At 39.4% G+C, this 288,358-nt stretch overlaps 4 protein-coding genes, 1 long non-coding RNA gene and 1 pseudogene across 15 annotated transcripts in view; 3 read left to right on the forward strand and 3 right to left on the reverse strand.

Annotated features, from left to right (window-relative positions):
- Positions 1-800: 800 nt before the first annotated feature.
- LOC113926249 lies at positions 801-971 on the forward strand (annotated as a pseudogene).
- An 18,207-nt stretch (positions 972-19,178) lies between these two features.
- Positions 19,179-32,099, reverse strand: ABRACL (ABRA C-terminal like). The gene is made up of 3 exons (XM_027603728.1): positions 31,620-32,099; positions 25,793-25,859; positions 19,179-19,766 (listed from the first exon to the last, which is right to left on the reverse strand). Exons 2-3 carry the CDS (start codon positions 25,851-25,853, stop codon positions 19,582-19,584), a joined length of 246 nt encoding a protein of 81 aa, XP_027459529.1. The 5' UTR covers positions 25,854-25,859; positions 31,620-32,099; the 3' UTR covers positions 19,179-19,581.
- Positions 32,100-60,833: 28,734 nt separating this feature from the next.
- Positions 60,834-146,511, forward strand: REPS1 (RALBP1 associated Eps domain containing 1). Of its 6 annotated transcripts, none has more exons than XM_027601726.1 (20): positions 60,834-61,022; positions 106,828-106,951; positions 108,489-108,685; positions 108,816-108,969; positions 109,494-109,618; positions 110,128-110,290; positions 110,570-110,633; positions 111,803-111,957; positions 121,517-121,638; positions 125,007-125,087; positions 130,534-130,621; positions 134,037-134,138; positions 136,107-136,179; positions 137,475-137,593; positions 138,609-138,673; positions 140,374-140,559; positions 141,396-141,491; positions 143,117-143,265; positions 144,110-144,215; positions 146,243-146,511. In XM_027601726.1, exons 1-20 carry the CDS (start codon positions 60,870-60,872, stop codon positions 146,309-146,311), a joined length of 2,391 nt encoding a protein of 796 aa, XP_027457527.1. In that variant the 5' UTR covers positions 60,834-60,869; the 3' UTR covers positions 146,312-146,511. The 6 variants fall into 6 exon arrangements, with proteins under 6 accessions (XP_027457527.1, XP_027457530.1, XP_027457528.1 ...); XM_027601729.1 differs by having other exon boundaries at positions 140,446-140,559; XM_027601727.1 differs by having other exon boundaries at positions 136,110-136,179.
- A 1,932-nt stretch (positions 146,512-148,443) lies between these two features.
- ECT2L (epithelial cell transforming 2 like) lies at positions 148,444-212,488 on the reverse strand. 5 transcript variants are annotated; one of them, XM_035728699.1, is made up of 21 exons: positions 212,370-212,488; positions 211,079-211,191; positions 193,453-193,615; positions 190,730-190,982; positions 189,719-189,887; positions 188,840-188,978; positions 187,101-187,269; positions 183,366-183,494; positions 178,031-178,123; positions 176,267-176,449; positions 174,643-174,746; positions 172,818-172,940; positions 167,020-167,106; positions 164,629-164,843; positions 163,515-163,662; positions 161,786-161,859; positions 161,530-161,686; positions 160,786-160,851; positions 159,312-159,400; positions 150,946-151,055; positions 148,444-149,094 (listed from the first exon to the last, which is right to left on the reverse strand). In XM_035728699.1, the coding sequence occupies exons 1-21, from the start codon at positions 212,469-212,471 to the stop codon at positions 148,967-148,969; spliced, it is 2,814 nt and encodes a 937-aa protein (XP_035584592.1). In that variant the 5' UTR covers positions 212,472-212,488; the 3' UTR covers positions 148,444-148,966. The 5 variants fall into 5 exon arrangements, with proteins under 5 accessions (XP_035584592.1, XP_035584591.1, XP_035584593.1 ...); XM_035728698.1 differs by having other exon boundaries at positions 150,946-151,118; XM_035728700.1 differs by lacking the exon at positions 148,444-149,094 and adding an exon at positions 149,870-150,046 and having other exon boundaries at positions 150,946-151,118.
- A 9,623-nt stretch (positions 212,489-222,111) lies between these two features.
- CCDC28A (coiled-coil domain containing 28A) lies at positions 222,112-234,370 on the reverse strand. Of its 2 annotated transcripts, XM_027603527.2 has the most exons (7): positions 233,987-234,156; positions 232,049-232,248; positions 231,199-231,362; positions 228,345-228,499; positions 226,497-226,519; positions 225,324-225,371; positions 222,725-222,758 (listed from the first exon to the last, which is right to left on the reverse strand). In XM_027603527.2, the coding sequence occupies exons 2-6, from the start codon at positions 232,204-232,206 to the stop codon at positions 225,362-225,364; spliced, it is 510 nt and encodes a 169-aa protein (XP_027459328.2). In that variant the 5' UTR covers positions 232,207-232,248; positions 233,987-234,156; the 3' UTR covers positions 222,725-222,758; positions 225,324-225,361. The 2 variants fall into 2 exon arrangements, with proteins under 2 accessions (XP_027459327.1, XP_027459328.2); XM_027603526.2 differs by lacking the exons at positions 222,725-222,758; positions 225,324-225,371 and adding an exon at positions 222,112-222,679 and having other exon boundaries at positions 233,987-234,370.
- Positions 234,371-288,204: 53,834 nt separating this feature from the next.
- Positions 288,205-288,358, forward strand: part of LOC113926250 — a 4,917-nt gene continuing 4,763 nt past the window's right edge. The window contains exon 1 of the long non-coding RNA XR_003521251.2: positions 288,205-288,289. This is a non-coding gene — a long non-coding RNA (uncharacterized LOC113926250). The remainder of the gene's footprint in view (positions 288,290-288,358) is intronic.

Here is a 288,358-nt window from a genome sequence, read left to right on the forward strand (position 1 = left end):
CGTTGCCTCAAATATGTGTCTCCACTTGCAAATGTTCTGATTGTCAAAAGTTCCTGAATAAGAGAAATAAAACAAATAAATTGCCTAAGTAGTAATTAGTAAAAGTTTACCGTGCATACACCAAAGAGACAGTGTGCCAAACAGGGAGGATTCAAACCAAAACATGGAATGAGACTCAGGAATATATGGCTACAAGACTGCTAATATAATGAGAAAGCAATGATTATTCATTCTTCACAGGGATTGGTTGTACTATTAGAATCAGAATTAAAATAATATTAGGATTTTCTTAAATGATAGGGAATGGGCTAGTGAGTACCTCATATCAATTCTGAAAACACTTTAAGTTTTGTTGTGATTTCCAGAGGCATAAGCAAGAAATGACCCAGGTCAAGTTGGTCTTGGAAAATAAGCTAAACTAAGCTTTGTTTGGATGACTAAACTGGTTTTCATCTGCTCAGGAAATTTTCAATGCTGGTCTCAGTATATTTTTTATTTTAACAGAATTAAAAAAAAATGAAACAAACAAAATGTTTTAACATAAAAAACAAACAAATTTATAATAATGAAGCTAAATTCACAGTTTGTCATCAAGTAGCCAGAATGGGAGCAATTGGAAATCATAATCAAGGCAATAAAACACTGATGATACACCATTAAACAAAATGCCCCTTCAAACAAGCGTGGGAATTCCAACTATCATTCCACACGTGCAATATGAGCTCTATGGCACGTGCGCTACTGGGTGCCAACCAGACTTGTCCATCTGTCAGTCAAAAAGTCAGAAAATTGGGGCATTTGGCTTTATGTCCTGAGTCGCCCTGCAAGCAGAGAAGATGAATCATCACGTGGAATGGTTCAATGTGTACAACAAGGTGCGGATAACCCTAACGTCACATGACTGTGGCGGACTGACCAAGAGAGATGTGAAACTGGCCAAGTTTATTGAAAAAGCAGCTGCTTCTGTGTGATTTCTTCCAAAATGCATGTCAAACCCGGTGTACATTTTAGCCGTCAAATACGTGGAAGGCAGTTCACATGAACAAATTCAGTTGTCAATTTAAGCTCCCCTTTTGAACAGTCTTTTTTTTTTTTTTTTTTTAAGATTTTATTTGAGAGAGAGCGAGCACAAGCAGGGGCAGAGTCCTTGCCGAGCAGGGAGCCCGATGTGGGACTCAATCCCAGGACTCTGGGATCATGACCTGAGCCGAAGGCAGACACTTAACGACTGAGCCACCCAGGCATCCCTGAACAGTCTTTTGTACAATCAGTGCTTACTTATAAAATGATTTAAACTTGAAAAACAAAACAAAACAAAACTCAGGCTACTGAGTCAACTCTAATACGCATTATGTTTGGCTTACAAATAACTACGTTTAGCAACCCTTAGTTTTCTTAGCAGGTTGCTATGCTAGTAAGCATCTCTTAGCCCTATGTAAAATGGAAGTCACTTGTCCTTAAACACCAAAGAAATACTTGGCATATTGAGACCAGTTTGAGGCTCCTCAAGAGGACCCTGCAATGGACCTCATTTTGAAAATTATGGTACTAACCTAGAATATGCAAACAACTGTTCCTTTAGGCCATGTGGACTGCCCACTGGTATTGGTTCTACTGGTATCTTTGCCCCATATCCCCTGCATAAGCCCCCCTTTGTTATTCTACTGTCTACTCTGACCTTTGTCATTCATTCTCTCTCCCCAGAGGTTGGGGTCTCTCCAAAATTCCAAACTTATTGTTATTCCAAAATAAAAGTTCTCCAAACTTTTACCCAAATCTACCATTCCCTGCTCTTGTTCTTTAATCACCTTGGGGATGTTTTACTCAACAACAGCCTCTTCAGCCAGGCGCACTTATAGTGGAAACTTCTATAGGCTGCAGCTCTCTGGGAAGATGACGACCATCCTTTCCCCATCCTCCATTCCCCCCCAACATCACAAGCTCTTGTGTATATAGGGCTCTAGTTCCCAAATGTGCACAAGCCTAAGACTAGATTGTTCTGGATGCATTTCAAAACTTTTCAATTTTGGCTTAGTCTTTCAAAGTCTCATTTTTATTTCTCTAATTATGAAGCATATTCTAAAAATCCAGCAATGAAATGAAGGGTTTGTTATTTCATAAAATGCAGGAGCCATGTGTTACCTTTCTGTGAGAAAGTACTCATTTATCATCCAAACACTGTATAATAAAAGCTGCCAAAATGTTGATTAAAAAAAAAAAAACTATAGCATACTGCCAAATCAAGGAACTGTAACTGCCAACCCATATTCTTTCTTTTATTTTAAGCTGTAAGTGACCATGAGACATGAGTATTCTCGTGATGCTCAGAACAACAACCAAGTTCTTCTGCTAAATTCATCAGCCAGCCAGCCTTTCACTCATCCATTCATTCAACAACTATTTATTAAGCACCTATTATGTGCCAGCACTGTTCTAGGTACTGTTGATTCATCAGTGAACAAAAAGACAAAGTCACCATAGGATGGACAAAGGTATGATGTGTGATGGGAATTCACCAGAAGAAAAACTATCATTTGTAAATTTGTCTCTGGATTTAGTCCTCTGACTTTCACTAAGCCTTGTCTCCTCCCCTTGAAGTCTGATGCAGTGAGATCTTGACCTTGACCACTTCCCCTATTTGCATTAAGGCATCCTTGATGCTCAGGTGACTTTCACTACAGCATGAAAACAAATAATGATAACAATTACAACTCCAATAACAATGTCCCTGCCAAGACAAATAATAGCAACAACATTTACTGAGCAATTACTATATTTTAGACATTGAATTCTCACAATAATCCTGAGTTAGGTATTATTTTTATTATTTTTTAATATTATTATTATTATTATTATTTCTCCAATTTTACAGATGAGAAGAGATGAAGACTGGGATTTGCCCACCACTCCAAGCCAAGGATCAGTTCTTTGATTTGCTGAACACCTGGCTGCAGTGGTGAGTCCTGAACTCTGTGGTTGACTCCATCTCCAAAAATACCTCACCTTTATCATGGGTTCTTGGCACTAATACTCTTTGCCTTTCTGCAGCCAGCTGTCAGCAAGATCCTTCTCTGCTGATTACAACATCTACAAACAATAAATATTGAATATATGTGTAGACTGCTTACTATTCTAATCAAATAATGCCTTCCACAAAGTTAATTTGGTACCTATTTAATGAGACACATAATTGTTATTGAATTGTTTAATTATGTAAAGTTGTTCCAATAAATTCTGTAATCAGTACCTAAGTAATTATGTTATGTTTTCTACTCTCATTTTTTAATTTTGTAAGATCTCCCGTTTCTTGATATGATGTGCTATTTCTACTCCTTTTCTTCTTATACTTCCTCCTCTTCTGTTTCTTCAGAACATACTCACATGAAATAAAATATGATACGCCTAGATTGTATTCCCAGGGTCCTAAATCCCACATTTTTCAGGGATGAGCTCTTTCTGGACTTCTCCTGGTACCCCATACCTCCTTTCCTGATCATCTCTGCCTGGATGATCTGGAAGCTGAAGGATTCAGACACAGCAAGAATCAGGCAAAGCTTGCCTGGAGAAGGGTACAGATGGATTATATGCTGGAAAATTGGCATGACAGTGACCTCCAACACAGCTGATGACAAAGTAGAGCTAAAAATGAACTCTGGGTTTCCTACATCTTTGATCTGAGAGTCATAGAGCAAAAAAGATTAGAGAAAATAGTTTAGGAATAAAAAAAATTGAGAGATTTTCCAGCTAAATATGGTAAATTGATCAGTTTTTAAATATTCTCTTACTCTTGAACCTGTTCTAACTGCAACAAATAAATGAAAAAAGCCTCAAATTCACAAGGACAAAGAGAATGTGAGAGGATACAATAGCTGATGAGCAACATTAATAATCTTTGGAGGTTGGAAAGCAGACGGAAGAATGATAATGGATTTGAGAAAGCTGCCACCTAAGCTCCTATGGATTGGGATACTAGTAGGAATTGAGCCAAGCCACTTCCACAGAGCCCTGGAAAGGCTCTGAACATGGTTCTTCCTGGGAATCCTTAAGGCAGAAATGAAATATGTAACTGAAACTAGGGAGAGCAATTGATCATCTATACACTGAGCTGGTAGACCTTTTCCATGAACCCAGAAAACTATCCAACCTCCCCAATATATAGAGACCAAGGAAAATGGGGAGGAAGTATCTCTACACCAGAGAACCCCAGGTAGGGCAGAGAGCAGAGTTAAAAACAGAATAAATAGAGTTTGCTGATTGAAGGGTTGGACCCTCAGCCTATTCCCTTACTGTCTTTCCAGAATGCTGGTGCCTATGAGACACATCCAGGCAGAAAATAGCTGAATTCTTCTTGGGAGAAATCAAATGGCTTCAGGTGGGGGGAACCCTACAATGTTGATGTTTGGGATCTTTACAGTGAAAACTTGCCTACCATCTGATTACCATATAGCAAAGCTCACTAGTATAAGCTGGCAAAAACTGCCCATCATTCCAAAGACTCCTGTAATATTAATAGAGAGCCAAAGATCTAAGCTGTTTGAGGGAATACTCCAGCAAAAACACACAAGAATAGAGATACAAACAAATTGAAAAAGGACCTCAGTTGAAAGAGACAATACAGAAAGGAGAAGAAAACATCGGTGAAACCACAATTAATATCCTTAGGGAGATGAGACACGAAACAGGAGCAGAATGCTATTCTTTAAACAAAGAATTGGAGAGGTGCCTGGCTGGCTCAGTCTGTTGAGAATCTGACTCTTGATTTCTGCTCAGGTCATGATCTTAGGGTTGTGAGATTGAGGCCTCCCCCCACCCTCTACCCCCGTGGGGCTCAGTGCTCAGCAGGGAGTCTGCTTGAGTTTCTCTCCCTCTGCCCCTCTCCCTATTTGAGCATGCATGCCTATGGGCACATGCTCGCTCTCTCTCTCTCAAATAAATAAATAGGGGTGCCTGGGTGGCACAGTCAGTTAAGCTTCTGACTCTTGGTTTCAGCTCAGGTCGTGATCTCAAGGACTGGGATTGAGCCCCACATCCAGCTCCATGCTCAGCATGGAGTCTGCTTGGGACTCTCTCTCCCTCCCACCCCCCGTCAAATAAATAAATAAATCTTTAAAAATTTTTAAAAAATTGGAAGTTAAAATATTAAAAAAAGAATTTTAACTGTTAATTTTAAATAATAAAGCAAAGTAAATCTAGAAAAGAGAATGAAAAGAGACAAAGGATAGGAAGAAATCATTAGAAAATCAGAGTACCAATTCAGAAGTGCCCAACATTTGGAGTACCTGGGTGGTTCAGTCAGTTAAGTGTCTGACTCTTGATTTTGGCTTAGGTCATTATCTCAGGGTCATGGGATCAAGCCCCACATCAGGCTCCATGCTCAGCGGGGAGTCTGCTTGAGATTCTCTCCTTCTGCCCCTCTCTCCCACTTGCTCCCACTCTCTCTCTAAAATAAATAAATCTTTAAGAAAAAGAAGTGCCCAACATTCAAATAAAGAGTTCCAGACAGAAACAAAATAGAAGAAATGAAGGGAAAGGAATTATCAAAGAAATAACACAAGAAAACTTCAAACTAAAAAAACCTAAGTTTCCAGATTGAAAGTGTCAGTCCAATGCCCAAAGTAAAAGGTAAAAATATTATCCATACTAAAGTACAACACAGCAAAACTTTAGAATACTAGAAATAAAAACATCATAAAAGTTTCCACAATAAGGAAAGTCAAATAAAAATGATGAGGAATTAGGATGTCACCTGACTTTCACAACAACAACACTGGAAGCTACAATCTACTGATGCTACTTTTCAACTTGGAGCTCCATTCTCTCTCTCTCTCTCTTTCTCTCTCTCCCCCCCCTCCCCGCCAGGAGGGCCATGTCACCCCAGGAATTGTTGGCACTTATTGTTTGATGGGGAGGAAAGACTTAGAATGAAATCAATGAACCCGATATCACAGAAGTCAGAATGGAGAAACAGAAAGAAACAAAACAAAACAGGATCTTGAGGACATCATTGATTTGCTTGATCAAGCCATCCCTAAAGCCCTGCCTCCCTCTAAGCATTGTGTTACATGTGCCAGGTAGTTGCTCTTTGGCCATCTATGACCTACCCCCAGAAATCACTCACTAGCATTACTTCCACTGCATTCTACTTGTTGAAGTATTCACAACCCTATCCAGGTTCAAGAAGAGGAAATGTAGAACCACCACTGACTCTGAGAAATGAAGATAATGAGGAGTAAACCCTGAGGCTCAAATGCAGGCTTTCCTGATATACAATATGTGCTTATTGTACTACAAAATCATCCCTAACCTGTGGGCAGAGTACCCATAAGAAGCCACAGAGCTAGCTCAAGGACTCCAGGAAACCATAGAGCACTAAACATTTTCTGTAAATGGATGATATGCCTTGTATACATAATAAATGTACTATTATCTTTAAAGTACAAGCCCTACTCTTATGATTAATAATTTACAAACTCTTAAAACTTTTGCTGAAGTCATAGTAGCTTTTTGTATTTTGTATGTTTTGTATCATGTATTTTCATTAAAAAAAAGATTTTATTTATTTATTTGAGAGAAAGAGTGAAAGAGAATGCATACACACATGAACTCCACTGAGCAGGGAGCCTGACGTGGGGCTCGATCCCAGGACTCCGGGATCATAACCTGAACCAAAGACAGACGCTCAACTGACTGAGCCACCCAGGTGCCCCTGTATTATGTATTTTCTTAATCACGGACTCTAAAAGTACAACTAGTGTGAGAAGGAAATATTTTTGTGCTTAAAAGTGGTGGCCATATCCTCCAAATTGGAAACTACTGTCTTCACATTCCATCATAAATCACAGAGAATCTCTGAGGAAATTGTTAGAATGGGATCACATTGCCTCCAAGATCCACAGGCACATCTCAGGAAGCTCAACGCCCAGACCTTGTTATAAGCAGTACCTCTGAACTATATGCCTGCCCACCCCTGCCCACCTATCGACCTAGTCATAACAGGACCAGGGAAGTGCAGCTGACCAAATCAATTTCTGAGCTGGCCAATGACCTCTGGGGTAGACTGACACAAGAAGTTCTGACAGCTAAGGGCAAACTGAGCTAGTCAGATTCATCCTATTAAGCACGTTAATTTACACATAGAGACATACAGCACATGAGACAGCTAGTGGCAAGAACAGACACTAGTAAATCAAAGTAATGAGGGAGCAAAGTAAAAGTTAAGTAGAAGCTATGAATTAGAGAAAAGACAGAGGATGAGGAAGCTAATTGGAAGCAGGAGGAGAAGCCAATAGAGAGTGGCTCCATGAACACAGCTGAGTGGTATTAACAGGGAAGCTGGAAGGCAGCCCAGGAGGGATTCTTCCCGAGAGCTGCCCATTGGAATCAGTCTGGGAGATGCTTCTTCATGGAAATGCTTGCGCCCATCTGGATCTACTGAATCAAAATCCCTGGAGCACTGAGATGTTGAAAAACTACAGAAGCTATTCTGCCTTAGGAGTCCCTGTCTCCAGAAACCCCTGCCTCGGCACATTTCACTGTCTTGGATTTCAGTGAGTAACTTTATCTTCCTAATTGCCGGGTATAAATCCTGATAGTTAATCCCTGTTAACTAGCTAAGTTTGTCCCCATTCCTTCTAACCAAAAATGTCTCACTAAAACACTCACTAAATTCTCCCTAATGTTCACTAAAAGAAAAGGAGAACTATGGAAAACAAATTTTTTTTAAAGAAACCTTTTTTTGAGGCTGTAGAGATAAACAAAAACCACAAGAAAGGGGTTGTCATAAGGAATTGTCTTCAGGAAAAATATGGTCATTTTTGATATCAGAAAAGGCTTCTGAGGAGTGAGTTTTCTTTGAAGAGATATTTATATCTTTTGTTAAGAAAGGAAATTCTAAAATTATTTGATTATAAATAAATTAAAGATACATGTCTTCTTTGACTTTTTCTAGATATATGAGGCTATAAATTAATGAGTCCAATACCACATGCCACACAATAAAGTGGGCTTGTTCCTTTGCCATCACATATGTTTGTATTTTGTCTGTCAGTCCATAGGCTTTTCTCTTCTTATTGTCTGGAACCAGAGGAAGCAGCTCAGACGCCAGGGAAATCTGGGATGTTGGTGTTCAATTATGACAAATTCCTCAAGTCAAGAGTTCTGTGACTTATTTTCAAACCATGTCTCCAGGACACAAGGAGTGCTTAGATTTCTTATGATGGGAAATTAAGGAAATTTGCAAAAGTGGTCACTTTCATCAATTTTTTTTGATAGTCATTCTCTGTAAAGATGATCAGCTATAACTATAGATTGTTTTGTGTGATCACAATACACAAAATAACACTGTTAGGTAACTTGCAAATTAAAGTCACTTCATAATTAGTGGTACTTATCACATTATTTTATATAAGTTTTTTTTACAGTTCTTTATAATTCACCATTTTTAAAACATGCACTTGGAATTGTTTCTTCTGTCTTAAGAGTTCAGAATAATTGCCCCAATCTTTTCCAGTCTCGTTCACAATATTCCTTTCCTTCCTTACCTTAAGCTACTTGCCTTTCTTTCCCTCCATAACCACTTCCCCAGGAAAGCCCTTCTCAAACATTCTGCTGCTTTAAGACAAACTTCACTTCATCCCAGTTTGCCCCTGGAACAATTCATCATGAGTATACCTGTCTTCTATAATCATCTACCCAAAGCTTCTTCTATATTTAATATATATTATGTAAATCATTTCTTTCTCTTTGAAGACTGGAATCGGATTTTACTTATTCCTATTTTGCTTTGCTTTAATAATCCCTAATGCCTAGCACAGTGACTTGGAAAAAGTGGATGCTATGCATTTTTGTTGCATGAAGAAATGCTTGTGTACAACTGTTCATAATTTCTAACTCCCACCCACCTATATTATAGCCAATGACACTCATTACTGAGACAATTAACTGGAATGTAGTTTATTGTCAAGAAATATTATTTTCACTGTGAAGCTGGCTTCAAAGAAATCAAATTTATGGTTTTGAATTTTTAAGGCCATGATCCAAATAAGAGAGAACTATCCAAATATGAAGTCATTACGAAGGAATTGACCATCTCAAATCTAAGGGAAAACATGTAAAACTGTATCATGGGGGCGCCTGGGTGGCTCAGTCATTGGGCGTTTGCCTTCAGCTCAGGTCACGATCCCAGGGTCCTGGGATTGAGCCCCACATCGGGCTCCCTGCTCTGTGGGAGGCCCGCTTCTCCCTCTCCCACTCCCCCTGCTTGTATTCCTGCTCTCACTATCTCTCTCTGCCAAATAAATAAATAAAATCTTAAAAAAAAAAAAAAACTATATCATGGATGTCAGTAGTAGATAAGAATGCTATGGTGTCAATTTTCTCAAAATGACTAAACAATCACACGGATATATCTTTTCTGGGAAATTTATCAAATTCTAAATCATTATGGTTTGCAACTTTTGTTTGCAACTTTGAAACTTCATTTGATACTCACCAAGAAGACACTAAACAAAATGACAGATTGAGTGACTAGCTCAATTTACTTCTGCAGATTTTTTTAAGTAAGTTTTTGATTATATGAGGTCAGCCTCCTCTCCAAAAAGCTCTGTCAGACAGGATTTTTCCCAATTGCTTTCCTCTAAAGCTTGCTTCAATTTCTTAGCCCAGGCTCTTACAAATTCTGTAGATTATAGGTCTTTTGTGTTTTCCAAGTGCCTGATAATAAAAATGTCAAGTTAATGATAATAATAAAGGCAGAATTATGGTTATCTGTACATACCAAAATTGAGATGAAATTAATCTTGAACCATAATTCTCAAGCCTGTTTATACTCCTGAACCTTTACCAAGTTCCAGAACCAAATCCTCACCTGCTTACTATACATTTCCACACTAACCATCTCAAGTTCACCGTGCCCAAATGAAACTCTAAAACCAGGCCTCCTGCTCCATCCAATTTCTTTTTTTTTAAAGATTTTATTTATTTATTTGGCAGAGAGATACAGAGAGAGAACGAGTAGGCAGAGAGGCAGGCAGAGGGAGAGGGAGAAGCAGGCTCCCCGCTGAGCAGGGAGCCCGATGTGGGGCTCGATCCCAGGACCCTGGGATTATGACCTGAGCCGAAGGCAGATGCTTAACCGACTGGAGCGCCCCTGCTCCATCCAATTTCTGTCTCTGTTAACAACTTATTCTCAGTCACTGATCCCACATCTGGTGTGGCTTTTAACCAGACCTTCCCCTTTATCTTTTATTTTCTGCCATGCAGTTCAAGGATTCATCCTTCAAAAGGTCACTTGTATGTATAGTGACTTTATGTTGTTCCTATATACCCAGTGACTTTTTTTTTTTTAAAGGAACTACCCCTTTCCTATTTGAGGTGAGGCCGTGAAGCACAATACTTACCCCGTCCTCACTTGAAAAGAAGCTTGTGACCTAGGCCTGTTAATTCACCGTATCTTATTCCTACGGCAAATGTTATTGGTCAAAGAGGTAGGTTTATGCAGCAGGTGTGGCCAGAGCTCCTCTCCCAGAATTCATAAGTAGGTATACAAATTCTCTTTCCACTAGGGTTGCTAATCTAGGAGTATGTGAATTTGCAACTACCAGCAGGCATCTTCCTGGTTATATGCAGGAAGCCTATTTAAAGTAGAAAGAGGGGGCGCCTGGGTGGCTCAGCTGGTTAAGTGTCTGCCTTCAGCTCAGATCATGATCCCGGGGTCCTGGGATCGAGCCCCACATTGGGCTCCCTGCTTAGCAAGGAGTCTGCTTCTCCCTCTCCCTCTGAGAGGGAGAAGCTTGTGCTCTTCTGCTCTCTCTGTCAAATAAATAAATAAAAATCTTTAAAAAGAAATAACAAAGTAGAAAGAGAATGAGATCGAACCAAAGAAGGCATCAGTGCCTATATGGAAAGCCAGAGAGTTTTGATATTGTTTGAATCCCTAGAACCAGCCATGCCTGAAGTCCATCCCATCCCAGCACTTGCCAGTTAGACGATTCTGACCTGCCCATTTCTAGCTAGGTGAACTTGGACAAGCTATTTAACTTCTCTGTGCATCTCTTTCCTCATCTATAGAACAGGAAATAATATTAATACCTACCTCACAGGGTTATATGAGGATCAGCATAGCAAATGCTCAATGAATGTTAACAATGACTATGAAGTGCCAGTGAATACTATCGTTGTTTGATTTAGTTAATTGGAATTGGGGTCTTGTCACAATTGAAAGGGCATTGATGAAAGTTTCAGTTTCTTTGAAAATGCACTTGGGGAGGAGCAAGATGGCGGAGGAGTAGGAGACCTAAATTTTGTCTGGTCCCAGGAATTCAGCTAGATAGGGATCAAACCATTCTGAACACCTACGAACTCAACAGGAGATCAAAGAAAAGAATAGCAGCAACTCTCTGAAAAGAAAGGCGACCACTTTCTGGAGGGTAGGATGGGCGGAGAAGTGAACCGAGGTGCTATTCGGGAAGATAGACGGTGGGGGAGGGGGCCTCCGTCAGCCGCTACCAGCAAGTGATAGAGCAGCAGAAACAAAATTGGAACTTTTAGAAGTCGGCTCTGCTGAGGGACGTCGCTCCAGCGGCTAAGCGGGGGGTGGAACCCTCGCTGGGACAGAGTGGTCTCAGGACCCTCGGGGTCACAGGAAGACCGCGGGTGCCTGAGTGCGGCAGAGCTCCCAGGTATCGGATCGGGGAAGCCGGCTGTAGAGACGGAGCCGAGGCCCGAGCTCTCAGCTCAGGGTTGCCATAAACCATGATCCGTGGCACAGTCGGGCCACTGCTCCTCCAGCAGGGACCCAACAAGAAGCAGATCCGGGGAGACTCCCCTCCTTTCCTCCCCGGGGAGGAGCGGTGCGGAAGCGCACCGCAGGGATCTGCTGGGTTTGGAGACTCCACACGGGTCGGGTGCCAGAGATAGAAACGCTCGGTCACAGGCCGGATGAGCACGGAGTGCGGCCGGAGACCGGGGAGACGGGAGTGACTGACTGCTTTTCTCTGGGGGCTCACTGAGGAGTGGGGCCCTGAGTTCTTAGCTCCTCCCTTGCAGGGAACAAAAGCTCCCGAGAGCAAACCCGAGCAGATTACTTTGCCCGGACTGACAAGGGCGGGGCAATTCCCCCTCCGGCAAAGACATTTGGGAACCACAGCAACAGGCCCCTCCCCCAGAAGATCAGCAAGAACAGCCAGCCCAGACCAAGTTTACCCATCAATGAGAATAGCAGAACTCCAGCGCTAGAGGAATACTGCACATAGAATTCATGACTTTTTTCCCCCTGATTCTTTAGTCTTTCAGAGTTAATTTTTTTAATTTTCTTTTCTTTTTCTTTTTCCCTTTTTCAACCAATATCTTATCAATCCCTTTTTTAAAAATCTTTTTTATTTTTCATTTTTAGAGTCATAATCTATCCCTTCATAGCAGTTAACCTTATTTTTGGTATATATATGTAAGTTGTCCTCTCTTTAAAATTTTGGGATAGTTTCTTCTAACAGACCAAAATATACCCTAAATCTCTAGTGTATGGCTTTGTTCCAATCTCCTGCCTGATCACATTCTCTCCCCCCTTTTTTTAAATTCCTCTTTCTTTTTCAAGCAACTTCCTGTCTTATCAATTCCTTTTTATAAAATCTTTTATAATTTTCACCTTTACAGTCATATTCCATCACTTCATTGCATTTACCATTATTTTTGTACATATATAAGCTTTTCCTTCTTTAAAATTTTGGGAGGCACTTTCTTCTAACAGACCAAAATACGCCCAAAATCTAGCATGTGGCACTGATCTACTCACCAGCCTGATCATATTTGATCATATTTTTTTTTATCTTTTTCTTTTTTCTTTCTTTCCCTTTCTTTTCCCCTGGTTTCAGGTCTCTTCTGATTTGTTTAGTGTATATTTTTCTGGGGTCACTGTTACCCTGTTAGCATTTTGTTCTCTCATTCATCTATTCTCCTCTGGACAAAATGACAAGATGGAAAAAATCACTTTGAAAAAAAGAACGAGAGGCAGTCCCAATTGCCGGGGAATCAATACAGACATTAGTAAGATGTCAGAACTAGAGTTCAGATGGTGATTTTAAATATACTAGCTGGGCTTGAGAAAAGCATGGAAGATATTAGAGAAACCCTCTCTGGAGAAATAAAAGAACTAAAATCTAACCAAGCCGAAATCAAAAAGGCTATTAATGAGGTGCAATCAAAAATGGAGGCTCTAACTGCTAGGACAAATGAGGCAGAAGAGAGAATTAGTGATATAGAAGACCAAATGATGGAGAATAAAGAAGCTGAGAAAAAGAGAGATAAACAACTACTGGATCACGAGGGCAGAATTCGAGAGGTAAGTGATACCATAAGACGAAACAACATTAGAATAATTGGGATCCCAGAAGAAGAAGAAAGAGAGAGGGGGCAGAAGGTATATTGGAACAAATTGTAGCAGAGAACTTCCCTAATGTGGGGAAGGAAACAGGCATCAAAATCCAGGAGGCACAGAGAAACCCCCTCAAAATCAATAAATATAGGTCAACACCCCAACATCTAATAGTAAAACTCCCAAGTCTCAGAGACAAAGAGAAAATCCTAAAAGCAGCTTGGGACAAGAGATCTGTAACCTACAATGGTAGAAACATTAGATTGGCAACAGACCTATCCACAGAGACCTGGCAGGCCAGAAAGGACTGGTGTGATATATTTAGAGCACTAAACGAGAAAAATATGCAGCCAAGAATACTATATCCAGCTAGGCTGTCATTGAAAATAGAAGGAGAGATAAAAAGCTTCCAGGACAAACAAAAACTAAAAGAATTTGCAAACACAAAACCAGCCCTCCAAGAAATATTGAAAGGGGTCCTCTAAGCAAAGAGAGAGCCTAAAAGTAACATAGATCAGAAAGGAACAGAGACAATATACAGTAACAGTCACCTTACAGACAATACAATGGCACTAAATTGCTATCTTTCAATAGTTACCCTGAATGTAAATGGGCTAAATGCCCCAATCAAAAGACACAGGCTATCAGATTGAATAAAAAAAACAAGACCCATCGATATGCGGTCTGCAAGAGACTCATTTTAGACCCAAAGACACCTCCAGATTGAAAGTGAGGGGGTGGAAAACCATTTACCATGCTAATGGACACCAAAAGAAAGCTGGGGTGGCAATCCTTATATCAGACAAATTAGATTTTAAACCAAAGACAATAATAAGAGATGAGGAAGGACACTATATCCTACTTAAAGGGTCCATCCAACAAGATCTAACAATTGTAAATATCTATGCCCCTAACATGAGAGCAGCCAATTATATAAGCCAATTAATAACAAAAGCAAAAAAAACACATCGACAATACAACTAGGGGATTTTAACACCCTCCTCACTGAAATGGACAGATCATCTAAGCAAAAGATCAACAAGGAAATAAAGACTTTAAATGACACACTGGACCAAATGGACTTCACAGATATATTCGGAACATTCCATCCCAAAGCAACAGAATACACATTCTTCTCTGGTGCCCATGGAACGTTCTCCAGAATAGTTCACATCCTAGGTCACAAATCAGGTCTCAGCTGGTACCAAAAGACTGCAATCATTCCCTGCATATTTTCAGACTACAATGCTTTGAAACTAGAACTCAATCACGAGAGGAAAGTCGGAAAGAACTCAAATACACGGAGGCTAAAGAGCATCCGACTAAAGAATGAATGGGTCAAGCAGGAAATTAAAGAAGAATTAAAAAAAATTCATGGAAACCAATGAAAATGAAAACACAACTGTTCAAAGTCTTTGGGATGCAGCAAAGGCAGTCCTAAGAGGAAAGTATACAGCAATACAAGCCTTTCTCAAGAAACAAGAAAGGTCTCAAATACACAACCTAACCCTACACCTAAAGGAGCTGGAGAAAGAACAGCAAATAAAGCCTAAACCCAGCAGGAGAAGAGAAATAATAAAGATCAGAGCAGAAATCAATGAAATAGAAACCAAAAGAACAGTAGAACAGATCCATGGAACTAGGAGATGGTTCTTTGAAAGAATTAAGATTGATAAACCCCTGGCCAGACTTATCAAAAAGAAAAGAGAAATGACCCAAATAAATAAAATCATGAATGAAAGAGGAGAGATCACAACCAACACCAAAGAAATACAAACAATTATAAGAACATATTATGAGCAACTATATGCCAGTAAATTGGATAATCTGGAAGAAATGGACACATTCCTAGGGATGTATAAACTACCAAAACTGAACCAGGAAGAAATAGAAAACCTGAACAGACCTATAACCACTAAGGAAATTGAGGCAGTAATCAAAAATCTCCCCACAAACAAAAGCCGAGGGCCAGATGGCTTCCCAGGGGAATTCTACCAAACATTTAAAGAAGAATTAATACCTATTCTTCTGAAACTGTTCCAAAAAATAGAAACGGAAGGAAAACTTCCAAACTCGTTTTATGAGGCCAGCATTATCTTGATCCCAAAACCAGACAAAGACCCCATCAAAAAGGAAAATTACAGACTAATATCCTTGATGAACACGGATGCAAAAAATCTCACCAAAATACTAGCCAATAGGATCCAACAGTACATTAAAAGGATTATTCACCACGACCAAGTGGGATTTATCCCTGGACTGCAAGGTTGATGCAACATCCGCAAATCAATCAATGTGATACAATACATTAACAAAAGAAAGAACAAGAACCATATGATCCTTTCAATAGATGCAGAAAAAGCATTTGACAAAGTACAGCATCTTTTCTTGATCAAAACTCTTCAGAGTATAGGGATAGAGGGTACATTCCTCAATATCATAAAAGCCATCTATGAAAAACCCACAGCAAATATTCTCAATGGGGAAAAACTGAAAGCTTTACCCCTAAGGTCAGGAACACGGCAGGGATGTCCACTATCACCACTGCTATTCAACATAGTATTAGAAGTGCTAGCCACAGCAATCAGACAACAAAAAGAAATAAAAGGCATCTGAATCGGCAAAGAAGAGGTCAAACTCTCACTCTTTGCTGATGATATACTTTATATGGGAAACCCAAAAGACTCCCCCCCAAAAATACTAGAACTCATACAGGAATTCAGTAAAGTGGCAGGATATAAAATCAATGCACAGAAATCAGAGGCATTCCTATACCCCAACAACAAGACAGAAGAAAGAGAAATTAAGGAGTTGATCCCGGGCGCCTGGGTGGCTCAGTTGGTTAAGCGACTGCCTTCGGCTCAGGTCATGCTCCTGGAGTTCCAGGATCGAGTCCCGCATCGGGCTCCCTGCTCAGCAGGGAGTCTGCTTCTCCCTCTGACCCTCCTCGCTCTCATGTGCTCTCTCTCTCTCATTCTCTCTCTCAAATAAAATAAATAAAATCTTAAAAAAAAAAAAAAGGAGTCGATCCCATTTACAATTGCGCCCAAAACCATAAGATACCTAGGGATGAATCTAACCAAAGAGGCAAAGAATCTGTACTCAGAAAACTATAAAATACTCATGAAAGAAATTGAGGAAGACACAAAGAAATGGAAAAACATTCCATGCTCATGGATTGGAAGAACAAATATTGTGAAGATGTCAATGCTACCTAGAGCAATCTACACATTTAATGCAATCAAATACCATCAACTTTTTTCAAGGAAATGGAACAAATAAACCTAAAATTTGTATAGAACCAGAAAAGACTCCGAATAGCCAAGGAATGTTGAAAAAGAAAAGCAAAGCTGGTGGCATCACAATTCCAGACTTCAAGCACTGTTACAAAGCTGTCATCATCAAGACAGTATGGTACTGGCACAAAAACAGACACACAGATTAATGGAACAGAACAGAGAGCCCAGAAATGGACCCTCATCTCTATGGTCAACTAATCTTCAACAAAGCAGGAAAGAATGTCCAATGGAAAAAAAGACAGTCTCTTCAACAAATCGTGTTGGGAAAATTGGACAGCCACATGCAGAAGAATGAAACTGAACCATTTCCTTACACCAAACACAAAAATAGACTCAAAATGGTTGAAAGACCTAAATGTGAGACAGGAGTCCATCAAAATCCTAAAGGAGAACACAGGCAGCAACTTCTGCAACTTCAGCTGCAGCAATTTCTTCCTAGAAACATCGCCAAAGGCAAGGGAAGCAAGGGCAAAAATGAACTATTGGGACCCCATCAAGATAAAAAGCTTTTGCACAGCAAAAGAAACAGTCAACAAAACCAAGAGACAACCGACAGAATGGGAGAAGATATTTGCAAATGACCTATCAGATAAAGGGCTAGTATCCAAAATCTATAAAGAACTTACCAAACTCAACACCCAAAGAACAAATGATCCAATCAAGAAATGAGCAAAAGATATGAACAGACATTTTTCCAGAGAAGACATCCAAATGACCAACAGACACATGAAAAAGTGCTCAACATCACTCGGCATCAGGGAAATCCAAATCAAAACCTCAATGAGATACCACCTCACACCAGTCACAGATTGGCTAAAATTAACAAGTCAGGAAACGACAGATGTTGGCGGGGATGCGGAGAAAGGGGAACCCTCCTACACTGTTGGTGGGAATGCAAGTTGGTGCAGCCACTCTGGAAAACAGTATGGAGTTTCCTCAAAAAGTTGAAAATAGAGCTGCCCTAGGACCCAGCAATTGCACTACTGGGTATTTACCACAAAGATACAAATGTAGTGATCCAAAGGGGTACGTGCATCCTGATGTTTATAGCAGCAATGTCCACAATAGCCAAACTGTGGAAAGAGCTTAGATGTCCATCGACAGATGAATGGATAAAGAAGAAGGGGTATATATATATACAATGGAATATTATGCAGCCATCAAAAGGAATGAAATCTTGCCATTTGCAATGACGTGGATGGAAGTGGAGGGTATTATGCTGAGCAAAATAAGTCAATCACAGAAAGACATGTATCATATGACCTCACTGATATGAGGAATTCTTAATCTCAAGAAACAAACTGAGGGTTGCTGGAGTGGGGGGTGGGAGGGAAGGGGTGGCTGGGTGATAGACATTGGGGAGGGTTTGTGCTATGGTGAGCGCTGTGAATTGTGTAAGACTGATGAATCACAGATCTGTACCTCTGAAACAAATAATATGTTATATGTTTAAAAAAACACCAAAACAAAAAAGAAGATAGTAGGAAGGGAAAAATGAAGGGGAGGAAATCGGTGGGGGATACGAACCATGAGAGACTATGGACTCTGAGAAACAAACTGAGGGTTCTAGAGGGGAGGAGGGTGGGGGGATGGGTTAGCCTGGTGATGGGTATTAAGGAGGGCATGTACTGAATGGAGCACTGGGTATTATATGCAAACAATCATGGAACACTACATCAAAAACTAATGATGTAATGTATGGTGATTAACATAACATAATTTTTTAAAAAAATGCACTCTGGAGTCCATCCTTCCTCTGCTTTTCCATTATCCCCACCCCCGTGGATTCTTGAGCAATGTTTTAGCTGACTTTTCTGACTGTGTCTTTGCTCTCTAAAATCTTCCCTAGTCCCCAGTGCCAGAGCCACCCTTCAGGAAACATCACTTTCATCATGCAACTTCCCTGCTCCAATTTCTGTTCAGACTCCTCTCTGTGGTTCCCCAGGTCCACCTTATTTATCCAATCTGAATCACCTCTCTCCCTAACATTCCAGTCAATCTGAAATCTGATCTTTCACAAGAATGAGCCTTGCTAATTTGTGTCCCCCTGTCGTAACCTTGCCTGAGTCATCACCCTGATCCATCCCATCTTTTTCCTTCATGAATAATCAGCTCCAATCATGCAAATTCTAATTCTTCTATGATACCTTTTCCAACTACCATGGTTTTCACAGATTTTACCCTTTTTGAGATTCTGTATCATTTTCGATTCTGTACCGGGGGCTGCAACATGCATTTATAGACATTTCTGTATTGTTTCAGGTGGACCCAACTAATCCCATTAGATAGTGAAATTTTTAGGTTACATTTCTTTTGGCATGTCCCCTAACTCAGTGGTAAGCACAGAACAGACACCAAATATTTTTTTATAGGGCCCAATCATAACACATCCCTACTTTTAAAATTCTGTAGTTTTAAGGAAATTTTTCTTCAAATGATAACTTTTATTGCAGTTATCTAATCTTGATGCAAAAACTTCTAAGAGGCATATAATCAGACAAAGTAAGGCAATCAATTTTAACATAGTTACATGTTTTTATTACATAAACATTACAATATTCCTTGTGGGAGCTGGTCTTCAGTTTTGCCTCTTGCTTTTATGGAATGTCAAATATCTGCAGAAATTGTCTAAGAATGATTTATGAAACACCCTTTCACCCCTACCAAAAAAGCTTCAATGCCTACATTTTTCCAATCAGATTCCTGAAGAAAAAAATAGGTTTTGTTTATTTGACAGTGTAATACATAAATTTTCTTTCAAGGTATAAAAAAAAGACAGACTTTTAAAATAAGAGTCTCCTTTTGTTTACAAAGTTCTATAAAAATACATTAAGTATGCTCATGTTTGTCCCTTGACTTAATATTCCAGTTTACCAGAAACAAAAAATAACAATAAACAAAGATATGCAAACCACATTAATCCTGCAGCAATATAATGTCCACATCATCATGAACACCTTGCAAAAGTAGCTCTCCTGGGTATGTAACAATCTTTCTTCGTTTTGCAGCTTTGAGAGTTCCCACCAATGCTTCAAAGAGGTTGGCACATTTGTCATCTCGGAAGAGGACCCCAAATTTTACACTTAACTTCCCATCAGCATCTAATTTGAGAAAATACAATGTTAGCCAATGCAAAGTCTTGCCCCCATATATGGTAGATTTATGTAATCTTTAAAAAACATCTAACTATAAGTTAACCAAGATTACAATTTAACAGTTCACACTCATAAATTCAATGTCATCTCTTTCCAGACCCAAAAGTGATGAAATAATACCATGTTCTGTACACCTCCTAGCCTTAGGATCATCTGGACAAAGACTAGAAGTGAACTAAAACCCACTTACAAAAAGTGAATGTGTTACAGTGTTATTACTGTGGACCAATTCCCCTCTGTCTACATTTTGACATTTTTTTTTAATTATCAGTTTGAGTGAGAGAGAGTGTGTGCGCCTGCTGCGTCTGCGCATGAGTGGGTGGAGAGACAGAGGGAGAGACTCCTTCAGCAGACTCCCTGCTGAATGCAGAGCCAAAGAAGTGGGGCTCCATCCCAGGACCCTGAGACCATGACCTGAGCTGAAACCAAGAGGCGGACGCTTAACTTGATTGAGCCACCCAGGCGCCCCTACATTTTGATTTTTTATTTGTGGTGTTGTTGAATCAATAACAAAATAACAAATATAAGAAAAGGTTTGGGTCGGGAGCAGTGTTTCTCTAAGTGTGTTCTGAACACACTCAGAGCCCCAGGGAGGGACTGGTGACCTTAAAAATGAAGATATCTGTATTTACCAGATCCCTAGATTATACAGATTGGAGACCAGTTTTTAATATAGATGTTAAAAATTAAGGTAAGCCCTAAAAAGAAATGAACCATCAAGCTACGAAAAGACATGGTGGAACCTTAAATATGTATTACTAAGAAAAAGAAGGCAATCTGAAAAGGCTATGTGTTGTATGATTCCAACTATAGGACATTCTGGAAAAAGCAAAACTATGGAAAAAGATAAAACTAAATAAAAAGATCAGTGGGTTTCAGGGGTTGGAGTAGGGGAGAGATGAACAGGCAGAACACAGAGGATTTTTAGAGCAGTGAATATACTCTGTATGATACTATAATGATTGATACATGTCATTAAACATTATCTAATCCCATTGAATGTACAACACTAAGCGTGAACTATAAACTATGAACTGTGGTTGATGATGTGTCCATGTAGATGATCAATTGTAATAAAAGTGCAATTCTGCTGGGGGATGTTGGTAATGGGGGAGGCTATGCATGTGTGGGGATAGCAGGTATACAGGAAATGTATAAAGTAAAAAGTAAGTCTTTAAAAAAAAAGAGATAAACAAAAGGTGGATCTTTGATTAAAAATCAATCAACTGGAAACTTGGAGATAAGAATAATATGAAACACCTCCCCATTGTTGGTTGATTGCTTTGATCTACCTGCTAAACTTCTGACCCCCTTCCTTCAGCACTGCTCCACATTCTCCCCTCCAATAGCTGTGCCTGCTCTCAAGGACATGGCCATCACAGTGAGGGAGACTATTCCGTGGCCAAGGGTTCTTGAGTTCCCGTGAGAACTTCTAACCTGAGACTTAGTATATTCCTACTGTGAGTGCAGCACTGTGCTGGGCAAGTAGAGGGAAGTAGAGAATCACTTTCTAGCTTTCAAAGAAATGGCTTCAGTTCCAACGAGGAAATACGAAATATACACATATCAGTGAAGCAACAGGACAAAGCAGTATGTGACTGGATGTGCAGTAAGTAGCCAAGACAGGACATCCTACAGTTTGGAGAAGGGTAAAATGACTCTGGGCTGGAATGGGAAGGGAAGACTTCTGGAAGGAGGCAGTACCGGTGCTGGCTTTTACAGGGAGTGTAATATGGAGCTTTTCCTTTTTTTTTTTTTAAGATTTTATTTATTTATTTGAGAGAGAGAGAGTGAGAAACAGCATGAGAGGGGAGAGAGTCAGAGGGAGAAGCAGGCTCCCCGCCGAGCAGGGAGCCCCAAGCAGGACTCGATCCCAGGACTCCAGGATCATGACCTGAGCCGAAGGCAGTCGCTTAACCAACTGAGCCACCCAGGTGCCCTAGAGCTTTTCATTTTTTAAAAAAGACTTATTTTAATTTGAGAGAGAGAGAGAGAGAGAGAGAGTGGGGGGGAGGGGCAGAGAGAGAGAATCTTCAAGCAGACTCCCTGCTGAGTGCGGAGCCGGAAATGGGGCTTGATCCCACGACCCATGAAATCATGATCTGAGCCAAAACCAAGAGTTGGATGCTCAACCAACTGAGCCACTCAGGTGTCCCCAGGTTACATTTCTTAAAGGCGCAAAAGGCAGAAACCTGGATATAATCTTGGAGTTCTGCCCACTCACTCCTCAATCTCATAAGTGATTCCATTTCCTTTGTATCTTCTGTTGCTCTAGCCTCTTCTCCATGGACAATTAATTTCTTGGTTTAGGCTGGAATTGATTCTCAAGCGGATTAACTGCAAGACTCCTTGCCAGCCTCCCTTTCTGCATTTTTGTCCCCCAGCACATCCTCCATATTGGTGCGGAATAAAATATGTGAAAGAAACCTTTAAGATGCAAATCTGTTTCTCTCTCTCTCTCTCTTTTTTTTTTTTAAATAAACTCTACCCCCAAGTTGGGGCTTGAACTCACGACCCCGAGATCAAGAGTCACAGACTCAACAGACTAAGCCAGCTAGGAGCCCCTGATCGATACTCTTCTCCTCTAATCTTTCAGTGGCTCCCTACCACCTTCAAATAGTGATGCCCTTGGCGTTCCAGATAAGACCCTTCACGCTCTGGCCCTTGCACTCCTCTCTCGCCTGGTCTCCTGCCATATCGTTCTATGCACCTTTTGATCCAGTCAAAATCAAATGACTTGCTGTTACCCAAGGTGACATGAGAGATCCTGCCCTGGCAGTTTTGCCCATGTTGAGCCATCTGCCCAGCATCCCAGAGCCCTTTCTCTAGCTAATTCTTTTTCTTCAAGAATGGGCTCAAATGTCACCTTTTCTGAGAAGTGCTCTGTGATTCCCTCAGTCAAGTTAATAACTTCTTATAAAATTAAGTATATATCAAAGCACTCGCCATCAATTACAGTAATAATAGTTAATATGTATTGAGTCCTTGCTATGCTCGTAGAACTGTTCAATGCATTTTATAGTAATTAAAACTCCCTTAATCCTTATTTCATGGAAGGTAAGGCACAATTCATTGCAAGAAGCACCATTATTTTATGTTCCAATTAAACTGCCAATTTAATTATAGCACAACATGGATTATAAAACACATTCTTATTTTAGAGATGTTAAAGCTTGGGGAAAAAAGTGTCTTTGAATCACTGAAATAGAGTATTATTATCCAAATAAGGAAACCAAGGCATAAAAATGGTTAGCAATGTGCCCAAGGTCACACAGTAAGTGGCAGGGGAGCTGGGATTCATTCCTAGAGAGCCTGACTCCAGAGCCCATGCTCTTAACTACTTCCCCATACGTGCTTCTAGCTCATTTGTCTGTCTTCCTGCTACCTAAAGAGGTCCACGGGGGCTGAGATGGAATTTTGTTTATTTTCATATGTCCAGCACTTGAGCACAAAGACAGCACTCAAGAAATATTTGTTGAATGAAAGAATTTAAATCTCCAAATAATCTTTATCCACTTAAATTTTTTTCCACTGGATGAAAAATGAAAGACTTTAAAGAATTTCATTTTAAAAGAAATAGATAAATAGGTTAACTAACTAGAATTTAAGTAAAAATTTGGAGAAAAAATAAAAGAAGTAGATAAAACTAAATTTGTCAATTTCCAGCTTCACCTAATACATTATATTTAGATTAGTCTAAAAATGATTCACCTAAATCATAATTTACAAAATTATCCCAAACACAACTTACATAATTAACCATAATCTGTCCACAGATAACCTATCTCCATAGATGCTTTCCAGCTCAAGAATTCATTTATTTCTAGGAACAGGTAAATCAAGGAGGCTTAGGGAAGCTGCAAAGTTCAAGACGTTTCATCCTTACAGAAATTATGATAATTACTGTGTAGTCTTCTAGTTTGTAAAGCTGCTAATTCTGAAGTGCAGGTTCAGTTTGCCCTAGTAGAATAGTAACTGTTCTAGGGTAAAGTCAGAATTTTAAATGCAATTGAATCTGACCAATAAACATTAGGCTAACATGAAGACAGATCTAGGAGAGAGGAAAATCCTACAGATCATTCGAAATACATCCTTAATATCTTTAACAATCTAAACAATAATACTACTCCCAAGAGCATGACCTCACGGAGCTCCAAACTGGAAAGGTAGAAATGAGGAACACGGGTTTCTTTCACTATTGAAAATAAGATTCACAGGGTGCCTGGGTGGTTCAGTTGGTTCGGTATCTGCCTCTCGCTCAGGTCATGATCCCCCAGGGTCCTGGGATCGAGTCCCGCATCGGGCTTTGCTCGCTGGGGAGTCTGCTTCTCCCTCTCCCTGCTTGTGCTCATGCGCTCTCTCTTTCTTTCTCTCTCTCTCAAATAAATAAAATCATAAAAAAAAATAAAGAAAAGATTCACAACAACAATGGAGAACTAGTACAGGGGACATTTGATACTAATGGTGCAAGGGAATTTTCCAAGTATGTCTTTTTTTTTTTAAAGATTTATTTATTTATTTGAGAGAGCTAGAATGAGAGAGAGAGAAAGTACATGAGAGGGGGGAGGGTTAGAGGGAGAAGCAGACTCCTCGCTGAGCAGGGAGCCCAATGCGGGACTCGATCCTGGGACTCCAGGACCATGACCTGAGCCGAAGGCAGTCGCTCAACCAACTGAGCCACCCAGGCACCCCCCAAGTATGTCTTATTTCAAGTGATTTGTGATTCAAAAGCAAAACTGCGCTGTAAGTAAGAAAATTCAAGCTATAATGACAAAAACAACTCTTTCGCGGTACTTTTTAAAGCTGTTTTTCACTTACAATGATGTAATTTTATTTAATTTTTTTATATGATGTAATTTTAAAACTTTGAGTTCCATCATCCTAGTTGTTGCTGAATATGTCTATTGCTCTTACAATTTTCAGAACGTTCCTGAACTCCTGTATGTCTTATCTGAGATGTACAGATCTAAAGCTACAAACATAATAGATACTTTCATTACAACTTGGAAAAGGACACTAATACTACCAATTTCACATGGCACTAATTTCACAGTAGCTGCTTATATGTTGCTGATTTAAAAAAACCACGTAGGGGCGTCTGTGTGGCTCAGTCAGTTAAGGGTCCAACTCTTGATTTCAGCTCAGGTCATGATCTCAGGGTCATGGGATCAAGTCCCGAGTTCAGCTCCAACTCAGCAGGGAGTCTGCTTGAGATGCTCTCCCTCTGTCCCTTCCCCAGCTTGTGCACTCTCTCTCTCTCCCGCTCTCTCTAAAATAAATCAGGGGCGCCTGGGTGGGGCGCCTGGGTGGCTCAGTCATTAAGCGTCTACCTTCGGCTCAGGTCATGATCCCAGGGTCCTGAGATCGAGCCCCACATCGGGCTCCCTGCTCAGTGGGGAATCTGCTTCTCCCTCTTCCTCTGCCTGCCACTCTGCCTACTTGTGCTCTCTCTCTCTCTCTCTCTGTCAAATAAATAAATAAGGTCTTTAAAAAATAAAATAAATCTTTAAAAAAAAACACTATGTAAAGGATATGGTTTCTTTTAGTTACATGTACATAAATACCTGGTTATACAAAACTCAAGAATTTGGAGAAAATAAAGACAATTTGAGTCCCTAGTCATTTGGAAGTTTGTAAGATGGTGGCAAGATAAAGCAGAAGAAATGAATTTCAATACTGTGACAAATAAAAATTTGAACTGATTCAATCACCATTCAATGCAGCCAGATTAAAGAAGCACAGCAATTTTCTTTCTATTAAAGGGATGATGGAATATCTCAAACCATTCCTTGCCTCGGAATCACAATACCCCAAAGGCTTTGTCTCCAGAAATCACTCTATCGCTGAGGGCAGAGTTTCTATAACTATGTCCCGAAGTCCTGGGTGACCCCTTCCTAGGCTTCTACCAAAAAAGCTGGTCCTACCTGCTCTGAGGTAAACTCAGAATACTGTGGCTGTGTTAGAATACTTACTTTTTGAACCTAGACGATGAATTTCCTCCACTAAGAGGTTAATTTCGTGATCCACATTCATTGCTGCCTGAGGGAGAAAAAAAATGCTGATTACCATTTCTATATCCCATTAAGCACATCTTGCCAAATCCAAGGGCTCGCTCTTTCTTTCTTTCTTTCTTTCTTTCTTTCTTTCTTTCTTTCTTTCTTTCTTTCTTTCTTTCTTTCTTTCTTTCAGATTTTATTTATTTATTTGACAGAGAAAGAGAGTGAGAGAGCACAAGCAGGGGGAGTGGCAGGCAGAGGGAGAGGGAGAATCAGGCTCCCCGCTGAGCAGTGAGCCCAATGTGGGGCTCAATCCCAGGACCCTATGATCATGACCTGAGCCAAAGGCAGCCACTTAACCGACTGAGCCACCCAGGCACCCTTCTTTTTTTTTCCCCATGTTGCATTTGTCATTGTTAATTTACCACATCCCTCTTCCTAAAAATACTTGTGTGACATACATGACACCGGAGTACCTCCACTTCCCCTCTGTCTTTATAATTGCCCCTTTGTGCTGACCCCACTCTTATTCTACATAGGATATCGGGGAGAATGCAGCACCCACTATTAAACTCTAAGCCCATCTTCATGATGCTCTGCTCTGCACCAAAAACACAATGGTGAATGACACAGGACCTGCCCTCAGGAAACTCACTGTCCAGAAGCAGAGAAAGACCTAGAATGAATAATGGCAATGTGACAGCGTTCTTTGAGCGGTGGGTCCAAGGCATTATGGGAGCATAAAGGAGGAAGCCACCAAAGACTTTGCAGAGGTCACTGGAGAGATGTGGACCAGGTAGACAGTTGGCAAAGTGTGCTCTATGAGTGGGGAAGAGTGCATGTAAAAGGACAGAAACAAAGGAGAAAAAGCACAGCACATGGGAGGCAGGCTCTAAGCTTCTTAGAAGCTGGAGTACCAAGATAAAGGAACACACTCCCAACCCTCCCAGAGCCTGCAGTCTAGTGGGGAAAGGAGATCAATACAGGGCAATTTTAATATCGTTAGGTGCGATGATGCCTGTGGGTCACACGCAGGGCATCGGGTCCTTCCCTGGGCACTGTCCAGTGGAGAGCTGGTGGCAAGGGCCATTCATCTCAGATAAGGAAGAGGCCAGGACTAACAGGAGCTGTGAGACCTACTTTGGTTCACTTGGTCTTCTCCAGCCTGGGTTCTGCACACCATCATAGCCTCCTCCACCCTATACCCTTGAACTCTGGGCTGCAGCTACATGGAGCTTCTTTCTATTCCTCAAACGCCCCTGGCTCTCCCACCTCCAACCTTCATACACACTGTGTCTTTGACCCCGACTATTGCAGTTCCTCTTTCTCACAGCTAACGCCCACACATCCAGTCCCAGCTTAGATATGACTACCTCCAGGAAGCCTTCCCTGAAACCCTGGTGGAGGAGCCCTCCCCCATAGCATTGTGCACCCTCTCCATTTCAGATGGCTGGAATTACCAGTTTCTCGGCTTTCACCACAAGATGGTAAAGACCCTCGATGCAGGAATCTGACTGTAATGTTCACTGCTGGGTGACACCTGGCACCAAGAGTACAGATTCAATAAATACTGGATTCAAACTGAAAGGACAAGGGCATGAAGGGGAATGAAACACCGCCTGTGGAAACTCTCACCATGGAGTTGCTGATTTGGAGCAAGAGTGTTCAGAGACAGAAAAGGGAGGTAAAGGGGCGTGGCAAACACCTACAGAAAGGGGGGGGGGCAAGAAATAGGGAAAGAGCAGGTGAGAGAACTCCAACCATGCAGGGTCAAAGAAGTAAAGGCAGTAAAGACAGTTTCCTTAAGAAGGCAGGAACTCAGGGAAAACAGAACATGAGAGAAAGTAGGGGCCACTGGCAGATTATGCAATAATTCAGTCTGTTTTCCAAACAAAGAAGGGACTAAAAAATTGGGGTTGTATGAATGGTTTACTTTGGAGTGACGATTCGGAAGAAATAATTGTATCCAGACAGATTGTAACTAATTCCTGGTAACTCTGAAAAACAAGAATGAAATCTATGTTTAAGTGATATTGATTGGTACCCCAGGTTTTCTATCAGCTTGTAACTAAAAGCACCACTACTCCCTGCTACATTATTTGTGCAAATATTATCATTTAAGAAGTGTCTATTGTGGGGCGCCTGGGTGGCTCAGTCATTAAGCGTCTGCCTTCGGCTCAGGTCATGATCCCAGGGTCCTGGGATGGAGCCCTGCGTCGGGCTCCCTGCTCCGCAGGAGGCTTGCTTCTCCCTCTCCCACTCCCCCTGCTTGTGTTCCCTCTCTCGCTGTGTCTCTCTCTGTCAAATAAATAAATAAAATCTTAAAAAAAAAAAAAGAAGTGTCTATTGTGGCAGTCGCTCTTTCTGCCCATGGGCCCCGTCCCCGTGCTTTAATAAAACCACCTTTTTGCACCAAAAAAAAAAAAGTGTTTATTGCAATAAAATCCAACATCTTGGGTTAATGCATCTACATAAAATTCAGTACCAAAAATTATAGTTTCCCAATATTGAGAGCTTTGTGTTGGTGAAATTATATCTATAACATTATATTCAATTCGAGATAATTTGAGCAATGCTAAAAAGTTAAAATATAATCAGAAGATACAACAGAAAGATAGGCCATGAAAATAATGGTAGAAAAAACCCTGGAGATGTTAGTGTGGTGGACAGCAGTCATTTTCACCTACCAAGCACCCATTCCCCATTCCGGCTCGAGCAGTCTAATTTTTGGGGGGGTCCCGTTTTTCCTTCCTTGTTCTAAACAAATGGAATTTGGTAGAGCCTCACCCTAAAGCCCAGGAGTGGGTCAGAGCCAGAATAATTGATCTGGGGCATAAGGTCAGTAATCCTATCCTAAACAATGAGATTCAGCCCAGGGATTTTGCCAGATCAGTAAAACAACACTCTCCCACTAGGTGCTAAGATGTAAGTTTAGAGCTCCTAATGTAAACTGTGACCATGTGAAAACAGCCTGTCAGGAATAACGTTAACGTTAAGAAAAGCCCAGCCATGTTACAATGACTGAGCCTGTATACGACCCCAGACTTTCCAGTTGCATGAACCAATCAGTCTTTCCTGGTTTTGCTTGTGCTGGTTTGATTGAGTTTCTGTCACTTGTACTCTTAACAAATCCTGATCCATAAAGTCAGCCTAGAGAAGACCTGCAACCATTTTTTAACATTACAGTTTCTTTTACGGATTTATGTGATACTGTTGTTTCACGCTGCTTTATTGGGTAGGATAGATAGATGTAATAGGCAGATTTGGGAGCCACATAAGAAAAAAATTTCCTAACAGTCAAAACTCTCTAACAATGAATAAAGTTTGCACCTATTACTGACAACACTGATGCAAGTAGTATGGATCTGTGAGGGTTAGTGAGGAAATTAGCCTAACCAGAAGGGAGAATGCAATGTCCAAGGGGACAATGGTCCTCTCCAATTCTCAGGTTTTCTGATTTCCTCCCACTCTGAACATTTATCTCTTTAACACTGCCCTCCCCTCAATCAGCAGCACACTTCAGACCTAGCTCTTCTTTAATAATGAGACTCAAAGAGGAAATCTCACTATTAAGTAGTGTGAATACCTGCATCATATTAAGCAGATGTATGCAGATCCAATTTAAAGAAAGGAAGTCAACCAGCATTTCTTTATAATTAATTACACACGAGACTCCTTATCTATGTCCTAAGAAACCTTGCCAAGTATGTATTATTTAAACCCATTTTATAGGGGCACTGGGTGGCTCAGTTGGTTAAGCGTCTGCCTTCAGCTCAGGTCATGATCCCAGGGTCCTGGGATGGAGCCCCACATCGGGCTCTCTGCTCAGCGGGGAGTCTGCTTCTCCCTCTGCCCCTCTACCTCCACCCCTGCCTCCCACCTGTGCTGTCTCTCAAATGTATAAATAAAAATCTTTAAAAAAAAAAAAAGGAGGGAGGCGCCTGGGTGGCTCAGTCAGGTAAGCATCTGCCTTCAGCTCAAGTCATGATCTCAGGGTCCTGGGATTGAACCCCACTTGGGACTCCTTGCTCAGCGGGGGGGCCTGCTGCTCCCCCTGCTTGTGCTCTTGCTCTCTGTCAAATAAATAAAATCTTTAAAATAAAATTTAAAAAAACAATTTTATGGATGATGAAACTGGCTCAGAGGGACTCCCCACAATTAAATGCTGTTTCTACAACATCATTCTATTTTTTTCTTTTCCTCTTCATCTTCTTCCCAGTCATTATGCAAAGTGTGCTAAATATAATAGTGAGTTGTGTTTGTTTGGAATATTACATGCTGAGTACATACTAAGGCAGAACACTTACAAAGCAAGAAAGGCTCCCTGCCCAGACCCCTACAAGTAGGAAAACAACTGCCTTAGGAACTATTGCTAGCACACATAATTTGGCATGATTTTATTTATTTATTTTATTATTTAGCGGGAACAAAGCGGGGGAATACTCATTGTTGTTACATCATCCTTGAGGCCCATGGCATTCTATAAGGACAGAAGGCTGGGACCGGAGTAAGCAGCAAGATCAAGAACAATGAAGAGGGGCCATCAGCAGAGCAAGTGTGAAGGGGAAGAAAGAGATTTTCAGTGGGAGCTCAAGGCAAGGCGGTAGCAGATGCTAGTCCGGTCCTCTGTGTCAGAATCTAATTAGGCATTGTGCGTGGGAATCACAAAGAAAGCGGAATGTCGGAGGATTGGGCCATATGCCGAAATGCTCCACCATCAATATACACTTAAGAATATAGGACCTTTTTATAGTTTCTGTTTTGTTTTGTTTAAGTTTAGAGGCAATACATGGATTTTTTTCTAATGTTCGAGGAATAAAGCCTGCTGGAGTGGGAACACCTGGGAATCAGCAGCCAGCTCTACATCCACCCCCCGGGGCTGGCCACATTTTTCAGCGGTCCTTCGCAATCCCTGACTAGCAGCTGGTGTGGGTCAAGGGATGACTTGGGTTCCTTCCTGCCTGCCCGCTGGCGCGCACACGCTCCATATTTGGTCATCCCTGCTCCAAGTTTGGGAGCTGGCCCGGAAGGGGTCCCAAGCTCCTGTCCCTTGCAGGCCATCACACGGTCACCACCCGCACCAGTGCAGGATTGGGGAGCGCGGGACTCGGGGGGGCCGGGGCCGCACGGCGGGCTCCAGGGTAGCCCCCGAGGGAAGGGCCGCGTCCCGGAAGCCTTTGTCTCTGCCAGTCCCGCGCCAGCGCCGCCCGCCCGCGCTCCCCTGTGGCCGGTGCACCCCGGCGAGCTGCGAAAGCCAGCGCCCCAACCGGGCGACGGAAACGGACCCCGCCCGGGGCTCCCCGAGCCCCTGGTGTCTCTCACCACCCCCGCCCTCCACCCCCACGGTCTGGAGCGTAGGGAGCCGCACCCCACCGCCGGCGCCGCAGAGTCCCGGGCGCGGGGGCCACCGCAGTCCTCGGGGGAGCCTCTCCCCTAGTTCCCGGCCCTTCCCCACCCGGCTCTGCAGAACGCGCCCCCGCGCCGCCTGCAAGTGCAAAGCCGACGAGCCGCACCGCGGAGGAAACCTTCGCGCGGCTGCCGGCTTCCCGGTCGCCCCCGGCCGGCACCGTGTCACGTGAGCCGATGCGGAAGTCGGCGGGAGAATCGGGGGCGTGGGGGCGCGCCCACCCGGTCCCCCGCGCGGGGTCTCAGCCCAATTCCAGGTACAATCTCCACGCACCTCGGCCCCTCCCGGCCCCATCTCCCCACCCGCAGCCCCCGATCTCCCGTCCGCCTGGCCTCCACCGGACACCTCCGTCCATCCTTTATACCTGCCTGTCACCTTCCCGAGAGACCCGCTCACCTATCCGCCTCTTTTTCTTTTCCGAGGAAAAGCTGGTGCAGCGTCGGTCCGGACCGGGTTATCTTCTTCAACACACCGAGGAGGAAGAGAGTGAGGAAGGAAGTGACCGAGGCAGAAGAGAAAGGCTGGTGAGGAGGAGGGGGGGTGGGAGGTAAGAGTTTAAGCGCTCGAGAAAGGGGCCGCCCACACTCCCAGGGACAAGCCTATGAGGAGGAAACTCCCCGGAGGAGACGCCCGGGAAGGGGGCAGACTCCAGACAGGTGACAGGGCGCCCGAGGCTTCTAGGAATACGGACTCGAACTTCGATTGCTGCCACCTTTCCCCTACGCCACTCGGTGACGATGATCCCCAACCCCCGCATCTGATCCTGGGCATAGATTTCCTGCCAGGATCTCTCTCCTAACGAAAGAAATAAAGCGCCCCCAATGTGATAACTGCTGGGATCCAGAAGGAACGTGACATTGGTTCTGTATGCCAGGAGCAGGGGTCTCCAGAAAACTACGAACATGGCAGCAGCATAGTCTGATGCCGGGGGGGGGGGGAGCATTCTTAAAATCCAACTTGTTCTATTGCAAAGAAATTTTACTCGGACAATGCTAGTTCTTGATCCTGAGTGAATCTTTCTTCTTTTTTCATTCATTATTTCCTACATTTAACTGCATAGTTCAATCGATCTATTTATATTCCCTTTATTTTACTCAGTGTGTGTTTTACTCGCGCGCCAAAGAGAGAAAGAGAGATGCTTGCTATACCCAGAATCCCTTATAAAAAGGAAACTGGGGCTCTGCTGAAATGACCCAAACTATTCTTAAGGCAAAGGTTGCACAAATAACCCAAAAAAGCACCCCCTGCCTACCCAACGGCTGATTAGATCATGTGATCACGTGACCCAAGAGCACACAATCCTTAAACTGGCCATCATCCTAGAAGGTGACCTGGAGCAAACAATCCTCACCAAATAGGGACTCTGATAATTAAGTAAGCCAATCAGATTCTCCCTTGGAAATTGAAAGGGGAGAGCAAAGAATGAGGTATTCCAAAGAAAGACTGAAGCTGAGAGAGGGCTTGAGGCTGGAGTAGAGAAAATGGGTCTCCAGAAAGCAAAACACTGGAGTAAGCAGAAAGCCCCTGGGATGAAGTAGAAGGTGGGTGGGGGCAGAAATGGTAGAAGCAAACTCTAAGAGAAGCTGAGACCCAGTGATGGAATAAGAGCAACAAACACCTGCTCTCCAGGGGGATATGAGTATCCAGGTCCCTAAGGCTGCACTGCATCTGTCCACTTTCCAAACTGTATTCTAGTTACCCTTTCATAGTAAACACCCACCACTCTGGGCATCACTTTGAATGAGTCTCTGTTCCCTACCACCAAAAGATTCTGATTCAGCCTAGGTTTCCCATGTCAGATGAAGGATAAAGTGACTCTGAGATCCTTTGGGGCCTATCTTTTTCTCACAAAGCTCAGAAGTTACACTTTAATATCTTTCAAAGTCTACATAATGCAAAATTATAATTCAAGAAATTAACATGTTTAGCAATTCTCCAAGCAGAACCTGGCTATTTGGCCTGTGGCAGTGATCACAGTTCTCCAATTGGATAATATCCAGTAAAATGAATAATCAGTCCATAGTGTGCTACCCCTGTTATGACTAAGTAATTAGTGTTTCACAATACTCTACCAATGGGCAAAAAAAAAAGAAACATTTCACCTAAACAAGGAAAAGTCCCTATTCATGTAAAAATGGAGTCTTTGAAAATAACATAACTTTGAAAGTAACATAACTCATGTGAATCTATAAGGAATTACGATTCAAGAAAGTTGTTTCTGATGAAAAATATTAAAATGTTTGTCAATTCATATTTTTCATACCGAATTCCTATTCTTTCAGTTTCTATACAGACTTTTGCCATCTTTCCTTCTTCTCTTAGGAATGTTATCATGTAGCTAAACAATGTGGAATTTTTAACTTAAAAAGCAAAAAAAAAATTTTTAACTTAAAAAGCAAAAAGTAAAGTTTATTAAACGGTTAAGAAGTATTTATTAAATATCAAGGATATGCCAACAACAGTGTGTCAGTATTGGAGGGTACAAAGTAGCCTACAGCATGATCTTTGTCAAAAAGAACTTTCAGTAAGGTACATACGAAGTATTAAGACAATCCTTATCTACTTATTTAATTGTAGAATATAGACCAGCACTGTCCAATAGAAATATAATCATGAGCCACATATGTAATTTAAAATTTTCTATTAGCCACATTAAAAAAGTGAAATCAATTTTAATAATATGTTCTAAGCCAGTATATCCAAAATATTATCATTACCACCTGTACAACTTATTAATGAGATATTATACATTCTTTGTTTTGTACTAAGCCTTTGACGTCTACAGTGTATTTTACAATTATAGCACATTTCAGGTGCTCAGTAGCCTTATATGGCTGGTGGCTACTGTATTAGTCAGTGCAGCTATAGACAATTCCAGAATAAAGCATGACATACATGCTAATAATTTTACTTAATAAATTACATGGTCCTGGAATGAGAAAAATTATTATATTTAAAGGTTCATGACAAATTGAGGTATTCATTTTTAAAACATAATTGTCTTCTTTGTAATGAATAGAAAGCAATATTTATAAGAAATCTTGAGGATAGCAATTGTATCCTGAGTATATACCCAAGAGAAAAGGCACAAAGATTCATCAAAGGATATGACAGAAATAGTCACATTGCACTATTCATAATATTTCTAAACTAAAGCTACCGAAATGCCCAATAACATTGGAATGGTTAATAAATTGTGGCATATTCATAAGCCGGACAATTATCCACCAAGGAAAAGATACGACCAATAACTACATGCAACAATATAGGTGAACCTCACTAACACAGTGTTGAGTGAAATGATCCTGACTGCTCTTCTTTTTACGTAAAGTTTTAAAAGCAGGCAAAACTAATCAGTGGTATTAAAAGTTAGGGTAGTGGTTATCTCTGCTGGGTGGTGGGGTGACTAAAATAGGGCATGATGGGGGCTTTAGGGGGTGGTGATAATGTTCTGCTTCTTGATCTATTCACTGGTTAAACAGATGTTTTGCTTTGAGAATTCACTAAGCTAGACACTTAATTTTTTTTCTTGTGACTATGTTCTTTCTTAATAAAACATTAAAAAATATATAAAGCGTAGAGGATCTTGACCCAGCAAGGCCTGTTCCAGGAATGTAAGGATTATTCAACAACATTCAAAAATTTAAAAGTCCCCTATGGCTAAGAGTCTTTAAGTTTTATCTTATTCTGTAAAGTGAGATTTCTCAGTTGGACCTGTCATTCTAGCTCAAATTGTCATCACCTTGTGCTCATGTTAGTGTTAAAGATGGTAGTATTATTAATGATGATTGCATGCCTTGGGCATTAATTCTGGATCCAGTTGTGGTACTGTTTGAGTACTTTGGGTGACACAAAGAAGTAAAAGTAAAATCTGTGCCCTCAAGAAATAATGAAAAAGGACTATATATCATAATCAAGTGAGATTTATTCCAGGAATGCAAAATTGGCTCAACAAATGGAAAATAATCAATGCAATACATTAATAGAATAAAAGGGAAAATCCACATAATCATCTCAGTAGATGAAAAAAAGCTTTTGATAAAACACAGTACTCTTCTGCAATAAAAACCTTCAACAAGCTAGGAAAAGAAGGGAATTTCCTCAACCTAATAATAATAAGGGCAACTACAAAAACTCATAGCTAGCATCATCCTTAATTGTGAAAAACTAAAAGCATGTCCCCTAAGATCAGGAACAGGACAAGAACATCTGCTAAAGAATTCACAAAAAAAAGGGGGCACCTGGGTGGCTCAGTTGGTTAAGCGTCTGCCTTCAGCTCAGGTCATGATCCCAGGGTCCTGGGATTGAGCCCTGCATGGGGCTCCCTGATCAGAGGAGAGCCTGCTTCTCCCTCTCCCTCTGCCTGCTGCTCTGCCTACTTGTGCTCTCTCTCTCTGTGTCAAATAAAGAAATAAAATCTTAAAAAAAAAAAGAATTCACAAAAGAAAGCTTTTAGAGACAATAAGCCATTTCAGCAAGGTTGCGGGATCTATCAGTATATAAAAATCAGTTGTATTTCTTTTTTTTAAGACATTTTTTCTTTTTTTTAAGATTTTATTTATTTGGGATAGAGAGAGAGAGAGTGCACGGGCAAAAGGGAAGGACAGAGGGACAAGCAGACTCCCCGCTGAGCAGGGAGCCCTAGGACACAGGACTCAACCCCAGGACCCTGTGATCATGACCTGAGCCTAAGGCAGGTGCTTAACCAACCGAGCCACCCAGGCACCCCATTCAGTTGTATTTCTATATACCAGCAATGAATAATCTGAAAATGAAACTAAGAAATAAATTCTGTTTATAACAACATGAAAAAAATAAAATTCTTAGGAATAAGTTTAAAGAAGTACAAGACTTCTATACTTGTACAAAATATCGTTGAGAGAAAAAATTTTAAAAATCTAAGTAAATGGAAAGCCATCCTGTGTTCACAGGTTGTAAGGCTTACTATTGTGAAGATGGCAATATTTCCCCAAATGATCTACAGATTGAAGGCAATCCCTATCAAAATTCTAACTTTTTTTTGACAAGCTGATCCTGAAATTCATAGAAATGAAAGGGATCCAGAAAGCCAAAAGAATCTTGAAAGAGAAGATCAGAGTTGGAGGACTCACATACCCTGATTTGAAAGCTTGCTATAAACCAATAGTAAGTAATGTAAAACCTACTACAAAGGTACAGTAAGTGGTACTAAGGTATATAGAAAATGGACTAGAATTTACAGTCCAGTAATAAACTCATCGTACGGTCAATTGATTCTTTTTATAAGGGTGCCTAGACCATTCAATGGGGGAAAGAATGGTATTTTCAACAAATGGTGCTGGAACACTGGATATCCATATGGAAAATAATTAATTAGATCCTTATTTCATATAACATGTAAAAACTTAAAATGGATCAAAAACTTAAAATGGATCTCCTTAAAATGTAGGAGAGGAAACTATAAATCTCTTAGAAGACATGGGTGTAAACTGTCATGACCTTGGATCAGGCAACATTTTCTTATATATGACACCAAAAGCACAAGCAACCAAAGGAAAAATAGATAACCTGAATTTCATAAAAATTAAAAATGTCTATGCATCAAAGGACAGCATCAAAAGTAAAATCTGGGACAGCCCTAGTCAATTTAGGACAACTGGTCACCCTATCCATAGTGCACCTTTCTCCTTTGTAGATTTGTTTCATTTGGTTTTCAGTTCTTCCACTTTCTTTTTCCTGAGTCTTTGTTGAGGCTCCAGTAAGGGAGAGGCTACATTATCTTTTACTGAGCCTGGGCCAAATGGTCTCTGTTGCCAGCTGAGAGTTAAAATTTCAAGATCATTGAACTTAGTCACAAGAGGTTAAATGCTGATTGCAAAGAGCAGCCAGACAGGCAGCTGTGGTGATCACAGTGGTGTCAGGTGGCAAGGTGGGCACTGAGGAATATAATTTCTAGACCAAATGTCCAAGGTGTTGTCTGAGGGTTACAAAGGCCTGGAGTGGAAGAGGTTAATGCCACAAAGCATGACAGTGGTAGTTAATCTCACTACACATTAGAATCATTTGCCAACCTTTAAGAAGTAGTGCCCAGGACCTACTTAAACTAATTAAGTCATAATCTCTGAGACATGTATGTTTCAAGGTCCTGAAGTAATTCTGATGTGCAGTCAAGGTCGAGAACCACTGGTCTAGTCAAGCCTGTGAAGCCAGCAGCCAGAGAAGTCTTGTGGCAGCATTGCTCTAAGGAATTCCAAGGGACTTCTGCTTTTCAGCTGCTGCAGCTACTAATGTCTTTTTAGTCGATCCCACAGAATGTAAAGGGTCTGTTCTAGTCTCTGCCCACAGTCTCCCTCATTCATGTTGACCGTGGTAGGGGCACTTTCCTAGGATGAACAGAGGAAAATCTGATACTGAGGCAAGGTATCTGTTCTAGGCCTCCTACTTTTCTGACAAGAAACCCAAATTCTTACCCCAAAATGATTAATCCTCTAGTTTATTCACAATTCCTCCCCTCAATCCTCAATCCTGCTGCTTGCTTGAGCTTTTGTTTTCCTTTTTTCTCAACAAATTTCTTCAAGGAACACTTTAAACTTGCCCCTGCTATGCCTCACCATCCACCATTTATTTTACTACTTGTAATCTGGCTTCTGCCTTCACTTTTTTACTAAAGCTACTCTCTCTAGTCTAAGGTCACTAATGACTCCCAACTAACAAACACAATGACCTGTTCCCAGTTCTCACTGTCATGTGGCTCTCTGTAGCACTTGGCATTGCCACCAATCCCTTTGGTTGTGATCATAACCCAATAAGGGAGAGTAAATGGCTCAGGTGCACCACCTGCTTGAAGTCTAGGCTCCTGGAAATCAGGAAGAAGTGGACCCCTCAGAGTGGATGCCAGGGAGCATGCAGGAGGTGGGGGCATGAAGGAAACAGGGCCAACCGAGGTCTCCTGGGAAGGAAGTGATATTCTAATGAGTCCAAAAGAAGCACAACTAAAGTGGTTTGGAGTTAGAGTTCTGATCCAGAGGTTGCAACCAGGAGAGAAGATGATACACGGTTGTGTATCTAGCACAGAGAACACTAAATGAACATTTACAGAGCAGAACTAGATCTCCACCCTATCCCCTCACTATACACTGAACCAGACGCAGGAACTGAAGCAGATCTTGCCACTGGGTCCAGGACTGGTGATTGAGGGGAGGAACCAGAAGAGGAAAGTCAGGGCCCGGGGAGGGGGGAAATCAGGGGTCAGACTCCCAATCTGCACATGCAAAAGCTCTCAGCGGGATGTCAGCAAATGGTGCCAAGCTGATGGGTACTCTCCCCTTCTGAGGGGACTCTGGGAGAGGCTGGAGTAGACAGCCTCAACTTCCTCTAATCAGTGATGTGAGAGAAGCAGAACCACCGGCAAACACTAGCATGCAGGGAAGCACAGAAAAGCTGGGGAAGGAAGAACAGCACACCAGCTCTGACACTTGCCAGCATCACGGGTTAGTTAAAGAGCTACCTCAATGCTCCTCCTGTTGCCATTTCTTCCTTCTGTAACTCTTTCACCGGCCCCTTTTTACTGCCCTGGGGCTCTACACTTGTCTTCTCATTCCCCTCCAACCCCAGCCTAGCCCACACCCCTCTGGCAGTTCTCTGTATGGAGGTCTCAGACCCCCCAGCCCAACCAGCCTCTCTGTGTCAGAATCTCTAGGGGAGAGAGCTTGTTTGACATACAGAATTTCAGACTTACTGAAACTACATTGGCATCACAGTCAAGTCTGGGATGCCCTGCTGTGGTCCATCCTTCACCCTCCTGCCAGGTTAACTTTCGGCAAGTACGGCTTTAATCTGTTACTTAAACCCTTCAGAGTTTCCTGATGGTCTAGCATATTGAGTATACACTTTTCACCATGCCCTTTAAAACCTTCCACAACTTGGCCTCTACTGCCTTCCAGCTTCCTGACACCCAAAACATCTGTGCAAACCATGAATCAGTCAAATTGAACTCCATCCTTTTCCTGCACCTGGTCCAGAGTATAGGGTGGGGATGAGATGCAGATTAGTTTTGTTCTGTAAATGTGCAATTTGCACTTCCTGTGCGCTTTGGCATACAGCCTTGCACCTCTTCTCTCCCTGGCCTGAAACCACCAAATCCCCACTTTCTTGCCTTTGCTGAGATCGTTCCCTTTGCCTGATGAGTCTCCCCTCCTGGTCCCCCATGATATCTTTGTCTACTGAATTCCAAGAACTTGAATGCCTGCTCTTGAACAAAATTCCATGTGTGGCTTAAGGCAGAGGGGTGACCCAGTCACCAGTCTGGCTCCAGTTCTGACTGCATCCTTGGGAGTGGAACTAAGTTCTAAGTGCCTGAGTTTCCTAATTTTAGTCTCCTAGTGAGACTAAAACCAACTTGCTGGATTGTTGTAATGGTTAAACAAAATTGTGTCTCTTTTAAGCATCCCTCTTCATCACAAAAGGATTTGATGGGAAATGAACTAATGTAGGAAACATGCCCAGCCCTGTTCTCTTCCTTCATTCCAATCCCCTCTGCCCCAAATGTGTCATATCCCCCTTTGAGAGTCCTCCAGCACTTTGCACATCTTTTAGGACCGTTATCTCATTCCACCTTATGAAATGCAAATATCACATCATCTTCAAAATTTAATAAAATCAATTCAGGCTCACTACTCCAATCCAGTGCTCTGCCTTATATTTTTGCAAATTCTCAGGATGTACATTCTCCTGCTTTCTGCTGGTTCTGAGTTCTCTAATCATAATTACATCTCACATTTCATGGATGTTCAAAAAAAAGACATGGAAGAGCTCATTCCTTTAATTCACCACAAACACACCCCAATTCCCTCCCACCTCCCCAACCAACATTTGGCATTAGGTGACGAATGTCAGAGCAGCTATAATTTACAAGATGACGTGAAATTTTTTTAAAGATTTTTATTTATTTATTTGACAGAGAGAGAGCACAAGCAGGGGGAGTGGCAGGCAGAGGGAAAGGGAGAAGCAGGCTCCCCGCTGAGCAAGGAGCCAGATGTGGGGCTCCATCCCAGGACCCTGGGATCATGATCTGAGCCAAAGACAGACGCTTAACCGACTGAGCCACCCAGGCGCCCCTGATGTGAATTTTTTAAAAATACAAAGTTTATTAAAAATAGATTGCAAATGAAATACAGTAGGAATGGAGTTTGGATGTTTTTTCCCATAGTAATACATAGTTGTGAATGCACTTTTACCTGGTTGTCCAAGGGTGGCCAAATCCACTTGTTTATGGGTTTTACAACCCCACATACAAATATCCCTGCATGTAGATATTTACATGTATTTGCATATGCTTGTGTGTATTTGTTATTTTCTGTATAGCAACAGAATAACAATTCATCTACATCTTTTTCTTTAAAGAAAGTGTGGGTTGGGGTGCCTGGCTGGCTCACTAGGGAGAGCATGAGACTCTTGACCTCAGGGTTATGAGTTCAAGCCCCACATTGGGTGTGTAGCCTACTTTAAAAAAAAAAGAAAGAAAGAAAGTGTAGGTTTAGGCGCCATAAAGCTGCCAGTATTCTTAAGATAAAGTTTAAGGATAGAAGCAATTTATATTAAAGTAAAGCAGGCTATTTATAATGGAATATGAGATCTCGTGTTTAAAAGTACCTTCAGCGCCCTGTCTCTGGAATTGCTCACTGGCCCCTCTCCCTGCAGCTCCAGCCTCCTACCTCCTGCCAGGCACTGTCCTCACATCTCCCTTTCTGTGTGCCAAGGTCTCCCTTCTCAGGATCCAGAACCTCCAGTTTCCTCCTTTATTATGCAGGGCATGTTAGTTTCTAGTCCAAACTCCAAAGTCTCCTGAATGTGCTCTGCTGAAAACACCTTCTTTGACCCTTGAGCAGCTTGGAACATCTGAAAGAGGCTTTAGGATTTGCCTGTTTGTGTTTCTTCTTTCTTTTTCTTCTTCTCTTTGCTTATCTCTTTCTTTCTTTCTTTCTTTCTTTCTTCTTTCTTTCTTTCTTTCTTTCTTTTTTTCTTTCGTCTCTCTCCACCATGAATCTCTATTCATGAAACTAAGCTCACAGCAATTTCTTTTCTGTGATGTGAATTATGACAAAACCCTCTTAAGGAGACAAAAGATGCTACAGTCTATTGTTGTAAAAAGCGCGTTTATTGAAATTTGTAGTGGAACTTGTACCATAGTCATTCCCCCTTGGTAGACTATAAAGTTCTTAGAGGTGGACAGTGTCTTATTCATTTTGTATCCTTTGCAATGCTTGGCACCATGCCTGGCAGGGAGTGGGCACTCCACAATTGCTTAGTTGAGTGGACTGGAGAGTTGACTATCTAACTTCTTAACTCCTCTCAGGGCTATTTAAAATGAAAGATTAGATGTATAAACCAGTCATCTTAGCCATTGTAGTCTATATCTTTTTCCAATTTCACCAAAATTTAAATAAGCTTCTAGGGAAGAGGTAATAAAAAAAATTGAGTACATATAACTATATATGTATATTTATCTTTTTTTTTTTTTTTTTAAGTAGGCTCCACACCCAGCATGGGGCTTGAACTCACAACCCTGAGATCAAGAGTCAGATGCTCTACTGACTGAACCAGTCGGGTACCCCTCAGCATTTATATTCTATTTCCACTGTCCTTTTATTGTGAAATTAATGTCTAGTCTCTACCTTCAGAATCAATGCCTCTGGATCACGTTCAATTGAAATAAGCTACTAAAATGTAAAAATTGGTTGAATACATTTTTAATGGGTAAAGGGAAAGTTTCATTGATATAGTTTATAGCATCATGTGAATTTTAAATGTTATTAATTACATGGAAAAATTCTTCATAATATCTACCTTTTCACTGTCAATTACTAGTATTTGTCATACACATTTATTAAATCTTCCTGAGAAAAATTTCAGAGAAATGTGATTTGATGTTTTGTCAATATAAATTTAAAAGATCTAGCTATGAGTAAATGTTAAGTCTTTTTGGCAGTTGTTTCATATATTTAGTTAAGGGATGAAACAACAAAAATGTGTGGAGAAGGCACCTACACCACATTTGCTCCTTTCTTGTGTTAGCAGTGTTGATGAAACTGTGATGCTCTAAATAAAAGAATTATTCGATAAATAGAGATACCTTTCTAGGACTAATTCCAATCTCTTCATTGACTTCTTAGGAACTCAGAATGTGGTTTTTATTGCCACAAATTTCCTTAAAGTATCTAATTACTTCCTTGCACTTATAAAGTCTGATGGAGTTTGACAGGTTATGTCACTCAAGCATTTAGATTTTGTTTTAAAAATTCAAACATCCAGATGTTTCTAGATAGGCTTCTCTTCTGAGTAGTTAAGTGGCTTCAGGATGCTCCTCCAAGTTTGACACATATCAGGAAGACTGGCTAATGTTAACCAAGTGCTGTGTATAGAAGATCGTCTTTGAAATATCAATATTATTATGTAGTAGGAACTGTAACTGTAAAAAAGTTAGATTAGTTACCCACCTAGAGGCATCTACAATTTGCAGACAGATAACCATACTTGCAAAATCAGATTGGTTTTTACCAAGTGGCTTTTATAAGGACAGAAATAAAGGCAAAACAATACGGATTTTCCTAGAGGTTATCGAATTCCTGGAACCGTAATAGGAATTCAAAGCTTATGAGAGAAAAGAAAGCAAGGTATGTTACAGTAATGAAAGACTTTAATATTAATATTTTGTCACTACAGTTATATTTGCCATTGGTGATTTTAACCATTAAACAAACATTTATTGAGTACCTACTGTGAACTTGATTGGTCATTCTTATCTCTAACAGGGATTTTCAGTCTGCTATCTAAGACCATTCATTCTGTTGAAGAAATATCTACTAGATAATGTTTGTGGTTTTTTTTTTTAAGATTTTATTCATTTATTTGACAGAGAGAGAGACAGCGACAGAGGAAACACAAGCAGGGGGGAGTGGGAAAGGGAGAAGCAGGCTCTCCGTGGAGCAGGGAGCCCAAAGCGGGGCTCCATCTCAGAACCCTGGGATCATGACCTGAGCCGAAGGCAGACGCTTAACGACTGAGCCACTCAGGCGCCCCTAGATAATGTTTGAGCTAAGATAATATAAGTCTCTTATGAAACTCTCCCTTTTCCTTATTCTAGAATGGTCTTCAGAAGCTTCTGTTTGTAGTTGTTAAACTACTGTTCTGTTCCGCATGAGTAGTGAGCCTCTGATAGTTAGCTGAATCCAGACTTATTTTCAAACCAGTTAAGGGCAGAGAGGCCTTCTGTACACACAGGGTAGCAGCTATCAGTGAAGTAAGATTTGAGATCAGATACTATGAAGACTGGTTGCCAACCCTTGTCAAAGTACCTATTTGCATTTCTACAGGCAAAGGGTTGGAACGTGGCCATATTAGGAAGGTCACTTTGTTATCAGTGAAACATTGGTATTATTTTGTGATAATTCTTGTTTTCAGTTAATGTTATTCTGCTTTTTAATGATCGTAACTGTTAAGTATGTGTATGAATAATTAGAAATGACTTTTAATTAAGTATATCATTATTAATTTAGTGTGTATCAGTATATATTTACACCGATTTAATTTCAGGCTCCATAATTTTCTACTAAGCCATTGCCGAATGACATATGCTTTTGAAAATACCTGAAACTTGCTGTATGGTAACATTTACTTAATTATACGCTCCCACTGCAGCTCTCCTGTTTATGCTGGGTGGTATCCAGTGTGGACAGGGAGAATGGCTGTTTGGTCGCTGAGCCTAGGCAAGGGGCCTCTCCAGTGAAAATCAGGGGTCCTGAGACTCGTGACTATTGTGACCTTAAATACCGCCCTTCTTGGTAGTCCTTTCTGTATGCTCAGCCTGCTTTTCTGAACAATGGCCCAAAGCCTTCTAGGCTGCTTCTCTAGGATCAACTCCCAGGCTCGCAAGGAGCCCTCCAATAAGCTCCTCTCATTGGAAAATCCCTCCTCCCCTACTCTGTGTTTCCCTCTGGAGCATTGTCTTCCTTCATGTCACTGTCTTCTCCTGTGGCATTTTCAGAATAGACTTGATCATTTTTGAAATTAATATGTTAATTAAAAACTGAAAATTTAGCTCTCTTTGAGAGCAGGGAAAGCTTAACTTCAAATCTTCCATGGAGGTGAGGTGAAATATTTGCATTTCATCTTTCCAGGGCAGATAAGAAGGGGAAAACAAGGCTTTCATCGTAAGCAGCCTTAAAGTTCACAAACTACTGCAAAATGTTCACATAAAAGGGGATCAAAGGCCATTAGAGGAGAACCAGACATCCTCAAACTGGGAACACAGCCAACTTGAGACTGAGAGGTGGAGTGTGGGGGTGGGGAGGTGCACAGATAGAAAGTTCAACACAGGGAACAGGAAAATTTTAAGATGTGTATATTTGTCTCCTCTGCTAGACTATAAATTTCTCAATGGCAATATTCTGTTCTCAGTATCTAGTACAGTTATTAACAGATAGTAGATGCTCAATAAACGTTGGCTTGAAGTGAACTGAACTTACCAAACTGTTTTCATGACAGGAATTTATAGGTACTGTGCAAAGCCCACAGATTGTCTTAAAAGCCCTACACATCCCAGACAACCCCTGAACCTTTAGAGGGTTAGAGACATATTGAAACCTTAAATAAATGCATGTCAGAAGAGGATAGAAAAGTATGGAAAGGCTGAGATAAAGGAGCTGGGTGAGATGCATAGGGAACTCAGTGCATAACAACTATAATTTGAAGAGTAACTACAAAAAGAAAAATTAACAAACAGAGTCAGATTACAAATGTATGACCCTGGGACGAAGAGATCTTTGAGGACTGCTATTTTGTTAGTTAACATCATACAGTTGTAATAGTGAAACCTGTACTCAAAACATAAGCAGCTTCAAATTGACTTTACTAATCTTAAAATTTGACCACAAGAACGGTATATATGCAGATCTGATATAGAACCAGAACTTGAACTGCATAGTTAAAATTACTTATACATGATGTTGAAGTATGTGCATTAAATATGCTTCCACAGTAGAGTCTGAATGACTACTGTCTAATCGATTTGTGAATGAAGGCTGCCTTTCTATTCACTTTGAGTCTTGTACATAGAAATTTTTTCTTATGAACTATGAAATAAAACACTTTATTTACTTATTTTTAAGTAATCTCTATACCCAATGTGGGGCTTAAATTCATGACCTTAACATCAAGAGTCACATGCTCTTCCAACAGAGCCAGCCAGGGGCCCCTTGAATTAAAACTGACAAGAAAAAAAAAAAGGAATACATGTCAATGAAGGTCCTAGGAAAATGGAAAGAAAGACAAATATAAAGGAAACAGGCAGAAAATGCCTGGCTGTAAAAAATAAAGTTAAGTGGCGACTCTCTTTTCCAAAGCTAGTCACAACAAACGATTCCTTTAATTTAACTCTGGTTGGTCTAATCGGAGCATCGTAGAAACATCAGGTACTAGTCTTATTTCCAAAAACCCCCAACTTTTTCTTAAAATGATGAAGGCAACAGAGCAGGAATTACAAAAAGGAAAACATCAGGTAGATTCTGCAGTCTGGTTGGTATGAAGAATCAGATGCCGCTCTCAGCTAAATTCAGCCTGGTCGACGCAAGAATTTGTGGCAGTTTTGTTGTTTTAAAGTGATTGTGGTAAGGACACTTAACATGAGTTCTACCCACTTCAGCTTGTAAGTGCATGATATAGTGTTGTTTGGTGCACACATGTATTGTACAGCAGATCGCTAGGACTAATTCATCCTGTGTGGCTCTCTTCCACCCTTCTCCTCCTTTTTCTTACTTTCACTTACCTTGCCTTTAACATACCTCCAGTTCCAGCCTCCATTGCCCCATCTCAGGTGACCTAATTTGAAATGTCATCACTTTTTTTTAAACGATTTATCCATTTAGTATTCCAGAGAGAGAGAGAGAGAGAGCTTGGGGGGGGAGGGGGGGAGGCAGAGGGAGAGGGAGAGAGAGAGAATCTCAAGCCGACTCACCGCTGAGCGTGGAGCTCAACTCAGGGCTTGATCTCACAACCCCAAGATCATGACTGGAGCTGAAACCAAGAATCGGGCGGTTAACTGAGTGAGCCACCCAGGCGCCCTGAAATGTCATCACTTTTATCTTAACTCTCCCTTGTCCTGTTCTATCTGTCACCGAATTCATAATCACCCCAGAATTCCCCCTAAAGGAGAGGCCCACAGCACCTAAGACTAACTTGACTTTACTTTTCATCACTCCAAGTCTGTATAGGGCAACTGTTCTGTATAGCCTAAGAGTATCCTATTTCTGTCTCCTAGACCATCCACTACATTGTATTATTATTATTTACTCCTAGTGAATGTCACCCTTACTAAGCTTTTTTTTTTTAAAGATTTTATTTATTCATTTGAGAGAGAGAGAGAGAGAGAGAGCAAGACGGGGGGAGAGTCAAAGAGAGAAGCAGACTTCCCGCTAAGCAGGGAGCCTAATGCGGGACTCAATCCCGGGACTCGATCCCGGGACTCTGGGATCATGACCTGAGCCAAAGGCAGTCGCTTCACCGACTGAGCCATTCAGGTGCCCTAAGCTTCTTACCCCTTTAAAGGAAAGAAACATTTTCTTCAAATCCTCAAACTTAGCATGCTTCTGACATAGAGTAAATATTTAATAATTGATGAATGACAGGGAGGGAGGAGGGAGAAAAGAAAGCAAAGAGAAAAAGGAAGGAAGGAGGAAGAAAGAAGTTAGCTAATTAGTTGGGGAATTCTCTTCACAGAAAAGGAGAATGTAATCCTGAATTTGTGGAAACCAATTATTCATAGACACGCTGACAACAAAATCGTCGTCACTGCTCCTTGGCCTGGTCCTTTGGAATGAGCTGGCTAGTTAGGGAACGCCTCTTGAATGGGGTGGGAGGACCCAACTTTCACATAAGCCAGGTATGTTCCAGCCTTCAGAGTAAGGTAGAAAATTAAAGCAACTGTTTTTTTAAGGGTCCCAAATTTTACAAATACAATCGTGAACAATAAACACTAAACCCAACCAAGCAAATAGACAACAAACTTCATTTTGGTGATCAGGCAATTTCAGGGAAACATGTGGTTTTGACTCCTTAGCTGCATTTCTCTGTTTTGCTTCTCTTTGTACATACAATGGTTATTTTAATGATTGCCTTCCTCATAAATAATCCTTTGAATATTATTGTCTTTGAGTGAATGAACTGGTTTATTGACTTACTTTGGTAAAATAGCTTTCTGTCTTTAAATCAAAGTATTGTTCTAGAAAACATGGGTGTTGTGAATCTTCGAACCCTGAGATTGAATCTTAGTGTGCTTATCAACTTCTTGTTGCATTGACCTTTGATGGGCTTCTTTATCATATACCACAGAAAGTAAGATACAGTTAATTTATAGTTCTTAGCTGAAATAAACTTATCTTGGTAAAATCAGCTTTGCTACTGACCAAGTAGTACATTTCATGATAAAAACTCTTAAAGTTTTTTTAAAGACACTGTAAATCTATTTTTAAATTACCCAAGAATTGAGTTGAACTTACCTTTATCCCAAAACTTAATTATGTTCTGCTTTTAAAATAGTCACAAAAGACACATTAAAATGACTGATGTCAATTTTAAGATCTCAATGAAATGGATACATTTCTGAGAAAAAAATTTACTTAATAAGAAAAAGAAGATCTCAATAGGCCAATAATCCAGGAAGAAACTGATAAATTGGCAAAGAAACACCATGCAAAAATGTCAAATGATTTTATAGGTGATGATTCCTATGGTAAAGAGAAAGACTGTCCAGTTAATTTGGAGATAAATATAATCTTGATAGGGAAGTGACAATATAGAATAGTGCCAACAATAGAAAGATGCGAGACTGAGTGAAAGAGAGAAACCCAATCTGAAGTAAATCCACTGATTTCCCCCCTTCAGAGGGGGAGACAAACCATAAGAGACTATGGACTCTGAGAAACAAACTGAGGGTTCTAGAGGGGAGGGGGTGGGGGGATGGGTTAGCCCGGTGATGGGTATTAAGGAGGGCATGTACTGCAATGAGCACTGGGTGTTATACTCAAGTAATGAATCATGGAACACTATATCAAAAACTAATGAAGTACTATATGGTGACTAACATAACACATAACATCACAATACAACAAAGGATTTCACACTTCCAGATGTTAATTCAGTAAGCTGTTTATGGCCTTACCATAGGAAGATTTTGCTTTCAATCCATTTGTGAAAGGTTGAATGAGAATAAAGAGTGTAAAAATAAATAAATAAATAAATAAATAAATAAATAAATAAATAAATAAATAAATAAAAGTAAATCCACTGGTTAGTTGTGTTTGTTTTTTGCCAGTTATAGTATATATGGTTTTCAAAGACAAATCATTTTACCTGGCTTATTCATTGTAATGAAAAACACTGGGCCCTTCCATCAAGAGGTAGGATATAATTCTCTCATTAAATCAGTGCTGGCCTTCATGACTCACCTACGGTCAGTAGAATGTATGGAAATGACGCTGAACAATTTCTGCCTTGATCTCTTGGGACACTTGCTCTTTAGATGCTCTCTTAAAACCCAACCATCATGCTGTAAGAAGCCAAGCAAATGGAGTAGCCCTCGTTGGGCTCCCAGAAAACAGGCAGCATTAACCACTACCATTTAGCCCAGTCAAGCCTTCAGATGACTGCACATAGATCACAAAAGCTAACTGCCTAGTCAAGCCCTCCCCAAATCTCTGACCCACAAAGTCATGTTATGTGTCACTCAAATTGGGAATAATATGTTATATGACAATAGATAATCAAGCCATCTGCCTAAGACCAGAGTCTCAGTTCTAAGAAACTCTAAGACTCTCCCCTCCCCCCACCATCATGCCCCCACCAAGTTTCTGTATGGACAAGTGGAACCAGTGGGAGGGCTGGTGAATGACAGAGGCCACCAATACAGAGACTTAATGATTAGAGTTAAAGGCTACAAGTGACTTTGTGATACCGGCCTAACGCCCTAAAAGGCCAGACTGGACCAGCTAACTCTGAGGATGCCTCCACATAGACTTGGGGACCAGGCCACACCAGCCACCTTGCAGGGGAACCAGAGGATAGCAGAGACTCCAGCTTGCAGATTTAAGGCCCCTTCTCTCTCACAGTTAGGAAATCATGTGAGCTATCTCCATCCCCTACCCTCATATACCCCTCCCATGACATCTGGGAGAAGAGCAGGGAAAAGGGGAAGAAACGCAAAGGGCTGAGCATTTAAGTGAAACACTGAACCACTTAAATGATTACACTTTATCAGAGAGAACCTGAGATACGATAACTGGCAAAATTAAGTTAAACTCTATGCTGCTACTGAGGAAGATTATATCCATTAGAGGAAATTAAAAAGCCACTTGTGTTTAAAATGTCTGATCCCACTATACTTACATACCTGTATAGAAATAATTATTTTTTAAAAAAGGTAAGTAGATTTGAAGCACTAAAGGCTTACTAGTTGTAACACTTGTTGAATGTTCCCAAATCACTAGATACAGGTTGGGTTCTCTCTATCTAGAGGGTTTATTTTATTTTTCAAAGATTTTATTCACTTGAGAGAAGGTGCGCGTGCACGAGCGCACAAGATAGAGAGAGAGCGTGCGTGGGCATAAGTGGGTGGGAGGGGCAGAGGGAGAGGGAGAAGCCTACTGGCCGCTGAGCAGAGAGCCTGAGGCGGAGCTGGATCCCAATGCTGAGCTGAAGGCAGATGCTTAATGTACTGAGCCACCCAGGTGCCCCCCAAAACAATCCAGATTTTAATTGATCATTTTTGCCATTGATAATAGCTGATAATAGTTGTTAAATACCAGTTGGATTACAACCTTTTATATTCATTCTTTCTTATTCTTACACTGGCCAACTAAATCATCCCGTTTTACAGAGGAAGACTCTGAGGGTGAGAGAAATTAAACCTGCCCTAGATTACAAGGCTAATAATTGCCAGAATCAGGGCTCAAACCCAGGTGTATTTGACCTCAAACTAGGACCACGGTGTTTCTATCGCAACTTGATACCTTCCTATTGTTATAGCCATTAAGATTTGTACTCATTTTACACATTTTTAGTTTTTAAGATTGCACAGAGATGACCTCTAAGCATCCTCAGAAAATGAAATATTGACAACAGTAAAGCATGGCATAGGGTTTAAATGGAAAAAAAATTTCACAAAGCAGAAACACTGTAGCCCTTAAGCACCATGAACAGTTATGGAATGCACGACACTGTAAAATATTTCCATGGTAGGGTGATGGAAGTTAACAGAAACTAAAAAAGGGTGTGGAAATAAAATAAAAGACGGATTATTTTGTTTTACTTTTGTTAAATTAATAGTTCAAAAAGTGATGTGTTTGGAGACGACCCCACCCAAGTGCAGAGTTTTTACTTTAGAAAATGCTACTAATGGGGGTGCCTGGGTGGCTCAGTCAGTTAAGAGTTAATTTCCGCTCTGGTCATAATATCAGCGTCCTTAGATCCAGCCCCTCTTTGGGCTCCAAGCTCAGTGCAGAGTCTGCTTAAGATTCTTTCTCTCCCTCTGCCTCTCCCTAAGCTCAGCTCTCTCTCTCTCAAATAAATAAGTAAATAAATCTTAAAAAAAAAGAAAAAGAAAATGCTACTCGTGGCAAGGAACATGTGTTTGGTATATTTCACAACTGCCTCTACATGCTCTAGTATTACAAAGAATAGGGAAAACCATTTTGATCTTTTCTATGCTAAAAATTCATAATATTGAGAAAACACTAAATTGAGAATGTTTACAAAAGAGACTGAGAGGGGAAAAGTGCCCTCCATAGAGTAAGTAATAAATATTTGTTCCGTTGATTTTTATTTAGAGAAAAGTGCTTTTTCATTTTTGGCTAATCTCGTCTGAGAATTCTATTTATATAAAGAATGGATTTATCTTTGCTGGGCTAACAATTTTGTATAGATTTCTATGCCTTTGCTTCTGATTAACCTCATGCTAATACGAAATCTTAAATTTATTTGACATTTTCTATCTTATTATGGAAACACTGCTTTACAGCTGCAACATCCAAAAAAATAATCATTTTATGATTCCCTTCTAGTTAGGTAATGAAAATAGATCCCATTGGTAATAAAGTACAAGATCGCCTTAAGTGGTTTCTGGAGGATGATACAGTTGTGTTTTTCCAATCTGTTAATCTGATTATATCATCTATATTGCTAGCTCCAAAAAAGGGAAAAGAAATAAGGTTCAAATTAAGTTAAGAGAAAAGGACAACTCTTTTTACAAATACAATCTTGAATGGAAAAGACTTGCTACAAAGGATTATAAAGAAATAGGCATACAATAGCAAATAAAGGGATGAATTATACATACACACACATATATAATATATATATAATATGTAGTAATGTATAATGCATCCATTCAATTGGTATACTTGAGTATATAAGTAGTAATGTGTACATATAATATAAGTACATCCATTCAATTGGTATACTTGAGTATATAAGTAGTAATGTGTACATATACGTATGTCTACGTATATATATATATATATACACATAACCCATCCCTTTATTTGATATTGTATGCTTGTATGCCTATCATTCTGTGTGTATTTTATTTTTAAAAAGATTTATTTATTTATTTTAGAGGGAGAGAGAGCATGAGCAGGAGGGGCAAAGGGAGAGAGAGAGAGAATCCCAAGCAGACTACACACTGAGCTCAGAGCCCAACACAGGGCTCAATCTCATGATCCTCCAATCATGACCCTGCAAATAACCACTTGAGCCAAAACCAAGAGTCATCTTAACCCACTGTGCCACCCAGGAGCCCACACTTTGTGTCTATTTTAAACAAATGGTGTCAGGAATATTCACCCAAATGTTAATAGAAGTTGCCTGCAGATGGCAGGATTCCAGGCAATTTTAATTTTTTTTCTTCATTCTGTCCTGAGTTATTTTTTTTCACAATAAGTGTGTATATTTTTACAAAAACAATAAGAGATTTTTCCAAAACAAAAAACCAGAAATTTTGATTACAGATAGTAAACTACTTTCCACTCCAGATTCTACATCAATCAAACAAGAAGCACTCACTGAATCAGCTGTGTGCCCAGCACATAGATGTGGTACCATGTTTGCTTCCAACCCCTGGTCTTTCTTCATGAGTTCCACAGCCAATTCAGCAGCAACATTTCTTAGCAAGTTACTATCCTCATGTCTTCCCAAAACATCATTTTTAGTTTTTATAGAAACAAAAACTGGGGCATCTGGGTGGCTCAGGAGGTTAAGAGTCTGCCTTTGGCTCATGTCGTGATCCTGGAGTCCCAGGATCGAGCCCCACATCAGGCTCTGTGTTCAGCTGGTGGAGAGTCTGCTTCTCCCTCTCCCTCTGCCCTCCCCCCAATGCACAAGAGCGCGCGTGCACATGCTCTCTCTCTCTCAAATAAATAAAATCTTAAAAAAAAGAAACGCCATCTTCCCATTTTCATAATTAATTTGCTTATGTAACATTTAATCCAATTATAACAATTACAATAATAAATACAACAGGTTGGTAAGCACTAATTAAAACTCAACTTACTTAATAGGAGCAGAAGTGTGTGGGTGTCTTAAGTTAGTTTCCCCAGGAAACACACTGAAATGAAGATTTGGGTACAGGAAGTTCATTGATAATTGTTGTCAGGAACAGCACACATACAGAAGTGAAGTGGAAAAAGCCCATAACTGGACAGAGGGAGATCTACAATGTGCTAACAGTAGAGGGGCCAGCCAGTTCCTGGAGGAGCTCTGGAGCTGAAATGGCTCTTCAAGTTGTCTCAAAACAATGCCAGGACCGGGGCGCCTGGCTGGCTCAGTCGTTAAGTGTCTGCCTTCTGCTCAGGTCATGATCCCGGGGTCCTGGGATCGAGTCCTGCATCGGCTCCTTGCTCAGCGGGGAGCCTGCTTCTCCCTCTCCCTCTGCCTGTTTGTGCGTGCTCTCTCTCTCTCCCTCAAATAAATAAATAAAATCTTTAAAAAAAAAAATAATGCAAGGACCTTTAGGCTCCTATATCCACTGACTAAAGTCCTGCCCCAGGACTCGGGGGTCACCTTAGGTGAGGAATCTTCCCTCTCCCAAGGGCCATTCCTGGCGAGGGATTCAGATGTGAGCCCCGGACTCCCCAACATTTCTAACAGTTGAAAGAACAGGGTCTCAGCCCTGTGGGGCAGTAAATCTGGGGAGCATGCCCCAGTAACCACCATAGTCCATACTGACACCACTCAATCAGTTTGCTTCATGTAATGTAATTCCCCATAGTGGAACAATTCTTATGGGTGTTGTTTCCCGTAAAGTTTTACAAGAGCAAAGTTAGTGGAGCAAACTCTATCTGCCACCATTGCAGCTCATTTCAAGGCCACATCTGATATTCTTTGTCTCCTCCCTACTTCTCATTCTAAATTCCTCTTGACCTCCACTAACACCTCTGCACCTCCAGGTGACTTACCTTGTTAAGGAGACACAGACCTTCATCCCTAAGTGGTCTGAGTCCCTTGTCACCATACCCTTCTCGGACCGTGGAAGTTACATTTGTCCATTTATCACTAAAACTGAACAGAAGAGTACCAGGAGATACCCCAGTGCTTCTGGGTATGAAACATGTTCTTTCCTACTTCAGTTGTGTAAAATACACACTGTTTTCTTCTGATTAGTAGGTTCAATTAACCTCCTAGTATGTTGATTCTTTTCTTTTCTACTAATCTATTGGCAGGAGGTGCCCTAAGTGACTGGACAGTATTTATAGCTCCAAGTTTGGTGGGACTCATAATAAGCCTCCTCGTGGAGGCACTCCCCTTTTTTTTTTTTTTTTTTAAAGATTTATTTATTTATTTTGAGAGAGTGAGAATGAGAGAGAGAGAGAGAGAGTACATGAGAGGGGGGAGGGTTAGAGGGAGAAGCAGGCTCCTCGCTGAGCAGGGAGCCCGATGCGGGACTCGATCCCGGGACTCCAGGATCATGACCTGAGCCGAAGGCAGTCGCTTAACCAACTGAGCCACCCAGGCGCCCGAGGCACTCCCCTTTGAGAACCAGGACCTCCAGATGCTCAAAACCTAGAATTGAGAGGATGGGAAGTGCAAACTCCCCCAAGTAGGTTGCTGAGGGCAAAGGAAATGGGGGCCAGTTTGACTTCTACCCTTTGGTGTCATATCCTACGTAATCAGGCTACCTTCTGGAGATGTGGTAGTATAACAGGCCGTTAATTTAGTGTGCATACTGTGTCCTGGAGTACAAGGTTCCATATTTACAGAGTATCATCTCCAAGCTGACACATCAACTGCCCTTCAAAAGGCCATTCTATACTCTTTGACATCAGCAGCTTCTGGATGATGTGGTGTGTGAGGAGTCCAGTGGATCCAATAGTAATGCACTTGTATTACTGCGAAGTGAGTCTCAGTCTGAAGTGATGTTACATAGATTTTAGGTTGGTGATAAAAATGCTTAGACTCTCAGATAGCATTGCCAGCTGAGGCTCTGTAGACAGAAAAGCAAATTTATGGCCAGAATATGTTTGATTCTGGTAAAGATCAATCAGCTTGTCACCAAGTGTCTGATTCGTCTCCCCTGAGGAATGATGCTGCATCAGAAGCGGAACTTGGTGCTGAGCTGACACCAAGCTGAGCTGAGCTAAACTCAACTCTTGCTGGCAGGTGGACATTTGACCTTGGTAAGTGGAAACCCATCACGTGGGGCCCATGCATGCCTTCCATTGCTGCCGGAGTAGCTATTCGGTTCCTGAGCCAGTGTGGCAACACCAGGGTGGCTGCTTGCAGACATCACCTGGCATCAACTAGCCAGGCCATCTTGTCCACTGGGGTGTCATGTGCCTCCTCCATAGTGGATGTTTTCTGGTGGGTGTCAGCACAAAATACAAAGATATTCACACTTCATGCCCCTTCCATAGGTTCAACCACATGCTTTTCCCTTAGACCGCCTCCTTCCTGATCTTCCAAACTGCTTTCTTCCATGTCCCTGCCCTATCAGCCTAACCATTTGCCACACTTCATGGGTTTAATGTATATTCTTATCTTGGGCAATCTCTCTTATACGAAGTTAATGACCAGGTGCACTAAATGAAACTCTCTCCAATGGATTTCCCCTCACTAATGTCTTTTACGATCACCCCTGAGTTGGACTAACAATCCTATTCTGTAAAAAATAAAAAGGCAAGCCACAGACTGTAGAAAATACCGGCAAATCATGTATCTGACTAAGGCTTGTATCAAAAATGTACAAAGAATTTTCAAAACTCGACAATAAGAAAACAAACAACCCAATAAAAAACGGGAAAAGTCTTAAATAGACACTTCACTAGAGAAGATATTTAGATGGCAAATATGCACATGAAAAATGCTCAATATCATTCATCACTGGGGAAATGCAACTTAAAATCATAGTGAGAAACCACTATGCACTCATTAGAATGATGTGAGAATGGTTTGTGAGGATACAGAGAAACTAAAATCTGTACATTGTTCGTGGGAAGGCAAAGTAGCATAGCCATTTTGGAAAAGAGTTGGGCATTTTTTAAAGTTAAACATAGGGGCGCCTGGGTGGCTCAGTCATTAAGCGTCTGCCTTCGGCTCAGGTCATGATTCCAGGGTCCTGGGATAGAGCCCCACATCGGGCTCCCTGCTCAGGGGGAAGCCTGCTTCTCCCTCTCCCACTCCCCCTGCTTGTGTTCCCTCTCTCGCTGTGTCCCTCTCTGTCAAATAAATAAATAAAAATTAAAAAAATAAAGTTAAACATATACTTACCATATGACCCAACAATTCCACTCCCAGATATTTACCCAAGAAGAAAATGAAGACTTAAGTTTGCACAAAAAATTTACATACATGTTCACAGCATCTTTATTAATAATCACCTAAGATTGGAAACACCCAAATGTCCTTCACTTGGTGAATAGATGAACAAACTATAATTATTCATACAACAGAATATTATTTAGCAATTAAAAAAAATGAACCATTATAGAAGCAAGAACATGGAAGAATCTCAAATGCATTATGTGAAAAAATCAGATTCAAAAGGCTACCCACCACATAATACCATATAGGACATTCTGGAAGAGGCAAAAGTGTAGAAGCAGAAAACAAATGAGTGGTTGCCAGGGACTGAGGGTGGAGGCAGAGGTGAGTAAAAAGGGGCAGCATAAAGGAATTTTGGGGGGATCACAGAGTGGCCCTGCATCTTGATGTTGGTGGTGGGTCACGACTCTATGCATTTGTCAAAACTCATAGAACTGTATACCAGAAACAATGGATTTTATTGTACACAGTTTATTTTAAAAGCCTAGAGATTTGGGGGCGCCTGGGTGGCTCAGTCGTTAAGCATCTGCCTTCGGCTCAGGTCATAATCCCAGGGTCCTGGGATCAAGCCCAACATCAGGTTCCCTGCTCGGCGGGAAGCCTGCTTCTCCCTCTCCCACTCCCCCTGCTTGTGTTCCCTCTCTCGCTGTGTCTCTCTCTGTCAAATAAATAAATAAAATCTTTAAAAAAAAATAAAAGCCTAGAGATTTCCAGTTAAATATCAGTTGATGCATTTGCTGGCAATAATCAACTATTTGATCTTTCCCTGAATTCTTTGAATTTATAGCTATATAATATAGACCATCTGTTTTAAAATAGCTTTCTCATGATGTCACTTTTTAAAATTGATATGTCTAGAAATGTATACTAGGAAAAAAAATTAGACTTGACCTCAAAGAGCATGTGTTAAATTGTATTTTTTTTTTCCCTTTCATACCTGGAAACACACATTTAAGGGACATATATAGAGAAAAATCTCTTTCATTTGTGAAACTGTCAAACTCTCCAGCACCAAACCCACCCAGAATACAGCAGGGGGCTGAGAACACAGCCTCCCCCAGAGCAGGTCCCCCTGTGTTTATGAGTGCCTGACTCCGTGGGGAGTACTTATTTGGAGGGACTCTCACACAACCACTGGGCTCCTCACAAGGTGAATGATGTTAGGACTCCTTCACGAGCCTGGGGAGTGGGTCTGGGGCTGAGACACTAGTTGCTGGCAATAGGGCCCATTTCGTTGCTTCTTGCTAAACCCTTATGGGTGGGGGCTTGACCTTGTTGTTCATGGGGTACAGGTGCCTTTTTGTCCTCTACTTGTTCTTGCTCATCAACAGGAAAATTCCCACTCTGTATCCTATTACATTAGGAAGGCCTCACAGAGCAATGGGACCATAGAAAGAGTCCTTCTCAACATCCCATAACTCCCATGTTGTGGCCAATTCAAGGTTAGCATTTGGCAAGGGTCAGGGGGAAGGGCAATGCATGAGGGAATCCAGGGCGCTAGCTGGGTGTCCTTGACGTGACATGACTATGAGGTCCCTAGATGGATGATCTCAAGGACAAGATCATGCAGTTTGTTTTACACTGGTCCAAGATGCTCAAAGTATACCTCGAATGCATGAAGTATGTGTTGGGATCAGGGGGGAAGAACCTGCAGGTGATAAGGACCAGGTTTATTCAAGGAACAGGAAGTGAGAGTAAAAGAAGAGCACCTTATGGACTGAGAAGGAAATCTTAGAATCCCAGAACTTGGAAGGGAAACAATCCTGTAAGTATTTTAGGTTGCTAAAGAGGAGTAGGGTTGGAGGTTGCTGGAGTTAAGGGAGCCAAATTAGGAGATTAGGGTACTGATAGGCTCATCACATCATTAGTTCATTTGTTCATTCATTCATACAACAAATAGTTCTTGGTGAGCATTTGTGCCAGATATTAGGCGTTGGAACCACAGCAATGAGCAAATATTTTCTTGTAAATACAGGGATGGTAGTTGGGGAGACTTAATAAGCAAGTAAGAAAAGCTCTGTAAGACAGCGATTTCAGAGTTGAGATTTCCTGGATTTTGAATCCCAGATCCAGGCACTTAATAACAATGTGACTTATGAGTTATTTAACTGATTTGTGCCTCAGTTTCCTCATTTGTCCAATAAAAATACTAAGTGCCTACTTCATAGGCTCGTTGTGATTAATGTAATTAGCGTGAAGTTTTAGAACAGTGCCTGAAACATAGTAAGCACTCAATAACTATTAGATATTAAAAATGTAAACAGATGTATACTTTAATGTCAGGTAGTGAAAAGGACTATAAAGAAAAATAATTCAGAGAGGGGGATAGAGCATGGTGGTAGGGCTGTTTTGGATCAGGTGTTGAGAGGAAGTTCTCTCTGGAGAAGAGACATATGAACAAGGACCTCAATGGTGTGAGAGAACAAGCTACACAAAGGTCTGTGGGAAGAGTATTTCAGGTAGCAGGAACAAAGGCCCTGGGGCAGGAAAGACCTTAAAGGCCTAGGAAAGGTGGTGGAGAAAAATATGCTGAAGACTTTTTTTTTTTTTAAGATTTTATTAATTTATTTGGGGCGGCAGAGGGAGAGGGAGAAGCAGACTCCCCGCTGAGCAGGTAGCCTGATGCCAGGCTTGATTCTGGGACTCCGAGATCATGACCTGAGCCAAAGGCAGCCGCTTAACCGATTGCACTACTCAGGCCCTCTGCTGAGGACAGTTGTGATCCAATCCCTACTGCATTGTGCTCCTCCTATCTACACCTTTGGAAGACAAACCGTCTGTGAGGGTCTGGTTACCTACAGCAGATCCTCTGTACAGGTATGTGAGATGTCTGTGTGACAAATTGAAAGTTTTAGAGATAGGGCAACTTCAGCTTAATGGCATGTCATATATATATATATATATACCTAAAATGCTACTGGTCAAGGTAGAAAGTATTTACAGCTCCATGGTCATATGTCTCTGTGTGTGTATCTATCTATCTATATTTTAAACAAAGGTAAAAAGTTATTTAAATTAAAATATTTTAAATAAAGGTAATAAAGGTAATAAATTCCTGTAACTATGTATTAACATCCCATTAACACCTGGAGTAAAAGGAGTAAAATGAGTAAAGATTGACACTAGTGGCACAAATAAGACTATAAATAGTTTCATGTGAATTAAGATTTTTGTCTCCAAATGAGACAGGGCAGGTTTTGCTGCCAAAGTGCTGCAAAAAAAAAAAAAAAAAAAAAAAGAAAGAAAGAAAAAATTGGGGGTTTTCAGTGCTTTTTGATTCTGGAATTACAAGTAAAGGATTGGGAACCTGTAATGATTTCCTCTCATGGGCCATTTATAGGATCAGAACTCTAGGGAGCAACAGGCAGAAGACAAAATAAAAACCAAAATGGAAAAATCTGTGTCACAAACAACCTTAGCCACTGTTTTTGAAATATTTCCTATTTGCTAAGTATAAACTCTTCAGATATTCTACTTGAGCCATCTTACACCTCTCCTCTCTCAGGTAGGTGCCGATCAGAAGAGTGCATGATTTTTGTAAAGGAGGAAATTAAGAGTGGCAAGGAGCCCTGGAGGTCAGCCCAGGGCCTACACAGGGTTACAAAGTTGATCGTATATATTTATGGTGCTATGTTCCCGGTGACCAGGACAACCTTGTACATAGAAGAAAACTTTGCCAGTTTTTCCCCTCTATTCAGCAAATTTTGTTTCTTAGGTAAACATGTTTTGGAACAAGAGCGGGAGTTAAGCCTCAATGTTAGTGTCAGTATGAGAGTTCCCAGATAGACTGAATCTTCATAGCTCTTTGGAGCACTTAGAAATACTGCATTTATCCTCAGTAACATCTGACATCTAGAAGGTACAAACAGATAACAATTGTAATAACCTGAACAATGTTCCCCTTTCAATGAATGTTTATTAAACCTCTAGTGTCAGAAGCTTTGAAACAATCTAAACAGCAAGGGACGTGTTAAGTTGTCTTGGTGTTAAAATGAGCTGCTGCTGTGGACCCCTAGTTCTCACGAACGCGGGGTCCCAGCTCCTCCTCCCGGGGCTAGGCGTCGCTCGGCCCTCCGCCGCGGGGCTCCGGCCACCAGGGGGCGCTGCGGCCCCCTCTCCCGGGAGCGGCCGAGCCAGCCCGGTGGGTGTTTCTCTCCCTCTCGCGCTCTCTCCTCCCGGCCTCACATCCGGGTCTGGAGCGCGGCCGCCGCTGTCAGTGTTGGTGCGGGCGCGTCGGGGGCCGGGCCGGGGCGCAGTAAATGGCGGCGGAGGGAGGCGGAGCGGCGGCCACGCTCAGCTCAGAGCCCCCGAAACTTTAGACGCGAAGCCCCACAACTTTCCGGGAAGTGCCGCCGCTCCGGGGGCGTGGACGGAAGGGGAAGCCGAGGCGGGAAGTCTGGGGGGAAGCGGCGGGGAGCCGGGGAGACTCGAACCCGCGGCGGGGGCGGTGGCAGAGTCCGCCCGTGCCTCGCGCCGCCGCGGCCCCCGCCTCCTTCCCCACGCCCTCCCCTCGGCCGCGGAGCAGGAGCCGGAGCCGGAGCCGGAGCCGCGCGCCGAGCCGAGCCCGGGACTGCGCGGGGCCTCGCAGGCGGCGGCGCGCCGAGCCCAGCCGGGCCCCCTCCTCGCGACCTCCGGGCCCTGTTGCTCGGGCGTCCCCCGCGCGCGTGAGGCCGAGGTTGGGGCTCCCCGCGGCTTCGCGGGGCGAGGAGGAAGCCGGGTCGCGCGCAGCCCCCGCCGTCCCGGGGTCGTGGGGCCAGGTCCCGGGTCTTGCATGCGGGGCGGGGCGGCCGTGAGCCGGAGGCGAAGATGGAAGGCTTAACGCTGAGCGATGCGGAGCAGAAATACTACTCGGATCTCTTCTCCTACTGCGACATCGAGAGCACCAAGAAGGTGGCGGCCAACGGGCGGGTGCTGGAGCTATTCCGGGCCGCGCAGCTGCCCAACGACGTGGTCCTTCAGGTAACGCCGCCGCCCTCGCCTCTGGACGCGTCCCGGGCTCTACCGGACGCCGACCGGTCGCTTCCTGGCGGCTCCGGCCTCTGGCCGCCCGTCTCGGGGGGTGGGGGGTGGGCGCCGTTTCCAGCAGCGCCGGCGGTGGGCTCGTGCCCCCGGGCTGGGGCCGCAGGTGCTCGGGCGGCCCGGACTCGCGCCGCGGTCGAGGGGGAGGGGTCGCTGTTAGAGGACAAAAGTCATGCAGGGATACGGTGGGGGTTGGGGGCGGAGGTCTGTGTATTAATCTCTGAAGAGCCTGAGTCCAGTATCTCTCGGCTGCGCCTCAGAATCTGTTTTTCAGTACTGGAAGAGCAACTTCAGATGAAGGATCTTGGATTGTGACCATGTCTTTGAATCCCAGATCCTGGTATATAACATAACTCTTCGGATCCTGCAGGGTAGTAAAGTTGTCGGTATAGGTAAAAAGACGCCACAAAGTGGGTTTTGTAGGAGTGGAAGAAGCAGTTTTCTTAAAGAAGCTTGAATTCTTGGGGAGATCAAACATTTGAATTTATAGCTAGTAGTTTGCAAGTAGATATGTATGGAAAGAACTTGTAATCAACTACAGAACCTGTGGCTGATGTAAACTGGACAGTTTTCGATTGCCATTCGGTAACATTTGGTGGGACTTGTGGGTTCGGGTTGGGAGGTAAGTACTGAGTAGCTGGAAGTCAAACCTCAGGTCTGTAGCACTAGAGGAGCCCGCCGAGTAAATTTTAAGCTTTCTCTATCACATCTGTTTTTAAAATAGGTTTCCTAGAAGTTCTTATCTAATGTATGTGGTGAACATTATTGGTACTCTGTTTAATGACTCAGAGTTGCTAGTCTGTCTAAACAATGTATCAGGAGCAGGTTTTAAGCTTTCATCTTTATGACGATCCAAGCTACTTGCCCACATCTCCAAAACTTAAAGCCATATGCATGGGTATAACGAAGTATACTGCAGAGAGCACTGAATCAGGAGTTTTGAGGCCTGGGTCTTTGACCCCATTCTGTTGTTCACTAGCAGTGGGACTTTGGCCCAGGCACTTCCACTCTTCAAGTGTAAATGTGCTCATCTAAAAAATGAGAGTCAGGTTCTTCTAACAAAAATTCTGGAAGTATAAAAACGTCCACAAAGGTCTCTGTTTTAGAAGTTGCCTGTGCATTAGCCATGACTAAGTTGAACGAGTTCTGTCTTTTTGCATAATCTTGTGTGTTTTATATTGCTTTTTAAAAAATCTTGGGAGGAAAAGTTGGGTGTCTTAGATGCGAAGAGCTAGGAGTCTCAAATTCGTGCTGTTGTAAAGGGACAAAAATATTTTAGGCTTTGCTGGCCACAGTGTCTCTCCAATATTCTTTGTTTTTGTTTTTGCAACCCTTTAAAAATGTAAAAACCGTTCTTAGCTCAGGGTCATATGAAACAGGGCCTATAGTTTGCTGACCCTGGCTAAGGAATGGTGGTGGCAGCGTGGGGTCCCATGCTCACCTCATATGGCTTTGGAGTTAGACTTTTAGAGGTCTGGTCACAACATGCTCATTAATGCTATTGCCCCTTTTTGTAGCAATAGCAAACATACTTTCAAGTCATTTAGGAACTAAAATTAAGGCAGAACTTCCCAAGTTTTATTTCGGTTTATGTCTTTTGGGGTGGGTGGAGATGAAATAAACTGACTTTCGTATTTTTTTTCTTTTGGTGCCGGAAGACTTTTGGACTTTTAGTGTATTTTTTAGGATAGACAAATGAGCATTAATTAACCTTTGCTTGAAATATGTTTAATCAAATTATTTTTCCATTTTGCTCAGTTTTATTAACATTCAAAAATAAATTTCGGTTGCCTTTCAGTATAAAGAAAGGGCTTAAATGGCATAAATATTCAGGATTCAGTTACAAGTTAGAAGCTGTAGGAGCTCTCTGAAGCAGAACTCTTATAGTAATATGTACTAAATAGTATTTTGGATATCTTGAAGGCAGTTTACTTAAAAATCGGTCTAAGACATAAAATGTGAGACAAAAAGGGACTACGGATTTAGTTCTCTTAAGAGAGTTTGGGATTGTCTGAAAACACAACCGCCTGTTACTTTCTAAGTGGGAAACATTTGGGTCAACTCGAGTATATTGAGTTAGCTACTTAACTGGCATAGGCATTTTGCAGGGCATGGAAAGAGGAATAAGAATCTCTCCAGGACCTTATAAACTACAGGGATACACATGCATAACATGAAGTACCATGTCAATGTGTAGGAGAGGTACAAAGGAGGTATGATCAGGAAAGTCTCCTTGACTTAATTGAGATGGACTTTAAATTAGTATGGAGGGAGGGCAGTGAGATGGAGGACTTTCCGACAGAAGAAAAAGACATGACAAAAGGTGGACCGTGTAGGAGCCTTTTCAAGGAGTAGCAGATAGTTAGGTTTTGCTGAAGCTGGAGTATGTCTTGGGGACAATGGAACATAGAGTTAGAAAGAGACCACATTATATTAAGAAAGACCCTAAAGAACACACAGATTTCATATTTCAGTAGTCAGTGGAGACTCATTGTTGGTTTTTGACCTAGAGTGAGGAAGAGGAGAGTTGGGGGGAGGCTAGTGCGGTGGTCTGGAACAGATGCTGGGTAATGGACATCCAAACCAGGATGACAGCTGTAGAATAGGAAACAGATCTGGATGAACAGGTCTGAGTTACTGAAGGGCTGCTGGGTAGACACTATGTGAGGTGCTTTGTTGGATAATGTTTAATTGAGGCCAGATTATCAAGGCTGGGTGGAGAGCTTTGAACTAATTGTAAAGGTAACAGGGAGGTGTAGTTTTAAGAGAAATGACTCATAAAAGCTGTGCTTTTACAAGACCTTTGGGAGAGCAGTGCAACAGGAGTTAGAGGGAAGAAGCTGGAGATGAATTTGGGGACCCATTCTCTCTTGCATGTATGAAGTGGTGAGGAACTGGGTCATGGTGCTCAGATGCAAGAGTGGGGGGACATTGTGTGGGAAGGATGATTTTGCCTCCCTGGGGGCGTTTGGCACTGTCTGGAGACCTTTTTGGTTGTCATAACTTGCAGGGAAGGAGTAGTTCTGCTGGCATCTAGGGGAGAGAGGCCAGTGATGCCGCTAAACATCCTGCAATGCACAGGACAGCCCCTACAACAAAGATTTATCTGGGTCCAAATGTCAGCTAATGGTGCTGAGATTGAGAAATCCTCACCGGACTCTGGCGGTAACAGCAGGACCAAAAATGAGGCTAGAAATTATGAAGGTAGACTGGATGGGCCTGGGTTACCTGGTGATATTTACACGAGAGAAGAATAGAGGCAAGGATTGGTCTCTGTTGGACACCACTCACCACTTAGAAAAGGGGCAGGAAGAGAGCCCAAGTTTAAAGAAAGATACTGGTGAGTTTGATTTCTGGCATTTTGAGATGGTAGTGGAAGTCTCTAGGAGATAGTTGGAAACTCATGGACATTTATCCACACCGAGTACTTATTATGACAGTGAAATTCAGTTATTTGGGTCTCTTCCACTGCCTTTCTCACCTAAGTATCTCAGGGGTAGGGGACGGCCAGCTTCTTAGACTGGGAGCGTGCATGTACAAATCAGGGCTTTGACTGATGTAGTAGTTTTCAGCATTTGTTAATGAAAGTCATGAGAAGGCTGAGTCATCTGGGGGAATGAGTAGAGAGAACAAAGAACAGAGGGCCCAGAACTGAAGGAGGAAGGAGCTGGTATTTATTGAGTGCGTGTTATGTTCCTTTTACTGGGCAAGTCATCTTCATGCAAGAACTCATTTGATTCTTACAAGAACCCGGTGAAATGGGTGTTATTTTTATTTATTAACTAGGAATGTGATAGGCAGAGAAGTTAAATAATTTGTTAGTGAATAAAGCATCTCTCCTTTACCATTATTCTTTGCTACCTTTCAGCTTTTTCTTACTTTCACTCTTCATATGATTGGTTTGCCCATAGTTCTTCTGAAGAATAGACATTTAAGATTGTTTGATTTTGAGTTATGTATGGATTTCCTTCTTTGCATAGTGAATAGTTTTATGTATGATGCTGCCTTGAGACACAGCCACTTAAGAGAAATAGGAAGATTCTTGTAGTTGATATCCTGTGCACACAGAGACACAGTTTATATTACAACTGTCAGACAGACATCTTAAAGTGTATTCATTACACTGGTTTTGGAATGGTAGAGTAAGACTTGTGCTGAGTTTAAGGGTTTGTTTTTGGAGACAGTGTGTCAGTAAAAGTGAATGAGCTAAAGCTTTATGAAGCATACTTCACAACAGAGAGGAACAGGACTGGGTGGAGAAAAATTTGGTTCGTAGGATTTAATCATGAGAAACTTTGCTCTTTGCTGAGCAAAAAATAAATATTTATTGGCTTAAAAATCAGAAGTAATTTTTTTTTAAGATTACGGAAGGTATGCTACTACACTAATGATTATGTTTTCTTAGCTTTTACTTAAAGCCTCTATTTTGGGAAATGTTTAAAACTTCAGATAGACTTTGAGTGCATAATAGCTTGATAAAAGGTTCTAGTACTAACAGCTCTTTCATTGAAGGTTATAACCAATGTGCCCTATTCACCCCTAAAAGCTTGAATCTGTTAGGTCATTGGTGTTGAACAACATCTCAGTAGAATATTTGAATAACAAGTTAATTTAATGGGTGAAAAATGACAACAATGAAATATAAACCATTTTGTCTTTCTCTTGAAATTTGTTCAATTATAATCTACTCATTAGTGATAATATTAAAATAGGGAAGCAGAGCCTCATTTGTTCTTTGAAAGTTATAAATTTAATACAAGTAAGTGTCAGCTTTGTTATTCTGGAGTAGTGATTTCTTTTTTATTTGTCATTTCTGAATCACTAAAATAATTACGACAAACTACAAAACTAATCTTGCCTTAATCAAACACTTTCTATACACAATTGAAAAACATCATAGTGTTTGTGAGAGAAGTCATACTTAATGGCTTTCATATTTACTTTTTAAATTTCTTTTTCCTATATCATATCATACTAGTTTTAGTCTTTTCTTTTTCTTTTTAAATTAATAGCCCAGAATTAGAGTCTTAGTATTTGGGGAACTCATGCTCAGCATTTTGATGGAGCTGTAAGAGAGAGGCTGGTAATAAGGAGCACTAAACATGGGAGGCAAGTTTCAGTCCTGTCTTTAGCTAGCCTTTTGACCTTGAACAGATCACCTAATGTCTTGGATTTTTGTTCTCCCAGCCTGAAGTGATTGGATTGGGTTTTTCAAATAAAGGTGTTAAAGTGTCCAAATGGCCCCTCTAGCCAGCCACACTTAAGAACATAGCACAGTCTTGAAATTAGTTGCTTCACAATTTTAACACATTGATTTTGTAACATTCTTTTGGAGATTGGAAGAGAATTTCAGCCTGGAATGCTGAGGTAACTATACACATACACACACACATGCAGGAACTAATGAAAGGACTGTAAGGTCCGTGGTTCCTAATTCTTCAGATATTTGGCCAGTGAAAATTTGAAATGGGTGATTGGCATTTCTCATCTTTTCCTTCATATATGTTTCATTTTCTGTAGCCTTTCCTGTGATAGATATATCTTTATTCATCTTTTCCCTCCTTTACTTCTATATAAAGAATCTCTGTCTGATGGGTTGCATATATAGGCATGACATAAAAGTCAGGATGTAATAAGAACTTTGGCTCAGAAATCTTTTTTTAAGTTCATACCATCCACTAAGTTTCACTGAGATTTAGTAAATTACAGGACTTAGGCCTCTAAAAACTACTATATAAAAGAACTATATTTTAAGATTTTATTTATTTGAGAGAGCGAGAGAGAGAACACGAGCAGTGGGGAAAGACAGAGGGAGAGGGAGAAGCAGACTCCCCGCTGCACAGGGAGCCTGATGAGGGGCTCGATCCTGGGAATCCAGGATCATGACCTGAGCCGAAGGCAGACACTTAACTGAGTGAGCCACCCAGGCACCCCCCAAAATACTGTATCTTTTCTTCATTTTGTTTCAAGAACTAACTTTATGTTGAACTTGAGTCTACCTTGTTAAATGATGAAGCCAGAATTTATTGGATTATGTATCTTCTAACTCTTTTGGATTGCAGTTTCCTTTGAAATTCTGGTGCACATACTAGACATCTGCCTAGAAAACACAGTTCACAAAATTGTGCATATAATTTGAGGTTGCTAGCCTTCCTCCAATTTAGTCAGGCTCATCCCATGGACCTCTACATTAAGAAAGTTTTGGGGAAGAGCAGACCTGTGAAGTGCTAAACATAATGTCTTTCTTAAGTTAGTTTTGTATATTTTATGAATACTTCTTGATGGCTACTATCTGTATTCAGGCAAGTATGTGTATATATGTATGTGTGTGTGTGTGTGTGTGTGTGTGTGGTAAAAAAATCAGAAATCTTTCCTGCCTTCATAGATTATGTTAATGTTAAGAAGGAAAAGAACTGTGTACAGTTAATAGAGAATCATTGCAGACTCCAAGGACCTACTTAGTTGTAAGGAAAGGTTCCTCTGAGGAGACATGGACAGAGATAAGGGAGCGAGAATGAGATGTTTCACAAGGAGGGAAAGCATGTGAAGGGCCTGAAGCTTGAAGAGCTTAATGTGTTTGAGGAAATGAAAAGCTGGAGCACCTTGTTGGGGGGATGGACATGGTAGGGACCACATACTGCAGGACCTTGTACATAGCAATAAGGAGTTTGCATTTGAAAAAATGGACAGTTTTTGGTAAGGGAATAGCATCATCTGAATTACGTTTTTTAAAGATTACCCTGCCGTGTAGAGAAGAGAGTACCAGGGCAGACAGAAACAGATTGGCCAGGGGATATGCAGTAGCTCAGAGAGGAGATAATAATGGCTTAGATTAATGAGGTGGCGGTGGGATTGAGAGGAGTGAACCTAGTTGAGATATTTTGAGGCAACAAAAATGGGAGGACATGATAATGGATTGGATACAGAACCTAAGGGAGAAGGGAGAACCAGAGATATTGCTGGAAGTCACCATTATTGGATGGCGGAAGAGGTTTTGTTTTTGTTTTTGTTTTTGTCAGTCATAGGTTCTCAGAATCCTGTAAGATTGTCAGGTAGGCCTCTACCAGGGAGGATCAAAGATACTTGGCTTAGAGGTGTCCGTTTCAAGATTATCAGTGTTATTAGTGATACTTAAAAGCCATGAAAACAGATGAAATTAGGGAGGAAGAGAAGGAAGAGACTATAGAGAGGAAAGAAGGACTGACTAGAAATAGAACCCTGAGGAGTGCAGCATATTTCTAAGCTGGGTAAACTGGAAGGCCTCTAGGAAGGAGGCTAAGAAGGACAGTCAGAGTGGTTATAGGGAAATTGGGAATGTATGTTGGATTATGTCATGGATCCTAAGTAATGCGAGTATTTCAAGAAAAGAATAGTTAACTGTATTGAGTTTGGCCGAGAGGTTGAGAAGATGTGGGCAGAAATACAGCCATTGGTTTGGTAATATAAAGGTCATCAGTAGCTTTATGAGCCAGTTTCATGGACTGGCAGAGGTGGAAGCCAGATTTGAGTGACTTGAGGGATACCTGAAGGCCCAGGAATTAGAGATAGGGTGTATAGATAGCTTTTTAAAGGAATGAAAGGAAACAGACATGGGGTAGAAGCTAGAGGTATATGAGGATATAAAGGAAGTCTTTTTTTTTGTTTATTTTTTGAGTATAAAAAATACTGCAGCATGATTTTAGTTGTAAGGATTAACAAGGGAAGAAAGGAAGATGAGGAGAGAGGGTATTGAAAAAGCAAGATTGTTCAGAATCCTGACTGGACAAGATGGTCTTAACAGAAGAGGGATCCCTTCCTCAGTTTTGAAAGGGAGAACCTGGGTATAGAACCAAGTAGGTACATAGATTCAGTGGAGGAAAGTGGAGGAAAATCTATTTACAGTAGCCTCAACAAGAATAAATATTTGGAAATAAATTTAACAGAAGATGAGGCACCTAGCTGGCTCAGTTGGTAGAGCATGCAACTCTTGATCTTGGGGTTGTAAGTTCGAGCCCCACAGTGAATGTAGAGATAACTTAAAAATAAAATCTTTTAAAAACACCAAAATTTTTATACTACAAAGCATTGCTGAGAGATATTAAAGATTTAAATAAATGGAAAGGGGCACCGGGTGGCACAGTTGGTTAAGTCTCCCAACTTGTGGTTTCAGCACAGTTCCTAATCTCAGGGTTGTGAGAGCAAGCCCCACGTTGTGCTCTGTGCTGATTGTGGAGTCTGATTGAGATTATCTCTCCCTCTTCCTCTGCCCTCCTGCTCTTGCTTTCTCTCTCTCACTAATAAATAGACAGTCTGTGTTCATAGGTTGGAAGGTTGATGTTGTTAACCTATCAAAATCCTCCTAGGCATTTTTGTAGAAATTGTAAAGCAGAGCCTAAAATTTATAAGGAAATGCAAAGGACCTAGAGTAGCCAAAACAATTTTGAAAACAAAATAGAAGATTTGCCCTACCTAATTTTAATATTTACTATAATCTACAGTAATCAAGCCAGTGTGATTGGCATAAGACTAATAAGCATGAGGGACGCCTGGGTGGCTCAGTTGGTTAAGCATCTGCCTTTGGCTCGGGTCATGATCCCAGGGTCCTGGGATCGAGTCCTGCGTCTGGCTCCTTGCTCAGTGGGGAGCCTGCTTCTCCTTCTGCCTGCCTGTCTCTCTCCTTCTCTCTCTCCCTCTCTCTGACAAATAAATAAAAATATTTAAAAAAAATGAAGTTGCCCATCAGGAAAAGATTAAAAAAAAAAGACTAAGCATGAAAATTAATAGAACAGAAATGAGAGTCTAGAAATGAACCCTTAACATTTTATGATCACCTGGTTATTGAAAAAGTGCCAGGACAGTTTAATGGGTGAAGGATAGTCTTCAACAAATGGTGCTGGGGACAGTTGGATATCTGTATGTTTAAAAAAAATGGACTTGGACATATTGTTGTATATACTTCACACCATACACAAAAATTATCTCAAAATAGATCATAGACTTAATTATAAAATCTAAAACTAAAAAAAAAATCTAAAACTAAGAATTCTAGGAGACGTTAGAGAAAATCTTTATGACCTTGTGTTAGGCAAAGTTCTTAGATGACACCAAAAGCATGAATCATAAAAGAAAGTACAAATTAAAATGCTTAAAAACTTTAGCACTTCAGAGGTTACTTAAGAAAGTAAAAAGACAAGCCACAGATGGCAGAAAGTAGTTGCATATTACAAACATGGTAAAGGTCTTTAGTCTAGAATATATATAAAAAAATTTTACTACCCAGTTATAAAGAAAAAAAACCAATAAAAAATGAGCAAAAGATTTTAATAGATATTTCACTGAAGGAGATAGTATGAATGGCCAATAAGCATATGAAAAGGTGTTCAACGTTATTAGTCATTAAGGAAATGCAGATGAAACCACAATGATGCTGTCACACACCCACTGGAATGAGTATAATTAAAAAGACCGACATTACATGGTATTGTGGAGAAACTGGAACCCTTATACACTGCTCTTGGAAATGTAAATGGTATAGCCATTTTGGAAAACAGTTTGGCTGTTTCTTAAAAAGTTACACATAAGCTTATCATATGAATTAGCAATTCCACTCATAGGGATCTACCCAAAAGAAATGAAAATGTGTACACACGAGTTGTAAATGTCTGTTAGTAGCATTATTCACAGCAGTCAAAAATTGGAAAACAATCCAGCTGTCCATCAAATGGTGAATGGATAAAATATGGTATATCCATACAGTGAAATACAATTCTGTAACAAAAAGGAACAAATTACAAAATACTACAACAAAGATGAATGTCAAAAACGTGATAAGTGATAGAAGCCAGATACAAAAGAGTACATACTGTGTGGTGGCATTTATATGAAATGTCTAGAAAAGGCATATCTATACAGAATAGTGGTTACCTGAGGCCAGGGTAGGAGTGGAAACACTGGAGGAAAACATTTGGGGTGATGGTAAAGTTCTAACATTGGATTGTGGTGATGATGCACGACTCTATGAATTTTCTTAAAATTCATGAATCATACACTTACGATGATTAGATTTTATAGTATATAAATTATACTTCAAAACTATAAATGTTTTTGAAAACAGTTTTGCAAGGTGAGGGGAATGTATGAAATAATCATCTTGGAGGATGTGAAGGTGAGTGTGGTAGAGAATAAAGCACCCTCTACTGTCTGTATAATATAGTTCTAATTACAAAACCTCAATATCAATATCACTTATATAATTTGACATTTGTCAAGGGCCTTATGTTCTGGATATCATATGAAAGGTGATGTAGTGATAATTATGTGTAGAAGAGACTGCCATATGAAGATCATTACGACCAAGTATATTTACATGAAGCACCAGTACTGGAATAATAATTCTGGCTTACATTTATTCACTGCTTTCTGTGTGCTGGCTCTGCCTGCCTTATATGTACTAGATTTTTTTATGTGTACATTACTTAATTGGTTTAGAAGGGGCTGAAAAAGTTGTGATTTAGAATGAATTAAGACCAGTTTCACATGATATGATGAGCACTGGGTGTTATACGCAGCTGATGAATTATTGAACACTACCTCTGAAACTAATGATGTACTATATGTTGGCTAATTGAATTTAAATAAAAAAAAACAGTTTCTATTGACTGGGTGATATGGTGAACTTGTATACACTTAGTTCAGATATCTTCATTTTTTGGAAAATCACAGAAACGTAATGCCTCAGAAATAATCTGAGTTTGAAATAATCATGCCTGATAAGTAGTAATTTAATCAAATAGTAGTTTTAGTCTACAGGAAGGACTACTTCTGGTTGTCTTCTATTAAAATAATCACTGTCAGGACTCTTGGTTTCCACTCCAGGTCATCATCTCAGGGTCCTGGGATGGAGTCCTACCTCTGGCAGGTGCTCAGTACAGAGTCTGCTTAAGATTCTCTCTTCCTCTCCCACTGCCCCTCACCGCCCTCTCCCTGTACAGGCGCACATGCGTGTTCTCTCTCTCTCTCAAATCAGTAAATCTTAAAAAAAATTAAGAAATAATCACTGTCACTATCATGAATCTTTGCAAGCGAAAAGCTTTTTTTTTTTTTAAGATTTTATTTATTTATTTGTCCGAGAGAGAGCGAGAGAGAGCGCGTGAGCGCGTGCGCGCAAGAGAGCGCACACAAGCAGGGGAACTGCAGGCAGAGGGAGAAGCAGACTCCCGGCTGAGCAGGGAGCCCCATGTGGAACTCAGTCCCAGCACCCTGGGATTATGACCTGAGCCTAAAGCAAATGCTTAACCAACTGAGCCACCCAGGTGTTCCAGGCTAAAAGCTTCTAATGTTACTTTGAAGCACTGATTTGGTGCCTTTGTGTTTCTGAATTGTTGTATCCAGTCTGAGTTTGCATAAGTAGATCTGGGACTCAATCCTCACAATTATGTGCATATACTGCCTTGGATAAAAAATAGCTAACAGCACTGATCTAAGAGTGATTATTGCTAAGAGTGATTATTGCTTCTTGTCCATGGATTATGTCAAATGTTGTATGTGGAAATAGAAATCTCTGTATCCTTAAAAAAAGAAATCATTGTCTAGAAACTATAATTGATTTTTCTTCGTGTCTCATTTATGACTAGAAGGATCAGAGGTTTGCTTAAACTCACGTGTTTATTGATACTGTATTTTTTAATAGTTGATTTAGAAGAATTCATATTTGGAGCACGTGGGTCGCTCAGTTGGTTAAGCGTCCAGCTCTTGATTTCAGCTCACGTCATGATCTCAGGGTTGTAGAATGGAGCCCCCCTTTGGGCTCTGTGCTGGGCGTGGAGCCTGCTTAAGATTCTTTCTTCCTCTCCCTTCTGTCTGCCCCCCTCCTTCTCTCTCTCTCTCTCTTAAAAAAAAAAAAGAAAGAAAAGAATTTGGTTTTTTTAGAGCACTTAATTATATTCGATAGAAAAATATTTGATTATAATACCCTTATAATATTCTATGTTAACAAGTATTGAGTACAGTGTAGTCAAACTAGGAATGTGACAATTCTAGATCTCTATTTGGTACTCATTAACTCTCTTGCCCTGAACAGGTATCTTAACCTCTCTTGAAGACTCCCATTTCCTCATTTGTAGATTGAGGATAATACCAGATAACACCAGAAGTTTATAATACCAAAGTGAAGTGTGAACATCTAGCAAAGTGCCTGGTTCTAAGAGGGTGATCAAATGTTTCATTCAGTCAAGCTCTGCTTATATGAGAAAACTCATAATTTATAGGATCTTGGCTTTAATAGTAAAAATCTTTCCATATTCTAAGCCTCGATTTATATCTTTTATTATTTTTGTTGTGTGAAATTAATAACTGCCCCCAATCCTTTGATCCTATCAGTAATGCCATTGGTTTCACCCTTTTACTATGGAATTAGAGGATTTGTCCCCCTGAAATGAAGTATACCACCAAAAGACTATAATAAAGGATGATTTTAAGGTTTTGAACTTATGTAGCTTGCAGAATGGTGATAACCATTAATAGAAATAAAGAAGTGTGAGGAGGATTCTGTAGTTTTGTGGGGAGACACTGTGCTGAATTTTGGATGTGCTCAGTGAGATGCCATGTTCCGTCCATCTCTGTTAGCAGGATTCAGTGGGCATTTCAGAGCTTGAGAGTAGCAGCGTGGTGGCCTTAAAGCTTGTGCAGACTTGATGGTGGTTTCTAAATGAGGCCATTCACTAAAAATGAAGATTGCAAACTGCATTGTATTTGAAATGTTCTTTCACGGTAATTGGTAAATTGCACTTTTGCAATAGAGGTTTAGGTATTTTCACTTAAGACCTCAGAATTTTTCTGAAATATTCTTGAGACTGTTAACAAGGCAAGGTGGATGTGGAAGTATAATTTTTGCCTGAAATTAGTGTAGCCTCCAAAAAGTTGAGCCTTGGATGTTGAACCCAGAAGCATTTGCACATTTAATATAAGGGGTTTGCTAGCTATTTGCAGGCAATCCCCAAAGTCATCCACACATAGTGTGATTGCATTTTGGCTGAGGAATGAGTCTTGGAGCTAGAATAGTATAGCCTACCAGTTGCCATCAGCATCTCTTTGCAGCTTTGTGGTTCTTATTTAACATAAGATCTCATTTAATCCTTATAATAAGCCTGCCAGGTATTGTTATTCCCATTTCATTAATAAGAAAATATGTTTTTATGATACTTGAGAATTAGTGAATTCTTGAAGATTTGTGAACAGATTCCTTGAAGGTCAGTAACCCTGTAGCTGTAGCATCACTATACCATTTTACTTAGGGGATGGTTCTATTGAATCCTGTTCTCCGTATATTCAAAACATTTTTTTTCCTATTTAATATTCTATAGTAACATATTCATTAATTTAGCAATCACTATTAAACATATGCACCAATGTATGCATCCAGGGCACTGAATATATAGAGATGAGTGAAAGAGACTTGGTTCCTACCCTTCTGGTAAACTTAAATCTTTTCTCCTAAGCTCCAGCAATCTAGCAGGGTAACTGTTCCTACCAGGTTGATGACTGTATCCCAGACACATTTTGGGGTAAATATTTGTTGAGTGAATATTTGTTGAATGAGTGAGCATAAATTTATCTTTTTTCTTCAGAAGTATGTTTGCTTATCACTAACTTTAATACTGTAATAGTAAATAATAACAGTATAACAAATGCTGTTGTGCCTACTCTATGCCAGCTACTGTTTTGCCCCTTTACTAGTATTCATTCAGTCAGTTCCCAGTGTGGGTACAGTTTATTATCTCTGTTTTTAAAATGAAGGCACGGAGAGGGTAAGTAACTTCTCCAAGATCACACAGCTAGTAAATGGTAGAGTTGGGATTTAAGTAGTCCTATTTGTAACCACTGTGTTTTACTTCCTAAGTATTGCTTAGTTTGCTAAGTATATTAATTTTATTAAAGGGATAGAATTCAAAACTATTTTTATGTAAAACTTTTATAGTAAAGACAAAGAACATTCTAATAGATTGTTAAACCGAACAGTTTTATTTGCTAAAGCAAAGTTAGTCAAGATCTCCCCTAGGAAATCTGGGTAACATTCATGCATCTGACTTTTTTGAGGTCCTACTTATTAGCACCAGAGGACTGAAACTTGGGAGAAAGTTCATGGAAACGTGGTTTGGATCTCCTTAACATAGAGGCTGCAGCTTATGCCATAGATATGAGTAAGATCAGCCAGGATGACTTTGTTCAGTAAAAGAAAGGTAACAAGAGGAAGCCTGAGGTAGCTGCTTGGGGTTTTGGAGGGAAATGAGCAGAGAAGCAAGGAAAGAAAGAGTGTGTCATGGAAAAGAGTAGTCTGTCACATGATAAAAAACGCAGTATTGGGTTTCACGGAGCTTTAAGAGCGGAAGTCAGATTACTTGCTGACAAGTTTGTATACTACTTTCAAAAATATTTTTTAATTTAGACTTTTGGTTAACTCTGACTAGATTTTTCTTACACATTCTCCAAATTGTTACTGAGATTTTATTTATTCTTCCTTTGTATCCAGAACAAATCCCTCTCATGATGAGTTCATTTCCATATTGAGATATATGCAAACTAACCCATTTTTTAAAGTCCTTTGGTTTTGGGCACCTGGGTGGCTCAGTCGGTTAAGTGTCTTGCCTTCTGCTTGGGTCATGATCCCAGGGTCCTGCTTCTCCCTCTGCCCTCCCCCCTGCTTGTGTGCTCTCCTTCTCTCTCACCGACTCTCTCGCTTGCTCTCCAATAAATAAAATAATAATAATAATAAAGTCCTTTGGTTTCCTTTATAATCTTTATCCCAGACATAATATTTATCTAAATAATCTGAGTCATCAAGAACATCTCTGTAATGTCATATTGTCTTTCATGGAATTAGAGATTATTTGAAATAATAATTCAAAAACTTTATAATATACCACTCATGCTTTGTTTTATTTTGACATCCTGCTTCTTACTTTGCCCTAATTATCCCAACAAGATAACCCTCCTTCTATAATTTTTTCCTACACTGTTCTGTATGTTTGCACTTGTATACAACTTGTATACAGCCTTCTGTTCATGTGTATATGTTTTCCTTGATAGGTGGCAAGCAACTTGAAGGCAAATATTAATTTATCCTAAATAGTTTCCTTCATATCTCTGTTCATGATAGGCACCCAAAACCTATTGGACTGGTTAATTGGCACTTCAGGCCTTCATTCCTCATCAGTACATTAATGGGTCTTTAGCCTAACGTCATCATTTTATCATACTACTTTAAAAATTCCGAACAAGGACGCCTGGGTGGCTCAGTCGCGTAAGTGTCTGCCTTCAGGTCAGGTCATGATCCCGAGGTCCTGTGATCGAGCCCACCTTGGGCTCCTTGCTCAGCAGGGAACCTGCCTCTCCCTCTGCCTGCCGCTCCCCCTGCTTATGCTTTCTTGCTCTTGACAAATAAGTAAATAAAATCTTTTAAAAAAAAATTCAGAACGACAGTGTATGAGCCTCTTTGAACACTATGAAAACTCTGAGACAGGATTGTATAGATCTTTCAGTTAGACTGAGTGTGCTAGTTAATACTTGAGAAGTTGTTCAGGTGACTCTGATCAGATACAGTGAGCATGCATACTAATTTTTTTTTTAAGGCACTGTATCTCAAGGCTGTTCTCTTAATTCTTAAAGATAATCATGGTTCACTTTAGTACTAAAGTCACGAGTTTCTCTGTCCTTCAGAGGCATAATTTCTAACTTTTGAATTTGACAATAAGCAGGAAGTGGTAGGCAATCTAAATAAGGAAATAGGTCAGTAGTTTCTAATTTAATTTAGTTGACACTTTGGGAGGGAAAGCATAGCATTCTCATAAAATGCCTGGCCTGGCAACAGGGCTATCAAATCTGAGTAGCCCTGTCTACCAGCCTTAAAGTTACCTACCAACTCACCCCCACATCTTGTAATCTTGTTTCTGATTATTCTCTTCACGTAGACTGTGTGTTCCCACCCAACAAATCTGTTTTCTGTTTCTCACAGTTACTTGTTCTTCATCAGCTTCTTCTCATCATGCTACTTTATCTGCAGTACCCTCTCCCAAATTCAACCCTCCCCCTTTTTCAGAACAAATTAGCTTTTGTAGACTTTGGAAATCTAATTTGAACCACCTCACCCTCACTCTGAGACTTTAATTTGTCTCCTCCCCATACTTTTGTATGTGTTTCACACTAGGTTGCTTTTTGTTCATTTATGTCATTGTATAGCTGCTTTTCCAGTAGATTTACATCTCGACAATGTTGTAAGCAAACTGAATAAAATTCAGGTTTCTTTTCTTTCATGACCTCATGATGTCTAGAGCAGCAAAAGCACATAGTAGATGTTTAGAAAACATAGCCAGCTTTTTTGGGTAAGCCAATTGCTTAGCCCTGCTTATTGCTGTGCATTCATATACGTGATTGGGATGATGAATTAAGGCAAGTCTGGACTCCTCACTGAGGAAGTGAAAAGTGGGGGTGGTGAAGCTTGCAGCCTTGGATGTTCCTCTGCCAGACTATGGGTACTCTCTCTGCCCTCCGCAGTCAACATTCTGGGCATGAGAAGAGAAGAGGGGGAGGTGGCGGGAACAGGAACAAACAGCACAGAGTTCTCTGAGGTCTGACTTTGGTGCTTTGCTGACCGACATTGCCAGTTTCCCCCTTCATCCCTTTCATAACCTTCCCCCCCAATTTCTTTTTTTATAGCAGTGACTATAAGTAGTTTAACGAGAAACAAAACTAGGAATTGGTGGGCAGTTAAAGAAAGAAATGATGGTAGAATCTGGACATCTTAGCACTACAGCATATACTTTCTTTTATAAAATAGAATAAAGCACAGCTTCTGTCGAGTTCCAGTGTACCTGGCTGAAAGTGGAAGACCACGGACCCACTTAAAGATGAGGGCGTGAGGCACACTCCCACGGTATCCCACACGGACAGCACATTCCGTAGCACAGGCCACTGAGACTTGTGCCACGTCAAAATGACAGGTTATACCATCTGTCCTGGTCCGTATAAATCTCCGAGGAATAATGGAAATTGCTGATGTGAAACCTTTGAAACATAAGGGCCTACTGTTTTCTCTGCTTCCCTGCGAAAAGCCAAGGATTTAAGAGCCAGAGAGAGGAAGGGAGTTTGTGATTGGCTTTTCTGTTACTACCCACAGTTTTGAACCCCTGGAGTTAGAAATCTTTTACATTCCTCATCACATTTCTGCAGATTCCCCCTAAAACTTGATTCTAGAGTGAATCCAAACATCCTGTTTCTCATTTGCATGTAACAAATGGCCAAAGTAGCATTGTCATAGTTACTAATTGTATTGATCATGGCTATTTTCTACGTAGTGCTCTTTTTTTGCTTCCTCTTCATTTGACCCTGCACACCCATGGAGCTGCCTTCCCTATTTTTCTTCTTCCTTTTACTGCCAAATAACAGATGACCCAGATTTCTTCTCTGCCTGTATACCCTCCTTAACCACTAGTAGTCTGACTTTTGTATTACCCCCATTCTCCCTTCTTTTAAAAAAGGATATTCTTTTTTTTTTTTTTTTTTTTTTTAAAGAGCTGGGGAAGGGCTGAGGGAGGAGAATCTTAAGCAGGCTCCATGCCCCATGCACTTGGAACCAACCTGGGGCTTGACTCGGCGGGGCTCGATCTCACGACCTGAGCTGAAATCAAGAGTCAGATGCCTAACTGACTGAGCCACCCAGGTACCCCTAAAAAAGGATATTCTCAAAGTTCACTTTTATCCGAGTCACCAAATTCTTGTCTTACTCTATTTTGCTGTTTACTTGCAATTGACACTGAATTACTTCTTGGTGGATATTCGCTCTTTTTTTTTGCTCCCCATGATCCTGAATTATTCTGTTGTTACGTCTTTAGCATCCTGACTGTCTTCCTACCGTGTCTCTTGTTCATAATTAGCTTTGACTCCTCCTTTCCTTATGTTCAGCATGTGAGATCCCTCAGATTTTCTCTCTTTGAAAGGTGTCAGCTAATCATTTTTTGTCTTTTGCATTACCCACTCTTACCAGCTTACTGCTCAACTACCGTAGTAGCCTCCTAAATCTTAACTAGCTTTTCTGTAATTGTTAAAGAACGGATAAGTGAATTGCTAAAAAATTATATGACACTCTTCAAAATGCTCAGTAAAAATTAGTCACATTCAGAGCCCTCACCCTTGAGTTCTGTCCAGTTTGCTACCTAGCCACCATTGCAATCTCTGCTTTGACCCATTGGTGGCACTGCCCCTCCCCCAGGCCCTGAAATGAGAATGCGCATCTTGTTTAGACTGAGCAAAAACCTGTCCGCTCTTTAAGGTCCAGATCAGGCTTCCCCCACCCCCTATAATAATATTTTCAACCCGTAGTGGTTCCTCTGTAATTCTTACAGTATCAAGTCCTAATTATGTAGCATCTGTTATGAGCCAGATGTTGAGATTTTGGCATATGATTAATTTTAACTTAGAGGACAGGTGTTATTTCCATTTTATAGCTGAGGAACCTGGGGCTTCAGAGGTTGTATGCTCAACAGGAACTGGGATTCAAATCCAGCTCCATTTGGTGACAAAACTTTGTATTTAAGATGCCAGCCATTTTGATGTGTAAAATTACAGCCTTATATCATGGCTTATCTTTTTCAATCGTGTGTTGTGTTTACAACTAGGTCAGAAGTTCCTTGAGAGTTGGGGGGGGGGGGTCGCCCAGGTGGCTTTGACGGTTGAGTGTCTGCCTTCCGCTCGGGTCATAGGCTCGGGGTCCTGGGATCGAGCCCCACATCTGGCTCCCTGTTTGTGGGGAGCCTGCTTCTCCTTCTCCCCCCCTTTCATGCTCTCTCTCTCAAGTAAATCTTAAAAAAAAAAAAAAAGTTCCTTGAGAGTGGGGGATGTGTGTTAGAACTTTGTGTGCTTCCCAGGGCCCACTATGTACTTTAAGCACTGTATGGAATACTTTAGAGAACATTGTGATGAGGTGTTCCTATAGTGCTACTAATTATAATAACCAGTCTGCCTTCTTTTTGTGTTAGAGCATTCTCTAAAATGTGAGTATAAGAAAGACTGCAGGCATGGCTGCATACTTGGTTTAAGGGAGGCAGTAGAAAACCTTTGTTTTTCCTAAAGTGTGGGATATGCACCCAACAAGATGTGAAAGCACACAGTAAGAAAGCTGTTCGCTTTTCACTTCTTCTCCAGGTCTGATGAAGCAGAAATTTCAGTTTGGTACTCATAAATTTTTAACAATTTTTAACACCTTCCGAACACCTTACTCTCTTACAGGCCGACCTTGATGGAGCCCCAAGCATATTTTGCAGACAGTGTTATTTAGCTGAAATTAAATAGCAGTTTTGTTTTCCTTGAACTTGTTACTGTTTGTTATCTTCTGTTTATTTCAAGTGATACTTATTTTTTATTTATATTGTGATACAAGTTCCTTTTAAATTAGTGTATTAAGGGGTGCCTGTGGCTCAGTTGGTTAAGTGTCTGACTCTTGGTTTGGGCTCAGGTCATGATCTCAGAGTTTTGGGATCGAGCCCTGAGTTGGGCTCCATGTTCAGCATGGAGTCTGCTTAAGGGTTCTCTCCTTCTCCCTCTGCCCCTCTCCCCACTAGCACTCTCTTTAAAATAAATAAATCTTAAAAAAAAGTAAGTATTAACTTTCCTTAAGTCCCGATGTAATGAAGAAATATTAAGAACTTAACACAAATAGCCCATGGATGGGCGGAGTCTGTGAAGGTGGTGTGCAGCTGCCTCAAGTTCGGGAAATAGTGGCTTAATGGGAGAAGCCGTAATTCAGAGTTTCTCACAGCTAGATTTATATTTTGGCCCTGCTTATTTTTAGTCTGTGATCTTGGGCAAGAACTTTTATCTTTGTCCATTTTGATTTGTAAAATGAATATAACAATACCTACTTTTTAGGGTTGTTTGAGGTGGTTTGATATATTATCAATTTTGTTATTTTGTTCAGTATTTATTTCCTTATTTAGTCAACTAAAAATCTTTGATAGAATTTTAAAGACATAGTTTAATTCTTAGGATTTCTTACTCTCAAGCAATTACTTAACTACTGTGGGCTTAGTTTCCCTGGGCATTAGTTTTAATAATACAGCACTTGCCTCATAGGATTGTTTTGAGGACTAAATTAATTCACAAAATACTCAGAAAAGTGCTTGGTACTTCGAGTAGTGCTAGATAGCTGTTAGCTACTATTGGTTTTATTTCCTTTGAAAGGATGTAGCATCTTGGAAGATCCTGAGAACTTTTTTCTTTGTTCTTATCATTCTGACTGGGGGATGGAAGGTGTTTTGTGAGATTTGTATATGTTTATTAAACATCTGTTGAGTATAAAGCATTGTTGCGCTGGGACCGTGGTACGCTGGCAAGGAAGAATAAGGAGGTCTTTAGCAAAACTACCCTGAGCTCCCTATACCCTAAAATGATTGCAGCATGCAGTTAAACTCCAACAGAAGACTTAATACCCCAAAGAACTGAAGAGATGAATGTTCAATCACTGTGAATTTCTGTATGTTACAGCATTTTCTAATTAAGTAAAATGCCACAGAACATTTGAGAGATATATATATATATATATATAATTTATCACTATTTCTTTAAGGTAGTGTCATGGGTTCATATTAGTTTCATAGTTATATTTGCTACCATTCTTGTTGTGCATTTTTTATCTATTTTATAAAATACACGTTTTAGGACAAGTAGTGTTTTTAAATTCTGTGGGTTAGTTATGTTCCTAAGATGTTGGTGGTAAAACAGATGTGGTAAGCCAAATCATTTCCCTATTTTTTTTTCTCCCCCCCCACCTTATTTTTCTTGAGTAATTCGATTGGTACTCTTCTGAGAGAGGGGAAAATTGACGCTGAGACATAATACAAAACTAGAGTACAGAAAGTTTTCATTATCAAATATTTAATCCAAAAATACGATAAAACACTCATTTACAAAATAAAAATACTGATGCTTGATTTTACACCAGATGTTGTTCCTTTAGAGCTAGATTTACAGGACAGGTTTTAGCAAGTCACTTAATTATTTCCACTTAAATCCCCCGTTCAAGCAGTGAATTTAACTCCTTATATTTTTGCTCACCAAACAACTCATATTTAAATATACATCTGTGTCATTTTTTAAAGGTGGCACATAGCTAGAAATCTTTGGTACTTTAGCAGAAATAGATTTTTAAAAATTAGATGTTTTCAGAGAATAGTTTATGTTGTAATTATAGACCTGATATGAAATTTGTATTCAGAGAAATAATATTTGTACTAGAAGGGATCTTAGAGCTAGAATCCAAACCATTTTGTTTTGGAGGAAGCTTGCGATATATTATGTAACTTACCTATATTCACCTAACAAGCAGTTATTAACACTTGATTTTGTGGCCTACCCACCAAAAAACCAGAAACTCTTGTTTTATGATGTAACATAGTAAAGCTCTGGTATAATTCACCTTATGTGAATTTACCACTGGGCAAACATTATCCTTTATAAAATAATGTAGTGGTTAAGAGCGTGGGTTTCCATCCGTGTTCTGTCAGTTTGCTGTGTGTCCTTCAGCAAGCTTCCCCCGGTGTCAGTTTTCTCAGCTGTAAAACTGTACCTACCTCATGGAGTTGTGAGGATGATTATATTGGTTAATGTGTTACTGAGCATGGATGGGTAACTGACATATATGTATATACGCTATTAGTGTTAGCTTATTATAATCATCGTCATTTTTGTTATCATCCTTATCCTGTAACAACCTGCAAAGCCCGTGGCACAGGGTAGAGCATTATCCTGAGTGGAATAAATGGTTTCTGTTTATCACAAGTAACAGCAAGTTCCCAGGCTCGTGTTTGCTGACGCCTGACCGGTGGTGAAGAAGAATATGTATCAGAGTTACATCACAGGTGCTTAACCCTGTTCGCTCAGACTCTGCTCACAGACTGCAGACACTTCTGAGCTCTACTCTGTTCTGTGTGTTTATGAACAATAATGGGCCCCCAGTCCTCCCAGTAAAAGTGCAGTAGTAGTAACAGAGTGCTATAGGTAAGAATGCATTGTGGAATCTTCAGCTTCCCCACTTAATTTAACTTTTCTGTGCTTCGTTTTCTCAGGTAAAATAGGGATAAAAGGCCCTGTCTTTCAGGAATAAAAGTTCCCTTTATGGAGACTGAATGAGCTAATTTGTAAAGTTCTTAGAATGACACCTGTCCACAGTGTTTAAATGTTTGACTTTTATTATTTTTTTTAGATTTGGTAAATCAGGAGTTGCTGTGGCTCTAGAATAGTCCATTAGGCCTCCATGTAAGAAAACAGGTTCGATGACTAGTAACAATTCCTGAAAAATATTACTCCTTAGTCAAAAATTAATATTTAATACAGCATATCATTAGGAAGTGTTGGCTTTTCCTATCACCTTATGCATCTTACTGGTTAAACGGGATCATTTATCTTTAAAGATGTTTTAGAAGGGCAGTTATAAGTCTGGGTTTGCTTGAGACAGTCTGGCTCATGCCTCTTGTCCAGGTATAAATAGTACCCCCTTTCACTCTTGCAGATGGCCCAGGTTGGATGTACATTTTATAGTCGCTCTGAGTATAGTTTACTGGCTGGATTTATTTTACTAGACTATTCCCATGCCCCAGTAATATTTTCTAAAGGCATGCACTATTTTAAGCTTAAGTTTTAGATGGTTTATGGTATTTTTCAAAACTACTTTTCCATTTTTTGTTGTTTTTCTCCTTACCTTTAGTCTGTGTTTTAGTTTCTTTTTTTCTTTTAAGTTTTTTTGTTTTTGATGTAGAAAATACAGAAGAATATTTTAATTGGGAATTTGGGACTTGAACTATCAATGAACTTTATAGGCAGTCATACTATTTTTCATATCAGACTCCTTATGTTTAGAGGCTATCAGAAGTGTTTTGTTTAGATAACTCATGACTGTGATACTGATTATAAGCTGTAAAATATTGGTCTATATGTACTGCTCTTATCATAGTAGAACTGTTAACAAGAGTGTATGTGGCCCAAAGCAAATAAAATTTATAGTTAAGGAATTAGGAGTCAGACATGGCTAAAAGGAATCTCTTTAATTATCTGTACTGTTCAGAAGTTCAAATTAAGAACTTCATAAAATTTAAGAAATCTGGGGTGCCTGTGTGGCTTAATCAGTTACAAGTGTCTGATGATTTCAGCTCAAGTTGTGATCTCCCGGTTGTGAGATGGAGCCTGGTGCCTGGAGCCTGCTTGAGATTCTCCCTCTTCCTCTGCCCCTTCACCCCCGTCTCCCTCTTTAAAAAAAAAAAAAATGTTTTTTTTTAAATCTATCTCAGTCCTCTTTTCTTTTTAAAAAGATTTTATTTATTTGAGACAGAGGGAGCATGAGTGGGCTGAGGGGCAGAGGGAGAAACAGACTCCCTGCCAAGTAGGGAGCCCGATGTGGGGCTCAGTCCTGGGACTCTGGGATCATGACCTGAGCCAAAGGCAGACGCTTAACCGACTGAGCCACCCACACGCCCCTCAGTCCTCTTTTCTGTTGACTGTTTAACTCAACACATTCTTTATGGTTCCTTGCTTTAGCAAGTAGGATAAAAATCTGCCTTCCAAATATTAATAAGCTTCTAGGTCCTAGAGCAGTAATCTGTCATAGTGTGTTCTTTTGATAAATTTCTATGATAATATTAGTAGGTGAAAAAGCATATATATTTAAACTTTTTCTATTGAAAAGTTACAGGAGACATTTATAGTTCTTCTTTGTATTGAAAAGTATACCTTTTGCAAATGTAGAAAGGGAATTAATATTTATCCAGTACTTATCTGATATTTCAGTGCCTGATATATAAGAAGGGCTCAAGAAAAGACTGATATACTTCTTATTTTTGAGGTGGTCTATAAAGTATTGTGTGCCATTGTCAACACAACAATGTGTAGACGGTTTTTTTATTTTACCTAAGGGCATACTATTGGGGAAAGACTCAGAGAACTCATACTTAAGATGATAGAAAAGTGGCTGAAATACAAAATGGAAGTTATGCATGAAAGTACAAGTGACAGAAAAGAATCAAGAGAATGTGTATTTGTTTACAGAATAAGGTAAAATCATAGCAGGAGAAAGCAAAGAAGCAAGGTGGTCTTGAAACTTAAGTTTGAAATCAAAGAGCATTTGAGTTGTGTAAGCAGAGCAATAAGCACTAACGGTTTTGGATAAGAAAGTAATGTAGTGAAAGTGAGATGAGGTATTTGCTCTAATACAACTGCTAGTATCTCAGAAAGGTTGGTAAGATTGCATTTCACTTTAGACCTGAGTTTACTAGGGAATTGGCAGTGGAGTTGGTCACAAAGTGTTAGCTAAAGTCTTTTAGGAATGCAGACATGCTTCATGAGTTTAGTAATGGATATGAGTTACTCACTTGTTAGTTGGACTGGCTGCGTATTTAAATTGGTTTTATAACAAAGGAAAATACTAGGTATTAGTGTGTCCACACAAACTAAACATACTCTGTGTGGACAGCAGTGTTTGAAAGGAAGTTAAGTCGTAATGGAATGACTGGGCTTTGATGTATGCCCCATCTTCTTTGCCATTGACTTTTTTTTACCTTTTCTGCTAGCCGCAGTGTACTATAGTGGTGAAGGGGGTGTGCAAATGTGATGGATCATGTGTAATGCACAAATAAACTGTTTACTATTAGAAAATATTTAACTTTTAAAGAAATGATAAAAATGATCTTTCCACACATACACACACACAAAAGATTTAATACAAATGAAGACTAACAGAATGAATTTGGTAAATCAGGAGGGTGTGGGCACCATGAGGGAGAAGTTCCCTTCAGCACTAAGTGCACGGTACAGTGCCGGATCTTGCGTTGGTTCCAGTATGACTAAGTCATACTCTCTGCCCCCAAGGAGCTTAGTAGAGGGAGGGGATATCAGAAGTGTTTGGTGGTTAACATAATTACACAGATAACTCAAGTAATTCAGATGATAGAAGCTGGAGTACAAGTACAAAGAAAAAGTCATTCACTTATGGAGTAGTAGGAAGGATGGAAAATGTTACAGGAAAGAGGAGGCTCTTACAGTGTTTGTGAAGGAAGGGGTATAATTTTAATAGGCAGACATGGGTGATCTGGTGAAGGAAAAGCAAAAGCATGAAGATAGGGTAGTCCAGTCTAGATTGGCTAAAGTAAGACTGGGAAAGAATTTTGGGGCTATATTATGTGGAGAGTCTTGAAAACTGGACTTAGAAGTTAGTTCTTTTAAATATAATAAAACATCATTTGGAGCTATATTTTAGGATTGTTAATCTGGTAGCCTTGTGCGTGGGAGTGGGCAGAGATTGCAGCAAAGCTGAGTAAAAAAAAAAAAAAAAAAATTCTTTCATTTATTCTCCCAGCCAGCAAACATATTGATACTTGTACATCAGGAGTTGTTCTAGGTGCTGGGAATGTAGGAGGTCTTCCTTATTCTCTGGAGTCGAATTCTTCTGGGAGATGTTGACAATAAATAAGTAAACAGTAGGGTGCTCTAGAAAGGTCTCTAAGATTAAGACACTGGAGCTGAGACCTGACTGGCAGAAGCCAGCCAAGCAAAAATATGAGGGCTAAACATACAGAGGGTACAGCAAGTGCAAAGTCCCTGAAGCAGGAACACAAGCAGTCTTGATTTACTGAAAGAAAAGAGGAAGAGGTGTTTCAGAATTCTTGTATTATTTATACTGTGGGAATGAGTGTATAAGAACTGTACCTGACAGACCAGTGAAGGATAACACATTTTCTTAGAATTAATTTCCCTTGGTTACTCGTCAGTTGTCTCAGTACCTTGAGTCACTTTGCCAGATAACAAGATTTTATATAAAACCATTACATAATGATTCATTAATGGCCTGAGAATATTTTTCTCTGCATTCAGAATCTTAGATAGCTTGAAGCACTCCAGGGCCATTATATAAGCAGGACAGATTAATATATAATAATGCCTGTGTGTATGGTTATCGTTCATGAAATTTGGTCTCACTTTTTTCCTACTCTGCTTGCTGGGGACCTGAAGGGACATTATTGCAGGTTTGCTTTTTATTTTATGCCATTTTTCTAGTGTTAACTGTAGAGCACCCTTTGGGACAGAACATGTAAGTAGGTGGTCCACATATTTTAGTCAGTCAGCATATGTTTAAAAAATTAAGGGGATCCTACGTTAGCATCTAAAACTGAGAACATATTATAGAAAATTTCAGATTTCCAGCTTCAGAAAAATCTGAAGATGGCATCGTTTGGCAGATATTCTTCTATAATAGCAGTTAGCTAGAGCTTAATAGCAGTTTCCTTCACACCTGCTCTCCTTAGTTCACTACATCCCCCCACCTGGCCAGTGTCACTAATTGATGCTGCTTGCTTGCACCTGTAGACACTGTTTTCAGTGGCTATTTTAGGGCAAGGGGGTAGATAGCATTGCCAGCAAAGCAAGAGGTCCCCCTATCACTGTTCTCTGTTTTTACTATCGAGAAGAAGAGGGTATGCTCTGTAATAGCATTTCTCAAAGTTTGGTCTGCAGACCCCTGGTGTGTGAGGTCAAAATTATTTTCATACTAGTAGTAAGCTGTTTTTTGCCCTTTTTTTTTTTTTTTTTCCTGTGTTGACATTGGCATTGATAGTGCAAAGTAGTAGCAGGTAAAACTGTTGGTTCTTTAGCACAGATCAGTGCATTTACCAAATATACTAGTATTGTGTTCTTTACTGTTGTGCAGTAAAGAAGCCAGTTTCACTTAAGAATGTTTTTTGTATAGAAAAAAATTAATTTTATTAAGTCTTAACCCTTGAGCATATGTCTTTTTAGTATTTTGTGTGAGGAAATGGTAAGTGTGCATAAAGCACTTCTCCTGAATACTAAAGTATGATGATTGTCTTGAGGGGAAAGTACTTCTTTTATTTGAGTTGTGAGCTGTACTGTTTTTTTCATGAAACACCATTTTTCTTGAAGAAACATCTAGCTTGGATAATGGGTATATATTTTCTAGCAAATGAAGAAAGTGTGCCTGTCACTTAAAACAACTGATGCTATTTATTACCAATGGTGAAATTTAAGCTTTCTGACAAAAATTAGGATTTTGAAAAGCTTTAGTCTACAACTGTGTGCTTGACTGCTTCCCAGTATTTAATTCCCAGTCATTAAATATATCTTGAAAACATACCTTGATGGTGATATGTTAATAATGTGATTTTTAAAATATTTTATAAATGTGTTAACATTTTCAAAGTCTCCATAACTCGATGAACTAATAGTTTACTAATGACCAATGCAGGATGCAGTGCACCTGGTACACCAATGCATTTTAATGTAGGGTATGCAAAAAGGTTTATTGATACAGCTTTGGATTCCATATTGCAACTAAACTTTAAGCAATTACCATTTGTTGAGTTTTTGGTGTAGAATCAAAACATAAAATCAGAATTATCTGACAAGACTATATAAATCTATGTCTTCTGTTTTCCAATACATATCCCTTTGAAGTGAGAGTGTTCTCATATTTAAAACAAAGTGGAGGAGGAGCAAGATGGCAGAGGAGTAGGAGACCTAAATTTCAACCGGTCCCAGGAATTCAGCTAGATAGGGATCAAACCATTCTGAACACCTACGAACTCAACAGGAGATCGAAGAAAAGAATAGCAGCAACTCTCTGAACAGAAAAGCAACCACTTTCTGGAAGGTAGGAGTGCGGAGAAGTGAATCTGAGGTGATATTCGGGAAGATAGACGGCGGGGGAGGGGGGGTCTCCGTCAGCCACTACCGGCAAGTGATAGAGCCAGTGGAGCACAAAATTGGAACTTTTAGAAGACGGCTCTGCTGAGGGACGTCGCTCCAGTGGCTAAGCTGGGGGTGGAACCCTCGCGGGACAGTGTGGTCTCAGGACCCTCAGGGTCACAGAAAGACCAGGGGTGCCTGAGTGCGGCAGAACTCCCAGGTATCAGAGCAGGGAAGCTGGCTGCCGAGACGGAGCCGAGGAGCGGGCTCTCAGCTCGGGGTTGCCATAAACGGTGATCCACCGCACAGTTGAGCCACTGCTCTTCCAGCAGGGACCCAACAAGCGGCAGATCCGGGGAGACTCCCCTTACTCCCCCGGGAGGAGCGGCGCGGGAGCGCCCCGCAGAGATCTGCTGGGTTTGGAGACTCCACCGGGGTCTGGTGCCAGAGATAGAAACGCTCGGTCACAGGCCGGGTAAGCACAGAGAGCGGCCGGAGACCGGGGAGACGGGAGTGACTGACTGCTTTTCTCTGGGGCTCACTGAGGAGCGGGGCCTGAGTTCTCAGCTCCTCTGGGGCAGAGATTGGGAGGCCGCCATTTTCAGTCTCGTCCTCCAAAGCTGTACCGAAAGCTTGCAGAGAACAACAGCTCCCAGGAGCAAACTGGAGCAGATTACTTAGCCCCGACTGGCAAGGGCGGGGCAATTCTGCCTCCAGCAAAGACATTTGGGAACCATGGCAACAGGACCCTCCCCCAGAAAATCAGCAAGAACAGCCCGCCAAGACCAAGTTTACTCATCAGTGAGAACGGCAGAACACCAGCGCTAGGGGAATACAGCACATAGAATTCATGGTTCTTTTCTGATGATTCTTTAGTCTTTCAAAGTTAATTTTTTTAATGTTCTTTTTTCTTTTCTATTTTTTTTGAATTTTTCTTTTTCCCTTTTTCAACCAACATCTTATCAGTCGCTTTTTTAAAAATCTTTATTTTTCATTTTTAGAGTCATAATCTCTTCATTGTAGTTAGCTTTGTTTTTTTTGTATATATATATATATATATATATATATATATATATATATATGTATATATAAGTTCTCTTAAAATTTTGGGATACAGTTTCTTCTAACAGACCAAAATATACCCCAAATCTCTAGTGTATGGCTTTGTTCTAGTCTCCTGCCTGATCACATTCTCTCCCCCCCTTCTTTTTTTAATTTCTCTTCTTTCTTTTTTCAACCTTATCAATTCCTTTTATAAAATCTTTTATAATTTTCATCTTTACAGTCATATTCCATCCCTTCATCGTATTTACCCTTATTTTTGTACATGTATAAGTTTTTCTTTCTTTAAAATTTTGGAGGCACTTTCTTCTAACAGACCAAGCTATGCCCACAATCTAGTGTGTGGCACTGATCTGTGCACCAGCCTGATCATATTCTTTTTTTTCCTTTCTTTCCCTTTCTTTTCCCGTGGTTTCAGGTCTCTTCTGATTTGCTTAGTGTGTATTTTTCTGGGGTTGTTGTTACCCTCTTAGCATTTTGTTCTCTCATTCATCTGTTCTCCTCTGGACAAAATGACAAGATGGAAAAACTCACCTCAAAAAAAAGAACAAGAGGCAGTACCGACTGTCAGGGACCTAATCAGTACGGACATTAGTAAGATGTTGGAACTAGAGTTCAGAATGACAATTATAAAGATACTGGCTGGGCTTGAAAAAAGCATGGAAGATACTAGAGAAACCCTTTCTGGAGAAATCAAAGAACTGAAATCTAACAAAGTCAAACTCAAAAAGGCTATTAATGAGGTGCAATAAAAAATGGAGGCTCTAACTGCTAGGATAAATGAGGCAGAAGAGAGAATTAGTGATATAGAAGACCAAATGATGGAGAATAAAGAAGCTGAGAAAAAGAGAGATAAACAACTACTGGATCACGAGGGCAGAATTCAAGAGACAAGTGATACCATAAGACGAAACAACATTAGAATAATTGGGATCCCAGAAGAAGAAGAAAGAGAGGGGCAGAAGGTATATTGGAGGAAATTATAGCAGAGAACTTCCCTAATTTGGGGGAGGAAACAAGCATCAAAATCGAGGAGACACAGAGAGGCCCCCTCAAAATCGGTAAAAATAGGTCAACACCCCAACATCTAATAGTAAAACTACCAAGTCTTAGAGACAAAGAGAATATCCTGAAAGCAGCTCAGGACAAGAGGTCTGTAACCTACAATGGTAGAAGCATTAGATTGGCAACAGACCTATCCACAGAGACCTGGCAGGCCAGAAAGGACTGGTGTGATATATTTAGAGGACTAAACGAGAAAAATATGCAGCCAAGAATACTATATCCAGCTTAGGCTGTCATTGAAAATAGAAGGAGAGATCCTTCTTCCAGGACAAACAAAAACTAAAAGAATTTGCAAACACGAAACCAGCTCTCCAAGAAATATTGAAAGGGGACCTCTAAGCAAAGAGAGAGCCTAAAAGTAACATAGATCAGAAAGGAACAGAGACAATATACAGTAACAGTCACCTTACAGGCAATACAATGGCACTAAATTCCTATCTTTCAATAGTTACCCTGAATGTAAATGGGCTAAATGCCCCAATCAAAAGGCACAGGCTATCAGATTGGATAAACAAACAAGACCCATCGATATGCTGCCTGCAAGAGACTCATTTTAGATCCAAAGACACCTCCAGATTGAAAGTGAGGGGGTGGAAAACCATTTATCCTGCTAATGGACATGAAAAGAAACCTCAGGTGGCAATGCTTATATCAGACAAATTAGATTTTAAACCAAAGAGTATAATAATATCTGTGGCCCTAACATGGGGACAGCCAATTATATAAGCCAATTAATAACAAAAGCAAAGAAACATATTGATAACAATACAATAATAGTAGGGGATTTTAACACCCCGCTCACTGAAATGGACAGATCATCTAAGCAAAAGATCAACAAGGAAATAAAGACTTTAAATGACACACTGGAACCAAATGGACTTCACAGATCTCTTCAGAACATTCCATCCCAAAGCAATAGAATACACATTCTTCTCTAGTGCCCATGGAACTTTGTCCAGAATAGATCACATCCTAGGTCACAAATCAGGCCTCAGCTGGTACCAAAACATTGGGATCATTCCCTGCATATTTTTGGACCACAGTGCTTTGAAACTAGAACTCAATTACAAGAGGAAAGTTGGAAAGAACTCAAATACAGGGAGGCTAAAGAGCATCCTACTAAAGAATGAATGGGTCAAGCAGGAAATTAAAGAAGAATTAAAAAAATTCATGGAAACCAATGAAAATGAAAACACACCTGTTCAAAATCTTTGGGATGCAGCAAAGGCAGTCCTAAGAGGAAAGTATATAGCAATAGAAGCCTTTCTCAAGAAACAGGAAAGGTCTCAAATACACAACCTAACCCTATACCTGAAGGAGCTGGAGAAAGAACAGCAAATAAAGCCTAAACCCAGCAGGAGAAGAGAAATAATAAAGATCAGAGCAGAAATCAATGAAATAGAAACCAAAAGAACAGTAGAACAGATCCATGAAACTAGGAGCTGGTTCTTTGAAAGAATTAATAAAATTGATAAGCCCCTGGTCAGACTTATCAAAAAGAAAAGAGAAATGACCCAAATAAATAAAATCATGAATAAAGGAGGAGCGATCACAACCAACACCAGAGGAATACAAACAATTATAAGAACATATGAGCAACTATATGCCAGCAAATTAGATAATCCGGAAGAAATGGATACATTCCTGGAGATGTATAAACTACCAAAACTGAACCAGGAAGAAATAGAAAACCTGAATAGACCCATAACCACTAAGGAAATTAAAGCAGTTATCAAAAATCTCCGAACAAACAAGAGCCCAGAGTCAGATGGCTTCACAGGGGAATTTTACCAAACATTTAAAGAATTGATACCTATTCTTCTGAAACTGTTCCAAAAAATAGAAATGGAAGGAAAACTTCCAAACTCATTTTATCAGGCCAGCATTTTCTTGATCCCAAAACCAGACAAAGACCCCATCAAAAAGGAGAATTACAGACTAATATCCCTGATGAACATGGATGCAAAAATTCTCACCAAAATATTAGCGATAGGATCCAATAGTACATTAAAAGGATTATTCACCACGACCAAGTGGGATTTATCCCTGGGCTGCAAGATTGGTTCAACATCCGCAAATCAATGTGATACAATACGTTAATAAAAGAAAGAACAAGAACCGTATGATTCTCTTAATAGATGCAGAAAAAGCATTTGACAAAGTACAGCATCCTTTCTTGATCAAAACTCTTCAGAGTATGGGGATAGAGGGTACATTCCTCAATATCATAAAAGCCATCTATGAAAAACCCGCAGCAAATATCATTCTCAATGGGGAAAAACTGAAAGCTTTCCCCGTAAGGTCAGGAACATGGCAGGGATGTCCAGTATCACCACTACTATTCAACATAGTGCTAGAAGTCCTTGCCACAGCAATCAGACAACAAAAGGAAATAAAAGGCATCCGAATTGGCAAAGAAGAAGTCAAACTCTCACTCTTTGCAGATGATATGATACTTTATGTGGAAAACCCAAAAGACTCCACCCTAAAATGGCTAGAACTCATACAGGAATTCAGTAAAGTGGCAGGATATAAAATCAATGCACAAAAATCAGTCGCATTCCTATACGCCAACAACAAGACAGAAGAAAGAGAAATTAAGGAGTCGATCCGTAATTTACAATTTACAGTTGCACCCAAAACCATAAGATACCTAGGAGTAAATCTAACCAAAGAGGTAAAGAATCTGTACTCAGAAAACTATAAAATACTCATGAATGAAATTGGGGAAGACACAAAGAAATGGAAAAACGTTCCATGCTCATGGATTGGAAGAACAAATATTGTGAAGATGTTAATGCTACCTGGAGCAATCTACATATTTACTGCAATCCCTATCAAAATACTGTCAACTTTTTTCAAGGAAATGGAACAAATAAACCTAAAATTTGTATAGAACTGGAAAGACCCGGAATAGCCAGAGGAATGTTGAGAAAGCAAAGCAAAGCTGGTGGCATCACAATTCCGGACTTCAAGCTCTCTTACAAAGCTGTAATCATCAAGACAGTATGGTACTGGCACAAAAACAGACACATAGATCAGTGGAACAGGATAGAGAGCCCAGAAATGGACCCTCAACTCTATGGTCAACTCATCTTTGACAAAGCAGGAAAGAATGTCCAAAGGAAAAAAGTCTCTTCAATAAATGGTGTTGGGACAATTGGATAGCCACATGCAGAAGAATGAAACTGGACCATTTCTTTACACCACACACAGAAATAAACTCAAAATGGATGAAAGACCTACATGTGTGAGACAGGAGTCCATCAAAATCCTAGAGGAGAACACAGGCAGCAACCTCTGCGACCTCAGCCGCAGCAACTTCTTCCTAGAATCATTGCCAAAGGCAAGGGAAACAAGGGCAAAATGAACTGTTGGGGTTTCATCGAGATAAAATCTTTTGCACAGCAAAGGAAACAGTCAACAAAACCAAAAGACAGCTGACAGAATGGGAGAAGATATTTGCAAATGACATATCAGATAAAGGGCTAGTATCCAAAATCTATAAAGAACTTCTTAAACTCAACACCCAGAGGACAACTAATCCAATCAAGAAATGGGCAGAAGACATGAACAGACGTTTTTCCAAAGAAGACATCCAAATGGCCAACAGACACATGAAAAAGTGCTCAACATCGCTTGGCATTAGGGAAATACAAATCAAAACCTCAATGAGATACCACCTCACACCAGTCAGAATGGCTAAAATTAACAAGTCAGGAAATGACAGATATTGGTGGGGATGTGGAGAAAGGGGAACCCTCCTACACTGTTGGTGGGAATGCAAGTTGGTGCAGCCACTCTGGAAATCAGAATGGAGGTTCCTCAAAAAGTTGAAAATAGAGCTACCATACAACCCAGCAATTGCACTCCTGGGTATATACCCCAAAGGTACAAATGTAGTGATCTGAAGGGGTACGTGCACCCTGGTGTTTATAGCAGCAATGTCCACAATAGCCAAACTATGGAAAGAGCCAAGATGTCCATCAACAGATGAATGGATAAAGAGGAAGTGGTATCTATATACAATGGAATATTATGCAGCCATCAAAAAAAACCCCGAAATCTTGCCATTTGCAACGATATGGATGGAACTAGAGGGTATTATGCTAAGCAAAATAAGTCAATCAGAGAAAGACATTTATCATGTGATCTCACTGATATGAGGAATTCTTAATCTCAGGAAACAAACTGAGGGTTGCTGGAGTGGTGGGGGGTTGGAGGGATGGAGTGGCTAGATGATAGACATTGGGGAGGGTATGTGCTATGGTGAGCGCTGTGAATTGTGTAAGACTGTTGAATCACAGACCTGTACCTCTGAAACAAATAATACATTACATGTTTAAAAAAAAAAAAAAGGGAAGATAGTAGGAAGGGAAAAATGAAGGGGGGGAAATCAGATGGGGAGACGAACCATAAGAAACTGTGGACTCAGAAACAAACTGAGGGTTCTAGAGGGGAGGGGCGTGGGGGGATGGGTTGGCCTCGTGATGGGTATTAAAGAGGGCATATATGGAATGGAGCACTGGGTGTTATATGCAAACAATGAATCGTGGAACACTACATCAGAAACTAATGATGTAATATATGGTGATTAACATAACATAATAAAATAAAAAAAAATAAAGCAACATATTAGAATGAATCAAATGTGAGGCAAGTATGAGAATCTTCCCCTAAACTGGACATTAAGGAAAATTTACATATATGTGAAACAATTAACTCTTTTCACGCGGTTTTTTCTTTTTTTGTTTTTTAAAGATTTTATTTATTTTTGAGAGAGAGAGTGAGAGTGCCAGAGTGGTGGGAGGGGCAGAGGGAGAAGCAGACTCCCAGCTGAGCAGGTAGCCAGACGACATGGAACTCCACCCCAGGACACTGGGCTCATGACCCAAGCTGAAGGCAGAGGCTTAACCAACTGAGCCACCCAGGTGCCCTTTGTTTTTGTTTTTACATGTATGCTCTATGCCCATCGTGGGGCTTGAACTCATGACCCCAGGATCATGAGTCATATGCTCTACCTACTGAGCCAGCCAGGCACCACTTCACTCAGTTTTTTTTTTAATTTTGGAAAATAGTTATTTTCATAAAATTTTATGTTACATGTAATGGGATTGATTCTTATTTTTAAATGAATTTATAGGTACATATTTTTAAATTTCCCAGTTTAAATTCTAATATGGTAAATATCAATAAATATAACCTACAGAAACAAAAGTGTTAGGGGAGTCCTTAGTACTTTTTATTTATTTAAAGATTTTTTTTCTCAATAACTTTTTAAAGCATGTATAAGTGATCCTGAGACCAAAAAAATGTGAAAATCACTGCTCTAGGGTCTACAACATTGATTCCCAAAGTGTTTTAAACCAACCATCTGATCTGTGAACCAGTGGTTCTGAAACATTTTAATAGAATCTAAACCAAAAAGGGATTTATTTCTAGGCTATAGGATTTTTTTTTAGTGCCTCTTATGGTCTAAAACTGCATTGTGTAGTCTCCGCAGGGGCTGTAACATCTCTCAACTTCTCAGCTACAGAGTTTTTAGCTTGACTGGTGGTCTTTGGAATACATTTTCGCGATCTGAAGGAACTACTGCTCCATAAGCATGCCAATGTTAAGAGTTCTGTTTCACTCTGCCTTGGGGACACCTGGGAACAGAGAGCTTTGGACTTAGACTAATAAGGCTTTGAATCCTGGCTCTGCCACTTAGTAGCCTCAGTTTCCTTTCCTATTAACTGGGGATAATGGTAGCCAGCATTAGAGGATTGTTCTAATCATTAAGTATGATAACAAGTAAACAGCCTTCCTAATCATAGGTACTGAGTATAATTGTTCCCTACTTTCTTTTAATTTCTCTAGTAAATGTGAATCTTCAATATAGATATTCTCATGTTAGTAAAGCTAATGAGTCAGAGAGGTGTAGGGACTAGTCTAACAAGTTAGTGGAACAAAGAAAATGGCACTGATTCGTAGCCAATGTAGTGCATGCGTGTAGACCAAGCTGCCTGGGCTTTTAAGCCAGCAAAAATAGTCAGCTTTGCCACTGATTCAGTCCCATTTAACCTTTCATTTTAAAACTGAAAGCAATGGAGTCACCTCATTTTTAACCTGATAATGACTATAAAGGGAGGATCTTTTTTTTTCCTTAAAGATTTTATTTATGTATTTGAGAGAGTGTGAAAGAGAGAGCATGAGCAGCGGGGAGGGGTAGAAGGGGATGCAGGCTCCTGCTGAGCAGGGAGCCTGGCTGAGCAGGGAGCCTGATGCGGGGCTCCATCCCAGGACCCCAGGATCATGACCTGAGCCCACTGAACTTCCCAGGTGCGCTAAAGGGAGGCTCTTATTTTCTATTCTATTTTATTGTACAGTTGACCCTTGGACAACATGGGTTTGAATTGAGTCGGCTCACTTGCAGATTTTTTTCGATAGACAGACCCAGTACTGTAAATGTATTTTCTTTCTTCCTTATGATTTTCTTAATAACATTTTCCTTTCTCTAGCTTATTTATTGTAAAAATGCAGAGTATAATACATTTAATATACAAAATATGTGTTAATTGACTTTGTTATTGATAAGGCTTCTGGTCAACAGATTTTTACTTAAGTTTTTGGGAAGTAGAAGTTTAAGTGTATTTTTTATTGCACGGGGTTTGGCTCCCCTAATCCCTGTGTTGTTCAAGAGTTAACTGTTTGAAACATGCATAAAATTTCATCTTGGAGAGAATTATAGACAGCTTGCTAGGATGCTTCTCCATATTATGTAGTTTCAATATAGTCTCATTCTGTTTTTTTCGAGTTCTTTTATTTTGTTATTCAGCTCATGGATTCAAGCTCAAATATGTAATTTAGCATCTACTTTGATCTTTTTTCATTTCAAATAAGAAATAACTTCTGTACACCTTTATTGTTGTTAGCATTCCTGTACCTCATGTTCTGAGCCTAGGATTAAAGAGCCTCTCTTACACATTTAAACTACTCTTTTTTCATTGTATTCTAGGCACTCTGGGCTATAAGGCATGCTTTAGAAGCTAGTGAGGGTACTTGCCCTGAGGAAGCCAACATTATCCTGGGAAAAGGACAATGTACAGCATGTCTTGGTGGAAGATTAAAGGCTTAACTTTGAATTATAGCTCTGCCCTTTTGGGCCCTCTGGCCTGTTACTTGGCCAGTCTGATTCTTTCTTCCTCTGTAAAATGATAATACCAATTCTCCACATTATTTTTAGGATTAGATGGGAACACTTTGAGTAATTAGGATTGTGCTTAGCATTATGTGTTCTCAATAAATGTTAACGCCCCTCCCCTACCAACTAATGTACCACCACCACTATACTTGTATGTCTGGAAGTTAAAAAATAATACTTGTGTACTTCGTTCTTTGGTGAGGTCTTTGAGTTACTATTAAAGAACTATTCATTCTTGTTTTTATACAGTTTTAAAAGGTTCTGTTTCTAAGCCATGGCATGCAAGGCAGAAGGCCAACAACTAGAAAGGCTGCTGATAGAGTAAATGAAAGAGCTTGGCAACAAGGAAAAAGTCACAAATCATTAAAAAGAACAGAATAAAGCAAAAACTCTGAATAGTGTTAGTCCATTAGGTGAAGAAAAACATTCCACTTTTTCTTAGGGGCTTTGAGTATATAACTGCAATATGGTACAGTATACTAATTTGTTTATAAAATCTTTATTGAAAATATGAGTCTGCTTATATCTTTCAAAAATATATTCTTTTGGTTTTCATCAAAATAATATCTGCATAGGATTAAAAAAAATCAGGGATTGTAAGGTTTTTATGAAAAGAGCAACAATTTCTCTCCTTCCCCTTTCCTATACTTAATCTTGGTTTCAAGGAGGTTGATGCTGATGGGCTTCGCCTCTAGTAAGTTGTGATTCTCTGTATTTGCCTTCTGTTGGTCTCCAGTTTTGGGGGCAGCAGTTTGCTCTGTGACCTGACTTTTCTTACAGATCTAAGAAGAGTTCTTGGTTTTTCAGTTTGTTCAGCTTTTTGCTTGTTAGGACAGAGTGTTGACTTCTAAGCTTCTTATGTACTAGACCAAAACCCAGAAGTGCATGCCTTCCCCTTCAGCTTTCTGATCCTTCTCTTTGAATTTGTTAGCTATGCTTTTACATATTTAGTATTGAGAACATTTGCACCTTGTTCTAAAACCATAATTCTTAATTGTTTAATATGTTCTGACTTACTGAATCTAAAAGTTGAAAACCAAAGTGTGTTTACATTATGAAGATATAAATATTTATACTGCAGATACAGTACTATGATATAGTACTATGATTTTTTTTTTTAAGATTTTATTTATTCATTTGACGGGAGGAGGGAGAGAGAGTAAGCACACAAGCAAGGGGAAGGGCAGGCAGAGGGAGAGCAGGAAGGAGGCTCCCTGGGAGCCTGGCAGGGGACTCCATCCCAGGACCCTGGGATCATGACCTGAGCCAAAGGTAGACACTTAAACCAACTGAGCCACCCAGGTGCCCCAGTCTATGATTATTCTTATACAGCTTTCCCTTACCAAATTTTCTCAGTTGTCTTGTTTTTTCCCCCTAGCACTGTTTGCCTTTGTATCCATTCCTTCCCCTTTATTTTTTTCTGAAATCCTCCTGGAGCTTTCTGTCATTTTGCTCTAATCTGAACCGCTTGCTCTCCAGGTCATTTGCATAGCTGTCATCCTGCAGCCTTATTTCCCTGCTTTCTTGGTGCGTATCTGCTTTTTCCTGGATACTCTGTCTCTAAATTTTGCTGAATAACATCCTCATTTTCTCAAGAAAGAATTCATTGGAAATAAATTTTATTTAGATCTGTATCTACGAAAGTGTGTGTTCTTTCCATCATCTTCATGCTGGATTGGATACAGAATTCTAGGTTGAAAATAATTTTTCCTTAGAACCTTGAGGGTGTTGCTTTATTGTTTTCTGATTCAGTGTTACTGATGAGAAGTCTGATTCTAGTCCATTTAGTAAAATTTCTTCTTAGTGATCAGTACCTTTCCCCCTTCTTCACTTCCCTTACACATATTCTGGGTGCTCTTAGGATCTTTGTTTTATCTTTGCTGTTCTGAAGCTCCACAGTAATGTGTTTAGGAATTCTTTAACCCATTGTGTTGAGCCCTCAGTAGACTCTCTCAACCTGAAAGCTTGTGTCTTTAGATTTGGGGAAAATCTGTTGTACTATAATTATTACTCTTCTATTCTCTCTGCATTTTTTGTAGACCTCATTTTAATAAAAATTTTGGCCTTCCAAATTAATTCTCTGTTTTTCTCTCATATTTTCTAATTCACCTTGCCCCTTCCTACTTCTGGAGAAATTTTTCTCTATCTTCTAGTATTTCCATTGAACTTTGTGTATTTGCAGACACTTGTTCTTTGGTTGTTCCTTTTTCATAATATCCTGTTCTTGTTTTATGGATGCATTACTGTGTTAAATCTGTCAGAGGATACTTACTAGAGTATTTTTAAGTGCTCTTTCTTTCCTGAATTATATCTTTCCCTCAGAATTTTTTCCTCTTTTTAAATTTGACAGTTTTCTCCCATTATGTAGGTTTTCCTTGGCTGCTGGTTGATCTTTGGTAACCTGTTTACATTTAATGCACCAGTAGAATAACTGAGCTCTGTGTTCTTGCATTTAGCTCCTTAAAAGGCTGCCTTCCTTTGGGAGTGGGCCAGATGCCAGACTCTTATTGGATTGCTAAATGCTAGAAACAGGAGCTTTTCTCTGGGGCAACAACCCCTGTCCTTTATCAGCTGACTAGTACTTCCCGACATTTCTTTCTTCAGAGATATAACTGCCAGTTTTTTGTTTGTTTATATTTGGAGGATAAAGTCTGGTTGCTAATAATCTGAGCAGCTGTAGAGATAGGGATCTTCATCTCTGTCCCAATCTCACCCTTAGTCATACCTGGCATTTCTAGGTGAGTCCCTGGATTTTTCAGGACAAATTGATTCTTCTCCATAGGTATTCTTGGCACTGATTTCTTCTACCTACTTTATTAGGCATGACCCCATCTGCTTTCTGATTGCTAACATTTGTTGAGATTTCCTGCCTGCTCATTGTTTCCCCTTCTATTTATTTTTGTGGCTTTCTTCCCTTGCTGTCATTTTAATAAGATTCCTGAAGGGAGAGGAGGTAATTTCCTGTGCTCAGTGTATTGTCTTAAACAAGAACTTCAAAATACTTATGAAGGCTTGAAAGCATCCTATATTTTAGAAGACTTTTCATCAAAAATTATAACAAAACCCACTTTGGGGCTTAAAGGCATTAACTCTTGGCTCTCAGGAAAATGTGGTTTTTAAGAATGACTTAGTCTCTGAAGTCTCTGAATAAAGTACATTATGATCAGGGTGGTAAATAAAAAGTAATAATTATATCGTGGACCAGACACTTTTGTGTTTTATTAAATACAGCCTCATTGAATGCTCACAGCAGTCATAAGAAGTAGTATATTATTTTCCCCAGTTTACATAGGAGGAAACTCAGACACAGTAAAGTAATATAACTTGCTCAAGTACTATATAAATGATACAGAATGATTCCCTAACCACGTTGATCTCTATAGGTATTAAAATGAACTATAATCTAGTTTATCTTTTCTTCTGTAAGTTAGTGGCTTTTTGATAAGTATTATGGAACAGAGTATTCAGGAAAAAAGTCAATACTGACCTATTTAGGATTGATATCCTTGTGAAGCCAATATAATGAAAACTTTTGGCCTCTCTCTGTTTAGTCTCAGACCACATAGCCACAATTCTTGGCTGGCCAGTAAGATGATACAGTTTTTTTGGAGTACTTCACTATTACATTTTAAAGTATATTTCATTTCTAGAAATTTGTCCTACAGTTCTACAAGTGCACAAAGATACATGCATGGGAATGTTTATGGCATTACTTGTAATAGAAAGCTAGAAAAACCTAAGTCTCCATCAGTAGGGGACTGGTTAATTTGTAATAGGTATGTCCATGCATGGAATGCTATGTAAAAAAAATGAAAGAGACCTATGCTGATATAAAAAGATGTTCCAAGTAATATTGTGTGAAAAAGTCATATACAGCATGACCCTATATGTGTAAAAAGTATATGTTAGGTATGTGTGCTCATATGTTTGAATACATGTGGAAAAGATGGGAAGAACATATGAAAAGAATTGTTATTCTGATGGGGATTGTAGGAACTTTTAACTCCATATCCTTAAGTACCATTTTACTTATTTTACCATAAATATGTACATTTTATAATGTTATGAAAATAAGGCTTAATGGTTTTCGGTAGCTGTTGGTAGTATTCCAGCAACACTAGCTGACCCTGGGTTTCCTAGGCGAGTTACAATCTAATGGAAGAGGTCTGGGAATCCATATCCTAACGAGGGCTTTCAGTGATTCTCAACATTAGGCAGCTGTGCAAGTGTGCTCAGAGATATGCATGATTTAGACTAAGAGCAAGTTACCATAGAGAGGCAATTAAAAGAGTGAGACTACTTTGGATAATGCTGAACTAATAATAAATTTCAAAATTTGGAAGTGATAAATGATTTTCTAGGAAATTATCAAACATTTTAGAGATAGACAACCTAGTTTATCCCACCTGACCTGGAAGAAACTGAGACACACATCAGAGATAATGCTCAGCCCATGTCATAGGTGAATTCTTCCAAATCTTGATGGAACATATAGTTCCAAATCTAAAGTATTTCGGAGCAGAGAGAAAAAAAGTAAAACTTGTTAGTTGTGTTTACAAAGCCAACTTAGCATCATTTCCAGACCTTTCAGATATAGGGGTTTTGGGGTTTTTGTTTTTTGGTGTTTTTTTGGGCCAATCATTTTTAAGATGTGGTTAAAATTTTATAAATATCATTTGAAATAGTGATATACACTATGACTGAATGGAATTCATTTTAGGGATCAAAGGATGGTTTGATGTTAGGAATTCTATTAATAGAATTATGAAGAATAATAGACTAAGGAGAAAAATTACGATCTTTTAGTTTTCTGCCCAAGAGTGCACACAATAAAATTAACGTCTGTTTGTGGTTTTTGAAAACACAAAACTCCAAACAAAACTCTTAGACCAGTGGAACTAGCTGAAGAGTTTTCTTTTCTTCCCTTTTTAAAAATATTTCGTTCATTCATTCATTCATTTGAGAGAGAGGGCTCTCACGGGTGGGGGTAGGGGCAGAGGGAGAGGGAGAGGGAGAGAGAATCTTTAAGTAGGCACCACACCCAGCGCAAAGCCCCACCCAGCTGAGGCTCCTTCTCATGACCTGAGATCATGACCTGAGCGGAAATGACCTGAGCAGAAATCAAGGGTTGGATGCTTAACTGACTGAGCCACCCCGACTCCCCATAACTGAATAGTTTCTTAACAGAGGTGTTGCAGAGTGTTAGCCAGTATCATGCTTAATGGTAAAACACTAGAAGTGATCTTTCTTTTTTTTAAAGATTTTATTTATTTATTTGACAGAGAGAGAGACAGCGATAGAGGGAACACAAGCAGGGGGAGTGGGAGAGGGAGAAGCAGGCTTCCTGTGGAGCAGGGAGCCCGATGCGGGGCTCAATCCCAGGACCCTGGGACCATGACCTGAGCCAAAGGCAGACGCTTAACAACTGAACCACCCAGGCGCCCCTAGAAGTGATCTTGTTAAAGTTAAGAAAAAGATGAAAAATAAATTGCCATTTCAATTAAAATCTCAATTTATTTTGATAAATGATTCTAAAGATTATTTGGAGGAATCAGTATTATGATAATAGTACAGAAAATTCTAAACAAGAAAAGAAAACATTGAGGGCTGGGCTAATAACTCTATCAGATATTTATTTATTTATTCATTCATTTATTTATTTATTTATTTTTAAAAGATTTTATTTATTAGAGAGAATGAGAGAGAGCGCAGGGGTGGGAGGGGCAGAGGGAGAGGGAGAAGCAGTCTCATCACCTGGCAGGGAGCCTGATGCAGGTGGATCCCAGGACCCTGAGATCATGACCTAAGCAGAAGGCAGACACTTAACCAACTGAGCCACCCGGGCGCCCCTATATCACATATTTGAATATTATAAAAGCTAAAGTAAGAAATAGCTATATGAAACTGTATAACGCAGGCAGTCAAAGAACTACATGTAAGTGTGTGAGTGGCCTTTTCAACTTACTGGAGAACAGATGAAAAAAAACCACTCATTGATAGTGGGAGAATAAATTTTAATAATCTTTTTGAAAGGCATTTGGCAAATCAGACCTCCTGATACTGTTTTACCAGGGATCGTTTTTATAAGTGTGTATGTTATAGCTCCTTTCCTCCTCTGCTGCTTTCAAGGGCTTGTGGCCTCTCTAATTGGGGTAGCTTGGAAAGATAGTCATCAGTGACACATATGCCTGACTTGGGCCACAAAGTGAGTTTTGTAGGTGATGTAGCCAGGATTAGTTATAGAGAAATAACTGCAAATATTTTGCCTTTGAGCCCTTTTATCTCCCTTTTCAAAATCTCATTCCCCTTTCCTGACAGGGCAGCTTAAAATTTTGTTATGTCTGAAACAGTAGAAAGACAGTATCCCTCCTTGCTTTTCTACCCTCCACTTCCCCCCTCCCCCACCCCCACTACCCCCCAGCCCCTGAGAAAGAGCTTTGGGTTTAGAATCAAAGGACCTGGCTTCTTGAGCCAGTTCTTCCACTGACTATCTCTGAGACTTAGGAGAAACAAGATTACCCTTCTAAACTTACTTTCTTGGAGAGCCAAGCATTCTAACCTTTCTTTCCACTTATATTCCTCATGTTTATTCTTTAATCCATTGCAAATGAGATTTTACCATGCTGCATCTCTACCAGTGCTCAAGCAGCAAAAACCTCCTACTTGCAAAATACAGGGTGTGTTTTCTTTCCTTTTTGATTTGGCCCCACTAATTCTTTTGTTTGGAAATTATTTATCAGTTTTCTGATGAAATAATATAAAATATTTTTGGTAGTAAATACAGACTCATGTAAAGAAAACCTAGAAATACCCCTTAATCTTAGTACCCAGAAATAATCACCGGCATATTCATTACCATTTATATGTACATATCTTAATAAAATTGGGATTATACTTATATATACACTGCTTTGTATCTTGCTTTTTATTTTCATAACATTAATACTGTAAGCAGTGAGTTTTAAATGTATGGTTTTCTCATTATATAGTTATTTCATAATCAACTGTATCTGTTTTGTTCTTGTGTTAACTTTAGGTTGCTTCTTATTGTGAACACCTTTGTACATGAATTTCTATGTGCAATAATGATTTGCTTTTAAGGTTTGCTCCCCCACCTTCCAGAACCTCTTTCCACCCTTGATTTCCTCCTTCTGCTGGTACTTTTCCCCACTGCTTCTTTCATAGGCTCCTTTTTACACCTGCCCTTAGGTTTTGGTGTTCTCCGCAGTTCCCTTTCCCTGCTCTGGGCTTGTAGGCAATCTCATTTACTCCCTCAGCTTTAGTTATCTATCACCTGTTGTCTGGTGTCCCAGTGTGCCCCCTTTTTCTGAACACCCCCCTGCATTTCTTCCTGGACCCTGGGCCTCTCCTCCTGACTGATACCTGGACATATAACAAGGATAAACCAACTACCTGTGATTTCTTTTGAGGTCTTCCCTTTATCAAACATAGATACAGGGCATATAGGTTTGTTTTATAAGCAAAAGTATTTAAGATGTGTAATGATCCTTTACAGGGTGCCAAGTGGGCAGAAAAGAATCGTGGAAAGGGACAGTAATCATAACAAAATGCCTGCATATCTTTCAAGGCTATATGGCCTTCATGACTCTGGCCCCCATTTTCCTCCTGGTTTCCTAATGTGAATCTGGCCTCTTTAATCCTCCTCGCCCTTTTAAATTTACACTGAAGTGGTGCCCCTTAGTGGCAGAATCAGGAACTTCCTCCATTGCTGAACAATCACATAAAAAATGACTGTCGTCTTGTGCGAGTAAACGAATGGTTATTGTGACTGTGATACATTGCTTAACTGGTGGTGGGTGCTTTTTTGCAATTCTAGTAAATACTTGTGAATTATTACCATAACATCTAGGCATAATCTTTGAGTGTCTTAGGAAATCTTTGAGTGTTTTAGGAAAAAGAAAATAGACAAATATGCTCCCTTTCCACAGGAATTTGTATCTTTTGAGAAGGTGAGACAAGGATACTTGGTGTTTATTTTATTTTAAGATTATAATGTCTGTACAGTAGACAGCTTTTGGAGTTGTAGTTTAATCTCATAACCGAAAATTCTCTTCTCTAGTCTGATACGTACTTCTTGTAGCCAGTTTAGAAATACTTGTCAAATGACTGGAATGATCGATGCAGCTCCTTGAAGACCTTCATGCTTTAAAAACACAAAGCAAACAAAAATTGTTTTAAGGAAAAGTAGTATAGCCACATTAAATACAATCTGGGAAATAAGAGGAAGAGCCCTACTCTTAATCTCCCCTAACAAAATTGCTGATAAATTTGTATATATCTGATTTTTTTCAAATTTGTGTTTATGTGGTTAAAATTATGTATCCTGCTTTTTTCCACGTAATATGTCATTTTATGTCTAGTACTTTAAATGGCTGCATAATAATCTATTAGTTGCAGGAACTTTTGGCCCTGTTGTATGCAGAGTGTTGTGAAAAGTGGATGGTACATTGTTTCTGAAAAATAGGACTCAAGAAAAAATAGTTATTCTAATAAAATAAAATTGCTTTATCACATGGGTTTTACTAAGTAGGAGAACCATAACCTTCTTAATATAAGATCAGTGCCTTTTTATTTTCACTTACAAACCTGAAACCTGAGGAAGTTGGTTGTCAGTGGAGAGTAATATACCATGTGTCATAAACAGAAGTTAAATACCTGCTTATTTGGAGAATTATTGTCATGAAACTTTTCTTTCTTTTATAGATTATGGAGCTTTGTGGTGCAACGAGGCTTGGTTATTTTGGAAGAAGTCAGTTCTATATCGCTTTGAAACTTGTAGCTGTCGCCCAGTCTGGTTTCCCTTTAAGAGTGGAAAGTATAAATACAGGTAAATATGGAATATATTAGTAGCTGAAATGAAAATAGACTTCTGATCACAAATGATTAAAATTAGTAGAATTGTTGAATCTTCTGATATTTTAGTGGCATTTGTGACCTTAAGTGTCATGGCTTTATTCTCACTACTGTGCTTTTTTCATTTGTGAATATTAGAAAAACATCTCTTTCTTAAACCTGTTCTGGTATGTATGTACTTAGTATGTATTTGATGATAATATAAAAATTATTAAAAGTGGTGATTTTTCAGAATTAATTCACTAAAAGTTGCTTAGAAAGAGTTTAGGGGCATGATTTTATCAAAGTAAATGGTGAATTGTAGTGACTGACCACCTTCTTATATGCCTTCCTTATATTCTTCTTTTCTAATAAGTATAAAACTACATAATACTTTGTGGGTTTTTTTGTTTGGGAAGGCTGTGCATTTGAAATTGGACAGTGTTAAAATATTGGCAGACTAAAATCTACGTACAGACATCTGACTACCTTGTGAGTGTCACCTAGGATAATTAGTTTTTCTGTGATTGGGAGGCTTATTGATGCTGAAGTCAGTGGAAATTCTATAAAGGTAGCCACTTAAATGCAGAGAGTTCTGTGGTTGTCATAGGGAAAAGAGGAAAGAGAAAAACTTGAGGTTTTCTGTAATGTTAGAATTTTTATAAATAGTTTTAAGCACCAAGTTCAGTTTATTAGTCAATGTGAGGTTTTCATTGTGGACCTCTGTTTTGCCACATGTCAGTCTTCTAGAATTGAGAGGTTACATTCTTTTCAGGTAATTTTGAATTCTTTTATATGAATACTGAATAAGCTTAGTAGTTCCCCTCCTTAGTATAGAGATTCAAGAGAGACGCAGATAGTCATAGTGGAGGGAAGTGTACTTTCTGTTAAGAATTCTGCTCCTGTGTGTGTTGCCTAGTCTAAAAGTATGAGCTATGACTGACCTGCAAAGAAGTTCTCGGTCTTCTTTCTTTTCTGTTTATTTGAACGTAGGATATCTGCCTGTAGAAATGTCACAAGCCAGACTAAAGTGGATAGCTCTCATGCCTTGTACTGTGATATTGGTAGGGGGACAGTAAAATATTTTCAGGACTTTGTGCCACGAAATGTCTAGATTAATCTAGTCTCAATCTAGTGACATATTCTCTGCTTTACTTACAACTTGAACATCTTAAGAGAATCAGTATGAGTAGAAAAGGCTTTCAGGTCGGACTGCCCTGAGTTCAGACTGTCAGTTACTGTCAGTGACCTTGGCATCTTGTTGCCTCAGTTGCAAGCATAGAGCCAGACAGGACATTTATTATAGCTGTTGTTACTGCCTTTAGAAGGACAGTTTAGTGTTACTACTACTTTCTAGGTTAGAGTCTCCCTAAACAGTCTAAGGGAGGTAGTCTAAATGTAGTGATAAATATAGGTGTCTGCTGTGTCTGTATTCATTTTTGTAAAAATTCTTTCTGATATCTAATCCATATTGCAGTTTTAATGAGTGCTCTTTTTCATTTTAAAGTAATAATTATTTCTGTGGTTAACAGTAAAGGACCTTCCTCTGCCAAGATTTGTTGCTTCAAAGAATGAGCAGGAATCTCGCCATGCAGCCTCATATTCTTCAGATTCTGAAAATCAGGGGTCTTATTCTGGTGTAATTCCTCCACCACCTGGCAGGGGACAAGTGAAAAAAGGATCTGTAAGCCATGATACTGTCCAGCCTCGTACATCTGCAGATCAGCAGGTGACCATGTGCCTGAACTTGTTATTGGTTGATGGCCCGTGTAGATGTTTCCACTAAAGCATTTGTTGAGTGCTTTATTAATGAACATGTTACCTTAAAAAAATTTAAGTCTTAATAATACTCTTTCTAGGAACCTGCATCCCCTGTAGTTTCACCCCAGCAGTCCCCACCAACTTCTCCACACACATGGAGGAAGCACAGCCGTCACCCCAGTGGGGGAAATAGCGAGAGGCCTCTTGCAGGACCTGGGCCATTTTGGTCTCCCTTTGGTGAAGCACAATCAGGTATTTGGAGATTCTTTAGAAGTGACGGTTATATATTAAGGGTGGTAAATTGAGGGAAACTTGGTAATATTCCTTTATGAGTTGCCTCCAAGACAGTTTTTAATTATAAATTAAGTACCTTAATTTGAAGCAAAAGCCAACTATGAACGTTTGTAAGCAGATACATCATTTTGAACAATGGTAATTGCATTTACGTATACATATGAGGCTTAGACAAAAGTTTATAGATACCAGATTCTCTGAAGGTGAAACAAATAAATAATGATTTCCCAGAATATAAGGTATATATTCTATTAGTTCCAGTATTGACAAGGAAAGCACAGTAACAATTTAAAAGATTTAAATGAGGTATAATTTTAAGCTGACTGAAGAGATTCACCTGGGAAATCGTTAACATTTCTTTGAAGTCGAAGTTAGAGTTCAAAGAAAACATTTATAATATTTGTATGGAGCGTTATAGTAAAAACCTGATAACTGTTTTTTCTCCAGAAGTGAGCCAACACGTGTACCCATTCTCCTTTTAGGTTCTTCTGCTGGCGACACCGTGTGGTCAGGGCATTCTCCACCTCCACCGCAAGAAACCTGGGTCAGTTTTGCAGATACTCCACCAACCAGTACTCTTTTAACCATGCATCCTGCTTCTGTCCAGGTGTGACATTTTATTGGTATTGCATTTTTATTTGCTTCATTCAGAGTATTGCTGCAGTCACCTTTTTTTTTTTTTTTGCTATTGTGAATTTTGTAAATGCAAGTTCACTCTTTATAGAACATGGAATTCTGCTCCGTGTCTTAAAGTCTGTTATCATTGGAATGTTTCACTAAAAGTTTTGGCTGATTTTCTTTCTAATTGTTCAATGAAGTTTTGAAAGTTTTCTGCCCCTAGGAATATATTTGCTTGGCTTTCTTAGCACATTTTTCGTAACTTTCTGTTGCTTACATATTGCTATCATTCTATGCACTTATATAACCATTGTGCAGAAACATTCAGTAATCTGATTATAACAAATATGTGGTTTGCTGATGACTTTGTGAAGACTTCTCATATATTAAACATCCACAAAAAGTAAGTTTTAATTTCAAAGATAAATAACCTAGCAATCTTTGTCCATATATCATATAGATAGATACTGTACTGAGGAAAAAAATGTTTCATTACAGGACCAGACAACAGTACGAACTGTAGCATCAGCTACAACTGCCAATGAAATTCGTAGGCAATCCAGTAGTTATGATGATCCTTGGAAAATAACAGATGAACAAAGACAGTATTATGTAAATCAGTTTAAAACCATTCAGCCTGATCTAAACGGATTTATTCCAGGTGAGTTGTTAAAAACAGAAATTCTTCTGGATGGGACAGGACAAAGTCTCAGTTTCATAATTTCAAAGACATGGTTTTATTGGTCAGAGATTATAAAAGATAATTCTCAAATTGTTTGTCTAAAAAGAGTTTATAATCACTGGAGAAAAAAACATGAGATAAACACATTAAGGTTACCTTTTTCCCAATGAAAAAAGCCTTAAGACACTTAACATCACATTTTATTCTTGGGTCTGTAAGTTCAGAATAACATTAAACAACACTCTTTTAATATTTCAGGATCTGCAGCTAAAGAGTTTTTTACAAAATCAAAACTTCCTATTCTTGAACTTTCTCACATTTGGTAAGTGTGGTATATCACATCAGTTGGGTAATATGGGTTGTTTCAAAGGAGTTTCCAGCAGGTAGATTTTCGAACCTTAAAAAATAAACTATTAGAGTAACCTTTTCAAGAATATTCTCAAAGAACTCAGTATTGTCTTAAAATGGTCAGTTTCTGTCTCACTCTCTGGAAAAGAAATAAGTGATGCCAGTACAGTAGTTCTTTAAAAAGTGCTAAAATTTTTTAAGCTGTGTCCGCTGTTTCTCGTTGCTAGCATAATGCATGGAATCAAAGCTAGTTGGTTCATCCATGGTTACATGTAACCCATTTGGTCTTTAACAAGCTTATATCTGTTACGTACCTACACCGTCCGCTCTACCTGTACCTGTACTAAGCCATGAGCTTTAGAATAGTGCTTAGCTCCCACTGAAATCCAAACTAAGACTCGGGATAGCTGCTACGTAGTTGGAATTAGTCAGTCAAAACAAATTACAATCACAGATTACTTTTTAAAAACAATTATCAGATAAACATAAATGTTATTTCTACTTTAAATTATTTCATTAGTAGGATTTTTAGTAGCATAGAGTGCTGTGGTAGAAGGAAGACAGATAAGGCCTAAACTGAAAAATCAAGAACTAGCAATATATACATGCTATTTATAGTGGAAGGCTTTAAATACAAAAGTGGTTGCTTCTGCATCTAGAAAGTGCAGGAATGGGGGCGCTGTTTTTTTTTTTTTTTTAATATCAAGCCTTGTAATTCTATTGGATGCTTTAAAGTGGATACATATAGACCTTTGATAACAAAAACAAAGGTTTTTAAAATTTCAGTGACTTATTAAATAAGCCTGCCTTTAAACTAAATCCTGTTACTTAAAAATGCATATGGATTAAAGGTCATTTTTTAGTGATCTTATTTATTTCGGCTGTTTTTTAGCATTTTATTATAAGAATTTCAGGTATTCAGAAAAGTTTAGGGAATTGTGCCTTGAACACCCATATGACCACTGCCTAGATTCTGCAGTCGAACAGTTTGCTGTATTTGCTTTATTACACTTCTTCCCATCTGTGGGATTTTTTTAAAATTAATGATTGTACTTTTTCTGGAAAAGGGTTTCTTTTGCTTCTTTTTGAGACATAAAGGGATCCAAAGCAGGTGATTATATTTATAGTAAGTTTGTCTTCTAGGGAACTTTCAGACTTTGATAAAGATGGAGCATTGACACTGGATGAGTTTTGTGCTGCTTTTCATCTGGTAGTTGCTAGGAAGAATGGCTATGACTTACCAGAAAAACTCCCTGAAAGCCTAATGCCCAAACTGATTGATTTGGAGGACTCAGCAGGTAAGATTGGGAGGTGAAGGGACCTGGTTGCAGGCCTTGATAAACACACCACTTGATTCTTTTTTTTTTTTTTTTAAGATTTTATTTATTTGAGAGAGAGAGAGAGTGCAAGTAGGGGTTGTGGGAGAGAATCTCAAGCAGATTCTGTGCTGACTGCAAAGCCCATTGCGGGGCCAGTCCCACGACCTCAAGATGACGACCTGAACCAAAACCAGGAGTTGGATGCTCAACCGACTGAGTCATCCAAGCACCTCAACACGATTCTTAAAGCAAAATCAAGATAGTTGTTAAAACTTAAGAACATAGACATTTCATCAATAGCAAGTAGATTTGCCATCAGAATATGCTGTAGAGGCTCACCTTGGATTAATGGTTTGTTTTATTTAGTCAATTTTAATAGGTTTTATTTTCATTTTTTTTTTTAAGATTTTATTTATTTGTAAGAGAGAACACAAGAAGGGGGAGCGGCAGGCAGAGGGAGAAACAGACTCCCAATGCGGGATTCGATCCTGGAACCTGGGATCATGACCTGAGTGGAAGGCAGATGCTTAACCGACTGAGCCACCCAGACATCCCTGTTTAGTCAGTTTTAAAGAGATAAATAATATATGCCACTATTTCACTTTAACTTTTGACCAGCATTTCAGTATCTAGTTATTTGCCTCCCCTAAGTTGCGTTATCTGTTGTCTGGGGTAGGTAAGGTAACCTGTCCGCATTATCAGCATTTTTCCATTGAATACATCTTAATTCATTGAAGGACAATGCCTGGTTTATCATAAGACCAGTGCAATCTGTAGGCATTTTACTTTCAAAAGCCCAACTCTTTTCTTCTGACTGTAAAGAAATCTGGAGATTTTGTGTTTGATTATAGGTAGTGCTATTTTTGTTACCATGTTTACAAGAATGCTTTTGTAATGCCCATATTTACTGGTAGCTTTCATTAAAAGGAAATAAGAATATAAGGGGTAAAGAAATGAGTAAAATTCCGAATGAATAAAAGGAAATCTTAACATTAAATTCTTAATGAGCATAATTAAAACTTAATTATTGTTTTCAGTTTTCTTATCTCTATTTTCTCTTGGATGTTATGATGGAAGGAATTTTAGACTTTTAAAAGAAAAGTTAAAACAGAATTTGGCTCTGAAAAGGGCATTTATCTATTAGGCAGTGTCTGTTTAACCCAGAAAGGCACATGATCTGACCTTATTGCCTAAATTATACAGAAGGAATCACATGCATGTCATTAATGTCATGAAGAGAACAATATCCTAGGTGTTAGGAATCTTCTAGTTTTGCTAATTATTCCTGTGACCTTGGGCAAGTTCTGACCATTTATTCTATTTTTTTCCTTCTGTTTCTCCACCTGAAATGTGGATTTGATGCCATTCATGTTTCAGGACCTGAATTGTACACTGACTTTTTATCAATGAATAAGGTGATTAAAAACTTTAGCATTGATTTTATGTTTTTTAGAATATTATCCTATGAGAATCCTAGGATTTTCCTGATCATTTCAGGTAGTTATTAGGTAACCTCTAACTTGAGCTGAAAGCTAAGTATTTTTCTTCACAGTACTTTGGTTTACCTAATTAAGAAATAAATGAAAAGAATTTTATCTAGCTTATTTGGTAGTAGCTAAAGGGGAAGAAATTTAGTAGCTACATATTTGGTATATCGTTTTAAAAATTGGGCCTTGTATCTGGAATTTTTCTGTGACTTTAATTCTTTGAAAACTGATAGCATACTAATACAAGAAAGTAAGTCAAGTTTATTCTGTTATTCTCTAGAGATTTGTCTGAACCTGTTATCTGTTGCATTCAGATTGGTAAATCTGGCTATTGCATGTAGTCAGTGGAGTTTTTGTTTGTTTTGTTTTTAAAGATTTTATTTATTTGAGAGAGAGGGCTCACGCATGAGTCGGGGGAGAGGGGCAAAGGGAGAGGAAGAAGCAGACTCCCGGCTGAACAAGGAGCCAGCTCCCTGAGCTCCTGGTTTCTATCCCAGGACCCTAAGATCATGACCTGAGCCGAAGGCAGACACTTTAACTGATTGAGCCACCTAGGCACCCCATTGTTTTTAATTTAAATAAATTCTGGTTCTTCCTAAACTTTATCTACTGCCTGAATTTTAAGGCTCATGACTAAAGAATTTCTTTTTTGGGCATTTGTTTTTTTATACCTATTAAATCTGTTTGTTTAGCAAAGAGACACTGGTTTTTTGCCTGCATTTATCTGTACACTATTGCTCTAATTATAATTTTAAGGGTTTCAAAGAATAAAATAGTTTTTTTCCCATTCCAACATAATATTATATGGTTTTCTGATCAAATTTATTATAAACGTTTGGCTACACAATATTAAATTCAGATCTCCTTTGCCTACTTATAAATGATAAATTTGGAACTCTGTTAATTTTGGGGTGGGAAAAACTGATTAATCTTTTTTCACCTACCTCTAATAAACCTGAGATTCATAGTACACAAAGTCCTTTGAATATAGAAATTGTTGTGTGACACTGTGGATCCATCAGTATCCACAAAAATAATTTAAAATAGGTATGTTTTTAGAAGTTCACTTTAGAAGTTTTAGACATTAAAAGGGAAATACCCAAACACTTTCTTTTGGCTGATCTGAGAATTTATCATAGGTATTCCTCTTTGGAAGCTTTCGGACTGACAAAGGTTAGTTTCTATTTTCTCTGATCTCTCGTAACATCTCCTGTATGCTGCCTGTTATGGCACACACATCATACTGAATCCTGTTCTTTTTTTTCCTCTTTCTACTACCTCACTGAGCTCCTTAAAAAAAAAAAAGGAAATGCATCATACTCATTGTAGTATCCTAAGGACATAGCACTTTGCCAGGCATGTGCTAAGTTGATCAGCAAATAATTATTGAGTGAATTAATGCTAAGTGTGTGCCACTTTTAAAGTGCAATATTTTTTAACACATTTCTGTCTTTGAATTATAGCTGTTACTATAAGTTTGTGATGTTGGGACATACTAAAATATTAGCTCTGCAGGTATTCTGTATTGGCAGTTTAAATAAGTTATCAAAAAATAAATAATGAATAGTGGTGACTTGAGTTCCAGCCATTTGGAGCAACCAAGCTTAGGCTTTCTGTAAGCATGCAAACATGGCGTTGGGGACATATGTAATTTTTCCAAAATTATTTGACCAGGTTTACGGGATTATAATGAAAATATGCACTACTAATATTCATCATCAACTTTACACTTAAGGAACCACACACACACACACACACACACACACACACACACACACACACACACACACACACACAAACACACAAACATTCTTAACACTGGTGTCATTTCTTTCCCGATAGTTGGGTGTTGTAGCTGAAAAATCAGGACAGTTACAAATATTGGCAAAAATGCACCATTTAATGAAATTGGTCAAAATAATTGGAACTCCTCAAATTCCTGGCAGAGTTATTAACAAGACTTGATAGTATTTGAAGGAGAAAATTTCTACAAGGATGACCCAATAGGGGCTTTAAAAGATTATGGTTTACATATCAGGGGATTCATAATAGTCCTTGGGAATAACTACTGATGCTTTTAATTATTTTTTGTAAAAAGGACAAATTTGCATTTTTTCTTTACAATGGTGCTGCAAAACTCAAAAGTGAAGTGAAGGACATCTGTCTTCCTCAGTTAGAAAGAGAACTCCATGGAAATAAATGGGAGCTTTGTCATCTTTCTCAATATTGTATCTTTATTTTACTGTGTTTATGTACAGGCCCTCTGTTAAATGCTCACTGATTGAATTCTTATTTTTATTAATTTTGCCACTAAATTATACCCCAAAATTGTAACATCTTTTATTCTTTGGTCTTTATAATCATTTTTACAATTTTCTGTGTAAAGTTTTAAAAACAAAGCCTTCATTAAGTTATTCTTCATTATGAAATTCTGATTATCTTAAGTGGATTAACGTTAAGTGGGCTTCTTCCATTTTAAGCTGTACTTGGATAATGAGACTCTCCTATCTGTAGATAATAATCTTTAGTATAGTAGCTGAGTCAAATAATAGTTCCCATAAAATGCTGACCAATACTGAAAAAAAAAAGTTAATAGGCTACAATTTAATTAGCATCTTGGGTGAATGTTTTGTTTCTTTCAAACCTTGTTACATATATTTACCTTCACTTTTACCAAAAAAACCTTGAAATAAAACTGAGAAACTTATACGTAGACTGTATAAAGTTTTGCTTACTCAATAAGTTTCCATTTTGTGGAGTGTTGAAAATTAAAATTAATTCTGCATATAGAATGTAGTTCTTTGATGGATGTGATACCATTCAAAACAAAGCATATCTTAAATTCTTTCACTTCTTTTTGGATTTTCATTTCTTAACTCAATCTTTTTTTTTTTTTAAGATTTATTTATTTGAGAGAGAGAGACACAGAACGAGTGCGTGAGAGAGAGCAAGCATGAGGGTGGGGAGAGGGAGAGAGAGAGGTAGTGCTTGACTCCCCACTGAGCAGGGAGCCTGACCCAGGGCTCTATCTCAGGACCTCGAGATCATGACCTGAGCCCCTGAACTGAAGGCAGATGCTTAACTGACTGAGCCACCCAGGCACCCCTGCTTATCCCTATCTTTTAAGTATAAATGAAAAAGGTACCATTAGTAGTTTTCCTTGAAGACTTAAAGTTTATCCACATCTGTTTATTTTTTATTTTAAGAAATTTTTGGGTAAGCATAGTATTCATATTTCAGATAAAACATGTAGTTGCTTTTGCTTTTTATAAAGCTATTAAACGAGTTTGCAACTTTGAGGCTTCATGATTGAAGAATTCTTCCTACATGTATTTTGCTGCTTGAAAGCAAAATAAGTTTTAAACCATAAGACTTTAGGGAGTGTATATATTTCTATAAGATTAGTAATAGCTGGCAGTCATTTTTGAAACAGTGCTAGCATGTTGAGTGTAATACTGAGAAAATAAACCTAGAATAAAACTGATGCTCTTCAAGAAAGAGGTTGTTGTTCAGCAGGTACACTATACTGAACTGAATCTGGCAACTTTTCAGAATCTTTGGAGGCTAGAAGGATGAAAACTACTAACAGTGTTTTTATTTTATAGTGTGATCCTGAAAATGCAGTGTGCACTCCTTTAATATTACCATTTCTAACATTAAATGGAAATTGATAGTATGTCAGTGTGATCACACTGGGTTGTGTCTTCCAGACACACTTTTATACATGGAGATACTTTTTGCATAAAAGCCCTTTCAGGGTTTACGTTAACAAATAATTTAGGCTCATGCTCTTCTTTTTCAGCCCTGATGCTCTGATGATGTCAGGGGCAGAGCAGAACCGTCAGGAGGGAGGCAGGGTTGACACAGTGTTCCAGCAGGAGGCTAGGTTGGAACACTGCATCAGGTAAGAGTAAAACTACACCCCTGCCTCCGTAAGGATACAGTCTCAAAGACTAACTTCTGTGGGTGGGCATGAAGCTCTTTGTTGGAGTTTATGGGGAGCCAGGTTGAAGGAGGTGCAGTTTATTTACCCACCTGATTCTTCTCCTCGGACTCATGACTATTAGCACATTACCTGTCTAGAACATAGGCTCTTTTTCTACTACCATTTGTTGTTCTATATGTGAAGTAGGAAAGAAGCAATGTGTAATTTTGCGAATTTATTCCAGGAGTAATTTTTGGATCTCCTAGGACAGCTATTTTTCAAACTTTTAGTCTTAGAATCCCTTTACATTATTGTGGACCACAAAGAGCCTCTGTTTATGTGGATTAGATCTATCAGTAATTACCCTATTTAAAAAAAGTTACCCTATTAGAAATTAAAACTGATAAATTTTATGCTTTATTTTAAAGTAATAGTAAACTTTTTACATATTAACACAGATAATTTTAAGAAAATAACTGTTCTCCAAAATTAAAAAATAATCATTATTAAAAGGGTGATATTGTTTTACATCTTTGCAAATCTTTTAGGATCTCGGTTAATAGCAGATAGCTAGATTCTCATGTTTAGTCCTGCATTCAGTCTGTTATACCAAAGAATATCTGTAATTATCTGAAAACAGTCCTCCCTTTTACCATTGAGGCCACATTTCCTTCAGTCTGTTAGATCGGTTATTTTGTTTGAAGTGTATCAGGATTTGGCAAACTTTTAAGTGCTGAGGACCAAATCCAGTCCCCTTTGTACAGCCCACAGACGGAGTGGTGGTAGTTGTGTTGTTTTTAATCACTGGGGGAAAAGACAGTATTTCATGACACATGAAAATTCTGTGAAATTCAAATTTAATTTCCATAAATGAAATTGTGTTCCCTACCAGCTCTCATTCCTTCCCGAATTATTGATGGCTGCTTTTGCACTGCGACAGTTGAATAGTCACAGCAGAGACCATATAGGCAGCCTGGAAAGCCTCAAACATGTACTGTCTGGCCCTTTGTAGAAAAAGGTTGCCAATCTCTAGTACATGAAGGAAATGTGGCCTCAATGGTAAAAGGGAGGACTGTTTTCAGATAATTACAGATATTCTTTGGTATTACCCCCAGACTCGACAGATGGTAATTTCTTAAAGGTTGATTGCATTGTGAAAGCTGAAACCATATTAATGAATTGTTTGTACTGTTACATTAAAATCCATAGGTCTGTCTTGCACTTTGAATATACTTTGAATGAATCTTTTACCCCATGCATGATTTTGTAACATAGTGCATTGATTGCTTATAAAATATCAGTTCATTGAATTATACAAATCTTTGAAACATTGGGACATTTTATTACAAAATATCAAAAAAGCATATTTGTTAATATAACGTGTCTTCTCAAAGAAGTATTGGGAGGTTCTTGAGAGTTTGGACATGCCTACACATTTTCCAAAATTTCTATTTTCGCTGAAAGCTCAAATTTTGTCGTTTATAACAAGTACTGAAGACATTTGGTTTCCTTGAAATAACAGGCTCACTAAATTCATTTTTGAGAAAATGCCTGCCTAATACCCAAGTCTGAATAATTATAGTTTATCAGCTGTTCTTTCAAGAAAAATGGTGTTCCATGAAAAAAGTGGCCTGTTCAGCTGACAGCTGAATCACACAAGTATCTTTCCTTGAGACAACTGTGATCCTTGATGCGAAGCAGAGTGCTTTATATATATTTCCCCTTTTTGACATACAGAGTATTAAGAGGATGTGTTTTCAGAGTTGAGGTTTAATAAAAATAATTTTTACTGTGATAATTGTGAGCATTCTTCAATGAAGTTGACATGCACGTTTTTTATTTTAACTGGAATGTGTGGGGGTGAAGAATATAACAACTAATATATTTTGGTGCCACTGCCTTGATTCTTGCTGATAAGCCAGAAGTTTTACCCACCATTGCTTTTGCATCATTGTAGGTGCCAACACAGAAAAAAGCATTATTATCATTACAAAAGCCACTTTGACTTTCCAGACACCGCTAAAAGAGTCTTAGGGACCCCCAGGAGTCCATGGACCACAGTTTGAGAACTGCTGCTCTAGGAAAATAACTCTTAGCTAATGATGAAGTGTAATTATTTGGGTGAATCATGGTTTACTTCTCAGCCTCAAGAAGCTGGACCCACTGCAACTTTGTACCAGTGAATTAGAGGTTCCCACAGTCTACCCCAAATTGTAACTGCCCTGAGGTCGGTGGGGTACTGTCTGATCCTAGATTTAAAAGTGGAAGACTGACAGGAGAAAGGTCTGGAAAGCCAAACCGGGGCCCCAGTTTTCCCCAAGGTGACATTTGAATCTTAATCGATACAGTCTGACTTTAAGTAGGTTCTTTTGAAAATTAATCTTTTTATGTAGTTAATACTGTTTTAATTCTGTTTTTCTTCATATGAATACCTGCTTTGGGTAATCTCTTACAGACATTTCTTCATTCACCACCTTCATTTCACTTTCAGTAAACATAGTCAAATTTATAGCCATTATCTTCCTTTTCTTAACTTCCTTTCCCTTGGTTATCATAGAAAAAAAATCCGTAATTTTCATTCACAGCGAAAACCACAAGCTGCCCCCGTGAGGGATTTTACTGCTACTATTTATCATAAATGATTTTTTCATTAGTCTTTCTCTAAGAGTCTTCATTGACTGTTATTGGAAACATTGGTTCTATACCACTCTGACGCATTTATTGAGAAAGAGATTGGATTAAGAAAAAAAGAGCAACTGTTCTTGATCTTAGAAAACAAAAATTTACCAAGATAAGATGCTGGACTGTAAATTAGAACTCACAGTGTGATAAGACTATGAAGAAGTTATGTCAGGATAAGTAGATGGGGGAAGTATTTTGAGATAGACATGTAACACAAATAGGGCAAAGAGAAATTTGGAGAACTTTTTCAAAATACCAATAGGTAATTTTTGTTTTAGGAAAGTAACCGTAAAGGAGAATGAATTTAAAATGAAGGAGAACCTGAAAGGAACTCAGATAAATACTTGAGTGCACAGTATGTATTAGGTCCTAGTATGTGTTAAGCACTAAAATGTAAAGAATTTACTTATGAATGGCTTGAAATGTAAAAACCTTTATACTGCTGAATTATTATATGGCTGTCTATTTAGGAATTTTAAGTACAGTGCTAATATTTAATGGCAAATGTCTTTCTTTCTGATGGAGAAACTTAGGTGCTATTTTATTCAACTTGCCCATGGTCAAACAGTGAGATAGTGACAGATTTTAGAATCATATTTTTGATACAGGTTTTCAGTAGATTAGGTATTCCCCATTAATTTGGCAGTTTATGTGATTTCCAGACTGGGGTTGTATTCTAGGCCATGTAAAATTTGGGAAGATTGGATTGAGAATTTACTTACCATTAAAATTCCTTCTGTTTTTACATTGTAATGATAAAAGTTGGCTCATTCACTTTGCTCTCTGTCCACGCCTGGAACTCTTCCTTTCCTTTTGCTGTCTGCCTTGCCAACAGATGCTGCTTTTTGGTAACAGGAGATTTGTAGAGAAAATGTGAGTGAATTAGTTATAAATCAGTGGTTCCCAAATTATATTCCAAGGGAATATGGAGGAATTTTGATTGATAAAAAAGGTTTGTGTTTGGGGAAACACTGATTTAAATAAACTTTATTTGCTCTAGGACATCACAAGTCTTCGATATACAGATATGCATGGGGGTCCAACAGGGAATTGGAGTATCCCCACCTTTATTTGAACAGAAAGCCTAATTTTTTAAAGCACCTAATGATTAATATTCCATGAAATATACTTTGAGAACTGGTATAAGATTATTAGAAGATGATTCAAAGCATGTGCTCTATTGCATTATTGTTATGTGTAACACTCTTTTTTCTATTTATGCCTAATTAGATTTTATTTTCATGGAAAGCTATGGTTTCAAGTAGACAGTAAGTAACAGGAATAAGTATTGCCTGATTGATTGTTAAAATGTTTATTTGGGGAACATAAGGAAAGTCAGACTATAAATTACTATTTGTGAAAATCTTCTGTTAGCTTTTCTAAGTAAATATTTCTAAACTAAAATATATTGTTTATAGAGAATCTCTGTATTTTTAAATTGCAGACGTTGGGGATCAGCCAGGTGAGGTAGGTTATTCAGGCTCTCCTGCAGAAGCACCTCCAAGCAAGTCTCCATCAATGCCATCACTAAACCAGACTTGGCCTGAGTTGAATCAGAGCAGTGAGGTTAGCAGAGCTTCCCTTTTCTTTTATTAACTTAAATTGTTTTAAGGTAAGAAGTTCTAGACAGAGTAATTTCAGCATATAACTCTTTTGGTATGCATGCATAGTTGAGAGAACATACCCAATATGACTGTGATAAATGTTTTTAATTATGTGACTAAGGTTTGCAAAGTACTTTTTCATAATAAATACTGTCGTTTGGTTTCCAGCACTCCTTGCTGCTAAAATCTTGTGAGTTAGATGGGGCAGACACATGAAGTCAATAAAAGGGTGGATATCTTGGCCAAAATATCTCATAGCCAGTGAGGGACTAGAGCTAAGCTTTAAACACAGATCCTTTGACATTCAGTCAACTGTGGCGCCCACCGTATCACACTGCCTTCTCATTCCTGTAAGCAAGGTATGTGATAATACGTTTGGAATCTTAGCATTGGAAGTGGTGTGTGAGAAGTCACTAATCCAGCTTTCCACGTGAAAAATGCATTTTATACAACCCAGGCTATTTATAATAATTTAGTTCTTTTTTTTTTTTTTTGGCAATACAAAATGGAATGATTTCACTGTTAAATGCAGTGGTTAAAGAAAAGTCGTGTAAGACCAAGCACAGCATGCAAAATGGAATTTGAGATGAATACACTGCTCCCCTATCACTTTGGAACTCCATTATAGAAATCAGTAGAAGTAGGGCCGCTCTGATTAGAAAGAGATTGCCTGAGGCCCCCAGGCTGTTAAACCTTAGTGCTCTGTACAACTCCTATTGAAAAACACTGTTCAGGCCGTTAGAGCAGTTTTGTGAACGTTACTTTTTTCCTTATAGTTTTTAATATCACCTTTATAGTGCTACAAATATAAAAGTTTGTTGACTTCCAGGAAAAAATTCTAAGCTTGCTATATTTTCCATGTATTTTAAAGGCTGAAAAGCACTGGAGTAAAGTGACACTAGTTAGTTTTGGACAGTTGAAAAGCAGAGAAGTAACTGGCCAGTTTAAAGTACTTGCTGTTGCTTTAGGACATGATCACAGATACTGGTGACTGAGACATTATGACATACTTATCATAAAACAACCATTTAAGTATTTTCTTAGAGGGAAGAGTTAAGCTTTAAAAGAATTTACTCGTAGAGAGGCTTTATAGAGAGTAGGATCAGTTTTCTTGAAATGACTAATTTTTGCTGCATTTATTCATTTGCCATTTTTTAAAAGCACTATCAGGTTAAGAGTATTTAAATTCCCTTGATACAATTCAAAAATAAAAGCAACTCTAAGAAGCAACTCAATTCCAAAGCCCATCTTCATTCTAAGTAAAATTGCGATGTGATCATTCAAGCCTAGGAATGGCATCCCTTCCAAATTCTGATTCCAGTAGTTGCATTTTCCCTTAAATATTCCTAGCAAGTTTCATTTTGTAGTATTTACTAAAAAGGTCATGAATGTCATATTTTTTTTTTACTATATGTGGAAAACCAGAATGTTAATAAAACTAACATTGATTTTGAGACTTTTCAACAATAATATTTATAAAAAATACCTACTTAGGATATGGCATTTACATTATATTTTAACTTTCTACCACAAAGCACTAACACTCTTTCAGCAAATACTTACTCAGCACCTGTGAATATGGAGGCGGCACTGGATAACACTAATAGTAATCCCTAACATCTGTCGAGCACTTTGGATGTGCCAGCGCTGCTCAGAAAGCTCCTTACACGTATTAACTCCTTACATCTTCGCCACAATCCCATGATCTCAGCATTATTAATCTCGTGTTACAGATGGTGAAACTGACACACAGGTCAAATAACTTGCCTAAGGTTGTATGGCATAACCAGGGTTCCAGTAGTCTGGTTGCAGAGCCTGCGCTCTTAGCCATTATACTAAAGTTACAAAGATCAGGGTATCTCTGCTCTCCAGGTAACTTACGTACAGTCTTACAAAACCAAGTAGAGCTTCATGCCACCAAATAGGATAGGTAATACCTTCTTTTTGGCAAAAATCTTCTACATGTAAACTTCTCTCCACAATTAAATAATTAGGATTTTAAAAATTCCTTCACTACCCCTGCAACAAGAATTATTGAGGAAACTAATTGTACTAACATCACGATAAAAGTGAATTATTGTGGGTTTTCTTTAAAAATCCCTTTGAATGCATCAGTGTTAGGTTGTTGAAAGATTGTGCTTATTTTTGTAAATAATTTTCATCACGTTTGCTAATACTTAATTTCTACATGTTTTCTCAAATTGAATATCACTATTTTAAATAGTAAGTCGAACTTTGAAGCATAAAAATGTATATTTTTCCACACTGAATTATAAGAAAGGATTTTGGTTAATAGAGTAGGTGTGTCTGTGTGTAAACATTTGTATGTATATATTGTATATGTGTAGATGTTTTTCCTTCTTCGGAGGATAACTGATAATTCTTAAGCAAATTTTAATGATAATTTTAATATAAAATCTTATGCTATTTTATTACTAAGATTTTCAAAAACAAATGGAGTTTACTAAAATTAATATTGACTTATCACTCCACCTGTTTTAAGAGGTGTGCTATTTGTGTACCTCTTGGAGAGGAGTAGTATTTCATATCAAAATCAGTCTTCTCTATGTAACACATACTCAGATGCTTGATTTGCTCTCATCGTGGCCGCATTCTGATTTTTCTGGCATGGGGTGGGGATGGCGCCTGACGGGCAGCTCTGTCTTGTGGTCCGGCATGGCCCTGTGCGCAGTGCTCATGGCAGGGGCTGACTTGCTACAGATTGACATAAGCTCAAACATATATTAATTCCAAAAATCTTTTCATTTTATCTAAATTATATTTTATTAAGTATCTAGACACATGTATGAAATATGTGCACGTCCATAATAGAATCATCTTTCAGGGGTCGCACTGGCAAGTCGCACTGACTTGCTTTGTTTTGACCAAAACTTTGGTACACAGGATTCATTAGTATCACCAAATCTGTACATTAACATTAGAATTTTGAAAGAAGGATTTGAAGTAATTCTTTCTCTAGTCAAGACAAACCTCTTTACATTTTTACTTTGTTGCCATTTATACCACTTAGCCTCTGTTCCTATATTATGTTTTAAGTTTTAATTCTGTGAGACTTGGAATCTCTTCCATTGAGATTGTGATAAATTGTTATTATACGTTTGAATGTGAAGCTGCTCACCTTACATTATAAGATGACCCAGCATAGATAAGTATAACATGTTTATGGAAAAATAGAAATTATGGAATTTTGTCAGGCCTTTGAAACACAACTTGCAGTGCAACCTCTGAATTACTTTGCTAAATCTTCTCCAATGATCTTTTACTCCATCTTTCTCATCATGCTGACTTGTCTCTCCTCTGTCTGTTCAGCAGTGGGAGACATTTAGTGAACGCTCTTCAAGCTCACAAACTCTGACCCAATTTGATTCTAACATTGCACCAGCTGATCCTGTAAGTCAATCACTTAGCTTGCTTGTTTGAAATTAATTTTATTAACCCAAATTTCCATTCATTATGGTTTTTAGCTGATATGCATGATTGAGTGGAGTGCTTAGAGGGAAATGGTGGCAGGCTTTTCAATTTTTGCGTGCTTAATGGTGGAAAGAACTTTTTTTTTATCATTTTTTGTATTTTCTAGTTATTTTGATGAGAGAAAACTGTATGTTTTTAAAATCTAGTATATGTGTCTAAGGAAGCATTTTGTGAAAATTGATTTAGCTGACCTTGTTTTCATTTGCTAATTAAGTGTATGTTCTGGTAAACATATACTGTGTATCTCAGTGCGGTGACACTTAGTAAATACTATTTTATTTGTATGCTTACACATCATGTAATATGTACTTTGTATGTAAATATGCAATGTCATCTTTCATTTTAACAGTCCAGATGGAATGGCTTTGACTTAATTAGTATGTTGAGTTCTGTTAAAGAGAATCAAGTTCAGCAGAAAGAGTTGTTGGTCACAGATTCCCATTGTGCAAGGGAGCCTCTCTGTCTTGTCTTCCTGTGGCTCACTGTGTTGCTTTGAAAATGCTACAAAGTTCACATCCTGATTTAAAAAATAAATTCTGTCCCCACAGAATTAATTTCATATAGGCCCTACACATCCCTCAAATTATTTGAAAACTTCAAAACCTTAGCTATTAATCATCCTTCTCACTCTTCACTCCTGCTTTTTCTTTTATTTTTTTTTCTCTTAAAGAGGAGGACATGCTAATAGGCACCTTTCAAAAGAAAAGAGGAAGTAAGTAGGAAGGGAAGAAGAGAGTAAGGGTAGGATTTTTTAAAAAAAATGAGTTGAATGAAAAGATACGGAGAAAGTGATACAAGGCATTCTTTTTAGATGTTTCTGATCAAAGAACCATTAATTTTGAATCAGATATAGTAATGGCCTTATTTGTGGATTTGGGAGAAATGGCATGTAAAGACAGTAGTTCATCTTCAGTAGTTTAAATTAATGGATCTTATCTGTGCTTTATAATTTTAAAGAGTTATCTGTGAAATAGGATGCTGTTACGTTGAATTCAAAACATAAAGTATTGAACTGTTTTAAGTGTCTATTTCATAGTTTATTTATGGGCCAATTAATATGTAGATTATTTGTGCCCTTTGCTTATCTTATTGCTACTTTGAGGGCATTAATCTTTGGTTTCAATCTGAAAATTAAGGAGGAATAAAAAAGCAAAACGTGATTTCTGCTTCTTATTAGCAGTTTTAATTCATGTCTCTTGGGAAGTGACAGGTGCTGTAAGCTAAAAGTTTACCTTTGCTCTAAGGTTTATTTCTCCATATTATTATTATCTCCTGCTTACATAGTCAAGTTAATTTTATTTAAAATACTTAATAAAAATGCTTTATTGGAAAGGCAAGTTTGATGTAGGAATACAGAACTGCTCTGTTTTATTCTCCAACCCTTAAGAGGTGGTGAAAAGAATCATTCATAGTATTATGATGTTTTTGTCAGGCCAGGAAAGAACATTATATATAAAAATATAAAACTCAGAGGCAAAATAAATTGACTCGTGACTGGCAGGAAATGCCAGGAAATATTTGACTTCATCATAGTGATGTTCTTCCAACCTCTTAGAAAAAATATCCAGATTTGTGAATTCTAACTCTAGTGTTTAAAATGATATGGCTCAGTACTTTCTTTTGTTACCTCTAGTGTGGCAGGAAGCTATAAGAAATTAAAAATGGTTAATTGCTATTTTAAACCTGAATTTAGATCTCTAAACTTGATAAAGTTGGCAGTCTTAAATATTTGTAATCTGGTGCTTAGAAATATCTTTTTTCTTTTATAGTGATAAATTTAAATCTTAAGTTTGTTCCCCAACTAGTGATCTCACTTTAAACTTGCCGTTAGGAGAATGCCTGCTACGATTGAGGATCTTAGTTCTTATCCTTCATTTAATACTTAACTTGGCAAACTACCTTCTATAGAACACAGCCTGTACCCGTAATCCCAAATGATCCTTTGCAAGTCTTCTATAAATAATTATAAGTGTGTAAATAAGGTCCATACAGATTAGAAGGGAACCACCTAAAGAAAAATGCCACTGCAGGTCTGATACAAATTTACATACCTTACAGTGTTGAAAATATTTAATGGAATGTTTTTAAAAAGCTAAAATTTGATAATTAGACATTTGCTCAGTAAAGTGAAAGTCAATGAAAAGCCCCACACTTTTCTGTAGCACTTAGAGACATCTATATCACACAGTGCAGTGACCTCACATACAAACTGAGATGGATAGTTATTAGGCTCCCAGAATTGTAATGAAATTGAGTTTCTGATATCTCATTTCTAGAAACTTGATTGCTTTTGTCTGCTTATCGTTAATAGCCTCTGGTAGAATCTGCTTCTGCTACTAAATTCTAAACTGATGAGAGGTGTAATGCACTAGTCTTTGCCATGATTTATGCCTGATCTTGAGTGCTATTGAACTTCTGAGTAATTCAGGGTATAAAAAGGAAGTTAGTTTGATTACTGATTATAGCCAGCCAACTCATCTGGTTTGGTGGAGCCCCCTTTCTAGGTGCCTGTGATACTCTCTAGGAGTATAAAAATGTCAAAAAAATTCTACTCTTAAGTAGACCACAGCTTAATCATGATAAGTTGATGGTTGTAATATAGCTGATTGTGATAATTAGATATAGCTGTGAACAAAATTGTGGGCAGAGAACTGTGGGCTAACTCAGCCCAGTGTATTTGGGAAAGTTCTCACAAAAGAGGTTATGTTTGTATGCTGAATTTTGAAAGAAACTATGAATTGGCAGAAATGTACAAGGGCATTCCAAGCAGAGAGAATATCACAGGCAGGATCTGTTGAGTGTGCTGGGAGTATAGAGTAAACATGTGCATGGGGGGATGATGGGGCTAAGGAGTGCGGTTGAAACCAGACTGGGAAGATCTTTGTGTGCTAAACCAAGGATCTGAACTTCATTTCATAGCCAGCCAGGAGTGCCATGACAAGATGGGGGTGAGAAAGAGGCATTTGGGAAAGATCACTCAGGCAACAGACAATGTGAAGGATCGATGGGATCGAGAGAGAGCAAGATGATGAGTGGCACAGAAATGAGAAGTAGAGAGGCTGGACTCAGGCAGGATAATGGGATTTAAGGCAAGTAGAAAATACAATAGATGAGCATAATACAGTGTACATAAATCAGATGCCCAAATATATGACCTAAGTGTGCCATGAGTGATCAGGAATGGGTTTCCTAAAGGTGATGAGGTGATTTGAATAGGTAGAAGAAACTGGGCAGAGCCTGCTAGTCAGTCTTTATACTTTTTTCTCTCTTTTTAAATTAGAGGATGCTAGTTTGGAGCATCTGATGGCTCAGGACTCAGAAGCATGTTGGCATTCATGGTTCTTCATTTGGATGTCAAAATGCTTAGAGTCAAAGCTCTCTGTCCTACTGCAGTTCACAATCACAAATAGAGCTTCGTAAATACATACTAGTTGGAGGGTAGGCCTATCATCTGTGTAATGCTCTGCAAGGAATTGCCTTGTCCTGCTAGCAGCTGGATCTGCTGGACTAAAACTGTTGCAGGCTCACAGCAGCCAGTGGTTGTGTGTCTGAAGTATGTGATACAAAATTGATTTGCTGGCACAGAAACTTATGCAAATTATTTGGAGAATGAATAGAAGAACATTCATGATTTTCTTTTCTTGGAGTCATTATCATGCGTTCCATGTATTGTATGGAAATATATGAAAAGGTTACTTCATAGTTCCAACTGTTAAAAGTTTTATACACCTGATCTTATATACACAGAAAATATGTATTAGATGAATATTATGAGTTAAAACATCTAATAAATTTTTTTGGCATGTTTTTTCCTAGCTTGTTTTGGGTTTGGAGTAAGAATTTATTGTCTCATGAATTATCATTTTTTTCTCCTTTGATTTTGCCTTATAAGGTTAAATCTTACGGCATTTATTTCTGCCACTAAAATTTTGAGTTAAGAAAGTAGTAGTTATTCCTAAAGCCGTGGTTTTTATAACCATAAATACAACAAAGAACCTCAAGTATATTGTTAAAAATATTTTCCTGGGAGTAACTCATTATTTTGTGAGAAATCTAAACTTTTATCCAGTTATAATATTCATCTTTATAACTAATTTTAGAGTTATAGGGGAAATGTTAGAGCTCTGTCCGCAATCTTGCTGGCGTGGGGCAGAAAATACTGTGAATGGCTCTATCACTATAATTGCAACAAAGAATTCATTTGTTATAAATTGGTTGAATGTAAAGACGAGAAAGTAAGCCAGGGAGACCTGTCAAACAAGAGACAGTATGTTGGAACGGAGCTTCCTCGAGCAGAGGCTTGGTGTTACCTGCTACTCTCAACCAAAAATGGTGTCTGACTTAAACTGAAAAGTCATTATCCTTCACACTGAATTATAAGCATAACTCATAACTAGATATTCAAAATTGAAGGATCTCAAGTTCAGTGTTTGGCAGCAGCATATACAAAACGTGAACTGACGCCTCATAGAAGGAGCGGAGCCCCCTTGGCAGTACTGGTCTGTTGCTGCTAAGCCAAATGCCCGATCCTATTGTGCTTCCTCCCCTGTGGGTCTCAGCTCCCAGGGCCAGGCCTGCCCGTGGCCCCAGGGGCACCTTTCTCATTTTGTTCTCTTTCTGAGAGGCTTGTGTTTGTCCTCTCTTCTTACCTTGCTGTTTGCATTCTTTTCAAAAAGTCTGTACTACCAATTTCCTTACTCCTCTTACTAGACTTGCCACTCATGAAGTTTAGGAATATCAGATGTATTCCAGTCATGAAAAGGTTTAAGAAAAATACTGGAATGTTAAGAGTAGGAGTCTTAACTTATGCCTCTTTAAAAATGCATGCCTTTGTGGAAGTTTTAAAGAGCTCTGTAGAACTAATCTGTAGACACTATGTATTGTGCCGGCTGTTACAATATAGCAAGCACTGTTACCTTTGTTTTATATAGGAAAAAGTAAATGTCAGGTGTTTTTCAGCAGTTTAGGGAAAAAGAGTTCAGTCTGTTAGTCTTTGGGTTCTCGTGAAATAGTTTGCTTTAACCTAAAAGGTTCAGATTTGTATAATTTGATGAGATCATCTCACACTTTGCCTTTGAATATTGTCTTCACCTGTAGGTAGTTTTATAGATCTTTTTTCACTCAAAGCTTTAACCACTCAGAAGTTAAAATGTACTTTTTATAAAAGAAATCAGATTATTAGGCACGCATGGTGAACTTGATTTTTTACATGTGATTCTAAAACTTGTAATTAAGAAATTTATTTTCATGCTTGCCATAGCATAAATAAGAAAGTCTATTTAAAGTGTTGTTAGTTTTTATTATTTCATGGTATCACCTTCGCATTTTTAATGCAAAGTCTGTATTTCCTCCCATTTGTCTCTAGGATACCGCTATTGTTCATCCAGTTCCCATTCGTATGACTCCAAGCAAAATCCACATGCAGGAAATGGAACTGAAAAGAACTGGCAGTGGTAAGGAAGCTGTTGCTGGGTTGTATTTTAGATTAGTGTCAAACTGAAATATACAATTATTCTTTGAGGGCTCAGATTTCTTTCGTAATTGTTTTTTTTTTTTTTTTGGGTTTCCTTTTTTTTTAATTTTAAGTTCAATTAATTAACAATATAGTGTATTACTAGTTTTAGAGTTCAGTGATTCATCAGTTGCATATAACCACCCGTGCTCATTCCATCACGTGCCCTCCTTCATGCCCACCACCCAGTCACCCCATCCCCCCCATCTCCCCTCCAGCAAGCCTGTTTCTTTCCTATGCTTAAGAAGTCTCTTATGGTTTGTCTCCCTCTCTAGTTTCATCTTGTTTTATTCCTCCCAGGTTTTTGGTTTTTTTTTTTTAACTAACCAGAATCATGCTGTATTTATTGTTCATGTGCTTTTTGGAGATGTTCTCAGCCTAGCACACTCCTTTTATCCATTCTGTATTCCACAGAAATAGATGTTTGGGTTGCTTCATTCTGCTGTTATAATTATTCCCACTTTTGTGCACAAACTTGGGTACAGGGGCTGAAATTTGAGGGGAACAGTGTCAACTTGAGCCCTTGGCAATCTGAGGTGAAGGCGTGTTAACTTGGCATTTAGCAGGTGGCAGGCCGTGCGCACTGACTCGGGCAGGAGGGCGGCTGGACCGTGAATTTGGGACCCACAGGCCGATGGCATTGTGTGTGACAGGGACGTGGCTGGTTTTGCTTTTAATTTTTGTTTTTCTGGGAAACTTGATCACTCCCTCTATTCTAAACGAAAGCCTTACTGGATAGAGTATTCTTGGCTGTAGATTTTTTCCTTTTAGCAGTTGGAATCTATCATGCCACTTTCTTCTGGCCTGCAGAGTTTCTGCTGAAAAACCCACTGATAGCCGTATGGGGTTTCCTTTGTATGTACCTGCTTTCCTTTCTCTTGCTGCTTTTAAAATTCTCTCTTTCTCACTACTTTTGGCTGTCTTATTTACTTTGTGTCTTGGTGCAGACCTCTTTGGGTTGGTTTTGTTGGGGGCTCTCTGTGCCTCCTGGATCTGGATTTCTCTTTCCTTCCCCAGATTCAGGAAGTTTTCAGCTATTATTTCTTCAGACAAATCTTCTGCCCCCTTTCCTCGCTCTTCTCCTTCTGGGATCCCTATCATGCGACTGTTAGGCCTGACAGCGTTGCTCAGTTCCCTGGGTCTATTTTCATTCTGTGTATTTTTCCCCCCTCTCATCTGCTCGGCTTGATTGCTTTCCATGACTCTGTCCTCCAGGTGGCTGGTCCTTTCTTCTACTTCCTCTTGCTTGCTATTTATTCCAGATGGTCTATTTTTATTTCCATTTAGTAAATCCAATAGCTCTAACTGGTTCTTTTTTACATCTCCTAGCTCTCGGTGGAGGGTCTCAAGGAAGTCCTGCAGTCCTTCCTCAATTCCAGCGAGAATCTTTATGAGTGTTACTTTAAATTCGCTATCAGACATATTACTTATCTCCGTTTCGCTTAGGTCTTGTGCTCTGATTTTGTCCTGTTCTTTGATTTGGGACACATTCCTCTGTCTCCCCATTCTGTCTCTTGCGTTGTCTGTTTTTCTGTTAGGAAAGTCAGCTACGTCTCCTGCACTTGAAAGTAGTGGCTCTATGAAGAAGAGGTCCTGCAGTGCAACGTCTGTTCCCCAGAAGCTGGTGCTTCAGGGGGTGTCTCCTATGTGTGTTGCTCCAGGGAGTGTCCTACCGTTGTGGCTGGGATGTGTTTGCCTTCAGTCCTGTTGTCTGTGATGGCTCCCTGCCTGTTGTGGGCAGAGTCTGGTGCCCGTGGTGTTAGTGGGCTGCTCCGGGGCTGCCTCGGGCTTGAGTCGAGTCAGACCAGATGTTTGCCAGAGATGCAGTAGCACCAAACTGCAGGCACTGTCCCTGTGTCGTCCCCGGAGAAGCTTTTGTTGGTGGGTGGGGCCTGCAGTCAGACCAGCTGCCCGCCCTCAGCCCACTGCTGGGGTCACAGTCAGACGGGTGTGTGGTTATCTTCCCCTCTCCCTGGGGCAGGACTCACTCTGGAGTGGTGCTTACCTTGTCTGGGCCACGCACACACTGCCAGGCTTGTGGCACCACTTTGACGGGATCTTGCCAAGAGCGATCGGAGGGGGTGGATCTGCTTCGCTGTGGCCTCTTGTCTATGCCAGGCTGTGGAGAGTCTGTTCTGCCAGTTTTTGGGCTGCTTTTTGGGTTATTTATGCCGCCGTGGGTGCTCTCTAGGCAGCCACGCGGCAAGAGGTCAGCACAGGGACGTCCTACTCCGCCATCTTCCCAGCAGCCTCTGCTCCGTAATTGTTTATTTTTTAACGGTACTTTCTACTAGTTCACATATATATGTTTGGTTGTATGGTTCAGTTTATATTACAGTTTCAAAAAGGAAACTGTTGAAGGGTGCCTGAGTGGTTCAGTCGGTTGGGCACCCAACTCTTGATTTTGGCTCAGGTTATGATCTCAGGGTCCTGGGATCCAGCCCTGTGTCGGCTTCCAAGCTCAGTGGGGAGTCTGCTTGAGGATTCTCTCTCTCTCCCTCTCCCCTTGCATGTGCTCTCTCTCTCCTTCTCTCAAATAAATAAATCTTTTAAAATTTTTTAAGAAAAGGGAAACTGTTGAATTTATGTTATAAAGTTTAAAAATAAGGACACTTGGAAATGCGACTTTTCTAATACCTTGTAGGTTGTAGTTTTTTTAAGATTTTATTTATTTATTTTAGAGTGCGTGTAAGCAGAGGGTAGGGGAGAGGGGTTGGGAGGAGCAGAAGGAAAGGGAGAGAGGATCTTAAGCAGGCTCCATGCCCCGTGCAGGGCTTCATCTCAAGACCCTGAGATCATGACCTGAGCCAAAATCAAGAGTTGGTCGCTTAACTGACTGAGCCACCCACATTCCCCTACCCTGTGGGTTTTTATGATAACTGCTGTGAACTTACATTAAAGTATGTTCAGATTTTAACTGAAGAGGTATATGTTAAAATAATTTTTGGCTTTGAAATTGTTTTGCTTAAATTCTTGAAGTTTCTCATTTTAGACTAAATGTTTTAGTTAGAGGTATATTTTCTCAGAAGTATATTTATTTTCTGTATAAGTGAACATTATGAATTACTTATTTTACAACCATTTGTGTGGTATTTTAAGCAATTACTCTGAAGGGATAAAATTAATAAAGTATGAACATGCAAGTTGACTTTTTTGTCATAACCTATTTTCTGTTACAGCAGAAAACAAAATTCTATATGAACAAGCTTATATTTTTATTAAAAATGCTATTTTGTGTTATATCTCATGAGGTTTACCTGCTACTTCTTTGGAATATATAAATGAAGTCTTATACTCTGAAGTTTATGAATTTATTAATTCAGGTCTTGTATTTTTACCTGTTAATTCTCTACTAGATCACACTAATCCCACTAGCCCATTACTTGTGAAACCATCTGACCTGTCAGAGGAAAGTAAGATAAATTCATCGGTGAAATTTGCTTCTGGAAATACTGTAGGTAAGTGAAAAATAGCATTACAGTTTTCATTTGAAGTTGATTAAGTCTGGATTTAGAATCTGAATAATTCAAATGTATAGCTATTTCATATTACCTTTACTGAATAAAGTAGAGATTGGTCAACCCTTTTAAATACCCTACCCTCTGTATGAGTAAATGGTTGCTTATTGCCACCTGGACCTGCTTCTGTTTGCCATCCCTCTCAGTTAACCACATTTAGTCCGTGAACTTCCCACTTGCTCCTTTGTCTTAGAAGAAATTGTGTGTACATTCATTTATTCAGCCTATGTTAAAGGAATAGTATGTGGCAGGCTCTGTTCTAGACACTGGGGATTCATTCATCAGTTAAAACAGAAAAAATCTTTGCCCTTATGGAGCTTACATTCTGTAGGGGATATAAGAGGGAAAAAAAATCTTAACTCCTGTCTTAGGAGATAATTAACACACTGGATAAGAATAAAGCTGGGAGGGGCGCCTGGGTGGCTCACTCGTTAAGCATCTGCCTTTGGCTCAGGTCCTGGGATTGAGCCGGCATCGGGCTCCCTGCTCCGCGGGGAGCCTGCTTCTCCCTCTCCCACTCCCCCTGCTTGGGTTCCCTCTCGCTGTGTCTCTCTGTCAAATAAATAAATAAAATCTTAAAAAAAAAAAATCTGGGAAAGAGAAGAGGGAGTGACATTTTAAATAAGGTGGTCAAAGAAGACCTTACCAAAAGATGGCATTTGGGTTAAAACTTGAAGGAGATGAGGGATTCAGCTATGAATATCTGAAGGAAGGACATTTAAGGCACAGGAAACAGCACATGTGAAGCCCTGATTTAGAGAACTGCCTTCTCCTGGAAACAGCAGGCGAACACCTGGAATGGAATCAGTTAGCATATTTGGCAGGCAGAAGTAGCAAGTGGTAGAGGAGTAATGAGGGAGCAGTGTAAGAGTGACTTTTACTGAATGAGATAAAAAGCCATTAGGAGGTTTTGAATGGAGAAGTGATGTAGTCTGACCTTCCTTTTTTTTTTTTTTTTTTTTTTTTTAATGAGGATCACTATGCTGTATTAGTAATAGGCCTGAAGAAAGCAAGAGTCAAAACAGGAAAGACCATTTAAAAAACAATTAGAATAACACAGGGAAGAGAAGAGGATGGTGTGGCCTAGGGTGATAGCAGTAGAAGTGCACTTCCTGAGAAGTGGTCAGATTCTGGCCATATTTTGTCAGAAAAGAGCATAGGACTTGTTTACCTGCATGATATAGGATGGGAGTGGGAGGTCATGGGCGATTCAGGGAATTTTGGTCTGAGCCATTGGGAATTGAGGAAAGCTGTGGTAACAGTAGTTTTGTTGGGGGAAAAAAAGAAGTTGTGTTTTGGACATCTCAGGTTTGAGATGCCTCTTGGTACATCCAAATGGAAATACATTAGTTTTAGCATCCTTCCTGTACCAGTAAAACAATTCAGTTATTTGCTAAGAAAAATGAAAGGGATACATTTTGAAATGAAGCTAAACCAAATAACCAGTCCCTTCAATTTATAATCCTTGAAAGTAAGTAGCAGTGTTCCTTCACACTGTCCCTCAGTTTCTATTTTAAAATTTGTCATTGCGTCACAACCATTAGTTTGCCTCTGGGACTCTGCTCCTTTATAAGATTTTGAGGATTTGGAAATGATATTTTCTCAGGTGAAAAATGGGGAACGTCTCTGGCTAATCTCGTAAGTTTTATTATTGTCTAAGCATATTTTTATTCCTATGTTTACTTCTCTAGATTATAACTTGTTTTGTGTTTAGTATTTCATTGTGTAAATATGCCATGATTGATATGTAATTTTTTACATTTATTAACACTAGGGTGAACTGTTAACCTATTAGCCAGTTTTTAAGTATCTCTGATTTGAAATAATAGTTACTATATTTGTTTAGAGTATATAGGGTAAAAAGTGAATAAAAGATTATTATTAAATAGGATATATTCCATTTATCAGCAGATGGGTACAGTAGTTCAGACTCTTTTACTTCAGACCCAGAACAGATTGGAAACAATGTAACTCATCAAAGGTCAGTATTTCTGTCAATAAAAAGTATATTAAAATATCTTGTTACATTTTAATACTAAGAATTATTTTAGAACCAAGTATGAATTATTTTCCTCTATTCTTTAGTTCTCTGAAGTCTGTTAGGTTACCTATTGATTTACATAGAAGGGAAATAATTTTGATTCTTTTCCAACTTTAATAGGAAAGCAAGAGGATCCCTTATTGTTCCCCTGGTATTCTGTGGAAGGCCTAAAAAGAGCTGTAGTAGCATTAGCAGTTTAATACAGTCCTTTTTGTAGGTAAACAGTTGAGAGTCTAAGTAATAAATGTACAGATTCCTTGTATAGCCTTATGGCAAGTGCCCACAGAATTCTGTGTTTTAAAATGCTATCTGGAAGCACACACCCTAGTGTTGGGCTACCTACCTACCCTGAAGATCTTCGTTGCATATAACTTCTCAGGCACAAATAAAAAAGGTATGGGATGGGGTAAAGGTGGCAAGGGATTTGTCTGCAAGGGCTTAACCATCCACTAAAAATTGTGTGCAGGACAGAATCATCTTTTTCCCCTCATCTTTATACGTGCTAAGTATCCTTTTGCCACAGGCTTGGAGAATATAGAGAGAGACTAGTAATATAGAATCTCAGAAGAACTTCCAGAGTCAAAGACTGCTGCTTTGTAGAATTATTTCTCTTCAGTCATCTTGGATTTTATTTTCCTTTTTATCCCTATAAGTGAGGATCAGATTCCAGAGTCCAGGAGACTCTTCTTCAGATTACAGAACACTTACTGGCAAAAAGTGAATCTCTAGGGCGGATGCAGAATGAGCACGGCCAGCAGTATAGTGAAATTGCCTGTGGGGTGCAGGGGTGGGCGCCTCAAGTAGCCGAGCCACATTCGATTTCCATTTACCTAACTTCAAACTTTAAATAAGGTGAAAGCTAACCATGTCTGAAAGTGAAGCTTCCCTTTTTTGAAAATGGTTTTTCAAACTAATATTATCTTTAATTGAACAGGAAAATGTTACTAGGTTTGTGTCTACCTTGAATTCATGTTAATAAACTTCTTTTCAAATTTTTTGAAATTTTAAAAAATGTATAATGCTTCATAAAAAGATTATTTGCCACATTAAATAATTACTTGTTTAATGCATATCATAAACAATCCTGTCCTTATTCATTGTAATACTTATATACCTACTTGAGAAAATATCACACCTATAAGATCCTTTGCTGCTTAACCAAGTTTGAACGCTTTAAAAAGAAAAAAGCTCCAGTACCAGTAGCATGACCAGTTGTAACGGGGTGAATTTTACAGGTCTCATTCAGGAACGTCACCTGATAACACCGCACCACCACCTCCCCCTCCAAGGCCGCAGCCTTCTCATTCCAGATCATCCTCTTTAGATATGAATCGGACCTTTGCAGTCACCACAGGTAGGGGTTGGAGAACCATAATATCTATTATCGTTTGATTTTAAAGTTCATTAAAGAGCACAACATTTTATTTTATTTTCTCTTACTGTGTCTTAATTTTTAGTTAATGGAAGAAAAATTTTGAGTTTAAAAGGTGTCAGAGGAGAGGAAGTTTTTTTTTTTCTTAATGTGTTTGAGTGAAAATGATAAAGATGGGAACCTGAGAGATGCCACAAGAGATTTTAAAACAACCATGTGGAGAGATCAAGGAGGGAAAGCTGATAGGTCTTCAGTTAGCTGACAGAAGACTCATAACTTCAAGGTTTTAATTTTTATATAACTGGTTTTATTGTTGTTAATAAATGTTGATCAAAATAGAAAAGTTAGGAGCAGAGGGTGATGATGTTCTGTTTTTGGACGTTACAGGTTTGGAATGATGAGGAAAAGGGGCTGTAGTAGTAGGCCACTGGACGTGTGGACTAAGAAAGATTGTATTATTTGAGAATCATTTACATAGAAATGATTGAGTAAAGTATTAAATGCAAAGAGAAAATTTGGAAGTCTGCATATTTTATAGCTGAAGAACATTTAGAAATAGAAGAAAGCCAAGAATGTTTAGTGTTATGGAAACAAGCATGTCAAGAGTGCCTTGTGCAATAGAACGAGAAATGAGGTCTGAGATAGAGTGCCTGCATGGCTCAGTCGGTTCAGCGTCCAGCTCTTGATCTCAGGTCAGGTCTGGATATCAGGGTCATGAGTTCAAGCCCCACATTGGGCTCCACTCTGGGTGTGGAGCCTACAAAATAAAATAACTCCCTTAAAAAAAAAAAAAAAAAAAGGAAGATATGAGGTCTGAGAAAAGGCCGTGAGGCTTGGTCATTAGGTCATATCTAGATAGTTTTACAAGATAATAAATGCCTTCCGATACTTACAAGCATTCTTAGAAGTCTTTATCATTTGATCACGTTCACTCAGCCTGTTTGTTCTACTAGCGAAGTACGTATTTACTAAGAAGACGACTTGTATATTTACTTAGGACAACAACAGGCTGGAGTTGTTGCCCATCCTCCTGCAGTGCCTCCAAGACCACAGCCCTCACAGGTAATTCTTCAACGTATTCATTACTGAACAATTATATTTGTCAGTTAAAGTTTGCTTCTGTTCTAGAATTATTTTGAAGATCAGGAATTACCTAATTGTCATTCTTAATGAGCATTTTATTCAGGGAAGCTAAGTCTTATTTTGAAAGTCAAGAGTAATGATTAGAGTTATTTTTTTAAAGAAACTTAAAAGTGGACCAAATGATAATATCTTGATAACGGAAGGTTTAGTGGAGAGAACAGTGGGTTGGGGGATAGGAGATGTCCCTGTGTGTCCTGGGTCTCACAGAGGCTCCATGCCCTTGCTGCATCTCCCTGGAGATGTTACTCTGTTAGTAAAGGAAATGTAAGATGACCTCTTCATCCCTGCCAGGTTGAAATTGTTTCCATTTGGTATGTTCTAAGACAGATTCTGGATTATAGCTGATAGTTTTATGTGACTGGCCAACTACCTTTTACATGAATGAATTTGGTTGATTTTTTGAGTTAGATTCTTACAGTGAAGTTGGTTCTTTGAAGTTAAAAAGATGGTTTCTTAATCATAAAAGACACTGAAATTTGAATATTTCGTTTATCTAAAGTACCAACGAAAATACTTGTATTAGGTTGAACTGTGAAACCCAGTGAGTTGGTCACTTGACTCAAGAACCAGTCCAGTGGGGAAGATAGACCTATAAACAACAATTATAATAGGAGGGCTGTGCTAGATGTATTTATGAAGTGCTTCAGCACAGCTTGACTAACTAGTAAAGTCAAGGATCACATTGGAAAGGTGTAAGTAAAATGAAGGAAGTGAGACTTTAAACATAGACTTGAGAGATCGGAGAGAGGGCACTCCAGTCAGAAGGAATGAACATGGTCTGGCATGTTCCAGGGAACAGGAGTTGGTTCAGTACCACTGGAGTGATGGGGAATGAGACTGAAGAGGTGGGAAAGGGGCAAAGTATCTCTGTATAGTACTAAGAAGGACAGAATTCTTCTTATAGGAGAGAGAATGTTTCAAGGGTGTAAGCAGGGAAGAGACTGCAGATTTATTCCTATAGCATCCTGTACTTGCGTTGTCATGAAACTCCTCACACTGTGTCTCAAGTCCTTGTACTTGTCTCTTACCCTGCACTGCATGGTCTGCTTCATTAGGGCATCGGCCTTATTTGTTCGTTCACTATTATTTCCATAGCACTTGGCCAAAAGTTACATACTCACCTGTGTTTTTGGATTGAAGATTTTAGAAGGATCGCTCTGGCAAGGGAATGGAGGACAAACTGAAGGGAAGTACACTGAAGTGTTGGGAGGATAGAGCAGTGGTTTTCACACTTTAACCTTTTTAGAAACATAATGAAACTTTTAAAAAAAATTTGTTAAAAGCGCAAACTATTGTACAGTAGCATAATTAAGAAAAAAGTGGATGAAGTGGAGAGTCAGAGAGTAGGGCCAGACCCCCTCCCTCTCCTTTGATGTACTTTCTTTGCAGTATGAATTCTGTAAAAGTATCTTTCTTATTGAAGGTTTGTCATCTTAATTTTTTGAGTGTCTCAGCATTCCACTTAATGGTTTTTAGAGCTATATATATATGCTGCCGTCGCTCATCTCCCTGAATTTACAGATAACAAAGCATCTCTACAGTATATTTTCAAAGAAGAAGGTCGCTGACAGTGATAGACTAACAAAATGTGTGTTGCTGCATCCTAACCCATCGTGTAGGCTCCTGGTCCCATAGTGCATCGCCCAGTGGATGCTGATGGCCTAATCACTCACACTAGTACCTCACCTCAGCAGATACCAGAGCAACCAAATTTTGCAGATTTCAGCCAATTCGAAGTATTTGCTGCATCAAACGTCAATGAAGAACAAGATGATGAAGCCGAGAAACATCCAGAGGTCTTGCCGGTCAGTTTTCAAGGGCTTATCTAATTTTCTGCTGGAAAACTCTTCCCACATTATATTCATAAGCAGTTCTATAAACAGGAAGCTCTAAAAGAGCAGATGTTAGAGTGGACATCAGTGAGTAATAGAGAATTTATATCCCCCAGGTTAGGTCTGTGCTTCTTAAGTACTTAATTGGCCTTAGATACCTGCTGGTTACAATATAATGCCTAGTAAGAATCAGAATCTGGGTGGGAGTTAGCTGTCTTGGGAAAAGACACAAACACAACCATCCGGGCATGGCTGACACACTGCTCGGGGGCTTGCATCCGATGTGTGTTTTGGTGAAGATTTTCTAGCTACACTCCATGCATATGATAGTCACTTGAGTTAGACCTGTAGGCTACGGGCTGCCAGATTCCATCTTTGCAGACAGTGTTCCGGAAGACGCTGTTCAGTTCTTGTGGCAAGAACTTCTACTAGCCACTTCTTCCAACCTGAAACTTTCTGCTGAGCCCTGGGGCCACTCGGGGTATGGCCTGAGCCGCCAGGAAGGCAGGGGAGGACCTGAGGGGAAGTACAGGTGTGCACAGGGTACTGGTACTCATGCCCCTGGGGTGGAGGCATCCTCTCCCCCAACCACAAGAACTTTCCAAACAGTGCTGGGCTGCATCCTCAGCCCTCCCCTGCTCTCTGCCCTTCTACAGTAGAGAATGGTCATTTTATGGGGTCTTCACACATTCCTTATTATCAGAATGAGTATTTTCTTAACATTACTCTCTGATTTGTTAACGTATGTATTTATGCATAATTGTATACTGCTTATGTATAATTAGGAGCGATAATATATTCATCTCTAGGTTGAAAAAGCTTCTGATCCTGCAAGTTCTCTTCGAGTTGCCAAAACAGATAGTAAAATTGAAGAAAAGACAGCTGCTAGTGTTCCCGCCAATGTGGTACGTGAAATCTTCTATAATATTGATTATTTTGTACATATAAAAAGTTATATCATTTTTACTTTGTAAGATTTTGAAGATGATGAGAATCTTAGAAATGAAGTTAACTGCAGAGCATCTAAGCCTCTAACTGTAATATATTTGGTCTGTCTCAGAACAGGGTCTGCCTATTTAAAAACTCTAGGAGATGCTAGTCTGTCCTCTAGTATATGCCATAGGTTCTCAGAATTTATCTGCTGATGACATTCTTCCATGTATAGAAAGTACACCTTCCTTATTGGTCAAATTCCATTTGTTTTATTGCAATCTTCAGTGTCATAGAGAAAAATTGCCAACCCTCTAAGGGTGTTATACTCTGTGTTCTTTTTTTTGACTGTGTTGGGGATAATTTTCCCCCAACATTTTATTATGAAAATGTTTAAACATACAGTAAAGTTGAGAGAATTTTACGTTGTATACATCAGTAAACCCACACCTTGACTGTACCATTAATATTTTACTATACTTGCATCATCACATACCTGTCCATCTGTCTATCTACATCAGTCCTTCTTACCTATTTTTGCATTTTAAAGTAAATTATAGATATTTGCATGTTTTTCCATTGAAAGAAAAGTTTTGGTAGTTTTTTTTTTTTCCTGTTGTCACCCAGACATTTTCAATAGTTACTACAGCATGTGTTTCTTAGAGTGCTTAAATTCTACTTTCTGGACACTTTATTTTTTACTATATTTCTGTGATATTTTTTAATAGTGAATTTTATTTTTGTCAGCTCACAGCAACAAATTAAAAATAGCACTTAACCAAAGATATGGCAGTTGTCATTTTTATTTATTAACAGATCAAATGAAGTTATGGTAAATACCAAAATACCATATTTGAATCTGTTGAGGGAAGATTCATAGTTTCCAACAAAATGTCCACTCATATTCAAGAGTTACAATTATTGTGCATCTTAGTTGTGAGTTTTTAAAGCATTGCCTAGCTTTCTACTTCTTTATAAATTGTTTTATTAAGATGACATATTTTAGTATTTTTGAATAGGAAATCCTATGATGAAAATGGATGCATATTTCTGGAGACTCCTCCCCCCCCTTTTTTTAAGATTATTTGAGAGAGAGAAGAACACGAGTTAGGGGAGGGCCAAAGGGCCAGGGAGAAGCAGGCTCCCCATTGAGTGGGGAACACAGCGCAGAGCCCAACCCCAGACCTCCTGAGATCATGACCTGAGCCAAAGTCAGATGCTTAACCTCCTGAGCCACCCAGGCGCCCCTAGAGACACCCTTTTATATTTATTAAACAGTATATATATTGAACACCTTTCTTGTTAATATTTAAATCATGAATATTACAGTTTTGAGTCAGATTTAGGCCTCAAGGAGCATATGTTAAAGTGTCCGGTTAGGTACATTTCACAGTTGTGATGTCAACCAGGAACACCCTTTCGCATTGAAATTTTAACTTAGCTGTGTTACAAATACATAAATAGTTTTAAAGTGGGACAGGTGACTTTTAAATTTTGGAGAATAAGCAGTTTAAAGAAAGCAAATGATGTTGGTAAAGTGCGGAGTAACCGTGACTATCTTGAAGACATGCTCATTGTTAACGGACCTCTTCTCTTGTAGAGCAAAGGCACCACACCTCTTGCTCCACCACCTAAACCTGTTCGAAGAAGATTGAAATCAGAAGATGAATTAAGGCCAGAAGTTGATGAACACACACAAAAGACAGGTGTCTTAGCTGCTGTGCTTGCATCACAGCCTTCTATTCCTAGGTAATCAGAGCTGTTCCTAAACCATAATGATTAAGAGCAAAAAGCACAGCACTTAACGTATCAAAATGAAAGAAATTATGGTCAGACTAGCTCTCTAGTTGAGCAGAGGTTCTTAGCTGCTCCTCTTTGAGAGTTTTCTCTTTTATGAGTAGGTGTAATATTCTCACCCCTTTCCCCCTTTTCATTATCAGGTTCAATTCCAATTTCATTTTAACAACCTAACGCAAACCCTAGAGCAGATTTTTTTTTTTATTATGTTGTTAGCCACCATGTAGTACATCATTAGTTTTTGATGTAGTGTTCAATGATTCAGTAGTCTAGAGCAGATTTTTAAAAAAATTAATAGTGCAGAGTAACACTAAGATTTTAACTATGGTTGAATTGGCCACTAGGGCTCCTGGACCAAATTCATCCCATGGCCTGTTTTTGTAAGGGCCAGAGCTAAAAATGACTTTGACATTTGTGTAAAAAAGAAAAGGGAGAGAGAAAGAAGAGAAAAAGACACCAAAAGCAAGAATATGCTGCAGAAATCATATGGCCCATAAATTGAAATATTTACTATGTGGTTGTTGATAGAAAATGGTTGCTGATGCCTGCTCTGGACTAACTTAAACTCAGGTGATTCTACAGAAGAAGAAGAATGAAAACAATAACAATAATACTGAAGCTTCTGAAGCTTAGATACTTTTGGTTCACCGTTGAAACTGAGCAAGTGAGGTTGAGCTATGCTATTAAGGCAAAAGATGCTCCCTCTACTTTCTGGATTTAGAGGTCAGGGAAGAATGGAGAGTATTTAAAGATAAGAAATGACAGTCATGTTTTCTTGCCCTCTTTATCTTCTCAGGTCTGTTGGGAAAGATAAGAAAGCAATTCAGGCATCAATTAGACGCAATAAGGAAACCAACACAGTTTTGGCCAGATTGAATAGTGAATTGCAGCAACAATTAAAGGTATTCTGAATCTTTACTTGGGAAGTTCCATGGACTCAGAACATCTCAGTTAACTGGAACTTAGAAATGATCCAGCAGTTGTTAGCTAGTATGAAACTTCCTGGGTAGCAAGAGAAATGTGTATCTAAAATGTTCTTTATGCCTTTGAATCTTTGTATATTAAAAGGAATTTTGTATACTCAATTCTGATCTGTCTTGCCATATTTATATATATATATATATACATATATATATACATATATATATATATACATATATATATATATATATGGCATCGCTGTTCCTATATTGTTCCTGAACTTTCATAATGAAACCCAAGAGAGGAAATGTTGTGACCTCAGGTACCTCCAAGATCATATACGTGGTTCTCTACACTCTTATTTAATTCTAAGATGATTTGACTATTGTTTATCCTTTTATCAAAGTCTACTCAGATTCTATTAAAGGGAGTTGAACAGGTCTAAAGAAGATGGGGACAATTGAGATTTTGCACGTGAAAAAGGAAAACAAGCCTTAAGTAGAAAGGGTGCTTATGGCCAATATGTACTCCCATCATTTATACTTGAGAGGAATAGGTTTGTTTTTATTTCTTACTACTGTGATTTCTTTGAATCTCTACAAATGAAAATTAGCCAGAATCATTTATGGTTTACCAACATTATTAAGCATTCCTATCTTGTAAACCAGTGGCGCTCACATCTTAAGGTGTATTCAGTTAATCAAGGGTTGCCTTAAAATGCAAATTCTGATTCTTATTAGGTATGGAGTGGGACCTGAGAATTCTGCATTTCTCCTAAGCTTCCAGATGATGGAATGCTGCTGGACTTCTGGTCCGACTTTGAGTAGCAAAATGAGGAGAAAAGAGTCTGTGACGTGTAAAATGAATGCAGAGTTAGTTTGTTCCCATAACATTCTATTTGTATCCCTCATCTAGCATTTATCACACTATCTGGAATTATTATCTCTCTCTGTCACATTTGGTTCTCTGTCCTACTAAAATGAACTCACTGAGAGCAAATCATCATTTTTTCTATTCAGGGTGACCATATATATGTTGTCCAAACCAAAATACTTTTGAGAGAAAAGAGAGAAGGATGTGTTATGTTCAGACAGGACATCACAAGTCAGCTGGGACTTCCTAGATAAATTCATAACCATCTTGTTTCTATCCCCAAAACCTAGCACATGTTAGGATTTGATAAATATATGTGAATGAATGATATTTTTTGTATAGCTCTTTGATCAAAGAAGATATTTGTAGTCATTCTATGATCATGAATATGGTCTGTTGTAAAGGAAGAATGTAAAACTAAGGAAAGCTTGCTAGAACCATACCTTGACAATGAAAATTTTGTTGGCACATGTTTTTTTGAAGAACTAAAGCCGCCTATAGAAACATGTATGTAGGAGCTATTTTAAAAATCACCTTTCTCGTTATCTTGAACAGAAAATAGGAAGTATGATATGAAATAGCAAGAGGTAGTTCTGGTTAAAACACAATACTATCAGCATGTTCGAGAAAAAAAAAGAAAGTAGGTGAGTTAGGATTCACTGGCTATCTGAAAAGACTGCTCAAAATCAACAGTGATTAAAAATTCTGATTGCAAAATAAATGTATTCGTTGTGAAACCAAAACTCAAATGAGGTTCAGGAGTTGTCATAACCAGATATAATCACCAGGAGAAAGAATCTGTGTTAATTGATTCATCTACTGTTAACTGCAGGAGGTAGGCTTTGTGCAAAATGCATGCATTAATAGCATCATTTGCAAATATTGGCTTTTCTGATAATTAAACAAAAAACATTTTATTACCCTGATTTATTTAATAAAAAGATTTTAATTAAGATCATATTTTAATACTACCTACACATAAAGGAACTACTTTGCTAAGTGAAGTATCCTTTTAAAATATGACTCTCCCTTTGTCATCTTAACAAATTTAAATTGTGTTCTTGATGCTGAGTTGTTAGATGTGCCTTGATTTTTATATACTTTGAAATGTAACTTAACTTTGCATCTTTTTCAGGATGTTCTTGAAGAGAGAATTTCTCTGGAAGTTCAACTGGAACAGCTTCGACCATTCTCTCACCTATAAGCCAATTGCCGTTAACTGTGAACATACCCATTTTTAAGCAGTTTTGGGTTCAAGCCAGTTTGGAGACCCAGATGTTCAGCTCACTGCTTAATTCAACATTAAATTTTATGATTCTGTTTTGCCCTATATGTTCACCTGTATTTAAGTATCTTTTATTTTTTAATTTCAACAATAAAAGGGTCAGGATGACTTTTCCTGGAGGATATATTGTGTTTGTTGGCACAGCCCACCCTTCTTACGCCATAGCATCAGGAATACATAACAGTGTCCAGTATACTTAGGTGGCCAGAACCTCACACTGATTTGATTTACAGAATGGCCTTCCCATTTATATATCAAGCACAGACTGAAATATTTGCAAAAGGAGACAAAATTAAATAAATTGTCAATTTGTCTTTTAGGTTTAATATTTTACATAAAAAAATCTATATTTTGTAGAAATCTTTAAAATGAGTTTCCTACTTAATTTTTTATTTGAAAGGACGAGGATGGATGAGGTTTTCTTTAACCATAATCTGCATTCCTCAGGAGTCATGTGGTACTTTCAGGCTCTTCCATGTCAACTTGGGTGTCAGATTTTATAATTTTCCCAGTGAAAATTGAGCAATTTCACCAGTAACTTAAAAATTTTGTGTGTGAAATTTTAACTCAGCAGTCATGTAAACTTAGGAAATGGCTATGAAGTCAGATCTTAATTGTCCCCTAGAAGCAAAGGGAAAGTGTTGAAACCACAAACAACATAAGTACTGTCCACATGCAAACACCATTTTTTGCATGATTTATGCACTTAATTCTGAATTAGAGATTTATGCTTATCAGTCGCTACAGAGATTATTTTCAGGTAATAATGTTTTAAAACTTCTGAGGGCATTAATTATTCATGGAATAAATGGAAATTCCTTGATATTTCTAGTTACCTTCAGCTATCTTGTCATTCAATCTTTGGCCATAGAGACTGGTTTTTCCTATTAACAGAGCTTCTGAGATGTGCCCTATTCAGGATGATAAAATGTCTTAGGATTTGTTTCATATTATATGATATATACATTTTGATAACATATGTAAATTTGCATTCACTGCTAATAGCAGATATTCCCTTTAATGGTTTAGTCTGTCTGTGGATCATAGATGGTAAACTGCATGGATAATACCGTAACGGAATCAAAGTGTGATTTTACACCAATAAAACAATATTTTAATTTCTCTACATTTTTTAACAAGAATTTAAATTTTAAGAATTAGAAGAAATTTGTGTTTGTTATTGAAAACAGAAAATGTTTAAAATAGCCCAGTTCACAATCCTAGACTGTACTAGATTTTTACTATCTTAAAGGAGAATATGAAACAAAAACGAAACTGACAACTGAAAGCTTCCAAGATCAATATCTACTTCAAGTAAAAAATATTACTACTACTGCATACATCAGCAGAAATTTCCAATTGCCTAACAGATTATGGCTTCAGTTTGTTAAATAATTAAATGAAGGTTTTAAAGGTACAGAAAACTACTGAACACGTGTTTTGCTGTTTCTCTTCAAACAGAATTGTCTTAATTTATTTTTGTTTTTTTTTTTTAAAGATCTTTTATTTATTTATTTGAGAGAGAGAGAGATCATGAGCAGCAGGGAGGGGTAGAGGGAGAAGCAGACTCCCCGCCGAGCAGGGAGCCCAATGTGGAACTCGATCCCAGGACCCTGGGATCATGACCTGAGCCGAAGGCAGTCGTTTAACCGACTGAGCCACCCAGGCACCCTTTATTTTTGTGTCTTAAAAAGTGTTTTGGGGGCGCCTGGGTGGCTCAAGTCGATTAAGCGGCTGCCTTCGGCTCAGGTCATGATCCCAGGGTTCTGGGATCGAGTTCTGCATCGGGCTCCCTGCTCAGAGGAGAAACTGCTTCTCCCTCTCCCCCTGCCTGCCACTCTGCCTACTTGTGCTCTCTCTCTCTCTCTCTCTATCAAATAAATAAATAAAATCTTGAAAGAAAAAAAAACATGTTTGTTTTTTCCCAACAGCCTTCTAATTTAACAATGTCTAATTTAACTTTTTAAAACTTCTTACTTGGAAGGTCCAAAAATTTTAATTTTATGACCAAGAAACACTTAAAAATCACAGAAAACTTTTTAGTACTTTGTAGTGGTTTATTTTTAATGCTCTCTGGAGAGTACATTCATATTAAGGGCATATGTGACAGGTTTTTGAGTAAATTGCCATTTATATTTCTTATACACATTTTAAAATCACTAATTATATCATGAAAATTTACAAAGAGACGATCGGTAAGTCAACAAAATATTTCTCTAGACCGATCATTTGAGAAACATTTTTTTATTCTGACGTTTTCATTAGATCATAAAACAAAACTTTAAATACACAATTATCCTTGTTCTGTCAAATTAGTCTGAACAATACTGTGTGAAAAATAACTACCAAAAGAAGTGCTTCAAAATTTTGGACTCAGCTTGTTCTTACTTTACATTTCTTCACCTAGTTGAACATAGATGATAAAGCTGAAAAGTCAGGAGGGACTTTATGGGTCATCCCAGTTCATTCTGCCATCATCCAGGACAGATCATCGTTCTGCTTCCTGCTGGGTCTTCTGGAACAGAAAACACCTCGTCTTTGCCAGGGAGAATTATAATTGCCCTTCATGTTTTGTCACTTCTCCATACTACTTTCGATTGCACTTTGGAGTACTGACAACCATAGGAACTTATCATCCTCAGCCTCTGTAGCACAAATCCATTCACGTTTTGGACCATGAAGAATAAATGCATTCTTGATATCTGTAAAAAATATTTGAGGTCCACTAATTAATCTTGGCAGGTCACAATCAGAAGAAAAAAAATGTTTTAAAATTCAAGAATTGACCAAGTCATCTTTAAGAACTTCATGAAAACTAAAGCAGGATTCCAACAAATACAAGTCCAGTTTAGAATACAACTTCCTAAAAATACTGAATAATTCAAATATCATCTAAAATAATCTCCTTGTGATTGCTTAATTCTGATTAGCAGGGTTTTTAAAAAGTTATTTATTTCAGAGAGAGAGTACAAGCAGGGAGAGCGGCAGGCAGAGGGAGAGGGAGAAGCAGGTTCCCTGCTCAGCAGGGAGCCTGATGGTGGGGCTCGATCCCAGGACCCTGGGATCGTGACCTGAGCTGCAGGCAGACGCTTAACCACCTGAGCCACCCAGGCACCCAAATTAGTTATTTTTAAAGACTGGTAGATGTAGATGGTAGATGATGTCATGTTCTTTAACTCCTTGTCTCGGCCACTCCCGAAGGACTGGAACCAGTAAAGGTCTGCACTGAGAGTTGGTGCAGGTAGAGATGCCGAGAGCTAGGCCTGGACCACCTTGTCGGAATTAAGCCAACTATGTAGCTGAGTGCCAACTGTCTAGCAGTTTACATAACGATGTTTTGAGACAGGACAGCTGACTAAGGGGAGATTGAAAGCAGATGTCCTACCCTCTTTAACCATTCCCGGTGATTATAGATAACTAACCCAGGTCACCGGAGTTTGTCTTCTAGGTGGAAATACTTATTTTCACCGTTGGTGTTCATTTTTTTCTCAGGCTCAGATTTAAAATGAGGCTAGAGCTAAAGGGAAGCAGCCCTTTTTTAAGGGTGAGTTTTCTCGAAGTCCTTCGTTCCAGCTTTAACCGTAAGTCCTGCCTTGATGTGCAATGAAGAGTATTAGAACGAGAGGTATTCCATTCAGATTGGCCTAACAGAAACTGAGAGAAGAGAAGGATCCCTTTAAGCTTGGGAAGTAGCGTGTAGGATAATAACTAAAAATAGGCATGGTAGTTTTAAGTAGGATTTCTTTTTGTAACAGACGAGAGTCCTATTGAGGTTATTAATGAGTGAAATGTCTGTTACTAAACATCTTTTGCAAATCTGTCAATTACAGAACAACTGCCAACTTGAATATGAATTTAAGGAAGAAAAGGTACATAGATCTGTAATAATCGCTTCATCCTAGTGCAATGGAAACAGCATATAAAAATCTAAAATATATAATAACATCTATAGACAGTATAGTCCTAGTAAAATGGAAAAGTGATAGGTAAAAGTATAAAATTGTAACATTTACAAGCAGTAGTGACTAGTGGCTCTCCTGTCAGATTGCTTCAAAGAACTCAGGATGATGTGGGTTCATGCCTCTATGATTTTTGAGAGTTGTTTTCCTAATATGTAGGGTGCATGTCTGACAACGCCAGCATTCCTTTCCTTTGCTATTTCCGATAGGTGCAAAGTTTACATTAATGAAATGCTAAAAATATTTGAAGAACTCTTTGCAAACTTGCAAATGAAAATTCTAGTCCTTTTCCTACTTTATATTATAATAGTTAATGAGCATTATATAATATAGCTTCCTAAAGGTCTTTATTTATTTTTTTTTAAAGATTTTATTTATTTATTTGAGAGAGAGAGAATGAGAGATAGAGAGCACGAGAGGGAAGAGGGTCAGAGGGAGGAGCAGACTCCCTGCCGAGCAGGGAGCCCGATGTGGGACTCGATCCCGGGACTCCGGGATCATGACCTGAGCCGAAGGCAGTCGCTTAACCAACTGAGCCACCCAGGCACCCGCTTCCTAAAGGTCTTTAACTCTTGGAAGAAAAAGAATACATACATTTGGAATCTGGAATATCCTCTACAAGTAACCGATGAAGGGCCACTGATGCAATGAACTGGTAGGTTGATTTTGAAGTCCTCTCAAATGGAGTATGAGATGTGCCCCGACTAGAAACAAGCAGTGCATCGTTGAAGAGGAAAAGACTGAGGTCACGGGTGTGTTCATAGAGCCTGTGTTAAAGTGGAGAAGGGTTACATGGACATACTTTGTTACACAATTCACCATCTTTGTGTTGATAAGCCAATAGTTGAGGCTTTTGCCCACTACAGACAGGTTGGAATGGCTCATTGGAGTTCTCAGTAGTTTTTCTCCTGGTGTGAATACTCCCTTCTGTCTCTCAGACCACTGCTGTGGGTGGGTCTCAAGGTTCCTGGTGGAATGGTTTGAACTTAGCCACTGGACAAACATTCAATGTGGGGATGTGGGGGAAAGAGACATTGAACTTTTCCTCCTTTACAACATGAATTATGCTAGAGCTGTGTTAAACTTCTGTCAAATGTATTTTGTATCTGATGTATTTGGGCAATCTGGGGAAAGTAAGTTTGGTTTGGTTTGGTTTCATCTTCAAGTGTAACAGGTTGGGGTAGAGAAAAGTACAAGAACCAATATGGCCCAAGGTATCTTAAGTACAAAGCAGGGAAAAGAAAAGCATTTAACTGAAGGTTAAAGGAACTAGGTAGGAAATTAGAATTTTTCTAATTTTGGTTGGAGGGAAATCAATAGATAATACACTTCATCAGTATGAAAGGTGAGAAGTAACTCTTCATTTTCACTGAGATTGCTATGATGGTCAACTGAGGCATGTTTATCAGCAGGCAAAATGTCGTGCCCTCAACCTCCATCTATTACACTCTAGGCTGCTGTGTTGCTGGAGCCGGGTCTCCAGCTTGGTAGGCGCCAATGTACTCTAGTATGGGTTTGCTTGTGTGAGTACTCACCGGGGAGTCAAGCAACATGTTGGGGAGGAGCTAGGGGAGCCCTCCCCCCACCCACCGCAGTGTCCTCAGCCCCTCTCCCCCCACTCCAGGAGTGGCTAAGTGAAGATAGCTCAGTGTTTGGTTGGAGGGTAACCAAACATTTTTTCTCTAGAAGCATCAAACAACCCTCAGTTACTCTAAGGAAGGGAGTCCATTTACTAGCTTGATGAACAGAGGAAGTCTCATTTTTTATCTTCACTAGCTTTGTTTATTTTTTAAATTGTCAATTTAAATCTACATAAACTTTTACATAAATGCTAAAGTGGCATCAATCCATACCACTGGCTTTATTAAGTGTCCATTTTTGTTTCACTTTTTCTTTTTGCTTGGCTCCCTCCTTCCTGCACCCAGGCCACCCAAGTTACCAAACTAGTACCTGTCTTTGTTTTCTTACTTGCTCAGGTAATCACACACATATGTACATGTATACACATCTATTTACAGGTAGGTTGCCATTATTTTACAAAAATGGTAACATCCACACTTTTTTTCTGCTTTTCTCGCTTAGCAATGGAAATCACTTCAAGTTAACTGGCATGGCTTTATTTGTTTATTTATTTTTTAAGATTCTTTTATTTTGAAAGAGAGAACGTGATGGGAGGGACAGAGAGAGAGAATTTCCAGCAGACCCTACACTGAGCATGGAGTTTGATGCAGGGCTTGATCCCAGGACCCTGAGATCGTGACCTGAGCTGAAATCACGAGTCAGATGCTTAACTGAGCCACCCAGGTGCTGCTTTAATTTTCTCTTTTTTTAGTGGCCAAATAATACTTTACGGTGTGTGTAGATCATCATTTATTCAACTCTTCCCCTTTTGATGCCCACTGGTTTTGTTTACAGGCTTGGGTCTCTTTCCTCCCCTTCTCCCTTTCTCTCTCCTTCCTTTAATTAGCTCTTTATGGCCACTATGGGCAATATTCGAATAAACTGATCTTTATTTATAATCAAATCCCTTACACGTGTTGTTATTTCTATCAGATAGGCTTCTGGGGGGGTAGGATTGATTCGTCAAAGGTTTTATGTATTTTTATCAAAAACCTTCAGAAGACTGTCCATAAAACCTGCTATAATTACCATTTAGAGTCCACTTTATGTATGATAATGGCTCTGACTTGTACATAGTACAAACTCTAATGTCCCGCTAAATTACCTGGAGATTTTTGTTAAAATGCAAATTTTGATGCAGTAGAACTAGAGTAGCCTGAGGTTTTCTGCATCTCTAATAGCTCCCTGACGATGCTGATGTGCAGACCACATTTTGAGGAGTGAGGCATTTAAATCATCTGTTACAACCATGTCATGCTAGGCAAAGGACTGGATCCAGGACTTAAACATTTTTGAGGAGTACTGTATTTCAGGTTCAGCTATTCGGAGCGTGTTAGGCAGGTACCAGCTCTGTTAGGTGTGTGAATAAATAGAAAGGCAGTGGTCACCCAGCCCCTACAGCCACCTTTTCCTTTTTCGTGCATTTCCTTCCCATCTCTATGTGGTTATGATTTAGGCTGGAAGGAGTGGGATGCTTCACATATACTGACATCTTGCAAGAAACAATATTCTAGATCAAGTTGATAGGGTATTCTGACAATAATGGTGCATACAGAACTAGGGATGAGAGAGAGAGGAAGCAAGAAAGGAGATATTTCAATCTATGTGTAATGGTCTGTATGTGGTAAATGGCCACTCCCATCCGTATTCTTGCCCTTTTTTGGCAATTTTACCACATTACTTATGAGAATAATTATTTCTCCTATCATACCAGTTTAAAAAAATGTTCAAAGCTATAATAAAATTTTGCTGTTATATCTGAATTATCAGAGAATGTGCACACAAGTTTGCTTTAAAGAAGTGGCTTTGAAAGGTAAATAATCATTTTTTTTTCTTTTGGAAGGTGTAACACAGAGTAGAGGTAAATCAAAGAATCCCAGTTTTGTGACCCACGCAGAGCGAGTGGGTGTTTGGCCCAGGGAAGGGGAGATTAACTCGAAGTTGAGGCCACTTGTAATCAGAGGACATGAGCAGGGAAAGAGGCTTGAAAACACACATAGGTTTTCATTATTTCGATCTGATTATGAGAATGCTATCTAAAATAAATCCGAGTTCTATCTAGAAAAATGGTTTTCAAAAGCCATTTACTAAGTTAAGCCCCTCCAGGGGCTCCTGGGTGACTCAGTCAATTAAACGTCCCACTCCTGATTTTGGCTCAGGTCATGATCTCAGGGTTGTGGTATCCAGCCCTGCGTCAGGCTCAGCGTGGAGTTCGCTTGTCACTCTCCCTCTGTTCCTCCCACTGCTCACTCTCTTTCTCTCTCTCTCTCTCTCTCCCTCCCTAAAATGAGTGGATAAAAATCTTTTAATCAATCAATCAATCAGTCCCCTCGAGATCTCCAACAATTTTCATCCAAAGACAAGAAACACCAGAACCATTTTTAAAAAACTTAATAATTCTTCTACATACGTAAAAGTAAGTAATTTCACCTCTCATATTGACATAATAGAGCAACTGAAGTGGAAACCATGGATCCTAATAGGGTTTCAGAAAGCTACTTCTGCTCATTCAAAAGAACCAGCTCCAAGGGTAGAGTTTTTTTCCCTGAATTTGGTTGGATAGGATTTCTTTTCTTGTTCAGAAATAGGTCAAATGACTCAGCAAAATGTAATAGGTCTATTATAGTTTAAATTCCTAACATCATTCTAGAAGTGTTTTATTGTTGTTTATTGTATCAGACTGCCAAAACGATGAAGTACCCAACTTCTATAAATACATAAAACCTTGAAAGGAATTTTACAATGTTAGGCATAAGCAGACAACAGTGAGCCATAGGTTCTCTGAGCTGTCCTGAGCCAAAACTGTAGCTCCTAAACATCCACACTCTGACCTGAGGAGTACAGTGACTTTCTGAATTGCCAGGCTGTCAATTCAGAGCCAGAGTCCAGTATCCCTGGGAAGTCCCCAGTACATAGCTGCCCCGGTAACTGACTGTAGGTCCCTTTGGGTAAGGCAAAAAGAAAGTTCACAGTTTGCTTTTTTGGCAGTGTAATAGGGATTTTCCTCAAGAGGACTTGGTCTGAGAAGTGGATGTCTCCCTTTGGTGATTCAAGGCCATGCCACCGTTCGCCAGTCCTAGAGGGCTCCACCTTTTGTCGCCTCGGCATCAAGTGAGGAAAGGAGGAACAACAACAAAAGCCAATTTAAAAACCAGCAGGCTGAAAGTCACATCAATGAGAACTGGTGTTTCTGGAAGAACAATATTATAAAAGTTCCAAATTATGTAATATATTATCAAAGCTTAACATATCCCCAAATTCTGTGGGCTATATCAACAGAGCGACAAATATGTTCAAATTTCCCAGCTCTAAATGACCCTATGACTTCATCTCTACCCCAGAGGAAATGTTTTCATTTACAGTGCAAATATTGACTTGTTTTTTTCCATGTCACAGCTCTTGTTTATTAGTAATGTGGTTAGTACTTGCTGCTCGGTTGGTAAGTTTATTATGAGGAAGGCTCAGTTCATCTTTCCACCTGCTGGTCTAATCAGTAGATAGAGCACTGAGACTTGGTTTTGAATTTCAGACCAGCACTTATTCTGTGGCCTCAGAAAACTTACTTAAATCCAGATTCCCACCCATAACATGGTTCCAGACCTACTTGCCTCGGCAAGTGATTGTAATGAGTGTATCAAATGAGAGAATGTAAAGAATATGGTAGGGGCGCCCGGCTGGCTCAGTTGGAAGAGCATGTAACTCTTGATCTCGGGGTTGTAAGTTTGAGCCCCACAGTGGGTGTAGAAATTATTACAATAAATAAATAAGTAAAAAGCATTAATAAAAAATATGGTAAATTATAAAGCCTTATACTCATGTAAGTCAGCATTTTATGTATAAATATAAGCAGTTTTCTTTAAGTAGAAATCCCTAATGGAAGTCATGGGAGTGGGATTTCTTGAGTTTTATGACTTTCCAAAATGATAGAAAACAAAGTTTCAGACTAAAAATTCTATAATATCTTTTCAAATATGAACCTATCTTGCATTTACTTAATTTTAAATGTTAATGTAAAGTTACATTTACATTTATTGCTTGACAAATCACTGAGATGGTGCCTATTTTAACATAAATGCACCTCATAATTAGAGTGTGAAATAATTTAGTATTCTCCCATGATCCTCAAATTGTTAAATGTATTCTCTGTTGTCCAAATACTGAAGTCAAGCCTAAATTCTAATAATTGAGCCATGTGGCTTCTGATTGGACATGTAAAGAGCTTGCAAGTCCTAACTTCCATTCTCACAACAAAAAAGAAGCTGAAAAACTTCAACAGCTCTTCTTTGGTCCATCAGAGAATTACAGTCACAAGGTAAACCAGAACCCCAAAAGCTGGAGAGACACACTGAACAGAGAAACACAGCTTACTGGAGGCAGAAACTCCCTGCTGGAGCAGTGAACTAGTTTTAAGATATTAAGAACCCCTGGAAGCCTAGCCTTAGGGGAACATTCTCTCCCCACTTGCATGAATTTAAAACTTGCATGCGTTTTACTTCCAGGAGCCCCACCAGGTTCTTACTGTGAAGATCAAAGAAAAATGTCTTCATTCTTCCTGATAGGGAGGGGAAAGGTAACTTTTTTTGAAATGTGCCTGAAGAGTTCTCTTTTCCTTACCAAAGGACTTCCCTCAAGAGAAACTATTTTACCAGAATCTAACCAATATGGGGGAGGGGAAACACCTACCTCCAGCCCCTTCCAGGCTTCCTTGCCTCTTAGAGGTACAAAAATGAAAGGAAACAAAACAACAAACAAAAATGACTGAAAAAACACTGTGAAAGTCCTAGCTCAGGGCACAGCTCACTAAAAAACTAAGACCCAACCATGAAACTATAGAACTCTTCCCTTCTCCTTCCTTCCCATTTGATATCACATCAATAAGAATTCCTTATAATGACAAGGGATCACAGCTAAAAAGAACTAGAAGGCTCAAACCCTATTTAAGGGATCTCTAGGGAAACTCAATGACAACAGGGGGGACAAAAACAAGAACACCAAAGTAAACTGTAGTCTCTGACATCACAAATACAACAAACAGTAAACACAGGCTAACATCTAGTCATATAAACATAAAACCTCACACTGAAGACCTATTTACCTCAGTTCCTTTTACCTAATACATTATGCCTAGCTTTCAACAAAAAATTACAAGTCATGCTAAGAGGAAAGAGATCAGTTTGATAAAGCAAACATCAGAACCAGACTTATATGGCAGGGATGTTGTTGGAATTATTAGACAAGGAATTTAAAATATTTATAATAAATAAGTCAAGGACTCTAATGAAAAAAGTAGACAACATGCAACAAAAGAACAGATGAGTAATAAAAACAAAGAAATGAAAACGCTAAGAAAGAGTGAAAAAGAAACTGTAGAAATTAAAAACACTGAAATGGAAATGAATAATGCCTTTGATGTGCTCAATAGCAGACTGGACATAGCCGAGGGAAAAATCAATGAGCCTGAAGATACATCAATAGAAGCTTAGCAAATTGAAAAGCAAAGAGAAAAAAATGACTGAAAAAGAAAGGAACAGGTTATCCAAGAAATGTGGGACAATTTTAAAATGTGTACATATGTCTAATGGGAGTATCACATGGAGAACAAAGAGAAAGAAACAAACAAACAAAAACTACTTGAAGTGAGAATGGTTGAGAATTTTCTAAAATTATTGACAGATTCCAAACCACAGATCCAGGAAGCTTAGAGAATACCAAGCAGGGTGAATACCAAAAAATCTACACCTAGGCATATTACATTCAAACTCCAGAAAATCAAAGATAAAATCTTAAAAGAACCCAAAGAACAAAAACAAAACAAAACCCTACCAAAGTAGAACAAGAATAAGAATTACATTGGATGTCTCCTCAGAAACCAGGCAAGCAAGAAGAGAGTAGAGTAGAATAAGTGTTGAAAGAAAAGAACCCAGCAACCCAGAATTCTGTAGCCAGCAAAATTATCCTTCAAGTGAAAGAGAAATAGACTCTCAGACAAACAAAAATCGAGGAAATTCATTGCCAGTAAACCTGCCTAGCAAGAAATGTTAAAAGAAGTTCTTTAGAGAAAAGGTAAATTATGTAGGTCAGAAACTCAGACTGACATAAGAGGAGAGTGTTACCTTTATGAATACATGAAGGTTAAATAAATTCTAATAATAAAAAAACTGGAATAATCCCTAGCATGTCTCCTACTACACCAGTGTGTTTAGAATTGCTGGTTTGGTAAGTAGTTTCCTTCCATCACTGCAGCTCACTTCTGTTGCTATTGAACAAAAACAACAAAACAAAGAAAACAAAAAACACTGTGATCATGAGAAAAGTAACACAATTACATGATTTGATTTTCATTTAGAACCACTCTAGGCAAGAATAGAGGTGAAGCTTTGGGTTTCTTCCAATCACCCCTTTGACCTACACCTTTGGGAAACATTCATTGAAATATTCATTGAAATAAGAGGCAAATCAATTTTTATTTCTTTTATTGGAGTTGGAAGAATTAAAGGAGTTGATTTCTCTCCATTTGGTTACTATTTGTTCAGTTGTCATCTTTGCCATTAATACTGAGAACATAATTTTGCAAATAATTTTCCAACATAGGTATCAGCAAATTATGGCCCCACCACTTGTTTTGTAAATAAAGTTTTACTGTAACTCAGCCATGCTCCCTCATTTATGCACTGTACTGTTTACGCAGATTGTATTATTCATGTGTTGTATCATTATGTTGCTGTTTTTATGCTATAATGCTGAATTTAGTAGTTGCCACAAAAATCATCTGGCCAACAAGACCTAGGATATTTACAATCTGACCATTTCCAGAAAAGGTTTGCCCATCCTTGTTCTAAAAGAGGAAAGGGGATGCTAGCTTATGGAAATTGGCACCCTCCATTCTTTTGGTCTTAACGCTACTGTGAGCACCGTGCAAAACAGATACAGTAAGACCTCAATGTAATGATGGTCTCTTGGTGAAACCTTTTTAATACCAACCTCAATAACTATCAGGATAATTAACTGGTCTTCTCTTTTGTTATAGGTGAGCAAATCACTAACGTGATACCCACCACACTTGGATTTCCTTTCAGTAGGAAAGTGACCAACCTCAGAATTCCTGCTAATCTGCAGTTTGTGGTTCTGGCAGAGATAATGTATTTTCTCCCATTCTATCCAGTAGCTGCCTGGAATGTGAGTACGGTAATAAAGCACCTTATAGTGCTACAGGGGAATGTATGTTTAAGTTTTCAGTCCAATACAAAGATTTGTTGCAGACTTGTGTCAGACACTGTACTGGATCCCAGGTACAAGATGAGCAAGACATAGTCACAGCCATAGGATAGTTAAGTGTTTACCTTAAAGAGAAACTTACTGCCTCATCACAGCAGTTAAGTTGGGCTACATCTTGGACCCTAATCAGATATCTGTTTTCTTCTGATAGAGTCTATGAAACCAAAAACAAAATTAGAAACATTCATAAATTTGTAGAAAATAAAAAGTCCACTACTGCAGAACTGTTTTATACCCCAGAAGCTGTTTAATTATGAAAAATGAATGTTTTTATTATTGACAAAACAGGTTTTCTTTAGAAAGACCACAGAATTCATGTGAAAACTATATTTGAAGTTGTTGTCTAAGTTTTAAAACTACTGAAATTACTATTTTATTTATAAATGCTTTAAAGCTTTTTAAAAGCTTTCCTAGTGTTTAAAAAAAAAAGAGGGGATGGGAGCAGGTAAGAAGGGATTTATGAAGAAAAAGAAGTGAATGGATTGTTAAAAATTCAGAAGTTGACCCTTTTACTGATCTAGCCATGAGATGATCACTTAGTGTGAACAGAGATCCAGAGATAAGTTCAGACTCTGTAGTTCAGAATCTGAGTTCCAAGATTTTGGACTTTTGGTAATCCAATCAACACCACTCTCCCTACCAAAATGTGCAGATCTGAACTCTAACAAAACAGCTCCATCTTGTTTCCCCAATTTGACCAAATAAAAATGTTTCCAACCAATTGGCACTTTAATTCAACATAATTCATATATCGAGCTCCTACTATATGCTAAACATCAGAAGACAAGTAAATCGTAGCTCATGCCTGATGGAGTTCTCAGTCTTATGAACTAAGGGTCATAAAAAGGTGTGACAGAGATGTTCAGGGTGCTGCAAGATAGCCAGGATGGGGGTGGGGGCACTCAGAGCTGGAGATGTTGGGGAAACTTTACAAGGAAGATGATGATTGAACTGGATTTTTAAAGGATGAATAGTTTATCCAGTGGAGTGGGAAAGGAAGGCAATTTCAGAGAAGGAAAGCATGGGCAAAGCTCAAATGTGTGGAGAAAGGCTAACATTATTGGAGCACTATGAGTAGATTTGTGTGATTTGATCATGAAGTGGTAGGCAAGGCAGTAAGAGAGAAGGTAGACTGGGACCAGATGATATTCTACAGGTAACAACCAACAGAGGACTCCCAAGATTTTTTTCAGATATCCTCAGGGTGCAGATTCCTACACCAGGCATTATGTACAGGAAGATATAAAACAATAGAAGACATGGCCCCTTTCCCCAAAGGAGGTCATGTTCACAGAAGCACCAGTCAAGGAGCTAAGACTGCAGAAAAATTATGGGATGGGGTCAAGTCCACTTGTGCCTCTTCTCATTATACACCCTTACAACTAGCAAGGATGTGAAATGTGAAAGCTTGCCAGCACATGGCACGTGGCAGGCCTTCAACAGAAGTTAGCCGAATCGTAATCTGCATGTCTCCTTTTGCCAGGAACTTGAGGTTATATTCATGAGCATGAGATGTAGTGAGCACGTCAGAATACGTACCGGGCATCCCCAGACTATTCTCTGTATTTCTGACAGCTGGTCTTTCATACTGATGTTTTGCTTCATCTAGTAAACAAAGGGATTTTAGGCAAACAAAAATTGTGAAGTTTTTATACATGAAAATAGATTTAAAATATTTTATGGCACTTGATACAGGGCTCAGTATTTTGATAAACTTTAGTAAGAATCTCAATTTCGTGTCCCCAGTGTTTTAAAAAGAAAGAGGCAAGTGACAAGACTGTATTCACAAAGTATCTTCAGGGCAAAATAACTTTTCAGTTTACATTCAGCCTGGATGCCCATGTAATATGCACAGCACAACAATATTTTCAGAACGATAGTACTGTCTTCCAAGATGCTGAATTCTTTCAGAGAATAATTATGATTGCTATACTTACTGAGGCAGAAAAGTTAATTAATAAGTACCTTCCAAAACAAACGATTTTACTTTTTTTCTTTCAGTTATCTAGAAAAATCAATCCAAATATTCAGTTCTTCAAACTTTCATATTAATAAAAGTTTTATGGCACTTATCCAGATCTCTGAAAACATTCTGTCTCATGTTGTTTGGCTTAGAACAGATCCTCTTAGTGCTCAAAATCACTGAGCCCCATGATTTCACATTAAAAGGAGGAGAGACTTTGAAGAACACCACGAAAGGATAAGGTATGTCAGGATCTTTGAGTCAGTACCACAAAGCATTGTAACATTTGTAAAAGACACGAACTCTTATCAGCAACCAACCTGATCTATATAACTTTTATATTTTTTGAGTTGGTCAGTTGCAGTGGTCACGTCCCCACGGTCAGCGTGTTCTGCGGGAGTGTGAAGCCGCAAAGCATAGAGAAGATTAACATATTCTTCAAATCTTCGTGATGGGTACAAAAGCAGCTCCGGAAGGCTGTATGAGGCAGAGAAAAGGGAACCCTGGTCGCTCTCTGAAGGTCAAAGTGTGCCCTGTCCTTGGGGCGCCCCCGCTGAGCACTCCCTCAGAACTTACCTCAGCATTTTGGTCACAATGGTCTTATCATGTCTCTTCAGGAAAGCTCGGAATGCTGGTATCATTTCTCTGCACTAAAGGTGAGCATTATGTCAAAATTTTGCTCTATAATACGGCTGAAGAGCCTTCTGTTCCACCAGACAAGCATGGTCTATGAAGCACTCAAAGCAGAAGGGGCAACAACTACATCTAACCAAAGCATGACTAGTACTTGCGGTGCTTATTAATCTACTAAGTACAGTGTATTAATTGTATCATAAAGTAACCCTGTTCCGTGAACTTAATCAGTATAGACAAAATAGACTTTGCAACCAGGTAGGCCTGGATTAATGTTAAAATTCTAATTTAATTCTATCTAATTCTATGTGACCCTGTCAAGTTATTTAACTTCTCTGAGCCTCAGCTCTTGCGTGGATTACCTTACCTAACTCTTGTGGTGATGAGGGGAAAAATCCTATCCATAAAGTGCTTGTCAGGCAGTAAATGCTATCTCCACAGTAATAAACTATTAATAGTATTCACTGTAATACTGTTGTTAACTATGTTTTCCATAGTAACATCATAAAGGGGCTCCACTGTGCTAAATATCTGTTTTAAAATGTATTCATTCATCACCATTAGAGCACTCAGGAAGTGACCTCATTTTTCTCAGTACATACGTGCCTCAAAGATGCCAGAAATGCATCAAATATTCACTGGGTGTACTTATTAACAGCTAATGTTTACTGACTATTTATCTGCACACCCCATGCCAGTGAAATAGATATCATTATTATCCCTAACTATAACAATTTTGGTATCAATTTATGATATCATGTGACACGTTGTTCCCATTCTTGTCCTAAAGGTTGGTTGTGTGAAACTGCCTTATTCATGCAACTTTCACAAAATTCAGTTGTCCGGCAGTATTTAAGCTCCCTTCGTGAGGCAAGAATGATACTACAAAGGGAGAGGTCTGAGGTCAGGATGTGTCCAGAGGCCTCCCAGCCCCCAGGCCTTACCCTCAGGGCCTCAGTACGGACAGGCGGATGCAGCCAAAGTGAATATAGTAGACACTAGCAGAAGTGCAAGGGACCGTCTTCTGCTGCCCTTTTGATGCAAATTGAAGAGGAAAGAAAGAGAGAGCTCTCTGCCATCAGAAGAGACTCGGCAAGAGCAGTGAGTGATGCAGAAGGGAGCTGAATATTCCGGCCCACACCACATACGGCTTAGGTCATGAAGGGAAGAATTGTTTGTCATGAACTCTCAAGGGAATTCAAGACAAAGAAATCCTTAGTTCATGGTGAGATTTCACAAATGAGTGTCCTTCCTCCAAGAAACATAGGGATTATTAATTCCTTTTCTCTGGAAGAGAGTCGAACGTGTCAAGGCCACAGAGCTGTGAGTTGGCAGAGCAGAATCAGGGTTCTCAGTCTTCTTCCTCCCTCACTGTGAAACATTTTTCTGTAACTGAACCACAGAGTATCTGGGGCAGCTAGATGAAAGCCCGGCCGTTTGTCTGATTAGTTCAGTCCAACCACCAGTTCCTATTATCAAGCACTGTGTTAACCCTTCGTGATACAAAATTAAGTAAGTCAGGGGCCCCGTCTTCAAAGAGCTCACGGTCAACTGGAAGCTAAGAGTAGGGAAGAAGTCTTTCCTACTAATTCCAGTCCTTTGGATTGCACACAAAACTTCCTTTCAAGCTCAGAAAGTCTCATTCATGCCTGGATGGTAACTCAATCATTACCTTCTCCATAGTTCTCAGAACAACCGGGTAATTGTTGAAGAAATTGGTGTATGTGTTCAACCGGCTTCCAAACTTGAGGAATACTTCTCCCACGCAGTGGCCTGGGCCCCATTCCCGCAGTCTGTCTCTCAGGTTGTCTAGAAACTGCCTGCCATATGAGAAAAGCACGCCCGTGAAATATGGGCTGGGGATAACCTAGAAACTTAAAAAATAAAAATAAATTAGTTGTCATTAGTGCAGCCTGGCAGGGCTTTTGTCAAATCTGTTTGCCTTGACACACAGCAGGGCAGAGTTGCCCAGAAGGGAGGAGGGGTGGGGGGGTGAAGAAGCAGGTCGACTCTGGTGGGATCTCACCTCTTCCTCTTAATCCCTGGCGTCGGAGCCCTAGGCTGGCCTCCACAGGGCTGTCCCCTGACTGTCCCACTCCCACGGGGCCAGCCAGGCAGGCGGGGAAGGTTTCTCAGAGCCCTCAGAGGAGAGCGCTCCCCTCACTTCAGACGCCTGACCCCCGATGGGCCCTCTGCTGTGGACCTAGCTTTGTTCGTCGTTCAGCCCTCCCAGGCCTCGAAACTGGGAAAAGGCCTAGTTTAATCTCTTCCTTTTGTAGCAGCTGGGCCCCAGTGGGGGTGAGGAGCTTCCGAGTTACCCGGAGAGTGACTGGCGGAGCGGCTCAGTCTGCCTGTCCGCACACATGATCACTTTCCCGTGTCGACGGGCATACCTGAAACAGCGTGCTGTCATTCAGCTGGCCCCCAGCCTTGGTTCCCTAAGCCCAGTATCCTAGTGACCCGATCCCGCGAAACCTTTTGTTTTCTTTCCCTTCGCTCAGCCGGACACTGCTGATTAACGGTGCCGGGCAGCTCTCCTTCCTCTTGCCTTTGCGTGGACAGTACATGGAACACAGGACCCCCAGGCCCCGAGCTCCACTCCTGGAACCGGTGCGTGGAAATGAGGCAGGGGCAAGCCCCCGGGCATGCTCGTGGCGAGAGCCCTCTCCCGTGTGACGATCAGGGGCTCCAAGAAGGGGCTCCTCGGTACAACGTTTGAAACAGTTAAGTGTGGGTTCTTCCGACGGCATAATGAATATTTGAAAAAATACCTCTTCAGAGTTTACCTGTTGAGACTTAAAATCTGCAAAATATCAGAGAAAATGATGTGGATGTTTGCAGCACTGAGAATCGCTCTGTTTGATGACAACGCTGCTTTCAGGGGCGTTACGTAGACATCTCTCACAATTTCCAGCATCTGTACGTATTTTCTCTCGCTCTCTAAGAGTTCCCCGACAACTCTCGATCGCTTTTCAGCTGAGTCCATCTGGAGCTTTCTCTCCTGTAGAAAGGCATTAAGAACTCATAGGGAAAGCAGAATGACCCCCGGTTTACAGTCTCAAAGAGCCTGAAAGTCAAAGGAGGTAGAGGAATGACGGGCTGAACCGTCAGGCAGTGACTCTGTGAGAGTCCCTCTTTGGGGTTTGCGCTAAACAAGGTTGAAGGGGACCTTGACAGGGGACTATGGTGGACCCTGCTGACCACTGCTTGACATGCTAGCACCAACAAGGCCCTCACATCAGGCCAGCCTCATGCCCTAGTAGAGATGGGGCTTTTAGTCTTGGATCCTGAGGAGGGCAGATTGAGGCCCGATGTTTATCCATCTATCCACCCCAGGACATATTCAGTGACACGGGCTCGGTGCTGACTACACAATGGTAGGAGGACAGTCTTGCCTTCATGGGAATGACAGTCCACTGAGGAAGCTTTGGGCTGCCCACTCTTGATTGCTTTCCTATTTCTTCTTCCTCAGTGTTTTACTGATGAATTTATAGTGTTTTATTGAATATCCTGCAGACAGAAGAACTGAAATGAGCTAGCCCTCTCCCTATCAACTAATCTGCTTCTCACAGGCATTTATGAAACACTAAACTCATGCTCTTCTTTCTGTATTTAGGAAAAAGGACCCTAACATGGAACTGTAAATGCATTTGGCTAGGTGGCTAAATGTCCTGTTTTCTATATTTCGAAGTCCTGTTTTATCTTTTAATGCAGAGGGAAAAATCATACACTGGTGTAAAGAAGCTCCCCACCCTATTATTATGTATGCTATGGAGACACATGGAGAAATGAATTTTCAGTACTGGGACTAGGTAATTCTTTTTCTTTATCTGTATTTTTCAAAGGTTGAAAAATGAGTATCTAGAATGAGTATCTAGAAAACAATTATAATATTTAAATTTAAAAATCTTAATGGCCTTGTATTTGAGCCTAGAACTATTAATACTCTTAGAACACAATTTCTTCTTTTCCCTTCAGCCCTAAATATGCCCCATAGTGCCCCAAATAAAATATGACAATACTAAGTATAATGGCAGGTGACCTTCACCCAAAACAAATCAACCATGACTTCATGAACTAAAATTAAAATGCAAAAGTAATTTAAGAGAAAAAAACAGAAAACTCACTCTATGAAATACTATAAACACACTGTTCTTGGTTAAGTTTTACCTAATGTGTTAAAAAAAAAAAATACATTTGTATCCCACCTGGCTGCTGGCTTGGAGCCCATATTACATTTTTATGCATACGATTTTTTTAAAATATTGTTTTCCAATGTTTATAATCATTTTGAATTAAGGTTTCAGTTGTCAAACCTTTCGTTGTTGTCTTCAAACCAATGTCAGGTGTTATGACCACCAGTGAGACGAGACACTATCATATTCACGGCCCGACATGAACCCCCTCGTCCTTGGTGATTCCCAGGGGGTGGATCTGAGGGTGTGCGAGCGCCCAGGTCGCGAGGTCCACACCTGCACTGCACGCAGCAGGTGGATTTGCCCAGCATGTGGAGGGGCTGGGAAGGAGCCCCCGGACTGAGCTTCGGACCTGGGGCTTCAGGTGTCTTTCTCCCCTGGCTGTCTGACCTTAGGGAAGTCATTTAAAGTGTTCTAACTTGAGTTCCTCATCTACAAAATGTGGTTGCTAACGTCTACCTGAAAGGATTCTGGGAAATTACGAAAATATGATGATGAATTCACGAACGTGTTAGGGCCGGATGGGACCGCGCCGCTGCTGGTCTGCAGCCCCCCCCCCCCGCACTACCCTTTGCAAACAGTAAGTTATATTGATCATACTCAGCCTTTGAAATCAGACCACCAGTTGGTGGGTCAGACCCTTTATGTGCATGGGCCATTTCTTTAGATTCTGTCCTCATGTCATATTAGAAAATCAGAGTAGCGCCAAGCTCTTGTTCCCAAGATGTTACACTTCCACCCTCTTGGTTCCACTTCTTTTCAGACCAGGACTTACTCAAAAAAGAAAAATCTACCCGTTGGATTCCCCCCTCAATTATATTTAGAGGGTTTTTTTGTTTTGTTTTGTTTTTATTTCCCTTAAGGGAAACTTTCAAGAAAAACAGGACTAACCAGAATAAAGACTGAAGCCTTTTTTTTGGGGGGGGGGGGGGTCAAGAGCAAAACAAATGGAAAATTCTTACTATGTAGTGATTGGCTTACCAGCTTAACCAGCATCTCCAAATTTGGATCGTTTTTGCTGAGACTTGATTTTGTGTCCCGAGGGTTATCTTCTAGAACATTTCTTTCCTGAGGATTCAAGGCAGATTTGATTATCTGGGGTCAGGCCTTGGGCTGTCTGAATGCCCAGTGGGTGCTGTGCCCACAGGAGGCCTCCAGTAGCTGTCTGCCCTCAGCCTCAACCACACTGTACCCCAGACACAATGAACGAAGCACTTGACACATGTGATGGCTCTCTTAAATTAAATTTTATGTTAAAAAATAAGAATAACCTTTAGCTTCCTAAGAACTGCATTATACTTGAGAAATGAAATTCAAGGCAGCCCCCTTTTCCCCCTGGGAGGCAGGGGACTGACACTCAAGGAATGCCACACATTCCCGGCTTCTGCCTCATTCTGCTCTGTCCCTTGTCAGCTGAGGGCGAATGGCTCATCTTACTTTTGAAACTGCCAGAAGAAAAAGCTCACAGCACTTGGTAAAATCCACCCCTTTTTTAATCTAATGAAAATGGGTCGGAAACAGTTCATATGCTCTCTCTAGACCTGTTTCCACATTTAAATATAGCTTATTCTTTCTTTCTTCACTTTCCTTGTTAGTTGTTCTTGTGGCTTCCACATAAATTAGCACATTAGAAAAAAACAGTCCTGGGGCGCCTGGGTGGCTCCGTCGGTTAAGCCACTGACTCTAGGTTTCCGCTCAGGTCATGATCTCAGGGTTGTGAGATGGAGCCCCGTGTCAGGCTCCGTGCTGGGCATGGAGCCTGCTTAAGATTTTCTCTCTCCTCTCTCTCTCTCTCTTTCCCCCCCACTCCTCGGCTCTATCTCTCAAAAAAAAAGTAGTCCCACCTGCTGCTTACAGGGTCCATTCTAACAATGGAACAGTGGCCCTGCCTTTGTGGTGAGAGCTAATGGATGATTCCTGGTCATCACGGCTGCCTTTTCCCGTCAAAGATAAAACTACTCATGGTAACCCCTTGAGATCTAAGGGCGAGACTGGAAGAAAAACGTCAATTTATAACCAAGACGTTTCTGTTTTGCCTTACTCTCCTCAGGCAGAATGGAATTTTTATTTTGTATCTGCAGCCGTTCTTTATGGCTGCCTGAAGCCTTTGTATAGGAGGCGCGGTCCCCCAGTGTGGCGGGCTGGCTTCTCCCCGGTTTGCAGGAGAGGCTCCCCTCCTGAGCCTTAACACTTGGCCGTGGCCCCAGTCCTCGCACCATTCCTTTTGCTTTCCCCATTTGTGGCTGTCCCTGGATCAGCCTGGCATGCCCTGAGGCTTAGGCTGGGGGGAGAGGGCAGGGAGGATCTCCTTTGAATTTTGACGAAATCATTCAGAGTTTCTAAGAAGGGAGCACGCTCTCTTCTTTCAGAATCAGTACCAGTGCTGGTTATTTGTGGAGACACCTGGTAACTTCAAGCAGTCGGTGGCAACACCGGTAGATGCAGAGGTAGAAGAGGCTGCAGACATAAAATGAAAATTAAATTCAAACTGGCCTAAGATGGAGAGAACACAAACCGCACAGGATTACATTACGATTCAGGTGCTGGCGCAGCCCCCTGGGCCACCCCGGTTATGGGGAACCTGCTCACTCACCCCGGGGCTTCCGCTCACCTCTGGCTCAGCAACAGCCATTTTTATTAGATATAACTTTTTCTTTGTGGTTAGGAAGTGGATTTGGCATGGTAATTTTGTTTGAATCTAAAATATCAAGTTTTCTCATTGCATACTATCCATCTAGTTTTTTAAAATTGTACAGACTTTTTTTTTTTTTTCCCCAAGAGAGGGCAGGGAGGGGCGCGGGGAGCCAGAGAGAGAGAGAATCTCAAGCAGGCTCCAGCCCAGCGCAGAGCTCGATCTCACCACCCTGAGATCACGACCTGAGCCGAAATCAGGAGTCAGACGCTTCACCCACTAAGCCCCCCAGGAGCTCCTAGACTTTTTTTAGATTAAGATGCCATCCCTTATTTTGTTTTCAAGCATGAATTCAGAGGAAGTAACAGGAGCAACCGACTTGGCACATTTATAAGGGAACTCTTATTTTGGGTTGGTGGGCTTTGCCTTTGTCTCTCTCTGTGACATATGAAGGAGCCCTCTGATTACATGGTAGGAATTTTCCTACCTTGTCTGCCTTTTCCAGATACAGCCTAGTTATTGCTGATGATTCTCCCAGAAGACACTCAGCTCCTGAATTAGGGGCCAGAAATAGTTGTGCAAATGACAGGTAGAGCTTGGGGACAACTCTGATTCTGGCTGTGGCCTGTCACCGTGTTGTACAGTGTCAGTGTAAACACTCCAGCTACACCAAGCCAGAAGTGAGTACTGATAGGGCCGTAGTGGGTGGATAGGATCTGACTGGACAGCTGGTAGGTGGGTAGACAGACAGACACACATACACATCTATCTGTATGTGCATATATGGGCAGAGTCTGGGCCTTCTGGAGGGAAGGTGAGCCCTGTCTGGTCATGCCTTCAGACACAGCTCCGTGTGTGTCTCCGGTCCCAGATTTGGCAGGCAAGCCCTCTGACTGGATACCCCTATGCAAGGGTCTTTAAAACAGTTCTCCCAGCAGAAGCCATTACTTTCCATTCCTAGGGCTGTGAGTTTGTGTGCCCTTCAGGATAAATATCTACCATTTATTTATTTATTTATTTTTAAAGATTTTATTTATTTGACAGAAAGACACAGCGAGAGAGGGAACACAAGCAGGGGGAGTGGGAGAGGGAGAAGAGTCTTCCCATGGAGCAGGGAGCCCAATGCAGGGCTCGATCCCAGGACCCCGGGATCATGACCTGAGCCGAAGGCAGATGCTTAAGGACTGAGCCACCCAGGCGCCTCAATATCTACCGTTTAAAAAATAAACTCTAATGTGTGGAGAAACTCAGTTTCTCTATTCTATCCTAATTCGGCACCTATTTTTAAGCTATAGTTTTTCTTCCTGAAAGTCCCTGATTTTGTTTCATGGGCTTTGTGCACAAGCTCGTAAGTGTTAAATGATAGAAAACCAAGTAAGAATCTAATATATATTTTTTTCTAATTTGATTTTTTTTAAAGAAATTCCTAGGCATTAAGGAGTCTTTCACTTCTGCGGATTTATTACAGGTGAGTGATGCCACCTAGCAGGCCTTCTTTCCAGCAGTGAGGCAACATAAAGCCCAAACATTCTATATTATTTTATTCAAGTGATTAGATACTTAGGGCAATAGCAGGTTGGAAAGACTTGATTCAGTGTGGATCTTATTTGCCAGAAGAAAGAACCCAAGTGTCTTTGAGAGGAAATGCTCCCAGTGACCATTCTTTTAGGTGTCAGAGTTTCCAGAAGGGGTTCTCTCCAATTGTTAGGTCTTTCAAATGGAAAAGAAACACTTCAGAGGAGGAAGTGCTGATCATTTTTGTCCCCCTTTGCTTCCTTCAGGTTTCCTTGCTTCAAAGAGGAACATTTCTGGGGTCTGTGTGTCTGGGGGTGGAAGAACTCCAGTAAGGTTTCCAGGGAGTCAGGAATGATGCAGACGTTGTGGGGGCTTCAGGAAAATTTGGATCCCGTGTGGTGCGGTTGCATGCTGGGCATCCCCTTTAGGGAAACAAGGGAAAACCAGTGGTTCTAGAGCCCCGCCAGCTGTTTTTCAAAGGCTTTCACAGACTGAAGGATGGATGGAGATAACATCCACATTTTGGGAGACTAATCCCCATGAATCTCAAAAGATAACAGCTGCCATAATAAGGCAAAAAGCCTCTGAGAAGCAGAAAGGGACTCTCAATTAAATACCCACGTTGGCATTCCCATTCCCTCCTACGCATCCTGCTAAGAGGCACCAATCATGCCGTGTCATCTGGTTCTGTGCAGGCTTATCTACCTCAAAGCAGTGACTGTGTCTTTTTTTGTTGTCTATTTCCAGGATACAACACAGTGCCTTGCACGTGCTTCATTCCTGTAAATATTTAGGGAACTGAACTGAGAAGATGGGAGGGCGTAGCTAACCTCTAACTGAGAAATTGTCTGTAATGATTAATTTTGTGTCAATTTGACTGGGCCATGGGGTGCCCAGACATTTGGTCAAATTACTCCGGGTGTGTCTGTGAGGGTGTTTTTTGATGCGATTAACACTGAAATAGGTAGACTGAGTCATGCAGCTTGGACGCCCTAATGTGAGTGGGCTTCACCCAATTAGTTGAAGGTCTGTAGAATGAAAAGCCTGGACCTCCCTCAAGTAACAGAGTTCGTCCTGCCTGATAGCCTTCAAACTGGGACATTGGCTTTTTCCTGCCTTTGGACTTGAACTGAAACATCAGCTCTTTCTGGGTCTTGAGCTTGCCATATTTTGGACTAGAACTGTACCATTGGCTCTCCTGGGTATCTCCCGCTTGTAGACTCACCCTGCAGATCTTATGACTTCTCAGCCTCCAAAATTATGTGAGCCGAGTCCTTATAACAAATCTCTTTGTGGGTATGTATTTATATTACACATGTATCTATGGATCCTAGTAGTGTATATATATATACACATGTAAGTAGTATACTACATACTATATAGTATTATGTAACACAGTGTAATTAATATAATATAATATAGTATATAGTATGTATATAGTATACCATACATAGTATACCAGAACGAAGAGGGTACATATACTCATATATGTATTATACACACACACACATATATATAAATGATCCTATTTGTTCGGGTTCTCTGGAGAACCCTGACGTGCATGGTCTGCGAGAGTTTCCTGAACTGCGGCATGAGGCAAGGGGCATGAGGCAAGCAGGGCTCTGTCTTAAAAAGGGCTTAGAAGTCCCTGGAAATGTGTTAGGACTCTTCTTGGAAAGGAAGGCTGTGCTTGGGAAAAATAAGTCACTTTGGCGGGGAGGATGGTAAAGCAGGGGGCCCTCTCTGGTAACGTCCGAGGGGGGGCCCTGCATACCTGCAGGCCTGTCATGTTGCTGAGCAGGTCTGCAGCTGCGGCAGAGGGCACCCTACCACCAACAGCCCTCTTGTTTGCCCTCCCCTGCTCTGTGCTATCTTCTAAAGAAGTGTGATCAGAGGCTTCCAGAATATCAGGTTAATAGGGCAACAAATTATTTGTCTGCTTGATAGAACTCACAGGTCTCTTCCTACTAATAGTTTCCATGGGGGTGGGCGTGGGGGTGGCGTCCCCAAGCCTTTGATCATCCAAGAGGTAATTTTTCTATGTGTCCTGTGATTCGGAAATGACATTTGCTTGGAAACCAGCTCTCTTAATGACAAGGCAATTTTCAGTGTTTCCCGAATCCCGATTATTTCACGGAACCAGGGATGGCTGGATGCTGAACATACTACTGGCACAATTATTCTTGTTTGCTTGGAGGACTGGTTTAAAACCCACTTTTTTTTTTTCCTTTTATGACCTGGAATCTCAACTAAGAAAAGAAGAACACGGCTGTGTTTCCCCCAAAAAGTGTCGTGGGCTGCAAATGAAAACACTGTGTCTCTCAAGTGAGCCGGGGCTCCGCTGAGTGAGCGGCACCGCGGGAGTGGCCGACTGCCACCCCCACCCCCGCCCCCCAGTGGCACTACCCCAGTCGGCGAGGCGGCTTCTACCCTCAGGTGGCTTGAAGGCCACTCTTGCTAGGAATCTACAAAGCATCCTTTTTTATCATAGCCCACGAAAGGGAAGTTCTTAGGAGAAATGACAAGGTGGAGGCTTTCCAGGGAGGATGATCCTTATTGTTTATGGATTTCTTAACCACAGGTGTCTAATCACACAGTGAATTAATGGCATAAAACTGCCCCTATACTTTACCTGAGGGGGTAAACTGAATGCGGCCTTTGCATCACGTTTTGTCGGAATGTTTTCTTCAAAATCCTTGCTCCCTTTACCACATTTCTTCAGCAGAAAATCTGACAGAAACTCCAGAGGTTTGTCCTAAAAAACCCCACCCCCCCCAAACCAAAAGAAAAAAGAATTTCCAGTTAAAACATTCACCTGGAAAACAGGCCAATACAGGTGCAGCAGAAAAGAGAACATATTTTTAGTAGCGTTTTCTTCTTTCTACCTAATTAAAAGTCTAGGAAACAAAGTAAGTATTATTCAATTAAAGTCTGTAAACGGGACTTTGTAGTCAATCCCTGTTCTCTTATTGTCACAATCCAATCAGGATGCCAAGGTCTTGTGGGGAAGGTCTCAAGATCTTCAGAACCGAAGTGGCCCAAAGTGGCCCACGTCAGTCTCGAGGCCAGATGAGGAAAGCGGACACGAGGGAGCCTGCTTTCTCTGGGAGGACAGAAGCATGGGAGAGGCCTTGCAGCAGGATGACTGCACAGAACAGCCTAGGACACCCCCACATTTGGTTCTCTCTCAGGCTACAGGTTTGAGCACCAGCGAAATTACATCATACACGATCATTTTAAAATAATTCGGTTGGCAGTAAGTACACTGAACCTATACCAAACACGTTTAGTAATTCTTTGGTCTCTCAGGAGACAGTGCGTGATCTTTCAAGACCTCAGGTCATCCCTGTGAACACCCCTGTTCATTTTTCTCCCGGGGCTGACGATGGGTAGCTAGAACAGTGAGGAGCTGGGTCTTCAGAGAGGACAAATCATGGCCAACTGCAGCTTCTCAGACTCCTCCCTGTGCTTGGCTAACTCTGGAGATGCCTGCTGCTTATGCAGGCAGCCAACTTGAAATCAGAGCAGACCCCTGGTAGATAAAGAACATGTACAAAGATGATGTTAAATTCATCCACAACGTAGAATAACTACAGTGGAAGAGAAGGGTTGGGAATCGTTCCGTGGAGAACTAAAGACCTTATGTGCATCAGGTATGTTACTATCATCCCCGGGACAGAGCTGCATAGTTCATGGTCCTAGAGCCTTGCCATACGGGGCCCCGTATACTGTCTCTCCTCACTATTTCCTGATGCGTGGACTGACTTTTCTGGGAGAGTAGCCAAGAATGGTTTCTGAAAAAAGGCTTCTTCATGCTTCCCCCATGCCTGTCCCCAACTAACTTATTGATTTGTTTATTTGTGTTTTTTTGTGTTCTCTTTCCCTTCCCCTCTCAACTAGCCTTTTTTGCCCTTCATTGTTTTCTATCTGGTTTCACGCTTTCTTGGTTTTCCTATCATACTGTTAATTGTTTAAACTGTTGAGTAACGTTTATGTGAAACATAAAGCCACTAACATGTTGTTTAAGGAAGTCACTTCTGACTGCAATTAATCACAAGATGGAAAACAGCGCACAATGTAAATACGTTTTAAATAACCTATAAAATTTTCCTATTTGTCTATTTTTTTAAAACGATTTTATTTATTTATTTATTTATTTGAGAGAGAGAGAGGGAGAAGCAGGCTCCCGGCTGCCCATGCAGGACCCTGGGATCATGACCTGAGCTGAAGGTAGATACTTAAGTGACTGAGCCACCCAGGTGCCCTTATATTTGTCCATTTTGTGTACCTAATACATCTTGGGCCCAGAATCTCTCGGTGGCTGTTTTTACAACCTCTTGTAATTTCTCAGAGGAATTGTGTCTCCCAAGGCATAAACTGGTTAAAAAAAATCAGCGCAAACTAAAAACGTAAAGTGTTAGGTTTTTAAAGTTTGCTTTCTTCAAAGAAACACTCACAGAATTATCTTTTGTAAGTTCCATCAATCCATCTGCCAGAGCTTGTGCCATTTCTTGGTTATTCAGAATGTTAGCCATACTCATGTTGTCAAAAGTAAGTTGCCCTGTAAATACATAAGGCCATATGCCTTGTAATTAATTTATGTAAGAGATGTATGTGATCAAGAAGAAAACAACTCATTCCTCACAGTTGCTTTATAGTGGATTAAAAAATGTGAAGCATAAAAATTAAAATTCTATTATGCCAAGGGGATTATCCACCAATGTAAAGCATATTAAAAAGTACCCACCCTGGTAAAGCTGATATTAAATAGAATCTATAAATTGGACAATAAGGAGAAAACGTGTGAAAATAAACCTTGTAAGTTTAAATTTTAGATTCTCATTCCCACCAAAACTTCCTCCTCACACCCCTGTATTTTTGAGTTCAAGACTTAAATAGTTTAAGCCTACAGCAAATAACATACAACCATAATTACACAGACATCTTTTTATATTTTTAATATTTTGAACAATGTGCATTTATATGCAAATAATTTTATTCCATCTAACTTCTCATTTCTTACAAATATCATCAAAAATACTTCTATCTTGAAAAAGCTAATTTTTCTGCTTTTCTCTTTGGTCCCTAATATCTATGAAAAAAACAGGAGAAATAATTTCTCCCTGTTTATAGCCTTATAACCTTTTTTAAATATTGGTTGAACATCTACTAAATGTGGCCAAGCAGATAGTACATAAAACCAAGAAGACAGCTCCCTGTTTTGGAGACATTTATGTAAAGTGATGTGGGACATACATTGACATAAAATATCTACATGCATACTTGTGTGCTATTGCTCTTGTGTAGACAGTAATTGTCTGGGACCTTAATAAGAAGCAGGGCAGGGAGGGAAGAAGGAAGTAAGACATAACCAAATAATGACTTGATTTTGAGGGTATTTTAGTCAGATGGGAAGCGTTAGGGACAAATTAAATAGGTAGTTAAAGATGGGGGTGGTGGTCATTTACCCAGATGATAAATAAACAAAACAAACAAAAAATTTCATTTTAAAGAATGGACTGATTTAGGGGAAGATCTGGTTGCCACAGAAAATGGCTTCCAAGACTCTATTGTGATAGATTAGTCACGAGTAGGGAGTGCAAATGAGATGATAAATTCAGTGATGTCCAAGAGGCTCAGCAGAGGTCTGTGGAGCCCACCACCAAATTGAATATTTTAACTAGAAAATGAATAGAACACAATCGTAGAACAACTTAAGTAATGGGTGTTGTGTCTAAGAGGAGCTTAACTTTTAGAGCAAATTGTGGTGGGAAGAAGGGCAGAGCCCTCTGGCTTAGCAAACACTCAGTGAGTTTTGTCTAGGTAAACCACTGACGGGCATAGGATTAGTAAGACACTACTATTTAAAAGGAATGGTTTCAGCATTTTGAAGATGAATATATTTTTTGTCAGTGGATAGTCCTTACATTTGAAAGGAGATATGGAAAACAAAGGAAAGAAAGTTTTACTGAACAGGAATAGAAGCCAGCTTTTGCTTGAGCCTTTCCTGACCTTGTATTCACTCTAGATAGGGAAGGACCTTCATAATGAACCTACAACAGAAGCAGCAAGACTTCTTACCTATTATCCTGGCACTGATGTTCTTTCGCAACTCCTTGAAGAGAGGACTTAACTGTTTCCTTACTGATTTCAAGGTGTCTTCCAGAATATCCGTGAAACTGGACCACATCTGCAGCTTTGATTCACTGAAGTAGATGGAACAGGGAGCGCTTTCCCACGGTCTTCCCAGCCAATCACTAAGAACTGACATGATTTTCTCCTTTTATTATTGCGGGCTGGAGCTCCCATGAAAGAATTCTTCTTATTTATGGTACAACAAAAACTTAGCTGTATTTACAGCAGACTTATTCTCCTTTCTCATTAGAAGACTAAGAGAAACACCCATTAGCTGCTTTCAAAGACAAAATTAGAAGCTCAAGAAGGACACAATGAATAATTTCAAATGCCTATCTATTCTTTGACAGATAAGGTTGACATGTTACATTTGAAATCAAAATTAAATAGCTGCTGGATTTGTATATCAGGAAGCAGAGTAGGCAAGAATGTGCTGCTTTTTCTTTACGTTCTAAAATGAACATACAAGAAAACCCCACTCTGCCTGGTTTCCCCACCATGTCATCCAAAGTCATCTTGGGCTAGCCAACCCTGCGGCCTCCTTACCTCATGTCAAGCTGCTCTCTCTCTCTCTAAATATCTCTACACGACTGAGGTGGGTGCTTGAGGATGTTCTCTCCTTGAAAGTCAATTACTGAATGATGCTGGGGCATGTTAAATCTGATTTTCTGTCCTCAATGGATAGATAGCCTTATTTGATTCCCCTCCCCCATTTTTACTGATAAACATATGCAACTCTTTATAACATGCTTTTCTAGAAGAAAACTAAGAAGAGAGGGAAAAGGAAGATGAACAGAAGGAGGAGGAGACAGAGGAGGAGAAAGGGAAGAAGAGCCGCCCCATAAAGAACAGTGTTCACACCCTGCTCCCCACTGCAAGCCTGCCATCCTCTCTGCACAAGGCCCATGGTAATGTAGCTATAGAACTAAAATTAACAAGTGACTTCTGCTACAAAAATCTAGCAAGTCAATGTGCTTTTTTGTAGATACATGGAGTCTTTTCCCTTACAGGTTTCCAATCATGCCAGTTCTTCCCAGGCTTGAAAGTCCCTTGGCATTTGGGATTAGAGACATCATGTTTTACATGGTTTCTACATGGCCCCAAACCCCGTGTAATAGGAGGCCAGGGAGTTTTAAAGGGGGAAATTCCTGTTCCTGTTACTTTAGCAGAGCAGTGTGGTACTCTTGCTGGTCAGCCAATGTTACATTTGCATTTAATATCTGCAGCTTCAGTATCTAAATGAAACTTTGCTTTCAGGTGTATACTTTATCTTTGTTTTTCCTCTCAGATAATGCAATTGAATTGGAACCTGAGCAATTCCCTTCACCATCTCTTTATAGCTGTAATTTTTATTTCCAAAGGAAACCATATTGATTCTGTCTCACTAAGAATTATTCTTGGTACTTGTTATTTCTCTAGATCAGCAACGATACATCTTTAACTATTAAAAATGATGTTTTCAACAGAGTTTGTGTACATGATCGTTTGAAGCAAATATTTGTAATAAATGATCCCTTTCTAAGCACTTGAAAGGACACTGCGCCGTGGGAAATGACATAGTTTGGGTAGTGACAGCATTCCTTTCGAGAGGGAGTGGAAGACAGTCATTGGCATGGGCCAGAACCAGTATTATTAGCTGTGCTTTGTCTTTGGTGACCCCGGAGTTGAGGATGTTCCTGGGCACTGTGGTCAGCTCCTGCATACACTTACTGTGTTGGTAAGAGCCAGTTGCAATTCCAGTAGGGGCAGTAAAGAACGTGCCAGTTAGTCGAGACAACTGGGAAAGAAATTCCATTCCTGCCTCTGCAGAGTCAAAAATACTTTCATTAGTTTGCTCACAGGTTTTGCCTTGGAACAGTTAAGTAATGCTTAGGAGAGCTAAGCTGGCCAAGAAAGGCCCCTAGCATTTCTCATCTTCAATTCAAATCCCTCATGGAACAGTCCGTAAGCACTTTATAGCTCACCCCTAAGTGCTGAAGTCCAAACACTTAGTTAATGAGGACTAAACAACAGAGTGGAGAGACAGGGCAGGAAGGTTGACCTGGTGCTTATTTTCAAAGTTGGAATACTCAGGCCAAAGACAGAGAAAAGTCTACATATATTTTCTTTTTTCTTTTTTTTTTTTAAAGATTTTATTTATTTATTCATGAGAGACAGAGACAGAGAGAGAGAGAAGCAGAGGGAGAAGCAGGCTTCCAAGGAGCAGGGAGCCCGATGTGGGACTCGATCCCCTGACCCTGGGATCATGACCTGAGCCGAAGGCAGACGCTTAACCATCTGAGCCACCCAGGCACCCTCTACATATATTTTCTAAACTAGTCTGACTCAAACGAGAAGTCTCATTGTAAGAGGACAGATGTAGAACTGTTGAAAATGTTAAATACGATGGTCAAAATTTAGTGTGGTATTAATTTCACCCCTTCTTCAGTGACACAGCATAAAGATTGGATTCAGCATATAGAAGGAATTACTTTGAATGAAACTAATATATTGGATTATGTATTTTAATTCTTTGTGGTCTAAGAATAAACAGTTACTCCAAACTGGTTGGAACAAGATGGCGGTGGCTGAAATGTTGGGATGTCTCTCATTTACTGGGGGGTCTAATCTTTTAATTGGAATGGATCAATGAAATCAAATAGAGTCCATAGATATACCTACATATATGTAGTCAATTGATTTCAACAAAGATGCAAATGGAACACACTGAGAAAAGATAATCTTTACAAGGAATGGTTCTGGATAAATTAGATATCCATATGTTAAAGAAACATGAAACTTCAACCCACTTTTTTTTTAAGATTTTATTTATTTGTTTGACAGAGAGAGACAGTGGGAGAGGAAACACAAGCAGGGGGGAGTGGGAGAGGGAGAAGCAGGCTTCCCGCGGAGCAGGGAGCCCGATGCAGGGCTCAATCCCAGGACCTGGAATCATGACCTGAGCCGAAAGCAGATGCTTAACAACTGAGCCACCCAGGCGCCCCTCAACCCATACTTTTAAAACTATATAAAACAAACAAATAAATCAATGGATCAGAAATCTAAAAGTCAAAACTATAATTTGGAAGAAATTTTTTCTAAAATAAAGAAAATCTTGTGAACTTTAGTCAGATAGTGTTCAGAAATGACATTGAAGGTATAACCTATAAAGGAAAAAAATAGATAAACTTGATTTCACAAAAATTAAGAACTTCATCTCCTCAAAAGGGACTGTTCAGAGAACAAAAAGATAAGTCACAGAGTGGGAGAAAATATTTGTAAATCACTTTTCTAGAATACATAAAGAGTTCTCAATAAGAAAAGAAACAACCTAATTTTAAACATGAGGAAAAGATTCGAACAGACACTGCACCAAGGAAGACCAATGAATGGCAAATAAGTGCATGAAAAGATGTTTAGCATCATCAGTCATGAGGAAAATGCAAATTAAAACCACAATGAGCTACTACTGCACACCCATTCGCATGGCTAACATTAAGAAGACCACGTACCCAGTATGGGGGTACTACGCAACTAGAGTTCTCATACATTGCTAGTGGAAATGTAAAATTGTACAACCACTCCGGAAAACAGTTTCACCAGTGTTTAAAAAGTTAACAGCTATCATATGACCCAGGCATTCCACTCTAGGTATTTATCCAAGAGAAATAAAAACATATGTTCACACATAGGTTCATAGCAGCTTTCTAGGTTATGACCCGGGAACTGGAAAGAACTCCAATATCTATCAACAAGTGACTGAATAAACAAATTGTGGTATATACGTACAACGCAATAATTCCCAGCAATAAAAAAACAATGGGCCACTGATACAAGCATCAAACGGATGGATCTAAAATAATTCTTCTGAGTGACAGAAGCCTGACAAAAAAGAATGCACCATGTCTGATTCCGTTTATAGAAAATTCTATAAAATACTAACTAATGCATTGTGAAAGCAAGCAGATCAGCAGTTGATTCGGGATGGGGATGGGGAGAAGCAGGAGGAAAAAACTGCAGAGTGGCATGAGGAACATGTTGGTGGTGGTGAATATGTTCATTATCTTGATTATTTTATGGTTTCACAGGGTATGTATACCTATGTCAAAATTTATCCAGATGCACGCTTTAAATATGTACAGTTTATTTTACGTCATTTACACCTTGATAAAGCTGCTTGAGAAATTTTTTAATTTTATTAATTTTATTATTTAGAGAATGTGAGTGAGCGGGGGAGGGGCGGGGGGGGAGAGAGAGAGAGAGAGAATCTGGAGCAGCCCCCCGCTGAGCAGCAGCAGTAACACCTGGGAACTTGTTAGAAATGAAAATTCTCAGCCCCCATGCCAGACCTAGTGAGTCAGAAATGCTAGGACGAGACCCAGCAGTGCGTACTGTAATACGCCTTCTAGGTGACCCAAATCCATACTAACATTTGAGAACCATGGGTATAGTCAGTCCATAGGTGTATCTAGGTGGAGGGTCTACAAGTGAGGGTAAGTTTATGGTCTCTCTCTCTTTTTAGCACAGGAGCTGGTACTACATGTGTTCCTGATTTGATAGGAATGACCCAATAAAGAGAAGGGGTGAGGCTGTTGGAGAGAACTGAGCGTGGGGATGTGGTCGTGAGGAGGTGAAAGGCGGTAGGATGCTTGATCCCGGATTTGAGCGGAGCTGCTTCTTCCATCGTGACAGAAGGGAAGACAGAGAATAAAGGTAAGAGGTGGGGTAGGTGGTGGATTTGGTGGCGGGAGCGCAGTTCGGAGAGTAAAAGGTGAGGTCAACAGCTGAGAGAGAGGTTCTTGAAAGATCGGGGAGGGAAGAGAAGGAATGATACAGTCATCTCAGGGAGTGCGAAAGGGATTTTTCAAGGGAAGGGGGAGGATTGCTTGTCAGTGCCACAGTCCCATTTAGTACTTAGGCAGCAAAGTCAGGTTGGATGCATAAGAAAAGCCACAGTACTGTTTTCAACACAGCTGCTTCAGTACAGACAGGCATAGAGAATGCAGGTGATGGTGTTTACGGAGCACTGACATGTAGCCCGAGAATTCAGATGCTTTGCTAGAGAGTCATGATAATGATGAACCGTTAAGTCCAAGTTTTAACGAAGAAGGAACCGAGGATGAAGGCAGGGTGACAGAGAGTGGAAAAGGGGCAGTGTCTTGAGGCAAAGAGCTGACAGAATAGGAATATTTGGAACACGGTATTTGGAATATTAGGTGCATGTTTTGGAAGTGGTATTCAGAAAAATGCTGGAGATCGAGCTCAGAGGTCATACAGCTCCTGGGAATGACAAGCTCCCGAGTGAGGCCTGAGGTGGCAGAAAAGAAATTTTTGGACTGAGAAGCTAGTGTCTTTCATCTGAATCAGGGTCTTGATGGCTTGTCCAGGTGGAAATTGCATTTAATGAGGAGTTCGGGGATGATCTGGGGGCCAAAATGGTCGTGAGAAACCTACTGTTGAGTGCCATCAAGTTTCACTTGAGACAGTTTTTATGTCACCAAATCTATTGTTCTTGTCCCCTTTTGCCCTTATTCTAGATCCCTTTCAATGCCTTACTTTCCCAAATCCTTTCTTTTTCTTCTACTCCAGTTAAAAAATTTGCTTTGTGGGGCGCCTGGCTGGCTCAGTTGGTGGAGCATTTGACTCTTGATCTCAGGGTTGTAAGTTTGAGCCCCTTGTTGGGTGTAGAGATTACTTAAAAAAATGAAATCTTAAAAAAAAATTGCTTTGTTCTCATTATAAAAGTAATACTAGTTCATTACAGAAAATAGGGACATATAAGAGATAAAAGGAAAAAAGATAAAAGGAAAGAAGAGTCACTTATCCAACTGTTGTTTACACCTTGGTATACATCCTTCCAAACTCTTTTCTATACACGGCCGCCCTCCCCCATACACGCGCAGGATTTAAACCAAGGAATCACACCATCCATATTCTAATTTCAAAAGTAGGAAATCTGAAAAACACATCTGGAGATAGATGCTGTTAATAATTGTGTTATATTTCTTCTTAGATTTTTCTATGCATATTTTCTAAAGTTAAGATTACACAATTGTCATAACTGTAAAAAAAATTTTTTTACGATATTCTGTAATTTGTTTTCTTTTAAACCACTTCCCATAGTTTTGTTTTTCCCTTTCCCCTGATTGAAGCCTGCCAGAGGCATACTTGGCCTGTGTGCATAGCTCAGTGAAATCCGAGGTTTAGAATGAACTTTAAAACTCACAGTTCCCTAAGGAATGGGAAAAAGAAACTGTTTGAGAAAATTTAATTTTATACTCCCTCTGCCTTCCTCTGCTTGGCAGTAAAAAAAAAAAAAAAGCCCATGAATGCATAGCTTTTATTTAACAAATGTCTAAAAAGTGAATTTGTCTTAATGTTTCTAGAGTTTCTCTTCAAGTACTGAAATCAACTTTGAATTATGGTGATTGATACTAGACAGATGGGCACTTAAAATTGTATCAGCAACCAGTCTCCTCTCTACCAAGCACTTTGTCTGTTTTTAATATTCAAATATTATTTAAGTATTTATATCATTTATTTTTATTATGAGTATTTTTATAAGTGTATTTATTATAAGTATTTACATTACTTTGATACAAGTCCTGTAAGGTGAGGTACTATTATCCTAACTTTCATATGCAGAAACAGAGGTCCACAAACTTGCCTAAAGCCACACAGCTCAAGTGGCATGAGTGGGATTCAAGCCCAAGGTCCTTGGTCAACAAACTCATGCTCACTCCTTCCAGGCTCAGAACACAGCAGGGAGGCTTTTCTCAGACCAGTTGATGATGGTTTCAGGCGTTTTCCCCTGTATAGCGGTGGCTGGTTTTACTGCGTTTTCCGGAAGAGCTACAAATAATATCCCTGGCTGGCTCGTGTCACTAGTGACCTTATTCTGCAGGGACAGGTTATACGGACCACTAACGCCAGCTCTTTTCCCCCTAAATAGCTGAGTATGTGAGGTGTAAGGGAAAAGGGAGAAAGAGTAAAATGTGACTGAATCATTTCAAATATTCACAAAATATCACTGAGGTAGGCATGACCACTGCCTTTCCAAACTGACCTGATGCTCCAAGTGGTACAAAGAGGTCCACGTGACCCCCTTCTTCTTCAGAGGCCACATAGCCTCCTAGTTTCTCCCAGAAGTCTCTCACTTCAGGCTTCAACAAATTTTTAATACCAATTTTATAACCTGAGGAAGAACTCAAAATGTCATATTAGCTTGTAACATTACCATGAACAGAAACTCTAAGCACTCTGTGAAAATGTAACCATAATTCAAAAAGCCAGGGTCTGCTTGTAAGACTCCCGATCTGGAGGATGCCCCTGCTCCGGTGCTGCACTATATTAGGGCCACAAAAGGATGCCAACGTGGCCACGCTCTCCTTCACGTTCTGGATTTATTGGACACTGTGCACTTCGATTTAGGACCTTGTCTCTCTGCCTCCACTGTGCAGCCGTGTGTATTACCAGGCTCATAGCAGGGCTCGGGGCAGATGGCTGGTCAAGTCCTGGGATTTTTGCCACCAAGTTGCAAAGTAATAATTCAGTCTTCTGTTCTGAATGACTCCCAGAAGATGGTAACCATCACTGAAACTCTCACTTCCTGGGAATTGTGTATGATGGACGCATGAATCTGGCATGTGTCCAGACCCATTTCCAAAGGAGTCCTGGAGACTCTGAATTCTTAACTCCCAGTAAGGAAGTGAAAACAAAGTCAGGCAAGCATCCCAACATTTCACTTCTTTCCATCGAGAAGTCTAAATTCAGAATGGAAGGACCTCTTTAGATGACTGGAGGAAGAGATTTCATTTTGTTGTTGGTTTTAAGGCAAAAGCTCTTGGTGAAACACCAAAATTACATAGAGGGAAAATTTAGTTGTCGGGTATTTTGTTATGTTACTACTGATTTTTAAAAAGAATAAGACGTGGGGCGCCTGGGTGTCTCAGTCAGTTAAGCATTCAACTCTTGATTTCCGCTCAGGTCTTGATCTCAGGGTCATGAGATCCAGCCCTGCGTCTGGCTCTGTGATGGGCATGAGCCTGCTTAAGATTCTCTCTTTCTCTCCCCCTCCTGTCTCTCTCTCTCTCTCCCTCCCCACCCTAAATAAATAAATTAATTAAATAAGAAAACAGGAAAAGGCAGAGTTTGGAAATCTTTCTCATCTGCAGAACAAAAAGTCTGAGATGTTAGAAAACCCTAACAGGTACTTCTACTCCGTAAGGGGTAAACCTACTACACTACAGTATAAATTTGTAATCGATACCTCTCTGTCATTTAGAGAAAAGCTACCATGTAATTAATCATAAATGTAAAAATGTAAACCCCAGCGAGTAGCTATGCTTTACTTTTGGGGGATATATAAAATTAGATGGGGAACACAACTTGTTCCAGGCATAGGCAAACTCAACAAGAAAAGACCAAAAAAAAGGTAAAGATAAATCAAAAGTAGTTTATTTTAGTTGATAAAATTTACTAAAACTATTCCAAGCATGCTGAGTTCTAGCTGTTCGCAAGCCTTCTTGCTCAACTATAGACCCCAACAGTTAAAACCAGAAATAGACAAGACTGCTTAACTCATGCTTCAACTAAAACCCATTAGGTGTATTTCTTATTGCACTTTCTTGAGACATTGATGAGATGTTTTGCAATGACTGGAACATTCCAATCAGGCCAGAAAAGCCCTGATAGCAATGGAATGCCTAGAAGACCACACCCCACACCCACATGTCCCCTTCCCTGTCTGTGATCGTGGGCTGAACACATACTGACCCCCACTTATGATCATGTGCTCCCTCCCTGCTCCCTGGCACATTCCCCCCTGAACTTGTCTCTATAAAACCCCAGTGTCCATCTTGCAGGTGGAGAGGTCAGTTGTGAAGGCATGAGCCTGCTAGCTCCCCTGGCTACTGGCACCCAAAATACATTTTTTTCCTTTCTTTTTTCCAAACCCTTATCTCATGAGTGATTGGCTTCTCTTGCCATGAGTTTATCTGAGTTTGTTGGGCAATAGCGTTGACAAACCCAGGCAGGAGCTAAGCTTTCCATTTGTACAGCCCTTTTGGGATTCCCCCAGATGGAGCAGTTGGCCCCGGCAGAGCACCAGGCTTTCTGCTCGTTTCCTGCGTTAGCAGCTGGGACAGGTCCCCGGGTAACATAGCCACAGAGATAGTAGTTTGATGGGGGATTCAGGTACCCACTGTGCCATTTTCAGAGTTCCCTGCCAGATGGATCCTTGACTATCTTATTCCCTTTCTTCCCTCATCTCACAGAGATGGAAGATTTCATGCTAGTAAAACTTAAAACCATTCTACTTTAGGTATAACAAGGAAAGATGTAAGTTATAGTAAAAAAGAAGAATAGAAACTGAAACTTTAATTCTAAAATATTGATCATCTCCTTCCCTCTGAGAAGGATAACCATTGACCTTTTTAAAAGATGACCCATAATAAGTTAATGATATCAGCCAATCCTTTTCTTTGTGGTATAAGCCATTTGGAAGTATGATAAATGCTGTTCGTGCACACCAATTTACAGATCTTGGGTTTTGCTGCTATCACAATTGCTACACTTTCATCAAACTTAAAAACTTTTGTGCATGAAAGAACATAATAAACAGAGTAAAAGGCAGCATACAGAATGGGAGGAAATATTTGCAAATCACATCTATAAGATTAATATCTACACTATATAAAGAATGTCTACAACTCAATAAAGAATATCGAATAAATCCATCAGAAAATGGGCAAAGGACTTCAATAGATATATATAAAGAAGATATACAAATAGCCAATAAGCATATGAAAAAATGCTCAACATCACTAGTCAGTAGACAAATGCAAATCAAAGCCATAATGAATATCATCTTAAACCTATTAAGATAGTTACTATCAACTAAAAACAAACAAAAACATGGAATATAACAAATGTTCGTGAGGATGTGAAGAAATTGGAGCCCTTGTGCACTGTTGGTGGGAGTGTAAAATGCTGCAGCCACATGGAAAATAGTATAGAGTTTCCTCAAAAAATTAAAAATAAAATTACCGTGTAATTCTGCAATCCCACAGATGGCTATATATCCAAAGGAATTTAAAGTAGAATCTCAAAGAGCTATCTGCACACTCATGTTCATAACAGTGCTATTCACAATAGCCAAGAGGTGGAAGCAACCTAAATGGCCATCAGCAAGTGAAAGGATAAACAAAATGTGGTCTATACATACAAGGAATATTATTCAGCCTCAAAAAGTGAAGGAAAGCCTGTCATAAGCTACAACATGGATGAAACTTGATGACATTATGTTAAGTGAAATAACCACAAAGTTAAATACTGTACGATTTTACTTATATGATATGTAAAGTAGTCAAACTGATAGAAACAGAAAGTAGAAGGGGCTGGAATAAGAGGGAAAACAGAAGTTCTTGTTTAATGGTGTGCTGGTTAATTTTACATATCAACTTGACTGGGCCACGGGTGCTCAGATATTTGGACAAACATAATTTTGGGTGTGTCTGTGAGAGTGTTTGGGAATAAGATTAACGTTTGAATAGGCAGACTGAGTAAAGCAGATTACTCTTCCCAGTGTGGGTGGGCCTCGCCCAATCAGTTGAAGGCCTGACTAGAACAAAAAGGCTGACCCTCCCTTGAATAAGAGGGAACTCCTCCTGTATGACTGCGTTGAGCTGGGATATCAACTCTGTTAGCAAACTGAAACTTAAATAGTGCTCTGAAAGTCATACACGTGGACAAACACCGCATTGGTGCAAAGTTGGTTGTTGTTTCCAATCTCCAGGCTTACCTTGGAGTAAATTGATTTCTCTGCTGTCTCCATCACTAAATATCCCCATACTCTGTACCTTCTGCCCGTCCAGAGCTTTTTCTATGAGATAAAGCAGGCTCTCCAAGGTTAAGCCGCTATGTTCGTACACCACAGAAATGATACCTGCCTTAATGCTGTCCACCACCATCTAGAAAATGAAACCAAAGCCCATTATTTTAGAATATTTATTAATAAAATAAATACAGTGGGTATGTAATCTGCTGTGATTTTTAAACACTTTTTTCCAGAAATTATAGAAAGGGGAAGATAAGCTTTATTATTCATTGGTTTCTTTTTCAATGATTTTATTTCTTTTCTAATTATAAGAGGAGAAAATTAAGTACACTTCGAACTCCAGCACTCAGAGATAAATACTATTAACAAGTTAAATTATTTTCTTCCAGCCTTTTTCTTTGTACATATCCATGAAGAGACATATATGCAACTCTTAAAAAATAATCAAATTGAGATCATATGATTTTGCAATGGCCTTTTAAAATAGATTTAAAGTTTTCCTCTTAATCATGAATTTCTGAATTATCAATATTAATTGATTAAATACTTGCCACTTAAATAAATATGAAAACCATTGTGCTTTGAATTCAGCAACCAAATGAACTTTTCATTGCGATAAAGTTAATTCATCAGCAGCAGACAAGTTGGAAAGTCATTAAAGTTGATGATTTTTTTTTCTCCCAAACCTCATGCCACTCTCTGAAGGTCACAGTTCAAACTGAGCAGAGGACTACCACATGGTTATGTCCTACTTTTTGCCTAAACACCCATCACATTCATAATAAAATAACTAATCATGGCATAGACTTACGTAAAGAAGACAAATAGGAGAATGAACTTAACTTTGAACTAGATTTTTCACCCATACTCTGTCACTGGTTATCCTTTGTGCCCAGCCTGATGCCCATTATTAAACATTAGGGACTCTATTTGGGGCCCACATGGAGATCAAAGCTCTGATCTTGCTTTCATGTGGATCCACGGAGCTGGCCGGTTGTAAATGATCAGAGTCAATTTCCAGGTGCCCAGGAAGAATACTGAATTCATATCTTGAAAGCAACCATTTTGTTGCAAATAGGAATTTTTTTAAAAAAACTTTCTAAGTAGGCCAATGAATGTAACCTACTGAATGTCATCCTTTATGTATGTCGCTCTTTGTGTGTCATATATACATAAATACGCACATATCTCTAAAAATAGAGGCTTCCCGTGTCTTCTTTGTGCTTCCTTTATTTTTCTTATTATATTAAAATTAAAATATATAACTTCATTATAGAAAGAACATAATTTAATGGCACCCTCCTTTAATAGCCCACAAAATAGGGTTTCTGACATTTTTCTTTTGAGAAATGATGGTTATGTGATAGTATTTAAGTCCTTGGGCAAAGAGGTTTTAAAATAATCCTAATCACCTTGCTGTTTTTGGTGATAAGTGCAACAAGTTCAGTTCAATAAGAATTCACTGGAGTTGTGGCCTTTAATGCTTTTTAAAAAAGTAATTTTGATTTATGGTTATCTTTATTGCTTCTGATTTTTAAAAGTGCTCTGGGTATGTAAATTTCCACTTAGACCATTTTCCTTTTAGAAAAGAAATCATTTCATACACATGGTGGCCAAAAGATTGCTATACATCTTCTCATGTAGATGGGGAAAAAAAAAAAAACGGATTCAGAAAAGGGCAGGCCTCCTAACATACTCTGTACCTCGCATGCAGGAATCCGAGATGATATTAATAAGAAGTGGGGCTGGGAAGCATATGAGGAACTGTTACCATTTTTATGGACTCCATGCCAAGTTTTCTTCAATAATAAAGGGTAGGAATGGCTTCCAGAAATATTGCTTCTAAAGGGAAAAGAAGGAAATAAGTGAAATTTAAATTTCCTATTAGTTGGATTTTGATAACTGAGCACCAACATGTTGTCTGGACATCAGTGATACTGAACGAGGCACGTGGCCTTCGGACCTGTCTCTCCTGCAGTTTTTGGGGACAGCGGCAGATGGGGCTCCTGGTTGGGGTGGGGCCGGGGCTGGCCTCTGGGTCTCTCCTCCTCCATCCATGGGGTACTAGGAAGGTCTCCTGGAACTTATTTAGCTTTTGTTGGGCACTTAAAATGAATGTCGTGACATACTTAGGGGTTCAAAATGACATTTTAAAAAGGAACAGCTGAGAGATTTAAAATTTCCTAGATCATCTGGTCCTCAGAGCTTTCTAAATAATATCTCCATTCTCTTACTCTTACCCCCATATTCCCATTTGGATATGCTTGCTCCATGAAAAACATTTCTGAAAAAAAAAATGTTACTTTTGCTCAATAATTTTGCATAGAAAATGTACTACATCCCAGCCTCTTTGCAGGGCCGAGAATATTTGAAATGTAAAATTTGAATGTTACAGATTTCCCTCTTCAGAAAACATGTCAAAGACCACTGCTCTGGAAGATTAGAGTTATTTCTATTGCTATCTTGTAGGATATGAGCCAGATAATTATACAAGCTCCCTGCGTGTTAGCTAAATTATTCTAGAATGAATTCTTAGTATCATGGGATGGTCTCGAGCCTTCAGGAGATGGAGGTTTGCTTACCGCTTGGGCAAAGCTTCTAAGGATGCCAAAACAAGCTGTTTCTCCAAAGCTTCATGTAATCCCACTCGATCCCTCAGAGCCTGGGAGAGACGTGGCTGGCGTTTGGATTTTAACAATCTAGAGCAGCATGTTCCACTCACCCAAGGGGGTCGAACTTTGAATAACTCCTCTGAAAAACAAATAGCAGCAGGCTCCGTTGTTTACCTCACGCTTCTCTCCGCCGAGTCCACGTAGATAAAGCCATCAAAAATAAAGCTGTACAAGGGCACTATTCCAAATGGCAATAATTATAGCCCTTTTCACAGACTCTGTTTGGACTTCTTATCCTCCCAGCACTGGGGCTCCAAGTTACCAGTCAGGTCAGGTCAGGAAACAAAGCTCAGAGAACAAGCACCTCTTTTCTTGTGGAAACCAGTTAGTCAATTTACAGGCTTCACATCCATTTCTGCCCTTCTTCTTGGCTTCAAGTAATCTCCCATTTGTTATGATCTCACAGAGGGTGAGTCAGTGAAAAAAAGATGGCAGGCTCAAATCACTTTTGTTGTTCTGTTGTGCACTGTGCAAATCAGAAGGCTTCGCTGAGAGAGGCTGTTATCCCTCTTCCCTTCCCATTTTTCTTCTTTTAATGCCATTCTTCCTGCTTCCAATCCCAGTTTCACTTCTCCCCTCTGTTGCTAATCCCAGTTCTTCTGTCCTGAACCTATTTATTTGCTTTTGCCTGTGTTCATAGTTACCTCTCTTTGTTTGTTTTGTTTTTCCTCTCATAAACCTGAGATTTACCAGAGCAATAATGGAGGCACTGATATTTGACTTTCTGTCTTTTTTTCCTATTCGTTAACTTGAAACATATAGTGGGGGGTGGGGGAAGAGCTGGCCTGGGGTGTACTTTAGAGAAAGCCACCCACGCACTATTCCAGAAAGACCTAGCTATCCTCCTCTGTGGGACTCTGGATGTAAATCCATCTGTTTCTACAGTAGTTGGGTAAGATACCGTTTCAAAATGATACTCACTCTTACGTAGTGCAATTTTTTCCCAAATTATTTTTCTTAAGCACTTTTCTCTTTGTCTCTCCTGCAGCTCCTCATCTTCTGTTTTGGGTTCGTTCAGGGTCCCATAAATAGCAGTGGCTTCCCTAGGTATTAGCCAATCTAAGCTGGACACACAAGCAATGTAATGATGCTTCCAAGCACCATACTCATTATCTGCTGGTGTATAGGGCAGAAACCACCCAAACCTAATGCATTTAGGCATCCATAAGCAGTCCTACAGAAAAAGAAATGAGAAATATAAACTGCAAGAAAGTTTTAAGGACCATTTCCTAGTAATAATGTTTCCGGGTATGCAGATAATTTTTCTTTACATTGGGATTTCTGGTGCAGCTGACTTGTTATCTAAATTTGACACTAACAAATAAGAAGCATACCTCACTCTATACAAAAATAGTCTTTGATGACAATATATGTTATATATGAATATATGTATCAGTCATCTTTGTACATGTGCTCACATAGCATTTGGTTAACCCTAGATTCTGAGAATTCTGCTACTAGCAACAGTGTATCAGTGTGTTTCATGCCAAACCTCCCATTGGGAACGCCTTTGGTTGAACCATATGATATTGCCAACATGCAACCAGCTTTGATATATGGAAACAGCAGATTTCATGTGGTTTAATTGAATTAAGCATCTAGACAAAATATCATAAAACAATTATTTGAAGGCATATAGAGCTACCAATGCACTAAGGGCTCATGCGACCATGAACCCAGAGAGAAGGGAAACACAAGAGGTAAGGCCAATATCTGGCATTACTTTTCACTTCAAGGCATTTGACAGTTCCAAAGTAAAGCTCAGGCTGAGAAGCAGAGCAGAAAGTTCCGGCTGAATGACATGGAAGCTAAAAAGAATTTTAGGCATTCTCAAAAGGAAGAGAGGAAACAAATTTAAATTCAGCGCCCACTAAGGGGAAAAGCCCTAGTAATCACACCAGGCCATCCGCTGAGATCACTATCAGTGAGGGTCAGGAATTAGACAAACTCTCACAAAGACGAAACTAGTTTTAATATCTCTCCTTCTCTGAATGGATTTAAGTGATCTATTCCTAGCCTAACCAAATGCCAGAAGCAAAAGCAAATTCTCTCGGGAAGAAGGTAACATCATCCAGAGGCTCAAAGTATTGCATCAAAATTTTATATCCAATATCTGGTACTCAATCAAAAATACCAGGCACATAAAAGGATAACAATTGTTTCTCTTTTTGTCTTTTATTATTAAGTAGAGAGAGACCCTCAGGAGAGCCATACATTACAATTGTTAGGCATGAAACTAAAAAATAACCCTATAATTAATGTCTAAGAAGTTAAATATGTAGGTGAGAAATTTTGGCAAAATAATCAAATCAACATTCTAGAACTGAAAAATATAATAACTGACATTTAAAACTGAATGGACCAGTTTAAAAGCAAATTAGAATCCAGCTAAAGAGATAATTAGTAAACAAAAAGCTAGAAGCAAAATCCAGGCGGAAACACTGAAGGCCAAAAGGATGGAAAAGACACATAAGAGAACGTGAAACTTGTGGGAGATGATGAATCAGTGTAACATGTAAGTATTGCAATGCTACGAGAAAAAGAGCGAAAATGGGGCAGAAGCAATATATAAGGAGATAGTCTGTGAGAACTTTTCAAAACTGATAGACATTAAGTCTCAGATTCAAGAATCACCAAAAAACACAAAACAGGAGAAACACACACACACACACACACACACACACACACACACACACACTTCTGGGTACATCATAATAAAATTGTGGAAAACAGACGACAAGACAGAAAAAAAAGAATACTAAAAGCAGCTAGAGAAAATAAAAATATTACCATTAAAGGAACAACAATAAAACTTCTTACTTCTCAAAAAAAAAAAAGGTTATGGAAGCCAGAGAACAATAGAAAAATTTCAATGTTCTATAAAATTAATTGCCAACCTAGCATTCAAATTCCCTGTGAAAATATCCTTCAAGTATAAAGGTAAAATCAAGATATTTTCAGACAAAAATAAGAGAATTTGTCAGCAGCAAGTTGCACTAGAAGAAATATTAAAGAGAATTCAAAAGGAAAATGAGCCCAAATGGAAACTCAGATATACAGGAAGATACGAAGAGCAACAGAAAAAGTAAATATGTGGTTACTTATAAGTAAATATTAACTATATCAAATAATAGTCTTGTGAGGTGTGTATATATATATATATACACATACATATATATAAATTTAAATGTGTTTGTGTATTTTGTGTGTGTGTATAAAATTAAAATATTTAACAGCATTGAAACTGTGTGGGGAGGGGAGTGAAGGGGAGTAGTTAGAGTTAAAGGGTCCTAAGCTCCTTGCAATATCTCAGAAGTGGTTAAAAAAAAAAAAAAAAAGCCCTGGATGAGTGCTGTAATCTCTAATATAGCCATGAGAGAACTGCTAAATAATTTATAATTAACAATCTAAAAAACACTTAAGTACTCCAAAAGACAAAAAGAGAAATAAAACACCTGGAACAAACAAAAAATACATAGTAAAATGGTGAACTTAAGCTTAAATATATCCATATGTACACAAATGTAAATAGAAAAATTACCCCAGCTAAAAGCCAAAGTTTGGGAAGGAAGCTACCCCGATTGCCACATGACAGAATACAGTGGTATCTGGGCCCTATTACTGAGAAGTGACAAGTAGTAAACCTGTTCAGTCAGAAACTTCCAGGGCCAGCTGACTTGTGCAGATGCACACAAATCTTTTGGATTCAGAAAGGAAAAGATATAGAGAGAAATGAAGCGTGGTAACACTGTAGAGAAATCCACTTTGGCCACTTGCGTCTTTTCTGAAAACCAGTCTTGGACAAACCTAAAAAGAAAGACACAGAAATGTAGTTCAGAACACTAGTGTCTAAAACCAACAAAAAATCCAGTATAAATATTGGCCCTTGTTCTTTCTAGAATTTTCTAACTATATTAAAAAAATGAAATCCTAAATAACATAAGGCTAGATTTTTTAAAATACTGTATCTACTTTCACTGATCCATTCTAAAGAGGAAATGAATAATAAAAATATCTAAAATCCACAGGAAAAAAATCTGAAATAAAGTTATTTAAGCTCTAGGTGTGGGTTTTCTCTTTTTAACCCCAAATTCAGTAAATCAGCAAGTCCTGTCAGCTCTACAAATACTTATCCCCAAATCCAACCACCTCTCCACATCCACTGCTGTCACTCTGGGCAAAGCCTGTCCATCTCGCTCCTGCACAACTGCAACAGCCCCTCCCGATGGTCTCCCTGCTTCTGCTCCTCTTCCCAGAGCCCATTCTCTACACAGCAGCCCAAGTGGTTTTTTTAAAAAAATGTAGATTAGATAACGTCACTCATGCAAGTAAAACCCTATGACTTCCCGGTGCAATTAGAATAAAAACTTATAGTAGCCACATCACAGTGTCAAAATATTAATTCCTTCCCCCGACATCAGCATCAAAGCAAGAATGTTCACTCTTACCACTTCAGTTTAACAGATACTGGAGGTCTTAGCCATTTCAACAAAGCAGGAAAAAAAAGTAAAAAATATACATATTGGAATGGAAGCACTGAAACTGTCTCAATTCATGTATGCGGAATTTACAAAACAATGATTAAGAACAACTCAGAAATCTACAAAGCAACCATTTAAATTGTTGAACTTATTAGTATAAAATTGTGATGATTTTCTTTTATCTTTTTCATGTTTATGGGATCGATAGCAATATTCCCTTTTTCATTCCTGATATTGGCAATTTGTGTTTTCTCTTTTTTGCTTGGTCTCTACTCATTTTCTAGTTTATTAATTTGCACTCTTCATCATTTCTTTCCTTCTACTTAGTTTGGAAGTGATTTGCTATATTTTTCTAGTTATTTGGAAATTTAGATAATTCCTTTTAAACCCTTTTTCCCTTTTCTAATATAAGAAATTAAATGATATATTTTCCTCTAAGCTGTGCTTTAGCTGCATCCCACTCATTTAGATGTGTTGTATTTTCATTGTCATTCAATTCGAAATATTTGAATTTCCCTTGTGATTTCTTCTTTGGCCACAGGTTATTTATAAGTGAGTTAATTTCCAAATATTTTGGGATTTTCTAGATATTTTATATTTTTTAACCTCAGATTTTATTGCATTGTTGTTAAAAACTATTCTTAATTAGATTTTAACAGTTTTGAAATGTACTGAGTCTTATTTTTTGGACTAGGAAATTATGTATCTTGGTAAAAATTATTTTGCTCATAAAAAAACATATATTTGGAAGTTGTTGGGTTTAGTTTTCTGTAAATATTAAGTCAAGGCGGTTGAAAAGATTGCTCAGCTCTATATTCTTACTGATTTTTTGTTTGATTGTTCTATTATAATTCAGTCAGTTTTGTTTCATGTAATTTAAAACTCTATTATTTGGTACATATATATGTATAATTGTTATGACTTCTTGATGAATTGATCCTTTTCTCTTTAGAAGATGTCCCTCCCTATCTTTCTGGTAATATTCCTTGTCTTGAAGTCCATTTTGTCTGATATTAATATTGTCATCCTACTTTTATATGCTTAGTATTTGTATGGTATATTTTCTCCTATCCTTAGACTTTTAACCAATTGATATCTTTATATTTACAATGTATCCTTTGTGGTCAGTATACAGTTAGATCTTGTTTTTTGTTTTTGTTTTAAAGCTCATTTGACCATCACTGCCTTTTATTTGAGGGTTTAGTCCACTTATATTTAATATAATTATTGATAATGGTTGAATCCAGGTCTTGGTTTTGTTACCAGTTTTTTGTTTTTCCCATTTGTTTTATGAAAATTTATTCTTCCTCTCCCACTTGGTTTGAGATAATGAATTTTTTGTATTCCATTTCAATTCCTTTATTGGCTTTTTGGTTTTTTGTTTTGTTTTGTTTTTTAAGATTTTTTATTTATTTATTTGGCAGAGAGCTAGAGAGAGAGAACAAGTAGGCAGAGAGGCAGGCAGAGGGAGAGGGAGAAGCAGGCTCCCCGCCGAGCAGGGAGCCCGATGCAGGGCTCAATCCCAGGACCCCGAGATCATGACCTGAGCCAAAGGCAGACGCTTAATGACTGAGCCACCCAGGCACCCCTCCTTTATTGGCTTTTAAGCATACCTCTTGCATTATGCAATTAAGTTGTTGCTAGGAAGTGCAACATGCACCTTAGCAGTTCATAGTCTATTTAGAGTGAATATTCATATAAAATTAGAGAACAGTGCAATGGTATATTTCTTGCCATCCTTTATGCTTTTGTCACAATACTGCACCTACTTATAAGCCTCATAGTACAATGGTTTTGCTTTAAACAGTCATATATCTTTAAAATAACTTTAAAATTTTATGTTTTTCCACACATTACCGTTTCCTTGTAAATCCAAGTTTCCATCTGGTATCAATTTCCTTAGCCTGAAGAATTTCTTTTAGCATTTCTTTACTGCACATCTTCTGACAACAAATTTTATCAGTTTCCTTTAATCTGAAAATATCTTTATTTCACCTTAATATCTGTAGTACTATTATGACATGCATTAGTCAATTTTAATAATTCTCACCTTGTAGCCAGTCTGGTTTTTGCTACATCGTCTTCTCCTCCTTCTCGGCCTCCTCCCTCCACCCCCATCCTCCTTCCTCCTGCACTCCCATTTTATTTTAAAGCAAATCTAACACATCATATCACTGCATTCATCCCACCCGCTTAGATGTGTTGTATTTTCATTATTATTCAGTTTGAAATATTCTAATTTCCTTTGTGATTTCTTCTTTGATAATTCAGTGTGTCTCAACAATAAGAGCATTTTTAAAAAACATATACTATAACCATCATCATGCCTAAACAAATTCAACAATAATTTCTTAATGTGATATCTATTTTAAAATTTTTTAAAGATTTATTTATTTATTTTGAAAGAGAGGGCAAGAGAGAGCATGTGCACATAGGGGGAGGAGCAGAGGGAGAGGGGAAGCATACTCCCCACTGAGCATGGAGGCTGACTTGTGGCACCATTTCACCAATCAGAGACCACGACCTGAGCCAAAACCAAGATTCGGTTGCTCAGCTGCTCAACTGACTGAGCCACTGAGGACCTGCTGTGATATCTATTTTAAAAACTTTTTAAAAATATGGCATCCATTAAGAAAACTTTTTTTTAAAGATTTTATTTATTTGAGAGAGAGAGAACGAGAGAGAGAGAGAGTGTGTGTGTGTGAGCAGGCAGGAGGGGTAGAGGAAGAAGCAGGTTCCCCACTGAGCAAGGAGCCAGACGCCGGGCTCGATCCCAGGACCCTGGGATCATGACCTGAGCCGAAGGCAGATGTTTAACCGGCTGAGCCACCCAGGTGCCCCCATTAAGAAAACTTCTTACATTACCCTGCATATGCCACCTAAGCACAAATCGATCTTGAATGAATAGAAAATCCAAGCCTCCACCAAAATGATCATCTTGGGGGTCATATAGGTCTTAGAGCAAAGGGACATTTTATGGCCCATGAAAGACACACTGCTGGCCCTGTAGTCACCAACTACAAAAAAAGAGAGACTTAATACCTGATTGCCCTCTTTAGATATTGGCAATAAACATCTGTTATAGTCCCAAACCACCAAATAAGTCATCATATTTGAATAAGAATCACCAGAACAAAAAAGTCTGGAAGTAATCCATGTGTTGGTTAAGTCAAACTCTTCCCTGGAACCGCTACTTTCCTCCAAACTCAGTAAAATTACAGAGGTTTGTGGCCAGTCTCACAGCTGGTTGGAAACTTTGGCAATAAGTATTTACCAAAACTCCTTTATCTCAAGCCATTGGGACTACAGAACTATTTGTCACTGCTAAGTGACTACTGTTGCCCTATTACTAGGTCCTAATGAACGCTGATAAACTCACGGAAAGAAAAGCCATGTCTCTGAATAGCTCTCATTCTGCAATGTGTCTTCTCTGACTTTCTCTGACCTCTAAATGCATAACCTAAATTCCCACAGGTGGGGCAATCCCCAGAAAGTTCCAATGTGAAATGAAAATGACACCTCCAATTAGGGACAAAAAAGAGTTTGGTTACCTTCATAAACACCCATGAGCTGAACACCCATGAGACCCAGAGACAGTCTTCACCACTAATTTACCCAAACTGCTGGCCTAACTGGGGCCTCATCTATAAATCTTGGGAGAAGGAAAAATTATATCTTGCAACAGAACACCAATTAATAATACATGTAGCAGCAATTAAGAAGTTAGAAAATGAGCACTTGGCAGCTATCACAGTAATAATTATGTCAGAAGAGAGCCATGAATGGAGACTAAAACTAGTGGATGAAAATATGATAAGGAACAGGGTATTTTCATAGATTCCAATACTTTTAAATTAATTTAAAATTAATCAAAGTCTTTTTAGTTACTTATTAATTATTAACAAAATAATAATGAATCATCTTAGCCAAATGATAAGTCAACAACCTGAGCCATGGAACTAATCGACATAGTATGCCCTCAGTGTGATCTGCTGAAAACACAGTGTGCCTTCTGTGTTATTCCTGACGAGAACGCATAACCTGAACGCAATCTTAAGGACGTATCAGCCAACCACAAACTGAAGGTCATTCAACAAAGTAGGTCTGTACTCTTCAAAAGTGTTAAGTAACAAAAGACAAGGAAAAACTTAGGAACATCGAGGTGGATATAGAGACATGAAACTAAATACAATAGGCGACCCCGGATTGGATTCTGGACTGGGAAAGAAAGGATGATTATAAAGGACGTTGTTGGAATGATCAGGAATACTCAAATGGAGTCCATGGATTAGATCATAGTACTGCATCAATGCTGATTTATTGATATTGGGGTTGTACTTTGATTTTTCAGCAGAATGTCCTTGTTTTTTTTTTTCGGAAACACATACTGAGATGCTTAGGGTTAATGGGGCATCATGTTTGCAACATCTTCTCCTATGATTCAGAATAACAAGGCAAAAATGGTAAAGTGTCAACAGTTGAGGAATCCAAGTGAAAAGTATAAAGGAATTATTTGCACTATTTTTGGAATGTTTATACAAGTTAAAATTTATTGCAAAATAAAAAGGGTTTTGTTTTGTTTTTTGTTTTTAAAGAAAAGGCTACCTGCTTCGTTTGCAAGGTTCAATGATTGCCTATTATTTTGTTTGTTTCTACTCCACTGACTTTATTTTAGGTCACTGCTCTTTCTTGATCCCTGTTCCATGCAGCTTTATCACAACCTGAGATAAAACAGAGTGGTTAAAAATGAACCTATTGGATCTCACTCATATGTGGAATTTAAGAAAGAAAACAGGGGCACCTGGGTGGTGCAGTCAGTTAAGTGTCTGACTCTTGGTTTCTGCTTGGGTCGAGGTCTCAGGGTTGTGGGATCGAGCCCTACATTGGGCTTCACACTCAGCACAGTCTGCTTGGGTTTCCCTCTCCCTTTTCCTCTCCCTGTGCCTCTCCCCCCACTTTCTCTAAAATAAAAAAAAAAGAAAGAAAGAAAACAGATGAACATATGGGAAGGGGGAGAAGAAAAAAAGGAGAGAGGGAGTGACTCTTAAGGATAAGTGACTCTTAAGGATAGAGAACAAACCAAGGGTTGATGGAAGGAGGCGTGAGGGATGGGTTAGATGGGGGATGGGTATTAAGGAGGGCACTTGTGATGAGCACCGGCTGTTGTATGTAAGAGATGAATCACTGAATTCTACTCCAGAAACAAATATTGGGCTGTATGTTAACAAAATTTAAATAAAAACAAATAAATAAAATGAATCTGTTGAAAAAAAAAATAAAATGAAATGAACCTGTTGGCATGCAGTCGGTGGAAACTGTGTGTGTGTGTGTGTGTGTGTGTGTGTGTGTGTGTGTGTGTGTGTGTGTAAGAAGAGGGCAAAGAATGGAGTTGTGTATGTACTGGCGGCATATAGTAGCCACAGACAAAAGTGTCACAAGGGGATCCTCTCATTGTTAATAGATTAACATTCAAACTGAATGAGGCTATGACACCAAGAACAGTTAATCCCAGGGGATCCCTGACCTAACCCCCCAGGGTCCCAGGCAGGCTTCTCAATCCTTTCACTGGCCCTTGGGGGACAATATGCTCCCATTTAGAATTATAAAACAGATCCATAAAATAAGGTGCAAAACAAAAAGGTCTTCTGCCTCTTTTTCAAGGATGGGTGTCAGTATCTTGAGTTTTCATTCCCATCCCACAGCATCTACTGTTCCATCCCAGCCAAGCAAAGGAGAAGAACTAAATCTGAGTTGCTTTTTATTTATTTAATTTTTAAAGGATCTTATTTTTAAGCAATCTGTACACCCAACATGGGGCCCAAACTCAACAACCCCGAGATCAACAGTCATAGACTCTACCACCTGAGCCAGCCAGCCACTCCAAGAATACTTCTTAACCGGACCTCAGTTATACATGTTTTATATTTGTTCCTCGTCTGCACTGCTACAGGGACACACTCAAGTATAATGAATCTTACGCAAGAAAGAAGGAAAATGCTTCAGTCACATAAAAAAAAAAAAAAAAAATCCGTACCCAAGCAACAGAACTAGGGTAGTTTGCCATAATGACATTGTGGCTCATTGCATTTTAGTTAATGTTACAAAGTAAGAAATCCGTGAAGAGAAATAAAAACATGTAAGGAGACAATGAACAAAATGTGCTTTGCTCCTTTATTGTGACAAGGACAGCCTCATTTAAATAATTCATGCACTACTTTGCAGTGTGCTACTGAATGTATAATGTGTACTTTGCAAAAATAACAAGGCTTAGTAATACGGAACTTGAATCTAATTCTCGGCTCTTAAATTTCTGATAAGAACTAGAAAGAAGCTCCCCAAATTGTGATGAAAATGACCCGGAGGAGAGCTTGCAGAGGTGGCCTGGAGAGGGGCCAGTCGAGTCGGCAGAGGTCCCTGCTTTCTTGTCACCTGGGCAGCCCCCGTGGTCTTGCCTGGCGGCTTTACACACACTGCCTGGCGTGGCCGGGGCCTGAAGTGGGTGGGTTTCCACACAGATGCTAGTGTCGCACAGAATAATGACTAGGTTTGGGGTATAAAGCAAGTGGAGAACCATGTGCTGAAGTCTTCAGTGAAGGAGAGAGCAAAGCTGGGTGGGGGAAAGCAACAAGGAAGGGTGATTGAAGGGTGTCTTTAAAAAGATTTTAAAATAATTTCTATGTTCTGATTCATCGTTACATGGATGCACATAAGCATAAAAATGTAGAAGTTTCTATCTGAGTGGTGCGATTATGGGTGATTGGTATTTTCCTCTTTTTGCCTATTCACATTTTCCAGTGCTTCCACAAAAGCCTGGTATTATTACTGAATAGATAGAGAAGGCCCTAGGCTTCCACATGTCTCATCCCAGCCGGGTGGCTCACTCTTTCTCCAAGTCTCTGCTTGTCTGACCTCCTAGGCATCCTTCAGACTCCAGCCTAAATGTCAGATCCTCAGGGAAGGCGGTGGCCCTGATCCCCTGGACTGGGTGTGGTCGCCTTACTTTCACTTTGTCGCTTCATTGTTGAGTTCGGGCACAATCGTGGCTATTTATTTGATATCTATTGAGCTGGCCAGGACTGCTCGGATTATGGGAAATAAAGGATAATATGTGTACACAGACTTGTCATTGTTATAAAAGTGCTGTATGACTTCCCATGTATGATCCATACGGTAAAATTTATGGCCAGTGAAGCAATATGGTGCCGGGGAAGGAGCAAGAAATTGTATCTGGAACCAACGTGGTAGATCAGTTATGTGGCTAGTGCAAAGCTATTTTTGCAGCAATATAGGTGACCATATAAGGTAATGATAGTGAAATTTTCGGGGTACTGACAGAATCCCTCCACCTCCCCACCAGGCTGACTGTTCCTGTTGCCCAAGTACCTGCCTATTGGAGGGGCTACCACGACTCCCCCAGCTCTGCCTCCTTCTTTTCTTCTCCTGTCCCTTGCTGAAACCTGTTTCCTTCACACCCCATGTGCACTATAATGTAATCTGAGCGTGAGTTTTGTGTTTCCATTCTTGCTGACCCTCAGGCTCAATCCGTTTTGGGGCTCACTCCACTATTTACAGTCTTTCTCATCCACTGGGCTACAAGCTGTGTGAAAGAAGGCATGGTGGCTGGCTTGTTTGCTGCCCTGTCCCCAGCACCTGGTATGGGGCTTCTAACTCGGCGGGGGCGAAATAAATGTGTGTAAGTTAGAATGAAGAATGAAAAAAAAATAATAAAAATAAAATTTCACTGCTTATATTAAATTTCTGTTCATTCTAACAATTACCACCGCCGTAGTGGCCCAAAGCAGTACACATTTATTTTCCCAGAGTTCTGGAGGTCAGAAGTCTGAAGCCAGTTACACTGGGCTAGGTGTGGGCAGGGCTGGCTCCCTCTGGAGGCTTGGAGGGCAGAATCTGCCTCCTTGTCCCTTTCAGGTTCTAGAAGCTGCCTGCCCTCCTCGGCTCATGGCCCCTTCTTCCACCTTCAAAGCCAGTAGCACAGCATCTTCACATGGCCCCCTCTCTCCCACTGCTCCCGACATCACGTTGTCTCCTGACCGTCGGGCCTCTTGCATCCCTTTTAAGGACCGTTGTGATTGTGCTGAGCCCCAGTGACGCAGGATAATGTCCCCATCTCAAAATCCTTAATCACATCTGCAAAATGCCTTTGCCCCGTAAGGTAGCATCTGCAGTTTGCAGGGATGAGGGCATGGGCATGTGTGGAGGCTACTAGTGAGTCTACGGCACTGCTCTAACTTCTGAGACATGGAAACACTCCCAAATATTTACAGTGGTGCTACATTGTGCTGTCAAATAGCCAGGGAGAGGCACCGACATTCCCTTGTCCTATTTTAGGACAAGGTTTGTTCCACCAAAGTATGAACTTCAGAGGGCAGGAACCTTTTACACTCTGTTTAGTGTTGAGTCCCAGGCACCCCGAATTGTGCTTGGCACATGGTATGCCCTCAGTAAACATTTGCTGAATGCTGGGTGAACAGACAGCACTTTTATGACACCCATTATTTACTTCCCCTTCTTTAGGTAAAATAACCTCACTTTCTACATGGTGGTCCATGTGGTTCTATAGACGATGACTCTATCCCTGGCTCCAAAAAAGCATATGATCAAGGCTGATTCAGTTCATCTGGGTCAATCTCCTGGCCACAGCGATTGGCAGAAGTGGGCATGGACCGAGACTAGTCCAACCAGAATGAAGCTCAAAGAAATTATTTTTATGTCTGTACACAACTGAGGAGACATAATGATGAAGCCATGACTGCCAAAGGCAGTCAGAATAGAAGAACAGAAAGAATCAAGCCATGGGCTTTATTACTGAACCTCAGAATTGAGCTTCAACTGCTGCCAAACCTACTCTGGATTTTTCAATTATATAAGAGGGAAACATTTCCTTTATTATGTGTGTTAAGCCTAGGGTTACTTACAATGATACATTTGAAAACCACCACACATCAGTGCCAGAGAAAGATGAAAAAGGCATCTACAGAAACTGAGCAGGGAATTCTGTTTCACTGAGAAGAGAAGGATCAGGGCACATGCAGTCTGTGCTCCTGCCTCCGAGAAAGAGTAGAATCAAGTGGTGGAAGAAGCCCTGGGGCCTTCAGGTCACCCAGGCCTTGTGTCTTGCCCTTAGCCGTGTACCACATCACTCTGGGAATGGAGGAAAAAACCACTTTTCCAGCCCCATCCTGATGCGCTGAGCCAAAAGCTCTCTGGGTGGGGCTCAGAGTCTGTGTTTTTACAAATTCCAAGTGATTCTAATGGGCCCAGCCCTTCTCAGCGTTGGTGAATTTGGCTTCACAAGGCAGCAGATCTTGATGCTCAGGCCAAGTCAAGTACAAAGCATTGAATGTATGTACGGTGGTCTTGGGAATAGGTAGAGCTCCTTTTTGAGGCCCTGAGCTAATTAAATACTGAGACCGCTGCACGAGAGTCTAATAGCTCTCTCCTGTGTGTAAAGAACATCAGCTGACTGCTAAATGCATTTTGTTTTTCTAAATGTAGCTGATTCGCAGCTAAATTCTGGAGAGTTGGTATGATCAGAGAAGGTACGACCAGATAGAGAGACCATTTGAAACCCATTTATCTTCCTTTCACTTAAGCAATGAGGAGAATCAGGGCAGCTCCAGGGTTAGTGAATTCAAGGACTCAGTGATGTCATCAAGGGCCAAGGATCTTGCGTACTTTCACTTTGCCTCCTCGGTAGTTTGCTCTGGTCCTTAGGCTTGTCCCCTGAGGTGATTTCCAAATGACTCCTGTGAGGATTGATCTTCATAGAACAGAAATCCGAGGATGAAATAGGGCACGTCCCTTCCTCGAGCCCCTATTTAAGTCCCTTTGAGAGTGAAGAAAACTCTCCCAGAAGCTCTCTAGTGGCCACTCTCTATGTCCCCTTGGGCAGAATTAGTATCTACATGCCCTTTCGTAATCCAGACACTACCAAGGGGGTGGAATCATGATGATTCTGTCCAAGCCTGACTCACCCTTGGTAGGGCAGTGACAAGCCCTCTCTGAGACACATTCTGCCTGGGGGAAAAGGGCTTCTGTCAGGAACATGGAGAAGAGACAGGGAATGGTGTGGGCAGGTGGGTAATCAACAGTGCGCCCACTAAACAGGCACTGAAGAAAGAAAAAGAAAGATCTATCTAGCTGCCTAAGCGTCCGATCTACCCAACCTTTACAGACGCCTGCCCCCTTTACTTCAGAGCTCTTATTTGTCTCTGTCTTTGCTCCCCTTTACCCTTGAGATACAACTTGCAGGTATTTCTTAAATGGGTAAATGTGGTTTTACTATCTGGTAGTGTAACTCTTACTCTTTTTTTCTTTATATGTATACTTTTCTTAGGGGTTGCTCTCCATTTTCTTTCCTGGATTAGCTTTAGAATCCATTTCCCAAGGTCCATAAAAATATCCTATTTGGGAATTTATACTAGGAGGTTAATTTAGAGAGAATTGGCATCTTTAAACATGGCACATCTACCTATTCAGGGTTGTTGTTGTTTTTAACTATCCTTTAACACAAACTTATAATTTCCTTTGTAAAGGTCTTGCACTTCTCTTTTTAGTTTTATGCAACAGACATAGGGAAGCAGAGCTGAGAGAAGGCAGGTGGGCAGAGGGACGCAGGCAGGCCCACCACCCTGGGGAACATTGTTTGAATCCAAGGATCTAGCCCGGACTGAAGCTAGACAAATCTTAAGTCAATACATTCCCATTTCTTCTTAAGCTGGTTTGAATTCCATTCCTGTTATTTGCACTCGAAAGCATTCTGACCATGACATCAAAAGTAATACACGGAGGGAACAGGAGGAGAGATGACCAACACCCACTGAATGTTTACTGTGCATTCTACTTCTGCTTCTACCTGTCACCCTCTGGACATTTATTTCCTAAAGAGACTCTTAAATACAGAACAGAGATAAATGTTCTTTTAAAACCTTTCTCCATTTTCCAGTGATGTACCTGTGAATTTGACTCCTCCTATGCAGAGAAGTCGTGGTAGCTAAAAGGGTTCTTGGTAGCCGAGGAAGCTAATATCATGTACTTTATAAATGGCTGGTGGTATTAATTAGCAGGGCCACTGCATTTGGGCAGTTGTGCAATGAACAACTTCAAGAGGGGCCATTGACACAGGTGAGAGTGTGACATGCCACCCTTGGGTATTGTTACTGTGCATAATTCCTTTTGGAATTGTTTTATAGAAGTCTCAAGTCAATTAATTAACATAAAGTCTTGAATGAAGCAAAATATCAGTAATCTCCCATATTTGGGAACTTGTAATATCTTGAAAAGTTTCTTCCAGAGAGCTACACATGAAAATTTTTTTTCCAATTTTTTTTTGTTATTCTTGTCATCAGGAGTATTTTAGACATCATCCATCCAACAAGCATTTACTGGGTGGCTATAAGTCCCTGCTATGGTTCTAAGAGTTAGGGACACAAGGAATCACCAAAAAAATTCTTGCCCTCACGGAGCAGGAGTATAGTGGAACAGACAGAAAATCAAGTACTGTACAGAACAGAATGTGGGTGGCGTGAAGTGCTGGAAAGACACGTTAAACATTATAAAGTGTGGCACCATCGCTGTAGAGAATGGTATCACCTTCAAAATGGGAAGTGAGACTCTCAGGTGCACAGGCTCTGCCTAGCGTAAGCCAGCGACCTTCCCACCATCCACTCCCCCTCTGTCCCCGTCCCCACCCAATAAAACAGCTCTGGGCTTTGGGTTCCTCCTTTTCTTTTAAACTCAAGGATGAACTTCGCTTCATCCACCTCTAAATAAACTGCCCCAAAGACAAACTATGGTTGTCCGTGACCTTCTGATCTGTGTGAAAGGACAGAAGCATGTCCAAAATACGGACGGGGCTGAGGGAGGGAAGAGTCAGGATGACCCAGATTTCCAGACTCGTCTTGAATATTTAGGAACCCAGGGTGCGTTCGAATACGCCCCTCTGCAGTCCGCTGCCTCCACACGGAGATACTCCCTTTTCAAGTGGGTGCTCGGGAACTCAGTGTAATGTAGCTGCTCTGTATTCAAAATTAGCCCAGAGGTATATGGTCTCTGAAAAATGTGTACACCAGATTTCCTCACCGTTCACAAACGAGATAGACATCCTCCCCTGAGCTCTCCCCGGGGCTGCTTGGAAAGAGTGGCTGGGGATTCTCTCTTAAGTGTACATCGATCGGTAGATTTTCCTGCCCCCCCCCCCCCCCCATTTCTAGTTGGCTCTGATGGAGACAGATGACAAGAGCTAATCCTTCACGGTTCCATGAACTCCCTCTCCCCAGACACACACAGACACACACACACACACACGCAGACAAACCATCTGTGTCTTGGGATTACAGTTGCATGAATGTTGCCCCAGGGACCCACCAGGGAAAGCTACAGGTTTGAACAGCTCCAGCCCTGGAATCAAAGGCCTTCGTGGGGGGCGTTGCCTGTTGCTGGGCCCAGGCAGTTTGAAACCAGTCCCACCAGTGTGGCTAGGAGACCGATGCAAACTCCTCATGGGTTTCTCGGAGTGACACAGAAACAGCCCAGTTTCCTTTAGGGAGTCAGGAGAAGTCAGCTGGGTCAAGGGGCAGGGCGATGACACTAGTGGAATCATTTAGACATGTGGCCATATAAGCATAATGTGCGGGGGGAAATGCCACCATAGACGTTTGTAAAAATTGCCGGGAGTGAAAGACGTACAGAGAAGCCTTCCCAGGAGAGGGCCCGTCAAAGTCAAGGTGAGGAAGAGCTTGCCAGAGCTATGGTTTAAGAAGCTGAACCCTTGAAAAATGTCTTAAATATCATAAAACCCCATTTAAGAAATCTTAAAGCTTTGTATTCTATCATTCAATAAACTTTACTAGTGCTCATTAAACCTTGCTTTGCTGCCCACCAAAATAATAATAATAATAATAAATTTAAAAAATAAATCTTAACAATATGGGATATAAGGACAAAGAGAAAAATCTTGGATACTGGAACATATCTCATGGAGATTAAGAAGAAACCTTCAAAGAAAACTGTGACAACACAGTCCCAACCAAACCACAATATCCTAGTTAAGCTTTGTAGCTATAACTGCCTGAATTAAAATGAAATTATTCAGAAGTTATAAGACAAAACATCTAAACAATGACTTATCTGCCTTGAAAACACAGATTGCACAGATACAGTCTAGCTTAGATAGAAAGATTTCAGACGTTCGAGTAACGCTGAATTCTCTCCTGTATTCACCTGCTTATTCAGGGGTGGAGGAACAGGGACTACAGGAACAAACAGGTTTCAAAAGAAATGTTTAATAATGAAAAGTTGATTGCACTGTCACTATTTGACCCAGCAATTCCATTCCTGGGTATAGACCTAAAAGAAAGACATCCATACAGCAAAACCTATACACACAGATGTTCGTAGCGGCATTATTCACAGTAGCCAAAATGTGGAAACAACCCAAATGCCCATCAACTTAGGAATGGATAAGTAAAATATGGTATATCCATACCATGGACTATTACTTAACAATAAAGAAGAAAGAAGTACTAATACATGCTACAAAATGGATGAACCTTGAGAACATTGTTTTAAAAAAAAGCAAAGCACAGGCCCCAAATGGTGTCACTTAGACCGAGCTGCCAAACTGGGCTTAATACCCAATCTAATTGCAGTTTCAACCTCCCCCACAAATGGGGCCTTAACCGGTCAGTCAGGAACATTTTTCTTTCCATCTCACCCGGGTCCTCTCCATCCCCCAAAGAAAGATGAGGGAATCTGCATGATACGGCACGTTGCTTCCCCCCCCCCCCCCCTCAGCAAACAGCCTTGTTTGGAACAATCCTTTTGTTTTGCTAACTTTCTTGCTCCCACCCTCCATCCATAAACACTTTCCTTCCATTTTGTTTTGTATAACTTCTCAGAGTGCAGCTGTACTTGCTAGATGGGGTGTTTCCCGATTCATGAACGATTTATTTATTTATTTAATAACAATGTTCATTGCACATTTTTTATGAAGGCTTTAGATACTTGAGAACATTTTTCTAAAGATTTGCTTTATTTTTGGAAGCGAGAGAAGAGAGCACGAGCAGGGGGGAGGAGCAGAGGGAGAGAAAGCAGCAAACTTCCTGCGGCGCAGGGAGCCTGATGCAGGGCTTGATCCCAGGACCCTGAGAGCATGACCTGAGCCAAAGGCAGACATCTCACCAACTGAGCCACCCAGGTGCCCTCATGAACCATTTAATAAAGCCAATTCGATCTTTACATGTACTTGGTTGCCTTTTGTTATTTAACGAAATTATAATACATGAGACAAGCCAGTCACAAAAGACCACATACTGTAAGACTGCGTTTATTTGAAAAGTCCAGAAAAGGCGAATTTATAGAAACAGAAAGTAGATTAGAGGTTACCCAGTGCTGGGGATGGAGATGCGGAGTTACATCTAATGGGTAGCGGGTTTCTTTTTGGGGTGATGAAAATGTTCTAAACTTAGATTGTGGTAATAGTTGCACAGTTCTGTAAATACCACTAACTTTGTATCTTTTAGATGATGAATATTACTGTACGTGAATTATATCTCAATAAAGGTGTTTAAAAGAAATTTGATTGCACTAATTTTAACAAATAAAATGAGTTGGGCTTTTAGATTTAATCAAAATCAAGCACAACTCAAATTGGATTAGACTATCGGTAAATGGTTTCTGTAAATGTTGGCAGGAGAGAAGACATGGCTGACTCAAAGAGATGGAGAGGAAGTAGTAGAAGAAAGACTTAATCCAGACTTGGCAGAATGAACGAATTGATGTTCAACAACAAACCACCACTAGAAATTAGAGCTGGGTTCAGGATGCCAGCTCTAGAGACCAGAAATTGACATACAACTTCTACAAGCATCGGTCCAGACTATGGAATAATAGCTTCATGCAACTACGGTGTACAACCCTCTGCAGACATAGCTGCTACAGAACAAAGCGAGGTAATTCCACTGAACGGGTTAGTTCCATATCCTTGTGCCACAGTAAGAATTCAGGTACCAGACAAAGGATACAATTTCCAGTGACAAAAATGTCAGGCCCAATGTTAATGAGCCTCAAAATAGACCACAAGATCTCTAATGACCTCCAGTGGTTACAGCTAAAATTGCGTGGTTTATGATACCTGAAACTAGAACATGATGTACCACAAGCAATTATGGATGTGGGTTTTGGTCTGTTATTTTATCTTAAAAGCTGTAAAGTTGGAGTAAAAGGAAACCTAGCCAATGACTACTATAAAAAGTTCCCTTCCCTGATTTTTAAGCATTGACGAAAGAGCCTATTTTTCGGTGGCCTGTGTTTGCAGCCTCTTTCAACACAGCCAGGAAGGTGTGTCTCCCTCCAGTGACTTGGTGACTCCATCAGGGGCAGTCTCTTAACAACCCACCATGCACCCCCGGATGCAGGAGAAAGCAGACACGGGAGAAGGTGAGCAAGCAGGTAGGAGAGATGAAACGGCTGATTGAAAGAGACGGGAGAGAGGAAGTGTGAGAAAGAGTGGAAGGCAGGTATTGCCAACTAAAATAAGCCAATTTTGTTTTGCACAACTCCTGATACTTTCTGGAAGTTACCTAAGAAGTTTAATGGTTAGCCTCTCCCAACAACCTCACTACCAGGTTGCAGTGAAAACAACTAACCCCAAATGATGCCATACCTAGAGTTTCCCTAAACAAACCTAGCCAACAAGCCCCAACCACATTCATACAGTCTCCTCCGTGGGCTTGATGAAGTCCCAGCTCTCTGTCTGGGCGAAAGGTTTACTCAATTGAGAAAGTACAGTGTTCCAGAAAGGGGATTCTACTGTTACCCTCCTTGAGAGCCTCAGGCTACCCAAAATCCCCAGACTGACAACGCCATTTGCTTGGGGATAAAGCCTTATACAAGCACCTGCTACAGGGCTGGCTGGATTCTTCAACCAGGTCCAGGCATGTTGGAGGGCTCTCTGAAACATTTTCCGTCCCACGTCTGAATAGCTTTAATTTTACCAAAGAGAGTGCCTTTCTAACATTCATCTGACACATGAACGAGTTACTGGCTGTTCTGATAATAACTAATGTCTGAAATTTGCTATGCTCATTAGCAAAGTATCTTGTAACAATTGAGACATTGTGACCTTTCCAACACAATGCTAGCTAACCACCCTTGGAGTATTAATTCGTGATCAAAACACTAGCTGTTCTTGCATGCAATTTCAACTAACACTTTCAAATAGCACACCATTTCTGCTGGAGTATTTGAAAGCAAATGATAGACACTCTAGGAGGCCACGGTAAGAATAAGAACAAGGACCTGTTGGCAACCATGGCCACCATCAATCGAGTCTTGTGCATATTCCTAAATGTTGCTACCATGGTCATTCCTTGGGTATTTTTCAGATCCATCCATTCGTGTAACAATTATTTATGGACTGCCTATGTGCCAGATGTCTACTTGAACTATACTGTCCATCCGTCTGATAGTTCTGAGGAGAAGCCAATATTCTAAGGGAATGTTAAAAATTCACTGGCTAAAGCTTCTGAGTTTTGCAAAAACCAAACATCCCACTGTGGTAGGAAGGTGTTAGAGCCCCCAAGGTTCCATTTCATCCTCAAGGAGAAAGCAGCACTAGAAGATTCTGTTCATAAACCTTAAAATACCAATTGTTTTATTTGTTCCTTCTGGGGGGGAGGGGAGAAACCCTAGAATGTTATATAAACATTTTACTATATTTTATTTCCTTTAAGAACCAATGATAATTGCATCCTTAGCGTACATTTACCTTAACTGTGATTTGGTGCATCGTAAAAAAATCGTAAATAAGAATTCTTGACGTTGCTTGCTGGTCCAGAGGTCAAACCAATGACTTATAAGAGCAACTCTTTCCTGAAAGAGCTGTAAGGGGGAGAAAATATCATTTTCCTGTAGAGTTCAGTCTATTCTTAGTTGCTAACCAATCCTTTGGCAATCTCGCAAACTCACAGCTAATATTTGCACAGCACGTTACAGTTCACAAAGCACTTTTCACTACGTAGGAGGGGTCTCTTCCCTCAGCTTAAGGTGCTTTTATCTGGGGAGAGAGACAAGCCCAGGCTTGTTCGGTGGGCTGGTGGGAAAGGCTGGCCAGGGGATATGATTACAGTGGGGCCTTAGGAGAGGGCCCCTTTGGAAAACAAAGAGGTAATGAATCCTGGCTCTTGTTTCTACCTAAACGAATGTGACCTGGGGAAACAGATTCCAAACATTTCATCTTGAAAACACATACAGGCTACACTTGAATTGTGAAAACAGGACCATTTGAAGTAGGTATGATTTTACTAACCCACGGTCCTACACCTTCATAGTTCCCACCAAAACCAAAGTCAATAAATATTGCTAAGTAGCCATTGTTAGATGCGTCTCTAAGGAAGAGATACACCAAGGACCAGGGTCCCCCCAAACCTGGGTTTCAGTCCAGCGTTGCTCAGATGACATATACAAACCCACTGGCTTTCTTACTGGGTCAGGCTTGAGGCCCAGCCTGGCTAGTGTCCTTCCCTTGGGAACAGGCCTGAACCACGCAAGTGCTGTGGGCCTTCTCCATTAAGGGCTGGCAGAGCTGCCTAAGCCTAAGCCATTCAATGACTACTTCCTGACTACATTTCAAAAGAGTGGGCATCCCCAGGCCATCAAACTGAACTGTTGGCATGGGAAGGAAGAGAGGGTTAAAGAAATATGCAGAGAATTAATTACACATTAATACTCTCCACACCAAGCACTACCAAAAGCACCTCCCCTTGTCTCCTCCCCCAGTATACTGTGTGTTCTGGAGCCTTCTATTGTCCCTAGAGGTACAGAGGAAAAGGGAGGCAGACCTTGAGTCTCCCCATAAAGTAGGAGTTGGAGACTGGGGTTAGAAGAGACTGTTTGGGGGGCAGACAAGTGCTGGTTTATTTTTGTTGGAAGTGACTCCAAAACTAAATTCTTTAGAGGTTTCATTGTTGTTGTGTTATATGGCAACATGAGACCCAATATATCACAGTAAAATTGACCTTACAAGTTAAACTTGTTTTGTCCTAGAGCATGTAATTTACCTGTCTATTTAATGACTTGTTGCTGAAAGGTGTCCAGGCACTGAATCTTGTGTGGAAGCACTCCATTTCCAAGGTTTTTCTAGAAGAATCCCCAGCTGACATCTCAGCAAATTATTTTCTTCCAGCCCTAAGAAGTATAGGTTCATTTCAATAGATGCTTAATGAAGATCACCTAGAAACATCCAGTATATTAGTGTTGTCCTTATAGGAATTATCTAATTGCAGCCATTCATTTACATCTCTATATTTATAGAGATAAAATTACAGCAAATCATATATATACATCTCCGTGGAGGATAATCCACACAAATATGCACAAGGAGTTCATGAACTCCAAGTCATTGCAATTTACTCTGCTCTCATCTGTTTGCACCCAAATATGAATCTAAACCAGAGTTGTGTTTCACTTTGCTGGGAAAATGACTCAGAAATTGGAACAATTCTTTACCAGCCAGGAATACTGGTTTTTTTTCTTCCCCGGAAAGCAATAATCTGAAGGGCTTAAAAAGGGCACTCCACCTACCTATCTTTTTAGGACACAAAGAGGACATAGAGAACAAACTTAGGCTGATGTATTAGTCATCCATTGCTGTGTAACAAATGACCCCAAAATTTAATAGCACAAAACAAAAAAACCTTATTATCTTGGAGTTCCCGTGGGTCAGGAATCTATGCACAGCATAGTGGAGTACCTAGTCAGTCTGCTAGGGCTGCCATAACTAAATATCACAAACTGAGTGCCTTGAACCACAAAAATTTATTTTCTCACAATTCTGGAAGCTAGAAGTCTGAGATCAAGGTGCTGTCAGGGCTGGTGTCTGATGGGACCGCTCGGCCTGGCCTGTCCACAACCACCTTCTCTCTGGGTTCTTACAAGGCCTTTCTTCTGTGCACAAACCAGGTGGGATGGGCGGGGGGTAGAGAGAGAGATCTTTGGTGTCTCTTCCTCTCCTTATAAAAATACCAGTCCTATTGGATTGAGCTCCCACCCTTATAACCTCACTTAACCTTCATTACCTCTTTATAGCCTCTGCCTCCAAATATAGTTACACTGGAGGTTAGGGATTCAACATGAAATTTGGGGGGGGGGACCCAATTAAGGCCATAACAGGTATCAGGGTTTCTCATAAGGCTGCAGTCAAGACGTTGGCTAGGACTCCAAGCTCATTTGAAGGATCTGAAGCTCTTTCATGTGGTTGTTAGCAGAATTCAGTTGCTCGTGGTTTTAACCAAAGGATGTTGATAAAGTGAAGATGTGTGACTTCTGGGCCTAGGCCTTAAGAAGATTTGCAGTTTGTCTTTTTGTATTCTTAGGATGTAGCAGCCATGTAAATAAGCATGGGCTAGATTATAGCATAATGAGAGACCATATGGAGAAACAGAGGTTGAGCCAGCCCAAAGCTGTTTCAGCCAACCCAGTCAAAGCACCAGATGTGTGAATGACGCCATCTTAGGTATTCTGTTCCAACTGAGCTCCCAAGTGACTACAACCATATGAATGACCCAGACTATAACAGGCAGCAGAAGAAATGTCCAGGGGAGGCCAGAAAACCCACAGAATCATGAAAAATAATGATTTCTGTTTCAAGCTACCTAGAATTTTTTATCCAGCACAGACCGACAGAGCCATGTGCTGGTGAGCATCCAGAATAGTCACATTCAGCTGGTGAAAATGCAAATTGGTATAAGTACTTTGAAAAATGGTTTGGCATTATTTGCTAAAGTTGAACATGTGCATACAATTGACTCAACAGAAAAACATGAACATGTGGACCAAATATATCCACAAGCACATTCACAGTTACATTGGATAGCTCTAAACTGGAAACAGTGCAATCATTCACCAGCAGCCGAATAGATAAATATATTGTCATATATCCATGTGCTAGAATGCTGGATATCAATGAACAATCTGCCACTACACACAACAATATGTGTGAATCACACACATAAGACATTAAACAAAGAAGCTGGAAATAACAGACTACATTTTATATGGTTTAATTTATACAAAGTTCTACATGACAGTGTTAGAAGTCAAGATAGTAGTTACCCTTGGGAAGGAAAGAGAGGGTATGACTGGGAGGGACATGAGACGTGACTCTGGGGTAGAGGTCCTGATCTAGCAGCAGGAACCCAGGAGAGTTCACTTTACAATTCATTGAGTTCTACACTTATGATTTGCATATTTTTCTACATCTTCTATTTTGATCAAGAAGCTTTAAAAAAGAATATCATTTATTGGGGTACCTGGGTAGCTCAATCACTTGAGCATCCAACTCTTGATTTTGGCTCAGGTCATGATCTCAGTGTTGTGAGATCGAGCCCTGCCTTGGCTCTGTGCTGGGCATGGAGCTTGCTTAAGATTCTCTCTCTCTCTCTCTCTCTCTCTCTGCCCCTCCCCCCAAACTCACTCTTGCTCTCTCAAAAGAAAAGAAGATATCACTTATAAAACACCAAACGCTATTAAGTATCTAGAAAAAAAATAAAAGTACAAACTTTATGAGTAAAATTATAAAATTTGGGGGGGCCTGGGTGGCTCAGCTGGCTAAGCGCAACACTTGATTTCAGCTCAGCCAAATATATTAGTCATCTCAGGGTCGTGAGTTCAAGAACCAACCCCTACTTAAAAAAAAAAAAGTCAAAAAAGAAAATTATAAAATTTTCTTTAAGAACATTTCTAAAGAACCTAAATAAATGGAGAGATATGTTTTATTCATGAATTAGAGAATTCAGAAGAATGAAGAGATTAATTTCCTCAAACAGATCCACTAATTCAATGCAATTTTAATTAAAAAAAATCCTAAGAGATATTGCGGTATGTGTGTGTAACTTGAAAAGCTGATTCTAAGATATTTATGGAAGTATAAGGGGCCAAAAATAGTCAAGTCAGTCTGGAAGAACCAGGGAGGGAGATGTGTTTCTAGATATAAAAACTCACTATAAAGCTGGAACGACAACATGACGTGGCATTAGTATGAAGACAAATATCTAATCCAGGGGAACAGAAGAAAGTCCAAAACAGACTCTTGTATACATGGGTACTTGTTAGAGGATAAGTCAAAGAAGAGATGGATTTTTCCATTTATAGAAAACAGAGCATCTGTTTAAAAAAAGAAGAAATTGGACCCCTTTCCCACACTGTACATACACACATCAACTATCTGAAGGCTTTTTATATATAAAATCAATTACACATGGTTTGTGAATCCCCAGAAGATAAAATTAACAACGATGTATGTTGTCGGAGAGACAAGATTTTGGATCATCCTAAGTGGGAAAATAATCACTTCAGCAGTGTTAGCCATCTCAGGAGGCTATGTCCATTACCGGAGATATTAAAACACAAATTGGATGACCACTTGTCGGTGAAATTCTAGCTGGGATTCCAGCATCAGAAATGTCTCAGTTTCCAAGCGATCCTCTGTTGCTATAAATTCCAAGAAGAGAGAGAACAATGTGGCCCAGAGTAGCTGAAGAAATTTTATGGTGGAGCCAGAAGATTTTGAGAATAAGACAAACATTTGCAGGTCCTCTATTCTTACCATACTCGAGAGAGATGAAAGTGTGTTTTAAAAATGAATATGTTGGAAAGGCATGTACCAGATTAGGAACTATTTTATTTTATTTTTAAGATTTTATTTATTTATTTGAGAGAGAGAGAGAGAGAGCAGGGGGAGGGGCAGATGGAGAGGGAGAGAGAGAATCTCAAGCAGACTCTCCGCTGAGGGGGGAGCCGGACCCAGGGCTCAATCCCACAACCCTGAGATCGTGAGCCGAAATCAAGAGTTGGATGCTTAACCAACTTAGGCACCCAGGGACCCCAGAATAATTTTGGAAATATTACAGAGAGTTGCATGACAACACTAAATTTTGATCCCTGCTCTGGCTGTCCTTTCCTCCAAGTGAAGCTTTACAAATAATTTAGCCTCTGAGCCTCAGTTTCCTCATGTGTAAAGCAAAGCAGTGAAATGCTGTGCCTTGGCAAACTACAGTATAATAATGTGTTGTTCAGATAAAAACCTCATGGCAATGTGGGAAATTAAATACCTCCTTCTGAATCAACATTAAATCAAAACAAATCCTTAGTTTCCTAAGATGCCCAGCTGTTGTTATGTGAAATCCCTCCAAGAGCCAACATAAGGAGTTTTGATTTAGCAAGTTCTTAAAAGTGTTATTATCCTCTGTGTTAAAGGATTACTGAGTTACATAGTGAGCTGAACATTACAGAAAGAATAGTCACTATCTCTGCTGGCGGGCTTAAATATCCGAGTACAGTACGTCATGTAGGGATGGAAGAGATAGAGATAGGGGTATAAATTTCCATGGGATTATTTGCGTTCTTCTAAGATGTCAATTTTGCTGATTAGTTATTCAACCCAGGGAGAAATGGCATGTTGGCAAGCGCTACTTCTTTAAATTGAATGATTTTTTTTCATATTCCAGCATTTTATATTTCTCTAAACAGTAGCTCCATAAAATATTAATAGACACTTCCCAGAAAAACAGGATGCATGGTTAAATATGCTTGGGAAATGATTGATTGAACAAAATTAAACAAGTTTCTTTTTTATAAGATGTTTTGGAAACCTTAATATGTTGATACTCATTGTGAATCTCTAAGAGGAGGAAATAATAAGCAGCATTCCCCTTGTTCAGTCTTATAGGAGCCTATCATAATGTGTATTGGCTATGTGATATGGTTATCATGGTGGTTATCTAATGCTGTGTAACAAAGAGTCCCAAAACTTAGTGGCTTAAAATAACAAACATTTATTATTTCACAGTTTCTGTGTCAGGAATCAAGGCATGGCTTGACTGGGTCCTTTGGCTCACAGTCTGACAACCAACTTTCAGTTGGGGTTATAGTCATCTAAAAGCTGGACTGGGGAAGGATCCACTTCAAGGCTCATGTAGGTGGTTGTTGGCAAGATTCAGTTCCCACAGACTACTGGAACAGGATCTCAGTTCCTTGCAGGCTGTTGGCTGGAGGATTCCCTCCCATGTGAGCTTCATACCTTATTAGCTTATAAAATGGCAGCTGGTTTCCACCCAGGTGAACAAGTGAAATGGCAAGACAGGGCAGGCAAGATGGAAGTTGGACTCTTTGTGTAACATAATCTCAGAAGCATTACACCATCACTTTTTGATTAGTCAGAACATAGGTCAGCAAATGTGGTTGGCAGCCCATATTCAGCCTGCCAACCACTTTTGTAAATAATTGGAATACAGCTAATCACATTTATTTACATATTGTGTATAGTTACTTTTACACTGTAACAGGAAGAATTGAGTAATTAGGGAGAGACCATATAGCCCACAAAGCCAAAAATATTTACTACCTGACGCTTTACAGAAAAAGTTTGGCAACCCCTGCATTAGAAACAAGTCTAGCCCTCACTCAAGGGGAGGGGATTCACAAGGGCATGGATATCAGGAAGCTGGGGTCATTGGGAGCCATTTTAGAACCTGCCTACCGCATAATGCCTGCATTGATTTGGCACTTGGCAAGTATTTGTTGAATGAGTAGATGAATAATTTTTCACATCCCCTAATTTTCCAAATTCAAGGACTGAAAAGCAAGTTACAAGCTAAGAAAAAGCCAGATTCCTTCACTGATTATTAGGATTTGACATCTGTGTCACAACTGTGACAATTATCAACTTGTGTAGATCTTATTAGTAATTTCCATCATGATGTTAAGTGAGGTAAATGGTAAAATAACCTTAGAACTGAATTAATATGTATATCTGACAGATTATTCTTTCACAACATCAGCAAATTGGAGGAAAGGGAAGTATTTTAGGGTGCTCATTTGGAATGTGAATTCTAGGGCAAGAATACTTCTTGTGAATTATGTTTACAATATGGTGGTCCCCAATATCTTTTATTACCAAGAGCAACTCAAAACCTAAGTGTACAAAACCAAATTCTCATCCATTCTTCATCTTTTCCCTGTGCCCCTTCTCCAAGAGCCAAAATACTATACCATGAAGTTCTTCCTTGATCATTTAGGATTTCTCTTGTTCTTACACAAAGCAGTGAGTCACACCCAGAAAAGTAAAGGTCCAGCCGCTGCCTTGCTTATGGCCCAGGTGTCCACTGAATTGAGGCCCCAGTGTGGGTGACACCAACTGGATGCCTCTTTCTTACATGACCCTGGAAAACAAGGGCTCTAAATGTTTCTGAAGCGTGTTGCAAGAAGGGAATGAAATAGGAGACCCCAATCTGTGGTTCTTCTCATTTAGAACTAGATCTATTGCTAATAGAACTAGATTTAACATACATACCATTACAAAATCAAAGTGGGGAGGGAGCCACGTAATAAATGCTGTACCTCTCTTAATTTGTGTTTGAGTGTTTACTCTGACCTGCACTGTGCTAGTAAATCTCTTCCCCACACACTAGCTCCTTCACTCCTCACCTTCACCCTGGGAGTTAGATTACAGAGGAGAAAAGCAGGCTAAAGAAAATCATCTGAGGTCAGACAGGGAATAATTAGTTACCAAGTTTAAAAATTATGCTGGATCTTCCCTAAAGAGTAAGTGTAACTTAAATTGGATGTATGACTGCTATGGGTTAATTTGGAAATACGATTTCTTTTGCATGGTTGACCATACCACTGGCTATTGATGAGGAAATCAACAACTGACACTAGCTCTTCTTTGCTTAGCAAAAAAAAAAGTGGGGGGTGGGGGGGTGGGCGAGGTGGGGAGGAGCCTGTTGTGCAACAACCAAAAGCAGATTAAGGGTTGAGATGGCTGGGCAATTGCCAGTCCATAGAGAGAGCTAAATTGTCACTGGGATAAAGCAGAATCTTACTGCCATTAACTGTTTCCTCAGGTGATTTCTTACACAGGTGGAGACACGTAAATTAGGCTAGTCCTGCTCCACTGTAGGAGACAAAACGACTTGAAAGGAAATTAGAAACAAAACATTGTTCCCTGCCACAGAGGTACCTACATTTGTGTTCTCTTATGATCCACACATGCAAGTTGTACCATGATTCATTTATTCTCTACAGTTTAATCCCTTAAGCATGTTCTATATTTTCAACATTTCAGAGTCTATGCAAAGTCACTTAAACTTTTAAAATATGTACCTGACAATTACTTCCCTGAGAAACTTTTAGATTCTATGCACTTTTTTAAAATTTTATTATGTTAGTCACCATACAGTACATCATTAGTTTTTGATGCAGTGATCCACGATCCATTGTTTGCGTATAACACCCAGTGCTCCATTCAGTACGTGCCCTCTTTAATACCCATCACCGGGCTAACCCATCCCCCCGCCCCCCTCCCCTCTAGAACCCTCAGTTTGTTTCTCAGAGTCCATTGTCTCTCATGGTTCGTCTCCCTCTCTGATTTCTCCCCCTTCATTTTTCCCTTCCTTCTCCTAATGTCCTCCATGTAATTCCTTATGTTCCACAAATAAGTGAAACCATATGATAATTGACTTTCTCTGCTTGACTTATTTCACTTAGCATCATCTCCTCCAGTCCCATCCATGATGATGTAAAAGTTGGGTATTCATCCTTTCTGATGGCTGAGTCATATTCCTTTGTATATATGGACCACATCTTCTTTATTCATTCATCTGTTGAAGGGCATCTTGGCTCTTTCCACAGTTTGGCTATTGTGGACATTGCTGCTATGAACATTGGGTGCATATGGCCCTTCTTTTCACTACACTGAAAAAAAATTCTATAAAAAGTCTTCCTCTTGCAGTATGAAGAAGGAATAAACTACTAGGAGTGAAGGAAGAAACCCCAGTTTAACCCCTTACGTATGCCTCTCAAGAGTTATCTGGGACTAGCTTGTGTCTGCTTGAGATTCTCTCTTTTTCAAATAAATAAATCAATACGATCTTTATAAAAAAAGTTATCTGGCTCTAAAGATTGCAAAAAAGAACGAGAGTACAAGAAAAATTTGTGTGATTAGTGAAAAACAGAAATAAAAGACTATTCCCGATAAGTTAAATGTCTGTATTCAGGACATGTAGCAACATAACTTATTTTGAACATGAACTGGTCTATAATTTTTTTTTAATGCACAAATAAGTAATGGATAGTGAAAGTGATGGCATGTTTTGAGGAAATCTGCACTATTGATAGCACAAGAGGTGTTAAGAAATGCCATGTTTGTGAGCCCAAACTGGACGTGATCAAATGCTGGATTGGCTGACTGATAAGTAAATCTAAAACTATAAAATTAGAGCTGCAACAAGAAGAAACTATTTAAACTCATTCAGGAGAAATAAACAGTTACGGCTGTTCTAAAACTTTCAAGTCCCTAATCTCTACTTTCTCCTTCTGAAATAAGTTTTAGAGCATGAATTTTGAGGTTCCCCAGGTGCACAAATGTCAAGATGGGCCTGAAAACAGTGGCCTGGGCTGTGCTGAACTTTTGATACGGATGATGTCAGGATATTCTGTTCTGATATTTATGGCAAGAATTATTAAGCGCAACATGAGTACTTTTAAAAAGAAAAAATATAAGTATCATGTCTTTAATTATTTGTTCTGTTCATCAAATCTTAGCATAGTACTAATTCCTAGAACGATACAATTCTAACCAGGGCCCGTATTCACAGCAGGTCTGTTATTTCCCCTTCACGCCCCGCGCCCCTCTTTCTGCCCCACGCCCCACTCCCCACACCGCTGGGACTCCATGGTAGGAAAGAGGGTGAGAACTGGCAGAAAGAGGGCAGGAGTTGGTGTGAGCCAGTCTGGGGTCGAATGAAAATCCGTGTTTTCCAAAGTGCTCAATAACTTGACTTCATTTCTATCCCTAATGAATGCTCTGGAGGAGGTTCAGTTGCCTTGCCACCGCCCAACTCAAACCTACGCAGAATGATTTTGTTTCTCCGCAGAGCCACAGCAGGGTCTTCTGGATAATTGTGGGGCTGCGGAGGTTCTCAAGGTCATGGGGCGGGGGGGGGGGGGGGTTGAATAAACAAAATGTGGCATATCCACACAATGGGATATGATCTGGTCATGAAAATGAATGAGTACTGAGCCATGCTACAACATGGATAAACCCTGAAACCTTGAAAATATTAAAAGAAGCCAATCATAAAAAATCATGTGTGATTCCATTTATATGAAATGTCCAGAATGGACAAACCCATAGACAGCAAGTAGATTACTGGTTGCCAATGGCTGGGGGGCTTGAGAAATGGGGAGTGACTGCCCATGTTTTTCTTTTTGGAAAGATGGAAGTGATGAAAATGTTCTACAGATTATGGTGACAGGTGCACAACTATGAATCCAGTAAAAACCACTGAGCTGTACACTTTAAAAGGTGTATTTTATGTGGTATGAGTTAATTATTTCAAAATAAGCTATGTAAAATGGGAAATTAAACTAATGTTTGCTATACATTGTTGGTGTTAGCTGTTGTGATAAGCAATTTATACACTTCTCCTTTCTCCTCATAATCACTATGACTATGAGCTGGTTATTAATTTCATTTTCTGGATGAAAACCAGAAGTTAAACCCAAAGAAGTAAATGTGCATGAATAGAAAGCTAAGGGGCAGGATGGGGATTCAAATCAAGGTCTGACTTTAAAGCCCATGTTCTTTTCATGACGACACCAACACTGAAATGTGCACAAGGTGCAAAATCTGGAAGAAAATTACAGAACCCCCAATTTTATAAACACTGTACTTTTGAGGACTGAACTCTTGTATTCCCAGATTGAAGACTACAGGTTTCTTCAAAATGAAACAATAAAGACTAATTTAAAACAATCACTTTATTAAAAATAGCAAATTTCACAAACACTCATTTACCAATTTGTTGGCACTGGCCATTGGAAAACACACCAGTGTGTGTACTGATTGTCTAACGTAAACTGAAGCAGGGCTGCCACAAAAAGCCTGTGCATCATCAACTTATAATCAACATGGGAATAAGTTTGGTGAGCTCAGGAAGGATAAACCTTCAGCCCTATAAATAACATTTTGCACAATGCATTTCAAGTATAACCCCTGTAAGGCAACAATAGAAAGCATAGCAGCACAACTTCTACATCGCATTTCCTGATTAAGCCTTCAACAAGGCCTAGGCTCCAGTTACGGCAAATAACAGCAAGGCAAATTTACTAAAAGCAGGAGTGAAAACAATCATCACACTGGCACTTTAATTACTTTATTCCTTATTGTGGAAGATGATTCTGCTACTGGACTCAGCTGGAAAAGTAAAGAATGCTGCTTGTCTTCAAGCCACAAGAATGCGACCGCATGTCATTTTAGCTGGTAGAAGTATTTGGAACATCTTGGGCATCTGCCAAATGTAGTTTTTGTCTGAGTTCATCAGTTAAGAAGATTTTCAGTCTGTAATGAGTACTTCTTTTAAATCATGGGAAATTACACTCAGGAGGAGCTAAAAGAGAGGTATTAAAATAAAGGAAATATGTTTAAAGGGAAAGTGCCTATGTCACTGAGAAACCTGGATGTGATAAGACAATTTTTAGATATAGTGAAGTAGTTATACCATATCCAGAATTTGAAGGCTTAAAAACAGTCACTAAATCAAGATTATGTTTCAGGTTCTAATAGAACACAGAATTATTTTAATGTGGTAAGAACGATTTTCATGGTAAGGAACTGGTGAGAGGCAAATATGAAAACTTACCAGATTAAAAAACAATCATTTGAGAGGACACCACTTTATCATCCTTGGGAAAACAATTTCTTTGTAAGAGTCAAAAATAGAATCATCATAGGTCTAAAACTTTTCTTACAGTCCTCTGAGTTATTCTTTTTTTAAACAAGATTTTATTCATTTATTTGTCAGAGAGAGAGTGACAAAAGCAGGGGGAGTGGCAGGCAGAGGGAGAAGCAGGCTTCCCGCTGAGCAAGGAGCCCGATGCGGGACTTGACCCCAGGACCCTGGGATCATGACCTGAACCAAAGGCAGATGCTCAACCGACTGAGCCACCCAGGGGTCCCCCTCTAAATTATTCTTTAAGAAGATTGTAAACAGGATGGAATTCCTGTTTAAGTTGTGTGAAAGGGTACAAATGAGATAAACTAAAGTTTTATTACCTGAGGCCCACGTGGGGCCCCTTGACACAAAGTACAAATGAACCAAATGAATAAACAAGGTAAATCTTATTGGTCAAGAAGGTCAATATTATTCCCTTTCCTTCTTATCATCATTGCCTTTCATTTTCCTTTTTCATCTCTCTGTATGATCCACCTGCTATCCATTTTTTCAAGACCCAATTCAAACAATGCTATGGATACACTGAGAACAACTAAATGCTAGCAATACACATACAGCAGAGGTTGCTAAAATATACAGACACGAGTATTGCCATCAAAGACACTGTTGTCCAGTTGGAAAGCTGAGATTTAACATATACAAAAATCAACAGATAATGAAGTAGAATGCTAGTTCAAAGTACAAATAAAATGCTTTATGGAAGTGGTCAGCTTTGGTGTTATTTGATAAGGGAAAGGGGGAGGCCAGAGCAACTCTAGGTAGGAAGTACAACCTGAACAAAGGCATTAAGATGAGCATGAACATGATGTGTTCTCAGACATCCAGAGAACCAGCTTAGTGGCAATGAAAAATAATGAAAAATACAAGAGGATATGTAGGTTGAGATCATACTACTGAGAGCCTTTAGAAAGTCTGACATGGGGGTGCCTGGGTGGCTCAGTCGTTAAGCATTTGCCTTCAGCTCCGGTCGTGATCCCAGAGTCCTGGGATCGAGGCCCGCATCGGGCTCCTTGCTCTGCGGGAAGCCTGCTTCTCCCTCTCCCACTCCCCCTGCTTGTGTTCCTTCTCTCACTGTGTCTCTCTCTGTCAAATAAATAAATAAAATGTTAAAAAAAAACAAAGAAAGTCTGACATGGTAAAAAACTTGGTCTGAAATAGGAATGGCAAGATGAGAGTGGTATTTTTAGGAAGAATAATTTAGTGGTATTGTCTAAAGTCTACAGCAGCACTGTCCAAAAGAAATATAATGCACATCATAGATATAATTTTTAAAATATATTTAATTTACACTAATATATCAAAAAACTATCATTTCAGCATATAATCATTATAAAAATATCGAGATATTTTACATTCTTTTTTCCATATTAAACCTTTGAAATCAGGTATACAAATTATAGTTCTAGCACATTCCAATCCATATTAGTTGCATTTCATGTGCTCAGTAGCTACATGGTTAGTGGCTGCCATATTAGTGCAGCTCTAGGGCTGGAACAGAAGACATTTGAAAGGTTATGGAATAAAGTTATGAGGATAAGGAATAAAGGAAGAATAAAAGGCAGAGCTGATGATGCCTGACAACTAACTGTAATTAAGAAATGGCAAATAATTTCCTGCCCACGTTCAGGCTCAATGGCAGATAGTGCCATGACTGAGTAGCAATGTCTGCTATAGTCACAGAAGGAATTTAAATAATCTTGGAGACTGAAATAACAGAGGCAACTGATGACAGAGAGGGAAGTTAGGAGGGAAAGTCTGAATACAGAGAGAACAATTATTACAAATGAGGAAACTAGAGTTGCCAAACTTTTGCTCAAGGTTACACACATGCTTACCACGATTTGAAACCAAGCAATTCAAAGCCCATGCTCTTGTATTCTATCATGTAATCTTGTTCAACCGTGGTGACTGGATCAAGCAAAGTGGTAAGATAAATAAACTTAAATGTTTAACAAAAACTCAGAGGATAGGAGATACTGATGTGTCATACACACAGAAAGAATATAAAGCATAGAATATAAAGCTCAGAATAGATATAAGGAAAAGAAAAAAGAACTAGGAACTACTAAGAGAAGCCTCGTAGTTAACTCATATCTAATCCTCAAATTTAAGTCCTTCTTGGCAATGATATTTACGTTAATGTCCCTTACAGTTTATGTGGCTTCTCAAAACCCTATTTTCTTCATCTGTAAAATGATAAGTATAATACCACCTACTTACAAGGGTAGGACCAAATACGAAAATGCATGTAAAGCCCTTCATAAAATACTTGGCACGTAGTTAAGGACTCAAATAAGATTAATGATTGTTATTACTAGATTTGTATATACCTCTCTATTTCTTCATTGTTGCTACTGCATAATTTAGCAATTAATAATAGTATATGTTATTAACAATAATAGTAATTTATATATATATATATTCTACAGTTTGGAAAATTTCATATACACATCATTACATGCAGCAATTACCCCATATTACAGAGGACATTCTGAGATGTTAAACAATTTACCCAAAGTTAATTATCAAAACCAAATTTCAAAAATCAAATCTCTTGACTCTACAACCAGTATCCTTTTTAGTATCCCATTATTTAGTCCAAAGGGACTAAACTCTCAAATTAAATTATTTTATAGGCAGGATCATTTCTTATTGTTCTTATAATCTCACACTATACCTAGGACCATGTCCAAAAATGCATTTTGAAAAGTTCCTGAAATAATTGCTCCAAACTGAAATGTCAAAACCTGGATATTTTACATGTGCCTTGGTGGTTTCCTTTAAGCTAATCCTATAATACACTTTATATGCATCTAAAGTGTTCTATGTAATGATAGTAAAAAAAATTTTTTTAAAGATTTTATTTATTTGACAGAGAGAGACACAGCGAGAGAGGGAACACAAGCAGGGGGAGTGGGAGAGGGAGAAGCAGACTCCCTGCTGAGCAGGGAGCCCGATGCAGGGCTTGATCCCAGGACCCTGGGATCATGACCTGAGCCAAAGGCAGACACTTAATGACTGAGCCACCCAGGTGCCCCTGTAATGATAGTAAATTAAGTATGGCATTTTATGTCTGCATATCCAACTGCTATTTAACTTAAAGAATGCAAGATTCAAAATTTCTACGGCAATAGCCTAATCCTCAATTCTCCTGATTAATTTTTTTAAAAATTGTTTTAAAAATCCAGAAACAATACAAAGCAAAGCAGAACAAGCCAGAAACACAAAATGGGGGGCAGCATACAAAACAACTAAAAGTTCCATTTGGAAACCAAAGGGGAAGAGAAATGGCCCCCGTAAATAAGAGTAGGTGTCTTTGTTCACTTGATCGAGCTATTCACCAGAAGTTACAATTTGTAAACTTTTCACTGTTGATATTAGGCAAAAGGATACATGGAAGAATTCAGTTCTTCTAACTGTAACACAAAGAAACAAATTTAATTTTAATTTTTTTAAGAAAAATATCTTAAGTAGATAATTGTTTACACATTTTAAAATAAACTATTTTTCATTTAAGCTTTCTTAAATGAAAAAGTAAAATATTGAAAAAACTTTCCAAAAATTTCCAGGCTGGGAAATTCACTTATACAAAATAATTATAAAGTAACTTTAGCATTTATTAAACACAAATATGAGAAGAGACTGAAACCAGATAATAAAAAACGGAGTTTTATAAGGATTCTTAAAACCATGAATAATTGTGATCATCTTTATTAATAGTTTTAAAAAAGTTGCCATTTTAATGATTAAAATCTTTGGATCACAAAAAGATTTCACATTTCATTGAGTTTTCAGGATGAGGTAGAATTAATCACACCTATTTTACAGAGGAAAAAATCAAAATTACAGAAATGTTAACTAAATTGACAAAGTTATACAGATATAACCAGAATGCAAACCCCAGACTAAACGAAGCCTTTCTGGTTTCAAATTCAGTGTTCTCACCATACCATAATCATCTTCCTAAATGTACTGCAAAATAAGCTTGCATTTATTTATTAAGAGGGACTAGTAAAAGGAAATACTGGCAAGACTGAACACAGTAGATGTGAAATAAAATACACAGGCTTGAAACTTTAAAAGTATGGGCATATCATTTGCCACACATTTACTTATTCAAAGGATAAAGAGAAGCAACAGAAATGAAACCTTTTTGTCATTAGTGAATATGGAAACTATTCTGAAACTAAAGTACCAATTTTTCTTTATGTTTAAAGAGGCAAATTTCATTAACACCTTTCAGTTTAATAATCATACCCCGTAGAGTTATAGATGGGATTATGTCCTCCCAAAACTCATACGTTTTAGTCCTAATCCTCCATACCTCAGAATGTGAGTGTATTTGGAGACAGGGTCTTACAAAGATGCAGTAAGTTAAAATGAGGTCATTAGGGAGGGCCCTAATCCTGTATGATTGCTGTCTTTACCAAAGAGGAAATTTGGACATGGGCACCCCACTCATAAAAGGTGAATACCATGTAAAGATGAAGATGGATGGCCATCTACAAGCCTAGGAGAGAGGCCTCAGAAGAAACCAACCCTGATGACATCTTGATCTTCATCTCTGGGCTTCCAGAACTGTGAATAAACTTCAGGTGTAGCCTGTCTATAGCACTCGGTTATGGCAGCTTTAGCAAGCTAATACACATAGCAATGTACTAAATTACTTTAAATACCAAATACAGTTCTGTATTTAGAAATAAGTAACCATCTGAGTGAATAACACAAAATGTATTAATCATGTCATGATCTTCTATATATTAAGATCTTATCATGTATGTACAGAAGTGGGGAATCTTTCACTTTTAGATTTGCCAGCATTCTCAGAATATATGCTTAGATGTAAATATGGCAATTTCTTTGAAATATATTTCTTTAAAAAAAAAGTAGAATACAACATGTGTGAAACTTGAAAATACTACACTAAGTGAAAGAACCCAGTCATAAGAGGCCACATAGTGTGTGATTCTCTTTATATGAAATATCCAGAATAGGCAAATCCATACAGATGGACAGTAGATTAGTGGCTGCTAAGGGACGAAGAGAAGGGAGAATTAAGAGGTATAGGGTTTCTTTTGTGGGTGATGAACATGTTCTGGAATTAGACAGTGGTGATATCTGCAAAACACTGTGAATGTACCAAAAACCACTAAACGGTATACTTTAAAATGATTAAAATGATGAACTTTCTTTCAATAAAAAGTTTTTATGAAAGGAATAAAGAAAAAGAATTACACTCACGTCAGACAGAAGCCTGTCCAGATTGGAGTCACTGGCTGTTTTTCTCTTATCCTCAGGAAGTTCCTCTAACTCCCCATAGAGCTCCAAATTCAAGCGAGCTAATTTCTCCTGCATTCCCCGAACATGTTCCATCTGTTCAATGGAACATTCATTTCCTGAGGGAACATCCCAGAACGTTAATGAAGATTAGGACAGTTCAAACTAACTGCCTTGAGGAAAAACTTTTAAAGTCAAGGTGCTCACAAGAAATTAGCTTTCTTTCTGTTGTAAATTGCATTGTTAATGACTGAATGTTTTCTGTGTATAATCACAAATCAAATCCTGTTTTCACAGGAAAACAATGATAATCTAAGAAATGACTGTGGGCACTAAGAAAGTCAGATAGGAAAGTTTTCTGTAAAAAACAAAATCATCAGGGCACCTGGCTGGCTCAGTCGGTGCAGCCTGCCACTCTTGGTCTCACGGTTAGGAGTACAAGACCCATGGTGGGGGTGGACATTGCTTGAAAGTAAAATATTTTAAAAATTAAAAACAAAACAAAACCCCAAAAACCAAAAATCATCCCTTAGGAAAAGAAAATTCTTTTTTTCAGTAGTAATATCATTTCTAGAAGCAACAGCATCATCTAATCATGTTCAATTTGACAACTGCCGTTTGAACTGAGTGACCTAACATTTTATAATAATAAGTGAACTTGAGAGTCCTATAAGAATGTCAACCATGAATCATTTTTGCCACCAATTATATATGCCTCCTTTAAGAAATATAAACGAAAATATTTATGATGAATGTTATGATACATGAGAAACCGTGTAATATTTCCAGTTGTATACTCATTACTGCAAGACAGCTTAATTGCTAAAGGACAGGTCTTACATTATTTATTGACCAGAGTTCTCTGAGGTGGCATTATCTGCTCAGGGTAGCTAATATATACACAGTACATGATAAATTACATATTTTCATACAGATAAGTATAGCCTCTACAACCTCTTTTTTTTTTTAAGATTTATTTTTTTAAGTAATTTCTATACCCAACGTGGAGCTTGAACCCACAACCCTGGGTACAAGAGCCACACACTCCACTGACTGAGCCAGCCAGGTGCCCCTTGTCTCTATAACCTCTTGATACTAAAATATTTTTCTAAAAAACCTTGGTTTTCTCAAAGGTATACTACAGCTCAGCTAAAGTTGAAGTATCTTGAATCCATTAGAATTTATGTAAATTATACTATAATTTCCTCCAGCTAGCTCTGTATCTTCATAAATCGACAATATTAAATTATGTTGACTACTGATAATTTTGAAGCTAGTTACAGCTCTTTAAAAGTCATCCTTTCCTCACAGAAAATATCTCGTATTTCCTTTGTTTTTCAACAATTAGTAGTAATCTGGAAGGTCAAGTGGAAGAAATACCCCAAGAGAGAGGGGTGTGTGTATGTGTGTGTGTGTGTGTGTACATATGTATATACTGGCAGACATATAAATGTATCAATATACAACATATATATATATAGAGAGAGAAAAGGTGGGGGACAACATTAGAGTAGAAATATAAAGAAGCAGAAATCATAAGGGATCCAGGTGATCTAACATGAGAACAGAAGCTCCAAAAGGATAAAAAGGAACAGATGGAGGAGAAATCAATTAACAATAGAAAAAAATGTTCCTTCAGATGAAAATGAGTCGGTAGATATGAAGGACTCACTGATTCCCAGGAAAGATTAATGAGAAGAGTTAAAGAAAAAAACTTTCAAACATGGACCCTTCTAGTTTCATCAGCAATTTATGAAAGAACTCTTCTCTGAATTCCACCAGTAATAGGTATTACCAGTCTTTTAATTTTGCCGGTCTGTTCGTATGAGGTGATATTTCTTTTATTACTATTGCATGTGTGTTTGTTAAGCAGTTGAATTGCTCTTTTCAGGAGCTTTACCCAGTTTTATATGTGGTTATTTACCCTTGTGTTGGTGGTCGAGGCTTCAAAAAACCAGCAAGTATGTTGATGACATTTATGCATTTGTGTGAGATTCTGTATGTATGCATTCAATAATTTTCAAATTGCTTTATAAAAAATACAGGACATAATTTTATCAGGTAAGACTTATAAAGTAAGTTGCAATCTGAATACAAAAACTCTGACTATATACTTTGTGAACTCATATCTAAAAATATCTACTTGTTTTAATGTAACAATCAGTTAACTGTTCTCTATCTTCATGGAAGAACAAGAAAATCGGATTCTTTTAAATTCAAAAGTAAGGAATGGTGGGCAAGAATTAAGTTTAGGCTTAAAAGGTAAAGAAAAATGATCTTGAGACTTTCCCAAACTAAAACATTAAGTCTAAAATATTTAACTGATGAAGAATATTCCTTTTATTTGTTACTTTTAGGATAGTTATTCCATAATAGTAATCCTACTTTAACATTTCAACCAACCTTCCCTTCTTAAAAAAACTTTTTCCTGGAGCCTGAGTGGCTCAGTTGGCTAAATGTCTGACTCTTGATTTTGGCTCAGGTCCTCATCTCAGGGTTGTGAGATCGAGCCCTGCGTGGGGCTCCATGCTGGGCATGGAGCCTGCTGAAGATTCTCTCTCTCCCTCTCCCTCTGTCCTTCCCACCTCTCTCTCTCTCTCTCAAAAATAAATAAATAAATAACCCTTTTTCCTGAAATTTTAGAAAACAAATTATAATCCTTGACAAATGAAATCTAGGATGATTGTATTTTATGCCTCTGGACTTTTTTTTTTAATAAAAGAAAATGATACTTTTAAAATGAATGGCAAAACAAATTCAGAAAACAGGATGCAAACATCTTGAAGAGAAAAACAAAGGGGAAATATCTATGGCTTGCCGAACGCTTGAAGTTTTCCAGAGTGGAAATCATTCAAAAGGCTGAGAAGCCCTCTCTCCATCTCCTGAACGTCTGAGACATCGGTGAGGAAAGAGTGCTGAATGGGAGCTGGTTGTGCACCTTTTCCTTCTCCACCCTGAGGTCTGGTCTTTTCTTTCATCACTCTGCAAAGATGATGCAATAAAAACATTAACTGCATACGATTATCTTTTAAAAAGAGAGAATTATACATATATATAATATATATATTATCTTGCTTTCCAAATATCTTAATAGTACAGAATACTCACATACATGTAGCAGTATTATATATCACATTTAAATTTGTTGCTCCTGTTTCCTTTAGAGCCTCAAGAATAATGATGTTCACCTAATATTAATAACATGTAGTTCTAGGTGGTAGGATTTTAATGTTTTAACTTTCTTCTTTGAACTTTTCCTGTGTTTGAATTTTTACAATAAATACAAATCATCTCTATGACAACAATGAATCCACCCTTTTTTAAAAAAATAAAATTAACAAAGCACTCTCAGCTTAGTTAAAAAAAAACAAAAAAAACCTGTATATTTTGTTCCCTTTTCCGGCTAGTGCATCAACAGTGTCCATAAGTTTTCTCATTCTATTTTAATAGGAGACAAAGTAAGGGCCTTCAAACCGATCATTCATTCTGCATGTTCTAATCCCTACACACTGTTACCTTCATAACGTTTTTTCTAAATCACATATAATATGTGCCTCAACTGTTTTAAAAGTTAAGCCAAGAGAAAAAAAGTGTTACAAGAATTACTGGATTTAGTATTTACTTTGATAGCATGTTGCTGTGATAATATGAAAGAAAAAAAAATTCACCTTTTTAACTTTGGTCGCTGTGAAGTTGACTGTGATGCAGGATTTGAAAACCCTGTGCTTTTACTAACTGGAATGGCATTTTTTTTGGCATTAACAACCTGAGTAGAGTGGACACTGAAAGACTTAGGACTCCTCCTCTTCACTTTCCGCTCCTCCATTGTTCTAAGTTCCCTACTGCACCAAGGCCAGCTTCCTGTGACCTAAGGAAATACAGCAAAATTATACATACATGCTAGAATATACAAAAATGAAAGAGGTTTAAAGACCCATTTCATAGGCTGATAGCAATATATCAAGAATTTATTCACTCATCCCACAAATATTTACTCTATTCCACCTGCCAGGCACTATTCTGGATATTGGGAAGAAGGTAGTGAACATGACAAAGTTCCTGTCCTCAAAAAGCCTACATTATAGAAGGGGAACAATACATAAAAATATGAACAAAATAGCCATGTGATATTCTCAGCCTGACTCAAGCTCTAGGTGGTCTTTAAATCTCCCTGCTTAAATTTATTCTTAGAAGAACCAACCAGATTCAAACAGATGTATAACTGAAAGGGGTATCTGCATTTTAACTAATAACTAGAAATCTTATTTCAACCACCATGCAGAAACTCAGTCTCTGCCTAAGGATAAAACTGATCCTAGGTCCTTGATCAACTTAAGTTCTATAAAATTAAATTTGTTTCATGACTATTTTGAATATACTTTCTCTACCTATTTCCAAGGATACACGAAAATGTATTATATATGTTTAGGTTTGCTAGTATCAAAAAAGTTACACTATGAAGTTCCAGCTGGCCCTTCCATAGAGAACACAGGTCCAATATTCCCCCCTTCCTTCATGTATTGATCAGTTTTATTTTCCTAAGAGCCATCTATCAAAAAATACCCTTCTACATTTTCTTTTTACTTATGCACACTATTAAATTCTTAATTATATTGTTTTCCGTATCATGAGATGAGAAATTTACATGGCTATTTACCTCATCAGACTGTAAAGTGCCTTAGCAGTATTAGCCCTTTCTGTGTACATTGTGTGGAATCTAACCATGCTATGACCATTCCAAAAGATTCAAATCCACTGATTACACTCCTAACATAATTGAGAATTTTAATGAAAACAGATTTTTTGCCCTTATCTAAACTTGGTGCCACTAGCACTGGAATTTAAACCATTTCAGCTCAGTTGACTCAGGCTGACTCTAGACAATCACAACTGGAACTATGATACTTCCAGAGAAGAAAAGGTTTTAAAGGAAAGGCTGTAATGACCAGTCTTTAATCCTAGATACCAAGTGTAAATTCATTCAAATCCTGGCTAACAATTTTTCCTTTAGTAACAGAACAGACATTTTGGCATTGTTTCAGCATGCAACACAAATTAAATGGAATTTTAATAAGCAACTGAATAGAGACAATGGGTATCAGTTCTCCAAAGAGGTAAGGATCTGTATAAACTTGTGTTACACATAAACACATTAACCTTCGAATTTAGTGATGCTAATGAACATTTGGTGATATAAGAAAAAGAAAAAAAAAAAAACCCCTAGGAAGTAAAGTAATGCAAATAAACCAACAGTGGCTTAAACTATGATGTATTGAAGGGCCAAGGCCCGAAATTTATCCGTTTTTGGAAGGCAAATCACTGCCACAAGAGAACCGAAATCTTTTCTGTACATCACGTAGCAAGGAAGCTTTTAAAGAAGGCCTTCGCAGACTGCTCATAGTTACTCACACACTGGTTTTGACTGCCAGGAACCCACAGCCTCCAAACAGGACCACTAGGAGTCCCTCTTGACTTCACCTCATTCCCTTTCCCCAATCAGCCGACACGGTGACCCTTCAGCTCTCCGAATTCAGCAATGGCCAGAGCGGGTGGTGGAAGGGGCCTAACAGGGACACTGCGGGAGCGCTTCTCCTTCCACTTCATACCTGAGGAAGGAGAAGATCGGGGTCCTGTTCCTCAACCTGCAAAGACCCCGGAGCCTCCGAAGCCGCCGCCGCAGCTGCAGCCGCCGACGCTACTGCTGCAGCTTGAGCCGGGGTCACATCCCGGCCCCAGGTCCTCCACAGCTCCTTTTGTTTACGGAAGTGATGTGAGGAGGCGGAGCCTCCGTGCCCCTGGCTGGAGCCTCGCCTCTTCCTGCCCCTCCAGTGCGGCTCCCGTCTCCGCCCTTGGTATCTCATTGCTTCCACTCTCCTGCCCTCAACTGTACTTTAGGCGGACATGGAAAGGGAGACTCATAGTTGGGCTTTTATTTTGGGTTCTGTGGCCCAGACGCACAGAGCGCTAAGGGATGGCGGTAGAGGCAGGAACGGGAAACTCAGGGCCCTTTCCGGAAGCTGCCCCGCCCCCTGGGTGAGTGTCAGTTCCCACGCACTACAATTCCCAGCATGCTATTCGAGCAAGCCCGGAGGCGGAACCGGAGTGTCGCCATAGCAACTGAATCAACTACCTCGCCGGGACGTCTCAAGGTAAACCAACTTTAGCTTGGAAGGCAGCGTGGAAAACCGCGATTCTGTCTAGCGACCCGGCCAAGCCCCTAAATGAGATTTTATTACTATTAAAAGCTACTCTGTTCAGGCCCTAGGCATACGTTATCTCTCACCCTCACTATAGTTGTACGAGGTAGGTGTTAATAATCCCCGTTTTAGAGACGAGGACTCTTGACACTCGGAAAGGCTTAATAAATCCACCTCTGTCTGTCACCAAGACAGTTCTTCCATTATACATATTTCTTCTGGAGAAGGAATTGTGGGTTGTGAGAGATGGACTATCCTAAATGAGGGGAGAAATCCATGTTTCATTCCCTAGTCTGGATATTATTTACCGTGTGGTGTTAGAGTTGGGGAGGTTTTAGGTTTGTAGATCTTTAGAGACTCTGGATAGTTTTAGGTTTATAGATCTTGTAGATAGTACCACATATTTCTCCTGAATTTGCTACTGAGGAAACTGTATCTAGAGACTGATATCAATATATCAATGCTAGAGAGGCAGAGTAAAGGAGAAGCCAAGTATTCCAGTTTGGGATGTTTTGCCACCACCACTCCCTCCATTTTTAAAAATTTGGAAATGTTTTAAAAACAAAAACAGAATGAACATTCATGTATACCATCAGAATGGTAAGATGTTATATTTTGTCCTTTTATATTTTTAAATGAAAGAAATAGAACATTACAGAATAAGTGGGTGCCCCTATTCCCTGTACCACTCTACTTCCCTTCTGAGAGGCAACTATGATCTTAAATTTGATAAGCAGCTTGTTAATCTAGGTTTGCTTTCACTATTACTATGTGTTTATAAGCAATATATAGAATGACTGGGCTTTTGAAGTTTTACACGAATATTTTGTGTATTGATCTACAGCGTGGCTTTTTCATTCAGCTCTGTTTTTGAGATCTATCCACATCGATTCGTATGGCTAGACTTCATTTGTTTTGGCTATAGAGTATTCTGTCAAATAAGTTTCCCACACATTATTTGGGAATTCCTCTAGTGATGGATAAATTTAGTTTGTTTCCCATTTCTCACCATTACAAACAATGTTGTAGGGTACAATCTTCTCGGTATCTTTTCTCAATGTATCTTAACTAATCTCTGAATTATTTTATCTGTATGAGCAGAGCTTGCAAACTGGTGATTCACATGCTATTCTAATTTTTTTCAGATTGGTTGCTAACAGTTAAAATGGAAGGAATACAATAAATGGATGTCTTCTCATTCATTTGGCATTCTAATCATAATGGGAAGATCTGAGCACACTAGATCGGCACTGTAACCTGGCATCAATAGGTCAAGCTGCCAAGTGACTCTTTCCTTTGGATCATTTCAATTGCTTTCTAGTTTTTCTCTAAGTCCTTCTGCCTTTAGTACTCATCTGAGGTCTCTGGTATTTACATTTGCAACCCCTAATATAATGTAGGGACACAAGAAGATATCCATACAAATGTACATATTTCAGGTCTTCAGAGTTCTGTATGAGTCCCTTTTTTGGCCAGAGACTGTTGTAGGAGGTCAGAGGGCATCTATGAACCAGATGGATAAAAGCCCTATAGTGAGAGAGCTTATAATCTTGATAAAGGAGATGAACAATAAATTAGTAAACAAACAAGAGAGTTTCAGTTAGTGAAAAGTTCTCTGAAATAACAGCTTAAGATTATAGGGTGTTACTGTAAGGTGTGGGGTACTGAAGAGGGAGTGTCAGGGAAGGCCCTTCTGAAAAAGCAACTTTAAGGGTTGAGATATGAATGTATTTTACGGCTGGCTGCTTTGGAAAAACAAACAAGGAGCCAGCCGTGGAATGATCTGGAGGAAGACCATCCTTGGGCAAAATATATGGTTAAACCACAGGTCTTTAGGCACAAACGAGCTTGGCATGTTTGAGGAAGCAAGAGGTCTGTGTGGCAGATTGTACTGATTAAGAGATAGAGTGCATGAGATAGAGCCACAGAGGTACAATTTGGGGTGTGATATCTTTTAATTTTTATTTTTTTTTAAATTAGTTTTATTTGATTTAAATTCAGTTAACTAACATATAGTGTATTATCAGTTTCAGAGGTAGAGTTCAGTAATTCATCAGTTATATATAACACCCAGTGCTCATTACATCAGGTCCTTCCTTGATGTCCATCACCCAGTTACCCCATCCCCCCATCCCTTCCCTCCAGCAATCCTCAGTTTGTTTCCTGAGATTAAGAGTCTCTTATGGTTTGTCTCCCTCTCTGATTTCGTCTTGTTTTATTTTTCCCTCTCTTCCCCTGTGCTCCTGTGTTTTGTTTCTTAAATTCCACATAGGAGTGAAATCATGTGATAAATGGCTTTCTCTGGTTGACTTATTTCATTTAGCATAATACCCTCTGTTCCATTCATGTTGTTGCAGATGGTAAGATTTCATTTTTTTTTTGATGGCTGAGTTGTATTCCATTGTGTGTGTGTGTGTGTGTGTGTGTATACACACACACACACACACACACACACATACATCACATCTTCTTTATCCATTCATCTGTCGATGGACATCTGGGCTCTTTCCATAGTTTGGCTATTGTGAGTATTGCTGCTATAAACATTGGGGTGCAGGTGCCCCTTCAGATCACTATGCTTGCATCTTTTGGGTAAATAGTAGTACAATTGCTGGGTCATAGGGTAGCTCTATTTTTAACTTTTTGAGGAACTGCCATACTCTTTTCCAGAGTGGCTGTACCAGCTTGGAGTGTGATTTCTTTTACCTGAAATCTAGAGTTCTTCCCTAAGAGAAATTTTGTTCTTTGAGATTTACTAGAATTTCCTTTAAGCTGCAAAAATCCCTCCTTTGGAATTACTGTTAAATGGACATCTTTTGTAAATTATGCTAATAAGATGCCTTCTTCCTAAGGACAATATTTAAAGGATAAGAGCTTTGATCAACAACACTCTCTAGCCCCACCACTAATACACTCTAGCATAGGTAGGCAAGGAGGAGTGCTATTGGTGAATCTCCTGGTAGTGACGGTGATGCCAACATAGCGGTTCACAGGCTCTGGACATAATAAGCCAGAATCTCTTGGGAACTCAGGAATCTCTCTTTTTAAAAAAAAAAATATTTTTCTTATGGAAAATTTCAAACATGTATCAAAGAAGACAGAATAGCACAATGAACCCATTGTACCCATTATCCACCTATTGACTCATGACCAATCTTGTTTCACTTAAACCACTCCCCCTACATTTTCTCCTCTTCTCTATTATATTGAAGCAAATTCCAGACATCATTTAATTCATAATATTTCAGTATTGATCCCTAAAAGATAGAAAAAAACATAACCATAATATCACTGTTATTCCAACAGTAATAATTACTCAATATTATTAAACATCCAGTCAGTGTTCAAATTTGCAATAGCATCATAAATGTCATCAGTTTTTTTTCACATTTCATTTGAATCAGGAATATTTTTTGTAAGTCCTCAGGTGATGAATGGGTTTGGAGGCCAGTGTTTTACATCCTCATTTCCTAATTTCTTGACATACAAACATGCATTGTCCTTCCCCTTGAGAAGGTCACATTCTAAAGGAAAAGGCAGGTATCTCAACCCAAAGCAAATGGCTATTCTACCTTAGTGCCTGGAAAAGAGTCATCCCGTTGTTGTCCCTATGGTTCTTATAGGGAAGAGGTTTTGTTTTGTTTTTGTTTGGAAGCCTATTCATCATTTGCTAAGTGTTCCTCCCCCTACTTTTCCGCCATACCAGAATGCATAGGCCAGGATAGGTCAGGCTCAATGCTTCTTTGCATGCTTGGCTCTGGAAACAGCTAAGCCCTAAAACAAATGAGCTCGCCATATTCACGAAACTGAAAGAATGCCAGGGTATACTCTAAGATGTACATGTTAGGCATTAGTGAAGGGCTCAAGAATAAACACAGAGATGCTTATAATTGTATTTTACTGCTAGCTGCTTTGGAAAAACAAACAAGGGGTAAACAGCAGACCTGAAAAATTACAAAGACTTAGACATTTACAGAATTCTTACATACATGGCCTTTGATTTATTTGTCTTCTTCATTAGACCATAAGTTCCTGGAGGGCAGATATCATGTTTTTATTTTGTATCTTAAGCACATTGCATAGAATGTGACACAAAGTAGATCCTGGATAAATGTGTGTGTTGTGAATTGATGAAGTTCTCTAATTTTATTTCTGAAAGGAAGGTGATTTCCACAATTCCTCTTTAAACTCCAGAGTCCAAAGATCTAGGCCTAGTCTCAGTGTCAATCAGATAACATCACTAATGCCCAGGAAAATGCTCTTTTTTAGGTGGGCAATTTGTGTTTTGGTATACCAGCCTTCATACCAAGGAGATCTGATGAAGAAACTAATCCAAAAGTTTTGGGAAATTGTTATTTGAGTAATTATCTTTCAACTTAATATTTCGGATAGTTTTAGTTTATGATTTTCCACCAAAATTAAGGTTTTAATGCAATTTCACATTCACACTTCCTTTTTATGGCCAAGAGTAGTTAACAGGATTAGGGAATGGTTACCAGCAAGATACCAGCAAGAGGACAATTCATCTTTCCAATATCTTTTCTCCAAGTTCTTGTCCTAGGAACACTCCAACTTTAGAAGAAGGCTTGTGTTATAGGCTGAACCAGAAAACAAAGTATACCATGGACCAGCGAATTAGCTGTACTGCATGACAGCCCTTCCATCCAGTTTTCTCTCTTTGGTTGAATTTTAATTTAAGTGTAGCAGTATTACCAAAGAGTACCACAAGACTGGTAAGAAATGCTTGTAGGGATAGCTTACAGTACAGAAGAAAAAATAGAAGGTGGGGATGGAGGGAAGGAGGCAAGGAAGAAGGGAAGAGTAGAAGGGACCCTCATAGCACTTTGTTTATATCTCTAACAAGGACATCTTAAAATGTTATTTAAAACCTTAATTGCTACCACTCTTTTAAGAGTTGTCATAATTCCTGTCAAAGAGAAATAAATTTTATACAGGGGGGAAGGGGGGATGAAGCTCTAGGCAGATGGCCCACTGTGTGTCATAATATAGCAATGAGAGTTGGATATGCACAGGTGGGCAGGAGTCAGAGTTTCGGGATATGAAACTGAGAAAGTTGAATTGTTCTATATAGTAAAGTGGGAAGAATTGTTCACCGTGGTAGGGGGTAGGGGTTGGGAAATGTTGAGAAAAAGGACAGCAAAGAAGGGAGCAGAGTGAGAAAGGAGAATCAAAGTGGTGGGAGGGAGAGGACTTTAAAAAGATCAATGAAGTCTCTTGTCCAATTTGTAATTGTTAGTGTTGCTGTAGTTACACACACACACACACACACACACACACACACACACACACACACACACACACACACCCCTTCCATGCTTCCAAACTTCAGGATAAATCCCCTTCAAGCTCAAAGCTTGAATGAATTAATCATTATGAAAATCAAGGAAAAAGCATTGTATTCTCCATCTTTGGGAAATTTACGGAGAGCAAGAACAATATGTGTGTAACAATAAAGTGATCTATAAACTGCAACATGTCAGGTGAAGCAGGAGCTTAGAGTCCAAGGTGATGGGGAAAATTATAAACCATAGTCTATATTATAATCTTAGAAAGAATGAGAGAGAGAAGTTTTCCACTACATAAAGACAACTATTCAATTTCGCTTCACTCTTTTTTTTAAAGATTTTATTTATTTATTTATTTATTTATTTGAGAGAGAGAGAGAGAGAGAGAGAGCATGAGTGGGGGAAGGGGCAAAGGGAAAAGGAGAGAATCTGAAGCAGACTCCATGCTGAGTCCCAAGCCTGTCACGGGGCTGGATATCACGACCCTGAGATCATGACCTGAGCCAAACCAGAAGTCGGTTGCCCAACTGACTGAGCCACCAGGCATCCCTCAGTTTTGCTTCACTCTTAAAGGGTAAGGGGTACATGGGATGACACCTGATAATATGCTAGTGTCTTCTACTAGTCTTAGCTACTCAAGGAATGAACTAGGTTTTGTACATTTTTATATTACCAAAGCCTAGCATAGTGTCTGGCATACAATAGAAGATTAGAAAATATTCATTAAATTAATGAATAAACGAGGAAAAATTAGATCCATATGATGGCAAGTGGCAGAATGGCATTATTATTAAATCAAGTGTCACCATTAACTCAGATTACTTTCAAGAATTAGAATTTAGATTGAGTCTTTGTCATACCTGCCTCTGATCTCCAGGTGGCAGTATTATCTCATATTAAATTGTTTTGAGACCAGATGCCATTTAACTTTTGAGACTATAAATTAATTAAAATAAAAACCCAATTCTTAGTTTATTTCTATAATTGTACAGAGCCAAAGAAGAAATAAAATATAACTACATGAGATTATGGCCTTTTCTTCCAGTTGCAACACATGAGAATTACTGGGAGTTCCCTATTTCAAGCAGTTTCCAAAACATTGATGGTAAATACAAATTTGGGTACTTTGTTTACAAAACACATGTATTCCTTCAAAATATGAAAATGTGTGTGTGTGTGGTGGGGAGAAAGTGAGTGGGCAATAATATGTCTAGAAATAAATCATCTCCCAACAAATAGGGTGATGAGATTAAATGCAAAATGGTCAGTTAAATGTGAATTTCAAATACACAAAAAATACTTTATTTGTATAAGTCCCATGCAATATTTGGGACATCCTGATACTAAATATTCCTTGTCTATCTGAAAATCACCTTCAACTGGTCATTCTGCATTTTTCTCTGCTAAATCTGGCAATTGTACTAACAAATATTCTGTTGTTTTTAATTCCAAAATAAGCAGAACTTCACCAGGTCTGCAGGACACAGTGGTGTTTCCTTATTTGGAGAGATGGAAAGGAAGTAGCTGGTAGGATCGGCTTCCTTGTCCAACTTTCTGCTCGTGTGCAGATCAGAGTTCTTTAGCTGAGTAGCTTATTTTCAGGAAACTGACCCCTCGGGCAAGTGCAGATGGTATAGTCTAAACAGGTTATTTTATACAAACACGGTGTTTTTTAGCATTTGCAAGTCTGGTTGTAAAAGCCCAGCTCTGTGAATAAGCAAGGAGATCCTTGGATCCCTTCACCTCTGATTTATACTTTTCGGAGGTACCTGATGCATACCTGATGCATACCAGTTATATCAATAGGAATAGATGAATTATTTATGGAATAAACCCTATTTCAAAAAAGTAAAGAATTTTCTGGTAAATTAAATCATATGTCATAGTTTTATGCACATTTGCATTTTTAAAAAGTATTTATTTGAGAGAGAAAGCTCTAAAATACGCACGTGTGCACACGAGCCAGGGAAGGGGCAGAGGGAGAAAGAGAGAATCTCCAGCAGACTCCCCACTGAGTGTAGAGCCCAACATGGGGCTCGATCTCAGGACTCTGAGCCGAAATCGAGTGGACTGTCTAACTGACTGAGCCACCCAGGTGCCCCACACATTTGCATTTTTAATGTAAGCATTCCCTATCGTCCAGATAAAATGTGCTTCAAAATTTCATTTGCAAATATTTCTGAATTCAAAATAAGCTTTCCATAGAAACGTTATTGTGAGTATTAGTCAGATCTTCAGGTTACCTAGTAAAAGTTTATTTAATTGGTTATATGACTGAAACACTATTTGTAGTTAAATTCTCTCTAAAGCTTAAAGTAATAAAAGTATTATACTTTATTTTATTTTAAGATTTATTCATCCATTTTTTAAAAAGATTTTATTTATTTGACAGAGAGAGACACAGCGAGAGAGGGAACACAAGCAGACAGAGCGGGAGAGGGAGAAGCAGGCTTCCCGCCGAGCAGGGAGCGCGATGCGGGGCTCGATCCCAGGACCCTGGGATCATGACCTGAGCCAAAGGCAGACATTTAACCAACTGAGCCACCCAGGCATCCAAAAAAAGTATTCTAAAGAGCAAGAAATTGAAAATGTTTTTAAAATATTGAATATTCATATTTGAGGAAATACCAATGACCCAGGTTTATCTTACTCTTTCTCTGTGCCAGAAGCCATTCTAAAGACTTTAAATGGATTAACTCATTTAACCCTCATAATAACCCTGGGAGGTAGATTCCATTATGATCCCACTTCACAGATGAGGAAACTGGGACAAAGGATAAATAGTTGCCCGAAGTCACACAGCTACTGAATAGAACTGGGATTTGAGGCAGCCTGCGGCCACCTTAACCACTGTCCACCACAGCTACATTAACTTCTAATAAAGAGTTAAGGGAATTGTCTGAGAAGATTCTGAAGGCAACACCTATCTGATCACTGTCTAGGAGAGTACATAGTATCGTTCACTGAGCCTGGAACAGTTCAAAGTGAATGGTGGGTCTTTTCTTAATTTCGATGCAGTATGAATACTACTTTGGTGCTTACCAACCATAATGGAGTTATTTGGGAATTTATAAATGGAATGAAGGATGTCAGAAAGAGGAAGAAAGGTTTACCGGAGGTAACTGGATGAGAGTTAATGAGAAGTGGAAGTGGATTGAAGGGTACATCTCTGTGGGGTATGAGAAAGAGATTTCTGGGGTGGAAATGAGTTATCGAGCTGAGAGCTGACTGGAAGAATAAGAAGGAGGAGAGTCTGACTTTGCATGAATCGGGAAGGAGAGGTGGGAGGGATATTGCCCTGTATTATTGTTAATTCTCTCTAACTTGCTTAGATTTGTGACTACCTGGGTGGTTCTTGTGCCCCCCAGTTGTGGCAGTAGTGGACTTGCCAAAGGCCCCCGCTCTAGGTGGTGGTCTTCCACGTGCTGAAGGCAGAATCAAACTTCCCTTTCCAGTTGGTTGCCTTTAGACACTCTGTCTACCCTTTACCCTTCCCAAAGAGATAAGAGAGAGTGAGAGTGGAGGGGAAGAGCCCTGAACTTACTATTTAGGGAGCAGGGTTCTGACTCTCCTACCTAACTAGTTCTCTAACCGTTGGCCTCTGTTTCCTAAGCTGTGAAAATGGTGATGATTTTACCCACTTCGTGATGTAAGCACCTGGCAAATATTAGCTCTGGTCCCATTTAATCTTCACGACCGTATGAGGGTTCATTCCCATTTTCCAGATGTGGAAAAGGAGGCTCAGAGAGGTGAAAGCCCTTGTTTGAGAGCACACAAGGGCTAACAGTGAAGATAGGCACCCCTGTTGTTTAGTGCTGATGCTGCTGATCTTGCCTTTGCTGTGCAGCCTGCAGCAGAAAAGGAAATCAGTGGAATGAAATGGTTTACAGTGTTTTTCCAGAGCAAAAGTTTTAAAAGCCTTTTGCTACTGCAGTCCTGATAAATAGGAAAAAAGTAAGTAAAACCTAGAACTGTATTTCCCTAGGATAACAAAAATGGAAAGGTTTTTTAACAGAAGATATAATGTTTATACACATTCAAGAAAGCTTTCAAACTATGATTAAGTATACACTTGCAGCAATCATTCATTATAATGATTTTTATTTGAAAAATTTTTCTCTACTGCATGGGTAATGCAAACTTATTCAGCATGTATTTATTGAGCGTCCACTTTATGCCATGTATTTTCTAGGCTAAGTGAACAATACAGACAAAAATCCCCGTTTTCATGGAGCTTGTATTCAAACGTGAGCATGGCCAATTATGTATGAATTAACCAAATCATCGTTACAGAATAGCAAGGGATGAGTGTTAGGGGAAAAGATTGAGCTGGGAAAGGGAGTAGTGTTGTGGGTGGGTGGTTGCAGTTTTGGATGGGGCGTTCCAGGAAGGCCTAATTGCGCAGGTGAGTTTTGAGCAAAGACTTGAAGGGAGGGAGGAAATGGATCTTGAGAATACCTGGGGTCACAGCAGAGGAAGGACCAGCACCATGGTGTAAGACAGGAGTATGCCCTGTGTGTGAAAACCAGTAGAGGCCAGGCTGGCTGGAGGGGGATGAGTGAGAGGAAGGGCGAGAAGTGGTGGGGTGAAGAGGCAAGGCTATATGGGCGCAGGGTGGGGAGGGCTATGCAGATTACGTGGGGCCTTGCAGGCTACTTTAAGGGTTTGGGCTTTTTCTCTTTGAGAAGTGGAAGCACCTGGAGAGTTTTGAGTGGAAGAGCGACATGATCAGGTCCATATTTTGATAGATCACTACATCATGTTGCTGTTGGGGATAGACTGTAGAAGGTAAAGGGGAGAAGCAGGGAAGCCAATTTGGAGAGCATTGAGGTCACCCATGGGAGAGATGATGGTGCCTGGACCAGGGAGGCAGCTGCTACAGAGGTGAGAAGTGGTCAAAACCCAGATGAGTTTTGAAGGTAAAACTAACAAGGTTTACTGAGAGATTGGGTGGGGGCTTGAGAAATAAGTCAGGAATGACCCCCAAGTCTTTAGCCTGAGCAATTGCAAGAAGGATTTTCCATAGACTAAGATGGGAAGATTTGTGTGTGTGGGAGGGGGCAGGAAGTTCACTTTTGGTTGTGTTATGTTTGAAATGATGTAAACATCCAAGTGGAGGTGTTGAATAAACATTGTATATTTAAGTCTGGGGCCCAGATCTTGCCTGCAAATATAAATTTGTCCAACATATTATTGGTATTTAAAGCTATGAAGTTCTGTGAGATCATCAAAAAAACACGGGCAGAGAAAACTACTAAGGACTGAGCTCTGGGATAAAGGAGGAACAGCAAAATTAGAAAATGGAAACAGAAAAGACTAGAAAAGGAGAAAATGAAAAATATCCACAGAATGTGTACCATTCACATTTTGACACGTATCATTCCAGATCTTTTTTCCTTGTATGTATATGACTACCTCTTCTAAAAGTTAGTCTTAGAAATGTATTCTAAAATATCACTTTATAGATCTCTTTAAAAATAAATTTTGAGTAGATTAATGTACATATGTGGTATTAAAGTAAAAGGTAGTGACCGTTTTCTGATGAAAAGGAACTCTCCTTTCCAGAGACAACCTGTGTTGTTGGTTCCATCTCATTCACGTACAAGTATATGAAGATACACGTGTGTCTGTGCGTACAGGCGTGCTTCCCGCCCCCCACAGATAGGCTATGCACATCGTTCTGTGACTTCCTTTTTTCACTTAACAATGGGTCTTAGATTTTGTTCCACATTGACTATACAGAGCTGCCAATTTCTAAATGTTATAGTATATTAAGAGTTGATTAATATGATAGCTACCCAGGTTTTTGCAGTCAAACCTGTCAAGTGAACATGCCCCGACGGCCGCCACGCCCACTCGAGGGTCGGGCGGAGCCTTCGGTCTGTCTGTTCTCTTACCCTGTTCCCCCTTAGGATCCCTCCGTCCTTGGTTTCTTCCTTTTCTCCTTATGGAAACATATCTACCAGGAATTGCATCCTCCCACAGTTTTTCTTGCTTTCTTTTTTGTCCTGAGAAAACATAGCTGTTCATTCACTAAATATGTAAGCATTTCCTACCTCTTTGGAATATAATGTGAGCTAGGGAACAGGGTCTCCGGGAGCGCCTGCCCAACGGGAAATGCAGGCTGGTAAACCACACCACGTGCTACGTTTGGCGCCATAGAGAGGAACGGAATGCTTTGGAAGCATGGGGAGTAGAAGGGGCAAAGGGCAGACTAACCTGGCATAAAAGGTGTAAGACAGATAAGCAGAAGTACAATATATATGGCCAAACAAAATGGTTTCTGTCCTCGGGCCTAAGATAAGGAACCAATTCCCTTGGCCTGGGTGAGCGGGTCCTTTATGACCTGGCTCTAAGGTGTTTGCCTTCTTTCCTTCAGACCCTACTTGCTGTTCTCTGTCCTTGGAGGCACTTCCATAACTCGGCTCTCACACATTCTGTTTTCTTAGCCTAGAATGGCCTTCCCTACCTTCCACCCCTCCAGAGTTCAGTATTCTTAGTGATAGCATCATCATGAGAATGAGAATAGCCAAGTAAGCAGTACAAATAATTTTAGTAGCTAAAACCTGTTATGCACAAATTTACAGTCTCATCTAATCCTTTTGACAACTGTATGAGACAGGTGCTGGGCTAGCTCTATTTTCAAATGAGGATATTAAGGGTAAAAGATATTAAGTAGACTACTGAAGTCACACAACTAGTCAGTAGTGCAGCCGGGATTCATACCTAGCCCTAGCTAATCCTAGAGCCCACCTCTTAACTTCTGCTGCTGCTCAGAATTAACTCTTTAGTAAAATAATTCTGCAACTTAAATATCTTAAGCAAAAATTTCTTCATCAGTACTCCAGTAGCATCATCTCCTCACTTACTATACAATTATGTTTTACTTTTATTTTTCTAAATAGCAAAAGTTATGTCTATCATAGAGAACTTAAAAATGCAAATAAGCAAGGTTTGAAGAAAAAGGAAATTATTACCCATAGTCCCACATTCTGGGGAAAAAAAACAATTTTAATCAACAGAGTTCATCCTGTATGATTCCATTTATATGGATTCTGGAAAAGGCAAAGGCAAAAGGAACAGTGGTTGCCAGAGTTTGGGCTACAAAGGGCATTAGGGCTGATAGAAATGTCCTGTATCTTGATTATGGTGGTTGTTACATGACTGTGTATATTAAGATTAACAGAACTATACACGAAGAAAAGTACATTTTACTGTATGTAAATTATACCTCAATAAATCTGACTGAAAAAAAGTAACACCTTGAGGTATAGCTTTCCTCACTTTTCCCTATGCATATATAATAAATATATATCTTGAAAGCTGATTTATTTTTTATTAATATATTTTTGAGAACATTTTAGATTTACAGAAAAATTGCAAAGTTCTCAAATCGCGTTATTAAATGTTCCATTAATTGATACATTTGTTGTAATTAGTGAGCCAGTATTGATACAGTTATTTTAACTAAAGTTCACAGATTATTCAGATAACCTTAGTTTTTACCTAGTGTTGTCTTTCTGTTGCAGGATCCCATCCAGGATATTATATTTATTTGTCATGTCGCCTGAGACTCCTCTTGGTTCTGACAGTTTCTCAGACTTCCTTGCTTTGATGACCTTGACAGTGTTATTTTATTATTTATTTATTTATTTCTTATTAAAGGCTGTATTTATTTATTTGATAGAGAGACAGCGGGAGAGGGAACACAAGCGGGGGGGGAGTGGAAGCGGCAGAAGCAGGCTTCCCGCTGAGCAGGGAGCCCGATGCGGGACTCAATCCCGACCTGAGCCGAAGGCAGCCGCTTAACGCACCTGCACCACGCAGGTGCCCGACCTTGACAGTTTTAAAGTACTGGTCAGAGATACTGTAAGATGTCTCACTGTTGGAATTTGTCTGATTTTTTTCTCATGATTAGACTGGAGTTACGGGTTTTGCAGAGTAAGACCACGGGGACTAAATGCCATTTTTATCACATTGGTGTGATACTTTATCACCTGCTTTTCACTCAAAAATATATCAAAAACATTTTTATTCACTTCATAAATCTGTAGCTGTCTTAATGGTGATAGCAATATTCTGTTGTATGGATGTGGCAAAATTCATTTAACCAATCACCTGTTGTTGGACACTATAGTATTTTACCATTACAACAAATGCTTCACTATATATATTTGTGCAAACATCTTTACAAACTTGTCTGGTGGTTTCCTTAGGGTGAATCTTGAGTTCTCAGGATCTGCTGAGGTGAAATGTATTCACTTGCTGTTGTTGTTGTTGTTGTTATTGCTGTTGTTTAAGGTATTTGGCACATAGTACCACATGTCCTCCAGGAAACTTGGTACCAATTCCAGCTTCTAGCAATGGTGTTTCCGTGCTCTGTGTCCTTACCTTCTAGCTAATGCTGGGTATTATTCTTTTCAACCTTTGTCAATTGTAGTCGAAAATGTATCATGTTGCATTGTATTTGTTTTCCTGTTGGTGTCTTCTGCCAGACAAGGAACTCCTAAAGGAAAAAGACTATATCCTATTCATTTTCCGATACCCACAGTCTGAGTTACAGTCTGAAAGAAACAGGAACACCGCAGAAGGGAGGGCGGGGGGCGGGCTGGAATCCATCCGCGACTGTGTGATCTGACAAGAGAATCCATGCTAAGGAGAACGTTTTCACTATCACTGGGTGCAAGTGTATACTCTGGGCCAATGCCCTATATACATTATGTAACCTAAAGGTGTGGCTCTGGTAGTGTGAGCTTCAGACCAAGTAGGAGAGAAATCAACACTAGACCGAAAGAGGGTAAACAGGATCTTGCTGTGTTCCTCAAATAACAAGTGTGATGGCTGGGGATTTATTTTACCGACTCTGAAAAGGAGGATCACCTGATAGTTCTTTTAAGCTGTAATGCCATTAATATATTCCCATATCACAGCTTTTTGAAAAAAAAATTTGTGAGTTCCAGATCTTTTTCTTTTAGTCAATACCTTATGTATCAGTCATAACTGCCAAAAATTTTATTATTCTTTTCTTCTATACACTTCTCTAATATTTTATTTACATCCTTTCTTGTAAAACCTTGAATTTCTCCCCCTTTTCATACTCTGCTCTTCCCAAATCTCGGTGTCACTTATAAATGTGTTACATAACCATACTGATAAATGCTATTGTTTCAATTTGTCACTAGAAGAGGACACTATAGAAAAAGAAAAGGGAACATTTTTTTCATATTAAATATTTTTAGTTTTGTTTTCTAATTTTGCAAGGTTGACTCACTACTTATTAGCGTCTGAAAAAAGAAAAATGTTTTCAAGCTCTGTTTGTAACTCAGCAGACTTTTATGATTAAATTTTTCAATTTTAGTGGGAGATTTTCTCAAGGTGATGCTATTTGGAGTATACATCACATCCAAGAATTTCCATATGTTGTTTGCAGAGACTTCCCTACCCTTTCCAGTTATCACTTAAACTCTCCCAGGATGTAGGAGTGCCCCTCCAATCTATGCTACAAACAGTGGGGCCAAATTGTAAGATGGGATGAGAGAGAGACAGAGAGAGAGAGAGATCATAACATATATTAGGACACAATGAAGGGAAATTAAAAGATCCAGACAAGTTCCTGGAATAAGAAATGCTACAGTATTAAAATTAACTTTACACTTTGGATCTTTTTGTGAACTATAATCTCTTAGTAGCTAAATCTATCAGCAGAGGAAAATAATTGATGCTCTTTTTTCTAAGTAATCGCTACATCCAATGTGGGGCTTGAACTCAGGACCCCAGATCAAGAGTCACATGCTCTACCAACCGAATCAGCCAGGTGCCCCTAGTTGATGCTATTTTATTACGTAAAAGAGAGAGGTTTACAAGATGGTGACAAAATATCTAAAACAAGTACTCTATAGTGAAACAGACCTAAGCATTGCTCCTGTTTATTAGTTTATCATAAAATTATTTTCCTTTATATATACGTGGAGGTATAGGCATTTAAGTTGAATGCTTTAAAAATATGCCTTTAGTTTTATCTCCTGTCCTTAGTTATTGTCACATTAATTGTCTTGGTTGGATGACATAGAAATTATATTCAATAATTCCTTTCATGAAAACATTATCAATAATTATGGCATTTGAAAAGGTAATAGTCTCTAAGTTAAATTAGTTGATGTTTTAATAGCATATTTTTGTTGCTATGAATAAATTATATTTATTATCCAACTAACAGTGCTTCAACAACTTTACTCTTAATTCCTGTAATCTAGAATTCAGAATTGAGTTAAGATAAAGAGAAGCCAGAAGAGTAGAAGGTGGGAAACACTGAGGAAATTAAACATCATTTAAATTATCAACATTTGTTTATACCTGAGACTGTAACTGAGAGAGAAGGAAGAGGAGCAGAATTGAGTTACAAGAAGTAGCTTCATACTGTTTCTATCTTTAAAGGATCAAACTTGATAAGGGTTCTAGAATGTTTCCTTGACAATCTGAGGAAAGGAAATGTGGGCTGTAAGTCTCCTCTGTCACACTAGAGTTTAGGCATAGCTGGTAATCATCAGACATTTAGGAAAACTAAAATGAACATATCAGACTGAGTCCCATGACTTTAATCCCAGAATGTTAAGTCTTTTAGAATAGACAGAATATTATAGCTGCTTTAAACCTTTCATACATGAAGTTAGACATAGAGATTTCCCAATAAAGTATTTTAGAAGTTTCCTAGACCCTATTAAGGTCTTTGGCAGCAAAGCCTGCAGAATGATGTCAGCCTAGTCAAATGTCTTGATAAAACAAGACCTTCGGATGGAGTGATAAATTTAGCCATATAAATCAGTCAAGATTTTTTGAACAGCTGTGCAAACTGAATATGGCAGAGGCAGCCTTGCCCACATTAACAATAAGAAAACAGTATTAGTGTTCTCTGTTGCCATCAGGTTTCTGCCCTGCTCAGAAGCCTTCTGTCTGTCCCTACTTCTTAGAGAAGCAGCTCTCCAAATCTGTGCCATGGAACACTGGGGCATTCTGTAAGTCAGTAATAGATCTTACTGAAGAATTAGATGCCTGCGGAAAAACTTTTTTTAAAATGTATTTTAAATTCTGTATATGTAAGAAAACTTCTGAACACCTCTAAAATTATTAGCAGGGGATAATCTTTGTTTAAGAATTGGAGTGCCAACTTCTGTGCAACCAAAGTCACTTTTAAAAAATTAAAAGACAATAGAGACTGAAGTTACATGCCACATGTGTAACAGACAAAAGACCGGATCCAGAATATATAAAACATGTGGACAAAAGATACGAACAGGTAATTCACAAAGGAGAAAATCCAAATGATCAACAAATACGTGATGTTCAAATCACCAGTAATCGGGTGAATGTAAACTAAAATTAAATAAATGCCATTGAATTCACAAAAACTGAAAAGTCTGACAATGTTGGATGTTGCCAAGAATGTGAAACAGGAGTCTCACGCTGCATACGGGAATATAGTAAAGTCCACTTTGGAGTGTTGATTGGCAATATATCTGGCAAATTAACGATGTGCTTAATGCATGGTGCAGTAGTTCTACTTCTTTTTTTTTTTTTTTTCCAGTAGTTCTACTTCTAGGTACACTCACAGACGTGTTACTTCTAGCACAGAGGTGTTACTTCTCGTACAGATGTGTTACTTCTAGGTACAGTCACACAGTGTTCATTGCAACATTGTAACAACAAGAATTAGAAGAAATATACATGTATAAATGTGCCTAAATTGAAGAATGGGTATACCGGGAAATATTCATTCACTGATGCAAGGAGCATTTATTGAGCACCTATGGTATGCCAGTTCTGTTCTGGGTATCAAGGATGCATCACTAAACAAACCAAAAATATCTGCTCTCACAGAACTTACAATTCATTGAGGGGGAGAGTGTGGGGTGGGGAGGAGAGATAGGAAAAATATGATATATGGGAGATAGTGAGATGTGTTATGGAGAAAAATAAAGCAGAGAAGAGAAGTGGGGGAAGTTCTTGGGTCATCAGGAGAATCCTACAGTGCAGATGCCATCTGAGTAAGCCCTGGACAGTTGAGGGAGTGAGCCATGGGAGGCACGTCAGAGGCATAGGAGGCTACACATGTGAACACCTTGATGCAGGTGGTTCCTGGCGAGTTTGAGAGACAGCATTGGTGGGGACGGGAGTGGGTGAGGAGGTGGCCAGTGCCTAGAGCCAGGTAGGCCTGAGATCACTTTGAAGATTTTATTTATTTATTTGAGAGAGAGAGAGAGAGAGTGCATGCGAGCGCAAGTGGAGGAAGTGGAAAGGGAGAGGGACAAGAAGACTCCCTGCTGAGCGCGGAGCCTGATGCAGGGCTTGATCTCATGACCCTGAGATCATGACCTGAGCTGAAATCAAGAGTCAGAGGCTTAACTGCCTCAGCCACCCAGGTGCCCCAGGCCTGAGATCACTTTGAAAACCACCACTGTCATCACTGGGGCACAGGTTTGGAGCACTCACAATATGCCCAGCACCACTCCAAGCTTTTTAACACATATTTTGTTACTTAACACTCACACTCGTCTTAAGTCTGCTTTAGATATCCAGTCCCATTTCATAGATGAGGAAACTGAGTCATGAAGAGGATAACTTTTGGATCAGTAGATTGTAGTGTGTTGACTCAAACCCAAGCCGATTAGCAGACTATCTCAGCTGCTAGGTGGGCTGCCTCTTGCCTTTGTTTTGTCTGGTGCCGTGTGTCTTTCCCACCATCCTCAGTGATGCTTCAGGTCACCCACTGGCCTTGTTCACTGTCACTACCCTGAATTTTAGTCTCCTGTCTTCTGGAATCTGGGAAGAAATGGGATAGCACAGTGAACTTTTCCCTGGCCTTTCCATCCTTTCCATCTGCCCAGGACCAGCACGGCAGGGTGTACTGGTCTACGATAACTTCCTAAGGAAGGGCTGGGGCAATTTCACAAGAGAGTTTCACAAGTTGGGCTTTTCACTTGATTCTCAAAAGGGAGGGCAAATTAGGACGTAGGCCCTTACAAGAACGTCCCCCTTACCACTTATCCCTATTCTAACCTGGTTCCTCTCTATTCCTTTTAGGCACCTCCTTCTATGTGGAATCTTGAATATTCTCTTTCTTATCTGGGCAAGAGCTTCAAACCTCATTACCTCCTAATCACTAGTTTCTTCTGATTTGTTAGTGGTAGTAATGGTGGTTTCATTTTCCATCTGCCACACGTATTTATGATGTTATTCTATTTCTACTATAAATTAAACTTTTCTAACTACACTCATTTTCCACAAATCTGAGGCCGAAAGAGGCCAATTAAAAAAAAAATAGCCATCTTGGGTGTCTCACACTTTCTGAATCCAAAAGCAAATCTCTAAATACTTCAAAGTGAAGCTGAACAAATGGCACCAACAGTTTTTAAAAAACTGGGAAGTGAGGGGCACCTGGGTGGCCCAGTCGGTTCGACATCTGCCTTCCACTCAGGTCATGATCCCAGGGTCCTGGGATCGAGTCCTGCATCGGGCTCCCTGCTCAGCGGGGAGTCTGCTTCTCCCTCTGCTACTCCCCTCTTTCTCTCTCTGTCAAATAAATAAAAATAAAATCTTAAAAAATTTTTTAAAAAAGCTGGAAAGTGAATGACAAAAGTAAGATAGGGGAATGTTTTTGGAATATGCTACCATTTGGGGTGTAAAGATACTGTCTGTAAGGACACTTGAAACACTGACAAAAGCAGTGGTCTCTGGGGGAGGTGCACTAGGACAACATGGCTCAAGGGTAGCAGGTGGAGAAACTGGCTTTTCACTCTCAACCTTTTCGTACAGTTAGAAATCTGTTTGTTGTTTTTTTTTAACCAATATACATAATACATTTTTTAAGAAAGTAATAAAAAACTAAAATTACCAGTCTGGAAGTGAACTATTGAAAATATGCAGTGATTTTTGTAACAGCCTCTTTCAAAAGTACTTGGATATCGCAATCTATGCAATATTTGTTTTGCTCTGATGCACCTTGTGAAATGCAGCTTTGTTTTGTGAGGACAAAATGAAGGAGTAGACTTGATGCAGCACCTGATATGAGGACCTGACTTGCAGCATGACTCTCAACATCAAGTGGCCACATTATGGGGAAAAAGAACCCTTTCTCATTTAATATTTATGCATATTACTTTATATATTAAAAATATGAGAGATATTTAAGAGTAGATATCATTTGTTCTTAATAAGCAGCTTTGATTTTTCTCTGGGTGAGTGAAAAATGGGGCAAGAGCCAAATTTGATCATTTCTTGCTGCTCATCTGAGGGACAGTTTTGACTGCCTACTTTAATTCAGGCAGGCACTGTATCTACTGATTTCCTGATGGTGTTCTATCAAGATGTTATTACAGTAAAAAGCATTTAACTTTTGATGTCATCCATGAATACATCATAATTATAAAAAGCACTTTGGGGTCAATTAGCTTTGGGAAAGGATGAGTATGAAAGTCCTCAGTCCTTCTCTCTTTCTGGTTCCCATTCACTCTCCCCGTTTGTGAACCTTTGCTTTAGCTAGAATATTCTACTTCTTGTCTCCTGATTCCACTTCATTTTTTTTAAGATTTTATTTATTTAACAGAGAGATAGAGAGCACAAGTAGGCAGAGCAGCAGGAAGAGAGGGAGGGAGAAGCAGGCTCTCCACCGAGCAGGGAGCCCGATGTGGGGCTCGAACCCAGGACCCGAGATCATGACCTGAGCCGAAGGCAGACGCTTAACCGACTGAGCCACCCAGGCGTCCCTCCACTTCATTTCTTACATTTTCCAGACCTTGTTCTTATTCTTGCTCTCATCTGGAACCCTTCCCCTCCACCTTTATTAATTATTATTATTATTTAAGATTTTATTTATTTATGTGTGTGTGAGAGAGAGAGAGCGCAAGCGGGGGGAGGGGGAGGGACAAGCAGACTCTGCGCAGAGCCCTATGGGGTCTTGACCCTGAGGTCATGACCTGAGCCGAAATCAAGAGTAGGACACTTAACCGACTGAGCCACTCAGGCAGCACCCCCTCCCTTCCACTTTTAAACCTATGCTTTTAGGACCAGAAGAAACCCACCTTTTCCTTTAAGATTTCCCTGACCATCCCCAGCGGCAGTGACATTAGACTCCACCAAATTCCTATCAAGTACCATTTCTTTACTTCACTTGATCATTATCATTTACTAGGAGCATTATACAGAGGATACTACCCCACCCCCAAGATGTCCATGTCCTAATCCTTGAAACCTATGAATATGTTAGGTTCCTCATGGTAAAGAGGAATTAAGATTACAGGTGGAATTAAACTTGCTAATCAGTTGATTTTAAGGTAGGGAGATTATCCTGGATTATCCAGGTATGCCCAGTGGGATTTTAAGAGTCTTTAAAGGGGGAAGAGGAGGCAGTAGAGATAACCAGAAAGATGCAGCTTGGGAAGGACTCAGCCTAGACATTGCTGGCTTTGAAGGGCGCCATGAGCAAGGAATGTGGGTGGTCTTAGAAGCTGGAAAAGGCAAGGATACAGATCTTCCGATGAGAGCCTCCAAGAGGAGTGAAGCCCTGCTGACACCTTGATTTTAGCCCAGTGAGATTCATTTCGGATTTCTGATCTCCCAAGCTGTAAGATAATAAATTTGTATTGTTTAAGCCACTAAATTTGTGGTAATTTGTTACAGCAACAATAGAAAATTGGGGCACCTGTGTGGCTCAGTTGTTTGAGTGTCTGACTCTTGGTTTCAGCTCAAGTCTTCATCCCAGGGTCGTGAGTTCAGGCCCTGCGTGGAGCCAACTTAAAAAAAAAAAGAAAATTAATATACTAGGATTGCTTAGTTATTTTTTAGGTATTTTGACATCATCCTTTTAAGTGATTTTTAAGTTCTGAGAAGATGGCTATCAAGCCTTAAATATCTTGATAGGTCAACATCAAAAGGTATATTGAGCATAGAAAGTATCATTATCCCAATTCTAAGAATCCAGGAAGGAGAGGGGAGAGTTAATCCACTGAGACACTGTATATTGACTTTGAGATGTCATATATACACACACAGCCTCTAACCAGTAGGGCAGTCATTCTCTGCTTTAATAAAGTTCTGATAGTGACCATGAGTATTTATACTGGTATTAAAAAACTCTCCTGAGCAAACTTGAAAGACAAGAATGTAATGTGTGTAGCTTCATACTGAGTCATTTATTCAATACACATGATGTGAAGGCTTTCAGATAGTTATTTTATTTTTATTTATTTTTTGAGAAAGAGAACAGAGCAGGTGCACAGTGGGGCAGGGGTGGGGGGGGGGAGAGGGCAGAAGGAGAGGGAGAGAGAAAAATCTTAAGCAGGTTCCATGCCCAGCACAAAGCCCAACCCAGGGGTTAGTCTCATGACCCTGAGATCATGATCTGAGCCAAAATCAAGAGTCTGAGGCTCAACGACTGAGCCCCCCAGGTGCCCCTCAGATAGCTATTTCAGAAGGTGGTCCCATTGCTTGACTAATGTTTGTAAAGCCCGTAGTTAACATTTACAGGGTGCTCATTAAGAACCAGCAACTGTTCTAAATGCTTTACATATATTATCTCATTTCACCTCACAACCCCCAAAGTAGGGTCCATTATCATCCCCATTCTGAGGAAACCAAAGGACAGAGACATTGTGTTGCCAGGTGACCTAGTGCTTGTAAGTAGTGGAATGGTGATTCAACCCTAGGCAGTGAGTCTCCAGAGCCCAAGCTTTGAATTTTAACTTGTGCCCTCTTACTGGGGCACTTGAGGGCCTGTGGTGGTTAGATAAAAGTTTAAAAATCAATGTTAACTAAAGGTGGCTCTTATTCCATTCATTTTTTTCTACGTCTTTTCAATCGGATTTGTTTTCTAATCCGTATTTGGAAATTTTTACCTTATTTGCATCTCAGTTTTTCTGCATTATTAGCTTTGTCAAAGTTCAGATGGATGCAGGAAGTAATCCATCATAAAAGGTAAATAGTACATATTGGGTTTACTCATTTGTGAATACTCGGATTAGAAATTAAATTTGACATTTGCGTTCCCAAAGACCATGTTTTTGTTCCATTTGTTTACATTAGATTCTCCTCCATATAACCAACATTAAACTATAAACTGAATATATCTGTTTGGTGAAATTTTGGGTGATTTCTGTGTTCTTTGATCTTTGTTTTCCAAATCCTTTTAATGAATGTGAAACTCTTATGATCCAAAATACTATATGTAAATGTTAAATCACAAAATTATTCCTACTACACGAATTTTATGTTTTTCCACTTTACTGTATTTAAACACATTCCCATCTTATTGGTGCTACTTCAGGAACATCATCTTATTCTATAATATGAATGTATTACAGTTCACTTTGCTGAGATCTAATCACCTTTTCTCATTTCAGTTGTAAGAAACACTGCTACAGTAAACACTTTTTAACTAAATTTTGTAGACTTGATTATTTCCTTAAGATATATTTCTAAATGTGAAAGTGCTGTGACAAGGATTTATAGGCTTTTAGAGCAGATTTTCATGGCATTTTAAATATAGGCCAAATTTCCCTCCAGAACATTTGTACCACATTTCCCTCCCCCTCTAGCAGTGATTGAGAGGTTAGATTTTCCCCTTCCTTGACAAGGAGATTTTACCTTGTATTATTTGTGAGCTTAAACATTTCCTTGTTTTATATGTGTGTCTTCTTTTATTAATTGCCTGCTTTAATTTTTTGCCTATTTAAAAAATCTGTTTATTGTCCTTGTTGATGGCTAAAAGCTTCTTCTGTATCAAAGAAATTGACTCTTTGCCAATTTTTTTACATATTTTCCCTAGCTTTTCATTTGCTTTTGCATTTTGTTCATGGCGGGGGTCTTTGGTTTATTTGAACTTGAATCAGCAGGATGAACTATGCATACTTCTCAGTTCATGGCTCACCTTCCTTACTGCTTCATTTAAGGCCCCTCTCATATGGTAGCTAATTTTTTCTGTTTTCCAACCTCCTTCCCCAACCCTGTTGTCCTACACCTACCCCTGGCCCTGGGCTCCTACTCTAGAGTATGACTCTAATACTGAGACCTGTAATACAGGTTCTTGAATGCATATGTGTTCTTTCAATATATAAATATAGAAATGCATATAGTGTTTTATGTGTGCAACTATTTTAAATTTTTCTGAATTACACGGTGCTGTGTAGACCACATAGATTTTGCTGTGTCCCTTTTCTTTTTCACTCGATGCTGTGATTTGAAGATGAATTCATGTTTTAGTATGTTTATCTATAGTAGTCCATAGTATAAAACTACAGCATTTAACTTATCCATTCTAGCAATGGATACATAGCTCCCCGTGTGATAGACAATTTCGGCATGACTATCCCTACATATGCCCATAGACACTGCTGGGTGAGATTTTTTCTGGACCTGATTCTCAGTTACTTTTGTGCTATAACCTCGGTAGCAATGTGGTGAAGCCAGTGGACTCCTCAAAATAGTGCTTTTAAATGCATAAAATAAAATACATGGGATTATAAAAGAAATTACTTATATTAATATACAGTAAACGTGTGCTTCTTTATTGATGACTTAAATATGTAGTAACAAATAACTGACAATTTCAAAGTAGTGATAGCCATAAATAACATGAACGTATTTATTATTTTTATTTACCCCAATGTCACAGATATTGTTAGTCTTAGTGTGGTTTGTTGTCTACATACGTAGTCAAAGAAAATGCTAGATCTCATTGGCACAGAGAGCTCTGTCTCTGGGAGGACTTGCCCCCATCTGTTTGTGTGCAGCTGTGTGTAGCAGCAGTGCCTTTTGGGCTCTCACTCCACATAGTGAGGGAACCTGTCTGACAGCCAAGCCTGAGTTTTATCTTCCCCCGTCAGTTGGCCAGAGGTATGAAGTGAGGCATTAGTGTACTAGGAGTAGGAGGTAGGGGACCTTGGGCCACCTGTTTCTGTCACCTACCTGAACCCTGGGGCCATGCTAGACCTTATCCTGTGTGTATCACTTACCTTTTATGACAGATGACTGCTAAACCTATCTGAACTTACTGTTTGATGAGTCTTATCATCTCGAATTCATGATGGCTTGCCTTGGTTGCATAGTTGCTTGATGCCCCATGTTAGGAGCTCAGTCTATACTGAGACCTACTAGCATACCAGGAGCCACTTTTCTTTTCTTTTTTAAGATTTTATTTATAGGAGCCTCTTTTCAAATAACAACTAGTTCTCTGCCACCAAAGCACCAGTTTGCACCATAATCCTAGGGTCTGAGTTGCAACTCTTCTATTGAGGTTTGCCAGTGATTCTTAATATCTTTAAATCCTTACATATCAAGGATACTTCTAATACTATTGCTTCTTCGTTAGCATATGACTTGAGTGACCTAAAATTGCTAATACACTTTCTCTTCTTCTAGGCCCCACTTGAAGCTAGCAGCCCTCTGAATTGCTTAATAATTAGGTTGGAAGAGTATTCCTAAATTCAATAGATGCTGCCTCTGAAATCTAAAGAGGCCCACCAAGCCCTGTGCCTCCTAGCACTCGTAGTGCAAGGTACAATGATTTGTCCTATTCTTTAGGTGGCCTGTCTGTGACATCTTGGACTGCTGGACCTCTAAAAGTCTCACACAAGTAGCAGGCCTCTGAATCTTTGTGGCATGCAGGGGTCTTACTAGAGCATCCAGAGTACTTGTCACTTTCTATTTACCAAGTCTCCTTATGATGTCATACCAGCTTGATTTTCTGGAGAATGTCATGATGATCAGGAATTTTGCAGACAATCTTACGATGAAAGCAGAAGACTTTATATGGCCCTGAGTGAAGAGAGCAAAATTTACTACCATCCTTCTCATGTAAAGGTAAACTTTTTTGACCCTCTTTACTCTTGGATATTGAAAAAAACATGTTTGTAAGATCAAGAGCTGTATGTATACCATATACCAGAGCTTATATTGATCTTCTATTTTAAAGATATTATGTCCAGCCCATCAGCTAAAGTTGGAGCTACTGAGTGGTTAAGTTTGATATATCACCATTAACCATCATAATCTGTCTGGTTTTTGCAAAGGTCATACAGGTAAATTAAACAGGGATGTGATGGAAACCAACACTACAGCATCCTTTAAATATTTGCAAGTTGTGTGAATTCCTGAAATTCTTCTTGGGACATGTTTGATTTACTGTCTTGGCAGTTTGACTCTAGTGGGGATGGAAGGGGTCATTTTCAAGGATTTCTTCATAGCCCTTCTTATCATGATGACTTTCACACAGTTGGTCAGGGAGTGTGAACGTTCTCCCAAATGATAAATGCATCCATTCAAATATCACACTGGGGAACTGGGAAGATAACCACAAAATAAGTTATTTTGTGTCTTCAAGATTCAATTCTGCAGCATTTTGGGGCTCAGTAACATGGACTTCTGCCATTTATCACTTGACATCCATAAGTCTTGTCTCTACCCAGTTGTCTATGATGGGATTTTGGGTTTGATTGTTTCAGTGGCAGTTCAGAACCTATTATGTAACAGTCCTCAAGAAGTCTGGGAAAACTCCTTTCTCCAGTGTTCAGTTTCTATAGGAAATGGCTGCAAAATTGGGAGAATATTTATTGTGCAAACTTGAGGAGGTATTCTAAAGTCCTTCCTCAAAGAGACCCATAATCCCCTTTTATCCTAGGCTCCAGTCTATGAGCTAGTTTAAAAATGGATGAGAGACCACAATATTTTTCCATTTTGTAGCTGTTGGTCAATCTTCTCAGCAGTTGTTTGTTGTTGTTGCTGTGTTTGTTGTTGCTGTCTTACAAGGTGAGTAAGTCAAGTAACACCTTGATTGGATATCTGTCTTGCTCCTAGGAATATCATAATCTATTAATCATCAACACAATTTCTGTAGGCAAATATACTTCGATTGCCCTTCCAGCCTTGCTGTATATTATAGTAGTTATGTCCATATTGACTCTGCTGGTAGGTGCCATTCCCTGGCCTCTGCCATTCTAGAATTCTATCATCTCTTTTGAAGGCTCATTTCAAGGCTGCATTTCTTCAACATATAGAGGAAATGTGTCATTGAGTTTCTTAAATGACCCACTGCAAACTTCTTGGTGCATTTCTCATTCCCCTAGTGCAATCAGTGCTCTCTAGGGCTGCCTGGGGAATATAGTCAGATCAAGGGTTCTCTAATCATATGTAATAAGTGTAACAAATCTATTTTAACATTTTTATCTCCCTGAGCCTTAAGACCCCTTCCTCACTATTCTGCCAAAGTAGTTCTGGCCTCTCAACCTCATTTACAGCAAGAAATCTGTCTGGTCAACCTTCAGGAGCCTATCTCAGCAGCAAAAAGATGACTGGAGATTTCCTTTCCAGGAGGCATAACCCCAAGTCACAGGAGAATGCTTCAATGTCAACAAGTTCCCCACTATGCAGATTTATTTTCTTTCCCCTTACCACCACCCTGATTGAACATTCTCGAAATATGCTCCCACACATGTTCTTCCAGTTCTTGCCAGTACTTATTATTCTGGTCCTGTAATTGTTTTGATTGTATAAGCTATTTCCTCCCGGAGTAGGAAATGTATTTTCCCATAGACACTTGTTATTCCTGAGGCAATGGAGGATGTGGTGGCAGATCTTAGAAAAAAAAGCATTGTCTTGCAAGACGCCTGACTCAGGTGAGGTTTTTGCAAAGCTTCCAGCCATTGTGAAATTTGTCTCTCTAGCAAGGGGGAAAGGACTGCTTCTCCTGATGAAAGATTGATGGGAATCTGGGGATTCAAGATATTTTCGTTTGTCCACCCAAATGTCACCATCCTAGATGTCGGGATACCACAGCTCCTACCAGGGCCTTGACATAGGCACAGAAGACCGAAGCCATGCATTCACTCTCCTTTGCAGTTTTGCTGCCCTTACAATTAAATCTTGGGCCTGATTTTTTCAGCATGTATTTCCCTACAGCCACAGGAAATGAAGGACATTTTATTTATTTTTTGTTTTTACCCTTTTTTTCTTTTTCTTTACTTTTTATCAAGGTGTAATTGACATAGACCAAAGTATATACATATCAAGCATAGTGCTTAATATATATTGACCTTTGTGTACACCCTTATAACTGTTACCCAGTCAAGACACAGACCATTTCCAGCACTCCAGAAGGCTTGCTTCTTCATGACCCCCTCCCAGTCAACATTTTCCCCTCAAGGATATCACTATTTGGCCTCATTCATCATAAATGCATTTTTCCTGTTCTTTCACTTCACATAAAATAATTTGTGGTTTGTACTCTCGTTCACCATTGTATCTGTGAGACGCATTCATGTGTTGTGTGAAGCAGTAGTTTGTGTTCATTGCTGTTCAGCATTCCACAGCATACCACAATTCATTTATCCACTCTCCTGTTGATGGACATTTGAGTCATTTCCAGTTTGTGCTATTATGATACAACTACAATGCACATTCTTATATATGACTTTTGGTGGACATAAACACTCATTTCTTTTGAGATTAGAATTTTCCAGGAGTAGTAGAGTTGCTTCGTTATTGGCCGTATGTACATAAAACTTTAATACTATCAATCAGTTTTCCAAAGTGGTTGTACTGATTTAAATGCCCCCACCAGCAACAAATAAGATTCCAGTTGCTCCATATCCTCACCAGTTAATTACTTCTCACTGACAGCCCTTTTCATTTAAGTCATTCTTGTGGGACTGTGGCAATATCAAATTGTAGTTTTAATGTGTATTTCCTTGATGAATAATGACATTAATCATCTTTTCATATGCATTTTTGCCATTTGTTTATCCTCTGTGTGAAAGAGTTTTGAAGGCAGTTTTTAAAAATCCAACCATTTAGGTTTCCTTTTCTCTTATTGATATGTAAGAATTCTTTATATATTCTGGATCAAACTGCTTTGTTGAATAGATGCTCCAAGTCTTGGCTTCAAGCCTTTTAACTTTTTTTTTTAAGTGATCTCCACACCCAACATGGGGCTCGAACTCATAACCCTGAGATCAAGATTTGCATGCTTTACTGACTGAGCCAGCCAGACTCCTTGCCTTTTAACTCTCTTAATGGTGTATTTGGTGACCAGAAGTTAATTTTAATGAAGTCCATTTATCAATCTTTTCTTACAGTTAGTGCTCTTTATGTTCTGTTTAGCCCCAAGGTCATGAATATGTTCTCCTGTGTTTTTTCCTAGAAGCTTTATTGTTTTATTATTTACATTTAAGTCCATGATCCATCTAGAATTAATTTTAGAGTATGGTATGAACTAAAGATCAAAATTCATTTTTTTCCATATGGATATCCAGTGGATCCAGCACCAATTATCAAAAAGATGCTGCCATGGGGCGCCTGGGTGGCTCAGTTGGTTAAGCGACTGCCTTCAGCTCAGGTCATGATCCTGGAGTCCCAGGATCGAGTCCCACATCGGGCTCCCTGCTCAGCAGGGAGTCTGCTTCTCCCTCTGACCCTCTTCCTCTTGTGCTCTCTATCTCGCATTCTCTCTCTCTCAAATAAATAAATAAAAATCTGTAAAAAAAAAAAAAAAGATGCTGCCATGGAGGACTTCTTATTTTTACAGTGGGCTTTGAGTTAGTAGTTGGATGACATGAGTATGTTGTTTTCTTTTATCAAGACTTGAAAAACAGCTAACAAATGCCAAACCATTCTATAATTCTTAAAATTACTATTGCCATCTATACCACTGCCAAATACCACATAACCCATGCTTTGCCTTCTACTTTCATCATCTTCCAATCCAACATAGATGATTGCAATTCATGAAACCATTGTTATCAGAGATTATAACCGTCTTACATACTACCAACAATGGGGTTCTTTTTGCTGCATGACCAGTGGGCTATCCAGGTTTAGAATCCTGTCTTGAGGGTTTTCTTTCCATGGCCACTTCTGATATCAACTTGCTTATTCTGGGTTTCCCCAAAAGCACAACCTGGTCTAGGGGTTGCATAGTGGTGGTTAATTTGGGATGTGATTCCAGAAAGTAGAAATGAGAAACCAAGGAAAGTGAACTAGGGAAGGAGGGAAATGTAACACGAGACTGTATTACTAAGAGATTAGTGCTTATTCCTACTGAGAACTTCTGCAGACCTCTGTGGAAGGTACAGAATGAGAAGCATTTCCCCCCACTGCTGGTGCGCACTTCTGCGTGCACTGTGTTGGTACCCGTGGGCTCCCGTGTTGTCCTATACACAATGCCCGAGAAGCCCTGGGCGGGAAACAAGAATGTGAGACCCACTCTTGGGGTGAGATGCTGAGAGAGAAAATGAGTCAAAGCTTGTGTGGAATCATTTGTAACACAATCAGATGTAAGAAAGGGAGATGTACACAAAAAGTTTCTTATAGGTATTTTTTTTTATTGAAGTATAGTTGACACACAATGTAACATTAGTTTCAGGTGTACAACATAGTGATTCAACAAGTCTATACATTGTGTTGTGCTCGTCACAAGTGTAGCTACCATCCGTCACCATACAACACAATTATAATACCATTGACTATACTCCCTATGCTGTACCTTTAAAAATTTTTTAAAAATTTTTAAAGTAATCTCTACACCCAATGTGGGGCTTCAGCTCACAACCTGGAGATCAAGAGTCGCATGCTGTACCAACTGAGCAAGCCAGATGCCCCCCATGCTGTACCCTTCATCCCCATGACTTATTCATTCCACAGGTGGAAGCCTGTACCTCCCACCCAACGCATATGTTGATATAGCTCATGAGACCCAAGGGAAACAATGCAGCCAGGTATCAAAAACTGTGTGAAGCCCAGTATTTGAAATCCCCTCTTATTATCTGCTTTTTTCTGTACATCTGCTTCACTGACAATCATGTTTTGAATAATTATCAGCTGAGCAGATCTGGTTCAGATAGATATCTTTTATAATAACTTGAAGAAGTTGTCAAGCTTCTTCTCTATCTGTAATTTCTGATTTTTAATGCCTTCAGCTTGCTCCTAAGTTTAGTTTGCTCCTGGGTCCTTCTAGGACATCTTTGAAGTATCAGCTCCCAATATTAGTTTCCTCATCTATACTCTCCCATTTCAAATTCTTGATAGGATGGTTTTGTTTGTCCCAGCTCTAGTGGGTTAAATAGTATCCACCCCCCCCCCCACCAAAAAAAATCATGTCCACCCAGAATCTCAGAATGTGACCTTATTTGGAATAAGGGTTTTTGCAGATATGGTTAAAGTATAGCTAATGAGATGAGATCATCTTAGAGTTTGATGACCCCTAAGTCCAATGATGAGTGTTATTATAAAAGACAAAAAAGGAGAAGACAAAGACACAGAGGGGAAAAGGCCCTGGGAAGATGGAGGCAGAGATTAAAGGGCAGCCACAAGCCAAGAATGCTAAGGATTGTCAGCCCCCAGCAGCTGGGAGAGAGGCATGGAATGGATTTTCCCTCAGGGCCTCGAGAGGGAAGCAACCCTATCAACACCTTGATTTCAGACTCCTGGCCCCCAGAACACAGAGTACATTTCTGTTGTTTTAAATCATCCAGTTGGTAGCAATTTGTTATGGCAACTTTTGGAAAGTAATACTTCTCATCATCTCTGAGGGCCTTGAATGTTTATAGGCCATTGGTTGGCCTATGGATTGGGCACCCCTGGGTGAAGTGCTTGGAGCCAGATCATTGGCGGGGTTGTAGACAAGGTGGTTTGCTTTGAAGATACTGCACATAGGAGACGTGTAGCTGACGTATCTAAAATAATTTAATGCTTGGCTGCCAGGCATCCATACTCTCTTCCCTTATGGACAGAAGTGTCTCACCTGAGGTCCTCCAACTCTCCCACATGGAGACACTGCCTGTGTCTGATGGGATGAATATCTGGGGATGACGTCATAGGAGCATTTCAAAATGTACTTGTCATTATTAGAATTCTTATTTTCTAGGCAATGTCCATTTCTCTTTTATTTAATTGAACTCCTACTTAGTGTTACATCTTTGATATTTAGTATCCAAAGCTGAAACTGAAGTTCTCAAATATGAGTGTGATCTACTTTAAAAGGACATAGATGGCTGTAGACCCTGAGTCTTGACTTAAATCATTTTAATAATAATGCTCCCTTACAATGTGTGTGGGTTTTTTTAAAAGATTTTATTTATTTACTTGACAGAGAGAGAGAGCAGAAGCAGGGGGGAACAGCAGAGAGAGAGGGAGAAGCAGGCTCCCCGCTGAACAGGGAGTCTGATGTGGGACTCGATCCCAGGACCCCAGGATCATGACCTGAGCCGAAGGTAGTCACTTAACTGACTGAGCCACTCAGGTGCCCCTTCCCTTGTGATGTATTAAAAAAATGTGTTAAAAGATATAAACCTATAGAGCGAGGGTTGGCAAAGTGTTTCTTAAAGGGTCAAATAGTAAATTTTTTAGGCTTTGTGGGCCATGTCATCTCCATTGTGACTATTGGAGCATGAAAGCAGTCATAGACAGTACATAAATGAATGAGTATGGCTGTGTTCTAATAAGATTTTATTTGGGGAACAGTGAAATTTGAATTTCATATAATTTTCACATGTCATTAACTATTATTCTTTTTAAAATCTCCCCCTCACAAACGCACTATTTAAAAATGGAAAAACCATGGGGTGCCTGGGTGGCTCAGTATGTTAAGCATCTGTCTTCGGCTCAGGTCATGATCCCAGGGTCCTGGGATCGAGTTCCCCATCGGGCTCCCTGCTCAGCAGGAGCCTGCTTCTCTCCCTCCGCCTGCCACTCCCTTTGCTTGTGCTCTCTCTCTCTCTCTGTCAAACAAATAAATAAAACCTTTAAAAAAAATGGAAAAACCATTCTTTGCTAGTGGCTGTATAAACACAGGCCATAGGATATATGTGGCCCAGGGACTGAGGTTTGCTGACTTTTGTTATAGAAGATGCTTGATCTTCCTTATCCACCCAAAGTCACCCCTTATTTTATTAGTAGGACTTTCATTTCCTTTGGGGAAACTTCCCCCACCCCCACCGCTCATTGAAAATTGTCTGTATGCCTCAGGTTGTGCTAGAGGAGCTCGTGGCCTTGGCTACAGTGATTGCTTCCATCGGTGTGAATACTGCAGTTGTATGGGGTCTCCTTTCTCTCTATCCACAGGAACTTGTAGCAATAAGGAAGACGTGAGCCTGGAGATGCCAGAGGCTGCCATATGAATCTTAAGAATGAAGCTTACACAGCAGAATGCTGAGCCAAGAAACTAAGAGAAATTGAATTTTTATTACATTTTTGGAGCTCCTGGATCAAGCCACTCATGACACTAAACAACTCCAAGGCTTTTCCACTACATGAATAAATAAATTTTCTTTTCTATTTAAGTGAGCTTGGGTTTGGATTCTGTCACAATAACAAGATACGAACTGTGGCAAACCTCTTACCTCTAACGCTTATTATAACTGTAAAACAAAAACAAAAATTAAGTGCCAACATAACTACCAAACCAGAAGAGCTCAGATCAACAATGTTATTTTTTGTTTTCTGAAACTCAGTTTCTCCTCCCCAAATGCCAAAGAACATGTCATTGATGAATACGTTGTGGGTTGTTTGGAGTTCGGCATACCTTTGTGTCCTGCACATAAGGTGTGAGCTATGTCATGAGTCATTTCTTCACTGCTTTTCTCTTTTTGAGTTATTGCAAAACCTTCGTTCACAGTTTGCTATGACAACATTCAGCCTTCTCTTGGTACAAATGTGTAATTTACATAATAAGTCTGTTTCTGTACTTTGCTTAGTTGCTAAAACAAAGAAGAATATCATTGTGCTTGCCTTTCTAATTATATTGATATCAAATTAAAGTCTCATTTTATTAAATTACTGAAGGCAAAGTCTTTGACCTATCAAAGTGTGTTTCAACTATGAATTGAAAAGAGAAGCTTTGTGTTTTCAACAGGTGTTGAATTCAATTCAACTGTGGTGATTGTGTTAGTTTATCATTGGGACATACCAACTCTCAGGGACTAAACAAGCCTGTGATGTCTAGACCTGCTTCATTCATTCTGGGCCCAGTTTCTGCACCTTCCTCTGACTCCTACCTATGTCCCATAATTCTACTCACTAGTGTGGTCTGTTACTTCCATTGGGGATTTTAAACTAATTGCACAATTTGTCTGAGTCTCTTTATCTCCAATTGCATATAAAGTCCTCTTACTAGTTTTTAGTTGGATTACTAGAATCTGTACATGTACTGCCTATTTTAACTAGGACTGGTGAATTAGTACTTACTGCTCCAGAAATCCAACAAAGATCTCACAACCACTCTGGCTTATAACAGGAAGCCTATATATAGGCTGCAGGACGCTGGCTCTTGGCTTTAGGTAAAGTGTAGGACTGTCTGTGTATCTCATTTTGGGGCCCAGACTGAAGGGACAGCAGCTAATTGGCATAGTCAGTTTTCATGGCAATCACGGGAATGCGAGACATTGAGCCAAAGGACGCAAGGACATTTAAGGTTTTGTGTGTGTCATGTTTACTGACATTCTGTTGACTAGAACAAGTTATATGGCACAATATCAGTAAGGTGGGGGAACACCCATCCACTCTGGTGTGCTGTAGGTTTCCATGGCTGAGGGATTGAGGGGAAAATTGTGAACAACAATCCAGTCTGGTACATACGGCTTCACTCTGTATGAACTTTGTCTCTGTTCCTCCAACCCTCTGATCTCAATTTCTATTCCTAATATGCCCTGTGGGAGTGGAAGGGCTTTCTATAGCTAGTTTGACTTTTAAAGGAAGAGAATGGTTTCCAGATAGCTTAATGGCCATAAATCCAGTAGCTGTTATAGCTGAGTTTTCATTTTGGCTCAACCTTGTGGCTTTGTTGATTTTTTTTAAAGATTTTATTTATTTATTAGAGAGAGAGAGAAAACATGAATGAGAACAAGAGAGCACAACCCCGGGGAGCGGAGAGGAGCAGAGGCAGAGGGAGGAGCAGGCTTCCCACTGAGCAGGGAGCCCTATGCAGGGCTGGATCCCAGGACCCTGGGACCATGACCTGAGCCAAAGGCAGACGCTTAACCGATTGAGCCACCCAGGCTCCCCTTTGTTGATTTATTTAATGATAAAATATTTTAAAATCTATTAAGCTTCAATTTTTGTGTTTTCATGCAGTAAAAAATAAAAACCTACATGATTCTATCATTTGATGTATCCTTAAAAGTACCATGTAACTAGTAAGAGATAAGGGGTTTCTTCACAGCCAGATTTGTAGGACCTAGCATAGTGCTGGGCATATAATATATGCTTAGTAAATATTTGTTGATTGACGTGCATTGTTTTCTTATTTACTAATGATTAGTAAATTGTACCTGAATAGACATTTTCTTTTTTAACCTCATTGGTGCCTGTGAACCACACCAAAAAGGTGTTTGTAATGTGATGCATTGAAAAATGCTAAGTTTGTGTTTGCTCTTTTCCAGAACCAAATTATTGGTTACTGTTTTTCTCAGGTTTGTTTTATTTTTTTAAAGATTTTGTTTATTTATTTGAGAGAGAGAGAAACCATGAGAGGGGGGAGGGTCAGAGGAAGAAGCAGATTCCCTGCTCAGCAGGGAGCCCGATGCGGGAGTCGATCCCAGGTCTCCAGGACCATGACCTGAGCCAAAGGCAGACGCTTAACCAACTGAGCCGCCTAGGTGCCCTCTCAAGTTTGTTTTTAAAAAAGTATCTATTTACATAACTTTTTTTTGTGCTTAGAAGAATAACTACATGGATAGTTAGAAATATGTACAAATATAGACAAAAATCTAATTTTCAAGTTTATCAATTTCAAACAGTGAAAATACCATTTAAAATTAACTTTAAAAAGCATTTAAAATTAAAATGATGTGTAATGTAGATACAAAAAGATCATGAACGAGAAAGGTAGTAAAGAATACATGCTCTTGGGGCGCCTGGGTGGCTCAGTCGTTAAGCATCTGCCTTCGGCTCAGGTCATGATCCCAAGGTCCTGGGATCGAGTCCTGCATTGGGCTCCCTCCTTGGCAGGAAGCCTGCTTCTCCCTCTCGCATCCCCCCTGCTTGTGTTCCCTCTCTCACTGTGTCTCTCTCTGTCAAATAAATAAATAAAATCTTAAAAAAAATAGAATACATGCTCTTAAAGGGTTATTTCCTTCTTGAAAGGAAATAAATTAATTCCTATAGTTGATTTTATGAAAAATACTTCATAAAACAAAAAGAACTTAATTGAAAGATAGTTTACTTTTCATAATAGGTCATCTACTTTGGGTAAGAGCAAGACCAAAGTAACAAAATGCTTTCTTGGGCTTTCTTCAATGATTCTGAAAGTTGAAGCTATTTCCTTTGCTTTCTTACAGGAAACATTTATTAGAGCTTAAACATGCATTAATGTCTCAAGTTATAATCATCCTGCCAGATATACTTATGGCATAAAGAGAGGAAGGAAACTAATATTCATGAAGTGTCTACTATATGCCTGATAAGGTGCTAGAAGCAAAGACTTGTTAAGATGAGAAATACTGTCATTTCAGAAAAGAGGAAACTGGTCTCTGAAAGTTTAAGTGACAGAATTTTTTGACTCCAAAATCATGTTCTTTGGAATGAACCAAAACCCAAGAAAATGGTCTATTTGATAGTGCGGTAAACTGGCATGAACTCCACTTGCAAGTTCAATAATTACAGTGTAGTAAAACCAAGTTTTATTTAAAGATAAACAAGTGACAACTATGTACATGTGTTTTGCAATAGACAAATCACAGTGGTCCAAAGTCCTACAGTGGGTATTCCCCAATGCCACATAAGAGGCCCCGAGGAATGGTTCAAATGTGGATCTACCCAACAGACATTCCCCAGTCCTGGGCCTAAGTTGACACGTTGACTCCTCCTGGCTGGAATTTCTCCTTGTGGTTGTCCCTGCAGTGCTGACCTTCCCCCAGCCTCAAAATCCACTTCCTCTTCTGGTGCTGTCTTGTTCTTCTCATGCTTCTAGACCCATTTTCAGGTCTGGTGGAGCCTCTAGACATCATTCTTTGACATTTCTTGATTTATAAGACTTCCAAATTCCTTCTAATGCAGGCAGGAGTTCTCTTTCATCAAATATTTTTCCTAAATAAGGGGGTCCCCCTCCTGATTATCAATTATAATCATTTAGCAAGTGCTTATTGTCTTTACAGTCTGTTTCTAATGCCGTCTGTCCTGTTTTCAAAGCATTTATCATCTACCTAAAAGCTATCACATAAAAATAGAAGTTGCCAAGTGAGAGCTACAGACAAGAATAGTAAGCACGACTTCATAGGAGGGAAGAATGAACATGGACTAACATTCTGAGGGAGTTGAGACTAGAGTAGGCCTTGAAAGCATGAGGTGACCACAGATCCTCCACCTCTAAGTCTATCATGCTCTGGCTAGCATGAAAGGACACATCAAAGGCTTGAGGAACACAATGGGGCTCCATTCTGGAGGAACAAAGGCATCAACTGCTCTTTCTCCGATGCTGAGTCATCTCCCCTCTCCCCCTGAGAACTTGAAGAGGGTTTGCTTTCTTCTTGGTCCAAGACTTCACTCTCAGAGCCTGGGCTTATGAGAAAACACGAGCTGGCTCTGTGCTGGGACCAAGGGGGAGACATACTTGCAGCTTTTATGTTGTCTAGCCCAACTCACAAAGTAGGAGATAAATATCAGGCAGATACTCTGGTCATAGGAAAAACAAAGGTGCATTTCCCTCAAAAGAGCTCACATCATATCTCTCTAGAGATCCTTATGGTAGGATGAGGCAGTATAGCAATAAAAAATGGCTAATGGCGCCTGGGTAGCTCAGTCGGTTAAGCGTCGGACTCTTGGTTTCTGCTCAGGTCATGATCTCAGGGTTGGGATATTGAGCCACTCCCTGGGCTCTGTGCTTAGTGGGGAGTCTGCCTGAAGTTTCTCTCCCTCTGCCCCTCACCCACGTGTGCGTGTGCACATGCTCTCTCTCTCTCTAAAATAAATCTTTTTTTTTAAAAAAATGGCTAATGGCTCAGATTTGGCAATAAAAAATATTGTCCCTAAAAAAACAACCCTAAAATAGTTGTTCTAAGTATAACAATATGAATTTAGATAGGTCCAGAAGGCTTCAACTGAGCTAAATGCAGAATTTGGAAAAGTATCAGATTATTATTCCATTGCTCCAGGTAAGTTGATAGTACTCAGTCCTCAGGATAGTTGATCAGAGGTCTTCTGTGCTTCTAGGTGCTTTATACGTGTTTGTGGCAGCACCTACTTGGTGAGGTGGTAGCTCTATTACAACGGTCTAGAGAAGTTAACTTGCCCACATTTATGAAACTATTAAGTGACTGATTAAACATTTGTTGGGATATGAATGTCAGTTCATGGATTAAGCTAATTTTTATTTAATGCAATTGAAGAATTAACCACCTGAGAGTCAAATGAATAGTTCCAGAGTGCTCCACTACTCTAATTCACTAATTTGCTAACTTAGCTAATTTTTAATGTGTCTGAGAATGGTGATGACTTAATGTTACCTCTCCCAAGTAATGTATTTTCATTTAAAACTGGCACTAGGATGGGGTGCCTGCCTGGGCTCAGTCAGTGGAGCATACAACTCTTGATCTGGGGTTTGTAAGTTTGAGCCCCACATTGGGTGTAAAGATTACTTAAAAATAAAATCTTTTTTAAAAATTTAAACAGGGACCCCTGGGTGGCTCAGTCGTTAAGCAGCTGCCTTAGGCTCAGGTCATGATCCCAGGGTCCTGGGATCGAACCCTGCATCGGGCTCCCTGCTCATTGGGAAGCCTGCCTCTCCCTCTCCCAACTCCCCCTGCTTGTGTTCCCTCTCTCGCTGTGTCTCTCTGTCTCAAATAAATAAATAAAATCTTTTTAAAATTTAAACAAAACTGGCACTAGCATATATCTTAATGCAGTAATTCTTTTTTCTTTTTTTTTAATGCAATATAAACTTGCCGCAAATGAAAACTTATTGCAAAGCCCCTTGAGTAGATGTGTGTACAGCACAGCAGCTTAGGCTCAGATGTGATGGTGTGGGGAGAAGTGGTAGACTTATAGGGTCTTTTCTTCCTTCCATTTCTTTTTTCCCCAAGGTTGTCCCTGAGTAACCTCAGTGGAACTCCATGCCCTAAATTATACCTATGATGACCAACCCCTAATTTAATCATAGGGGGTTGAGAACTCTGATCTGGTGGATCTACAGAGGTCTTCGAGTGTACACCCCACGGTGGACATGGAGACATTTTGTGGCAGCTAAAACCTTGCTTATAGTTCAAAAGTCTCTTTCTTTTAGAGGAGATTGACCTAATTTAGATAGGAGAAATTTCCTCCAGCTCAAGGTTCAATTGTGTCATTTTGATTATAACAATTAGAAATAGCCAAGAGCTGTCTCCAAAATCCACATCATCTCACGGGTAGGGGGTTCGGGAAGGGAGTGGTTGAGCCCACTTATCTATGTTTGGTTCTGAGAGTTGCCATATTGATTTACTTCCTCTACCCCTCCACAGCCCCAGAATGAAAAACATGTAATTGTTATATTGCGATAGTTCATCTTAGTAGGGAGGAATGTTTTTAACATCTTTGGGGAAAAAACTGGAAAGACTGACTCTATTACATATCCACATATCACAATTCCATTGATATTGTCTTTTTTTAAAGAAATATTTTATTTCTTTGAAAGAGAGAGAGAGCATGAGCAGGGGGAGGGGCAGTGGGAGAGGGAGAAGCAGACTCCCCACTGAGCAGGGAGCCTGACGTGGGGCTTGATCCCAAGACCCTGAGATCATGACCTGAGCTGAAGGCAGATACTCAACTGACTGAGCCACCTGGGTGCCTCCATATTGTCTGTCTTTAAATTATATATTCATTCTCCATGATAGTGAAAAATTTTTAAATGTTAGCTTTACTTAAATGTTTCTGTCATTAAGTTTATTTTGGTAATAAGCTCAAGGAAGCAAAATTCACATTGCCCATTACATAAAGTTTCTCGGGCTTTCCTAGTGCAATTTGATAAAACATTTTTTTCTTACGTCCTTTACAGTCTCTGGAAAAAGAAATTACTAATGTCAGAGAACAATCCATTTTTCCCTGATGTGTTACTTTTATCAGTTATAAATGTGTTGCCTGCAAGCAACTGAAAACCCAAGTAAGAGAGGCTTAAACAGGGGAAAGATGTTTGCTTCAGGCAACAAGATATCTGGGGGTAAGCTTCCAGAGCTAGGATGATAGCTTAGCAAGGTCTTCATGTAGCTGTCGTTTTCAACATTGAAAGATACCTTCATTTCAGGCATCATGTTAGTTACAAGTGGGAGAAGGAAGAAGAAGGAAGAGCAAAGTGCAAAGGAAACTGTCAGCCCAGTCTTTAAAAAAGCTTTTCTAGAAGCCACAAGTAGAGACTTCTGTTTATACTGTATTGGCTGGAATTGAATCACATGGCCACCCTACTTATATTCAGCCAATCTAGGAAAGCAAGTATCTCTCTTTTCAACCAGCATACTAGTAGAAGAGGCTGGTTGGAAAGGCAGTGAACCAGGAGATAAGGGAGCCAGCTTACATGATCTGCCACCACTGATTGGGGATTCTTCTCTTAACCGATACCTTGTCATGTGGAATTATTTTAAACAAAAAGTTTTCAGTTCAGAAGTTCCAGTTGAAGAATGCAATGTCCTTACCACTTATTTCCTCTTTTAAATGATAGATTTGGTCTGTCTTGTCTCTAAATAGCTACTTACTGTAGCTTGTGTTTTGAAAGCAGCATATCTAAGATCAAATGACAAAATGAAGGGAAACATCTTGTGACCTTTTTGGTTTTAGTCATTTGGGATGTATTTCTTCCCAGGACAGACAGTTCAGTATTTTTAAATATTCTGGTGTTTATTTGTTCAAGACCAAGACAGAACTATCATGAATAATGAATATATGAAAAAAGAGCCAAACAATGAGATACACACTTTTGAAATTCACTTGAGTCTATGAGCTAAAACAGTTCCCATTAAGGAACTGTATTATGTTTGTCTAGGAGGCAAAAAGTTTGCTAATATCGATGGATAAGATTTCACATTGTAGCTCTTAAACTCTAAACATTGTTGATTGATCATAAAAATACTAATTTTGAGTTCCAGATCCTATATAATTCTAGTCATCAGATTATTACAACTCAGAGCTTAAAAAATATTTCTTTTTACAATTAGTAGAAAACACTCTCATTAGAGTAACTCTGTAAGAGGAGAAAAGATTTTTTCATACATCCACTATTATGACTACTTAACATTTTGGTATATTTCTGTTCACGAAGAGGAAATAATAATAGCAGTGTCCATTGAATACAAACTCTATGCTGGTAATTTTATATGTATTATATAACTTAATCCTCTCAAAAGCTCTAGAAGCCAGGTATAGTTCTATCCCATGTTTATAGATGAAGGTAGTTATGGTTAAATAACTTGCTCAAAGTCACATGGTTAGTAAGTAACATAACTGGAATGTGAGCTCAGAAAGTCTTCAGAAACCTCAAAATTCTCAGGATGTGAATAGGCAGTGTCAAATAGCCAGGTGGCTGAAACACACTCCAGGGCTTGCCAATGCTTTTCTGTCCTTGTATCACGAGATTCAGGACTCGTTTCCAAGACTGGTGGCTCAGCTGTCCATCAGCAGCCTAGATCCAAGAACCACTTGGTTCTTTTTCTTCCTGAGTGCTGAAGTTGCATGTCTCCTTAGATTCCGTGAGCTCCTCTGTAGTGTGCAATAAATTTTTGCCTTAATTTCCAGAGTATCTCTGATGCTTCCTATCAAGGAACACGGATACAACAGGTTTTGTGAAAACCTAAACATTTGTCCCATTGGAGAATGCATGGTTTCCAACAAGAAATCTATAGACGAGCTTAAAAACAATTCATTAGAAAATCTGATATTCTATTCATAAATATGTCATGTTATTATGTTCCTTATAGCCTATCCTAATCAATCCTTAAAACAGTTCTCTTTCTTAGTACTATTTGGTCATTTTATTGCTGGAAGTTAAGTGCACTGGCCCCTAATACATTGACCCTAAAATTGTGTACATTTAGCCATTTCCATTTGGCAGGGACCTTACCTCTTTTACATAGCTAGTACACTGTTTATGCTTAGTAAAAATTATTCCTACTCTTTCACTTGTTTTAGTTCAACAAGTTCTGTTGGGTTTATTCATGTGTAAAAACTTTAGGCAAAACAGGCCAACCGAAAATCCCCTTTTAACTCCTCCCAGTCCTCGTCTCCTCCCTGGATGTGAACTCAATTATCCACTGAAGGGGCGCCTGGGTGGCTCAGTTGGTTAAGCGACTGCCTTCAGCTCAGGTCATGATCCTGGACTCCCAGGATCGAGTCCCGCATCGGGCTTCCTGCTCAGCGGGGAGTCTGCTTCTCCCTCTGACCCTCCCCCCTCTCATGTGCTCTTTCTCGCTCTCTCAAATAAATAAATAAAATCTTTAAAAAAAAAAATTATCCACTGAAGGCAGGACCTTCTTGTTGTCCTCTATACATTTACCTACATGCATGTCCACATATAGAACTAGAGAGGTTTGCTTTGTATGTTTTATTTTTTTTAAAAGACTTAAATATACTAAAGAATGCAGTTTTCTCCTTTCATAACGTGTCCTGGAGCTCTTTCGCATGTCAGTGCCGATGGCTCCGTCTTATGCTTTGAAACTCCTGCCAGGTATTCCATGATGTGGGTCTACAGTGGGTTATTTAACTACTCCTCTTCTGCTGGACAAGTCAGTTGTTCGTGATTATCATTACACGAAACTGTGGTGAATATCCTTTCTACACTTCTCCTTGTGAACACGTGCCAGTAGTTCTCTAGGAGGAACATCTAGCAGTTGAGTTCTTGGATTGAAATATGTGTGCTTTAAAATTTTTAACTGATGGTAAAAAATGAACTCCTAGCTAACTACCACAATCATGACCATATACCACTAGTTCCTTGTGATCACACCAAATTTTTTATTTCTCAACAGTTACCCTTTTTTTAACATTTTTATTTGTTTATTAGAGAGTGAGGGAGAGAGCGCACACACGAGCAGGGGGGAGGGGCAGAGGAAGAGGGAGAAGCAGGCTTCCCGATGAGCAGGGAGCCCAATGCTGAGCTCGATCCCAGGACCCTGGGATCATGACCTGAGCTGAAGGCAGACGCTTAACCGAATGAGCCACCCAGGTGCCCCTCTCAACAGTTATTCTTACAATCATTCTTACATTCCTTCTTTTGGCTTCTCTCTCTTATACTTCGATTCCTCTAAGTGACTCATACTGAAGACACATACTTGGTTGCAAGGAATGGAAAACTTACTCACACCAGCTCAGACAGGAAGGGTAACTTATTTAGCCCATGTAACCAGAGTGTGGGGAAGGCCCCAGTCTAACTGTCTCTCAGGGCCAACAGCACTTGAGGCCAGGATACCACCAAGACTCATGCTTCTCAGTTTCACTTTTTTACCGCAGAGCTATAAAAGGAATAAAATAATATAAGGATTTCTTTATATTCTGATACAGTCCTTTATCAGATAGATATCCATGGCTTGTCTTCTAATTCTCTCTCTCTCTTTTTTTTTTTTTTGGTGGGCAACAAAGCAAAGTTAAAGCTCCCGAAGAGGGAAGGGACCTGAGAGGGTTGCCCTTGTCTTGTAATTCTTTTAACAATATCTTTTAAAGGCATAACTTTCCAATTTTTACCAAGTCCAGTTTATTAATATTTTTTTATGAATTGTGATTTTGGTGTTATGAGAAATCTCTGCCTAACCCAAGGTCACAAAGACTGTGTCCTATGTTATCTTCTAGTAGGTTTGTAGTTTTAGATTTTATATTTGGGTCAATGATCAATTTTGAGTTAAATTTTGTATATAGTGCAAGGCATGGGTGGAAGCTTATTTTATTTTTTTGTAATGGATATTTGATTATTATAGCACTGTTTGTTGGAAAGATGATCCTTTCTCCACTGAATTGCCTTTGCATCTTTGCTAAAAATCAGTTGTCCATGTATATGTGGGTCTCTCTCTGACTCTCTATTCTGTTTTGTTGATTTGTCTATCTTTGCTTCAATGCCATACTGTCTTCACTATTGTGACTTTATAGTAAGCTTTGAAGTTGGGTAGAGTTAGCCCTACCTTTGTTCTGCTTTTTCAAAGTTGTTTTGACTTTGTCAAGTCCTTTGCATTTCCATATGAATTTTAGGATCAACTTGTCAATTACTGCAAAAATGCCTCCTAGGATTTTTTTAGGTAGATTTTTTTTTAATTGAGACAAAATTCATATCACATAAAATTCACCATTTTTGCCTTTGAAGTGCATAATTTAGTGATTTTTGGTGTATTCACAAGGTTGGGCAACCATCACCACTATTTAATTCCAGAACATTTCCATCACCTCCAAAAGAAACCTTGTATCCATTAGCAATCACTCCCCATTACCTTCCCACAAGCTATTAGTAACCAATTACCTATTTTCTGTTCTTTGTGATTTGCCTTTTGTGAACATTTCATATAAATGAAAGTATACAATATTTGCCCTTTTATGTCTATCTTCTTTCACTTAGTATAATGTGTTCACGGTTCATGTCGTAGCATGGATCACTTTCTGGGGTTTTGATTGGAATTGCATTGGATTCATAGATCAGTTTGGGGAGAACTGGCTTCTTAACAGTATTAAGTGTTCTGACCATAACAAGATAACTCTCCATTTACTTGAGTCTTTAATTTCTCTCAGCAGTGTTTTGTAGTTTTTAGTTTGGAGGTCTTGCACAGATTTTGTCAAATTTGTCCCAAAGTATTTTATGTTTCCGATACTATTGTAAATAATTTCTTTTTCAAATTTGAATGTCCAATTGCTCATTGCCAATATATAGAAATACAGTTGATTTTTGTATATTAATTTCACTGATTTTCTCTGTAGTTTTTATGTTTTCTATTTCTTTTATTTCCTCACTAATCTGAACTATTTTCTTTCTTCTGCTTACTCTGGCTTCGATTTGCTTTGTTTTTCTAATTCCTTAAGGTAGAAGCTGGATTGTGATCTGACACCTTTCCTTTTTTCTAATATAGATAATTAGTGCTATAAATTTTCCCATTAAATTGTTTTAATTTTCATTCAGTTAAAAAAACTTTTCCAATTTCCCTTTTGATTTTTTTCTTTGGCCCATGGATTATTTAGAAGTGTGTTATTTTGTTTCTAAATATTTGAGGATTTGCCAGAGATCTTTCTGTTATTGATTTCGAATTTAATTTTATTGTGGTCAGAGAACATATTTTGTGTGACTTGAATCCTTTTAAATTAATTGACACTTGTTTTGTGGCCAAAAATATGGTCTGTTTTAGTAAATATTCCATGTGCAATTGAAAAAAATATGTTTTCTGTCGCTCTTGAGTGAAGGATTCTATAAGTATCAAAGCAAACTGATAGGGTCATTCAATTATTTTTTTTCTTGATTTTCTGTCTATTTGTATTTTCAATTTTTGAGAAAGAGATATGGATATCTCTGACTATAATTGTGGATTTCTCTATTTGTCCATGCAGTTCTGTCAGTTTTTGCTTCATGTATTTTAAAACTCTGGTATTAAGAACATAAACACTTATGATAACATGGGGTACCTGACTGGCTCAGTTGGTAAAGAATGTTGACTCTTGATCTCAGGGTTGTGAGTTCAAGCTCTATGTTGGGTAGAGACTACTTAAAAATAAAATCTTAAAAAAAACCACTTATGATGGCATGTCTTCTAGATGAGTTGATTCCTTTATTATTATAAAATGATCTTCTTTTATCCTAGTAATATTTAAAGTATTTTCTTGGGCAACATAGTTTGTTCTTGTTTTATTTTCTTAAAATAGGAGAAGGAAGAGAAAAATGAAGGGGGGGGAATTGGAGGGAGATATGAACCATGAGAGACTATGGACTCTGAGAAACAAACAGGGTTTTAGAGGGGAGGAGGGAAGGGAAATTGGTTAGCCCAGTGATGGGTATTAAGGAGGGTACGTACTGCATGGAGCACTGGGTGTTATACGAAAACAATGGATCGTGGATTACCACATCAAAAACTAATGATGTATTGTATGGGACTAACATAACATAATAAAATTAAAAAAATAAAATAAAATAAAAGTAAAAAAAATCCAAACGGACAGTTTGGGGACATTTGGATTATTTACATTTAATGTGATTATTGACATGCTTGGTTTAAGTCTATCATTTTGCAGTTTATTTTCCATTTGTTTCATCCATTCTTTGTTTTCTTCTCTTTCTCTCTCTCTCCATTTTAAAGTTTAATTGAGCATTACTTTTGTGGTTCTACTTTATTCCCTCTATTGGCTTATTAGCTATAATTCTTTGCTTTGTTATTTTTGTGGTTGCTTTGGGGTTTATAGTATACATTTTTAACTTATTGCTGTCTACCTTCAAGTGATATTATATCACTTCACATTTTTTAAGTTACTTATAACAGTATACTTCCATTTCTTTCTTCCCAGCCTTTATGCTATTGGTATAATACATTTTAATTATACATGATATTAACTCTATAATGCGTTGTCATCATATTTGTTTAAACATTCAAATATCATTTAAAGAGATTTAAATAATGAGTGAAAAAAACATATAATTTACCAGTGTAGTTACAATTTCCAATGTTCTTTATTCCTTTGTTTAGATCCATATTTCCATCTGGTATCATTTTTCTTCTGCCTACAGGACTTTCTTTAGTATTTCTTTTCTAACTTTCTTTTTTTTTTTAAAGGTCAACCATTTTATTTATTTTATTTTGCCAGAAAGAGAGAGACAGTGCACAAGCAGGCGGAGCGGCCGGCAGAGGGAGAAGCAGTCTCCCTGGTAAACAAGAAGCCGGATGCGGGACTCGATCCCAGGACCCTGGGATCATGACCTGAGCCGAAGGCAGATGCTTAACGGACTGAGCCACCCAGGTGTCCCTTCTTTAGTATTTCTTAAAGTGTGGGTCTGCTGGTGATGAATTCTTTCAGCATTTGTATGTCTCAATAAAATATGAAGTTTGTGGTTAAGATGATTTAGTCTTTGTCCTTAGGATTAGTCGACAATTTATTATAGATTTGAATGTGGAATATTTATCCATGTTTATATTTGTATTTTTTAGCATAACAATGTCTTTTTTTTTCATTGGAATTTTGTTAGTTTTAGTGCCTACAGTGGGCCAGGCTTTGTTCCTGGGTGAAAGGGCTGTCCTAGAGAACAGGAAACAGCAGTTTTTGGCCCTCATGGAATCTATAATTCAGCCATGGGCTCTCACAATCAATACATTTAGTTCCCATTCACCATTTTATTATAATGGTGCCTAGATTGCCCCAAAACACTTTCCTTTTAAATCCTGGGAACCTTTATGGGAAACCTTTATAAAATTATTTTGAACTTTTCTCCATTCCTTTCTTCAAATTTGGAATTATTCAATTGCTATTTTAGTATTCATTTAAACTTTGTAATTCCTAAGATAGGAAGTTCTTGTAGAAAGAACATCAGAAAACCAGAGAAACGTATAGTTTTTGCAACTGGTATATGGTAGTGACTGTGTAACACAGTTTTTTCTCATCTGAGCCATCAGCTGACAACTTCTAATTCTCCAAGGAACTTTGTTTAGCAGAGCAGTTCTTGGTTTATTAATCCGACTTTGTGTCAGAAATTCAGTGAAAGACTTGATGTAGCTCACTTAGTGGCAATGATTATTTTGGTCAATGCCAATTACCCAGGACTAATTTAATAAATGAAAGTAATTTGAAAATATATACTCAGCAACATTTTTGTCTGGTTTGCCTGTGGTATCAGAAGTGAATATATAGCTTTGTTTTACATTTACTCAGCTAACAAATGTAATTGTTAAATATTCTATGAAAATACAAAAGCATCAAGACTAAACATATTATAAACCTTTTTAAAAAAATGTTCCATTAAAAATTGATATATTTTTTAAAAAGTTCATGTTGTTGATGGATAATGGGTGCCTGTGGGTTAGGGCACAGGGTGAGAGCCTTGACCACAGGCCTGAAGTCCAGACTGCAAATACAGGATGGGATAGAATGAGGCCCTGGACAAGAGCAAATAGAGTTAAAGATATAGAACTTTGTATTAGAACAGTTCAAAATGGAAAAATGGAATGGAAACGGTGAGTTTCACTAAATGTGTTTAGCAGAACCTGGGCAATATGCAATGTCATAGGATATACCTGTATTAAGGAAATGATTTCTAAAATCCCTCCCCATTTTAAGATTTTTAGAATTTTACTAGTGCTATATATTATAGCAAATGGTTAGAAATAATACAATGTTCAACAGCAAGGAAAGATGACACAAACTAGGACTTACATGCCTTTTAGAATATATCAAGTTATAAGCTTACGGGCTCAGTCATTAATGACAATTCTACATAAGTATTTTTAAAGTATTTTTTAAAAAAACAGCCAAAATTACAGGTTTATATTGATTATAGGAGTATAAAATATGCTTTTTAAGTATTATTTAAATACTTAAATACTTTAAAGAGATAAATAATGCTTAAAAATAATAAAAGTACTTGAAATAATAAAGATTAATGACTGGGGGGATTCTTTAATTTTAAATAACATCTTTTAGAACCTTAGACATTTGTTTTAAAAGAGAATCTATGTATTTTATTTAACAAAATTAGTGCTCAGGGATGAACTAAGGATTAATTGATTAATAAAACAACCCTCAGAGATATTATTATATGTTTTTAAGTAAAAAAAAAAACAAGGTTCAAAGCAGTGTACAAAATGCTACTACTATTAAAGTGTACAGATATAGACCTAACTTTGCATATGCATCTGGAAGAATAATTAATTCTGTCTGTCTGTCTCTCTTTCTTACACACACACACACACACACACACACACACACACACACACACACAGATACACACACACCTGCCTCTGGAGAAAGGAACTGGTGTTCAAAATAAGTTCAATACCTTTTTGTACTATGCAATTAAAAAAATGTACATATATTATTTAAGAATACTATTTAAAAATAATTGGGGTGCCTGGGTGGCTCAGTCGGTTAAGTATCTGGCTTCAGTTCAGGTCATGATCTCAGGGTCCTGGGTTCGAGCCCCACACTGGGGCCCCTGCTCAGTGGGGAGCCTGCTTCTCGCTCTCCCTCTGCTCCTCCCCCCACTCATTCTCTCTCTTTCTCAAATAACTAAAACCTTAAAAAAATAATAATCTATGAGTCTATATTATAGAAAAAAAGTCTTTTTTTTTTCCTGAATTTGAAGTCCATAAAAAAGGTCCAGTTGCATGACCAGAAGTCAGCACTTGAGATGGGTTGAACAAGGCCATAAGGATCCTATGCCCAGTGAAGATCCAGATGAGAATGAAACCAGCCACCAGATCATGAAACAGAGACTAGGATAAAATAAGAAGTTTAAGTTAAATGAAAATCATAAATCAGGAAGGAGAACAATTTCTAGGCCAGTGCCATATCAAAAGGTTCTAGCCACTGGGTGGTCAGACCTAAAGATGGTTAAAAAATTCACAACCACCAAAGGGGCAGAGGGTCCAAAGGCCTGGGAGTCGGTGTCTGTGCAGTGGTTCATTTAGAAGCAGCAAACCTTCAGTCCTAAGATGGCATCCTAATGGTGACCCAGGCACCTCCTATGTGTCAATAACATGTCAGCAGGCATAAACTAACATACTTGAAAAGTTGGGGAGAAGAGTGCTATTCTTTCTTAATCTTTTCTTTAAGATTTTATTTTATTTTTTATTTTTTAAAAAGATTTTATTTATTTGAGATAGGGCATGAGCAGGGGTCCGAGGGGCAGAGGGAGAGGGAGAAGAGGCTCCCCCTTGAGCAGGGAGCCTGACGATGCGGGGCTCCATCCCAGGACTCTGGAATCATGACCTGAGCTGAAGGCAGATGCCTAACCACCTGAGCCACCCAGGCGCCCCTCTCTAAGTCATTTAATAAGCAGACTGACCCTAGCGTTTTTACATGGGTGTTGTAATTTAGTCCAATCTGGTTTACTCTGTCGTTGGAGGCCTAGCAAACATCGTAGCCCAACTAGTGTATTAGTTTTCTGTTACCGCTGAAATGAAGTACCACAAACTAAGTGGCTCAAAACAACACAAATTTACTGTCTTTCAGTTCTGGAGGTCCGAAGTCCAAAATCCGTCTCACTGGGCTAAAGTCAAGGTATCCAGAGGGCTGTGTCCCTTCCAGGGGCTTTAAGGGAATATCCATTCTCTGCCTTTTTCTACCTATATTCCTCAGCTTTTGACTGTATCTCTTCTGTCCTCATATCTCTGACTCTCTTGCCTCCCTCTTTTTCCCTTACAAGTATCCTGGTGATTACATTGGCCCAGCCAGATAATCGAGAATAATCTCCCTTATATAAATCTAGTGATTATGGACTTTAGTCACATCTATAAAATACCTTCACAGTGACACCTAGATTAGTGTTTGATGGGATAACTAGGGATTATAGCCTCACCATAAAGCAATCATTGTATTTACCTATTATTTTTCTTTAATATGACCAGTATTTAAATATGTTTACTGAAAAAGAAAAATTATTTCTGTTACATGATGAGAAACCCGTATCACACTCTAAAAACATAAAATATATGAAAATACTTGTTCAATTCCAGCTAGATACCACTGCCTGCCAAGGGCTGATCCTGTGGCTTGGTGGCATCGTTTACAGAAGGAGAGCACCAAGGGTTAGAGAGTTGTTGAGAGTTTAGCACCAAACTGAGCCTTCCTCCTTGATAGGAAAAGAAGGATTGAGAGACTTCAAAGAACATTACTTTCTCAATATTTAAGGAAGCATCTGTGTCCCCAAATAAAATCCTATCACAGACTGCCAGAGATTCTTTTTCAAACTTTGGGACACATTGGCATAATGTTTTCAAATCCAAGCTCTTGAGTGAGACAGGCTGAATTTAAATCCAGAATTTTGGGGGTGCCTGGCTGGCTCAGTTGGAAGAGCATGCAATTCTTGATCTCAGGGTCATGAGTTCAAGCCCCACACTGGGTGTAGAGATTACCTAAAATAAATTAATTAAATTAAAAAAATAAATCCAGAATTTCTCCTTCCCTTACTAGCTATTCACTGTTACACCGCCCCTATGAATTCATTTCTTTACCCATAAAATGATAATAAAACCTCCTTCACAGACCTGGTAGTTATTTAAATGACATAGTGCATGTATAGCCCATGCATGCATAGATAAAGGCATAATGCCCAGCACATGATATGTGCCTCAAAAATGTCAGTCACTTTCAAAGCAGAAAGGCACTGTTGTAACTCTGATATCAGGATCACTTTATGGAATTGTTAACTTTCTTCCTCCCTACCTCGAAGTTGAGACACTTGGCCTTGACCTAACCTCTTCACTCTTGAGGTGCAGACACATACCACTGAATCTTTTTATTTTATTTTATTTTATTTTATTTATTTTTTTTAAAAGATTTTATTATTTATTTGAGAGAGAGAGAATGAGAGAGAGAGAAAGCACATGGAGGGGGGGAGGGTCAGAGGCAGAAGCAGACTCCCCGCCGAGCAGAGAGCCCAATGCGGGACTCGATCCAGGGACTCCAGGATCATGACCTGAGCCGAAGGCAGTTGCCTAACCAACTGAGCCACCCAGGCACCCCTGAATCTTTTATTTTGACTATGGAATCAGTACCACAATTCATATCTAAGTGACTTTGTGGAAGGGGCACAGAAGGAGATCCAGGTGGGAATTATGGACAAGGCCACCTGAGCAATAGATACTCAGTCCTGGCTTGCCATAATCGTCATGGTGTATCACCAACAGATATTGAGGGGGTGAGCACCTACTGTGGGTGACAGCCTTGAGAGTACTGTGTGAGGTGGCCTTTGTGAGCGTTAGACCTGGATGTCTGCAACTCACTCTGGGAGGCCATCTCGAAGCTGCAGATCATGTGAAACTGAGCTACTATATGGCTAAGAGGCACAAGCTACAAGGAATAAAATTATAACTTGTTCAGAATTGTACTCCACATTTCCCCTTGGCTGCCTGTTTCTCAGGATAATTGAGGTGTTGACCTATGGCCCACAAAAATCTAGGTGGTTTTGGGTACAGAGCTGTCTTATAAACTACCTTTTTCTTTAACTTCCTTGTGGCCAAGATCAGCAAGCATAGGTTAGGATTTAAACTCATAAAGAGTGGGGGCACCTGGGTGGCCTCAGTTGGTTAAACATCTAGTTCTTGATCTCAGCTCAGGTTTTGATCTCAGGGTCTTGAGTTCAAGCCTCGCACTGGGCTCCATGCTGGGCGGTGGTGCCTACTTAAAAAAAAGCAAAAACAAAAACCTGCAGAAAGAGTGCTCTTTAATGAAAAATGTTCCTATGTTTAAATGTTCTGATTTGAGAAAACTTTAGTCTCCTTACATGTAATTTTTAATGATTGATTTTTTTTCTTAATATACTTTGTTTAGATGGGGAGATCTAGGGGAGACATTATTTCAACTCTTTATAGACACACATTTTTTTTTAAAAATTGGTCATCTCTATAAAATCTTAATTGTATATTGAATTATTGCCAAGTTCTCCTAGTTTATTGGGAAACATGAATAATGGATAAATTATTAATAGAAGTTAAAACTTAATTCTTGAAATTACAGTTGGACATATTTGAATAGAAAGAAGGGCCTGTTTTCCAAATTGCATTTCCATATTACTTTTATTTATTTTATTTTATTTTTTAAGATTTTATTCATTTATTTGAGAGAGAGTGAGCGAGAGAGAGAAAAGGAGCGGGGGAGGTGCAGTGGGCAGAGGGAGAAACACTCCCCGCTGAGCAGGGAGCCAGATTCCGGGCTTGATCCCAGGACTCCAGGATCATGACTTGAGCTGAAGGTAGATGCTTAACTGACTGAGCCACCCAGGTGCCCCTTATGTATTTTATTTTTATTTTTTTGTAAAGATTTATTTATTTGTTTTAGAGAAAGAGAGAGAGAGCACAAGCCTGAGGAGCAGAGGGAGAAGGAGAGAGAATCTCAAGCAGACTGCACTGAGGGCAGAGCCTAAAGTGGGGACTTGATCTCAGGACCCTGATATCAGGACCTGAGCCGAAAGCAAGAATCAGAGACTTAACTGACTGCACCACCCAGGTGCCCCCATATTACTTTAAAAATAGCCTAATATAAATGACCCAAATAGACACACATTCTTTCTCAGTCTTATGCAATTAAAACAGTATTTTACAGACGAGAGCTGGCTTGCTGTAGTTACAGTCTAACTTTGGAGAAAAAATAAACTGCTAAATTGCTTTTCATTGAGATGAGGCATAGATCCAGATTTTATGTAGCCCAAAGCTTATGCAATTTTGGAGTCCTTCTTGGAGGGGAAAAAAATACCAAACAATTGACTTTGCCAACTTTACAAAATTATGTGACTCTGTGGACACATCAGTCAGGTTCCCTTACAGGGCTTAGGAAACATCATGTGAAGTGTCCTGAGGCTTCAGCTTCATTACCTCCGTAGTAAAGTCACCTGTGACTAAGATATATTATTGTGGACATTTCTGAGAATGTTCCAGTTTCCCAAATTAATTAAAAACCTCTTTGGATTCAATCCTTGGGATGGGCAATAACATAAATAATCAGTTACCTGCACAAGGTGATGAACTATTCTGTTATTGACAGTGTTCCCTTATCATGGTTATTTATTGGCACCTGATAAAACAATGAAAAATTCTAACATTCTGCATTTTTCAATGGAAATAGCCAGGATTACAAGTAGCCCTTTCACAAGACGTGAGAAAAATATGAGGGCAAAGGATTATACATATCTGAAAGCATTTTTTCCCTCAGTGTAGATTTTTCTCCTGGAGACTTACTAAGTAAGAGAATTATATATTACTTGTATTTACATAATTACTTCTCAAAGAATGTTACATGCATATATTCCAGTTTCAGTAGTGGTTTGAAAATAAAAAGAAAAAAGAAAAGAGTAAATCAAGGAGACTAAACTCAAAGTTACTTCTCTGTAACTGGGAAAGATCAATTTTCCTGACGATGCCTTGCTTAGATCTCCATGATCAAGAAGTAGACAATTTAGATATTTACTGCATGTGGGAAATGCAAACAATCTCCATAGATGATTCTAGAAGAAACTTTGTTTCTTATAGAAACTTTCTGAAATAAGAAAAGAAAGTCCTTAATTTTTCCACTGTGACCAGAGGGACTTGGTCTCTGACTTCTTTCTTGTCTGAGGTACACAATTTTAACAGCCTAATGTTTGCTCATGTTTTATCCATTTCTTTCTTTCTTCCTTTTTTTTTTTTTTTTTTTTGGAAGATGAAGAATGAAATCATGACGTGTCCAGAAGAGGGAGGAAGAGAGGAAAGAGGTCAAGAATTAGGATCCTCAGTTAGAAACTGGAGAAGGAAAATATGAGTTTATTGAATAATAAATTCATGTGAGTCCCCTCATCATCTCTCAAAACCATATTTGGAGCATGGGCACTGGATAAAGGAGAGGTCTATTG

This window comes from Zalophus californianus, chromosome 7 (genome assembly GCF_009762305.2).
Source record: "Zalophus californianus isolate mZalCal1 chromosome 7, mZalCal1.pri.v2, whole genome shotgun sequence".
NCBI lineage: Eukaryota > Metazoa > Chordata > Mammalia > Carnivora > Otariidae > Zalophus > Zalophus californianus.

What these genes read in the sequence shown, in the direction of transcription:
- REPS1 (XM_027601726.1), top strand. Translation starts at nt 60,870, where the DNA reads ATGGAAGGCTTAACGCTGAGCGATGCGGAGCAGAAATACTACTCGGAT. An exon ending in TGCATCCTGCTTCTGTCCAG is followed by an intron (nt 109,619 to 110,127) that starts GTGTGACATTTT and finishes GTTTCATTACAG; the next exon opens with GACCAGACAACAGTACGAAC. An exon ending in TGCTTCTGGAAATACTGTAG is followed by an intron (nt 134,139 to 136,106) that starts GTAAGTGAAAAA and finishes TCCATTTATCAG; the next exon opens with CAGATGGGTACAGTAGTTCA.
- CCDC28A (XM_027603526.2), bottom strand. Translation starts at nt 234,241, where the DNA reads ATGAGATACCAAGGGCGGAGACGGGAGCCGCACTGGAGGGGCAGGAAG. An exon ending in CAGCGACCAAAGTTAAAAAG is followed by an intron (nt 231,363 to 232,048) that starts GTGAATTTTTTT and finishes TCATCTTTGCAG; the next exon opens with AGTGATGAAAGAAAAGACCA. An exon ending in TGGACAGGCTTCTGTCTGAC is followed by an intron (nt 226,520 to 228,344) that starts GTGAGTGTAATT and finishes TTTGTGTTACAG; the next exon opens with TTAGAAGAACTGAATTCTTC.
- ABRACL (XM_027603728.1), bottom strand. Translation starts at nt 25,853, where the DNA reads ATGAATGTGGATCACGAAATTAACCTCTTAGTGGAGGAAATTCATCGT. An exon ending in TCATCGTCTAGGTTCAAAAA is followed by an intron (nt 19,767 to 25,792) that starts GTAAGTATTCTA and finishes TTCTCAAATTAG; the next exon opens with ATGCTGATGGGAAGTTAAGT.
- ECT2L (XM_035728698.1), bottom strand. Translation starts at nt 212,471, where the DNA reads ATGTCAGCTGGGGATTCTTCTAGAAAAACCTTGGAAATGGAGTGCTTC. An exon ending in TTAGAAGCTTTGCCCAAGCG is followed by an intron (nt 188,979 to 189,718) that starts GTAAGCAAACCT and finishes TTTTCCCTTTAG; the next exon opens with AAGCAATATTTCTGGAAGCC. An exon ending in CTCGGATTCCTGCATGCGAG is followed by an intron (nt 187,270 to 188,839) that starts GTACAGAGTATG and finishes TTCATTTTCTAG; the next exon opens with ATGGTGGTGGACAGCATTAA.